Source organism: Pelophylax lessonae, assembly GCF_965119305.1.
Source record: "Pelophylax lessonae genome assembly, chromosome: 1".
Classification (NCBI taxonomy): domain Eukaryota; kingdom Metazoa; phylum Chordata; class Amphibia; order Anura; family Ranidae; genus Pelophylax; species Pelophylax lessonae.
Genome location: NC_138768.1, coordinates 801032359 through 801320716, shown reverse-complemented (window position 1 = coordinate 801320716; position 288358 = coordinate 801032359). Strand labels below are relative to the sequence as shown.

The following is a 288358-nucleotide window of genomic DNA, read 5'->3' as shown; positions in this document are numbered from 1 at the left end:
TTTATTGCTTTATGCCTTCAGGTGTTCAAGCAGGAACTGTGCTGAGTGGCATATTCCAATAAGTTCAGCATGTATCAGTGTGTGTACAGTAACCACGCACATGCTGTTTGTGCCTGCAAGTTTCAGTCGAGCCAAGAAGGAGTTACAGAGTGCACGGGAACAAGCCTGCTTATCAGAACTGTTGATGCCAGCCAGTCTGGAAGCTTGGAGGCTAAGCCATGCCCCAGAGTAAACCCAGCATATCCAGCCTGCAGAGAGAGAGAGAGGAGCACGATTGGTGGAAGGTGCACGAGTGTACCATGTGCCAGCTTGGCTGCATAAATTGCAGGAGATGACACTGGTGGATACTGATGTTCAGCTAGAACATTGAGGGAATTTTCCCTCAGATTAATTGAGGGGACGGAGAGGCTGTGTCTGCTGTGGCCGTGCTGCAAGAGACCCACCGTCATGGTCAGTGACTGGATCCAGGGTGGACACTGCAATGAGCCACTAACAAGCCTGACACAGAGCGAGCAGGAACCGCCCACCTACAGCATGAACATGCAATCAGGTCTTTGTACAGAACAGCCGAAAAAGTCCCGGAAGGCCGGAGTGGACCGAGAAACAACCACAAAAGGTGGGGTTGAGTCTCAGGATAGAGGTTTCCCTGCAGAGCGGGCCAGAGAGCCGCCTGGAATTGCAGCCCAACCAGGGATCTGGTACCTGACAGTGTTGCCCAGCAGGAGCCAGAAGATGTTCCCAGACGGCCAGCTGTCCCCATCCACCCTGTCAACCCCACCTGAAAGGAGGCAGCACATGAAGACAACTTGTCTTCAGGTGAGCCAGAGGGGAACGGCAGTGGTAGGGTAAAAGATTAGGGGTTGACAAGACTACAAGCTTAATTCGGGCCCATAGATGCTGACTGGGGGGAGTGGACATCTTATAGCAGCTCAGAAGGAGAGTGGGAGTGGGGAGACTCCTAGGAAGATGTGGAGGTGCTGAAGGGGCCAGAGGATTCATGCAGACCCCAATCTATGTCCAACAGCGATTTCAGAAGTGAAGTACTGAGCTTCAGAGATATAAATGCGTATGGTAAGCTAATATATTTCATAAATAGTACTTATACTGAGTAATTATATATACAAATGGGAAGAGATATTGTTGGTGTATTAAATACAATAAAGAAATTCCATATGAGTATTAAATTATTCACATAAAACTTTTCCACTTAAAATAATAAAGATATCTGTGCAAAAGTGCGTTCCTTATGTGCAAACATGCAAAAAATTAAAGTGCTTCAAAAAAGACACCCTGTGGTGGGTATGAGGGAATATATAATATATATGCAGTGCCAGTAAACAAATAAGTGGAAAAAAACTAAAAGCAAAAATTAATGGTGTTATAAATACCCATATATAAAGTGCAAATGCTTAGATAGGTGCCAAAAAATCAAATATTAACTCCTGTGTGGATTCATAAATTATAATCTTAATCACTGAGAAAATTGTGCCAAATTGTCCAATCAATAAGTGATGATTCACTGAAAAACTTGTGCTAAAAGTGTCCAATCGATTAGTGATAATTCCCAATAAGGTGCTTCTTAGATTCGTTCTTCCTTAGTTTACTTCTTTCACCTCAAAACAGTGACCCGGGTGCTCTTCAGTGCTGACACTATGTGCTCTAACTGCTCACCTCAAGATAGTAACAAATACGCCTGTATTTTATATGGCTGGATCCTGTGTCTCCTCCACTCTTTACTCTCCTCTGGTACTGGTAGCTGGTACTACTGTCGCATACTGCTGGCTGGTACTACTGGTGGGTACTGCTGGATGGAACTATTGGCGGGTACTGCTAGCTGGTACTACTGGCTGGTACTGCTGGAAGGTACTACTGGCTGGTATTGCTGGCTGGTTTTACTAGCTGGTACTGATGGCGGGTACTGCTGGCTGGTACTGCTGGTGGGTACTGCTGGCTGGTACTGCAGGCAGGTGCTGCTAGCTGGTACTGCTGGCTGGTACTACTGGCTGGTACTGCTGGTGGGTACTACTGGCTGGTACTGCTGGCTGGTTTTACTGGCTGGTACTGTTGGCGGGTACTGCTGGCTGGTACTGCCTACTATTATTGTTGGTGGGTACTGCTGGCTGGTACTACTGGCAGGTACTGCTACCTGGTACTACTGGTGGGTACTACTGGCAGGTACAGCTGGCTGGTACTGCTGGTGGGTTCTGCTGGCTGGTACTGTTGGTGGATACTGCTGGCTGGTACTGTTGGTGGGTACCACTGGCGGGTACTGCTGGCTAGAGATGGCCTTGCGGTTCGCCCAGCGGTCAGTTCGCGGCAAACTTTGCTTGTTCGCTGTTCACCGATCATGCGAACATATGGCAATGTTCACGGCCACCATATTCTTTCACATTGTGAAGAACTTTGACCCATAACACATCTATCAGGTGGTACAGGACAGCCAATTAAGACATTTCAGCACATGGACATAAATAGACCTGATCTGGCTGTCATTTTACATTCTGCCTTTTGTCAGTGTAGGGAGAGGTTGCTGTGTGGAGAAGAGACAGACTGTTAGTGACACAAATCGCTAGGTAATAGGTCCATAAACGTCATTTTAAGGACTGGTATAGGTGTACTATTGTTTGGCCTATATTCTGTCTTTTGTCAGTGTAGGGAGAGGTTGCTGTGTGGATCAGGGACAGACTGTCATTGACACAAATAGCTCGGTAATAGGTCCACAAAATTCCTTTTAAGGACTGGTATAGGTGTACTATTGTTTGGCCTATATTCTGTCTTTTGTCAGTGTAGGGAGAGGTTGCTGTGTGGATCAGGGACAGACTGTCAGTGACACAAATCGCTAGGTAATAGGTCCACAAAAGTCCTTTTAAGGACTGGTATAGGTGTAATATTGTTTGGCCTATATTCTGTCTTTTGTCAGTGTAGGGAGAGGTTGCTGTGTGGAGAAGGGATAGACTGTTAGTGACACAAATCGCTAGGTAATAGGTCCACAAATTCCTTTTAAGGCCTTTTATTTGGTATAGGTGTACTATTGTTTGGTGTGCAGTATATAGGTGTGTAATACACTTATAATATACTTTCTAATATAGAAAGCATATTATAGTGGATTTGTATTGTGCAGCATTGTGACTGGTGAGAGCTTGCTGTGTGGATCAGGGACAGACTGTCAGTGACACAAATCGCTAAAAGGTCCTCAAAAGTCCTTTTAAGGACTGGTATAGGTGTACTATTGTTTGGCCTATATTCTGTCTTTTGTCAGTGTAGGGAGAGGTTGCTGTGTGGAGCAGGGACAGACTGTTAGTGACACAAATCACTAGGTAATAGGTCCACAAAAGTCCTTTTAAGGACTGGTATAGGTGTACTATTGTTTGGTGTGCAGTATATAGGGGTGTAATACACTTATGATATACTTTCTAATATAAAAAGCATATTATAGTGGATTTGAAGCGGGGTGTTATATAACAATATACTTTCATAATAGTGTATTTGGGTACTGCAGAAATTTTGCCTCTTTCGCTGCGTTAACTCTGCTACACACAGTGACAAAAGTTACTGGGAATTTTTTTTTATAACTGGTGTGATAGACCAGTGGCCCCCCAAAATGACAGATTGAAGCGGGGTGTTATATACCTTCTTCCACATATACTGCGCTTCTCTAGAGACTTTTGTCACAGACAAAGACACCACCACCAACACCACCACCACCACCACCACAATATACCCTCCGCTTGAGTCACAGGAATTGTTTTCCGATCCATCACAAGACATTTACGATGCACAGCCATTCTTGGCATCGGATCAGGAAGAGGAGGTATCAACAGCCGCCACTCAGCAGTCTGACGACAGTACCCAGATCAGCCCAAGGAGGTTGGTCCCCAGCTGTTGCTGCCTACATCAAGATCTCTAATCTTAGTGGTGGGGAAGGTGACTTCGATGATGCAGAGGCAAAATTTCTGCAGTACCCAAATACACTATTATGAAAGTATATTGTGATATAACACCCCGCTTCAATCTGTCATTTTGGGGGGCCACTGGTCTATCACACCAGTTATAATACTTTTTTCTAATTGCGTTTGTCACTCTTTGTAGTTGTATTATTGCTGCAGAACTGCTCACCAGACACAATGCTGTACAATACAAATCCACTATAATATGCTTTCTATATTCATCCGCATTGCGACTTTCTCATCTTCCTGCTCCTGCTCCTCGATGGCTTGATCAATGACACAATGCAATGCATGCTCCAGAAAGAAGGTTTAAGGTACGATGTCACTGATGGTGCCCTGGCTGCGACTGACCAGTTTGGTCATCTCATCAAATGTCCACAGAAGTCTGCATGCATCACGCATGAGCAGCCACTGGCACAGTGAAAAAAACCCAAGCTCCCTAGAACCTATCCTGCCGCAGAGTTCATACAGGTAGTCGTTAACTGCACGTTTCTGCTGGAGCAGCCTATCAAGCATATATACAAGGTTGAGTTCCATCGCGTCGGGCAGTCACAAATAAGACGTCTAATGGGCAGGTTGTGTCATCGCTGAATGTCAGCAAGGCGAGCCATGGCTGTGTAAGATCTTCTGAAATGGGCCGAGATTTTCCTGGCCTGCCGCAAGACGTCCTGGACCCCAGGGTATTTGACAATGAATCGCTGCACGACCAAGTTCAGGACGTGTGCCATGCATGGCACGTGTGTAATTTTTCCCTGTTTCAGCGCGCTCAGCAGATTGGCACCGTTGTCGCACACCACTTTACCAACTGTCAAATTGTGCGATGTTAGCCACTGATCTGCCTGTGAACGCAAAGCTGAAAAGAGTGCAGGACCAGTGTGGCTCTTGGCTTCCAGGCACAACAGACGCAGCACAGCATGGCAACGTCTCACCTGGCACGTCGAATAGGTTCTGGGGATCTTGGGCAGCGCAGCGGAAGAGACGGTAGCAGCAGAAAAGGAGGAGTCAGCCGAGGAGGAGAGGGAGGATGGAGTAGGAGGAGAAGAAGAAGAGGCAGGCCTGCATGCAATCTTTGGCGGTAAAACCAAATCTACACGGTGCCACGGGTTACATGCTTGACGGCCATCAGAAGGTTCACCCAGTGGGCAGTAAAAGTTATATACCTTCCCTGCCCATGTTTGCTAGACCACGTGTCTGTGGTCAGATGTATCTTGGTACCGACACTGTGTGCCAGAGATACATTCACTTGCCGCTGAACATGGCCATATAGCTCTGGGATGCCCTTCTGCGAGAAATATTTCCTTCCTGGTACCTTCCATTGTGGTGTACCAATGGCCACAAATTTTCAAAAGACCTCCGAGTCCACCAGTTTATATGGCACTAGTTGGTTTGCTATCAGTTCCTACAAGCAAGCGGTCAGCCGGTTGGTTATCCAGCGTCATTTTTTTACGCTCGAACTTTTGGGCCACGGAAGCCTGCCTTTTTCCAGAAAAATTGAGGACAGCATGATGGAAGGTGGAGTGGAGGACAATTGTGAGGAGAGAGGAGAAGGAGAAGGAGAAGAAGCTGGACGGTGAGAGCCTGGAGTGTGGCTTTGTGGGTTCTGACGGCATTGCTCCTACTGGGCTCTGTGATGGGAGTCCAGGTGCCTTCTTAAGGCGATCATCCCTAGGTGAGTGTTGGGCTTACCGCAACTTATGCGTTGACTGCAAAGGCTGCAGATGGCAACACTATTGTTAGCAGTTGACAGGTTAAAAAAAGCCCACACTGCAGAGCCATGTGCCGACATCCTGGTAGCGCTAGATGTGACCGTAAATGCTTAATGGCTCGCTCCTGATACATTAGCAGTCTGGCTTGTCCCTCCTGTGCAATGTAAGTTCAGCCTGCTTCTCCTCCCTATCTGCTGGTCCATCTCTCCCTCTGAACTCCCCTCCTCTTCCTCTCTTGTGGGCACCCACGTGGCGTCCATAGACACGTCATCATCAACGTCACCTTCCCCACCACTAACATTTGAGATCTCGGAGTAGACGGCAACAGCGGGGACAAACCTCATTGGGCTAATCTGGGTACTGTCGTCAGACTGCTGAGTGGCGGCTGTTGCTACCTCCTCTTCCCGATCCGATGCCAGGAATGGCTGTGCATCGCAAATGTCTTGTGATGGATCGTAAAATAATTCCAGTGACTCAATCGGAGGGTATATGGTGGTGGTGGTGTTGGTGGTGGTGTCTTTGGGGGTGCACACAGCAGAGAGTGAAGAGGGTGCAGATAGAGAGGATGAGGAGAGTGCAGAAGTGGAAGGCTGAGTGAGCCACTCAACCAAGTCTGGTGCATCCTTTGACGTAATCGAATGCACCTTCTGCAACTTCCCACTTTGGCTCCGGCCTGGTGCTCCTGCCCTACCCCTACCACCCCTGCAAAAGGGCCTGCCTCTTCCTCTGCCTGTCATTTTTTAAATGACCCTGTGACAAAATGACCAGTACTGGGTGGCAACGTACTTAGACCCCTGGTACAAACAAAAAATGGCAGTAATGTTACCACCATAACAGAGGGCTGTCAGAATGCAGCACTTCCAGGCCTTGCTTCGAGAAATGCTGCATTTTGCTTTTGCGTGCGCTGGCAGAGGAATTTCCACTCACAAAAAAACAGTTGCGGGTACCAATCCAACAGAGCCTGCAATGAAGATGTGTGGGTCACTTCTGATATGAGATCATTCTTTCAGCCGACCCATCCACAGCTGTCCTCCGAATCCAGCATCAGGGAATGCCTAGATCGACAGGTGTCCGACTACATCAGGTTAACGGCCAATGTGGATGCTCTGAGAAGTGATGAACCCCTGGACTACTGGGTGGGCCGGCTTAACCTCTGGCCAGAGCTTGCACAATTTGCAATGGAACTGTTGGCTTGCCCCTCGTCCAGTGTCCTGTCCGAAAGGACGTTCAGCGTAGCAGGGGGATCGTGACTGATAAGAGAGCTCGCCTAGCTCACGAAAGTGTTGACTAAGACTACCTCACATTTCTAAAATGAATGAGGCATGGATTTCGGAGGAATTCAACACATGTGACCAGTAGACCATGTTTGATTAAAATTCCTCATGTCAGGCCACAAATATCCGCCACCACCCATAACAATTCATGGTCCCTGTCTTAGGTAAATACAGCGACATAAAAGGCCTTTTATGTCCATTGAATGCCTATTTGCTACAGTCTGTCCCTGCTCCACACAGCAACCTCTCCCTACACTGACAAAAGACTTTTGTGTACCTATTAGCTAGCAATTTGTGTCACTATACAGTCTGTCCCTGCTTCCCACAGCAACCTCTCCCTGCACTGACAAAAGACTTTTGTGGACCTATTAGCTAGCGATTTGTGTCACTATACAGTTGTGTCACCTGCTCCACTCAGCAACCTATCCCTACACTGACAAAAGACTTTTGTGGACCTATTAGCTAGCGATTTATGTCACTAACTCTCTATCCCTGCTGCACACAGCAACCTCCAGCCACAGAATACAAAGTTCTTTGCTATCAGGTGACCGCCTGTTGGCTAATTTTTGGGGCCTTTACTGGTCGACACTTACTTCTGTATCCTGTGAATGCCTAATGTACCTCCAGCCACAGAATACAAAGTTCTTTGCTGTCAGGTGACCGCCTGTGGGCTGATTTTTGGGGCCTGTAATGGCTGCCACTTACTTCTGTATCCTGTGAATGCCTAATGTACCTCCAGCCACAGAATACAAAGTTCTTTGCTGTCAGGTGAACGCCTGTTGGCTAATTTTTGGGGCCTGTAATGGCCGACACTTACTTCTGTATCCTGTGAATGCCTAATGTACCTCCAGCCACAGAATACAAAGTTCTTTGCTGTCAGGTGAATGCCTGTTGGCTAATTTTTTGGGGCCTGTACTGGCCGACACTTACTTCTTTATCCTGTGAATGCCTAATTTTTCAGACTGGAAATTAAAATCAATGGGTCTGTAAACGTTTCGCTAAATTGTTGCCCCTAAAGTTTCTGTTAAATTCATGTGGGCATCCCATAAACTCCCTATCCCTATATAAGTTGATAAACCCCTAATTAACAAGAAAAACAAAGCTACAGACTGTTTTCTGACTTTGTGTGCCTGTAAATTTTCAGTGTGCCTGGCTGTGCCGGAGTCCCTGTTAACCTGCAACTCCTATGTGCTATAGATAAAAAGACTAAAATGACTGGCATCCAACCTATTTTTTACCACACCAAACTCCAAGAATTAGACCCTGAGATGGAAATGTTAGCCTGTCAAAGATGTCATTTCACACCAGCCCAAAAGGAGAAGTGCAACAGAAAAATAAAAGATTGTAAAGACAAATTTTCAGCTTTCAGCACTCTCACACTTTGAATGACAATTGCTCAGTCATGCTACACTGTACTCAAACAACATTTTTATCATTTTTTTCACACATGTAGAGTTTTCTTTTGCTGGTATTTTATCACCATTGGGTTTTTTATTTTTTGTTAAAAAAGCAAAAAAAGAGCAAACATTTTGAAAAAAAAAAAAAAACTTTTTTTTAGTGACTATTATACAATTTTGCAAAAAAGTAACTTTTCGTCTTACATTTGGACAAAATCTATACTGTTACATGTTGGTTAAAAAACAAAAAAACAAATCAGTGTATATTATTTAGAATGTGTTCAAGTTATAGAGTCTACAAGCTATAAAACCGATCATTAAAAATTGATTACACCTGATGCACTGACTGCCTATCTCCTTTCTTGAGGCCCTGAAATGTCAGGCCAGTACAAATTCAAGGTATTTAGTAATAAGCATGGTGAGTTTTTTGAAGTTGTAACTATTTCCCACATTTCTTGGGAAAATTAAAGCAAAAGGATGAAAAAAATGGAAAGCAAACACCGCAACATATATTCTATGAGGCATTATAAATCTTTTGAACAGGTTTTTGGGAAAATGTGGAAAGAAAATGAAAATGTATTTTTTTTTTTTACACAAAGTTGTCCATTTATAAGATATTTCTAAGACATAGCATGAACATAGCAAAAATAACAACCCCAAATATATTCTTCTACTCCTGAGTATGGCGATACCACATGTGTGACACTTTTACACAGCCTGGCCACATACAGAGGCCCAACTATCGAGTAGCACCTTCAGGCGTTCTAGGAGCATAAATTACACATATCATTTTCTGACTACTGATCATTTACTGTAATGTATTTATTATGGAAGCAGCATTGCCACCATAAGCTGCTCTCCTTCCCGTATTTTCCGGTGTATAGAACGACTGGGCATAGCAGACGACCCCCCCTAATTTTCGAGTTAAAACATAGGTTTTGGTCTATACTCGCCGTATAAGACTACCCTCCTTCCGAGGCAAGGCAACAGCATTGAACACCCTATTAATCTCCAAGGTACCGTAAGTACCGTTAATGTAATCTCTCACATATCCCCAAGGTACCGTAAGTAAATATTACCGGTAGATGTAATCTCTCAAGGAGCTGGAATCCTGTACTGCTATACTGTAGCTTCGGCTACATACAGTATACCGCGCTGAGCCAATCACGGTGAGCCATGTATTCTATTATTGAATGCAAAGCCTGCTCGGATTGGCAGAGTCAGTACAATATTAAAATATGTCCTGATGCACCCCGTGACGTACTTCCATCCCTCAATAACATAGAAAGTTGCAAAGATTTGCCTTTGGGACTTTGAATGAGGTGCAACACGCCCAATGATACAATGTAAAAAGCAAGTTTATTGGAACATACAATGTCAGCAAGTAAACACAGACAGGTACCATATTATAAAACAGATTTGTGATGTTATACATAGTATATTAATATTCATAGTCAAGTTCAGTATCCCATAGAGCAATCCATGGTAGGTATAGAAGTGCATCCTAATAACCCAACTCGTTGCGTGAACAACCGTTCACTTCCTCAGGGGTTGATGCGATACATGGTTTCTAAGAAATAAACAGTTTGTGAAATGTAATAAAGATAGTGGATAATGTTATGCTAATGCAAAACACTAGGGGGCCACCAAGGGGCCCATACTTAAAAATCTGGTAAAAGGAATGGCATGCTCATGATCCATTGGCTGCTGCTGGGATTGACAGAGTCAGAGAGGCGGGCTGATGTTACTTTCTCTGACTCCGCCAATCCGAGCAGGCTTTGCATTTAATAATAGAATACTTTGCTCACCGTGATTGGCTCAGCACGGTATACTGTATGTAGCCAAAGCTACGGTATACCAGTACAGGATTCCCGCACAGACAGCCAGCGTCTTGAGAGATTACATACCGTTAATACTTACTTACGGTACCTTGGAGATATATGAGAGATTACATTTACGGTACTTACGGTACCTTGGTGATTAACCACTTGCCGACCAGTCACGTTGACTGTACTGCGGCAAAGTGGTTAGTTATCGTCCAGCCACGTAGACCTACGTCGCTGGACTCCTCCCCTTGTGGGCGGCGTGCGCGCGCCGCCGGAGGCTCGGTCCCACTGTATTCAGTCACAGCGGGAGTCGGGCCAGGGGAGGAGCGGCGGTGATCACTGCCGCTCTTCCCCGATCGTTGGGGAATCGAGTGTGGAGATCCGCCCGCTTGTGTAAACAAAGCGGGCAGATCTCCTAAGTGACAGACAGGGTCAGATTGCAGGGTTCAGCATCACCTCCCCCCACACACGTTAGTAAGCACCAGGCATACATTAACCCCTTGATCACCAATAAAAATTAACCCCTTCCCTGCCAGTGTCAGTTTTACAGTAACAGTGCATATGTATAGCACTGATTACTGTAGTAATGTCACTGGTACCCCCAAAAGTGTCAAAAATGTCAGTCAAGGGTCCGATCTGTCTGCCGCAATGTCGAAGTCCCACAAAAAAAATCACAGATCGCCGCCATTACTCGTTAAAAAAAAAACACCAAAAATGACAGAAATCTTTCCATTAGTTAGTAAACGCAATAACTTTTGTGTAAACCAATCAAAATACGCTTATTGCAATTTTTTTTACCAAAAATATGTAGCAAAAAGCAAATTGGCCTAAAATGTTAAAAAATTTTGATTTTTACTTTTTTTGGGGGGGGAATTTCATATAAAAAAATGTGAAAAATATTGTTATTTTTTCAAAATTGTCGCTCTTTTTTTGTTTTTAGCGCAAAAAGTAAAAATCGCACAGGTGATCAAATACCACCGAAAGAAAGCTCTGTTTGTGGGAAAAAAAGGACGTCAATTTAGTTTGGGTACAGCGTCGCATGACCGCACAATTGTCAGTTAAATTCGCACAGCGCCGAATCACAAAAAGTGGCCTGGACGTAAGACAGCAAAATCCTCCGGTGGTAAAGTGGTTAATAGGGCATATCCAGCCAGCGCTTTGAGAGATTACACCTACTTACTTACCTTGGAGATTTTTATACTCCACGTATAAGATGACCTCCCATTTTTGGGGGATTTTTTTGAGGTTAAAATTTTGTCTAATACGCTGTGAAATACGGTATTTGGACTAAAAATACCTTCCTACTCATCTCTATTACATAGACGGGAAGTATTTTGTAGTTCACAGAAGATAGCTTGGAAGACAGTTAACATTGTTTGAAATTACAGTTCATCCACAGAAAGGATGTAGACTTTCTAGCAGAATAAAAGGAAATTTTCTGTACCAAGCCTCAAAAAAAGAAAATGAATGCAAACACATTCAAGGACTGGTAAGCTGCAATTTCTTAAATTTTTTTTCCCGGGTTAAAAAATAACTCCATCTTTACTGGGACTTTTAGTAGTACATATGGGCCATGCTGGCCCAAATTATTTGTTTCCCTAAGTGCTGGGCGCACTGTATATACTTTATATAGCATCAGCTACGTACAGTATACAGCACTGCGCTTCAGCAGGGAGATGTGGACTTCCTGTTCAGCTCTCAAAATAAAATCGAGTCAAGCTGATCGCTGTTCAGCCATTCACAGGAAGCCTTGTATTCTATGAATGAATACAAAACGTCTACTGATTGGTTGACATTATCAAGCAGCTTTTCAACCTCAGCCAATTAGAGGAATATTTGTATTCCTACATAGAATTCAATGCTTCCTGTGAATGGCTGTGCAGTGCTCAGCCCAACTCATATCTGTTCCAGACACAGTATGGGAAGTCCCCATCTCACTGCCAGAACACAGCGCTGTCGATTATAAGATTGTAAGTACTTGATGCTACATACAGCTCGCCCAGCAGGCACATCTGTTGAAAGAAGTAGTTTGTTTGAGCAAGTAAACATGGGGTTAGACCCAAAAAAACCTAAACCATAGATACACTATATTGTCAAAAGTATGGAAATGTAAACAGAAAGGTTTCTTTACAGTAAGAGCTGTGAAAATGTGGAATAGACTCCCTTCAGAGGTGGTTCTGGCCAGCTCAGTAGATTGTTAAAAAAAAGGCCTGGATTCTTTCCTATATAAGCATAATATAACTGGGTACTAACATTTATAGGTAAAGTGGATCCAGGGATCATCCAATTGCCTCTTGGGGGATCAGGAAGGATTTTTTTCCCCTGCTGGAGCAAATTGGATCATACTTTGTTGGGGTTTTTTGCCTCCCTCTAGATCAACTGTAGGTATAGGATTGTGTATATGGGATTTTATCGTTGTTTTTTATTTTGTTTTTTTATTGGTTGAACTAGATGGACTTGTGTGTTTTTCAACCTAACTATGTAACTATGTATTGGAACGCCTGCCTTTACACACACATGAACTTTAATGGCATCCCAGTCTTAGTCTGTAGGGTTCAATATTGAGTTGGCCCATCCTTTGCAGCTATAACAGCTTCAACTCTTCTGGGAAGGCTGTCCACAAGGTTTAGGAGTGTGTCTATTGGAAAGTTTGACCATTCTTCCAGAAGCACATTTGTGAGGTCAGGCACTGATGTTGGATGAGAAGGCCTGGCTCACAGTCTCCGCTCTAATTCATCCCAATGGTGTTCTATCGGGTTGAGGTCAGGACTCTGTGCAGGCCAGTCAAGTTCCTCCACCCCAGACTCATTCATCCATGTCTTTATGGACCTTGCTTTGTGCACTGGTGCGCAGTCATGTTGGAACAGGAAGGGGCCATCCCCAAATTGTTCCAACAAAGTTGGGAGCATCAAATTGCCCAAAATGTCTTGGTATACTGACGTCTTAAGAGTTCCCTTCACTGGAACTAAGGGGCCAAGCCCAACCCCTGAAACACAACACCACACCATAATCCCACCTCCATTAAATGATCTGGACCAGTGCACAAAGCACCCCAGACTCATTCATCCATGTCTTTATGGACCTTGCTTTGTGCACTGGTCCAAATCATTTGGTGGAGGGGGGATTATAATGTGGGGTTGTTTTTCAGGGGTTAGGATTGGCCCCTTAGTTCCAGTGAAGGGAACTCTAATGGGCCATACACACTATAAGATTTTCTGAAGACTTTTTCCTTTAGATTTACCAAAACCAGATAATATGAGGTCAAACCTAAACACTTTCAATTTGTATGCAATCTGGCAGGCCCTTGCACTACATAGAAAAGGTAAATCTGAAGGAAAAAGTCTTCAGAAAATCTTATAGTGTGTATGGCCCTTTAAAGTCATCAGCATACCAAGATATTTTGGACAATTACATGCTCCCAACTTTGTGGGAACAGTTTGGGGATGACCCCTTTCTGTTCCGACATGACTGCCCCCCAGTGCACAAAGCAAGATCCATAAAGACATGGATGAGCGAGTTTGGGGTGGAGGAACTTGACTGGCCTGCACAGAATCCTGACCTCAACCTGATAGAACACCTTTGGGATGAATTAGAGTGGAGACTGCGAGACAGGTCTTCTTGTCCAACATCAGTGCCTGACCTCACAAATGCGCTTCTGGAAAAATGGTTAAACATTCCCATAGACACACTCCTAAATCTTGTGGAGAGCCTTCGCAGGAGAGTTGAAGCTGTTATAGCTGCAAAGGGTGGGCCAACTTAACATTGAACAATACGAACCAAGACTGGGATGCCATTAAAGTTTATGTGCGTGTAAAGGCTGGCGTCCCAATACTTTTGACTATATAGTGTATGAGCTAAAACCCAAAATGCTGATCTACAAACAAGGCACCAGGCAAACTACAACAGTGGGAAAACTCATAAGTAGCTTGATACATTCAAGGTGGGGAATTGTGTCCCAGTTTTAAACATACAGTAGCTGACCCAGACTCACCCCTGACTTAACAGTTTTCCTTTCATAATTAAGCTTTGGCCAATCTTTGTGATTTTTTTTTCCCCGAGTCCATCCACTCTCAATTAACACAACAGAAAAAGAACAACAGGACTGTTTGCTGCTCATGAGGTCACTACTTGCTGGGATTATAGAACCAAAGAATCCTGAGAAGCATGTATTGATTGGGTCTGACAGTTCCTGCCACATTAAGCCTCACCACAGCTGTGATATAAAGGCGCTTAGAGCTGTTATCAGAATACCATCCACTATCTTTAAAGATCATCAAAATTGCTTTAAATTGTATGAGAGTTATTGTCACATAATTTGCTCATTGAATTTCAACAGAGCAAATCGCTTTAATGTTTTAATGCTGGCTTAAGGTAAACACAAATGAATTAAGGATTTATCCTATGAACGCAATCGTGTAAGGTCAATTTACTAAAAAGATAGACTGTGGCACCGACGATCCCTCGCTCTCCCATTTCATGTATGCAGTACTTAATTATACTAGTTTCTGAAATATATCCAGGAACAGTGATGTCAGTGTCTGTACATTTTTAGAGAAAACTATAACTATGCATCGATAAGATTAATTAACACGTTACTATTGTAATATTTTAATGACAATCTTTGAAATGAAGCTCCACTACCCTGTTTCTACCCCTGCTTTCTACATCCAGTTGATGTAACTTCGTTGTTATTGTCTTTTTTGATGAAACCAATAAAAATGTATTGATTGGAAAAAAAAACGATTAATTAACACGTAAAAACCATATGTTATTTAGGTCTAACAGGGCTAACCCACCTAGGGTTAAAAATTAAAAAAAATATATTATCTATAGGCACATGGGTGTCCACATAACTTTTTTTCAGGGGGGGCATCATTTTAAGGTCACCCATTCTCTGCCCCTTTTTAGCCCCCATAGATCCCCCTTTAGAGCAAGCCAGGCCAGGGTCCCTATAGATCCCCTTTAGAGCAGGGTCCCCATAGATCCCCCTTTAGAGCAGGCCAGGCCATGGTCTCCCATAGATCCCCCTTTAGTCTTACCTTTTCACCTATATTCCCTATGCTACCAGGTTTTCCTGCACCACCAGGTACTCCAGGCTCTCCCTGCAAATAATATATATATATTTAGCCAGTATGACTCCTTTAGAGCAGGCCAGGATCCTCTGAGTTCCCCTTTAGAGCAGACCACAGTTCCCATAGATCCCCCTTTAGAGCAGGCCAGGGCCCCCCTAGATCCCCTTTAGAGCAGACCACGGTTCCCATAGATCCCCATTTAGAGCAGGCCAGGCCAGGGTCCCCCCTAGATCCCCTTTAGAGCAGGATCCCTATAGATCAGGCCAGGCCAGGGTACCCCATAGATCCCCTTTACAGCAGGATCCCAATAGATTCCCCTCTTAGACCAGGCCAGGAAATTTCCAGCCCCCCCCCCCCTTGCGGGCACCCATATATTGGTATCTATAGTCACTGGCAGTGTAGAGTCTTTGTATTGGGCAGTCTGATGCCTCTAGGGTTAAAGTAATATTTTAATCATTACTGTAGACCCCTGCAGGTTCCCACTGGTTTCCCAGCAAATAGTACAGGAGTTACTCACCGGGGATGGGCCGAACGCCCTCCTGTTCGGTTCGCAGCAGAACTCCTAAAAAGGGGAAACGTTCCAACCTGAACAGCGAACCCCATTGAAGTCTATGAGAGCCGAACAGGAAAATTCAAGTAATTGACTATAAAAGGGTATGGGGGTCTGGGTACTGCCCTGGGGGACATGTATCAAAAAAATGTAAACAATTGTTTTTTTAGGAGCAGTGATTTTATTTATGTTTTTACGTGCAACAATAAAAATAATACATTTCTATTTAATATAGTGCCTGGGCATTTACATGGTGGACCAACAAAGCTCTTCTCCGCCTAGCTGACCTACTGGACAGCAGAGGGGTTCTCTCCAAAACTGTGCTACGGGACAAGTATTCTCTGCCAGAGAGCGAGATTTTCCGCTATACCCAGATCCTTCACTATGCCTCTTCCCTGAAGAGCCTCTGCCACTTGACTACCTCTACCCCCATGGAGTATCTTTGTAACAACATAGACAAGCAGAAGGGTTATATTTCCACGATATATACTATGGTACTCGATGACGACACCAAATTGCCTTATATGACCCGGTGGGAAGCGGATCTGGGTGAGGAACTAGATAGGGCGGAGTGGAACAAGCTGGCACTCATGAACTGTAAGTCTCTGATAAATACCTCTCTAATAGAGGCGAATTATAAAGTATTTCTCAGATGGTATATGGTCCCGGTTCGGCTGGCAGCAGCAGTCCGGGGAGCATCTCCTTTATGTTTTAGGGGCTGTGGCCAGGCGGGCACGGTCTTCCATATTTGGTGGACCTGCCCTAAGGTCCGCCGGTTCTGGATACGAGTATACAACTTTATTTACTCGCTCACGGGTGTCAGCTTGGTCAAATCCCCTATGCAGGCATTGTTAGGCAAGCCGATAGAACACACCCCTAAATTTACGAAGAGGTTGGTCACCTTTATATTCACGGCGGCCAAGATCGCCATAGCTCGTTCATGGCGGTCCCCGGTGATATTGTTTGAGTTGCTTAAAGCAAAACTGACATGGATTATGGTGAATGAGCGCATGGTGGCCATCCTCCAAGATAAGCTACCCCTATTTGAAAAGATATGGGATCCCTGGATCAGATATCTGGCGGGACCTAGATGATTTACAGATGTTCCCTGAAAGGCTCACAATTGGGGGACAATCGTGACAACAGCACTCCCCCGTATCCGACCTGGACGCCAATCAATCCTTCCCCCTACCTTTCCTCTTCATTTTCTTTTCCACCTTTCTCTGTTTTCTTCTCTTTCCTAAGTTTTTTTTTTTTTTTGTGTTCCCTCTTTCCCTATGGGGTTCGGACACCTGACGGAGTTAACCCCCCGGGGACTTCTTTGGGGTTTTTTTTTTCCCGCACACCGCTTCCTGTGGCACCGCTGTTCCCGATGGTGGGGCGGTGGGTTGGGGCCCGGGTGTTCGCCTCTCCCCTGCCTTGGCGCAGTGTGTTCCCTTTATGGGGCGCTGGGGGGGGGGGGGTGGCCCTGGGCCTGCCTTGGGCCGCCTCGGTGCGGGGCATGGTGGGTGGCGGGTTGCGGGTGTGGGCTATGTTTTTTTTTTTATTGTGGGTTCCCCGAGGGGCTGAGTCCCCGAATCCCTTACCCATGCTGTAATGTTGCACTTTTTGACAGTCAATTACCTGTTGCCTTCTGTTATGATATTGACTTGCACTTGAAACCTAATAAAAACCTACTGAATACTAATATAGTGCCTGGGGTGCCCCCTTAATGTGCCTGTAAAGTGGTGCATCTGTAGTGTGCATAAAACATGCTACGGCAAAAATGAAATTGCTATTGAACAAAATAAAGAAAAAATGACACCCCCCCCCCACCTCCCAGTCCATACAAGGCCCTTTTGGTCTGGTATGGATTTTAACCACTTCCAGACCACCTGCCGCATATATACTGTGGCATGTTGGCCCGGCTGCGCAAAATCACGTAATATACATCATTTTGTGCACGATATCTGGGACGCATGTGTGCGCCGCCAGAGCCCTGCTCTCGCTGTGATTGGACACAGCAGGAGAAAACCAGCGGGACCCGCCAATCGTTCGGAGGAAAAGGCAGAATGGCAACAAAGCAGGAGGAGAGGAACACAAGGCAGACCACTGTTCTGTCACAGAGGAAGCAGAAACACAGATCTCTTTTTTCCTTTAGTGCATCCACCCCCCCCCCCCCCACAGTTAGAAATCACTCCCTAGAAGCACACTTAACCCTTTGATTGCCCATGATGTTAACCCCTACCCTACCAGTGTCATTTATACACTAACAATAACTTTTGCGCAAACCAATTAATATACACTTTGTTTCATAGCAGAAAGTGAAAAAATGTTTTTTTTTTTCAAAATTGTCTTTTTTTTTGTTTATAGCACAAAAAAATAAATATCGCAGAGGTGATCAAACATGTGGGAAAAAAAGGACATCAATTTTCTTTGGGTACAGCGCCACACGACCCCGTAATTTTCAGTTAAAGTAAAGCAGTGCCATATTGCAAAAAATGGCCTGGTCATTAATGGGGGTAAAACCTTCCGGGGCTGAAGTGGTTAATATAGCAAAAAAAAAAAAAGTGTTGATCAAATATCATTTAAAAAAAATGGCGTGCCCCCCCCCCCCTAAATTCATACCGGACCCTTATCCGAGCATGCAGCCTGGCAGGTCAGGAAAGAGCCTGCTCATTAGCAACCAGCTTACACTGCCCCCTGATTGGGCAAAGCTTTACCCAATCAGAGCGCAGAATGCACTGTGCAGAGCTTCGTCGGAGCGAACACCCTGCAAATTCGGGTGTTCGGTGAACAATCGAACAGGCAAATGTACGGCCTGAACTATTCGCCCATTCCTATATATCACTCCAGTTTCAGCTTAAAGTAGTTGTGAATGTCAGTTCATTTTTGAATAGGTAAATATAACCCTTTATTCAAAATAGTCACATCATTACAGGTTGGTACTATAGATGTGTGTACAAGTACACACCACCACGGTGGGTGTCTCTCGAGGCATTTGAATTACCTTTGCGTGGACCCTTTTCTGACTGCCTGTATTGATCCCTTATGTATTCATGAGGACTGCTTATAGGCCTGAGAATTTGAACTCTGGGATGGGAGATACTGCAAATGGCATTGGCTTACAGCTTACAATCTATTCTTATGCTAAGAGTGTACACCATCTTGTCTAACAACATCACCTTTCAGATTTCTGATCATTTGGACATTATCTGCCTCTCACATTCAGAAACAGACCCAGCAGGGTCAGACAGCATAAATCAGATGTCCTGATAGCTCAAATCTTCACCTGCTAGGGATAACTATCCTGGGCCTCTTCCTCAATGAGCATATGCAGAAGAGAAGAGAAGATCTAGTGCTCTCCGTACAGTATAAAAGTATTTTATTAATGTAAAAGGTTGCAATTACATAAAGATAATGAATACAGACATCCAATGGGCAGGGTGTGCATCTGCATATTCCTGGTGTACCAAGATGGCCACGGGTCACGTGACTTCCCCATACGCGTTACGTCCTTGAGTAGGCGGCCATCAGGACATCTGATTTATGCTGTCTGACCCTGCAGGGTCTGTGTCTGAAGGTGAGAGGCAGATAATGCCTTGGTGGTGGGATGATAGGAGCACCTAAAGGATTCACTGAATGAATTGTTTATCAGCACCTTGGTCTCTGCTCTGTATATTCACTGAAGGACCCTTCTTACATCTATCCCTGCACTATACAGACCGAAGTTCATATATCAGAGGATTTGCACTTACTTATTTTTATGTCATCTTGGAACTGTAAAGACTGGAGGTTTGCCTCCTTATATTAGTGGACTTATATTTACTAGCCTATATATTGTTGTCTTGATACACTCAATATGGCTTATTATGTGTAAATTCATATGATCGCGCTTTACTTTTATTTATATGTTTCTTGGAGGTTTTATGTGATTGCCCTTGAGTGTTCAGCTGCCAATCGCTATTTAAGTACTCTTTAGTGTGAGTTCAGCGCTGAATATTTATTTATTTATTTATTTGTCTGCAGTCCTTGGCTAAAATAGTCACTAAAACTACATCTATAACTTGGCAAACAAGTATTGTTGACAAAAATGCATTAGCTACAATGAAACAATTCTATATAACGGGTGGATGCTTGGATGATGTTCAAACTGATGGACATCCCCTTTAAATTGATGCTCTATATATGATAATCTGTATCTCAATATCCTGTAATCTGTATCTCAATATCCTGATGTAGCAACATTATAGTTTGTATCTAGTCTCCCTGCTAAATAGTCCAATGTTTATGCGTCTAGACTTTGGTTCCTTTAATATTGATTTTGCACAAAATCTTAATGGGCTGTAAGAATATTAGTCTTTGTTGTGCTGGTGCAGGCAAAGTGTTGCAATATATCTACCTGAAATTTCTGACAAAGCAGGAAAAGTCTTACAAGGGAAGCAGTGGCTGAAAACACTTATCCAGTTAGTTATATTAAAGTGCTTGTAAAGGCTCAAGTTTTTCTACCTTCATGAATTCTATGCATGAAGGCTAAAAACCTTCTGTGTGCAGCAGACTCCACCCCCCCCCCCACACACACACACCCAGCCCCTCCAATACTTACCTGAGCCCTATCTTGATCCAGTGAGCTTCAACTCCCTGGGGACTCTCACTCCTCATTGGGTGAGCCACTGGCTCCCACTGCTGTCAATCACAGCCAGTAAACCAATCAGGAGAGGGATGGGGTGGGGCTGAGCTGCAGCTATGTGAGGGAATAGACACGCAAAGCCAAGGCTCTGGAGCTAGCCTGCTTGGGTGCCCCCAGAGTAAGCTGCTTGCTATGGTGGCACTCAACAGGAGGGAGGGGCAAGGAGCACAGAAAAGGTAAGTATGAGGACAAAAAACAATAGACTTTAATATTACTTTCAGTAGAACAAGCATTGTTACTTGATAAAGAAGAATAACAAATCATACTGAACTTGTATTTTGTTTGGAGTCAAACTTTCAATTAGGCCCAATCCTATATTGGGGTAAAAGCTTTGTATTGTATTGTGTATTTTATGTTGTATTTTAGATATCCTGCAGTGGTGGGGTAGTGTGGACTTCATTTTTTAATATAGAATGTAAAAAGTTTTTTAAAACACACCATTATTACATGTTACATATAATGCCATGCATGGCAAAGGGCACAGGTTTGTATGGGCCAATAGGGTCTTGGACATTTTTCAAAACAGAAAATTTGATCTTTGGAATTTATAATTTATACTATATAATAGCTGCTTAAAAATGCTCCTATCCAGAAAGATAACTTCTATAATAAATGATGATAAAAAGAGTATAGCAAATTCAGACAGGTTGTAGCAGAAGGACATTCTGTTATAAAAGGGACAAATAGGGAAATACGGATTGTTGGGTAGGACCTTGAAAGACATGTGGGCACCAATTAAAAATTAGGCAGTAAGTTGTAAAACTGATGCTGTGTTTGTTTTTGGTGTTGCTACCTTTGGCACTTTTCAGCCATGTCAGAGTCACTTCAAAGAAAGGCAAGGAATGTAGTAAAATCTTGTATTACTATTATTAATATTTTTTTTTTTATTATGATTATACAGGATTTATATAGTGCCAACAGTATGTGCAGCGCTTTGCAAGATTAGGGCAGACAGTACATTCACAATACAATTCAATACATGAGGAATCAGAAGACCCTGCTTGTCAGAGATTACAATCTAAAAGGGCAGGGCAAGTTATACAAAAGGTAATAATTGTGATGGTGGGGGGGGGGGGGGGTGAGCTGATGAAGAAAATGAGGTTAGGTGGAGGCAGGATAAGAAGGGTTTTAGGGATCACCTAAAAGTGGACAGAGTAGGAGATACTCAGATTATGATATGGGTTGGGAGATGAGAATTATAGACAAAAGTAAAGTGACTATACCATGCATGTACTAAATTATTAAAATCAATTAATTCAAAATGTTGTGTCAATATATAAAACTCCAATAATAATAGAATCAGATAACATAGCCCCTCCAAAAGCAAAACGGCATGTGTTAGCTCGCATTCCGGGGTGGGGGGGGGGGGGGGATATTTGTGAGTGATCTTGGAAAGCTCTCTAATTTCCCAGGCTTTGCCTGGTGAGGAGGTACGTGTCTCTATGGTTCTTGTTCTTCCAGGTCTGCTGTCCTCCAAATCTTGCACATAATAAAGTAGGAACGCAGTTCAGTGTATCAATGGATTATTTTTGTTTACCAATGGTGGCTTGGGGTCCATACTGCTATGCAAAATTGCACCTACATAGTAATGTGTGAGCACCATTCAGTGCAATAAAACTCTGAGTCACATAATCACATTGCCCAAGGAGTGGGTCTATGACAGTTTGGGCTCAGAGGATCAAATAAAATGAGTTGAATGCTGGTTGTTATTCAACTCAGAAGACTAGGGACATCTAGTGATATTAAGGTAGAAAAAATGAGGGGATGCTTCTCCTATGGCTAACTGAATATATTTAGAGTAGCAAACTTTCAAAAACACTCAGTTTTCAGTGAATCATTTGACCATGCCTAAGAAGGAAATTAGGTGTTTTTGTTTTAAATTTGCACCTTAAAATATATACTTATGTAGCACCCTTCAAGGTAGGTGCTAGGTAAAGTATAGTGGGCCTTATCTACTTATCAGCAGGGCCATGATTTTCAGCTGGGCTGTCATGTCTCCTAGGTGTGGCTGTTGAGATTGGGGAGTCCCCCCACTGTGCTCCATGAGAGGGTTCTCATTGGGCAGTGGAGGAAACCCAGCCAATGGCACACTCAGGCCTGTATCTACCCCAGAACGGCAGATTCTGCCATACAGCATTCTGGCAGTGGGTATAAGTTTGAGGGGAGCACATGACGCAACATCTTTGGCGGGCAGCAGAGTCCCAAGAGGGAGTGTGCGGCTGTCTCTCCTCCTGTCAGAGGAATTGGGTGTCCCAGACGGCTTGCCTAGTGAGAGAGGACAGAAGGCTGAGCTGAGCTGCAGAGAGGATCCAGTGCGGAGGACCAGCGGAGCTGAGAGGGGTCCAGTTTCAGGAAAGCATTCCCAGTTCATGAGTACTGTAAACTGCCACTGGGGGTCTGCCTAGAGATAGGGGACCACTCCGGTGAAGGTCATAGGGATCCAGGAGCTAGCTAGCCTGTGCAAGAGCAAGTGTAAAGGGGGTACCAGTGTTGACCATGAAGAGCAAAGAGGGTGCCAGTGTGTGGACCCTGAAGTGTAGAGGGGGTGCCTAATGAGAGGACCCTGAAGTGTAGAGAGGGTGCCTAGTAAGAGAACCCTGAAGTACAGAGGGGGTGCCAGCAGTTGGGCCCTGAAGTGTTAAAGTGTACAGCGTGCAGTGTGCAGTGTACAGTGTTGAGAGTTGCAGCAGCAGAAGCAGTATACAGAGGCCACCTCAGTCAGGAAGGACTGGAGAGAGCATTTCGGGACTTTTGAGCTAATCAGAGTGTCAGAAGTCAAGTTCAAGTACAGTACAGCAAGTCAGTGTTTTTCAAGCACCAGCAAGCGTTGGTCAGCATCCAGCCGGCGTCAAGACAGCGCTGAAAGGCATTTTTCTTCAAAGTGTCCCATTTGTACCTAGTTGAGCCAGAGGAGTATCCCACTCATTACCTTCTCCCATCCCCAATATAAAATAAACAAAACAAACCAAAGATGCCGGACTGGTCTTTGACTCAAATCTTACACTTGGACATGCAGTTTAAAGGGGCTGCTGGCGTTTCCGGTAACCATGGCAGACCCATATCAGGCCCAATGCATGTAAATCCTGCTACATTTAGCTATATGAAAGGTATCATTTAACTTTCCTTCTACTACCCATGACTAAAATGGTACAACACTCTACTGAAATCGAATGAAGAGAAGGACGTACGGAAATGGACGTACTGTGGAGGACAGCTCTGCACTGAAGTTAAATATTGCAGCAAAGACCGCTTTTTTATTTTCACAATTACTTGACTATTAATTTGTAACTTATAGCTGGAGTTCAGCTTTACATAAATCAGTGATTATACATACATTGCAATGCCCCTAATTTTAAAATGGAATAATTCCAACAATCTTTCTTTACTGGCTACTGTGAAGGAGTCTCTTATATCACCTGAAATACAATGTTTTGAAATGTAGTTCTATTTGCAACAACAGAGCCAGTTTGGTTTAGAATAAAAGCAGGCTTTATTTACACTGGGGCAATATAACCTGATTCTTGTCAAATAAACTCATTTATGATACAATTATGGAGTGGTTAGGGGTTGGGTTAGGTATCAATGCAAGTTTCATGCCTTCATTGTGAGAGAGAATGGCATTTCAAATTGTTACGATGCTGTTGACTTCCTGAATTTTCCCCAAATGAAATCAGATCAAGAATTACCAATGCCCTGGGCACTTTTGTCCTCTTGTTTGATTATTCTTACACGACTTCCTGAACAGAAAAGAAAACAAAGGCTCTATGTTGTAGACTGCTAGAGTGTAAGGCAATGCTGGTGACTTCATTGAAACTAAAGTATGGGAACTAAAAACCTAACTTTGAAGGAAAGTCTCATCAAACCCTCATATATGCTTTTAAGTTTTTTTTTTCCCCATCTAAACTTCAATAATATTTTATTTAATTTTTTAACAACTTTGCAAAATTTGTGGTGTTAAATATTGTAGATCACATGTATATCTTGTTTTTAATTATTATTATTCTATGCTAATACTTACTTAAACAAATATTTTGATTATGATGAATAAAAAAACAAAATAGGGCAAGTTGGCTTATAGTTTTATTAAAGACTGCCAATATTTATGAAATGTGTACATAACCAAAGTAGTGTAATATTTAATTATTGCTAACATTTATAGAAATTCTATTTTTCACAATTCTTTAAATAAAGTGTATGTAAACCCCCAAACATACTTTTCTGGTTCTGCTTTCTTTTAACACTCGTTTACCTATTTCAAAGTGTGAGCACTTTTTCGTTTGTTTAATAAAGTGTATATCCAAACGATACTTTACTATTTGAGGCTCTTCTTCCAAACATGCTCCGGATCCCCCTACCCCACTGATCCGATATTGATGCCCCTTGGAGCCATATCGAATGTAACCTATTTGAAAGTGTCCTTGTCCTGGAGTGATGTCCCAACCAGATGATCTGAAACACTGTGCGGAGAGGCCTTTCTTCCATAAGCGTATACACCCCAGGAGGGTACAACGCCTTCTACCCCTATAGGGGTACAGTGTTCTGGTGAGTGCGGGCTTTACTGAGAGCACATTGTATTCCTCACCTGCACATCTGGAACGGATCACCCCAAGACTCACCCACTGCTTGGAAACACCACCAATTAGCACTGAATGGACTCTAAGCCATAATTGAAATGATCACTTTAGCCACCATTCAATTTGCCTCAGTCATATAGTTTTGCACCTGGTCCCTATAGCACTAGTCACTTTATTGCTATTTTTGCCACTTGTTTACATTGGAGATCACCTTGCACCTTGGATATTTGTTTATATTTATATCTATTGCTATTTGCTATTATTTAATACTCAACTATCACATTGCACAAAGTAATTATCAGTTCTCAGTCACCTTATTTATTTATAAGGTCTACACTTGGTCCTGAAAGCATCAGTCCATTTATTTATTGACATCTATTGCCAATAGATCACATTGGAGCTCACTTTGCACTTTGTACATTTACAGTATATAATTATTGTGATTCGTTATATTCAACCACTTCTTTGCACATTGTACTTTTATTTTTTTGTCTATTCTCACCTACCCTTGGAGAAATATATATTATTTATATTCCATTATCTCTGCATTTATCACCATCTGCACTATTTTGGCACTTTTAATCATTGTTTTATCTCACGGTACAAAACAGTATGATTTTTATAGGTTTTGCTTAAGTGCCTTATCACACCCGTCTTTGCCCAGTTATATCATTACCTATCTTTAGGCAGCGCCATCTACCTCACCCCTATCCCCATACTTTTAGTTTGATATCAAGCCTTAGCGTATACAGTTGTCTTTTTTGAGCTTTATTTATTTTTTCTTTATTTTCACTTGGTGATGCAGCCGTAACACACTTCCTGTCATGGAGGAGCAAAAAGACCGCCCTTTGACAGCAACATTTTCAACCTGTTGACTGAGTAGTCTTAGATTTACAAGCAGATTTAAATGGACTTTACGTAAGTGACTAACAAATTAAAGCCTAGGACTAGCTAACACTTTTTAAACAGTTACAGAAACAGTGGGGTTGATTTACTAAAACTGGAGAGTGCAAAATCAGGTGCAGCTTTGGATAGTAGCCAATCCGATTCTAACTTCAGCTTGTTCAATAAAGCGTTGACAAAAAAAACTGGAAACTGATTGGTATTCATTCATAGCTGCACCAGATTGTGCACTCTCCAGTTTTATCAATTCAACCCTACATTGTTCTTCCTTTATAGGTTTTAACTAAATGAATAATAGCTGGTCATTGTATGCACCCCTATGAGTGATAAATGATTTGCCTCAACCCTCTAACTGCCATTTTTGCTGGACAGCTTGGTCTGTGAAAAATATTTATTACCTATTGGTAGGAGCAGCATGTGAAAAATCCTAAAACTATTGAATGGAACCACCACCACCAATCAAAGAATTTGTAATCTGCAATACATTAAATTTTGCTTTCAGATTTAAACTTTTTTTAATAGCAGTATCATTTCCAGCCTATCATGCTAAACTGATGCAGCCCAACAGCCAGCTGAAGTTGAGCAAATGGCAGGCTGACAACGTGCTGGTGCAAGGTAGGGGCTTAGCTTTGTCAGTATGCAAAATAAAGTACTTTTACTGGCAGGATCTCCAAGAGACTTTGCAATAGATTCACAAAAAATATTTTTTAAAAAAAAAAATAAAACTGTATACAGTGAGATATGATGTCTGACATACTGACAAAAGCTTTGAAGTTTACATACACATTAATTGCTTTCCTTGTATGTTTTAATTAATTGACATTTTTTCTTTGTCAAAGTACCCAGTTATGGACATCATAAGAAAAACTGTCAGGCTTAGTTCACACTGGTGCGATGGAAGACATTGCATGAGATTCGCATGCCCGCCTGCTGCAAATTCAGCCATACAGATTGTTTTCGCATTCAGACCAAAGTCGTGCAGGACCCTTTTTTTGGTCCGCACCAGAATTGGATTGCATGGGTGTTCACACCTATGCGATCTGATTCCTGTCCGGATAGACAGTTCACTGCAATATGTGAACTAATCTGGGGGTGTCATTAACTTTGTATTGACACTCCCAGCAGTTAGCATATGACAGTGTGAACTGCCTGCGAGTCAGGGTGCGAGTTGGGTGGATTCGCAGGGTTTCCCCTCATCGCACCAATGTGAAACGAGCCTTAAATGTGTTGTTTAACATTTAATAATAATTAAAAAATATATATTTTTTGTTTGATTTAATTCCAATAGCAGACTTCATAATTATTTGTTGTGCTGATATAATCATTATTATTTTGACACCTGAGCTGGAAAACTTTTTGAAATTAGCTGGATAGTATGTTTCATAATTGTTAGTACATCAAAATTCAGAATCAGACATCCAGCGTCCAGACATCCATAAATGGTAAGGAAATAAAGAAAAAAAGAACATTGAGGTCCTGGTTGACCAAATCAACACCACATCCCAAAAATAGACATATAAAAACCAAGAATGGAATAATGGGACTTTAAAAGTGTTAAACCTCCTTCCAGTATAATTATCGATACAAAACCATTAGTAAAAAATGAAAAAATGTTATTTGTACAAAAACATTCTTTGTTAAAAGTTGCACATATGGGGTTAGCAAGTCTCCCTAAAAACAGTAAATAACATAACATATTGTCATTGTACCCCAAAAAAGCAACCATGAAGAGAGAGCCCCCCCCCCTCTCATAAGTGAAATGCAATAAATTAGTACAGTAGAACCAATCAAATGGAGAGGGCAACACCTTCCCAACATGTTTCGCCTTCCAAGGCTTCTTCAGGGGTATATTGGGGTGCAAGTGGGTTACTGGAAGAAAAATAAAACAAGTACAAACATGATGCATATTGACAATTTAGTCATGAATAACTTCCAATAAGGCTATATACCAATGACTTTCAATTATGAAATAGGTTGCTCTTTTGAAGAATCACAGATACTTGTCTGACTCTAGTTAGATCCTGAACCGGACCAAGACATTGGAGGCTAAATAGACCAAAAATAACTCCACCCAAAGGGAGGGAAGGTGGAAGAGGTGGGGGGAGAACCATCCAAAAGACAATACCTGTAAACACTCCTGCCATTTCCTGCTCCCCTGTGCTAAAACAAAGGTGTCCTGTCTGGGTAGCTTGTGGTCAATAAAGAACAAAAAAAACATTGAGGTCCTGGTTGACCAAATCAACACCACATCCCAAAAATAGACATAGTAAAACCAAGAATAGAATAATGGGACTTTAAAAGTGTTGAACCTCCTCCCAGTATAATTATCGATACAAAACCATTAGTAAAAAATGTAAAAACTTTACTGGTACAAAAACATTCTTTGTTAAAAGTTGCACATATGGGGTTAGCAAGTCTCTCTAAAAACAGTAAATAACATAACATATTGTCATTGTAACCCAAAAAAACAACCCTGAAGATATAGGCCCGCCCTCTCATAAGTGAACTGCAATAAATTAGTACAGTAGAACCAATGAAATGGAGAGGGCAACACCTTACTGACACGTTTCGCCTTCCAAGGCTTCTTCAGGGGTATATTGGGGTGCAAATGGGTTACTGGAAGAAAAAGAAAACAAGTACAAACATGGTGCAAATTGACAATTTAGTCATGAATAACTTCCATTATGGGTATATACCAATGACTTACAATTGTAAAATAGGTTGCTCTTTCGAAGAATCACAGATACTTGTCTGACTCTAGTCAGATCCCAAACCGGACCAAGACATTGGAGGCTAAATAGACCAAAAAACAACTCCACCCAAAAGGGGAGGGGGAAGAGGTGAGGGGGAGAACCATCCAAAAGACAATACCAGTAAATACTCCTGCCGTTTCCTGCTCCCCTGTGCTAAAACAAAGGTGTCCTGTCTGGGTAGCTTGTGGGATCAGCTGTTATTCCACTCCATTTATATGTGGTGGTTTGGTGCCAAAAAGCCATTCCCTCTTCCCCTCGCTATCGCTGTCTCCAGAATAAACAAACGCCGGAGGATTGGCGGAATGGAACGTGTCATTGTGCATGCACGGTAATGGAGGGATGGGCAGTCATGGCTGTGCCTTTCTGCCCCACACCAACATTCCCACATTGATGGCAGAACACCGGCACCTGACAGGAGAGGTAGAAGGGGCAGAGGGACATCCAATATGTTACCACCACGTCCCACCACAAGCCTATAGGTCGGCTCCACTGCTAAAAGAAATGTAGAACAAAGGTATATTGCCATCTTGTGGACCAATTAGAGGCATACAGTGTAAGGCAAGCTAACATATTGCCATCTTGCAGACTTAGAATAAATCACATATCAACTGCAAAAACAAAAAAACAAAAAAAAAAAACCCTATTAAAAGGGTATTAATAGTGATGGATCCCATAATGGTCACAAACCTTAAGGACTGCTCAAAAATTCTAAACCCAGCAAGATAATTTAAGAGGGAAAGAAAAGAAAACCCAAAAAGATTAAACCCCAATAAGGCTTACACATTCTGAAATGGGCATTGATTCAAAAACCCAAAAGCATTAAACCCCAATATGGTTACACATTCCGAAATGAGCATCTATTCAATTAACCCCCCCCCCCCTCCAAAAAAAAATGAAAAAATAAAAATCATCCCGACCTTCCACATAGTGATAACAGCCATCCTTTGTCTACATGTCATGGATGGATCCACCCCACAGGAGAGAGGGACCTAATTCCTTCAAAAGGACTTCAATACAAATAAAACATAAACATTAAGGAACAACATTAAGTCATATGCTGATACATTGGATGAAGTAAATTGTAAAAAAAACATTAGATTTTCTATAAGGACGGGTTGAGAGAACTTTAGAAAAATGGTTTATAACTGATATATTCATTCAAACCTGGTGGTTTGGTAGCATGCAACTAGAAAATGCACTGAGTTTCCAGCTGTAACAGTCGTTTGTCAATGTCTCCTCCTCTGGGTGATTCCCTTACATTTTCTAATGCAAAGAACCTCATGTAGCTCAAACTGAAATTATGATATAGGCCTATATGGTGGCTTATGGCTGACTCCATTAAGCCATTCCTAATTTCATATACATAATCACGGATATATTTTTGGAAATGCTCTCTTTGTTTTACCTACATAAAAGGCCTTACATTGGCATATAATAAACAACCCCTATTGTTTGACAGTTTATTAGCTCTCTAGGGGTTCACATTTGTCCATTAGGAAGATGAATTCTACTGCTTCCCCAGACAATTGCAATATATGTGCCCCTTCTCTGCTGACCTAAAGGTAAAACAGAGGTCCTACCTTATAGATGACTGTGTGTTAGATGGTCACGTAACGATTTAGCCCAGCGGTAGGTCACTTGGGGCCTATCGCCGATATATTTTGCAACAATTGGGTCATCTTTAAGAAGATGCCAATGACGTTGTAAAATTCTTTCCACTTGAGTATGGCTCTGAGAAGCAGCTAATAATATGAGTAGGCTCCTTATCTTTTAGTTTCTGATGGGTGTATAAGAGCGAATCACGGGATCTTTGTTTAATCCTATGGAAAGCTTTTTTTAAGGCATTTCTTGCTCTTGTTTTTAGGAGGACCTGCTAACCCCCATATGTGCAACTATTAACAAAAAATGTTTTTGTACCAATAAAGTTTTTTTAATTTTACTAATGGTTTTGTATCAATAATTATACTGAAAGGAGGTTCAACACTTTTAAAGTCCCATTAGTCTATTCTTGATAAGGAAATAAAGGTGTGCATGAACCTTTCTGTGACCTCTAGCCATACATATTAAAAGAGTGTAGGCCCCCTAGTCAAGGTAACGGCTAGGGGCCTACAAAGTACAGGAGTATGTCCCAACCTATTGGATGTCAGTTGTATACAAGTTTTTAATTTTTTTTTTACATTTTTTTATTGGATGTGTTTTATAGCAGATAGTAAAAAAAATTTTTTTAAAAATTGTCGGTGATTTTTTGGTTATAGCGCAAAAAAAAAAAAAAAAAAGCAGAGATGATCAAATATCAACAAAAGAAAGCTCTATTTGTGGGAAACAAAGGGCAAAATTATATTTGGGTACAGTGTCGCATGACCACGCAATTGTCAGATAAAGTAACGCAGTGCCATATCGCACAAAATGGCCTGGTCATACAGGGGGTAAATCTAGACCTGAAATGGTTAAACATCAAACGACCCCCTTGGTTGAATGAAAGAGCCTGAAAGTTATATAGCTGGGCCCTTTGCACATCCATCTGGCCCTATGCTACTGCATAGATTGCCTTATAGATGAATTGGCTCTGTCTCCTAAAGTTTAATGTGACCCTAACACAACCTAATAGCTAAAAAAAAATTTAAAACATAAAGGATAACTGTATTTTCCATTTAAATGGTCTCCTTTCCCCCAGCACAACCCTAAAGCCTTACACTCACATGTTGCACTCCTGCCAAGCTACACTGTGTGGTCCATGGGTAGCCATAAAGCTGCCACTGTAGACTCTCATCCTTACTCCTTATGCCCATACAAAGAAACATTTAATTCATTCCAATGAAGAGGCCATCTTTCATTTGGTCACATGAAAGATGGCCTTTGCCTTGGAATGAATTATATTTTTTATATCTGTCCATCTATCTCTTACTCTGATGACGTTTAGGTAATCCCTGAAAACCCTTCTCTTCATAGAAGCCTATCCTGCCTCCACCTATAAACTGTATTTCCACTATCTCCATCAGATCATCCCTCACAGCTATTTCCTTATGTATCATTTGACCCTCCCTTTTAGATTGTAAGCTCTAACGAGTTGGGCCCCCTGATTCCTCCTCTATTGAATTGTATTTTAACTGTACTGTTTGCCCACATGTTGTAAAGCGCTGTCCAAACTGTTTGCGCTATATAAATCCTTTATAATAATATTATACATAAGCAGACAAAGTAAAATATATGGCCGGGGGTTGCACAGGCAGAAATTGCATTGGCAACTATCATCTTTGATAAAGTATTAATATTGGATTAAGTATTACACTTCGGCTCAGCACTATCTAAAAAGCTCTTCTCTGTCCCTCCACATGTAATCTATGCTGCTTTCAAAATCCCCCTTTAACTGAAATAGAATCATTGTTTCTAACTTGCTCAACGGTAATCTATGCTGCTTTCAAAATCTTTACCTCTGTCCATAGAACACTGATGTTTATTTTGCTTTCTCTTGTCTATACCTAAATTATAAGCTGTCCTTATCTTTATTACTATGCCATTCTGCTCTCTTGCTATTACTTGTAGTCTGTCTTTGGTGTGAGAAGTTTATTCTGTCAGCCATGTGTCCCTCCTATGCAATCCTAATTGATTAATTGGCAATACCTCCACCCAACTCAGTATAAATGTAAGCCCTTTCTAGGGGATGCACAGGCAGGGGTTGCACAGGCAGGGATTGCATTGGCAACTACCATCTTGAATAAAGTATTAATATTGGATTAAGTATTACACTTCTGCTCAGCACTTCAGCGAATGCACAAAGCATACATCTGCAAGCCAACAGACAGACTACAGGTGACCTGAGTCTCTATACAACTTTTCCATCTCACATTTAGTCTACTTCTCAATCTCACCACCCTGTATTATGCAATCCCAAATTCTCCTTCTCATGTTTGCATCCTCTCTCCTAAAACTTTCTCTCCTTTACTCCTCTTCTCCGCCCCACAGCTTGTATATATCACCCTCACTCCTATCCTCACCTTTATACTGCCCTCATCAACTCCTGCTGATTCTGAACCCACACACCAATAAAAGCTCCAGGACACTGAGATGTGTCACCTCTCATAAATCATACTCCCATATCACCTCCCTCACCCTTCTGCTTCTCCTAACCTCTGGAGATATTTCCCCAAATCCTGGACCCCCATCATTTACCTTTGGCAAACATACCCGTCACCCCCTATCCTCTGACACCAGCCAAAATCCACACAATCTGGTTTCTATTCCTCTTCCGCCTAGAGCCAACCTCCCCTTCTCCTGCGCCCTCTGGAATGCCCGCTCTGTTTGCAACAAACTCACCTCTGTCCATGACCTATTTATCACAAACTCCTTCAACCTGCTTGCAATTATTAAGACCTGGCTGCAAGAATCTGACTCTCCTTCTCCTGCTGCCCTCTCCCATGGTGGCCCCCTGTGGACTCACTCTCCCAGGCCTAGTGGACGGAAAGGAGGTGGGGTTGGAATTCTGCTTTCCCCTCAAAGCACTTTTCAGGTTCTTCATCCACCCCATTCTCTGTCTCTCTCCTCATTTGAAGCTCACTCTATTAGTCTATTTTCTACAGTTTCGTTGAGAATTGCTGTGATCTATCGGCCTCCTGGACCGGTATCAGGCTTCCTTGATGACTTCTCTGTCTGGCTACCCTACTTTCTCTCTTCTGAAATTCCCACATTAATTCTTGGAAACTTCAACATCCCTGTTATTCTTAACACTCCTGCTACTTCTAAAATTTTGAGCTTAACCTCCTATTTTGACCTAAAACAATGGACACATGCTTCTACACACTCTAATGGCAACAGCCTTGACCTCATGTTCTCCTACCTATGCACTCCTCGCAACCTCTCCAACATTCGATTCCATCTCTCTGATCACTACCTCATTAGTTTCAGTCTCTCCTTGTCCTCCCCTTACCTTCCAACTACCAAACAATTACCCGTAGAAACCTTCGCCATCTTAACCCTTCACTTCTTTCTGCTACAGATTGTCTCTTCAACACAATCTCATCCCTTTCCTGCCCCAACATGGCCACCTCTGTCTACAACAGTTCACTGTCACCTACCCTGGATGATTTGGCCCCCCTCACTACACATAGAATCAGGCCCCGACCGCTACAACCCTGGCAGACAGACAATACCAAAAGCCTCAAAAAACGTAGTCGCGTTCTTGAGCGTCTGTGGCGTAAGACTAAGACACAGCAAGATTTCAGCCAATATAAATCTGCCCTCCAAAAATATAGTTCCTGCCTCCACACTTCCAAACAGACCTACTTTATCACTCTCATTAACACCCTCTCACACAGTCCCCGTCAACTCTTTTCTACCTTCAACGCTCTACTTCGTCCTCCATTACTTCCACCCACTAACTTACTCACTGCCCAAGAGATTGCCAATCAATTCAAAAATAAGATTGATACAATTCGTGAAGAGATCTTTACACTACAGATATCTCCCTCACCTTACACACCTTGTCCTCCTGCACAATCAATACTCCCCTTGTTTAACCCAACTACTGTAGAGGAAGTCACTAACATTTTTTTCTAATGCCCACCTAACTTCCTGCCCCCTGGACCCTGTTCCTTCTCAAATACTATGGTCACCCTCTGACTCTATCCTACACTCTTTAACTCATATCTTCAACCTCTCCCTCTCCACTGGCATCTTCCCCAACTCTCTAAAACATACGCTAGTAACTCCCATACCAAAGAAAGCCTCACTAGACCCCACCAATCTTAATAGCTTAAGACCTATCTCCTCACTCCCTTTTGCTTCCAAACTCCTTGAATGTTTAGTCTACAACCAAAAAAGAGAGAGAAAGGAGGCGCAAACACCTAGTGCATTACCCGTGGTACACTGTTAATAATTTTAATAAAAATGCCAAATGCATACTCACAAACATGAAGATAATAAAAGCGTGTTACAAGAATCCACCATGCATATACAGGAACATGTCCTTGAAGTCAGGACCGCTTGACTTCAAGGACATGTTCCTGTATATGCATGGTGGATTCTTGTAACACGCTTTTATTATCTTCATGTTTGTGAGTATATAAGGTATGGAATATAACTGCGCTAACTAATTGTTGTGTTCAAGCAGCGACTTAAATTGCGACAAACAATCAAAAAACGCATGGAATGGGTAAGTCGCGCTAATGAATGATGTTGTCAAATATTTACATAAATGTCAAATCATATAAATCGTGAAGAAGTGTCCATATAGACTATTAATGGTCAACTAAATGTCCCAAAACTCAGAAAATCTTCCAAAATCTTCTACTAGAAATATGGGCCACCAGATGAGTGATCTCCTTACCAGATGGATAAAGAAAAATAGCCCTCAGAACACCAGATGAAGTGGATCTGCAGCCTCGAATCCAAAATTGAATCGGTTCCCGGATATTGTTTGCATGTGGAGAGATATTAAATATCCATAGCGTGACACTGTATGACAATCTCTCAAACACCCAAGAAGGTCCATAAGTGCAAACTGAACAGGGACTTACAAGAAGGACTGGACTCTTTATGTAAGAACAAGGAGTTAATCATCAGGCCTGCAGATAAGGGTGGGGCTATTGTTATCTTGGATAGATGTGATTACCTACGGGAAATGCATCGTATCCTTGACGATCCTTGACGATGGCTCCACCTATTCTGTTTTACGGAGAGATCCTAAAGGTCGGTATAAACGGGAATTAGAGAGTATTATTGATAGGGGACATCAATTGAATATTCTCAATAAGAAAGAGACGTCTTTCTTAGTACCCAAGTGTCCTCGCACCCCTATCATATATTACTTACCTAAGATACATAAGAGTCTGACTTCCCCCCCGGGACGTCCCATAGTCAGTGGCATCGACTCTGTGACGTCCCAGGTGGGGAAATATATTGACTTTTATCTACAGCCCCTAGTACAGAGGATGCCCTCTTATGTGCGGGACACTAGACAAGTAATCAATACACTTTCCAACTATACCCCCACTCGAGGCATGTGGATGGTGACGGCAGACGTGTCGTCACTGTACACAATTATACCTCATGAGTTAGGATTAGGTGCAGTCAATATGTATCTGAATAGGGATTCAGGCCTGTCCAGTTTGCAAATTTCATTCATCATGGAATTATTAGAATTTGCAACCAAGCACAATTATTTTTGGTTTGGGGGCCGGTTCTATCAGCAAGACACAGGAGTCGCGATGGGTGCTAAATACGCCCCGTCTTTGGCCAACTTGTTTATGGCCCATTGGGAGGAGGATGTCATCTATGGCCGCAATAGACCGCAGTTGATGTTGTGGGCTAGATATATAGATGACATCCTCCTCCTAAGGGATGGTCATGAGTCTGACCTTGTTGGCTTTCTGGAGTCTCTGAATGTTAACACTAGGGGAATCCATTTAAACTACGAAATTAGCCAGACAAACATTACCTTTTTGGATTTGTCTATATCCATATGTAAAGACAAGTTTGTCACTAAGACGCACTTTAAGGCTACTGACAGGAACTCCTACATACCAGTCGACAGTTGTCATCACGAGTCCTGGTTAAAGGCTGTTCCTAAACGGCAATTTATGCGCCTGCGACGCAATTGCTCGGATGAGGGTGACTTCCTTGCCCAGGCCCAGACTCTCACTGATAGATTCCTGGAAAAGGGTTACGATCGTGAGTCTCTTAGTCAGACCTTGGAGGCGGTTAGTAGGATGGACAGATCAAGCTTGCTGGCACCTGGTGCTCGTGGGGGGGGCACTGATGTTAATGTCTGTCCTCCCTTTATTACTACCTTCTCCAATCAACATATGGGCATTAAGAAAATTATACAGCGTCACTGGCATGTTTTACGGAATGACCCTGTGTTAAAGAAAATTATAGTTGAAAAACCTCGAGTCATCTTTAAAGGGACACCAAATCTTCGCGATTTGGTTGCCCCAAATGTTATTGAGGCACCCACTAAATAACCCACCTTTTTAGAACAACTAAAAGGATACTATAAGTGTAATAGGTGCCAAGTGTGTCGCCTGAACTGCATTAAGCGGAAAAACACCAAAGAGTTTATCTCTACTAGCAATGGGAAGATCTTCAAAATCAGTTCCTTTGTTTCCTGCACGAGCACTGGGGTAGTTTATCTGCTCCAGTGCCCGTGTGGGTTACAATATATTGGGCGGACCAAGCGCCCTCTCAATGTTCGTTTAAACGAACATATTGCTAATATACGCAAGGGTTTTGATAGACACTCAGTTTCTAAACACTTTTTGACAGCTCACAACAAAGACCCGAAGAATATGATGTTTTTAGGGATTGACAAGTTCTCCCCACATTGGAGGGGCGAACCTGTAGTTCGTAGCATCTCCCGAATGGAGATGTCGTGGATTCACAAAGTGAGGACGTACATGCCGTATGGACTCAATGTGGATACTGATGTCAATGCATTCATTGACACAGCTTGAATGCACGGCCTTCTTATTTTAAATGTATAATTTAATTTAATATATTTAATATTTAATTGAAATACGTTTAACACTCCCTGGTGATGATAGAATTTATGAGAATGTTTATACCATTTACTTAATTATCTTGATTTATTTAATTATTTAATATGTCTATTTAATTACTTGATGCCCGCACACCTGACCATTGTTCATGTGGTGTTTGGCATCATGGCTTATGAGTCAGTTATATACATGTTATTGTTTAGTGGATTTATGGCCCTACTATAAGGTGGCGCCACTGATCCTTTTATGGAATGTACTTGTATTTTAATTTAATTTAATTTTTATTATTTTAATTTTATTTGGTTGATGGTACCAGGCCTCGATCTGTGATATTATTGAGGGATTGGTGAGGTGTCATGCTTCCTGTGACCATTACACATATGACCAATTTGGAATTAATCCAAGTTTATTTAATGTTTGCCAGCAGATGGCGCTATTATCATTACTTGTTTAATATTTGATTTTTAATTGCTAGTGGGCATCATGTAAAGGTTTGATGCTTGCTACTATTTAAAAAAAAAAAAAAACACATATACGAATTAATATTTCCTTTATTGGATTTTACATTTCGTCCATGGAGCACCTAATGCAATATTAGCTGTTTGCTATATAGAAAATAGCATAGCCAACAGGTCTTCGGAAAGATGGCGGATTGATCCGCCCCTGGTGGTCACATGGGGCTTGATTCCTATTTAAGCGGTGTCGTCAGCACGCCGCCCGTACCTTGAAAACGTCATATCTGACGAAACGTGCGTCGGTCGCGGCGTGCTGACGTCACTGCTTTGAGTTTGAGGACGGGCGAAGGAGCCGACCGGCCGGCGGCTCGCATCCTATCCACGCTTTTTCCATCTACATTTCTGTAAGTTGCTCTCCTTTTTTGAATTAAAGTTTGTTTGGTTTTACACTATGGAGTGCCTTTTTGTCTCCCTTTTTGGCTTGGTCGGCTGGACTTGGAGCAATTGATATCGGTGTCCAGAGGATTGTTTGAGACCCTTAGCTTGTCACCTGTCACAGTCTGGTAAGCGGCAGTGATTTTGGTCTAGATCATCAGACCTCTGAGTGTCTCTTCACATTTCTGCATCCATTTCCATATGGTGTTTGGCACATACCGAAGTCTTTGATTGATTGTTTGGCTTGTATTAATCAGACTCTGGTAAGAGGCAGAGAATTTGGTGGTGGTTCTTATCCTCTTGGTGGCTATTGGGTTGTCTCATTCACTTATCACCTGGCCGTTGGCAGTGTTGATTGCACTGGTGTGGTGGCCATTCCTTTCATTTTCATAATGAAGGTTCACTTTTTGGGTGTTTGAGAGATTGTCATACAGTGTCACGCTATGGATATTTAATTTCTCTCCACATGCAAACAATATCCGGGAACCGATTCAATTTTGGATTCGAGGCTGCAGATCCACTTCATCTGGTGTTCTGAGGGCTATTTTTCTTTATCCATCTGGTAAGGAGATCACTCATCTGGTGGCCCATATTTCTAGTAGAAGATTTTGGAAGATTTTCTGAGTTTTGGGACATTTAGTTGACCATTAATAGTCTATATGGACACTTCTTCACGATTTATATGATTTGACATTTATGTAAATATTTGAAAACATCATTCATTAGCGCGACTTACCCATTCCATCCACATGTTTGTGAGTATGCATTTGGCATTTTTATTAAAATTATTAACAGTGTACCACGGGTAATGCACTAGGTGTTTGCGCCTCCTTTCTCTCTCTTTTTTATGTACCCATGTTGGAGTTCCCTGCCTGAGGAGAGCAGCACGCCAGTCTTCCCCCTTGGAGTGAGCGCTTGGCTGAAAAAAATAAATAAAACATTTTATTTTAGTCTACAACCGCCTGAGCAAGCACCTCATTGAGAATAACCTCCTTGATCCCCTTCAGTCTGGATTTCGCCGACAACACTCCACAGAAACTTCTCTCCTAAAACTTACAAATGACTTACTAACAGCTAAAACCAATGGTCACTACTCAATACTCTTACTCTTGGACCTCTCTGCTGCCTTTGATACTGTTGACCACCCCCTCCTTCTCAAAAAACTCAGTTTGCTCGGTCTCCGTGGCTGTGCTCTCCATTGGTTTGAATTTTACCTATCTCACCGCACCTTCAGTGTCACTTACAATTCCACTTACTCCCCTGCAACTCCTCTTACTGTTGGGGTCCCCCAAGGTTCTGTCCTTGGACCACCGCTACTATTCTCAATCTATACCTCCTCCCTGGGTCAGCTAATAGCCTCCCATGGCTTCCACTACCATTTCTATTCTGATGACACCCAAATCTACCTCTCTACCCCTCAGCTCACCCCATCAGTCTCCTCCCTCATCACTGATCTACTAACAGACATATCAGCCTGGATGTCTCACCACTTCCTCAAGCTGAATCTATCTAAAACCGAGCTCATAATATTTCCTCCTCCACGTGCCCCTTCCCCGGAATTCTCTGTCAAGATCAATGGAACAACTATCAGTCCTTCCACACATGCCAGGGTGCTAGGGGTAGCCCTGGGCTCTGCACTGTCCTTTCAGGCTCACATCCAATCCCTGTCCAAATCATGCCGCCTTAACCTCCGCAACATCACTAGAATACGGCCCTTTTTAACCAATGACACCACCAAGCTTTTAATTCACGCCCTGGTTATCTCTCGCCTCGACTATTGCAACTCCCTCCTCATTGGATTACCCTTACATAGATTATCCCCCCTTCAATCCATAATGAATGCTGCTGCAAGACTTATCCACCTTACCAACCGTTCAATGTCCTCCACCCCTCTCTGCCAATCCCTTCACTGGCTTCCACTCACCCAACAAATAAAATTCAAAGTGCTAATAATAGTTTACAAAGACATCCACAACTCTGCCCCCCGCTACATCACTAACCTGATCTCAAAATATCAACCAAGCCGCTCTCTTCGGTCCTCCCAAGACCTCCTGCTCTCTAGCTCCCTTGTCACCTCTTCCCATGCTGGCCTCCAGGATTTCTCCAGAGCTTCTCCCATGCTTTGGAACTCTCTACCCCAATCTGTCCGACTGTCCCCTAATCTATCCATCTTTAGATGATCCCTGAAAACCCTTCTCCTTAAAGAAGCCTACCCGGCTACTAACTAATAACACTGTTTAACTTGCTCCATCAGCCCATCTCCCACAGCTATTGCCTTTTGTATCAATTGACCCTCCCTTTTAGATTGTAAGCTCTAAGGAGCAGGGCCCTCTGATTCCTTTTGTTCCAAATTGTATTGTAACTGTAATGTCTGCCTTCATTTTGTTAAGCGCTGCGCAAACTGTTGGCGCTATGTAAATCCTGTATAATAATAATAATAGATAAGCTGTTGTAGCTATCACTTTAAATTTTTTTTTTATACTACTTTTTGCTTTAAATTAATTTAGACTTTATTTATATTTACTGTAATATTATTACTTACATAGTACCTCTGGCTCATAATAATGTACCAAGTATAGTTTTAGAGTAAATTATGGATTCTGTATGCATATACAGAAAAGGTATGTATTTACATAGATTCCAAGTAAAAGATTCCATACCTACTGCATTATTTCACATAGAGGATTTAAAATTGTAAACCTAATAACAATAGACAGGCAATACAATAAAATCAATATATGACACTTGACATTCTACCTGTATGTGTGTTGATTCTAATGTAAGGTGGCAGCTAATAGCTGATCTTTACAACTTTGCCTTCAGCCCTAGGTAATTGGTAAACTTTGCTCCAGTTCACTTGAATAGCTGGTGAAAATGAAAAGTAACCCTTGTTTAGGCAGCTAGGTCAGGCTGACGCCTGCTTATCTGATCAATCAAACATGTGACTTTGTTTTAAAAACTTTTACTTCTTTCCACGCCATTAGATTGTGACCTGCTCTCTCTGTATTACTCTCAATTATTTTGTTATTTCAGTTGTGCAATTAATATTTGCTTATTTTTTTTTAATTTTTTTTATTTCATGTTGAAAGGACAATTCCATGCAAAAGAGGGTTCTCCATGGAGTGTGGGATGGGACTGATATCATATAGCACATTTACTGCTGTCAAGGACACATACAAGAGGATCCATCTCTTACAATACCAGTGTAAAGGGGGCACTTATACATTATAAAGGGATCATAATTTGATGAGACAGTCACAAACCTTGGATAAGCTCATAAACTCATTCTTCTAAAAAAGTAACATGAAGTCTTTCCTCATATGGTACATCAAATGTATCATTTTTAGGCCCACACAGTCATCCAGCTTTGTGTGAAATGTTTCCTTTTCTTACTCATGCATAAATCCCCTTATCACACTGAGAGCCCTGTCTTATAATTATACAGCTCAGATTTCGACAAGGAGTGAAACCCTGAGTGGGGTGTCTGTCTCCTTTTGGAACCTTTGAAAGGGATGTATAGTGCAGACTTTTTTTTTTTGTTTTGGATAGAGTGGATAAAGGTCTCAACCCCCACCAGTTTAATGTTTGCCTTTTGTGTCCCATTGGGGATATTCAATATAACAAATTGTTTTATATTCAATAAAACAAATCCCATATGAAAAGTCAATTCACTAAAGTAAAGAAATAATCAAATTAATTTAAATAAAATAAAAAATAAAAAATAAGTAGTGGTCCAGGCATGCAATGTTGACAGAATGTAGGCTCTACCTTTTTGGATCAGTTCTCCAGATTTTCAGAGACTTTTTTGGTGTATATACTTTACATGCAAGGACAACATTTGCTGCATAAACCTCCAATTCACTACAAACATAATACAACGTACATGCATATTGCAATGGTCTAACCCAGGGGTCTCCAAATTTTTGAAAAAAAGGGCCAGTTTACTGCCCTTCAAACTTTAGGGGGGCCAGACTGTGGCCAGTGGGAGTAGCAAATGTCTCGGAATTGGTGGGAGTAAACAATGCCATAGCTTGGTGGTCATAGTGCCCCATCATTGGTGTCATTGGGCAAATTTGTTTTCCATATCTGGTATCAGTGGGAGAAATAGTATTCCATTGTTGGTGTCAGTGTGAGGAATAGTGCTCCCTCTTTGATATCTGTAGAAGTAATAATGCATCGCATGAGTGGAAGAAATAGTGTCCCAAGGGCCAAATAAAGCAAGCAAAGGGCCACATCCAGCCCACAGGCCACAGTTTGAAGACCCCTGGTCTAACTCCTTGTTAGAACATATGTATGTCATATGTAGCCGACATACTTTACTTTTTCACAAAAATCTTTGGAACAATCTTGGGCAAAAATTTTCGCAAGACAGGAGCATTATTGTATGTTGTATTACAAAACTCTTCATTAAAAAAGTAGGCCAAGCTTTGTTAGACCTGACATATGCAGAACTAGTAATATTAATATTGTAAATGTGATAATGAGTGCTAGCAAGGCTGAAGGTTTTGTGCAGTGCACAGTGTGCCGCATTTGTATACAACAATGGAGCAACAGCTCCAGGATGGATACCGCTGTGACAGATGTGAGCGGGTTGCCACTCTAGAAGCTCACATTAGAGATCTGGAGGAGCAATACTGTATGTGAACACACTGCAACATTTTCCCATGGGCAATAAGTTTAAAAGGCTAAAAATAAAAACTATGTGGCTCATGGCCAAAGTTAAACAAGCTATAAATAATAAGGAAAGAGCTTTTAAAAAATATAAAAAAGAAGGAAAACTTCATCATTTAAATGTTACAAAGTATTATACAACAGAATATGTAAAAAGTAAATCAAGGGCGCTAAAATTCAAAACAAAAGACAGATTGCAAAAGATAGTAGGGAAAACCCCCAAAAAAGGCACATTTATTAAATATCTTCTTCAGCTCTGTGTTTACAAAGGGGCATGGGGGAGCTCATGTTCATAATGGGGATGGTATTGACACAGCTCCAAATGATCCAAAATGGCTCAAAACTGATATGGTCCAGAAATATTTAGACAAAATAAAGGGGAATAAAGCACCTGGACCAGATGGCATACACCCACGGATCCTAAAATAATTGAGCGCTGTCATTTCAAAACCATTGTTTCTAATTTTTTGGGACTCTTTAATGACAGGAATAGAACCAATGGATTGAAGTTAGGGCAATGCGGTGCCTATATTTATAAAGGGATTAAAGTTTTTACCAAGTAACTATAGACATGTTACTTTACCTTCTATAGTTGGGAAGATACTGGAGAGTTTAATAAAAGACCCCATAGATGAGTTCTTGCTGGAAAAAAATATTTTAAGCAACAGAGACAGCATGGATTCATGAAAGACAGAAGTTGTCAGACAAATCTGATTTCTTTTTATGAGGAGGTAAGTAAAACCATAGACAATGGAGTGGCCCTTATAATGAACTTGGTGTTGAGTTATTCACTTTCACAAGTCATCACAGAAGACAAGGGGGCACTCTTTATGTCTGGAGGAAAAGAGATTTAATGTGGAATAGACTCCCTCAAGAGCTAGTTCTGTCCAGCTTAAGAGATTGCTTTAACCACTTCCCGCCCGCCCTATAGGCAAATGACGGTGGGAAGGTGGTTACATTATCCTGACCGGACGTCATATGACACACCACATCTCTGATCTCGGTAAAGAGCCTACTGACATAGGCTCTTTACCATGTGACCAGCTGTGTCCAATCATAGCTAGTCACATAGTAAATAGGAAGTGCCATTGATCAGCTTTCCTCAGTTCGTGCCTGACAGGCACGAGTAGAGGAGAGCCAATCTGCAGCTCTCCTGACAGGGGGGGTCTGCACTGGTAATCAGAGCATTGATTAACAGTGCAGACCCTTGGGGGGGTGCCACTAGAACCATCAGGGATGCCCACCCATGACCCCAGGGATGCCCACCATGGCCACCAGGGATGGCAATCAGGGCTCAGGGAGCCCACCAGTGCCCTCCTCATCAGTGCTGCCCGCCAGTGCCCTCCCCATCAATGCTGCTCACAAGTGCCCATCATTGCCATCTATCAGTGCCCCCACCAGTGCCCATTATTGCCCACCAGTGACGCCTCTCAGTGCCCATCATTGCCGCTCATCAGTGCCACCTATCAGTGCCCATCAGTGCCACCTATCAGTGCCCATCAGTGCCCATCAATGCCGCCTATCAGTGCCCAGCAGTACCACCTCTCAGTGCCCACCAATGCTGCATATAAGTGCTACCTATCAGTGGCACATTTCAGTGCCCATCAGTGCTGCATATCAGTGTTGCGTATTAGTGCCACCCCATCAGTGCCACCTCATCAGTGCCTGTCAGTGTGGCCTCATCAGTGCTCATCAGTGCAGGAAAAAACGTATCTATTTACGAAATTGTCTAACATAAACAAAAAACTTTTTTTTTTCCAAACTTTTCGGTCTTTTTTTATTTGTTTAGCAAAAAAGAAAAAACCTTGCGGTGATCAAATACCACCAAAAGAAAGCTCTATTTGTGGGGGAAAAATTACATAAATTTGGTTTAGGTTCAGTGTTGCATGACCGCGCAATTGTCATTTAAAATGCAACAGCGCTAAAAGCTATTAATTGGCCTGGGTGGGAAGGGGGAAAAGTGCCCGTTATTGAAGTGGTTAAAAAAGGCCTGGATTCCTTCTTAAATTTATATAGTTTAACTGGATACTAACAATTATAAGTAAAGTTAATCCAGGGAATATCTGACTGCCTCTTAAGGGATCGGGAAGGAGTTTTTTCCCCTGCTGGAGCAAATTGCTTCATGCTTTGGTGGGATTTTTTTTTTTTTTTTTGTGTTCCTCTGGATCACCTGTGGGTATACAAATTTTATTTTCCCTTTTATTGGTTGAACTTGATGGACTTGTGTCTTTTTTCAACCAAACTAACTATGGAGATGTTGGAAAAATGCCCCAAGAACAAGCAGGAACTGAGAACAGTAAGGGAAAGAAGTGGAATGTTATGCAATGGCCAAGTCAATCACCTGACCTGAATCCGATTGAGCATGCATTTCACTTGCTGAAGACAAAACTGAAGCAAAAATGCTCCAAGAACAAGCAGGAACTGAAGGCAGTAGAGGCCTGGTAGAGCATCACCAGGGATGAAACCCAGCATCTGGTGATGTCTATGCGTTCCAGACTTCAGGCTGTAATTGACTGTAAAGGATTTGCAACCAAGTATTAAAAAGTGAAAGTTTGATTTATGATTGTTATTCTGTCCCATTACTTTTGGTCCCTTAAAAAGAGGAAGGCACGTATACAAACTGTTGTAATTCCTACACCGTTCATCTGATTTGAATGTAAATACCCTCAAATTAAAGTTGAAAGTCTCCAGTTAAAGCACATCTTGTTTCATTAAAAATCCATTGTGGTGGTGTATAGAGCCAAAACGATTAGAATTGTGTCGATGTCCCAATATTTATGGACCTGACTGTATATTCTCACTATCAACATAGAAAATGTTTTGGTTGTTGTAGTCTTAAGGTAAACTTGAATTCTGGTATCTATCACAATGACCACCAATTTGAACACACCTGCAACCACCTTTTCTTACACCTTTAATAACTATTTGGTGTAAGAGTTACCTCTAAAAAAAGCCAATCCAGCCCTGTGAGGTGAGCCTTCTACCCTGTGTCAGCCATTGCAGAGTAGTCTCCACCAACGCTTGGTCAGGAAGCCTATGGGTAGCATGAAGGATCCTTTGCACAAAAATACATTTGAAATGCTGTTTATTCCACACATGGCTGTATTTGTTTATTAAAGGCTACATCACTAGAATAGGTGGTAGTGGATTAGGAATAGACAAGTATTCTTACAAAGGCGTGTAACTTGAGCTGTTAGGAAAGGGGTGTCATCAGTTTGAAGGTTTGGCAGATGGATACCAGACTAAGACATTGAAGAACATCAGAGAATGACAGCTGGGGAAATTTACTAAAACTGGTGCACACAGAATCTGGTGCAGCTGTGCCTAGTAACCAGTCAGATTCTAGGTGTTACTGACAAAGCTAAATTGAACAAGCTGAACGTAGAAGCTGATTGGTTATCATGAACAGCTGCATCAGATTCTGTGGACATGTCCAAAGATATAAAACATAAATATGGTGCTGATAAACGGTGCATATAATAACAAATTCCTCAGTACTGTATAACAAATCTATAAGTATACAGAATAACACTGGAAATCGTGAACTATAAATCCGAACTGTTCAGTGTAATATAAAAAAAAATACTACAGTAAACACCCACCAAACTAGGTGAAAGTGAATACAAGTGACAAATAATAATACATCTATATATTAAGAGATAATAAACGAGTAATAATCAAAAACAGATAAAAGTGTTTAGTGATAAGTCCACCTAGACTGTAAGACCATGAGTGCATGTAGGTCCCTTAAAATATATACAATATATCAAAATGTGTCCCTTCACCATGTGATATGTGTGACTATTACACAGTGACTCCAACACAAATCTTCAGTGTGGTTACACCTCTGTGCTCACAGGCCGCTCACCTTACTGGTGTAAGGTAACAGCACTGGGTAGTATATTTTTAAATGCAAATCCTTCAGCTCTTATCTAGGGCCTTCACTCTTTCAGTTGTTTTCAAAGCCTCTAAGAACAGTGTGTCACCTCTGCGGTCCTCTTGTAATTCCTCCTTAAATTGCTCCATTGTATGTGTGGGTATGAAGAGGGATCTCCATAGTGCAATAAAAGTTTAAAAGATTTTATGCATAAGCAACAACTTGGGTACTCACTTTTTAGAAAATTACAAACAATCATATGATCCACGAGCACCAAGCTCATCAGACGTCACTTCCGGTATGCCTCTGCCCTAAGTCATGCCCACGTGACTTCATCAGGGGTAACAGAGGGCATATGTGATGTGCTTATATAGGGTAATGATTGTCTCTGATACAACGGCCATTTTCTTGGAGTCCATGGCTTTCATATAACATACTTGCCAACTGTCCTTTTTTCCTGGGACAGTCCCTACAAATAGGAGCCTGTCCCAGGTAATTTATATTGTCCCTGGAAGCGCATGTTAATCGGGCTGCCCATAAATGTTACGCAGAAGTAGTGCAGCTGAATGGGAGACTTATTCCAACTATGCTACTGTGGCCTTAAGTTTGAAATTCCCTTTTTAATTTCCTGTAATTCTCTCTATATTGAGTAGACTCTATAATCTGATAAGTAGGTGGGATTAATTCTGCAGAGTGGGCGGAGCTTCAGGGAAGTGGGTGGGGTAATTGATAGCTGTGCTGCAAAGTGTCCCTGGAAATTTTTTTTAAATGTTGGCAACTATGATATAATGCGGCGGCCATGTTCTTATAGTCCTTATCAAAGTAGCCATTTTATTAAAGACCAAAAAGTTTATTGATCCTATATATAACATGTATGTTTGACATGGCAACCATTTTTTTTAAAATAGGCAATCGACTAAATCAAACCATCTTTACATGTGTGTGCTTAAGAAGTCGCCCCTTGGATTGTATTGAGGTAGACTTATAATAACCCGTGCAATAATTGCGCTATGAGAAACAGAGCACGGGAATACCGGGAGACTTACAAAAGGATGAATATTTCTAAAGCCATAAAATATTTTAATAAAGAAAAAATAAAAAAACTCTCACTTTTTTAAAAACTACAAACAATCATATGATTAATGAGCGCCAAGCTCGTCAGACATCACTGCCGATTTTCCTCTGACCTACGCGTTGCGTCACGCCCACGTGACTTCACCATGGGATAACAGAGGGCATATGTGATGTGCTTGTATAGAGTAATGATTGTCTCTAATACAGCAGTCATTTTCTTGGAGTCCATGGCCTTATATAATGTGGCAACCATGTTCTAATAGTCCAAACCAAAGTATCTATTTTATTGAAGACCAAATAGAATAGTGATCCTATGTATAAGGTGTATGTTTGACATGGCAACCATTATTTTAAAAATAGGCAATCAACTAAATCAAACCATCTTTATGTGTGTGTGCTTAAGAAGTCGTCCCTTGGACTGTACCGAGGTAGACTAATAATAATCCGTGGAATAATTGCGCTATGTGAAACAGAGCACGGGGATACCGGGAGAGACTTACAAATGGATGAATATTTATAAAGCCATAAAACATTTTAATAAATAAATATTCAATACGAAGTTAAAAAATCAATTAAAACTTAAATAACATAACCTTTTAAAAACTTGGTGAACTATACGATGTTCTGCAATGACTAAATGTCTTATCTTATTTGAAGGTAAGGAACAGGGGCACAGTAAAATCTATATTTATTTAAAAAATATGTAATAATTGTAAGGTGAATGTAAATAATCTCATAGAAGAAATTATGATTAAGTAATTATATATCAACTAGCACTTTTGTAGGGAACTGTAATATCTATGTGTCTACTTAAAATACTCAGAGCTTAAGATTAAAACCTAATAGGACATACAAAAATCACTCAGCAAACAGTATAAGTGAAATTGTATGTTTAACCCTGCGGGGGGGGGGGGGTATACAAGTTTAAAATCCATTTTGATTTCCATTGGCTAAGGGTTCTGACTTCATGGCTACCCCGCCAATGCTTTTTACGGTTCAATACCCCAAAACTTATGATGGGTAGGGTCTCTATTGTGAACTTGGGCTAAGTGCTTGGAGACATTATGTTTGTCAAAATCCGTTTGATTATTTTGGATACGTTCTTTCTTTAATACTCACTTTTAGCTGTCTTTTTGTGCGTCCTATATACTGCAACCTGTAACTGCATTCTAGAGCATAAACTGCTCCTTTGGTGTTGCATCCTATAAAGGCCCGAAATCTTATAGGACATACCTGTGCTAGTGGATAAGAAGCTGAACTTTTAATTCGGTTGTCTTGTAGGTGTATATGCATAACATCTTTTATACGGATAAAAACTCCCGTAAAGAATGTAAACTGCTTTTTGGGATGGTCAGTTATACTATTTACCACTTTATCTTGAATATTGCAGGTTATAGTCGAAAATAATGGGTATTTTGTCAGTTAAGAAATTTTGTTCCTGGTTTTTATTTTCAATTAGTGTCTCTCTATACTATATGTTGTGCTACTTCTGTGATTTTTTCTTGAATGAATTCGGAGATAATGTTCCAGAATTAATGCAAATTTTAGGAAAGACGAGGGAACGAAGCTTAGGAGACAGCTTAGCTGCTAATTTGGAGTCTATCTTGTCTTTTTAGGAATAAAACCGAGCCCCTGACCATCTTAGAGACCTTTCAGCCTCTGTAGTCAAGGCCAAGTTTAGACCAAGCTGCCTCCAAGCGATCCAAAGAATCCTTGGAGGGGTTCTGTTTGCTAGATCTACGAGATTGAAATTCCTTAGTTAGTTCATCTATTTCAGCATGGTGTTCTCGTTTTAGTCGGGAGGTTAATATATGATCCTTCCCCTAATTACCACTTTATGGGCCGCCCATTAATTTTTTGAGGATACTGAGTCAGTGTTATTCAATTGAAAGTATTCTTTCAAATCCTTTTCTAAAATTGAGCATTGAATAGGGTCACTTAGGAGAGCCTCATTGAGATGCCAAATTAGAAGTAGCATAAAGTGATCAGAAAGGACAGTGTCTCTGATGACCGATTTAGTAGCCCGAGGAATATGGGAGGTTTGAAGAAAGATATGATCTATCCTGGCAGAGGTGTGGTGAGAAGTTGAAAAGTAGGTATAGTCTTTGATGCGAGGATTGAGTTCCCGCCAGATGTTAACCAGGCCTGCTGTGTGAGAAATTTTAGCTAATTTCAGACTTTGTTTGGAGGGTCGTTTAGTTTGGGGTGACCTTTCCCAGATTTATCTCATGATTGGTCGAATGCCAAATTTGAGTCCCTACCAGAACTACCATTCCCTCAAAATGTGGATGTCAGCATGGAAAAGAAAAAGGAAGCCTGGACGCTATTTGAGGTATAGTAGGAGATGAAAGTGTAGGTTGATCTGTCTATTGTCCCCTTGACCAGGATATATCTACCTATAGGGTCTCTGAGAACTTTCATTTGGGGAAAGTTCAAGTGTTTGGAAAAACAAATGGATATGCCTTTTGTCTTATTGACAGCATTGGCTGTAAAACTATGGGTAATGTTGATGTAAAAAAAAGGTGTTGTATGATTTGGGAAAATGGGGTTCCTGGAGCATAAGAACTTATTTTTTTTGGAGTGATAAAGCTTAAACAATTTCCGGCTTTTAACAGGTGAATTTAGCCCTTGCACGTTGTGTGAGGTGATGCATAGTGGGGTATAAATGGAGCTGTAAGTGGGCATGGATCAGAGGAGGAAATATATGCATCATAGAGTAGGAACCTACCCTGAGTTGAAGGGTCCCATTCCCCACTCCAAATTCTATGTTCCATTGTTTGTCTGGATCAAAGGCCCTGTGAAGATAATAGATTCTGGGTGACCCAAGAAGGGAGAGAGGAGAGGAGAGAAGAAAAAGAAAGAGGTAGTCTAAAGAGAAAGAGAAACACAAGTGAGTAACAATAACCAAAACAGAGCAAATCCCTATCCCCAAAGTTACAAGAAGGGACCAGTCCATTCTTGTCACTAGTCTTATCCCAGAAACCATCCCCTGAATTCGGGGACAACTAACCATCCCTAAATGAAGTGAGTTCCCCCTTCAGAAACAGCTGGAGAAGGACATTCGACCGGCCTCCTCGCCTAACTATAGCTGAAGATAGATTATAAGGCAGAGCCCCCTTAATACTCAATATATTAAAGAGGGATTTCCCTCTGGCTTTTGAACGGGCAGAGGTAATACCAACTAGAGGTGTATCTTAACTTGGACTGATGGAAAGAGGTGAATCCTGAACAGAAAGTGTCTGCAGTGAGCCAAGGAGATCGAAGACCCATGGCCCAGTGCAGGCATAAAACAAGTATTTATCAACAATATAAAACAAACAGTCAGATATTATGAGCCAGTGTGATAACCAGAACATTATTCAGGAAAGAACCATATAAACATGACGCATATATATGTAACTAGAGGAAGAAAAAGAAAACAAAAGGAAAAAAAAACAACCAAACTGATGTGGGTGAAGTCTCTTCTATGTGCACCATTCTTGGTGGATAGAAAAGATGTTTAGGCCATGTGGGTCATAGCTCAAAAGAGTAGGGAGATTGGAGAATACCCAGGGAGTCTGGGGACTGTAATACCGGACATCTGAGGATCTTGAGTCCTGGTCTTGGGTCAGGGGGGGCGAGAGTCTCTGGATCGCTTTGCTTTTTTATTCTGCCACACAGGGGTGATCGGGCTAGGTGAAGAGGGTCTATTTGGAAAAGCTAGAGCCTTTGGAAGCTGTAGCTGAGGTGAGATCTTGAGAAATCAGGCCCAGATGTAGCAGTAAGCGTTCTCTGTCAGCAAACAAAGAGAACACATAGGACTTGTTTTGGAACTTCAGACAAAAAGGAAAGGACCATCTATATGTGATGGATTTTTGGGTCAGTATCTGGAGGAGAGGTTTTAGAGATCTTCTCCTTTGTACGGTGTAGGATGAGAGATCAGTAAAAATTTGTATGGTGTGACCTTGGATTGTGAGGTTCCCAACTTCCCGGTAACATCGTATGACTTCTTCTTTTATTTTGTAGAAGTGAGGTTTAACCACGACCTCTCTGGGTAGCCCATCAGTGCGTGGAGGTTGCAGGGATCTATGAGCACGGTCTATTTAAAGACGGTGGTCAGGTATATCTGGGATAAGATCCTTTATGAATGAGCGTACAGCTGAGTCCACTTCTTTGATTCAGGGAGACCTCTAATTTGGAAGTTATAGTGTCTCGATCTATTTTCTAAATCGTCTATCTTGGAGAGAGCAGTGTCCAATTGATCATCTAGCATGTAGTTCTGGCTGATTAGCTATTGTTTGGTCAGCTTTATTTTCAATTACTTCAGGTGTTTAATATCAGCCTGGATGGTGGAGGTAATTTGGGCCACAGTTTGGGCTAGGCCTTTGGACAGCATTTTGGAGAAAGTGGTCATCATGGATGATAAATTACCTGGGGTGGAGGGAGACCAAGATTACAGTCCCTTATTACCTCTGGGCTAGCAGCGACGTCCTCCATAGTGGTAAGGAGAATCTCATCCAGGGTCCTTTCTAGTAGAGATTCAGTGGAATCAGGGGATAGTAAGGTTGGGAGCAGATTACTCACTCTGGAGCCACTAGCTGTAATAGGAAGGCTGTCTGTGTCATTCTGATCTGCAATAGATTCCTCTGACTCCGCCTCGTGTGGTAGTAGTGGGCGCCATCTTGGGGGTGATCACTGGTTCAGGCCTGAGATCTAATTGATGGGAAAGATCCCTTCTAAATGATCCTCCCACCATCAGAGGGTCCCTCTGATCTTCCTGGACCGATAGTCGGTAAGGCTTTCTGGGGCTGAGCTGTCTAAATGCTGTGGCGGAGGTTAACTGGCTGTAGTGGAGCTCACCGATCAGACGTCCATCTGGGGGAGCTACCGCGTTTGTGCCTCTTCTTGAATGAATTCTCTTTGATATCCTTTATTGATGAAACTTTCTCCTATTTTCATTGCCTGTTCTTCGTAATCTTCTATGTGAGTACAATTGCGTCTAATTCGCATAAGTTGGCATTTTTAGCACATTAAAAAGCCAATTTTTGTGATAACAGCTTTCTAAGGGGAGGTAGCTGTTTCGTTCTACAGTTTTAAAGTGTGTTAGTAATCAATTTTTTATCTTCTTGTATGATCTGTAAATTCAGAAATGAAATACATTCATCATTTATTTCCCATGTTCATTTAAAATTACGATCACTCCGGTTCAGTTGGTTTAGGAACTCTAGTAACTTATTCTGATTTCCTTTCCATAATATAATAATATCTTGATATATCTTTTATAGAAAATACGTTTTGCTGATGTTCCTGTGTAGACTGACTCCTCTTATGATTGGGCCATAAATAGGCCTACTACACTGGGTGTAAATCTGGCTCTCATTGATACTCCTGTTTTTTGTTGATAGAATGGATGATGATACCAGAAGTAGCTATTTTTTAGACAAAAATATAGACATTTGAAAAGATATTTCCTTTGTATGCACGGTAATTTTGTATGTTGCCTCAAGGCCCATTTAGTTGCTTCAGATGCCTGATGATTGTGAATAATTGTATATAGTGAAGAGACATCTGCCCGAACCATTATTACCGGTTCTTCTTCCACTTGTATTTCCTTTAATAATTGTAATACATGTTTCGTATCTTTTAGGTATGCTTTGGTACTTTGTACTGCCGGTTGCAAGAACTGATCAATGTATTCTCCCATCGTAGCTGTTATTAAATCAATTCTATTTACTATGGGTCTTGGGGGTGGGTTATCCTTATCTTTTTGGTAGTTTCAGTGTAGTATATATGATTGGTATACGACGTGTTTCTGGTATTAAATATCTTGCTTCTTTTTTCTCTAGGATTTGCTTAATTCCTGATAGGTGTCTTTGTCTCCTAAAAGTTCTAACATATTTTCATGAAATTTTTCTTTGGATTGTATCACAATCCCTCCTCCTTTATCTGCTGGTTGGGTGACCACATCATTCCATTAAGGTTCCATAGTTGTCTTTGTTTCCTAAAAGTTCTAACATATTTTCATGATATTTTTCTTTGGATTGTATCACAATCCCTCCTCTTTTATCTGCTGGTTGGTTGACCACATCGTTCCATTAAGCAAATTTTCTGATGCCTGTTTGTATGTATCCAGGTTCTTCTTTCTTTAATTTTCAAAGTATTAATGTCTTGAATGACTAGTTTTTTTTTAAATACTTCTTTATGTAGTATTACTTCTATATAACTATTATTGTTTATTGGCGGATTAAAAATTGATTTGTTAGGTAAATCACTATGTATAATTACTTTATTGTCTTGCGTAGTTTGTAATCTTTGGTTGATAGGATTGCTCGACATATATTTCTTTATATTCAGCTCTCTTATATGCTTTTGTACACCAATGTAAGTTTGAAATGTATTTAATTTTTTTGTAGGTGCATATTTCAGTCCTTTTTCCAATACACATAATTCTTCACGCCTAAGTGGTTTGTTACTCAAGTTAAAAACACCTTCTCTAATTATTCTCTTTTTCACTTGTTTTCTCTTTACAGCTGTGCAACCTCTTTTCTTTCCATGCTTCTTCTTGTATTTCTTGATTCTTCCTCTTTTATCGGTGAGCGATTCTTTGGACCTCTCTCTAAAAAAGATCTATTGTATCCTTTTCATTGATAATTCTCATATTGTCTATCCTGTCTGCCATCATTATACTCATCTCTGAGTATGGAATAGTAGTTATAAGTAGGGATGGGACTCCTTTCATAAGTTCTATACAAATCTTGTGGTGGATCCCTTTGTCCCCTAGGGCCATGGTTGGGGCTCCTCTCATAAGGTCTGTACACTTTTTGTGGTGAGTCCCTTCTTTCTTTTGGTCCATTATGCAATCTATTCCAATTCCCATCGTTATTTTTACAATACTGTGGTTTCTTCCATGTGTTGTGAGGGGTATGATCTCATTGTGGTGGTTACCTCCAATTGTTATTTGGGGTGGATCCATTATGATAACTATGCCTTTCATCATGTTGTGGTCTTCTCCAAATATTATTTGGGGTGGGTCCATTATAGTATCCTTGATAAGGGGGTTCTTGTGTTCTATTCTCCTTCTGTGTACAGATTTACACTGGTTTTTCTGGTGTGGAATATGTGAAGATGGGGTCATTTTCTTCTATTTGGCTTTGCAATTTGAACACCTGATCCATTCATTGGTGTCCCTGGAATATTTCTTGCTTTTTCTTTGTTGGACTTCCCTTTCCTTCTTTGTCAGGTATTTATTCGATTGGGCTGTAAGTGCTGTGATTCTGCTGTATCTTTATCAGTTGTTCTTTCAGTTCTACTATAGTTTACTCTCTTTTTCTACTCTTCTTCTGTTTCCTTTTAAGGAGGAATCTTAATAATTCAATCCCTTTATCATTGAAAAAAGTAAACCACTCATATATCGATTCCTGATCTGTAAGCCCATCGTTGAGGGGGTGTCAGCAACAGGCAAGACCAGAAATGTGTGAACTGCCACAGAGAATATCAGGCACAAGTAAAACTGTAAAAGAATATAATTTATTTAAAAAATAAGTGAATAACACAAATGTAAACGCACCTCCAGAAAACTACAACTGTGTAAATCAAACTAGATAACCAAATAGTGACACACAGCGAACAACTGCTCATACCAAATATATACAGAAAACAGGATAAACGAATCGTAATCGTAACAGAGTCTGGGTCATACACGGGAGATCAAGCAGAGGGAGCTGGGAACAAGACAGAACAGAACAGGGAGAGGGTAACAGGAGACGGAGTAAGCAGGTAGGAAGGAAACAGGCTGCAGGGTCAGGATCAGAGTCCAGGATCAGGATGCAAGGACACAGGAACGCAGGTCAGGAGCACATGGAGACAACACCAAGGCAGTGAGGAAGAGCATTCACAGGGTTTAAATACACTTCCTGCAACCAGCATCAGGTGATGACTGATTGCATGAGATTTCAGCTTCTGGCTGCTGAGAGACACCCGCTGGTGGACACTGGAACTGCAGCCTATGGATCTGGGAGCTACAGTGCCACCAGCAGGTGAGCCCTTTTCAGACGGGGGTCTTTCCACCTCATTCTTCTGGGCACTATGTTCTCTCTAATATAGCTCTCAAACGTGATGATATCCCACCATAATCATACAAAAACGTGATGCGCCAAACATACACGAATCAAAAAAGTGACAAATAAATAAATGGATAATAATAATAAACACATCCAGTTCATAAAGCACACGATAGTGCTCGTGCTCGAATCCAATAATAATAAAAGTGTCCCAGTGTACAACTAAATGTGATCCAGTGATAATACATATATTGTGGACACCAATATGTGAATCCCTCCACCAAATGGATTAGCCTCTCACCTTCCTGCCAGACCCAAATGGGCCAGCAATCGCATATATCACGGATATAAGACTCCAGGAAAGGGCCTCCCTGTTATTCAGCTCCGGGGATTCCGGGACATGTGTGGGGATAAAAATATGGCAAAATCTAGTGCTCTCTGCTTAGCAGTTCAAATCAGCTTTATTAGAGAAAAATATTTCACTCACATTTGCAGGGCACTCAGCCGTGCCTGCTCTGCTGACAGATTCGTAGATAATGCACCGGAGAGAAGATCTGCGTCAGCCACGCACGCTCCGCCCCCCCCCCCCTATACGCGTTACGTCGAGCGTGATGCTCCTCTGACTTCCTCGGTAGGGGACTAAGCAGAGAGCACTAGATTTTGCCATATTTTTATCCCCACACATGTCCCGGAATCCCCGGAGCGGAATAACAGGGAGGCCCTTTCCTGGAGTCTTATATCCGTGATATATGCGATTGCTGGCCCATTTGGGTCTGGCAGGAAGGTGAGAGGCTAATCCATTTGGTGGAGGGATTCACATATTGGTGTCCACAATATATGTATTATCACTGGATCACATTTAGTTGTACACTGGGACACTTTGATTATTATTGGATTTGAGCACGAGCACTATCGTGTGCTTTATGAACTGGATGTGTTTATTATTATTATCCATTTATTTATTTGTCACTTTTTTGATTTGTGTATGTTTGGCGCATCACGTTTTTGTATGATTATTTGATTATTGTGATTTGTGAACACAATTGGTGTATGCTGCCGGACAGTATATATTTATTTACACATTTGATGTTTCACTTTTATGCACTTTATTTACGCACAGTGAATTTGTGTTGAGTTTACATCACCATTTGGTTTGCGCTGATAGTTTTTGTTATATTTTATGATATCCCACCATAGACTAACTTTCATTTCTATGCTATGGCCCAGTTTCCTCATAAGGCTTTCTACATCATCATTTATCTTTGGATTTTCTGCTCCAAAAACTTCATCCAAATGTATTTCTTTGCTCAACAAGTGGGATGAACTAAACTAATAAAATTGTGAGGAACACTTTAAGTTAATAAGATAACCTAACAGTTGTCAAACCCGTAGCTAATAAAGTAAAAATAAAACATGAATATGGTTCTGTGCTATTAGAGTGAAAATGATAAATGGTGCATATAATGACCTATTCCTCTGTACTGTATAACAAATCTATAAGTAAACCGAATAACACTGGTGAACTTTAAATCCAAACTGTTCAGTGTAATATAAAATAAATAGTACAGTAAACACCCTCCAAACTAGGTGAAAGTGAATTTTTTATTATATGCATCGTTTATCATTATCACTCTAATAGCGCAGCACCATATTTATGTTTTATTTTTACTTTATTAGCTACGGGTTTGCTAAGTCTGTGTTTGACAACTGTTAATTTATTTTTTCCTTTGTTGAGCAAAGAAAGATACATTTGGATGAAGTTTTTGGAGCAGAAAATTCAAAGAAAAATTATGATGTAGAAAGCCTTATGAGGAAACTGGGCCATAACATGGAAAAGAAAGTTAGTCTATGGTGGGATATGTCCACGTTCGAAAAATATATTAGAGAGAAAATAGTGCCCAGAAGATTGAGGTAGGAAGTACTCGTCAACGATGGGCTTACAGATCAGGAATCGATAGATGAGTGGTTTACTATTTTAAATGATAAAGGGATTGAATTATTAAAATTCCTCCTTAAAAGGAAACAGAAGAAGAGTAGAAAAGGAGAGTAAACTGTAGTAGAACTGAAAGAACAACTTAGAAAGATACAGCGGAATTCACAGCACTTATAGCCCAATCTAATAAAGACCTGACAAAAAAGGACAGGGAAGTCCAACAAAGAAAAATAAATGAATAGGGACAGGGACACCAATGAAAAAAAAAAAAGAACTAGAAAAAGTAGTACACCTTGGCCTTAAAAAGCAAATCCTAGAAAAAAAAAGAAGCGAGATATTTAATACCGGAAACATGTCATATACCAATCATATACACGACACCGAAATGACATAAAGATAAGGATAACCCACCCCCAACACCCATAGTAAATGGAATTGATTTAATAACAGCTGGGATGGGACAGTACATTGATCAGTTCTTGCAACTGGTAGTACAAAGTATCAAGGAATACCTAAAAAATACGAAACATGTATTACAATTATTAAAGGAAATATACAAGTGGAAGAGGAATGGGTAATAATCGTGACAACAGATATCTCTTCACTATATACAATTATTCACCATCATCAGGCATGTGAAGAAAGTAAATGGGCCTTGAGGCAATATACAAAGTTTCCATGCATACAAAGGAAATATCTTATCAAATGTCTGTATTTTTGTCAGAAAAATAGCTACTTCTGATATTATTATTAATTCTTTCAACACAAAACAGGAGTATCAATGAGAGCCAAATCCATGTCCTTAGTCTGATTGTCTTCAGAAAACTGTTTGCAGACTTTCTTGTGCATCTTCTTTAGAAGAGTCTTCCTTCTGGGATGACAGTCATGCAGACCAATTTGATGCAGTGTGCAGCGTATGGTCTGAGAACTAACAGGCTGACCCCCCCACCACTTAAACCTCTGCAGCAATGCTGGCAGCACTCATTCTTCTATTTCCCAAAGACAACCTCTGGATATGACACTGAGCACGTGCACTCAACTTCTTTGGTCGACCATGGCGAGGCCTGTTCTGAGTGGAATATGTCTTGTTAAACCACTGTATGGTCTTGGCCACCATGCTGCAGTCAGGATCTTGGCAATCTTCTTATAGCCTAGGCCATCTTTATGTAGAGCAACAATTCTTTTTTTCAGATCCTCAGAGAGTTCTTTGCCATGAGTTGCCATGTTGAACTTCCAGTGACGAGTATAAAAGAGTGAGAGAAATAACACTAAAAAAAAAAACACACCTGCTCCCCATTCACACCTGAGACCTTGCAACACTAACGAGTCACATGACACCGGGGTGGGAAATGGCTAATTGGGCCGTATTTGCACATTTTCACTTAGGGGTATACTCACTTTTGTTGCCAGCAGTTTAGACATTAATGACTGTGTGTTGAGTAGTTTTGGGGGGATGGCAAATTTACACTGTTATACAGGCTGCACACTCACTACTATACATTGTAGCAAAGTGTAATTTCTTCAGTGTTGCCACATGAAAAGATATCCTAAAATATTTACAAAAATTTTAGGGGTGTACTCACTTTTGTGAAATACTGTATAAGAGAGCTCCGACAAGTAGTAAAGAGTATACCTGACCGTCCCAAAAAGCGGTTTACATTCTTTACGGAAGAAAGTTTTTATCCCTGTAAAAAATGTTATGAATGTACCTACAAGACAACCAAGTGAAAAGAAGTTCAGCTACGTATCCACTAGCACAGGTATGTCCTACAAGATTCAGGACTTTATAGGATGCAGCACTGAAGGATGAAGTTTATGCTCTAGAATGCAGTTGCAGGTTGCAAAAAATAGGTCGCACAAAAAGACCGCTGAAAGTGAGGATTAAAGAACATGTCCAAAATATTCAAAATATTCAAAATATTCAAAATATTCAAAAGGGCAGCACAGTGGTGTAGTGGTTAGCACTTTCACCTAGCAGCAAGAGGGTCGCTGGTTCGAATCTGAACCATGACACTACCTGCCTGGAGTTTGCATGTTCTCCCTGTGCCTGCGTGGGTTTCCTCAGGGTACTCCAGTTTCCTCCCACACTCCACAGACATGCTGGTAGGGTAATTGGATCCTGTATAAAAATTGGCCCTACTATGTATGTATGAATGTGAGTTAGGGACCTTAGATTGTACGCTCCTTGAGGGCAGGGACTGATGTGAATGTGTAATGTATATGTAAAGCGCTGCATAAATTGACAGTGCTATGTAAGTACCTGAAATAATAATAATTTGACAAACATAATGTCTCCAAGCACTTTACCCAAGTTCACAATAGAGACCCTACCCATCTTAAGTTATGGGGTATTAACTCCTTTAAAAAGCATTGGCGGGGTAGCCATAAAGTTAGGACCTTTAGCCAATGAGAATCAAAATAGATTTTCAACATGGGTCCCTTCACCCCTCGAGGGTTAAATGTATATTTTGATTTAAATTGTTTCCTGAGTGATTTTTTTTGTCCTATTAGGTTTTAGTCTTAAGCTCTGAGTATTTTTAGTAGACACATAGATATTATAGCTCCCTACACAGAGTTACCTTATAATTATTACATATTTACATATTTACATATTTTTTAAATAAGTATAGATTTTACTGTACCCCCATTTCTTACCTTCAAATAAGATAAGACATTTAGTCATTGCAAGACATCATATAGTGCACCACGTTTTAAATGGTTATGTTTTTTTAGTTTTAATTGATATTTTAAATACATTTTTTTAAATTCGTATTGAATATTTATTTATTAAAATGTTTTATGGCTTTATAAATATTCATCCTTTTGTAAGTCTCTCCCAGTATTCCCATGCTCTGTTTCACAATTATTCCACGGGTTATTATTAGGGATGATCGAACGGTTCGGGTCGACCATCGGTTCGGCCCGAACATTGGGTGTTCGAGGTTCGGCCGAATTTAGAACTTTTTGCCCAAAAAGTTTGGAATTCGGCAACCAGAACCGACCAAAATGCAATGGTTCAGGAAATGGGCTTTAAAAGCCTGTGATTGGACCAGAACCATTAGCAAAAGCCAAATGAGGGGGCAGGAGAATGCTAGGAATGTGATTGGAGTGACTAGGGGGTCCCTAGACCAATCATTAGTGAATACGCCCCCCAGTATATAAGATAGCCCCAGCCAAATTCCTAGCATTGTTATACTGGACATGGAAGAGAGTGGAAGCAGTTCTGCTAATTTTACTTTAAAAGTGTCATTTATCATTTATTAGTGTGAGGAAAGGGATATCTAGTGTAGTTAGAGTGCTCCTTTACACTTTAGTTAGCTTCAAAAATTTAGTTTCTGTAGGGAAAGTATGAAGTGTCAGGGTGACCGTAATGTAGTGTAGGGTGAACTGACTGCTATGGCAGGGTGACCGACTGACCAAACCCTTCCATACCAGGGTGACCGTAATGTAGTGTAGGGTGAACTGACAGTGACTGCTATGGCAGGGTGACCGAACCCTTCCATAGCAGGGTGACCGCTATAGAGAAAGCTAGTTTCTCTCAAGTCACTTTCGTTTCCGTAATATGGCTTCGCCGCCCCCAGCATTTTTGGCTGCAGGCGTTGCTAGTGCTTTTTTGAGCACATGTTTGGAGTCAGACATGACATCTGAACATGTGTATAGGGGGTATATATACACACCCATGTCTGTATATATACACCTGCACATATATAGGTGTGAAAGGAGCTGAAAAAACTACTTGCGCTAATGAAATAATTAACACCAATATATTTCTGCTCCTATCACACCTATATATGTCTAGGTGTGTATATACATATAAGTATGTGTGTATATATACCACTATACACAAGTTCAGATGTTTTGCCTGCCTCCAAAGAACCCAAAAAAATGCCCAAAAAACGCTAGCGTAAAAAAAAAAAAACGCCCAGGTGTGTTGTTGCAGGCATTTTTTGGGGGGTTTTTGGAGGCATGCAAAACATCTGAATTTGTGTATAGTGTACCTGTGAAGTTTCAGCTCTGTAGCATGTCCAGAACCAGAAAAAAAGATAATTTTTCAGTAGAGCAGGGATGGTGGGACCATACTTTTACACCTATATGATCTTTTTTTATGGTTCTGGACATGCTGCAGAGATGAAACTTCACAGGTACACTTTTTAGACCCCCCAGATACTAAATCCAAAGAAATTTTATTTTTTTTTTTAATTTTTTTTTTTTTCAATAATTGTCTCTCTATCAAAAATCTATCAAAAATGACAATTTTGACAAAAATATACTTAGTAAAATACAACGAAAATGATCCCTGTATCCTTGTATTTCACTAAGTATATTTTTTTGTTGCATTTTTGTTGTATTTTACTAAGTATATTTTTTCTGAAGCGCAGCAATCCCCCCCCCCTCTTTTTCTGTATTTCAGTGTATGTATATTTACGCTTTTTTGCTAGCTGCTGATACATTCGATCATTGGCGCTGAATCACATTTTTAGTACCCCCATCAGTTTTATTTATTTATTTTTTTTTTGCTATCTTCGACCCATTGGGGAGATTTCCCCTCTCATACATTTACATGAGCTGGGACTGCAGGTAATACAGGGTACCTTGAAGTGGCCTTGCAGCTTAAGCATGCGTTTGCAAATGTGTGCTAACTAAACCCCTGTTTTTATTGCATACTGTTAGACAGGTTAATTCGGTTGTTAAGCAGACTGGTTGGTGAGTTGAGCTGGGAATTTTTCTGGTTTTGTTTTGCATGCGTAGCCCTTCCATGTGCTCCTTTCTGTGAAGGCCAGTTATAGATGGGGGTAGGGGCCATTTTGTTTGTTGTTGATGTCCCCACTTAAACTTTTCTGAGAACCCAACATGTGAGATTTTCTTTGCTTTCACTAAACAGTAGAAATAAAGAGAGAACATCTCCCTAACAGGGACACATAGACACCAATGCAAAAAAACATGTTATAACCCTCTCTGTTGTATCCACCCCACTGGATATGACGTCATGCATTAAAATACTGATTGGTTTCATGAGATAAATACTGCACATTTTGATAAAATACGGCATGCCTAGTTTACAAGCATTTTTTAGTGAATTTCAAAAAACGTTTTGAAAATGTCAGAAGGCTTCCCCGCACCCCCATCTACAGAACACAATAGTAATGCGGTAGGGATTCCCGCATCAACACTGACAGTGTTGATGGGGGTATGGAGTGAGATATCTGGCAGGACAACCTGAAAGTGCAGTTGCAGTCATTTTCCCAGAGCTTAGTGAATGTGGTGAACGATTGTGAACAATTCCCAGTCAGGTCAGTGGTGTATTTAGGTTTTGTGCTGCCCTAGGCCGGACTAAACCCGTGCACCCCCTAATTTAACTACGACCCACCCCTTCCTGTGAAGGCCACACCCCATTATGTTTCAGACCCGCCCTGTCATCTGTAAACCACACCCCTTCCTCATTAGGCTCCACCTTTTCCTTTTTTGAGCTCCATCTCTTCCTCTCTGTACCTTAAAAGTGGGTACAAAGTGCCTACTTGTATATTTTGTGGTTTTGTATGGGTACGTCATTTCGCAGAAGCGCTCCTGGGGCAAGCTTGTGCTCCTGGGGGCCCCCGCTAGGCAGCGGGGATGCCAATCCACAGGGCCGGTGGCTGCAATTGCCGCCGGGCCCCCGCGATCGATCCACACTGAGAGAGAAGAGCGGTCAGCTGTTGTACACGCGGCAGACTGTTGTTCTCTCTGAAATGATCACAGAGCGCCTGTGATCCTCCTATTTAGGATCGCATGTCTCTGTGGTCATTTCACAAGTCCCCCCCCCCATACAGTTAGAAAACACCCCCTAGGCTCACATTTAGCACCTTGATCACCCCTGGGTTAACCCCTTCCCTGCCAGTGTCATTAGTACAGGAACAGTGCATATTTTTAGCACTGATTACTGTAGTAATGTCACTGGTCCCCCCAAAAGTGTCAAAAATGTCAGTTAGAGGTCCCATCTGTCCGCTGCAGTCCCACTAAAAATCGCAATTGCCGCCATTACTAGTAAAAAAAAAAAATGAATTAAATGAAAATGACATTTCTCCTAGTTTGTAGACGTGATAACTTTTGCGCAAACCAATCAAAATACACTTATTGGGATTTTTTTACCAAAAATATGTAGCAGAAACCAAATTGGCCTAAAAGGATAAAAACATTTAGATTTTTTTAATTTTAATAACAAAATTAATAAAAATTGCAGAGTTGATCAAATACCACCAAAAGAAAGCTCTATTTGTGGGGAAAAGTACATCAATTTTTTTAGTGTACAGCGTCGCACAACTGCGCAATTGTCCGTTAGTAATGCAGTCCTGAATTGCAAAAAATGGCCTGGTCATTAAGGGGGAAAATCTTCCAGTCCAGAAGTGGTTAAAGCTTGGAGCACTTTGCAGTACATGAACTTTCCCTGCCTGTGAACTGTTAAATGTGTTTGCATTAATTTCAGCGTGCATGGAGCACTTGTGTACATGCTGAAACCAATGCAAACTCATTTACCATTTCACATGCAGTGAAAGTTCATGTACTGCAAAGTGCTCCATATTTGTTAAAAATATATTTACTGCAAAAATGTAATGGAATTATTAATTTATAATTGTAGCAATAGCAGTGGGTGGTAACCTAAAATTGTGATTCCTACCTGCTGTTGGATGTCCTGACCTGGTTGGGGGTTCCCTTTTCCTCCTCTCTCTCCTCCTCCTCGACATAGATAGACCCGTCCCGGGGAGAAGTTAGTCCCTCTTACACGCCACGCGGAGGGTGGGTAGGTGGAGCATTTGGCTCCGCCCCCACCCACACATTGAGGTGCATCCCGTCTGGCCACTCACTGCCGCTCTATGGGGGCAACAGTCCCTCCCTCCCTGGCAAGTATGTACGCCCCTCAAGGCTGGGACAAGGCCATCCAGCACCCTGGGCAAAGATGGCAAACTGCGCCCCCCCCCATGTGTATTCACAATTCACATCTCGGTGTCAGTGTGACACCCGCTGGGAGTGAAGGCAGCTTCTCTGTCGTCTTGTCTCCAGTCATGTGATATGTCACATGGTAAGACAGTCTGCCCTCACTCTATAGTGGCACTGTGCTGAGACAAAGGCATTTAACGCAGTTCCGGGGAGGTTGCAGTGTGGCCTTATTTACTTGAACAGGTTGCCTTCAGCAGATGTTAGTGCATGCTGAAAGTGACGGGCGGTATAATTCCTGCCACTGCTGCAAATCAAAATATTGCAGCAGTGGCATCTGTAAACCTCTAGCTGCTGCCTCTGGCAGGAGTGATAGGGAGCTGTATTATGAGGCTCAGCAGCATGTTTTATTGCCTGCCAACCGCAAGTGTAAATGAGCCCATGACTAGGTTCACACTGTTACAGGTGGTTGCATGTGCGGGACAGCGTGTAAATGGCACCAATTCCCGCACCCACAACCACCTGCAGGAAAAATTCCCTGCTCTTTTACAGATGCACAAGGCTGCCATTTACTCTTATTGGCACCCCCACACATCTGAAAATGCAGCACATTTTTTGGTGCGGGACACTGCATGGTGCTTTTGCACCATGCGATTTCCCTGCGGCTGCATTTTCCTAAAGGTGTAGGGACCTGTTTCCTGCAGATACAGTAGTCCATTTAAATGAATGTGCTGCTGTGCCTGCGCAAATGTGAGTCACAGCAAACACATTAGTGTGAACCTGACATAAAGGAAAATACATACAGCAAGGTGCCTCCAACATATTTTACTTAATAGCACAAAGTCACTTTATAAAATACCTCTGCTGAGTACTCCCCTATTTATCAATCATATACTGTACACAGTGCTCAGATGAAAAGAGCAGAACATCACTGCATTGTACCTGTAATTCTCAGAGTTCTTGGGTTTAATCTGGGCATCTTCTATCTGCTTCTGTCCCCATCTGAGTGTCAGCCTGCCCTCCACCTGCATTGCTTTAGTATCCTTAGCTCTGCCATGAGTCCCGACATTTTCTTCATCTTCTGCCAGCCTCTATCCCCGCCCACTGGCCCGCCCACCATGTATAGCACTTCCCTAGACCATTAACTACAGGTCTGATAGGAGGTGGGCGGGGACAGAAGATGCAGAAAACGTCGGGACTCAACCTGGACACAGAGCTAAGAATTCTAAAGCAATGCTGGTGGTGGGCGGGCTGACGATCGGGGACAGAAGCAGAGAGAAGATGCTGACACTAAACCCGAGCCCTAAGCATGCAAAAGCCTTGCAGGTGGTGCTCACATTATCAGCACTTCACCTCCGCTGCGCCCTCCCTCCCGCCCACCCCTTGTACGAGCCCTGACGCGGCGACGCCCCTTCACTAAAAGCTGGAGAGTGGAGACTGTGTGTGTGGGAAGAGGCGGTGACAGGCAGGCAAGGACCAGGGGAGCAGACAATGAGGCGGGACTCGGCACGCAAAGTGACGGGAGCACTGCAGACGGGCCTCACAGAGCTTACGAGCTTACCGTTTGTTTTTTTTTTATGCGAGGGCAGCGGCTTTTTTGCCGCCCCCCCACAAAGTGCCGCCCTAGGCCTAGGCCTTGTCGGCCTAGGCCAAAATACAGCAGTGAGTCAGGTGCAAGGGAAAAAGAAATATAATTGGATGATGGAAATCTGTAGAGCTTTACCACATTCACTAAACTCTGGACAAAATAAGTGCAACTGCATTTGCAAAGAGCACAGCCTGTCTGTCTTTAGTAAACCCACCCCAAAGGCTCTTGCAATGCTTTATAAGGGTGTTATGTTTGGGAACACAATCCCCTCTTGCTGCTTGTGGCAAATGGTGTCTGATGTGTGTAGGATAGCACTAGACCATTTGAAGTGAGGTTTGGTTCTGATGGATATACAATGAAGTGAGGTGAGTCTTCATTCAAAGGAGATGATACATAGTATGTTGTATAGGTGGGCCTTGGTATGGTCCTAGGCTTCTGCCTCTTTGTGGCAAAGGGTGGACAAGCATAGTGGATGATGAAAAGGCTGATAGACAGAATGGGGGGGGGGGCATTACCAATTACCATTCCTCAATAAATCATTATTTGTACAAACATCCATACATCCATTCGTCTCCAATAATATCTATTGTTACGTTGTGGCCCATATACAGCAGGACTTCTTTATGTCTGGTTGTGCATTTTATTAGAACAGGAGTAGAGATTAAAGTGCATCTAAATCCTAAGCATGTTATATTTGTTTTAGATAGTGTAGGGAATAGTTAAAATCTTAAGTCTCTCATTGGGAAGATTTCCCTTCATTTCCTAGTCTTTAGACACAACAGGAAACACGTAGAAATCACTCCAACCTAAAGAAATCGCACTGTTGTTTCTGCAACAAATGTCCCTATTGAAAAATTCACACTTTTATTTTTCTTCTAGTGGCAATTTAAAATTCTGGATTTGCCATCACTTTCTATATTGGTGGCAATGGTAACCAAGGCTATTAGAGGACACAGACAGTACAAAAAAAAAAAAAAAAAAGTTACAACGCTTCTAACCCTTCCACATGTCTCCAAAACTAAAAAACTAAAAAAAAAAAAAAAAAAAAAAGCTTTTGGCTTAAGATACATGTACTTTTACATATTCGGTAAGGTGGCAAAAAAGACAATAGTACATCCAGTTCAACCTGTGTGGATGTGTGTGTGTTCATGTCGATAATCATTTTATGTATCCCTGTATATTGTGTTCACTAAGATGCACGTCCAAGAGTCTTTTAAAACCATCAATACTGACACCACCGATTGTGGAAGGGAGTTCCACATCCTTGCTGCCCTGACAATGAAAAACCCCATACACAGCTTAAGGTTTAACCATTTCTTTGCCAGTTTCATTGAGTGTCCATGTGTCTTCTTACACTCCCTGAGACTGAATAGTTTTTTTTTCCTATGCTGGGATCCCCATTGAGGTATTTGTATATCGCTATCATATCTCCTCTCAATCTCTTCTCCAGGGAGAATACATTTGGTGGTTGTAATTGTTGTTTAAAGTGTCATTAGCCACTTGCCTACTGGGAACTTTTACCACCTTCCTGCTCAGGCCAATTTTCAGCTTTCAGCACTGTCGCACTTTGAATGACAATTGCGCGGTCATGCAACACTGTACCCATATGACATTTTTATCAGCTTTTTCACACAAATAGTGCTTTCTATTGGTGCTATTTAATCACCACTGGGTTTTTTAATGTTCGCTAAGCAAACAAAAAAAGACTGACAATTTTGAAAAAAATGAAAAAAATTCATAGTTTGTTTTTCAAAATGTTTTAAATTTTTTTCAAACAGGTAATTTTTACCCTGCACTGATGGACACCGATGGGCACTAATAGGTGGCACTGATGAGGCAGCACTGGTGGGCACTGATGAGGCTGCACTGATGGGCACTAATAGGTGGCACTGATAGGCAGCACTGGTGTGCACTGAGAGGTGGCACTGATAGGCAGATCTGATGGGCACTGATAGGTGGCTCTGATGGGCACTGGTCAGCCCACTGAGTAGTGATACTGATGATGGGCACTGATGGGCACTGATGAGGCGGCACTGGTGAGTGCTGAGGAGGTGGCACTGATAGGCACTAATAGGTGGCACTGATGGGCACTGATAGGTGGTGCTGATAGGCAACACTGAAGTGCACTGAGAGGTGGCACTGATGGGCACTGAACAGTGACGCTGATAGGCAGCACTAATAGGTGATACTGATGATAGGGCACTGATGGGCACTGATTGGCAGCACTGATAGGTGGCATTGATTAGCAGCACTGGTGGGCACTGATAGTTGGCACTGTTAGGCACTGATTAGCAGCACTGGTAGGTACTGTTAGGACTGATGTCCCTGTAACAGAAGCAGGTTATCAGATTTCTTCTTCTCTCCTTAAGGAGAGAAAAGCTGATAACCGGCTTGTGTTTACATCCTGTGATCAGCTAATCATGTAGTAAAAGGCCGCTGTGAATGGCCCTCCACCAAGACGTCACCGGAAGTGACGAAACGCGTCAGTTTGGACCGCATAACGTCATCACGCTACCCTAAGTTGTAACGCAAGCCGGAAGTCAGCCGTTTTTCTGCGAGGAGGACGTGCGGCCCGCACCGCTGACCACCAGGGATAGTGTGTTTTGTACTTTTAACCTATTTTAACCCGATGAATGGGTAAATAAACAAATTTAAAGACGTTATCACGCTATTTGGAGCCTTTCTTCTCCCCATATATTGCCTTCACCACTACTGGAATTTGGAGCCCAGGGAAACCTGCAGGACCGTATAGAGGGGAAAGTCATCTTTTGCCGACAGGGCAACCTTAAGCCTGAATGGTCTTAGTGTCGTATGACACAAAAGACCCACGTTGTCTGGTAAGTGACCCACCTTATCCACATTTTGAACCAGCCATTGATATCCTGAACTTTCAATCCAGAGCATTTGCACCTTCTTTGAATAATTATCTATTGAGGACATCCATTGCCTGAAGTATATCACCAGTGATTGATGGACTTTTTTATATTAATTTGTCCCCTTTTATAGACCGTGTTGTTTGATGATATTATATATTACAGTCATTAGTTTACCTAGCACATGATCCACCGCTATGTTTTTTGAATAATTTATGCATGGTATTTTGGTTGCCATCAAATGATATTTATAGAGACACATGGGCTGGGCACTTTAGTAATTTACTGGTAATTTAAATCCTAGGAAAACTGTTTATTCAATATTTAGCAAGCGCTGTATTTGGCCTTTTTTAAAAGACCAATTTTTTGACATATTAGCCTTTAGTCAATCAACCCCATAGTGTTTCACAAAGCCACTAAGGCATTGTTTTGTACAGAGTAAAATATACCTGGTTGATTCTGCCTTCAGCTGTCCCTCCCATATTCTCTGTGTCCCCACTGCAGGTTGAGATTTTGTAGACCAGCTGGTGTTCTCCACTGAGCATGCTTATATTTCAGTTCACTTTCAAGCTCTTCATTTCCTCCTTTTTCTTATCTGTGCACTATAGAGTCACACATGTGGGCATATACACAGTGGCAAATGACACCCTCTCCCTCCCTCCTCTTCCATGTCCTCCTAATACTAAACAGTATGAGGAAAGAATATAGTGTGCTGAATGATTTTATCTCATAATACACACACACAAAAAAGCTTAGTTTTAATATAAATCAGTATTAAAAATATCCTTGAATTGCAAATGCCATCCGAACAAAGTGAAAGCTAGTGCCAATCATCTCTGACTTCCGCCTACACTATGAAATACACACTTGATGTTCAATAAAGGTTTATAATGAGCTGTAAAACAATTATTTGGTATTTTGAGTTGCTTTTCTGAAACTGGTCATGTGACTGGCACAGCACCAATCACGGTTGGCCAGACACAGACTCATACTGTAGAGAGCATATGTCATAAAGAGCTTTCCCTGTAGATGCCAAATAACAGGGAAAGATCATGTGACCACACAGCAGCGCTGCAGGAATAAGGTACGTGAGAGGCTTAAAAAAAAAACACAGTGGCATGATATATATGATTTATGTGAATGAATTATAGCAATTAACACTTCTCTGTTTAGTATCACTTTAACTTCCTGTTAATTGACCAACTAAAAGAACATCACATCACACTTTACATTTATTACTACATGTATAATATACTGAATCATTTTCTAGAAATTTACAGCTGTTCCCTAATCAGGATTGTCCAGATGGTGATGCTGATTTATCATAAAGTTTTTTTTTTTTTTTTTTCACTTGCAAATATAAGCTATGACAGTGCAAGAGACTGTGAAATGTGGCCCACTTAAACCAAGTCATTTTCATGAATTATTAAGCAGGCATTAAAGGTACTATTTATATAGCCAATGTAACACATTTCAAAGACTGCACACGAGCAGCTTCAGCATCTTTAGATTACTTTAATTTAAAAAAGGAAAGCGTTTAGAGATAAGGCGCCCATCCAAGCACATGTAATTCTCAAATTGGCATGGCTGACCCATAAAAACATGGATGGTGTCTCACTTATATCAAATGTTATAATTACCCGCAACCTAGTTTGTGAAGCGACATATATATCAGAGTTTCAACACTCACTTTAACTAGTCAAATCCTTCTGCAGTTTCAAGAGCCAGCTGTCTTGCAGTGACAGTCAGTTTTATAGTATGAATCAATTTGTCTCCACTGACGGAAAATAATTGCAAAGCAAACAAATTATCTATGCTACGTTGAATTCTATTCACTCCAGGGATTTCGAGCGTAAAGCTTTAAAAGATTTTTATTCCTTCCACAAATTATGACCTCTTTTACAAACAGCAAAGAATGAGGCCACCGAGTAATGTTTTGGAGGGATGCCTTTGGTCTCTTTTTGAAAAGAAATTAAAAATAAAACAAAAACACAGACAAATATAAATCAAGCAGAAACTTCATTTAAAACATACATTTTTGAATGCATTATTTGATTTCATTGTCTCTTTTTTCAATTTTTGTACTTGGTATGAGACTCTTTTTTTTTTCGGATGGGGGGGGGGGGGGCTATTGAAAGCTGAAAGCAAGACATTTGGATTCCATCTTGAACTAACATTTTAACAATTTGAGCTCCAGTCAAGACTCTTTTTCATCCTCGAGTTCCGGTGCATTTTTTTTAATTGTTTTTATCATCATGGTTTTGTACCTTATAACTTTTAGCTTTTGTACTCTGTCCTTGCATAGTATAGATCTTTTATAAGGACAGGTGGGGTTTTAGCTGGTTACAGGTTTGGATATACAGTGCTTTGCAAAAGTATTTGGCCCTTTGAACTTTGCGACCTTTTGCCACATTTCAGGCATCAAACATAAAGATATAAAACTGTAATTCTTTGTGAAGAATCAACAACAAGTGGGACACAATCATGAAGTGGAACGAAATTTATTGGATATTTCAAACTTTTTTATCAAATAAAAAACTGAAAAATTGGGCGTGCAAAATTATTCAGCCAGCTTAAGTTAATACTTTGTAGCGCCACCTTTTGCTGCGATTACAGCTGTAAGTCGCTTGGGGTATGTCTCTATCAGTTTTGCACATCGAGAGACTGACATTTTTGCCCATTCCTCCTTGCAAAACAGCTTGAGCTCAGTGAGGTTGGATGGAGAGCATTTGTGAACAGCAGTTTTCAGTTCTTTCCACAGATTCTCGATTGGATTCAGGTCTGGACTTTGACTTGGCCATTCTAACACCTGGATATGTTTATTTGTGAACCATTACATTGTAGATTTTGCTTTATGTTTTGGATCATTGTCTTGTTAGAAGACAAATCTTTGTCCCAGTCTCAGGTCTTTTGCAGACTCCATCAGGTTTTCTTCCAGAATGGTCCTGTATTTGGCTCCATCCATCTTCCCATCAATTTTAACCATCTTCCCTGTCCCTGCTGAAGAAAAGCAGGCCCAAACCATGATGCTGCCACCACCATGTTTGACAGTTGGGATGGTGTGTTCAGGGTGATGAGCTGTGTTGCTTTTAAGCCAAACATAACGTTTTGCATTGTTGCCAAAAAGTTCGATTTTGGTTTCATCTGACCAGAGCACCTTCTTCCACATGTTTGGTGTGTCTCCCAGGTGGCTTGTGGCAAACTTTAAACAACACTTTTTATGGATATCTTTAAGAAATGGCTTTCTTCTTGCCACTCTTCCATAAAGGCCAGATTTGTACAGTATACGACTGATTGTTGTCCTATGGACAGAGTCTCCCATCTCAGCTGTAGATCTCTGCAGTTCATCCAGAGTGATCATGGGCCTCTTGGCTGCATCTCTGATCAGTCTTCTCCTTGTATGAGCTGAAAGTTTAGAGGGACGGCCAGGTCTTCGTAGATTTGCAGTGGTCTGATACTCCTTCCATTTCAATATTATCGCTTGCACAGTGCTCCTTGGGATGTTTAAAGCTTGGGAAATCTTTTTGTATCCAAATCTGGCTTTAACTTCTCCACAACAGTATCTTGGACCTGCCTGGTGTGTTCCTTGTTCTTCATGATGCTCTCTGCGCTTTAAACAGACCTCTGAGACTATCACAGTGCAGGTGCATTTATACAGAGACTTGATTACTCACAGGTGGATTCTATTTATCATCTAGTCATTTAGGTCAACATTGGATCATTCAGAGATCCTCACTGAACTTCTGGAGAGAGTTTGCTGCACTGAAAGTAAAGGGGCTGAATAATTTTGCACGCCCAATTTTTCAGTTTTTTTATTTGTTAACAAAGTTTGAAATATCCAATAAAATTCGTTCCACTTCATGATTGTGTCCCACTTGTTGTTGATTCTTCACAAAAAATTACAGTTTTATATCTTTATGTTTAAAGCCTGAAATGGGGCAAAAGGTCGCAAAGTTCAAGGGGGCCGAATACTTTCGCAAGGCACTGTATGTATTTATATTTATTTTTATTTCCCAGTCTTTTGTGTAATTTTCTCATCCCCAAGTCTTTATTCCGAAATACAGGGGGATTCATAAAGAAGTATACAGTTTCCAGATGCTGTAAAACAGTAACAGGTGAAGACACGGACCACAACTATGAACCGTTCGGTAGATGTACTCATAAAGTTTGTGTCCCGCTACTGAGGGAATTGATGTAGTGCAGTCTTTTTGCAACCAGGTTGTCCAGGCACCCTGGGGTGCTTTGAGACTTCTTCAGAGGTGCCTTGGCAGAATGCTTAAAAAGTGCCCAAAATTTGAATACAAAGCCTGAATTTTAGTTACACAAAGCCACAGGTTTTCATTGCGCACTATTTCAACCTTCTAGCTGCCGGAGTCCTAACAACCATTGATAAGAAGGATGTAAGACGCCTGCATAGCATCCTTGTTTCACTGTCCCCTGCCCCTCTCCATTAGTGTTGGGGTCACATTAGCTGAGTGATTGAGAAAAAATGAGGGAGAAGAGAAACATTGGAATACTACTCAGCATCAGTTTGCAAACATGTATTTTCTTTGGAGGAATAAACCACCTCCAAAGTTGGGTTTCCCACATGTGTGGATGTTGCTGTATTATGTAAAACTATTAGAATAGTTTTTACATTTTAGAATGGGGTGCCTCAAGACTGTCCATAATTTTTAAAGGGTGCCTTGACTGAAAAAAGGTTGAGAAACACTAATGTATTGAACGTGACTATTCAGTCAAAATGGCAGCATCTGCAGTGGAGAAGGTGTTTTGTGTTTTTTTTTTTTTTTTTTATATTTTATTTAGAGGTATGCAATAAAAAGACAGTACAGGGATCACAAACAGTACAATGTAACTTCCATCATGAATCATAAGGTTATAGAACACAGAACATTAGACGTGGCAGTCATAAACAATGTAATTATACAAGTCCTGTGAAATGGGTAATTAAACCGTATTGTAATCCCAAAAATATAACGTAAGGAGAGTGAACACCAAAGACCTATAACCAGAGTATCAGGGGTGAGGGAAAAGTCCCGCTGGGATCTATCTGTTGGCCCAGTAAGGACCCCCCGTGCCACCCCATATGTAAAATGAAGAACCTACACACAAGTTCACTTTCTTGACAGGATATACATACCCATTAAGCACTTTTTCTATTTATTCAAGATGTGTTTTGTGTTCTTAAATTGAGCAAAACGAAATCTGTAACTGTTGTGCACTGGCATTTTCAATCACTATTCAGAAAAGAACCTCCAACCAGAAAATCTATCTATGATTGGCTTAAAAAATTTTAAACTATGGGCTGTTTGTGCAAACTTAAAAGTCCTGGACGACCGCGTGTATCGGAAGAGGTCGCCGATAGTGTTTTCACCGCCATTCAACGAAGCCTGGGAAAATCAACGCAGAGGGTGAGTCGTGAAGTGTAGATTTCATAGCCCACTGTCTGGAGAATTTTGAGAAAGAAGCGGAAAGTGATTCCATACAAAGTGCAGATGTTGCAAAATCTCACTAACTTTTACAAGACAAAGCGCTTTGAATTTTGTGACGAAATGCATTTCCTGTTGATCTAGCGGGGCTGAAACAGCGTATCACAGCCACTATCACTGCAGTTGATTCAGATATCTTAACTCGTGTTTGTGCGAAAAAGGATTACAGCCTCGATGTGTGTTGTGTGATTAGGGGTACACACATAGAACATCTGTGATTGTCTCTAAAAAACTTAAAACATTCCCCTACAATTCTGTTACAGGTAACATAAAATATCTTACATTGTTCTTGTCTTATAGTGCGATGAAACTGTATACTTCTTTTTTTTTTTGGTGGCCCGTACGGGGAACGGACCCGCTGTATACTTCTTTATGGATCACCCAGGATAATTGACAAATTATTCAGACTAAAAAGATATCACACAAATGTCAGTTTTTTGTAAGTAGCGGAATCATAAACCTAAAAGTCAAACATTCAATTTCGGATCATTTTTTCCCTTTTGATTTCACATTGTGACACACACAAGGAAAACATTCTTCCTATTATGCAGAACTTTTTAAGTGCCACCAATATGCACAGCACTTCCCAAAATAAAGTACGATTACAATACAATTTAGGACAAGAGCGTCAGGAGGGCCTTGCTCTTGGGACCATCTCTTTGTGTACATTGTAGCTAATAAAATGGATGAGTTGGAAATGTTAGTACATGAGGAGGACATAGACCTTGTGGGAATAACAGAGACTTGGTTCGACCCCTCACATGACTGGCTGGCCAATATCCAAGGGTATTCGGTTTACCGGAAGGACAGGGTAGGAAAAAGAGGGGGAGGGGTATGTCTCTATGTCAAGAACAATATAAAGGTGATAGAAAGGAGTGACATTACGGATGGGATGAGCATGGATTTAGAATCTGTGTGGGTTGAACTCCATAGGGAAGGAGAAAAGGGGAAAGTAATTGTGGGGGTTTGCTATAGGCCACCTAACCAAGGGGAGGAGGTAGAGCTGGAATTTTTAGCACTAATGGGTAAAGTGGCAAAATTGGGATCAGTCATCGTATTGGGGGACTTCAATTATCCCGACATTGACTGGGAAGAGGGGACTGCACACTCACAGAAGGCCCGTCTATTCACGGAAACCTTACTGGATAATTACATGTCACAGTTGGTGGATTCCCCTACCAGAGAAAACGCAGTCCTGGATCTATTGCTCACTAATGACCCAGACATAATCTCGGAGGTAGGAGTCCAGGACAACCTGGGCTCTAGCGATCACAGGATGATCACATTTAGTGTAAATAACAATATAACAAGGCAAGTGGGGAACATAAGAACCCTAAACTTCAGAAGGGCAAACTTTCCAAAATTGTACTCATTGATGGAAAGGGTAAACTGGGACCAAACCCTGGGATCACTGACCACAGAGGAAAAATGGGAATGCTTTAGGAACATATTAGGCAAAGGCATCTTGCAGTGCATTCCTATGGGAAATAAATTTAGAAGAGACAAAGCCAAACCTGGCTGGCTAAACTGTAGCGTCAAAAAACTTATTAGGGGGAAAAAATTGGCCTTCAAGAAGTATAAATCAGAGGGCACAGTATCGGCTTTCGAGCAATACAAGGAGGCAAATAAGAAAAGTAAACAAGAAATCAAGATGGCTAAAATCAACTTTGAGAGTCAAATAGCAGAGGATAGTAAAAAAAACCCAAAGAAATTCTTTAAATATATCAACAGCAAAAAAACTAAGGCAGAGCATATTGCACACATAATTAACAATGATGGGAGGATGGTTACAGAGGACACTGAAAAAGCAACCGTGCTGAATGCTTTTTTCTCGTCAGTCTTTACACAGGAAAAGGAGGGGTACACTGACCATGACTGTATGGTTAGTAGTAATACACAGGACTTGCCACTATGGCTAACAGAGGGGGAAATCAGGGAAAGGCTGGATAAACTTAACACAAACAAATCACCAGGACCGGATGGCGTACATCCGAGAGTACTCAAGGAACTCAGTAAAGTTATATCGAGACCACTGTTCCTGATCTTTGCTGACAGTATTAGGACAGGAGATGTACCAGGGGATTGGAAGAAAGCTAACGTGATTCCAATATTCAAAAAGGGCCAGAGGCATATCCCGGGATAGGATTGGAAGCAGATAGCAGTGGGTTTTAGCGGACATCCGCTACCCCATAGGGATGCATGGGACATCCGATCAGGTGAGCCTTAAAAACTGACAGGTGGATCTGATCGTATTGTTCATGTGAAAGGACCCAAAGTATAACTAAAGGAAAAACTTTTTTCCAGTTTTAGATGAAGTGGAGAGGGATTAGAACGTTTTTATTGCTGTCTATGCCCCCGTTAAGAAGATTCACCCTCTCTATTTGTCCTTTTTACTATTATCATTGAAAGTGAAATGTTGGGTTGTCCCCAGAAAAGTAATAGGTGGGAAATATTCCATTGCGGCCTCTAGTTTTAGTGACCTAGGGGTCCCCAAGGAATTTCCCTTATTTGCAGGAATTTCCTGCTACTTCCTGTTTAGCTATGGGACAGGAAGTGAAGGGAAATATCTGCAATGGAACACAGATGGTGGAAAAAAATCTGCAAAGAGTTATAACCCTCCCTTACTCTATCCAAAATGATGTTGTCTGTGAGGAAACGCGTTGGATTGGAGCTAGAAAAGTGACATCAATTAGCGAGCACCGCACTGCAGGTGGCTGTGCAAGATTTTATCCCATATCGCACAAATTCATTGTCCTTGATGTAAGTGCAATTTTTTTTTATAAACCAGCTTTATAAGCATTAATGCACTATGAGCGTCTTCCATTTTTTTTTTAACCACATGATATGATTAAGGAGCACCATAAGCCTGGAGGCATTCCCTGGAGCTGGCTGACCACTTGTCGTCAGAGGCGTTTCCACTCACACACATATGATTTTCTTGGTGGAATCATTTGATTTGGTAAAGGCCAATTTTCACATATAGAGCACAGCGGTGACACACTGTCCATTGTGGATTATTTCAGCTTCACTACAAACAGGTTGTTGTATTTGCATGTGGGAAAGTTGGAGCATCATCTCTTCACTAAAAATATTGAATTATCGAGCACTGGACTATTTATGAACTTTTTGCACCATTTATTATTTGTCATATATCAGATTGTGGCTACTTATTCACAAAGAAATGTACCTCTGATGATCTGTTTTATTATAACTTTTTCAAGTAGTTATTTTATCTAATGTATCCCCAAAAGTCTGTGTATTTTATTGCAAGCACCTCATAAAACTACACGCATATTTTCAGAGGCACGAAGGGTTTAAATTACCAAAACTGGAGAGTCCAAAATCTGGTGTAGCTGTGCATGGCAACCAAACAGGTTCTAACTTCAGCTTGTTCGGACGTGGGAACAGGTGCGGTCCTGCAGCAGCATTTGCCTTCACAGATGTGAACCTAGCCTCTAGATGCAAGAAAGACGTGGTATAGGTGTTGTCCAAGTGCGGTGTAGATGCAGGTCAAATACAGTGACAGTTCAGTATAACTGTAGTATAGGTTTTATATGGATGCAGTACAGGGTTTGTAGAGTGCAGTATAAAGCTGGTAAAGATGCGGTATTGGTTGGATGCACTTGGTGTCCTGCTCTCAATGGCTCAGGTACTACAAGCAGTATCAATAATGGGGGCATATAGTCCTCTCCCTAGTTCCCAGAGATGCTTCTGTGGACACTCGCTGTAGAAGGGGGCCCCCTCAGTCTTTCCAAAAATCCTCTGGTAATCAGTGGTGCAGGATCTGCGATGTGGGTGGTGCGGCACTGCCCCCGAGTATCCTCATTCCCAGTCTCAGGCTTGCACACACCCCCTCTCCCCCCCCCCCCCCGAATACTCGGATAAGGGTGCTATGCTATCTCTCTCCAAAAGAGGAAGTACTTTCCCAGGCAGTTTAACAAAAAATCTCTGCTAACTCCCACTGCCCAGGGCGCACTGGAATCTGTGACTGTCATTTCAGACTACAATTTCCAGGATTCCAAGTGCCCTGCATTAAAGTCAATTGGGTTGCTTGGCTTTAGCGCTCCCCCTGCTGGCCAGAGAAAAATGGTGCAGCACAATATTAGTATCTCAGCTCAAAGTGAAATTAAACTGATTGTAAAGAGGAGAATGTCTTGTTCTCCATGTTTCTGTAGTCCAGCACCTGGCTACAGTGATGCTTATATAGTAATTTTTATACCAAGGGATTGATCTGGTACGTGGAATTAAAAGTAAAATAGGAGTTCGGATAACAACTTAGAAAGAGCATTTGAAATATTGCTTCCTGGGTACTCTGGAGTAGAAAATACACAAAAAGTAACATAAGCAAAGAAAGGGAAAGAGAAAGACAAAGACAAGGACATTAGATAGGAAGAAAGGGAAAAGAATATAGAAAAGAAATGGCCAGGAAAAAGAGGTGACAAGGGTAGGAGGAGGAATAAAAAACCCTTGGCTGTCCTATGATCTTATGCAGAGAAAGATATCCACTGAGACCACATTTTTTTATTGAAATTTTTTATTGAAATTTTTAACCACTTTACCACCGGAGGATTTTCCTGCTTTACGTCCAGGCCACTTTTTGCAACATGGCACTGTGCGACTTTAACTGACAATTGCGCAGTCATGCAATGCTGTACCCAAACAAAATTGACGTCCTTTTTTTCCCCACAAACAGAGCTTTCTTTTTTGATCACCTTGGCGCTTTTCATTTTGTGCGATATTAATAAAAAAAGAGCGACAATTTTGAAAAAATAACAATATTTTTCTACTTTGACAGTTAAAAAATATCCAATATATTCAATTTTTGTCATATATTTAGGCCAAAATGTATTTAGCTACATGTCTTTGACAAAAAAATTCTCAATTCTCAATTTTTTAACCGCTTTAAGACCGGAAGATTTTACCCCATTCCTGACCAGGCCATATTTTGCGATTCGGCACTGCGTTATTTTAACGGACAATTGCGCGGTCGTGCGACACTATACCCAAATTAAATTTATGTTATTTTTTTCCCCACAAATAGAGCTTTCTTTTGGTGGTATTTGATCACCTGTGCAATTTTTACTTTTTGCGCTATAAACAAAAAAGAGCGACAATTTAGAAAAAATAACAATATTTTTCACATTTTTGATATGAAATTCCCCCCAAAAAAATGTAAAAGTCAAAATTTTTTAACATTTTAGGCCAATTTGTTTTCTGCTACATATGTTTGGTAAAAAAAAATCACAATAAGCGCATTTTGATTGGTTTGCGCAAAAGTTATTGCAGCTACTAACTACGGGAAATTTATGTAATTTTTATTGTTTTTTTTTTTTAAACTAGTAATGGAGGCGATCTGCAATTTTTTTTGCGGGACTGCGACATTGCAGCAGACAGATTGGACCCCTAACTGACATTTTTTACACTTTTGGGGGTACCAGTGACATTACTGCAGTAATCAGTGCTATAAATATGCACTGTTACTGTAATAATGACACTGGCAGGGAAGGGGTTAACTTTATTTGTGATCAAGGGGTTAACTGTATGCCTGGTGCTTACTGACGTGTGTGGGGGGAGGGGACTTTACACAAGCGGGCGGATCTCCTCACTCGATCCCCGACGATCGGGGAAGAGCGGCGGTGATCACCGCCTCTCCTCCCCTGGCCCGACTCCCGATGTGTCTGAATACAGCGGTAGCGAGCCTCCGGCGGCGCGCGTGCGCTGCCCACAAGGGGAGGAGTCCAGTGACGTAGGTCTACGTCGCTGGACGATAACGAGCCACTTTGCCGCAGTACCAGCTCAGTGAGCGGTCGGCAAATGGTTAAAGAAATGTTTATGGGTTATGTTTTAAATGTTTTATTGGTGATGGTCCTAGGCAAAATTCAGCATTGGGAATGTCTTCTTGGCATGATTTCTTCTCACTAGTCTCCAGGACAGGTTGTGAGGGTGAAGTGGTGGACACAGACATTTTTCTTTTTATCTGAAACAGATTTTTATTCTTCCCAGTGCTCCCCAAATACTTAACTATGTTTTGACTGGTATTCCAATAAAATGAATGGTTATATTTGCTTAAGATGTATTGTTTGCATTTTTTTTAAACTGTTATTCTGAGTACATCAGCAGAATTAAGCAAATAATTAAACAACAAATTAAAACTCACACCAACAAAGCTTCAATACAATAACCAACAAATCAACAAACAAAAATTGGATTGATATACTCATAAACACCCCCTCCCTCCCCAAATCATGTTATGAATTGTGTTGTAACTGTACTGTCTCCCTTTATTTTGTGCAAACTGTTGGGACTATATAATGTATGTCCTGTATAATAATAATATTCATAAAAATATTTTTGAAAATAATAGGCGATTGTCTTTTCAAGGGAAATTCCAGTTTGCAAGGCCATTTTCACGTAGCCTAAGAATGTGTTAAAATAATTTTTGCAAAGAATACCAAATGATGTGCTCCCTACGTCCGCCCTAAGCCAATTTTGCCCTGTGTCATTAGGAGAAGGTTGGTTTACTGCTTGATTAATATATATGAATGTGTATACTTCTGCACTCTATTCATACTTTGTACTATATGATTTTGTACTGTCATTGATGTTAAAACCATCCACTAATATTCTGTTTTTTGTTTGTTTTAAAAATATTCCTATTTGTCTTTGGTCCTGATGAAGCTTACCACGAAATGCATTGACCTTTAATCAGACATATTCTTCCAGCCAAGTTTTGTGTATTTGTGTACCATTGTGGCCCTTCGGCCACATGATTTTATATAATTAGGATGTATTGAACCCCATTGTTGTGATTGAGGTTCATCCCCTCCTGTTTTGATTTATTGTTTTAAAGTGTATTCAATAAAATGTTTTATCTTAACCAGTTGTGTCTTATGTCTATCTTATGATGTGCCCTTAAAGTCCACATAGTTTGTTCAGTTGGTTTTCCATCTGACAATCCCCCTTTTTTCTAACATATATTTTTGTTTGCACTTGATTGGATGATGAAAGTTAGCAGAGCTTCACCTCATTCCCTTGCAAAGTGAACAGCCTAGTTTCCTTTCATAAATGAAACCCCTTATGTCTTTTTTTGTTTAGGGACATTTTATTTTGTACCTTTAGTCAGTGTATTCTTAGTTGAAAGTGCAGATTGTAATGAAGCAGTATCCTAGAACCTACAGAACAAAATGTGATCCAATGCCAATTCCTGTAACCAGCAAAGTATTTAAACAAGAAAAGACTACATTTTATCTTCAAACAATGCTAAGTATGTTTATTGGTCTGTCCATGGAAATAGAAGCAAGGAACTCCTTTCGAACAAAACAGTATTTTTTTCTTCTTGAAAAGGTGCTGCTTATAGTACAAAAACAACAAGTATTCCCATATATTCTTTAATCAAAATGCATCTTTTGTTATACCGATTGAGGGAATAGACTGGTAGTTCTTCAAAGAACATAAGCAATATATTTAGGCAAAATGATTTGTTTCTACAAAAAAGCACTTTAGGTGTGCTGAGTTGCTAAGTAGATATTGTGGGTTTAATTTACTAAAGACAAAAAGACTGTGCACTTTGCAAAGTGAAGTTGCTCCAGAGCTTAATGAGATAAAGCTTAACTTTGTAAAGGGTACCCAATCACATGCAAGAAAAATTAAAAAAACAAATGCATTTTTCCTTGCACATGATTGGATGATGGAAGTCAGCAGAGCTTCAGCTCATTTACAAATTTCTGGAGCAACTGCTCTTGCAGAGTGCAGCTAATATTTGCAAAGTGCACAGTCTATTTGTCTTTAGTAAATAAACCCCTAAGTTCCTGGAACTAAAGGAGCAAAAACTTTTTAAAGTGAACCTTTCTATTACTCAAATGGTACCTCCAAAATCTATTCCACCAATTGTTTCAGATACCCCAAAACATGCATCCTAAGTGGGCTAAACAGAGCTATTGCTGATATGTATTTATTTTTCAAAAGCCCACAGCTAAACCTTCATCTCAATCTGTAATCATGCAGCCCAGTACAGTGAACAGTAAGGTATCTTTGATCTGTGGATATGGATCATCAAGTCCTGGTTTTAAAGCTGGTCATAGACTGATCAAAATTTGGCCAATTCAGAAGGAAACCAGACACATTTTGATCCATGTATGGCCATGTCTGTTTGACCGAAGTTGATCGTGTTCTTGATCTTGGGTTCATATTAAAATGTTTTCCTCTTGAACCTCATTCACCCCCTTGATGTACATAAATGTTTCAATCACGTCTCCCCTTTACATTCTTTCTTCTAAACTGTACAATTTAGGTACCTGAAGTCTCTCCTGATATGTTTTATTATCAGACCTTTCACCATTTTTGTTACCCGTCTCTCACCATTTTTATTTCCTGTCTCTGGACTCATTCTGTCTTATCAATATCTTTCTGTAAGTAAGGTCTCCAGAACTGGACACAGTATTCTTAATGAGGTCCCACTAAAAATGTATATAGGGGAATCAGGACCTCCTTTCTCCTGCTGGTGATCCCTCTAGTAATGCATTATAGATTATTTTTTACTTTTCCCACTGCCTGGCCTCATTGTTTGCTCATTCTGCAATCATCAGAAATAAGTTCCCCCAAATCTTCTTCCTCTGTAGTGCTCGCCAATAGGGATGATCGAACGGTTCGGGTCAACCATCGGTTCGGCCCGAACATTGGGTGTTCGAGGTTCGGCCGAATTTAGAACTTTTTGCCCAAAAAGTTCGGAATTCGGCAACCAGAACCGCCCAAAATGCAATGCTTCAGGAAATGGGCTTTAAAAGCCCGTGATTGGACCAGAACCATTAGCAAAAGCCAATTGAGGGGGCAGGAGAATGCTAGGAATGTGATTGGAGTGACTAGGGGGTCCCTAGACCAATCATTAGTGAATACGCCCCCCAGTATATAAGATCGCCCCCGCCATATTCCTAGCATTGTTATACTGGACATGGAAGAGAGTGGAAGCAGTTCTGTTAATTTTACTTTAAAAGTGTCATTTAGCTATTTATTAGTGTGAGGAAAGGGATATCTAGTGTAGTTAGAGTGCTCCTTTACACTTAAGTTAGCTTCAAAAATTTAGTTTCTGTAGGGAAAGTGTTAAGTGTAAGGGGACCGTAGTGTAGTGTAGGGTTAACTGGCAGTGACTGCTATGGCAGGGTGACAAAACCCTTCCATAGCAGGGTGACCGCTATAGAGAAATGATCATTTCTCTGAATTGCTTCGGCACAGGAATATGGCTTCTCACCAGCCAAGCATTTTTTATGCTGCAGGGGCTGCCACTGCCAGTGCTTTTTTGAGGACATGTTTAATGTCAGACATGACATCTGAACATGTGTATAGGGGGTATATATACACATATATGTCTGTATATATATACCCCTAGACATATATAGGTGTGATAGTAGCAGAAATAAATGCTTGCGCTAATGAAATCATTTACAGTAATATATTTCTGCTACTATCACACCTATATATGGCTAGGTGTCTATATACATATAATTATGTGTGTATATATACCACTATACACAAGTTCAGATGTTTTGCCTGCCTCAAAAGAACCCAAAAAAATGCCAAAAAAACGCTAGCGTCAAAAAAAAATGCCCAGGTGTGTTTTTGCTGGCATTTTTTGGGGGGTTTTGGAGGCAGGCAAAACATCTGAACTTGTGTATAGTGGTGTATATACACACATCCATATATTTATATACACACCTAGACATATATAGGTGTGATAGTAGCAGAAATATATGCTTGCGCTAATGAAATAATTTACAGTAATATATTTCTGCTACTATCACACCTATATATGGCTAGGTGTCTATATACATATAATTATGTGTGTATATATACCATTGTACACAAGTTCAGATGTTTTGCCTGCCTCAAAAGAACCCCAAAAAATGCCAAAAAAACGCTAACGTCAAAAAAAAAAATGCCCAGGTGTGTTTTTGCTGGCATATTTTGGGGGTTTTTGGAGGCAGGCAACACATCAGAACTTGTGCACAGTACCACTATACACAAGTTCAGATGTTTTTCGTGACTGCAAAGAACCCAAAAAAATGCCTTCTATTAAACCGGCAAGGTGTTACAGCAGCGAAGCCAACCTCCTGTGCTGAAAGTTTTCTAATACAAACAATCTTTTTTTTAATGGTTCTGGACATGCTACAGAGCTGAAACTTCACATGTACACTTTTTAGACCCCCCAGATACTAAATCCAAAGTAAAAAAATCAAAAAATCTTTTTTTTTTAATTTTTCAATAATTGGCTTTTTGGCTTTATCAAAAATGACAATTCTTAAGAACTTTAAGAACACCTGCTTCCTATCCACCCATTAGCAACCATGTGCTCCCAGAGTGGAGACACTTACATTTAAAAGTGTTAGGGACTGCAGATAAAACAGGGTGCCATGTCGTGGCTCTGCAGCTTACACATGCGTTTGCAAATGTGTGTCAACTAAACCCCTGTTCCTTATGTACATTGAGACAGGTCTACTTGGTTGGTGGCAGACTGGAGGGTGAGTACATCAGACTGGGGGCTGGCTGGCTTCCATGCACCTCTTTAATCCTTTTCAATTTGTTTTTTCCGATACAGGGATGGAGACGCTGGGCATACCTGCCGGTGTCTCATTCAAAGTCCCACATAGCCCACTTTGTCTATGTAACTAGGGATGGAGGCACCTCCCCTACAGGCTGGTGCTTCATTTAAAGTCCCACCGTGCGAATTTCGTGCATTTCTGGTGGATGCAGTCAAATTTGACCCCAGTTTTTTCATATACAGGGATGGAGACCATAGCATGACCTGCTTGTCTCATGTAAAGTCCCAAATATTTTATGAAATTAGGGATGGAGGCACTGAGCTATACAGGCAAACTGCCTCATATAAAGTCCCAATCTGTGTTTTACACTGCATCCGCCAAGGGATTGGAGGTGTATGCTTTTCAGCTGGTCGTTTTCAGTTTGTACCATCTTAAGAACATTGCTATTAGAGCATTGAGATACCATACCAGTTGTGGATGGAAGTGGGGTGCTCCCTCCCACCTGCTTCCTATCCACCCATTAGCAACCATGTGCTCCCAGAGTGGAGACACTTACATTTAAAAGTGTTAGGGACTGCAGATAAAACAGGGTGCCGTGTACACATGCGTTTGCAAATGCGTGTCAACTAAACCCCTGTTCCTTATGTACATTGAGACAGGTCTACTTGGTTGGTGGCAGACTGGAGGGTGAGTACATCAGACTGGAGGCTGGCTGGCTTCCATGCACCTCTTTAATCCTTTTCAATTTGTTTTTTCAGTTATGGAAAAGTATTCTTTGGACAGATGAAACTGAAAAAAGTGTGGACAAGGCTTGGAACAGCTCATGATCCAAAGCACACAACGCCATCTGTAAAACATGGTGGAGACAGTATGATGGCATGAGCATGCATGGCTTCTATTGGCACTGGGTCATTGGTTTTTATTGATGATGTGACAGAAGAAAGAAGCAGCCAGATGAAATCTGCAGTGTTTAGAGATATACTGTCAGCCCAGATTCAGCTAAATGCACCAAAGTTGATTGGACAGCACTTCACAGTACAGATGGACAATGATCCAAAACACACTGCAAAAGCAATCCAGGAAATTTTGAAGGAAAAGAAGTGGAATATTCTGCAATGGCCGAGTCAATTGTCTGATCTCAACCCAATTGAGCATGCATTTCACTTGCTGAAGGCAAAAACTAAAGGCAGAAAGACCCACAAACAAAGAATAACTGAAGACAGCTGCAGTTAGAGCCTGGCAAAGAATCGGAAAGGAGGAAACCCATTCGTTTGTAATGTCCAAGGGTTCCAAACTTCAGACAGTCATTCTAGTAAAGGATTCTCAACAAAATAATAAAAATGAACATTTTATTTAAGATTATATTCATTTGTCCACTGTGTATAAAAAATGGCTGTAGTTCCTAAATATTGTACTTGATATTTATGTTGACCCCTTTGAATTAAAGCTGTAAGTCTGTACTTCAAACTCATTTGGATTGTTTCATTTTATTATATTCTGGTAGCATGCAGAGCCAAAAGTATGAAAATTGTGCCTTTGTCCAAATATTTGTGGACCTAACTGTATATGCCAATTGTTTTTTTTTCCTTTTCTATCCTATTTACAGTGGATATAAAATGTCTACACACCCCTATTAAAATGTCAGGTTTCTGTGATTAAAAAAAATGAGGCAAAGATAAATCATTTCAGAACTTTTTCCACCTTTAATGTGACCTATAAACTGTACAACTCAATTGAACAAAAAAATGAAATCTTTTAGGTGGAGGGCGGTAAAAATAAAAAACTAAAATAATATGGTTGCATAAGTGTGCACAGCCTTAAACTAATACTTTGTTGAAGCACCTTTTGATTTTTTTTTTCAAAGCACTCAGTCTTTTTGGGTATGAGTCTATCAGCATGGCACATCTTGACTTTGCGGGGGCATCTTCTGTGCACAACCCTCTTCAGATCACCCCACAGATTTTCAATCGGATTCAGGTCTGGGCTCTGGCTGGGTCATTCCAAAACTTTAATCTTCTTCTGGTGAAGCCATTCCTTTGTTGATTTGGATGTATGCTTTGGCTCACTGTCATGCTGAAAGATGAAGTTCCCTTTCATGTTCAGCTTTCTAGCAGAAGCCTGAAGGTTTTGTGCCAATATTGACTGGTATTTGGAACTGTTCATAATTCTCTCTACCTAGACTAAGGCTCCTGTTCCAGTTGAAGAAAAACAGCCCCAAAGCATTATGCTGCCACCACCATGCTTCACTGTGGGTATGGTGTTCTTTTGGTCATGTGCAGTTATGTTTTTGTGCCAATTATATATTTTGGAAATATGGCCAAAAAGTTCAACCATGTTTTTTTTCAGACCATAACACATTTTCCCACATGCTTATGGGAGACTTCAGACCACTGATGGGTACTGATGAGGTGGACCTAATGGGCACTGATGGGGAAGCTCTATTTTGCAGCACTGAAAGGCACTGATAGTCGGCACTAATAGTTGGCACTGATGGGCACTTAAAGGCAGCACTTATGGGCACTGATAGGCAGCAATGATAGGCACTGACAGGCACTGATAGACGGCAGTGATAGGTGGCACTGATGAGGAGGCAATGAAAGGCAGCACTGATGGCAATGACAGGCATCACCAATGGGCACTGATGGGACTACCCTGATAATCAGGGCACTGGTGATTAGTGCCCTGATTGTCAGTGCAGATGTCCATGCTGAGGAATTCAGCATACTGGCTCTCCTCTCCTCACACGCTGTCAGTGTGAGGAGAGGAATGCCAACAACCAGCATTCCTGTTTACACTGTGATCAGCTGTGATTGAACACATGGTAAATAGCCTATGTCATAGGCTCTTATTCACGATCAGTAATTTGCTTTGTCTGAGGGACACGGTGCACCACGAATCGCCGAGCTGCTAAAACTCTTAATTAAAAATATTTTTTTGGAATATTTGGCTGTATAAACTTTTTTTATAGCACTTGCTGACATTTGCTTTTGTAATATGATCAACTTACTGTAGGATTTGCATATATGAACCAAACTCAACTTGCCACAGAACCTTAAAGCGGAGTTCCGGCCTCAAAATCGAAAAAATCGATTTTGGGCCATCCTCTTGCTGAAGGCCACCTGAAAAAGAAATGGATGCTCCCAATCTTTTTTTTGTTAGTCACTTACCTTGATATTGAAGAAAATATACTCACCTTCCTTCCACTTCCTCCCTTCCGGTTTGCGATGACTCCTGGGAGCTGAACGTCATCGCTCCCAGGAGTCAATGCGCCTGCACCGGCCCCGCTTGTCATTTCCGGTGCAGTGCATTGTGGGACTCCAACGTCACAGACGAGACCGAAGAAGAGGACGCTCTGGCTTCAGCTGCCCACACCTGAGATGGCAGCGCTGGAGAATAACTTTTCAAGGTAAGTATTTCTTCTTACAGGTAAGTGCGACCCGGGACAGTTCAGAAGCTATCCATTGTGGAATGTACTAGCCCTGACTGTCCCGGGGGTATTTTTATCTAAAGTTGACCCCCGAGGCCGGAACTCCGCTTTAACCACTTGCCGACTGCCTAACGCCGATCTACGTCGGCAGTCAGCCCCTCACAGGCAAAGTGACGTAGGGCTACGTCACTAGCTTGTGAGGGTCTAGGGAGCGAGCGCGCGCCCCCGGAGGCGCACTCCTGCTCCCGCGTGGTCACGGACCCCCCCGCGCGCGTGACCGGCGGACCCGATGTCCGCCGGTCACTCTGCGATCGGCGGGGGAGAGGGAGAAAGTCAGGCGGCTTGTGTAAACAAGCTGCCTGTCATTCTCCCCTGTGTATGAAGGATGATCATATGGTTCTACTATGTAGAACCGTTGATCACTCTTCATACATCTGAAGCCACAGCCAATCACAGTAGAAAGCACGCCCCTAGGGACACACATAGCCCCTCCCTTTAAAAAAAAGTTAACCCCTTCACTGCCAGTGTATTTTTACAGTAACAGTGCATATGTATAGCACTGATTACTGTAGAAATGTCGCTGGTAACCCCAAAAGTGTCAAAAATGTCAGTCAAGGGTCCGATCTGTCCGCCGCAATGTCGCAAAAAAAATCGCAGATCGCCGCCATTACGCATTAAAAAAAAAAACAACAAAAATGACAAAAATCTTTCCCTTAGTTAGTAAATGCGATAACTTTTGCGCAAACCAATCAAAATACACTTTTTGCGATTTTTTTTACCAAACATAGGTAGCATAACATAACAAATTGGCCGAAAATGTTAAAAATTTTGATTTTTACATTTTTTTGGGGGGGGGGGAATTTCATATAAAAAAATGTGAAAAATATTGCTATTTTTGCAAAATTTACGCTCTTTTTTTGTTTATAGCGCGTGATCAAAAAATCGCACAGGTGATCAAATACCACCAAAAGAAAGCTCTGTTTGTGGGAAAAAAAGGACGCCAAATTCGTTTAGATACAGCGTCGCACGACCGCGCAATTGTCCGTTAAACTCACGCAGTGCCGAATCGCAAAATACCCCCTGGTCAGGAAGGGGGTAAAATCTTCCGGGTTAAAGAAAGCTGAATGTTGGGACACAATAAAACCAATAAATTCCATTTAAGCACAGTCAAAATTCCTAAACCTTGGTAAAGGGAGAGTGTGTTTAACCCTCGAAACGTGTTGGACTCTTACTCTTGGACATTTGTTTGGCGCTTTCATTGGAGTGTATGTAAATGGATCTGGGTCCTTTTCCTGTTCGTGAGGGTAGTTGCTGTTTTCTGGAGTGCTACCCAACTGGAGCCAGTGTGCTCAGTGACTGTTTCAGTGAGCCTTAGAGAATCAGAATCCAGAGCCCCATTCATTCTTGTGTTTGACAGCCTGCCTGTGTCTAGCTTAAATACGTTTGAGTCACAGACCCGGAACAAGCACCTATCATCTGGAAATAGTCTGCCCATTCTCCTCTGACCTCTGACATTAAAGAGGTTGTAAACCGATATTTTTTTTTTTTCTTTTCTTTACATCCTGAAAGATAAAGACATAATGAGCTAGTATGCATCGCATACTAGCTCATTATCAAATACTTACCTTAGAACGAGCCCTCGCCGCGCCGCTCTCTTACCTCTATGACGGGCGACATGTACAGTCGCCCGTCTTCCGGGATCGCGGCATCCGGCCATCTGATTGGCCGGAGCCGCTGTGACGTCACTCCCGCGCACGCGCACGGGAGCCGACGGTCACGGCACAGGGCTCTGAAGGAACGGCACGATTTGCCGTTCCTTCAGAGCGCATGCGCCAGTGACGTCACTGGCTGCATCAAATGTAAATATCTCCTAAACGGTACACGTTTAGGAGATATTTACAGTACCTATAGGTAAGCCTTAACATAGGCTTACCTATAGGTACAACTTCCTGAGGAGGGTTTACTTCCTCTTTAACAAGGCTTTTTCCTCCACACAAGTGCCGCTCACATGCTTGAATCCTTTATTGTTATATTTTTCTCAGGTCAGCCAAAGCTTGAACATGACAGCAATGGGATACAATGGCAGGCTCCATACTTTTCTAACAACAAATTTGTTTTAAAGCAGATGTAAACCCAAATGGTTAAACTCAGAAGAGTGAAGAAAGCAACTGGATTCTGGCAAGTAAATGTAACAAAAAAAAAAATAGTATCTGGGTTTTCAAAGGCATTTAATGTACACAAAGTGGATTTATATAATTTGTGGCTGTTGAGAGATATACACTCACTGGCCACTTTATTGGGTACACCATGCTAGTACCGGGGTGGACCCGCTTTTGCTTTCAGAACTGCCTTAATTCTTTGTGGCATTGATTTAACAAGATGTTGGAAGCATTCCTCAAAGATTTTGGTCCATAGTGATATGATAGTTCTACCACATCCCAAAGGTGCTCTATTGGATTGAGATCTGGTGACTGTGGAGGCCATTGGAGTACAGTGAACTCATTATCATGTTGAAGAAACCAGTGGTGAGATGATTTGAGCTTTGTGACATGGGACATTATCCTGCTGGAATGACCCATAAGAAGATGGGTACACTGTAGTCATAAAGGGATGGACATGGTCAGCAACAATACTCAGGTAGGCTGTGGCATTTAAACAATGCTCAGTTGAAACTAAGGGGCCCAAAGTGTGCCAAGGAAATATCCCCACACCATTACACAACCACCAGCCTGAACTATTAATAAAAGGTGGGACGGATCCATGCTTTCATGTTGTTTACGCCAAATTCTGACCTATCATCTGAATGTCGCAGCTGAAAATAAGACTCGTCAGACCAGACAACTTTTTCCAATCTTCTATTGTCCAATTTTATTAAGCCTGTGCAAATTGTAGCCTCAGTTTCCTCTTTGTAACTGACAGGAGTGGCACCCGGTGTGGTCTTCTGCTGTTGTATGTAGGGGGGATGTCCGTCCATTCTCTAACATTAGAGATTGGGCAGGACAGATGGGGATTTTTAGGTGCCAAGCAAAAATAGTATACACAGATAACCGTATCAATAACGTACTGCTAAGTTAAAAATGACAACAATTTATTATGACAACATTGATTAAAACCATAATTCACATGCATGATACAGTAATTCAGGTGATCCTGAAGAAGCTCTTCAATAGGGCAAAACGCGTTGATCCACATGCACTTATGCTCTTTGGTGTCTGTGAAAATTGCCTGAATTACTGTATCATTCATGTGAATTACGCTTTTAATCAATGTTGTCATAATAAATTGTTGTAATTTTTAACTTAGCAGTATGTTTTTGATAGGGTTATCTGTGTATACTATTTTTGCTTAACACCTAAAAATCCCCAACAGTCCTGCCCAATCTTTAATGTTAGAGAATGGACGGATGTCCCCCCTACATATACTTATGCGGACTATGCAATTTTATAGCAAACTCCTTCCTATTCCCCATACTTCTTCTGCTGCTGTAGCCAATCTGCTTCAAGGTTTAATGTGTTGTGCATTCAGAGATGGTATTCTGCATACCTTGGTTGTAACGAGTAGTTATTTGAGTTACCTTTCTATCATTTGGAACCAGTCTGCCCATTCTCCTCTGACCTCTGACATCAACAAGGCTTTTTCCTCCACACAACTGCCGCTCACTGGATATTTTATTTTTTTTCGGACCATTCTCTGTAAACCCTAGAGATGGTTGTTTGTGAAAGTCCCAGTAGATCAGCAGTTTTTGAAATACTCAGCCCGTCTGGCATCAACAACCATGTCACATTCAAAGTCACTTAAATCCTCTTTCTTCCCCATTCTGATGCTCAGTTTGAACTTCAGCAAGTCGCCTTCACCACTTCTAGATGCCTAAATGCATTGAGCTGCTGCCGTGTGATTGGCTGATTAGCAATTTGTGTTACAAAGCAATCGAACAGGTGTACCTAATAAAGTGGCCGGTGAGTATTCATTTAAATGAAAGTTTTTGTGCCCTGTTCAGCCCTAAAATGGAACTGAACTCAAAAAGTGAATATTTCCTATGCTATATGCTATGCATCTAGAAATGTCAATATTTCTTAAGCAGTAATCTATACCTAGGCACTCATGTGCCTACCCCCTCTGTATACAGTATGTGCAGTGTAAGATCTAAGGCTTCTGACTGCTAGTCTTAGAAGATTTGTCTGCTGTGCTACACACAGTTTTCTTTTCTGGAGACTCTAAGCCAATGAAGCAAAGACCTGCCTCTACCAAGATGGACAACTTCACATGGAGACACAGTGCAGAACAAGATTTGGTGAGTCGGTAAGGAAGGACGATCAGCTGCAAGGAAACCACAGGCAATACTGGTGACTAGTCATTTCATCTCTGCCTGCCAATTTTGGGCACAGCATTTTAGAGTTCTGTTACCCTCACAGTAACAGGGCTACCTAAGCACTAGAACAGGCGTATGAACCCTTCTTTAAAGGGGCTGCTAGAGGTCACCTGGTCTTTAACCACTTGCCAACCGTCAGCAGCACATATACTGCGCCAGGTTGGCTTTAACGTAACGGTACGTCGATTTGCGGGACTGCGAGTGGGAGCACGCCCGCACCGTCGAAAGGCACGTGCGCGCGCCATTTTGCAATGGGGGAAGTTGATCTGCAGGTCCTGCGGCCGTGATTGCTGCCGGGCACCCGCGATCACTCCCCGTGGAGACAGAATGGCGGTCTGTCGTTGTAAACAAGGCAGACCGCTGTTCTGTCAGCAATGAACACAGAGCTCCTGTGTTCCTCCTATTTAGGAACACAGGTCCCGGTGTTCATTCCAAAAGTACATCCCTCACACAGTTAGGAAAGCACCCCCTAGGGACACATTTAGCCCTTTGATCGCCCCTGGTGTTAACCCCTTCCCTGCCAGTGTCATTATTACAGTAACGGTGCATATTTATAGCACTGTAGTAATGTCACTGGTCCCCCCAAAAGTGTTAAAACTGTCAGTTAGGGGTCTGATCTGTCCGCCGCAATGTCACAGTCCCGACATTGATCGCCGCCATTACTAGTTAAAAAAAATGACATAAATCATTCCCCTAGTTTGTAGACGTGATAACTTTTGTGCAAATCAATTGTCAGAATTAGAGATTAAATAAAAGAAAAATGGAATTATAAAGGCCATGTATATTCAGTCTTATACATAGAAATTTTGAACAGTACAGCGTCCATCTTGCATGAGGACACTGACAGTTCATGTTCTTTTGCAAGATCCCTCTATAGAGTCTTAAATTCTACAGATGATCTTCTTTGTATTTCTTTAAATCGTAAATATGGGACTTTCTGACATTTCACCTGATAAAAGCCTAGCCAGGATGGCACCAGGTTTTTAAGGGGGGTGATGTATTCTTGTTTATCTGTATTTTACAATGAACAATAAGTTCAGTAAATTTCTTTTAAAGGTTCATTTAAATATACATTTTAGAAAGCATCATCATATGTAAGATGTATATTAACAATAATATATTGTTTTATTATTGATATAGAAGTGTGAACTTGGAATATATATAATGTTATATATATATATATATATACACTAGAATACTTTTCTATTATGTGTAAGGACTTATGTGTCTTGAAGCTAATTACTTCTTTTTAGAAACATTTTTAGGTTTGTTAAGTTTTTATGGCCACATAGATCCTCCATCCTAGACACAATGTCTGACGTATTTGACAGGATTTTGATAATTTAAGGCTTTTCACTAGCCAGAGGTCAAGAAAGTTATCAGTATAATAATACTGCTATTATAGTGTAATTGTATTCTATATACTGAATCTAAAGAGTAATAAAATACTGCCCCCTTTGTAGACTACTACAAAATGTAGTCTTTGGGTAAATCAGTTATTTCCAATAAATAGAAATATTGTGTAATATATTCTTATTAAATGGTGTTACCAGGTTCAATCCCTGCCAAGATACATGATGGAGATATTAGATGGACATATGTATTATGAGAGTATGGACAGGTTTTTATGTTGTTTTTATGATTATTCTTAATTGAAGAAATTATTATATAATTCTAATATCCAATATACTGGATAACCAGTAGAGGCGTTGCCAATGACCTCACCAGTTAATGGATAAGTAATCCCAACCATTGGGGATAAAGTTCCTCCTTCTGGGTTTAGCTTATGGTAATTTTACCGGTCTTTTGTTCAACACAATATAAAAAGGGAAACCCAGATGTAAGACACACACACATTACGACAACATTCATTACACTTACAACACACACGCTACTCACATCCTTACATATACTCATCTATACGTGCTCCATCATTTATCTGAAACTTTGAAGGACGCCAGGCGAAACTCCGCCCTAACTGGCCACCATTTTGGGAAGGCAGCCATCTTGAGGACTCTGGTAACGACCATTTTAAGCTAGCAGCCATTTTAAATGTGGTAAATATACCTTGCTGTTTATTTGATTATTATTTACAATTGTTTATTTCCTTCCATATATGTTTTATATTTCATATTTAAGGGTAATGAGATTACAATCCTAGCCGTATGAACCATATTAGATTTTTCTCTAAAAAATGATTTTTGTTTTTATACATTTTTATTAATATCAGATTTAGGGCAATATTAGCGATATTAGTCTCCCGTTTTGCATAGCTTTATTCTCACTCCAACTGCAGCGCAGTGATTGTTGGCTGCGCAATACGCAGACAATTGTGGTCTGTTTATATAGAACACTTATCTATGGTTTCTACTATACCTGGGGAAAACGTAATCTTGCTTTCTTTTTAATTTTATCATTATTACATATCACATTGCATTTATCGTTTTAAGTTTGCATTTTATGTAAGGTTATCTCTTTATGTTACCTCAAGTCTAATCATTTATTGTGAATACATGTCTTGTGAATAAATATTCTTATATATTCCCTACTGTAGACTGTTTTCACAAAGATTGGTATATGCTGTTAAAAAGAAATGAATCGGGGGGGCGTGGCCTGACCGTGATGGTGTGAGGACGCATCTCGTGTGAGCTCCTGCTTCCCTGAGCCTGCCGCTTGACCTGTAGCGACCACCGATCATCTACTTACCTTCTGGCGATGCCACCAAAGAAGCGACCGTCCTCCCAGCCCCCCGGTGGGCTCTCTACACGCTCCACGGACCTCCGCGATCTCTTTTCAGCAACCCCTCGGAGCCGCCGCGAGGCGGCCAAGATGGCGGCGCCCCGATCCTCTCCGGCCTCCACGCTGCTCCCGGGACCACCTTCCTCCTCTGGCATACAGCTATCCCAGGTACAGGGGCGCAGCCCCAACCCCTTCTTGCCGTATACTGCGGTGTCACCTCACTCCACAGACTCTGGGGACACGGAGGAGGACTGGGACTGGAAGGCCCACATTAAGGCCTTGCCGACCAGGACGGAGATTGTGCACCTGATCACCACTACGGTGGAGCAGTCGGTCACTCAGGCATTGGAGGGGCTGAGGGCGGACACTGAGGCTCTGGGACACAGGGTGGCTTCCCTGGAATCCGGCCAGGATGATATACTGCATTCCCTGTCCTCCTTTCGGGAGGCTGCTAGCACGCATGACACTGTCCTTAATACACTTATGGATCAGCTTGATGATTATGAGAACAGGGACAGACGCCAGAACATCCGCATTCGGGGGCTCCCTGAAGCCACCAGAGCTCCTGACCTGGTCCCCTCTGTTCAGGGTATTTTCCGCCAGATTTTGGGAAACAGAGCCCCTGATACCATTGACATTGACAGAGCGCACAGGGCCTTGCTTCCCCCACCAAAAGAGGGGGAGCCACCCCGGGATGTCATATGCAAACTTCATAAGTATGCTGTGAAAGAGGACATTATGAAGGCTGCACGGTCTATGGATGTGATCGACTTTGATGGCGCACAACTTTCTTTGTTCCCCGACCTGTCTAGGCGGACACTTATGCAACGGCGCTCCCTGCGCCCCCTACTGGATACCTTACGCTCTCACCAGGTGGTGTATCGCTGGGGATTCCCCTTCCGCCTCACTGCCTCCAGGAATGGCAAGTCAGCCGTTCTCCGCACCAAGGATGACTTGCAACGCTTCTGTACTGCCCTGGATGTCCCCTTGACAGACTTTCCTGACTGGAGACTGCAGAGTGCTCTCCCCTTGCCGCAACGCCCTGAGCGGTGGCAGCAGGTCGCCTCGCAAGGTGGGAAGCGTCGCAGAGGTTCGCGACGGGGCTCCGCCCGGGCCTCCCAGCACGACTGAACGTTGCTCACTCTCGCTAGAGACTTGCCGGATGGTGGACTCAACTCAACTTCTGCTGCTAAGGGGGGCTTGTCTAGGTCCCCCTGTTGTTATGGTGGTATTTGCACTATGTTGTTAAATATGCTTGACTTATATATTGACGGGTTCAGGGTGGGTTTTTTCCCCCCTGCGGACTGGGGCTGACCCGGGGCCCTCAGGGGCCGTGGGTCCCCCCCAGCCTGGCTACAGGTCATGTTTGCTTCATTGTTGATGTTCAATGGCTCGGAGATGCATTGCTCCTCTCACTGGTGGTTCAGTCACTACCCCGCAGTAGGTGGCCCCGTGGGTCTGGGTAATCCCGAGTCCTTGAGGGTTTTTTTCTCCCTTCTTTTTTTGGTTATGGTTAGTTGGAGCTGCCCCCTCTTTTTTGAGGTTGAGGGGGCGTGTCCCTTCGGGATGGCTCTCCATGCTGGGGATGGTTTTTGTCTCCTGCTCTCTCTTTTCTACTCATTGTTTCCACTGTCCTATTCTCTCTGTCTGTCTCCCCCCTGCCCTCTCCCCTCTTTTTCCCATCCCCTTCTCTCTTTTCCTTTTCTTGGGTGGTCTGGGGGGGGGCCTGAGGCCCACGGTGGAGGTGTGGAGCAATGCGTCTTGGAGTTCTTTTTGCTTCCCTTGCTGATCGGGGCTAGACCTTTGATCGCATGTTGTTTACCGGTTCTTGCCGACTGCCCATCGCTGTCTTATGGCTGATGTACTGCGAGTGACCTCGTACAATGTACGGGGGCTTTGCTCTCCCAATAAGAGGGGAAGGATGTGGCAGGAACTGCGTCACTTGCGCCCTGATATGCTTTACTTACAAGAGACGCACTTCACTGCCTCCTCCACTCCCCGCTTACCTACCCAGATGTTTTCCCAGTGGTATCATAGTGTATCCCCAATTGCCAAAGCCAGGGGGGTTGCCATAGCCATCCACAAACAATGTCCCTTTGTACTCATGGACTCCCTAACGGATCCTGAGGGGCGCTTCCTATTTCTGAAGGGCACGATCCATGGCCACACGTACACTCTTGCTAATGTGTATGCGCCTAACTCTAGAACAGTCTCCTTTTTGTCCTCAACCCTTGCCAAGCTCAAGGGGTTTCGGGAGGGCATTGTTCTCTTGGGGGGAGATTTTAATGTGGTACTTGATCCCTCCCTGGACTCCTCCTCGGGATGCTCTCCTCTCTCTTTTCGAGCTCAGAAGCACCTTCGGAGGCAGTTCAGGGCCCTGCATTTGGTAGATTGCTGGCGGATCCTCAATCCCGGGGTTAGGGACTACAGCTACTACTCCAAAGTTCATGACATGTACTCCAGACTGGATTTGTTCATGGTGGATCAGTACCACCTGGACTCTGTCCTTGCCGCTTCGATTGGGTCCATTACCCTCTCTGATCACTCCCCGGTCTCCCTGACGATCACGCCCCCCGGTGCTCACCGTGTGACCCGGACGTGGCGCCTCAATGAAAACCTCCTGGATGACCCCTCCATTTTGGATCAGGTTACTGGAGAGGTGCGCTCCTATTTTGAGCTTAACTCTTCGCCTGATGTCTCCCCGTCCGCTGTCTGGGAGGGCCATAAGGCTGTGATCAGGGGGGTCCTCATTTCGCATGGTGCACGATTGAAGCGGCAACGACAGCAGGAGATTTCTGACTTGCTGGATCGTATCCACGATTTGGAAATCAAACATAAGCGTGCCAGGGCTCCTGAGGATGCTTGTTCCCTAGAGGAGCTCAGGAACACCTTGTCTTCCTGCCTGGACAGACGGGCCCGGGATAAGCTGCGCTTCTGGGCACACCGTTTTTATGAGCATGGGAACAAGTGCGGTCGCTTGCTGGCCCGAATGCTACATAAAAGGTCGGAAGCCCGGCATGTCCACGCCTTGGAGACACCTGAGGGTAAAGTTGTCAGTTCCCCTCGCATAGCCACTTGCTTCCAGCGCTTTTACGAGTCCCTGTACCATCTCCCTCGGGCTGGGGGGGGTCAGCCGTCCGACATTCGAGATTACTTGGCAGACTCCGGTCTCCCCAGGCTCCCGGATGGGGTCCTGGAGGAGTTGGAGGCTCCCATTACCGAGACGGAGGTAAGCAGGGTGGTATCTGGCTTGCCTGCAGGCAAGAGCCCGGGCCCGGATGGCTTCACAAACCACTATTATAAGTCCCTGCTCCCCGTTCTTGGCACCCATATGTGTACCTACTTTAACGCGGTGTCGGATGAACGGCCCCTCCCACCTGAGGCGCTGTTGGCCCACATTGTAGTACTTCCGAAACCGGGTAAGGACCCCCACCACTGTGCCAGCTATAGGCCCATCTCTCTCCTCAACGCTGACACCAAGATTTTGGCCAAAATTATGGCGCTTCGCCTCCAAGACCATATCGCGTCCTTGATCCACCCTGACCAGGCGGGATTCATGCCCCTCCGAGAAGCCCGGGACAATACTGTCCGGGCTCTCCATGTGCTCCACTGGGCTCAGCATGGACCGGACAGACTTCCCTGCCTGGCTCTATCCCTGGATGCGGAGAAGGCCTTCGACAGGGTGGCCTGGCCATACCTGTCGGGGGTTCTTCGATCTCTGGGGCTCGGGTCCCGTATGTTGGGGTGGATCTTGGCCCTATATCACGGCCCAAGTGCCAGGGTCAGGGTGAACGGGTTGCTGTCGGATCCCTTTCCCATTTATAATGGCACCCGACAGGGTTGTCCCCTGTCACCCCTTCTTTTCGCCCTGGCCCTGGAACCCTTTTTGAGGAGAGTGAGGGCACTGTCTGACATTGCTGGTGTTACGGTGGGTGGTACGGAACATAAGGTGTCGGCATATGCCGATGACCTGCTGTTCTATCTTGCCCGACCACAGCTCTCCCTCCCTGTACTGGTACGAGAGCTGGATCTGTTCGGGCGACTTTCCAATTTCAAGGTCAATTATGATAAATCTGAATTGCTACCTATTCATGTACCCCCCGACCTGGCTTCGACTCTACGGCGATCCTTTGGCTTTAGATGGCGGGAGGACTACCTCCCATACCTTGGCGTGAACATCTCCCCTGACTTGAAAACTCTATATGACAAGAACTTCGGCGACCTGCTGGCGCGTATCCATCTTGACCTGGAATCGTGGGCATCCCACTCGGCAACTTGGTTCGGCCGCATTAACGTGCTTAAAATGACCATCCTTCCCCGGCTGATTTATTTGTTCAACACGGTCCCCATGCATTTACCGGTATCCTTTTTTAAACGTCTGCGGCGGGCTTTTCTAAAATTCGTCTGGAGGGAGGGGAGCCCCCGCCTGGCCTACGCTGTCCTCCGGCGGACGAAAGCCGACGGTGGCGTCGGGCTTCCGGTTGTTACTTTGTACTACAAAGCTATGGCATTAGTTCGTATGCTGAATTGGGCGCACGACGGTCAGACTAAACCTTGGGTCCCCTTGGAGAAAACGCTGGCGGGCCGGAATCTTGCGGGTGCCCCGTGGATTCCTTGGGGCGATCGTGGACTGTCGGCCTGGACGTCACCCCTGACTGTGGCCACACTCCGTATCTGGGATGGCCTTAATGCGTCTGGCGCCATGTCTTCCGGCGTGTCCCCTTTGGCGCCCCTGGGGGGATTTCCCTGGTTCCCCCCGGGGGAGGATGTACGCTTTTTTCGCTCGTGGAACGCTGATGGCAAACTGTACTGCGGGAAGTTTGCCCCGGCAGGCACTTTGCTGCCCCTTGCGACTTTGCGCGATCGCTTCGGCGATTTTCCGATGTCTGACTGGCGCTATAGGCAACTGACTGACTTTTTCGTCACACTCCCAACTGCTCCACGCCCGATAACTGGCCTCTCGGACTTCGAGAAGTGGTTTGTTGACCCTCCGGAGTCCCGCCACCTACTGTCGCACATGTATAAATTGTTGCTGAGCGGGGTATCCTCCTCGCCTCCCTATTTCATGAAGGAATGGGAGAGAGAGCTGGGGGTGGAATTTTCCCCTCCACAACTCTCTCGCATTCTGCGCTTGACCCATGTCTCCTCTATTAGCACCAGGATACAGGAGTCGGCCTATAAATTTGTGGCCCGTTGGTACAGGACCCCTGCCAAGTTGGCTCGGATATTTCCGGGCTCGGACCCCCATTGTTGGAGGGGCTGCGGTCAGGTGGGCACTTTCCTCCACATTTGGTGGGAGTGTCCCCTACTGCAGCCCTTCTGGGACGCTGTACATCTTTGGGTGTCCAAGCTGTCGCTCACCCCTCCTTCCCGTGCTCCCCTTCAATACCTGTTCCATGATACACACTCCTCGATCAAACGCTACAAACGTAGTATAGTTCCTTTCCTGCTGAACGCCGCCAAGTGCCTCATACCGAGGCATTGGCGGAGTTCCACCTGCCCCACGCTCTCTGAGTGGAAAAAGGAAGTCAACCTAGTGATGGAAGCCGAAAGACGTGTTCTCACGTCACAGGGTAGGGAGGAACGCTTTAAGGACACTTGGACGGGGTGGATGTATTACTCTGATGAGATCTCGGATGACCACACTCCTAATGTTAGCGGCTGAACTCTGGGACTCCTACCTGGTCTTCTCCAGCCTGGGGCCCGCGCCCCCTGCCCGGACCTCCCTTTCCCTACCTGTTTTATCCTTCATGTTTGTCTTTTCCCCTATACTATCTCTCCCCCCCCCTTTTCTTTTTTTTCTTCTCTTTTCTTGTCTCTCTGAGGCCAGTAGTCGATTCTGCGGCTGTATAAACTGTAACACGGACGCTAATGTGTACTGATGATGGAACTGTGTGTGGTGTCTGTCGGGCCCTCCGGCCTCCTCTGCGGGGATCCCCTTTTTTTTTGGGCGGCACTGACAGACACGGCGCATCCTGGGGGTCCATAATTGTATTTGCTGTTTGGCCGATGTTGGCACACGCTTTCACAATGCCTGATTAATTGACCCCTATGGACCTTTCTTTTTTTTGTTTCACTAATGATGTCCGGACTGAACATAATGCCGATTGTGCCTTTTCTGTGTTCTTTTTCTCCTACATGCACTTGTGCACTTCTTTGCTATTTTGTATTTCTGTATGTCGTTTTGAATTTGTTAAATAAAGATTATTTAAAAAAAAAAAAAGAAATGAATCAATTAAAAATAATTTGTTACATACTGATCTATGGAAATAAGTTGAGATTCTCCTACCTTACAGATCTTTGCTTATTGACATAAATAGACACTGTTATATTCAGAGCAGTATAAATATTCTGACACAATCAATACACTTTTATTGGATTTTTTTTCTTTTACTAAAAATATGTAGAAGAATACATATTGGCCTAAAATAATGAAAAATTTAGTTTTTTTTACAATTTTTTATAGGGAATGTTATATAGCAGAAAGTGAAAAATAATCTTTTTTTTTTTCCCAGAATTGTCGCTCTTTTATTTGTTTATAGCGCAAAAAAAAAAAAATCGCAGAGGTGATCACATCCAACCAGAAGAAATCTCTATTTGTGGGAAAAAAAGGACATCAACTTTATTTGGGTACTGTGTCACACGACCACACAATTGTCAGTTAAAATAATGCAGTGCAAAATCACAAAAAATGGCCTGGTCATTGAGGGGGAAAACCTTCCGGTCCAGAACTGGTTAAGCAGAATGAAACCCTTCAATATTTACCTCCCCTCCAGCTATGTGACATTGGTGAGTTCCCTTGCTGGTGCCAACATTTTCTCCCCAGCTCCTTCTTATTGTTATTATTTCTGGGTGAAGAAGAGCAGGGTTTGATTCAAACCAGTCATTTTAAGAGAAAGTGGAGGATTGAAAAAGACAGATGGAGAGTTTCAATAACTAGCTAACTATGATTTATACCACCAACCTGCCATGGCTCCATAAACTGACAAAGCTGGACTCCAGTCCTTGGTACATTGAATAACATAACAAAAAAAAATCCTAAAAGCTAACCCTAAAGTTTAGGTGGCTGGACGATTATGAATATATGTGAAAATTGGGAGGAAGCCTTTGGAGAAGAAAGCAGAAAATAGATGAGAAAAGCATAAAAAAAAAAAAAAACAATGCCGTGGGATTTTCCTACTTTACTTTACAAGCTTCGGGAAGATTTAACTAAATAGCTTTGGCCTGCGCACAATTAAGCTTTCAAAACGACATCTGTTTGTAACATTATGTTTATTAAAAAGAGCTTTCCATATTGTCTGTACTATGACATTTGCTGACTTTTGTGATCACTGTAATAAAAAATATTAACTTTGTAAAACTTCATCACTTAATAACTGAAATTACCATGAAAGCAGATAAAAATTTTAGTTTTACACTACAGTAATATAAAACAAACCTGACACTGTTAAAAAGAAACAATTTGAAAGATGTTGCCAAAATAATTATTCCAGGGTTAGTTATTTTTAAGTAGCCACATAGGTCTATTATGACCAAGTATACTGAAATAAGACCACCACCATGGTTTTTCTCTGTCTTGCGATTGTCCATCACCTTCCCCTTCTTCTCCTTGTCGAGCATGTGGGTCATATGAGTCCAGTGGGTCTAATCGATCATAAATGTCTTCTGGGATAACTTTATTAAATTTACGGTTACTAACTTCAACCCTTTGTAAAACAAAGTCAACGCGTCCTGCCTTGGTCATCTTGGCTGGTAGGGTAATTTTTTTGGTGACCTTTGAGTAGCCAAAAGCCTCAGCAGAAACAATGTGGACACCAGGAATTAAGAGTCTCCAATAATCTCCATCCTCAGCTATAAAAACAGTAAAGAAAAATCAGTCAACTAAGAGGATAATCAATACTTTCAAAATCTTCTTATGCATAAATGATGAAATGGCATCTAGAAAAGTTCTCCCGGAGGAGGTTAGATGACAGCTGTAGGCAGAAAATTCACAGTTCACACACTATGGACACAAATGAAGACAAATCAGAGGTTTTAGGAAACAACAAGCATGGACAGAGACAAATACACCTGTAAAAATAAGTCAAATACAGTATGTACATAGCTAACAAATGTACACAATTACACATTTATTATGCACCAATATATCATAGCTAAACCCAATAACAAAAATGTAGTATATTGCAGTATACCAGTCCTTAGGTGTGGGGGTGCCTTGGTTTTCTTTTTCCAGGTGTTTTTTTTTTCTTTAGTTTTACCTGGCAGTAACACATTTGCTGTCCTAGAGTTATAATGAAGGATAGACCGATTATTGGCAAGGGCGATATATCGGGGGCCGATATGCACTTTCCCCGATATATCGGTATCGAACTGGCCGATATTGCCGATATTTTTGTGACGTCATTCTGCCTTCTTGGGCAGCCTCCCTCGCCTTGGACAGCCTCGTCTAATCTCGCAGGAGTGTATCATAGCCATACACCCACCCCCAGCAGCCCGGTGCCAGCCAGCCACCCACATCCACAGGCCCTGTACTACCATCCAAGGTGCCAGACAGCCAGACACCCACAGGCCCTGTACCAGCCAGCCACAGGCACTGTACCAGCCAGCCGCCCAGAGGCCCTGTACCAGCCAGTCACCCTCAGCCCCTGTGCCAGCCACCCACCTACCACAAGGTGCCAGCAAGCCAGCCACCCACCACAGGGTGCCAGCTACCCACCACAGGATGCCAGACAGCCAGCCACCCACCACACGGTGCCAGACAGCCAGCCATCCACCACAGGGTGCCAGCCAGCCACCCACCACAGGACGCCAGCCAGACAGCCACCCACCACAGGGTGCCAGCAAGCCAGCCAGCCATTAAGCATTAAACAAAAATTAACATGTTCAGTACCAGATTTGTGTCAAAAATTGTCTTTATTTTTCAAAACTTTAAATGTACAAAATATCGGCCCATATCAGCGAATACCGATATGTTGTGACCAAAATATCGGTATCGGCCCTGAAAAAAACATATTGATCTATCCCTAGTTATGATGCATCTGTATCTATCAAGGAACAGCATTGTCACATTGGAATAGATTTACTAAAATCGGAGAGTGCAAAATCTGGTGCGGTTGTGCATATAAACCAGCTTCCAGTCGTTTTTTTTTTTTTTTGTCAAAGCTTAAAGTAGAACTATATTCAAAAGAAGAGGGTGTTGGGCGCTTCCGACCAAGCCAAAGAGGAGAAACAGGGGGATTCACTGCTGTAAGAGGGATGCAGGGGATGTCTCCAAAGTCTTGTAAGGAACCGTCACAAAAGGCTGAATACTAGGCTGCGCTGGCGGGAGAAACTCCGAGGAATCCGTTAGTGAGCATGAAAAGAGAAACAGGCGCCATGTAATAAGCCATAAAATGTATTGCACAACGAATAACATAGTATCTTACACTGTGGTAAGCTTCAATCCGTATCTCAGCGAGTCCAGCCGCACGATCCGGCCGTCCACCGGCCCGGAGGTGACGTCACAGGAAGCTGGTCCGGAGGGTTGGTTACATCGGAAGCCGCGGTGAAACGCAAGCTCCCGGAAATGACGCAACGCGTTTCGGAGCATGCGTACTCGGCTCCTTTCTCAAGACGCTTGAGAAAGGAGCCGAGTACGCATGCTCCGAAATGCGTTGCGTCATTTCCGGGAGCTTGCGTTTCACCGCGGCTTCCGATGTAACCAACCCTCCGGACCAGCTTCCTGTGACGTCACCTCCGGGCCGGTGGACGGCCGGATCGTGCGGCTGGACTCGCTGAGATACGGATTGAAGCTTACCACAGTGTAAGATACTATGTTATTCGTTGTGCAATAAATTTTATGGCTTATTACATGGCGCCTGTTTCTCTTTTCATGCTAAAGTAGAACTATAGGCAAAACTTTTTTTTTTATTTTGGATAGAGTAAGGGATGGTTATAACCATAGGCAGATTTTTTTTACGCCATCTATGTGCCATTGCAAAGATTTCCCTTCACTTCCTGTCCCATAGCCAAAGAGGAAGAGAGAGGAAATCCCTGCAAATTAGGGGAATTCCTTGGGGCCCCCCAGGTCACTGGAATTAGTGCCCCCATTGGAAGATTTCCCCTCTATTATTTTTCTGGGGACAACCCAAAATGTGGGATTTTCTTTTGCTTTCACTTTTAATGATAATAGTAAACAGGACAAATAGAGAGGGGGAATCTCCCTAATGGTGGCACAGACAGCAAGAAAACTGGCAGGCGTTCTTATCACTCTCCACTCCATCTAAAACTAAAAAAAAAAGTTTTGCCTTTAGTTTTACTTTAATTGAACAAGCTAAAGTTAGAAACTGATTGGCTACCATGCACAGGACAAGAAGGGTTTTAGGAATACAAAATCCCCCCCCCCTTTTTCATAACATAGGGTATGGAATTCTGTAGTCCACAAAAAAAGCTGGCCCAGATTTCTGGCCCAGTCACCAGGTATTTTTGCCATTTTTTTAACTGCTGTAACAAAACACTTTCAATGGTTTATTTACCAGCCAGGAAGGGGACAGGTAAGATAAGTTTACAGTTAGGGTTTACATGCACTTTACAAAATCCACTGCAAATAGCAATATAGGTCATGAGAATAACTTTTACCTTTTTGGCAAAGCTAAACAAGGAATTAGGTATACCCTGTATTAGTAAGGCACGTGTTCTGTAATGTTAAATGCCAAATAGAATGTAACTTACTACTACTAATAAATATACCATGACCTAAATAAATGGGAACATGAAAAACATGGCTTTAAAGCGGTATTTAATATAAAAAAAAAAATAGTTATTTTGCAGCTGACTAATTTTAGATGAGGTGGCTGCATTAGTCCTAATTTTTTAGGGTTTTGTCCTTTATTTTCACCTGGTGATCCAGCCAGTAAGTCTGATAGTTTTCAACTTTCTTCAACAGACCAAGTTATTCAGACAAAGTAGCAATTGGAAGGTTGAGACAAACCATTCTCTCTATCACTGACAAGGTTCTTACAATAGTCAGATTTTCTTTTTCAAATTCTTTATTAGAGATAAGAAACAACAACCATAGTCACAGTGCAAGCTCAGCAGATTGTAGTAGTTTGTAAAACATAGTAATCAAACTAATGAACAACATCAACTTAGTAAAGATAATAAGCAAGTACATGTAGGCTCGTAGAGAAAGGCAGGTAGCGTAGCTTAAATAATGACCAGGCAAGCATCATAAAGATTAAGACCAATGGACTTGAAACACTATCTGTAATGGCTCCGTACATAGTATGCAGTATGTATCAGAGTATGCAAAGGAATTCTAGATCAGAAGATCTAAAAGAAAAAATAAATTTTCCATAATAGTGGAAGGGGAAGAGGGGAGGGAAGGGACGGAGGAAGGGAGGGGAAGTAGGCTACGAAGGATTCCCCGTGCGAGAAACTCTGCGTAAGGCCTCACGGTCACCGGCATCAGCACTCAGAGCCTATCCTTCCTCTGAGAATATGAACAAGTTCCAACAGTCCCAGGTTTTTAAGTATTGTTCTCTTCTACCTTGTGTGGCGAGTACCAGGTCTTCCAAGTCATTGATAGACTTCACTTTTTGCAACCATAGGGAAATCGTGGGTGGAGATGTGTCCTTCCAGTGGAGGCTAATACGTGACTTTGCAGAATTCGTTAGATGGCGGAGGACAGAATTTTTGTATTGTGTCGGTGCGATATCGGAACAGTGGAGTAGGAAGAAGGCAGGGTCGTCGGGAACTACATAATCTGTCATCAGTTGAGATATCCTGCGCGCTTCACTCCAGAAGCCCCGAATTTTAGAGCAGCTCCAAAAGATATGGAGTAACGTGGCCCGATCTTGTAGACAGCGCCAGCATCTGTCTGAGGTCTCGGGGAAAAGTCGTCGAAGCTTTACCGGAGTGTAGTACCAGTGCGACAACAGTTTGTAATTTGATTCTTGAATGCGAGTGCAAATGTAGGATTTAAGAGCGAATCGAACAATGTTTCGTCTCTGAGTCCCCGTGAATGCCCTATGTAGTTCACCTTCCCATTTTAAGATACCCGGTAGTACGAAATCATCTGCGGGTAAGGAAAGTAATGAATACAGCCGGGAAAGAGCGTGGTGGAAGGGGTCCGTGTCCCATTAGTAGGTCTTTAAAGGGCGTCAGATCTTTTACAAAAAGGGCATGTTAGTCCAATTCTCGCAGGAAGTGGAGAAGTTGTAATGCCTGCCAGGGGGAGAGACGAAATTGGCCACCAGAAGATGTCAGGTGAGAGAGGGACGCCCAGGCACCCGCCGCGATAAAGTGGGAAGCCTAAATCTGTGCCCAGGCCATCACATCCAGGAGGAAAGGCCGGGTTGCCCAGAATCGGAATAGTGGGAGTGTATATTCGATAGGCCCTTGCTAAAGGCGACCGTTGCACAAGTGCGGAGTGTCGGGCCTTTGAGAGAATGTTGTTTAACCATGTCCGGGAGAGTTTGGAGACACCACGGGGCTCTAGGGAGATATATCGGAAATAAAGATAGTTCCAGAGCCGACCAGAGTTTCAAGTGAGCATGCCTAGCCCAGTCAATCCATCTAGTCAACTGGGCTGCCTTGTAGTAGCGTCTGGAATCAGGCATCGCCACACCTCTGTGGGTCTTAGGTAGTCTAAGAGTACGTTTGGGCACCCGAGGTCGTTTCCCGGCCCAGATAAATTTGGTAAAGACGGAGTCAGCTTTCCAAAAGAAAGTCGCTGGGATGAAAACTGGCAGCGTTTGGAACAGGAAAAGGAACTTCGGTAATATGGACATTTTCAAGATGTTGCATCGTCCAAACCAGGAGTGTAGTCCTGTCGACCATTTGTCCAGCAGGGCACAAATGGATCCCAAGAGGGCTGGAAAATTCAGGCGGAACACGTCCGCCGGATTTGGAGGGAGGAGAGTACCCAGATATTTTAGGGCCAATGGCGCCCACTTAACAATAGTCAGATTTTAATCATTTATGTAAAAGCTTTAACCTAAAAGGAAAAAATTGGTGCTGTGACAGCTTAAAAACTGTTAACAGACGTTCAGCTGTAAAGTGATTGTAAAGTCTCATTTAAAAAAGAATAAATAAATAACAAACATGTTATACTTGTTGGTTGGTTGGTTGATTTTACACAGAGTGGCCCGGATCCTCCTCTTCTCGGGTCCCTCTTCTGTGCTCCTGGCCCATCCCTCCTGTTAAGTGCCCCCACAGCAAGCAGCTTGCTATGGGGGCACCCGAGCCGAGTCACATCTCCCTGTGTCCATTCAGACACGGAGCCACGACCCAGCCCTGTCCCCTCTCTTTCCTGATTGGCTGACTGACATTGATTGGCAGCAGCGGGAGCCAATTACGCCGCACTGCTGTCTCAGCCAATGAGCAAGGGAGTCCCGGGCAGCTGGAAAAATCCTGCAACATCACTGGATAAAGATTGGCTTAGGTAAGTATTAAGGAGCTGAGGGGGACTGCTGCGCACAGAAGGTTTTTTTACCCTAATGCATAGAATGCATTAGGATAAAAAGAAATCTTCTGCCTTTAAAATCCCTTTAATTTGCTGGTCAAATCCATCTAAATCTTCTAGGGCACCTAACTCCCCTTTCCCAAAACTGCTGCTGTCCAAAGGTGTCTCTATTGCTCCTCATCCAGAGTGGATCCACCCTAAGAGACAAAATGTGCTATTGGCCAGATTACTAGGTAAAGATAAAGGGAAAAAAGTCTGAAAAAGAAAACTAATGCAGCCACAATTAAGTATTGGTAAGATGCAATATATTACAATTTTGCCTTTTTTTTGTACTGTTTCAGGTCAGTTAATTTAATAATAATCTAATATGCAATTAAGTTCAGAATAATGATTTCAACACTGGGATCAAATTTTATGGAAACCCGATGTATTGAGGTGAAGGCAGTGGTTCCTTTGGATAAAATAAGGACTTTTCAGTCTCACACTAGTTGGGGCACTGCATTGCCAACATTACCGAAATAAATATAAACTGTCTGTAGAAAGTGCAGCTTAATTTAAGCCACCAAAAAGTCTGAAGAAAAATTGCAAAGCATTTTCTTTTGCATTTGAGTAGCGATATTCATCCCATGCTAAAGATAAAATAAATTTAGGCTAGGTTTGCACATGTTCGCTGCGAATTTCCCCTCCATTTTCACAGCTAATTTCCTATGCAGCTGTTCAGCGGTTCGCCTGCGATTTAGATGCGGTTCAGATGTGCATTTTTTAAGGCAGCGGCCACCGGCGTCTTTAACATTAGCTGGTTATTAAGGAGCCGTCCTGGAAGCCGCATGCTGCATCCTTAACAACCAATGACTCATCAGCTGAAAGTAAAAAAATAACTTTCCAGCAATAAAAAATTGTGAAAAAACAGCACAGGCCCCCCAATCCATACCAGGCTCTTTCTTTTTTTAGTGGCAGCAGGCGTCGTGATTGATGATAGATCTACACCTTGGGACATTGCTTTTTATTTTTTAATAAAGCACTTGTCATAAAAAACCTTCTGTGTGCAGCAGCTCCCCTAATATCCATCCCTACCCAGTGATGTGCACAAGAGACTCAGCTGCCTCCCTCCTCATTGGCTGAGACAGCAGCGGATTGCCATTGGCTCCCGCTGCTGTCAATCAAAGTCAGTGAGCCAATGAGGAGAGAGAGGGGGTGGGGCCTAGCTGCGGCTCTATGTCTGAATGAACACACAGAGCTGCCGCTCGGCGCGGGTGTCCCCATAGCAAGCTGCTTGCTGTGGGGGCATTTGGCAGGAGGCCTGAAGAAGGACCAAAGAAGAGGATCTGGGCTGCTCTGTTAAAAAAAAAAAACACTGCACAGAGCAGGTAAGTATATGTTGATATTTTTAAGCAAAATGTTTGATATTTTTAAGCAAAAAAAAAACCCAAGACTTTACTAAAAAAAAAGCTTCTAGAGATGATATGGTTACTGCATTTAATACCTGTAGTAGTTAAAGTGTGATTAAAGCCACATCATTAGGAACTATCAATATATGGTATATTACATGTTGTTCATACTTATGGGATTAATTTTCTGTATTCTACAAAAAACCTGGTTGATCCTGCTGTTCTCTATCTCCACCTTCTGTCCATGTCCCCTGATGCAGTTGTGGATTTTGCAGAGCAGTGTTGTCAACTCTGCACATGCTCAGTTTTCAGTTGATTTCTACCCTGAGCTTTTCCTCCCTATTACATCTGAGCAGCCCATGTGACTATAAAGTCACACATATGGGAATTTACACTTTGACAGCCCATTCCCTTCCTTCTTCAAGCCCATTAATCAGCTAAGCACAATGGAGGTGGAATAATACATTTAGATAGAAGGAGGCCTCAACTCTCTGTTATTCTAAGACACAGGCTAGAGGGGCGTGACACAGCCAATGACTGGCAGAAATCCGCCCACACCACGTTATTGCCAAAAAATAATAAAGATTTGATTTCAAATATATATTTGTATGACAATTTAAAATAGTTTTTTTTTTTTTCAGTCCAAAAGATTGAAAAGTACCTGTCATGATGTCATGGCGAATTCCTTTCACTGAGATGCGGGCATTTTTAATGGGATTTCCATGTTCATCCTTCACTACTCCTTTTATGCCTCGGTGTACCTGATTGTAAAAGAAAATAAGAGAATAGTCGATTCTTTTATCTTGTTGGCTGCCAGTGGTCAACTTCCATTTTGCAACAATAACATGCTTATTACAGACTTAAAGCAGTAGCAAACCGCATTAAAAAAAATCCAAAAAAATTGGGCCCCTCAGGACACTAGTATAATGTGTTAATATGGATTGTGGGAATCATGGCTGCAGGACGGCTCTCTCAATGGATGGCTGCTACTATAGTAAATCTTTCCTAAACGGTGCACATTTAGGAGATATTTACTGTACCTACATGTAAGCCGATTTACAGGTACAAGTAAGCCATCGGGGATTTACTACCACTTAAACGTTTTTTTACTGACCAATAAACTATTATATTCTTTTAAAAAATGAAAAGGATCCAAAGAGAAAAATAAATATTGTTTAATTTGCGTGTCATAATTTGCAAACGTTTATCAAACTGGAATTTTCACCAAATACACTAAATTTGTTATTTGCACAAACACAAAAAAAACTACTAATCTAAAACTACATAGAAGAAAAGACTGCAGTATGAGAAATATTTCTACACCCAAAAAAACATGTACCTGTAAAACATGAGCACACCGTAAATAGATAATTTATACTGTATTAATTATAGCATGCTATGCCAAGCTGTGGGTTCCAAAGTAAGCAAAGTCCTTTCTTGTATAACCAGAGGAATGGACTCCAGAGAGAGAGATATAATTTTACCCCTGTACAAATTATTAGTAAGACCTCATCTGGAATATGCAGTTCAGTTTTGGGCACCAGTTCTCAAAAAGGATATTGGAGAATTGGAGAAAGTGCAGAGAAGGGCAACCAAACTGATAAGAGGAATGAAGGAGCTCAGCTATGAAAAAAGATTAGAGGAACTGAGTTTATTCTCTCTTGAGAAGAGGAGATTAAGGGGGGATATGATCACCATGTATAAATACATAATAGTGAACTTGGTGTAATAGTGAACTTGTGTTGGGTTATTCACTTTAAGGTCAACACAGAGGACAAGGTGACACTCTTTACATCTAGAGGAAAAGAGATTTCATCTCCAAATATGAAAAGGTTTCTTCACAGTAAGAGCTGTAAAAAAGGGGAATAGACTCCCTCCAGAGGTGGCTCTGGCTAGCTCACTAGATTGCTTTAAAAAGGCCTGGATTGTTTCCTGGCTGTACATAATATCAATGGGTACTAATATTTATAAGTAAAGTTGATCCGGGGAATATCCGATTGCTCTCGGGGGATCAGGAAGGAATTTTTTTTCCCCTGCTGTAGCAAATTGGATCATGCTTTGCTGGGGTTTTTCGCCTTCCTCTGGATCAACTGTGGGTATAGGATTGTGTATATGGGATTGTATGGTTGGGTTTTCTTTACTGTTTTTTATTGGTTGAGCCAGATGGACTTGTGTCTTTTTTCAACCTAACTATGTAACTGTAAGTATTATATTGGGCATTGTTACAGACCCTGGATGGTGCAAACACAGCACGCACCAGGGATGTGGCATAAAAAACACAATAAACTCTATGGGTGGCCGTTTCGTCAGACTGCATGCGCCGATGACATCATCGGCTGCACGCAATGTAAATATCTCCTAAATGGTGCAAGTTTAGGAGATATTTACAGTACCTATAGCGAAGCCTTATTAAAGGCTTACCTATAGGTAAAAGTCGTCAAAGTAGGTTTACAACCACTTTAATGGCTAGCCATTTCCGGTAAAACAAGCTAAAAACTAGTTTTGCAGCACAACAAAAAGGATATGCAAGTGCTAGTCAAAGTGTTAAAACATTTTTATGCCCAAGACTGAAAATTCAAAGTTAAATCCTGGCCTGAAATTCCTAGAAATGTCATCCATTGTTAAAAAAAAAAAAGAAACAATGTTAACTCTTCAGTTAATGCATAATTTAAGCTGAAAACTGGTATTACTCTGATGTTTCCAATGTTTGGCTTCTATTCCTGCTTACATTTGGATGCAGCTTATGGAATTCACATGAGGTTGGGTTGGACTTTTTCCACCATGTGATGTCTCTTTCTGTAACCTCTGGGCTACGTAACAAAGTGGTGAGAGGTTCAACATATTTCCAGAGAAACATTTCTATAAAAACTATTTAAATCATAATAAACAGCAGATTGTAAGCTCTAACGAGCAGGGCCCTCTGATTCCTCCTGTATTGAATTGTACTGTAACTGTATTGTCTTCCCCACACTGTAAAGCACTGCGCAAACTGTTGGTGCTATATAAATCCTGTATAATAATAATAAAATATACTAGTACATATTTTATACATTGTTTTTTTATATGCTTACATTCATATTTTTAGTCTAGCAATTTATTTGCATTGCTGTGCATTGCGGAGGACATGTCCTCAGTGGGGATGATTTATGTTCATTCTTGCCTATTTGGCATTGCAAAATATTTAAATTAAATAATTAGTTAAATGTTTAGAAAATTCCCAGTTTAGATGTTTTCTTATCAAATCGCCATGTTTAAAATACATGGAAGAAGCTAGTTTAGGACTAACCCCAGTACTTGACATACCGGATTCAAGCTACTTTTTCAAAAGTACAGCGCAGGGTGATTGGATGATCGGATAAAACATCTATGCCCTGCAGAAAAAAAACATTTTTTTAAATTTTTTTAAATGGGTTAAAGTTGTCAGGTAACAGATAAGTCACTGCTTAGATTTTGGCTTACACATTTCAGCCTGGGCTACTAAGCTCTCTAGACAGGAGGCAAGGAGACTGAGAACATTTTAAAAAAGTGCTTAAAGTTTCTCATCATGGAAAAAATGAGGTCTAAAATATATTAAAGTGGAGTTCCAGTCTTTTTTTTTTGTTTATTAAAAGTCGGCAGCTACAAAAAGTGTAGCTGCTGACTTTTAGATTGTAAGGCTTTGTAGAATAGGAGGGAGTCCTAAAAAATTGTTCTGCTCAAATTTGTTCATGTGGCCATCCTTTTTGTAGAAAGTGGTGGGAAAAGCCTGGTGTGAACTCTGGATTGTGTCTAAGAGAGGCAAGGGGTCTCAGGTAGGAAGTCTGTTCATAGTTTTTGTTAGTAATTTGTAGGCAATGGATAGATGGGCCTATAGTTGGGTGATCCTTGTCGTAACCGACTCCATGTGTGGTTGGAAGCCAAGCAATTAGTAGGGGGATTTGGGAGCCTGCGTTCTCTATTTGGACCCATGCTTTGGTGTTTGTATGGAGGTTCCAGTCAGCAATTCTTGTTAAGTGGCAAGCCAAATAGTAATTATAAATGTTTGGTAGGCCTATGCCTCCTTTTGGTTTTGGCAGTGTGAGTTGGCCGTAACTGAGTCTGGGTCATTCGTGGCCCCAAATAAAGAGAGTGAAAGCTTTCCTATATGCAGCAAAGAATGTTTTAGAAAGTTTAATAGGTACTGCCTGTAAGACATATAGGATACGGTGGAGAACATTCATTTTTATTATGGCTGCTCGGCCAAACCATGAAAAGGGACCTTTGTGCCATTTTTGAAGGTTGTGTTGTATGTTTCCTAGTATGGGCTAATAATTTAGGTGATATAAGTCAGATAGGCGACTGGGAAGTTGTATGCCTAGATAGGTGATAGATTGCGTCTTTCAGGTAAAAGAAAATTTGGTTCTTCAGTCATTTAATTCGAAGTATGGTAAAGTTATGTTGAGAGCGTAAGACTTGGAAAAGTTAATTTTTAAGTTGGATAAAACCCTGTATTGTTCGAATTTGTTCAGTAGGTTTGGGATCGTACTTTGTGAAGCTGCTGACTTTTAATAAACAGCCACTCACCTGTCCCACGATCCAGCGGTGCACTTACCCCAGCCGTGTTCTCCCCATGTCCTCCCATGGCGGCATCTCTACTCACTTTTGGACATTTGGGTGCCCTCTGCGCATGCGTGAGTGGCGCTTCTCTCTGTGACTGGTCCCGAAATCTTCTGGGATCTGTCATGTGTTCTAGAAGACTTTGGCAAAGAGAACTTCTGCTTCTGATCGCCTAAGGCGACCAGAACCTAAATGGGAGCAGGTATCTGTCAAAATCGGGTACCTGCCCCCCCCCCCCTCCCTAAAAGCTCAGTTTCACAAGCAGGAGCCAGGAAGGAGGCCTTAAAGCGGAAGTTCCACTTTTGGTTGGAACCCTGCTTCAATATCAGTTCATGTTTACCTGAAAAAAAAATAAGAATTACACCTGAAATGTTTTTTCTTCATTCATACTGTATTAGTGTTACTAAACTGCCCATTTATCTCACCAAAGCTTATATTACCAAAATTCAGTCCGCTATAAATAAATTTATCTGGGGCAACAAGCATCCCAGATACGCTGCCAACATTTTATACCACCATCAACACTCTGGAGGTCTAGGCCTCCCCCATATTTGGATTTACTATATTAGCAGTAGACTGGCTCAAACTGCACATTGGCATAATTGCCCCTCAAACCTGCCCTGGATAACCTTTGAGCAGAACTCAGTGACCCCTTATCATTTAGCAGGTCTATTATGGGACTCTTCGATCCCTCTGCGCAAAATTTCCTCCAGAAACTCAATAGTTACTGACACCCTTAAAATTTGGAGATTTATTATCAAAAAATGGCCTCTCAAATCTTGTCCCCCTCCAGGCACTTCATTTCTAGGGGACCCCAGATTTCATGAAGCATTTAACACCCCCGAAAGATTCACATGGTGGTCAGACAATAAATTAACCTCGATATATGACCTATATGATGACAGGGTTTTCCTCTCCTTTGATAAACTATTAGACATGAAAAGCATCCCTCTTTCTGAAAAAACAAACCACGAACTGATTAAACGTTACTTTGAATCGTGTCACCCTGAGCCATCAGGATCTCCCCTTAGCACTTTTGAACACTTATGTTTAAAGGATATCACAGGCAGGAGACATATCTCCACACTCTACACTTCTCTTAATGCAAGCGTCACGAGTGCGAAATTGAGTTATATGATCAGATGGGAATTGGAACTGCAAATCTCCCTGTCAACGGGGGACTGGCTGGCTATGTGGCTAAACCTACGTAAGGCCACCAAATCGCTAGGAGTTAGGGAAACTGCCATTAAAATATTTACGAGATGGTACTATACCCCCAAAAAATTAAATAAGTTCTACCCTGAGGTCTCCCCCAATTGTTTTAGGGGATGTGACACTATAGGCTCTCTGAAACACATTTTATGGGACTGCCCCAAAATCCAAAACACCTGGTCTGAGGTATTCCTTCTAATAGAAAAAGTAACAGGGGAAAAATTTCCCTTAAATCATACTCAATGCTTACTTTTTAAAAATATCCCATAAATCTCAACACAACTCACACGTCTTACACATACCATCTGCATTGCGATGTTATGGGCGATCACTAAACATTGGAAAGAAGCGGTAGTTCCTTTTCCTCAGGTTTTGGGTAGAATAGAGGATATCAAATTGATGGAGCAGTATCATCATTCTATCACAAACTCAAAGAAAATATTCGACCAAAAATGGTCCCCCTGACACTTGTCTAAATGCTCCTTGATCACATAAACAAAATATTCTGTAATTTCTGTCCGGTCAATAAGTAAGAGGTCACGCCCTCGAAATCACTAAATCCATCACCACTATTGTCTCATGAGATGCTATGTACGGACACCTCCTCTTGAGGCAGAGGATCTGCCCGTAGCATTCATTAATTCACGAATATTCCTATATATTCTTCCCTGAATTTTGAAAATTATCTATTTTCTGAAATAATATATGTTGAGCAACAACTAAATATATGCTTATTGTTACTGTTTGTTTTATGTATGTTTATTGTCTGTAAGATCTATTAAGATTGTATTTTCAAAATTATGTTACAACCGTTTCTTTTTTGTACTTGAATATACTTTTAATAAACATTTATAATCAAAAAAGTGTTACTAAACTGCCAACAGTAAAATCAGTCTGTATATGCAGTAAAGTATGCTTTTTATAATCACTGTAGAACCTAAGAGGTTAATCCTCTGTATTGTGTAAAAAAGGTGTTTGATCCCATCTTCTCTGATCCTCCCCTTTTTCCACTGTCCCCAATCCATCTCCTGACAGTACAGAGCCGTGGGGGTAATCTGCACATGCTTAGTTTAGTGTGTATTGATGGAGAGCTTTTTTTTTTGGGGGGAGAGAGCATGTGATCAGCACAGGGCCAATCAGCACTGTTCAGACAGAAAGTCAGGGGTCATGCAGCCTGACAGTCAGAGTAGATATGAACTTAGCAGTTTCTGGTTACTAAAATAATTGAATGTCCATGTTCTGTGTACTGTGGGAGACCAGATATAGTGAATGAAGGATATTGGTTTTAGTAACACTTTAACCTTCCTAGCGGTATTCCCGAGTGTGACTCGGGGTAAGATTTTAGAGCCAAAAGCGGTAACCCCGAGTCACACTCGGGGTAGCGCTAGGAAGATCGCTGGATGCTGGAAGAGGTTTTACTTACCTTTTCTCCGGGATCCAGCGATGTATCCCGGCGGTGTGCGGTGGCGGAGCTCTCTCCCGATCGTCTGCGAGCCCCGGCTTCCGTCTCCGGCGGGGTGGAATCGGCGGCAAATTCGAATGTAAAACACACCAAACACACTGATACCGTTCAAAATAAAAAAAAATCACATTACATTGCCCCCCCAGTGCCCTTTCCTGCAGTTTTACTGTACTTTTTATGTAAATATATGTATATATATATATATATATATATATATATATATATATATATATATATATATATGTATATACATATATATATATATGTACATCTATATATATATATATATATATATATATATATATATACATATACATATATATATATATATATATATATATATATACATAATTCTTGAGCAGCCCAAACCAACTGTGTACATATTATATATATATATATATGTATACATACATATATATAATATATATATAATAAATGTATACAGTTGGTTTGGGCTGCTCATTCACAAGAATTACATGCAAAATAATGGTACCGCTTTCAGCACCTAAAATCCAAAAGAATCATACCGCCAGGGAGGTTAATCGAACAAGCTGAAGTATTTAGTACTGATTGGTTTCTATGCACAGCTGCATCAGATTTTGTACTCTCTGGTTTTAGTAAATCAACCCTGATGTTTTATACCACATAGCATCAAAATGAGTCCAAACTGATGGCTGTGTCTGTCTCAGAAGATCTTTACTCTAGTTATCAATTGGTTCAAACAATCATATGCAAGCAAAACATCTATTTTTAAAAAATGTCCTTGCACGTGATTTTTCATCACATTTACTAAGCTAAAGTAATGTTTCCTTGCCAAGTGCCTCTATTCCTTTAGTAAATCTACCCCAATGACACACTGAAGCCAGTAACCACCACTCCACTAGTATTTTTAGAAGAAGTTTAACAATAACAGCCTGTATAGTACTTCACTTAGCATGGTCTTCCATCAGTGAGGAGCTGAAGATGCAAAAGATCTTTTGATCGGCAAAGTTGTAGTTATACAATAGTACAATAGTTTTTACTAATAGTATACTAGGTATACTATTGTACCATAGTATTGAAGTTATACTATTTTTGGGTGTGCCCACTTTTCCATTATGGCAAAGTCTCAGCAGTCAGAGGCAGTGTTAGTAGTAGGCCAAAATTCCTCCTGTGAACATTGGGTACGTAAGTTACCCAATTGGGTTACTTAAGTTACGTAAGTTACCATTGGGTACAGTAAGGCTGGCCAGAGACAGTTCAAATCTCGGCCAGTTCAGCAGGAACCAGCTGAGATTCGAACCGTGTGTGGGCAGGCTGAATGTACCAAGTTGACCTATTGATCAACTTGGGTACAACCAGCCTACAGGATTCACTATTGCCAGTGGCTACTATAGCTGTTAGCAATAAGTCTTCTCCCTGTGGAAAAAGCTTCCCCCCCTCCCCCTGTCAGCAGGGCTGTCTTTAATGCAGGGCAAAAGGGGCAGCTGCCCCGGGTCCAGTTATTGTTGTGGGGCCCAAAGCAGCTGCCCCTTGAGCCCGCACTGCCCACAAATAATTGATAAGTGGATTTAAGAGGGACAAAGAAAATGTTTGCACAGGGTCCAATCAATAGTAAAGATGGCCCTGCCTGTCAGCACTGTCTGTGTTGATGGGGGAATCAGGCAAATTTCTTTCCTGCAACCTGCGGTTGTATGAAAGAAAATTGTATTGTCTATGGGCCTCTCTAACTGCTACAACCTAATTTCTGATTGTTTTTATTTGTGTTTAATTATTTCCTTAGGGTTGCCTTTTGTTTCACATTTTCCTGGTTTGCTTTAAGAATTTTTTCCAAACTAATATTAAAACAGACTAAAATACAGCAAAGTTAAACTAAATAATGCGTGTATAGCAAGGCACTACATCTGTTCAAGATGTATTTAAATGTTTTTTTTAGGAACAATCTTGCAATTTTTTCAGTGGCTCTTTAAGTCAGCTGTGCATGAACTCACTCCACAGTCTATCAAATATCAAATTAAACACAACTCAAGTTAGTGTGACACAGTATAATAATGGTTGCCTTATTAGACTCTTCTGCCTGGAAGATAAAACTTTCATTTCCATTTGCTGCGCCTTGTACCCTGTTTCTATTGATTTCTGAAATGTCATCTCAGACACTTTATTTAAGTACTTCACTTGCCTAAACAACCTTTTTATAAGGATGTAAAATGATTATGTGAAACTGTTTCGTCCAACTTTCAGATAATCAATGCTGCAGGTACTTCTAATCCCTGTAAATGGATCTGGTGTGCATCAGCCTGTAATAATCCTTGATTGGACTTGGCAAATTTGAGTAGCATCTCAAGTAATTCACTAAACTTTATCTCCATATTTTATCAGCCTTCTGCTTTTGCTCCACATTTTAGAAAGGCTAGACTTCCACAATGTCTCCATGGCCAATCTTTAATCTTGAAAGCTTTAATGTGTAATGTGTATGGATTTTATTTGGCTTTATTGTGCTCACCAAGTACAATTTCCACCAGAGACCTGTAAAATGGAATGGACTTGGTGGTCTGAACTGCAGTACTTATGTTCTTATAAAGCTTACCACAAGCAACATTAATGTTCTGCACTGAGAGCTTTCAATATTCCGACGAGGCCGCCAACTCTGTCAATGTCTTCACTGTTAGTTAAGGAAATGCAGAAACGTTAAAGCTAACACAAGTTCTTTAAATAGAAATATGCTTGGGTCTCATTTAAATAGTCAAATCCAAACAAATCAGTTTTGCAGGTATCTGCATTTCTTCAGGGAAGCCCTACAGCCATACACAGAAAAAGATACAAAAACATGGCAACCACCAAGACTGAATTCACATCTTTGCTCTGCAGTAGCGTGCACTTTACCAAGCATTTTTGCAATGCACAGTAACCACAGTCCACAGTGTGGTGCCATTCATTTTTAATGGTGCCCCAATGCACAACCCTGACACACCACAATGGATCTGTGTTTTAGCACACCACGACAAACAACTATGACCCATCTGTCTGTCATGGTGGCCCATGTTGGAAAAAATAAAGGTCCGTTAAAACCAGCATTGTATGTTGAAAGTTCATTTGCAAGATTAATGCTAAGCATAAATAAGTGGGGGGTACTGCGCTTCTGGGTAGATAATAAATAAACTGTGCTTAGTGTCAGTGCCTGTCACAATAAAAGAAGGGAACTAAACCATGTGTGGGTGGAATATAACAAATAAATACATACTCATAGTAGGAAATCGCAATGCTAAAATATTGATGCGACACTCTAAAAATTACATAAAAATCACTTAGTGTGCTGATAATATTATAGTGACAAATAAAGTGCTCAGGTGCATACAAATAAATAAATTAAAGTGTCCTCTGTGCTCCACACAAATACAATAGTCTGGGTGAGGTATAGTCCAAAAAGTTGAGGTAAGTGTTCAGGTGGGGGGAAATAATCCACAGGTGCTACTCCTTCACCTGACACCGTGCTTAAGGTGGTGGGGTGCTTCTCCTTATCCCCTCTAAGTGTACTAGCCGCTCACCTTAGGATCTAAGGGTAAAAGCCTTAACATTAATCCAGGGGCCTCCTCTCCAGTCCTATCTCGTGCTCCACTAGGGTCAGATATCTGGGCTGCTGCGGGTGAATTGGCTCCCTCTCCCTTTCCAGGTTCCCAGCGGTTACAATGAATCTCGAAACAAATGCTCAAGATAGTGCAAGTACGTCATGGATAACAAGTGCTTTATTAAAGTAAGGTTAAAACCACTTACATTTGCTGAGTAAGAAAAGCGCAAAGGATAGCGTCGGAGTGGGATCGCAGTCCTCACCGTTCGGACCGGAAGTGACGCACATTGCGGAAGTGAGGACTGCGATCCCACTCCGACGCTATCCTTTGCGCTTTTCTTACTCAGCAAATGTGAGTGGTTTTAACCTTACTTTAATAAAGCACCTGTTATCCATGCATGCATTTTGCTGCTTTTAACAAGCTGGGAGCCAGTTATTTACCGAACAGGAATTAGACATCATAACAGAGACATATCCCTTGTGAGATGGCTTAGCTGGAGGTCTCTATTATCAGATAAAGGGAACTGCAAAGCAAGAAGATCAGCTGTGCTGTCTCATTACATATTCTGCAGTGCTCTGAGAACCCTTTGTCAGTAATAAATGTAAACCAAAGACTGTATATAGTAAAAACAGAACCCAAACCATAAGGCCCCTTTCACACTAGCGGACCATTCAGATCCGCCTGTCAGTTTTTCAGGCGGATCTGAACGGATGCCCCATGCATCTCTATGGGGCATCGGATGTCAGCGGAGACATGTCTGCTGACATTCGATCCAATCTGGTCCGTCAAATCTGGACAGGTGGAAACCCCATTTTCCATCCGTCCAGCGGATCAGATCGGATCACTAAAGCAAAACACCCCTATTTTACATTTTGGGAATAATTACTTCAATGATCCAACCATGTGAAAAGCAAATTTCTGATTCCTTATTTCATTTGCACATAAGTAAATAACTAAAGCTTAGATTTAGGTAAAATTTTCTTTAAAAAAATCAGCACATGGAACAGTACATGCACTTGTCAAGAGTATGCTCACCCTTTCTGCCCCGCCACCATTCATAGAAGCTGTATTATAGATTCTGTGAATAACAAGCTATCTATGAATGGAGGATGGGTAGATAAATGAAAGCTTTCTCCATTCATAGAGCACTTTTCATTGATGGAAGCTATAGCACATGTTTTATAAATGGAGGAGATTCAAATTTGGATCGGTCGATAAATGATCAACCAATTCTAATTCTGTATGAAGAGTAGCTGGTTATTAAGGAGTGGCCCGGGATGCCAGCCACCACCTCCTTAACAACCGATGATTCATCAGCTGTCAGCGAGCTTCCCTGCTGAGAGCTGAAATGTTAAGAAAGGAATGCCGGCAATAGAAGATTTTAAAAAAATAACAAGAGTGGGGTCCCCCCCAAAATCCATACCAGCTCTTAGCTGAGCATGCAGCCCAGCAGGCCAGAGAAGGGGGGGACAAGCGAGCGACCCCCCCCCTTTAACCATACCAGACCACATGCCCCCAACATGGGGGGTGCTTTGGGGGGACCTACGCCATTTTTGTTTTTACATTTTTGTATTCGGTTTCCCTTAAAATCCATACCAAACCTGAAGGGTCTGTTTTTTTTCTGAATTTTCTATTGCCAGCATTCTTTTGTTTCCATTCATCTGTAAGCAGGGAAGCTCACTGACATCTGATGAGGCTTCCCGCTCACAACCAGCTATTCTTCACACATAATTCTAATTGGTTTATAATTTTTCAACCAATCCAAATTTGAATCGTTCCAAAAATTTGGAAAATGTTGGAAAATTATTAAATTAAACAAAATTAAATTAAACTAAACAATGAAACTGAAACAAATCAAAAAGCGTAATTAGTTACATAACAAATCTATTTGAATCAAAACTACTATGTCTACTTGACACGTGCCTGTGAAATATCCAGGTCTCATAATAAGGGCATTGCTAGCACAAGGATCACTTCTCCATAAATGTAACTATTGTCCCTTGTACTGATTTTAAAGGATACTTTCACTTTTTGGAACATGTTACATGTTACACATGTATTCATGGTGGAACATGTAACATATTCCAGATCCTGACGCTGATTCTGCTGATCTCCCCTGCTCTGCGACAGTGGGTGGGCGATCTTCTCCCCCTACCCGCTGTCACTCTCCTCGAAAAGAACGCGGCTTCGCCCACATGGCACCATCATTCATTAACACTTTCCTGTAAATTAAAGAACTACAACTACTGTCATCCATTGCAGCTGATGGCCTGTAGTTCTCAATGAACTGTGATGGCGCTGGTGAGCACCTTCGTAGTTCATTGATTCTTACTGCTCTCAAGTTGCTGCCTGCCCATACAAAGTAACAGGCAGAGAGCTGTCTTGAGAGCCTGCAGGAGCCTTGCATTGCACTCATGATCTGCTAATCACAGGTGCAATGCCCTGCAGGCTCCCTAGAAAAAAAAATAAATGCACAAAAAAATGTGCATTTAATATCTTTTATGAAAGGGTGAATTTATCCTTTCAAAAAAAAATACCTAAACTTAGGCTTTAAAGTGATTTTTACATAATTTATTTTGTGAAGATTCACAAAACCTTGACAAGGATACAAACTGTTATGTGCACCTATGTTTCCCGGGCATAGGAGAATGAGCATTACAAAATATGCTCTTCCCAAAGAAACTTGAGAATATGTTAAAAATAACTGGAAACTAATCAGTTTGTGTTTTTAGAATTTTACTTCTCTGGCTAGAATAGATTCAAGCTGTTGTCATTCTAAAGCCCCGTACACACGTAGCGATTGTCGGCCGTAAATATTCGGCCGCCGACCGATCGGCCGATTGCCGGCTTGTTAGTATGATGCTTCCGACAACCGACTGCGACTTTTCGGCCGAACAGAATCTGGTGTGCAGGCATTAAAATTTTTTTTGGCCGTCACCAGAACGGCCGATTGTTCACCAGTCAGTACAGAATTCGGCCGACAAAAAGCAGATTAGCAAGACTGGGCATGCTCAGAGAAAAAAAAAGACACGGAAAGTTAACCATCACATGACATCACTTCTGCAGTCGGCTGTTGTTGGCCGACAAAATCCGTGTGCAGTCTTTATTAGTTTTCAACCGACAGGACAGCACCGGACAAAAGACGGCCGATCGTTTGGCCGACATTCGGGACGTGTGTACGGGGCTTTAGGCTGAAGTTAGTTTCCCTAAACAGATCCAGTTTGACAAAGGACAGCAAACAAGTGCCAGAAATAGTAAAATTAAAATAAGTAACAGTTTAGGTCTGGAGCATAGAACATTTAGCTAAATAAAATGATACATTTTAAACTCTTTGCTAAATCTAGTTTTCAGATATAATATATGCTGGGTCAGTACACAGGGCCTAACTCCCTGACGGTTTACAAATAATGCAGCAAGAGCATTAGGATTCTCTTCGATTCCACAGGGCAAGGGAGACCAAACAGAAAAAGGCTGGCCATACTATGTAGTATAAATTTCTCTGTTGAAAGAATTCTAATAAATTCCTTGATACACTCTTCTGACAGCTGGCACTCACGGCCATTAGAATACCGAAACCATGAGTGCATCTGATTGGATGCAATCACTGTTCAGCAGACATATCCCCTTCTGTGTCCACTGTTCCATGATCAGATCAATGATGGAACTTTGTGGGGTTGTCTTAATGATGTATAAAACCAGAAATTATGAGGATTTAGTAACTTTTTTTTTTTTTCACCATCTGTTACCGGCATGTAAAGCATCCGAACAAAATGCTCATAGTTTGATCAGATGCTTTTGAAGGCAGAGGAGAGATCTGGGGTCTAAAAGACCGCAAATCTCTCAGTAAAGAGTACCCATCAATGGCAATCACAAGGGATGTTATGAATAACATCCCTTGTGATGGCAATAAAGTTAATAAAAACAAAAAAACTAAAGAGACAGTGTAAACATTTTTGTGAATAAAATTAATAATAAATTTAAAGCGCCAAACCCCCCCCTGCCATGAATGTCAGAGTAAGGCTCCATGTACATGGGACGTTGTAAATGGAGCAGTTGGGCGTTTTTTTCAGAAGCCCCTGAACCCTCCTCTATGTTATCTTATCTGTCCATGTACACAGGGTCGTTTATAGTAATTTGCAGGCAGTTGAGTTCAGGGACGTTTTTTGGAACGCAATTGTTTGCGTTAGAACGTGTGCTTCCTGGCGTTTCAAGCGCAAAAACGCGGCCGAACGCGACCGAACGCGATGACCCGCGTTTGGCGCTCACGTTTTTCCATTTTAAAGGGGAAAGATTTTTTTTACCTCTAGGAACGGTTTTAAATGCAAACGCCCGCTAAACGTGGGTGCAAACGCGACACAACGGACGTTTTAAACGTCCTAAAAAAAAATAAAAATTCCAGCATTCAAGGGACTTTTAACAATGTCCCGTGTACATGGAGCCTTAGAACAATAATTCTAGCACCAAACCACCTGTGTAACTCAAAACTGGTAACCTGTAAAGGCTTTTAAAGCGTGGCTTATAGTGATTTTTATGTCACATAGTTTGTGCGCATTTTAATTTTTTTTTAAATGTGGGTATTATATTGTGTTTGTGTGTGCTAAAATCCATTTAAGTTTATTTTTATTCCTGAAAATTTGAATTTGATAAACTGCTGTGAAAACATTGTGCAACATAAAAAAATTGCAACAACCACCATTTTTTTCTCCAGGGCCTTATTTTTTGAAAATATATAATTGTTGGGGGGTTCTAAAAAAATGCATATTTTTTGATTCATGTTAGAAGTGTCAGAATTGGCTTGGGCAGCACTTAGTTAAAGGCAGCAGATATCGATTATTGATGGTAATGGCATTTAAACCCTGACAGTAATTACATGGCCTCCTGAGAGTCATCTTTTTTGGAGACAAAGAAGAGCACCAAACCCATTGTGGATGAAGACTACCTTTTTGTATGTTTTCAGAAATGTATTCACACATGACCTACAACTCAGGAACAGACAGAGATGAAATGTGCCACTTGGGTGGAACTAGGTATGAGGTTGTTTGCACAAATGGTCTGGGGTAGTATATAAGTTGGCTTCTTGCAAAAAAAGGACTTGAGTTCCTGTAAGTGGGCAGAAGGAAGTGGGAAGTACAGGGTTGTCGCAATTGAGAGATTCTTGCAGTACTGAAAACAGGAAGAACTCCAGGCCGGAACTTATGTGGATGACCAGTCTATTCTGTGAGTGTAAAGCTTGTGTCAGGGAAGACCCGAGGTGATAGAAGCTGAAGCCTTGAATAACATTAGGAAGGAAATCTGTCTGTGGTAAAATACCCCCACAGAAAGTTTAACAGAACAAGTCCAAAAGCCAATAGGTTCTCTCAGGAGGATAGTGTCATCAGTAGAAAAAACTAAGAGAGGTTAGGAGAAAGGAGTTCTCCTAACAGAAGCTTTAGGGATAAAACCATACCCCAATCTACAAAGTTACCGGTATCCCCAGAGACATTGTACGATGTGACACGGACTGAGGATGCCTTGAAAAGTAAGTGACATGACCTCTCCTGAGCCAAGGCTTCCCCAGCCATTAGGGAGATGGTATAGGCCACCTTGGCCCAATCAGAAAGAAAACCCTGATGCTGAAGTTTGAATCATGGTGCACTGACTTATGATGCTCCTGCGGGTCTTGGGATTCCCAGAAAAGTGTGGAGAAGGCAAGTGGAAGGGGGAGGAACAGGGGAAGGCGCCAGCTGTTGAACTGGCAGAATGAGTGAATCCTGTAGTTGGTCAAGGCATTTAGCCAGTTCTTGCAGGAACTGCATCAAGTGGCCCTGGTTGGACTTCTGATTTAAAGTCTCTGGTATGGAGCCTGGATCCAATCATTAGAAGACAGTGGAAATCTGGTAGGGTCCCTGGTCCGAGCAAACTGTCAGGATTGTGCCTTCACTAATGTGAGCTCCTCTACTTCACAATATAGGACACCCAATGGTCAACTTAACCCAGAGGGGTAGACCAGCAGCAGGTACTCAGAAGATGGGAATCACATAAAATGGAGAGGAACTGGCAGCAGGTTATTAGAATACAACCATTGCTAGACCACAGTCTCATCAAGATGTTAGTAGGTTTTTCTAAAGCTTGCAGGATCCCCCTAGGCATGGAGTCTAAGAGCAAGTGGGACCCTCTAATGGGGGGAAAGCAACTGTGTGAGAAATCCAGGTCAAGACCACTGAGTTTATCCTGCTTTAGGCACCAGGGGCCCCCAAGATGATGGATAGAGGAATACAAGATTACAGAGAGCTGGAACAGACAGCAGCATGCAGGCCAGAGATCAGGACAAGCAGTGAACACAGATAGCATAAAAGACAAGAGAAGGGCGCACCGACCTAGTGCAATATCCTAATGGCAATAACGGTAATATGCAATATCCATATGGACACCTTCAAGTTCTCTTGTCGCAATTAAGTGTACTGGTCCTGCGGTCTTTGAATAGCCAAAGGAATCCTTTGGTTTTATGCCTATACCTAGCATACTCTTTTGAATATAATGTATGGTGTGGTTTTTATGAATTTTCTAATAAATGTTTTACGATATTGCACTAGGTTGGTGCGCCCTTCTCTTGTCTTTTATGCTTTCAGTTTATGTGGATACCCATCATCCTGAGAGGGCAGCAAGATTCTAGATGCCAACAATTCAGCCATCGATAACCAGATTGCAAGTTGCAGGTCAGGTTAGGCAGCAGACAAGGAGAACCAGGAATCCAACCAAAAATTAGGGCAGGGACTAAACATGGATAACCAAGAGACAGGTCGGATGTGAAGGCAGGCAGCAGACAAGGATAAGCAGAAGAAAGGCCAAATATCAGGGAACTCGGCAAATACAGATAACCAGAAGACATGCCAGAGGTTAGAGCTAGCAGCAGACACAGATAACCAGAGTAGATTAGTAGACATTCACAAGTACAGGGCACAGGCAAGGGAGAAGGAAGAACCCACCAGAAAAAAAATTGGCAGTTAGCTTGCAAAGCATTGCTCAGACAGCAAACTATAAGCTGCACTGTGTTCATATAGGCTAGTCAGGAATGAGAAGCCACGTTGACTGGCCACAGCTTTGTCCCTTTATTGATATCACTCAGAGTGAAAAAGTTAAAGAAAAATCCACACTTTTGGATTTTCATCAGAATGGGAATAGAGGGGACATCTTCAAATGGTACACTAGTTCTGGTGACCCTGGTGACAATCAGAGATTCCCTCACTTTGGAGAGATTTTCTCTAACTTGTTTTGGATATAGAATAGGAAGTGAAGGACAATTTCCCCAATAGGACACAGATGGCAAAAGAAAAAAAAAAAAACTGAAGAGTTTTAAGCCTCCTTTTTACTACTTTAAGCATAAGGAGGAGGATCTGTCTGTTATAACCACACAATCTGTCCAAGTATTGCAGTAAAAAAAAAAAAAAAAAGCTGCTAGGAAAAGTAGTGCGCCAATCACATGAAAGATATCTGATGGCATTCTGTAACACAAAACGCCCCCAAAGGTTTGCATAGTTGCAACAAAACTTTATCTGAACTTTTGTCATGTTTAGAAAATATAGCTGGTTATAGGCTGGAAGGGAAAGGTACTTTTTAAAAACAATAAGTTACAGAATGCCTTATATCAATTTTACATTATGACAATTTTATAGGGTATTTCTTAATGCCTTGTTCACATCTGTTTTAGGTGCGTTGAGGCTGCTTTGTTCTAAAAATTCTGGCTGCAGCATCTTTAATGCGGTCTCCAGCAAAACATGGAGTTCAATGGTAATGTAAAACATGCCAAAAAGTGCAACAAGCAATAAACGCACCACAATGATAATGTGCATATGTATTGTGTTATTAGGGCTAGAAGTTCAATAATTTAACCATGTGTTCCTGGAGTTGTTCTTTGAAGCAGAACTAAAGGTATATTTTAAGCATTGGATACAGTAGGGGAATAGATAAATCCCTGTCGGGGTTTTGTTTTTGTCACCTGTGCACCGCAGGGCATGTTTCCCACAATTTCCTGTCTCGATGACACAGCAGAAAGTAAAAGAAAATCTCTTCACACTGGGGGTGGGGAAGTCATTTCTTATGGTGGGCACATATGCTTCATTTTTTTTATTCGATCAATGTGTGTTTCAATCAAAATGATCAAATCTGCAAACAATCAATTAGCCATACCTTCCTTTTGATCAATTTAGGCACGGGGGGGGGGGATTTGGGGGGTGGGGATTAAGTATTTATTTCTGTCTGCGTTCCCACTAAGAAGATTCACCCTCTGTATTTGTTTTGTTTATAAGTCATTGGGGTCAATTTACTAAATAGGCAGTTCACTTTGCAAAGGAAATTTCAACAGAAACTTTCAAGGGAATTAGCCTCAGAGTTTAAAGTAAACATTCAGTCTAAACTTAAACCTGCTCCCATCCCCATTCTAAGCCCTATAGTTGCTACCCTGTAGAAGGATGATGCTTATGCTTACCTATTTTGAGGGAGATCCAGTCCAGTCACATAAAAGAATGGAGAAAGGCCAGCCATCAACGGATGTCCTATAACAAGCCTATGGTTGACATCATTGCAGCCGTTGTCGGCGATCTCTTATCCTCACTGAAGCCGGCCGCTGAGGAGATCATGTGACTTCATCTGAGTCCCCTCAGAATAGAATAGGTAAGATAAGCAAGTATAAGTTTAAGTATAATTCCTTTACAGTGGGGGGTCTCCAAACTTTGTAAACAAAGGGCCAGTTTACTGTCCTTCAGACTTCAGGAGGGCCGGACTGTGGGCTGTGAGAGTAGAAAAGTTGCCGACGTCAGTGGGAAAAAATAATGCAATATTGTTTAAGTGCCATCATTGTGTCATTGAGAGGAATTGTGCTCCATCATTGATATCATTAGGCCCCATCATTTGTGTCATTAGGAGGAATTGTGCTCCATCATTGATATCATTGGGCCCCATCATTTGTGTCATTGGGAGGAAATGTGCCCCCTTGTTGGTGTCAGTGGGTGGAATTGTGCCCCATTGTTGGTGCCGTTGGGAGCAAATGTGCCCCATTCATTGTTCTCAGTTGGGGTAATTATGCCCCACTGTTGGTATCAGTGGATAAAATAGTGCCTCAAGAGCCAGAATAAAGTAAGCAAAGGCCACATCTGGTCCCCAGGCTGCAGTTTAGAGACCACTGCTCTACAGGGTAGTTATAGTGCATCCTGAAAGTATTCACAGCGCCTCACTTTTTCCACATTTTATGTTACAGCCTTATTCCAAAATTGATTAAATTCACAATTTTCCTCAAAATTCTACAAACAATACCCCATAATGACAACGTGAAAGACGTTTGTTTGAAATCTTTGCAAATGATTAAAAATAAAAAAGGAAAAAGAATCACATACATAAATATTAATAGCCTTTGCTCAATACTTTGTTGAAGCACCTTTGGCACCAATTACAGCCTGAATTCTTTTTGTGGATGATGCTTCAAGCTTGGCTCACATATTTTTTGGGCAGTTTCTCCAATTCTTCTGTGCAGGACCTCTCAAGCTCCATTAGGTTGGATGGGGAGAGTCAGTGCACAGCCATTTTCAGATCTCTCCAGAGATGTCCAATCAGGTTCAAGTCTGGGCTCTGGCTGGGCCACTCAAGGACATTCACAGAGTTGTCCCATAGCCACTCCTTTGTTATCTTGGCTGTATGCTTAGGGCCGTTGTTCAGTTGGAAGATGAGCCTTGGCCACAGTCTGAGATCCAGAAGGCTCTGGAGCAGGTTTTCACCAATGATGTCTCTGTACGTTGCTGCATTCCTCTTTTCCTCGATCCTGACTAGTCTCCCAGTACCTGCCACTGAAACACATTCCCACAGCATGATGCTGCCACAACCATGCTTCACTGTACAGATGGTATTGGCCAGGTGATGAGCGGTGCCTGATTTCCTCCAGACATGACGCCTGCCATTTAGGCCAAAGAGTTAAATCTTTGTTTCCTTAGAATTTTATTTCTCATGGTCTGTGTGGTTAGTGGAGTGCTGCAGAGAGGTTGCTCTTCTGGACTAAGGCCCTTCTCCCTTGATTGCTCAGTTTGGCCAGGCCGCCCGCTCTAGTAAGAGTCCTGGTGGTTCCAAACGTCTTCTAATTATGAATGATGGAGGCCACTGTGCTAATTGGGACCTTCAATGCTGCAGAAATGTTTCTGTACCCTTCCCCAGATTTGTGCTTCAATACAATCCTGTCTCGGAGGTCTACAAACAATTCCTTGGATTTAATGGCTTGGTTTTTGCACTGACATGTACTGTTAACTGTGGGACCTTATATAGACAGGTGTGTGTGTGCTTTTTCAAATCATGTCAAGTCAACTGAATTCACCACAGGTGGACTTCAATCAAGTTGTAGAAACAACTTAAGGATGATCAGTGGAAACAGGATGCACCTGAGCCCAATTTTGAATGTCATGGCAAAGCCTGTGAATACTTATGTACATGTATTCTTTTCATTTTTAATAAATTTGCAAAGATTTCAAACAAACTACTTTCACATTGTCATTATGGGGTAGTGTTTGTAGAATTTTGAGGAAAATAATGAATTGAATCCATTTTGGAATAAGGCTATAACATAAAATGTGGAAAAAGTGAAGCACTGTGAATACTTTCCGGATGCACTGTAGTAGAGGGCTTAGAATTGGAGTGGGAGAAGGTTTAAGCCCTATTGTTCTAGGAGGATGTCACATGATGTCCTCCAGAGAACCTGCTGCGGGCCATGCGATGGTGCGATCTGTCATCTGCTGTGTCCAGTGGACACAGAGGATGACTGATCACTATACCGGCCCGCTGCCAGCATCATGTGATCACTGTGACCAATCACAGCAGATTACATGGCAGTCGTAAACAATGAATGGCTTCCTTTCATGGCATTCATTGTATATAATTGTGTTGCTAGCTGTGATTGGTCACAGTGATCACATGGTACAGAAAGGGCCAATCACAGCCCATTTGTACCATGTGATTAGCTGTGACCAATCACAGCTAATCACAACAAAAGACAGTGTCCACACATTGTCATTCAGTAAAAATATTTGCTTATAACAATTAAATTCACTGCTATAAGCTAGTATGTAAGAAAAAAAAAATCTTGATCAGCTCTCCAGAGTTGTACAGTGTTACTACGGTAACACTGTATTGCTCTGGTCACAGTATAAAAAAAAAAAAAAAACCAAAGGAAAACATGTTTTAAAAATTATATATATATTTTTTTTACATACTGTTACCAGTCAGTGTCCCTGGTCACTGCTACACCATTTATATGACGCTGTACTGCACTGGTGACAGTATGCACATTTTTAAAAAAAATTTGAAATAAAACTATTTTTTGTCCTAATTTTACAAAAAAGTGACAAAAAATTACAACTTCAAAAAACACGCCATGCCTCTAACTAAATACCTCAGACTGTCTACTTTCCAAAAAGGTAATTTGTGGGGTATTTGTACTGTCCTGGTGTTTTTTTTGGGCCTCAAGAAATGTCAGTACATCAGGATTGATTGATTTTCAAAGAGTGTATATATATATATATATATATATATATATATATATATATATATATATATATATATATAGATAGATAGATAGATATAGATATAGATATAGATACCATAGTGTGTGGACTCTAGGACTTTCCTATAGACTAAATAATAAACACTGATTTGGGTTGTTTTCACCAAATAAATGTAGCAGAATACAATTTTGCCTATATTTATGGAGAAAGATTAGTTATTTGAAAACAAATTTAACAGAAACAAAGAAAAATTTGTTTTTTTTCCAAAATATTTGGACTTTTGTTTATTTAGCAAAAAGTAAAAAACCCAGTGGTGATTAAACACCACCAAAAATAAGCTCTATTTGTTTGAAAAAAAATGATAGAAATTTCATTTGAGTACAGTGTTGCATGACCGAGCAATTGTCATTCAAATTGAGACAGCGCTGGAACCTGAAAATTGGCGTGGGCAAGAAGAAGGCAAAAGTGCCCAGAATTGAACTGGTAAGGGGCAAATTCCCTCGGAAAGTTCCTGTTCAAACTTCCCTTGCAAAATGAACAGCCTATTGAGTCCAATGGCTCATAAAACTGGACAAAGAGAGAGGATGAATCTTCTTAGTGCGAACACAGAAAGAAATAAATACCTGAGCCCTCCCCCCCCCCCCCCCAACTTTCCAACTTTTTCCAAAGTTGAAAAAAAAAAAAAAAGTTTGGCTTCGAATTTATATACAGGATGTACTGATATTCAAACATAAACGGTACCACTCATGCAATATGAAAAAGTGCAATCAAAAATAAATGTGGATAGAACAGCATAAAGACATAAGGTTTTTTTAAACAAGAAAACTCATATGACTGGTATTACTTACTATTTGCTGTTGGAACGTTTCTCCATATAAAAGCTATCAATTACAAATGCCTTCAGGTGAAAGCTTTAAATTATCCGCTGTCCAACATGTTTCCTTAGTACATCCATCCTCTTTTCCTCTCTAAAGGAAATCACTAAGCTCCCTTTTGGTTTAGTAAGTTAATATTCTCTGTGCTTAACCTGGTTGTGTGCACCATTTTACTAACTAAAATATGCAAGCAAGGGGAAATGCAAATCGATCCAGCAACGCTGACATCTTACTCGTGACCAGCCGTGATCTATACACCATGTGCTGTGCAGATTTTCCAAAATGGTTCCCCTGGAGTTACAACTCCAGTTACAATAATATGAAACATCACTTAACCTTTAGCACCCTAACACAAGATTCATAATAGATAGAACATCGCCAGTAGCAGTTAATAATTACAGAATTAAATATGGTCGGTGAATCTGGGACAATGGTCGGTCATAATCATAAAACCTCAAACCATGTCTAGACTTTGTGGAGGCAGAGAAAGGGATGAATAAAAAAAAAAAGCAGAGCCCAGAGAAGTAATTCAATCCAAGGGCATGTCTGCATGCGATTAGACTTCAATAAGGTGTTTACATTAGTTTTAGGCTAGCTGTAAAAGAACAATAACTTGGTACACTGTAATTTTGTACCAGTCTCAAAGACATTTTTTCTTTTTTTAGGGGAAGGCTTGAACAAAAAAAAAAAAAAAAAATCCATGTTTATTTGCTGTATTTGTGCCAATGGATTAGGCAGCAAGAGTGCTTGGAACCTATCAAAAAAGTTCCTGACATACAGACACCTACAATCTTTTAAATAATTTATAACCAGTAAACCCAATACAAACTTGGGTAAAATATATTTAATATATCATAAAAATGCATAAGCACTGTTTATCTTCTGAGAAAACTGTTGTGCATTCCATAGAATGGGACTTTGTGTTACAATGCTCCAGGAGCACATTAACCAAATCACAAAAAAAAAAAATATATATATATATATATATATTATATAAAAACCTACATTAATTTATATATGCAAAGAAGTTACATATTGTCAAATACAGTATAGCATTTAATTAAAAAATGTTGGCACATCCATCTCAAACCACGTTTAAAAGTGTTAGTTGAAGTCACCATTGGCTGTACCTTTTAATAAAATTTTAAAAATTAATGTCAATAAAAATGTATTGCTCAAAAAAAAAAAAAAAATCACCATTGGCCATTTATATAACTCTATTTCTCCAAATAATGTTTGGGGTAATCACATTATTTAAATTGACAGTGGCGACTGTAACTAACATTTTTAAAGCTAGTTTGAGATAAATCAAGCATTTTTTAATGAAATGTTCTATATAACAATATGTCACTTATTAACATATATAAATCAATTTTGTATATATTTTCTTTTTTTTTTTTTTTTTAAATGATGTTTTTCTTTTTGAGGTTTTATTTTTGTGTTCCTGGAGTACTGTACCTTAAAATCCCATTACAAGCAATACATAATGGTATGACAATCAGAGATGACAGTACCCCAGGGAACAATGGATCTATAATTACCTATGCATCCCTATATTTTGACTTCGCAAAAAACTGGACATTAAAAGCAAATGTAGGCGCAGATACATAGAGAGGTGAAGTTCTAAGCAAATCACAATTTTCCTGTAAAAATTAAGCTTTGCTCAGCGTTCTTCCTATTGGTCTCTTTAATGCTGCCCATAAAATTAAAAGAACATTAAGGTAGCTTGGATGGTAGGACCACCCTTGTCTTTTATATGACATGTCAATGTTTGCATAAAGATTCAGTTATCTATATTTCTAGATTTACTAATTGTTTTGATGTGTGGTTTTCAATTAAGAAAACCTTTGCCTATGTATTTTTATTATAATGCTAAATTCTCCAGGTTTTGGACAGCTTTTGTTTTACATATTGACCACTTTAGGACCGGAGGATTTTCCTGCTTTATATCCAGGCCACTTTTTGCAACTTGGCACTGTGCAACTTTAACTGACAATTGCGCGGTCATGCATTGCCATACCCAAATTAAATTTACGTCCTTTTTTTCCCACAAACAGAGCTTTCTTTTGGTGGTATTTGATCACCTCTGCGCTTTTCATTTTTTGCAATATTAATAAAAAAAGAGCGACAATTTTGAAAAATAACAATATTTTTCTACTTTGACAGTTAAAAAATATCCAATTTATTCAATTTTTGTTATATATTTAGGCCAAAATGTATTTAGCTACATGTCTTGGACAAAAAAATTCTCAATGAGCGTATTTTTAACCGCTTTAAGACCGGAAGATTTTACCCCATTCCTGACCAGGCCATATTTTGCGATTCGGCACTGTGTTACGTTAACGGATAATTGCGCAGTCGTGCAACGCTGTACCCAAATTAAATGTATGTCAATATTTTTCCCACAAATAGAGCTTTCTTTTGGTGGTATTTGATCACCTGTGCGATTTTTACTATTTGTGCTATAAACAAAAAAAGAGCGACAATTTTGAAAAAAATTTATTTTTCACATTTTTTATATGAAATTCCCCCAAAAAAATTTAAAAATCAAAATTTGTTTAACATTTTAGGCCAATTTTTTTTTCTGCTACATATGTTTGGTAAAAAAATTGCAATAAGCGTATTTTGTTTGGTTTGCGCAAAAGTTATCGCAGCTACTAACTACGGGAAATGTAATAATTTTTATTGTTTTTTTTTTAACTAGCAATGGCGGCGATCTGTAATTTTTTTTGCAGGACTGCGACATTGCGGCCGACAGATCTGACCCCTAACTGACATTTTTGACACTTTTGGGGGTACCAGTGACATTACTACAGTAATCAGTGCTATAAATATGCACTGTTACTGTAATAATGACACTGGCAGGGAAGGGGTTAACTTTATTGGTGATCAAGGGGTTAAATATATGCCTGGTGCTTACTGACGTCTGTTGGGGAGGGGATTGTGTGAAACAGGCACAGATCGCAGGTTCAGCTATGCTGAATCCTGTAATCTGTCCCTGCCTGTCACTTAGGAGATCCGCCCGCTTTGTTTACACAAGCGGGCGGATTTCCTCACTCGATCCCCGACGATCGGGGAAGAGCGGCGGTGATCATCGCCTCTCCTCCCCTGGCCCGACTCCCGCTGTGTCTGAATACAGCGGGAGCGAGCCTCCGGCGGCGCATGCACGCCGCCCACAAGGGGATGAGTCCAGCGACGTAGGTCTACGTCGCTGGACGATAACGAGCCACTTTGCCGCAGTACTCTCCATGTGAGCGGTCGGCAAGTGGTTAAAGTAGAGCCAAACCCAATAGTTAAAATCTCATATATGATTTAACATGTTAATGACATTTTCAAAGTTGCTTATAATCTGCAGCTTTAATTAAAAACAAAATCCAGTGATTTTGCTAAGCTGACATTTGTTCATGCATTTGCTGTTATGGAGAGGAAGCATCTCCCAAGTAATTTATTTTAAAAATTGGCAGTTTCTTATTATATACAGTGTTTTAGAAAATTATATGTCTTTCAGTTGGGGTTGAGAGAAAGTGCTAAGATTTGATTTAAAGCGGAGTTCCACCCTGGATTTGTTTTTTTTTTTTTTAATACCCCCGGGACAGTCAGGGCTAGTGCATTCCACAATGGCTAGCCTCTGATCTGTCCCGGGTTGCACTTACCTGCAAGACGAAATACTTACCTTGCAAACGTCTTGTCCAGCGCTGCCATCTCAGATGTGGGCAGCTTGAAGCCAGCGCGTCCTCTTCGGCGTCTTCTTCCGCCTTCTGTGGTCCCACGATGCTCTGCGCCGGCCCCGACGTCACTTCCGGGTCGCGCGCATCACCCCTCCACAGCTTCTGGGCATGCCCAGAAGCTGTTTAGAAGGGGATGACGCGCGCGACCCGGAACTGACGTCGGGGCCGGTGCAGGCGCAATGATTCCTGGGAGCTATGACGTCCAGCTCCCAGGAATCATTGCAGAGCCAGGAAGTGACGACGGGCCGCGAAGGAGGAAGAAGGAAGTAAGGTAAGTATATTTTCTTCGCTACGAGGTAAGTAAAAAAAAAAAAATATGCGATTATCCATTTCTTTTTCAGGTGACCCGGAGCGAGAAGATGGAGGTAAGTATAAAAATAGGGTGGAACTCCACTTTAAGGATTGATCTACTGAAGGCAAATAGACTGTGTACTTTGCAATGCACAGTTGCACTCTGCAAGAGCAGTTGTTCCAGGGCTTAGTAAATCTGATGAGTTTCATCATCCAATCATGTGCAAGCAGTAATTATGTTTTTTTTTCCCTTGCATGTGATTGGGTATTCTTTGCAAATAATAGTTTTCCAGAATGGGGCAAGATATACACATGTAGGACACGCAACCTTAGAGGCCATTTATTCTTCCAAAACAATTACACCTTTGCACACTGGTAATGACTAGTATTTCAGTGTTTCTCTTCTCTCTTAGATTCTCTCCCTCGCCCAGCTACTCCAGTAAAGTTTTCACACTGACTTTTATTTGCATTTAAAAGCACGGATATTGCACTGTGGACTTTTATTTGCTAAATTTATACACACTATTGTATTTGATTTATTGGATTTTTCACATAATTCAAGATTGCTATAAACACTATTGTATATTCATTGGAATCACATATATATTATTTAGCACTATATTTGTTTAGCGCACCAGACCAACATTATTTCACAACTATTTTCCATATCAGGTATTTGGATCTTTGGTAGCAGCTTCACGATTATTTATCAGCGCACCCATTTCACTTTTAAATAATACAACTTTATTGCCAAAGCATTTTTGTTTTGTGGAGTGCTTACTCTATACATTTTAAATGATTGTACTAACAGACTGATAGACCTTAGAGGGGCTTAAGCCCCTAAAAAATAATCCATTGTTGGTTGCTAAGTTTGGAAATAATAGTGGTGTGCAGGGCATTATTACTAATTAGAAGGGTTTCGTTTTAGTACAGTTGTTCCTGTTAGAAAAGCCTGTTTCAGGGCATCAAAAGCTCCCATGGTTTTGGAGGGCCAGTTCTTGGGATCTGCTCCCATGTAAGTGAAGGCAATGATAGGTTCCCCCACAGAGGAGTACCCATTTTGAACAGCTCCGATGTGGGTGAAGGCAATGATAGGTTCCACCAAAGAGGAGTACCCATGTATGAACTGGTGGTAATAGTATGTGAAACTTAGAAATTGTTGATTGGCTTTAAGGCTAGCGGGATGTGGACATTTTGAAATGGCTGATGACTTATTAGAATCAATTCGAAGACAGTCTTTGGAAACAATGTACATGAGAAATGCCACTTCCAGCAAATCAAAGAAGCACTTATTTACCTTGGCATATATGCTGTTCTCCCGCAGATGTTGTGAGATCTTCCATTTGTGGTGACAATGTTCATGGGCATTTACGGAAAATAGACTGGGATATCGCCAAGGTACTTTACCCATACATAAAAGAGGTCAGGAAAGATTTAATTTACAAAGTATTGGAAGACTGCAAGCGATTACAGAAGCCAAAGGGCATTGCAAGATATTCATAATGTCTGTCTTGGGTGTTAAACATGATCTTTTATTCATGTCTCTGTTTTATTCAGATCGGGTTGTAGGCTCTCTCTTAGGTCAAGTTTAGAAAAAACCCAGGCTCCACGCAAGCTGTCAAACTTATCAATATCAATATTGATAGCAATATTTGCTTTATTTATTTAGTTTAAATATTTTTTCAAACAAATAAAATCTGTTGATGTAACTGCTTAAAAAGTGCTAGCTGGAGTTTGGCTTTAATTTGTTTGTCTTTTAGTTAAAGTTTATATAGACACGAGACCCAACAATGCAGACGAGCTGAAGGCGCTATCAAAGAAACCTGGGCTTCCTTAACACCTCAGCAGTGCCAGAGCCTGATCGCCCCCATGGCATGCCGCAATGATGCAGTAATTCATGCAAAAGGAGTCCCAAACAAGTATTGAGTGCATGCTATACTGTACATGGACATACTTTTCAGTAAGCCAACATTTATGTATTAAAAATTCACTCATCATAGGTTAAACTGGATGGACTGGTGTCTTTTTTTAACCTCACTAACTATGTAAAATTCCTATATATATATATATATATATATATATATATATATATATACATACAGGGAGTGCAGAATTATTAGGCAAATTAGTATTTTGACCACATCATCCTCTTTATGCATGTTGTCTTACTCCAAGCTGTATAGGCTCGAAAGCCTACTACCAATTAAGCATATTAGGTGATGTGCATCTCTGTAATGAGAAGGGGTGTGGTCTAATGACATCAACACCCTATATCAGGTGTGCATAATTATTAGGCAACTTCCTTTCCTTGGGCAAAATGGGTCAAAAGAAGGACTTGACAGGCTCAGAAAAGTCAAAAATAGTGAGATATCTTGCAGAGGGATGCATCACTCTTAAAATTGCAAAGCTTCTGAAGCGTGATCATCGAACAATCAAGCATTTCATTCAAAATAGTCAACAGGGTCGCAAGAAGCGGGTGGAAAAACCAAGGCGCAAAATAACAGCCCATGAACTGAGAAAAGTCAAGTGTGCAGCTGCCAAGATGCCACTTGCCACCAGTTTTGCCATATTTCAGAGCTGCAACATCACTGGAGTGCCCAAAAGCACAAGGTATGCAATACTCAGAGACATGGCCAAGGTAAGTAAGGCTGAAAGACGACCACCACTGAACAAGACACACAAGCTGAAACGTCAAGACTGGGCCAAGAAATATCTCAAGACTGATTTTTCAAAGGTTTTATGGACTGATGAAATGAGAGTGAGTCTTGATGGGCCAGATGGATGGGCCCGTGGCTGGATTGGTAAAGGGCAGAGAGCTCCAGTCCGACTCAGACGTCAGCAAGGTGGAGGTGGAGTACTGGTTTGGGCTGGTATCATCAAAGATGAGCTTGTGGGGCCTTTTCGGGTTGAGGATGGAGTCAAGCTCAACTCCCAGTCCTACTGCCAGTTTCTGGAAGACACCTTCTTCAAGCAGTGGTACAGGAAGAAGTCTGCATCCTTCAAGAAAAACATGATTTTCATGCAGGACAGTGCTCCATCACACGCGTCCAAGTACTCCACAGCGTGGCTGGCAAGAAAGGGTATAAAAGAAGAAAAGCTAATGACATGGCCTCCTTGTTCACCTGATCTGAACCCCATTGAGAACCTGTGGTCCATCATCAAATGTGAGATTTACAAGGAGGGAAAACAGTACACCTCTCTGAACAGTGTCTGGGAGGCTGTGGTTGCTGCTGCACGCAATGTTGATGGTGAACAGATCAAAACACTGACAGAATCCATGGATGGCAGGCTTTTGAGTGTCCTTGCAAAGAAAGGTGGCTATATTGGTCACTGATTTGTTTTTGTTTTGTTTTTGAATGTCAGAAATGTATATTTGTGAATGTTGAGATGTTATATTGGTTTCACTGGTAAAAATAAATAATTGAAATGGGTATACTGTATATTTGATTTTTGTTAAGTTGCCTAATAATTATGCACAGTAATAGTCACCTGCACACACAGATATCCCCCTAAAATAGCTAAAACTAAAAACAAACTAAAAACTACTTCCAAAAATAGTCAGCTTTGATATTAATGAGTTTTTTGGGTTCATTGAGAACATGGTTGTTGTTCAATAATAAAATTAATCCTCAAAAATACTCTTTTTCCTAATAATTCTGAACTCCCTGTATTAACTGTCTGTACGTCATTATGTGTTCTTTTTACCTTTGGTTTCACTTTCTTAACTGTGCCGCACTGTAATCTCACAATGTCTCATGAGAAAACAGGCAGCTCACCATCTTCTATACAGATCAAAGCCATTTTTAGAGGAAAAAAATCTCCTCTGTTCTCCCTCTGAGAATTAAAGTTCTCGGCTTCATATACAGGCTGCAGAGGAGATAATTTTACTCTGAGAACTGCTGAGAACTAAACTGAGAAAAAACTTCTCAGTTTCATAAACGTACACCGAAATGTACACAGGGTAACATCGCTGCTGTGCGATTTCACTGCAGAAGGAACAATGTTGTCACCCTACTGCAACAAGTGGAGAAATAACTCGGAAAAACAAAAAATGCCATGTTGATGCCAGTGAAAGAAAAGGGCCCAATTAGTGTGAAAAGCCATTCGTTTATGCGGCTGTGGGATGTCCAGGAGGGGCAAGTGTTTGCGTACAGCTGCCTGTACAAAACTCATACTCATGTAAGAGTGAAATGAACATCAAGGATTCAAGGATCTCACTGTACTGTCTGGCAGGCTTTACAGAACAACACATTCTTTGTTAGGTAAAAGGTTTTCGTTAAACTTAATGGACATCTGTCTTTTTTTCAGCCTGATATAAATATGTAACTTTTTAAAACATTTTCCTTACATGTGTATTTAGACACTAGCCTGGAATTTAGCTTTTAAAGTGGTAATAAACTCTCCCCCAGAAGTTTAGCCCATATCATTTATCACTACAAACTAGGGATCGACCGATTATCGGCAAAGCCGATATATCGAGGGTCGATATGCACTTTCCCCGATATATCGGAATCGGCCCCTGAGGTTACCGATATTGCCGATATTTGGGGAAAGTGCTGTACTGGAGTGATGCCTGCAGCTAGAGGCATCATCCCGGTACCGGCATCCATAGCCAACGGTCGGCTGTCTTGTAATGACAACCGATGTGGCTGAGAAGCCACTCGGCTGTCATTACAAGGAGCAGGAGGGGACGTCCCCCCCCCTCCCGCCGCCTTCCACGGCTCGCCCGAGTCTCCCGTCCCACCACGTCTTGACGAAGCGTGCTGGGTCACGTGAAACGCGTTGACGTCACACGCCGGAGCCTCTCACTCCGCCCCACACCCGGGCGGCAAACCGGCAACCGCCAGCTGCCCACAATCCGGGGAATTCATCTGATGCCCGAGAAATTTACCAGCCTCTATGTGCATTGAAGCGGCAACTTACTGGGTCCACCAAAGAATACCTCCATTTCACAGCCCTGTGAGAAGTCATTTTGCTGGGAGCATTGAAAAACGGTAATCACTTCTATATGAAGACATACGGCTTACATCTGCAAACTGGCCCCCTCCTTCCACCTTTGTTGCTGGTAAGAGACATTCCCTTATTTCTAAACAAGTCACACCAGAAATTGTGTCTACTTTATCTGGAGATCATCTGGACTGTGCATACATATGATTACTCTGGCCAAAGTGACTACCGACTACGGCCATATGTTACCAGCATGATATAAAGGTTGTAATATTGAGGCTGGTTTACTGCAATGTTTCAAATATTTGGAGCAAAAGCTTGAAGTCTTCTTAAGCCTTAGAATCAATCATCCCCATGGCTCCTACTTCTCGGCTAAGAATGGTCTAATGCTGTCAGTGCTCCACCATTATTGGATAGTACTAGTGTGGCTCATATCAATCTACAGGCCGCAACAATCAGTCTATATTTCCACTTGAACTCCTAACTGTACATTTATTTGGAAATCAGGAACTGCTCTTTGCACCTACAGGACACTGGACTCCCGTATTCCCCTCTGGATCTTCTGGAAAATATCCCTTCCCCCCCTTTCTTTTTGGGCATACCCCACCCCCTAACTACCAATGCCACTCCAATGAAGTCTTCCCACCTTCACCTCAGTGTCCCTTTGTCATGAATTTGATTCAGGGTTGTATTGGGGCAGCACTGCAGGGGGATTCTTGCTGAGTGGGTTGGGTGTTGGGCGGCCTGGGCGTGGGGTGGAGTATCTTTGAGGCCATTTGTGTGTGTTTTTATGAGCAGGGACGTGGTCTATCTGGGCAACAGTTCACAGTCCTTTGAACACATACATATATTTTTTATTTTTGTTTAAATGTGATATTATTGTCTCAACCTTAATAAAGTACATTTTTTACCTTTTTCAAAATACCTGTGTTGGAGCCATTTTATGCAACTCCTTTTGTGTGTTTTCTCGAACCGGGCATCTTACCTGCACGGCCGCCGAAGAGAAGACCCGATCAAAGCTGCATTCGTCTCTGATCGGGTCCCCATTCGGTGCCAGATTAAAAAAAAATTACAGCATTAAAAACAGCCAAACTTGGCTGTTTTGAATGCTTTTAAGTGCAGAGGAGGGGTTTGGGGTCTTTTAGACCCCAGATCCCTCCACAACAGTACCTGTCAAGTGTAAAAATAAAAAATAATTTTTTTTTAAATGTACAAAAATATCGGCCAATATTGGCCGATACCGATATTCAATGGCCAAAATATTGGTATTGGTATCGGTAACGAAAATCCTATATCGGTCGATCACTACTACAAACAGTTAAAGTCACTACATGTAAATGTCCTCTTACTGGCTCTGTTTTCTTGTAATCTGTCTCGTTGTTTTTACTGATGTCACCGATGCATGCGCATCTTTAACTCGATTCACAATACGCTCTTTGTGCTGTCAGTCCATATCCGCTCTGTGCGGCACAGCACTGAGATCCCGCGATATTAGTCTCATTCAACATTTCCTGATACACCCCATGTGACCTTACACGTCACAGGGAGTGTAAACATCAGGACAAGGATGTCATGGTGATCCGGAAACTAGAGCGAGGTATGGCTCTAACCCAATGTGCATGCACGAGATTACAGATCGGACTAGCAGAAAGTAAATTGCAAGATGGACTCAGAAGACAACATTTAAAATGGCGCTGGCCTTTCCCAGGAAGGAGACTTTTTAAAACAGCTGCAAGACAGTAAGAGACACACAATTAGGGGTTATGTTTAATGTGGAATGTGTTGGAATACATTGCTATAATAGCTTATTTCAAAAATAGCTTTGTAGGGGGAGAGTTTACTACCGCTTTAAGTCTATTGAAAACCAAATGTTTATTTTCTTTAGCTTTAGAAACATTGAGAATAGAAAGAAAAAAACCTGTTAGTTTTTTTTTTCTTTTATCCTATTAAGGAGAGCGTTCTTTACTTCCTGTCCTGTAGAACCCAGGGGAAGCAAGAGGAAATGTTTCTTAAATGTGGGAATTCCACCTACAGTATGTTTTTTCAACAACCAAAAATTCATGATTTTCCCTCACTTTTAGCCCTGGGAGAATGGCAACCAACACAAAAACAGACAAATCTTTCTAGTGTCAACACAAAAAGCATTTACATTTCAAAAGAGGTTCTAACCCTTCCTATGGAAAGAATGTATTCAGATATCCTTGTGGAATCAGAACATCTAGTAAGGAGCTCATATAACCATTTGTGTGATTTGATTTGTTAATAAAGGATGGGTTTATCATATGTTTAAGGTACCTTAATGTGTTTCCTATGAGATGTATTAATTTGTAATTCAAATCTATAAAGAAAAGCGCACGCAACCTCGGGCAATAACGCTTTAATAAAGGACAACAACACAGTACATTGGAATTGCACTCACACTTTTCCTTTAAGACAATCGCTTTACAGCATTCCAACAGGAGCTACTCGCTCCTCCCGTCCCTCCAGATGCTCCGTAAAACTTGTGGCTCCGGGTTTGGCTGAGGCTCTACCGAGGCGCCATAGATTACGTTGGTATAGTGCGCAGGCGCACTAGAACCGGCATCCGGTGACCAGGCAACACAGGGAGTGAAGGAGAGCGGGGATACAGCGGCGGCAGCCGCGAATGAGGAGACCGCAGAGTCACCATCTGGAGGGACGGGAGGAGCGAGTAGCTCCTGTTGGAATGCTGTAAAGCGATTGTCTTAAAGGAAAAGTGTGAGTGCAATTCCAATGTACTGTGTTGTTGTCCTTTATTAAAGCGTTATTGCCCGAGGTTGCGTGCGCTTTTCTTTACAGATTTGAATTGTTTTGATCCGCCCCCCCCCCCCCCCCCCCAGTGGAGTGAGAGAGGAGCAGCAGCAACCAGGACATTTCAGCTATAAAACATACAAACAAAGGAGGTGAACACATGGACAGCGCCATGGGCTGGTGAAGTACTCCTCTTTGTACTTGTTGTATATCAGCATGTGCAGGATCTGTCCTTTTTGATTGTTATTAATTTGTATAAGGACAAGGCACATGGGAATATTGTTTTATTATAATTTGGTTTCTTATGACTTGGCTTGCCATCATCTGCCATTTAAGGCAAAATGTGGCACCAAAATAACAGGCTGAAGTTTTCTTGTATGGGACTATTGGACAAAAAGTCAAACTTTTGTTTTAAAATATCACTCCTCACTCCTCCACCTGCCTAAATACATGCAGTGAAATTCTCCCAAAACTACCACATATACATACATGCATGTTATTGAAACCTTGTTTTATTTATTTACAAATTTACAAAAATGTAATATATTTGCAGCTTACCAGTCCTAAAATATGAACTCCAGGAGTTCAGCCACTTTCTAAAATATTCTGGATCACTATGGGTTAGTTCCAATGATGTGCATGCCACCTCGTGGATTTATCCCTTTAATTTACATTTTTACTGTGTATCGGGAGAATTTGCTATTCATTATACTTCTCTGATGCTGGCCATTCAAGTCTCAGCTACTGTAGCTGCTCTGCACGCTCCTCCCCTCCTCCTGCCCAATCATACAGCCACACATTCACTTCTACAGGCGGTGGAAGAGGGTCCCCCCACTCCCACCACCACCTTTACTGGGCTCTCCCATCAAATCGAGGAGCCCGGTAATGATGCGACCACTTTGGTTACAATCCTTAGGAAGAGTGGAAGTAATAGAAGTTCCTGTCCCTGTTCTGTGATGTCAGAAGCAACAAGGATTTTGTCTGGTTTCAGTTTGTTTTTTGACTGGCTTGTACAGCATCTGATCAAACCAAGCTCAGTTTGATCAGTTGCTTTAGAGGTCAGAGGAGAGAACTGGGATCTAATAGACCTCCGATCTCTCAATAAAGAGGACCTGTCACAGCCCATGCTACCAGAAGAGATCTTGCTCATCCCTTCTGATAGCAATAAATGAATAAAAAAAGGTACAGTGTTAAAAAAATATATATATATTTAAATAAAATCAATAATAAAATAAAACATTTTAAAGTGCCCTGACCCCCTGTGCTTATGCGCAAATATGATCACCCATGTAGGTCCTGCACGCATATGTTAATGGTAATCACACCACACGTGATGTATCGCCACGAATATCAGAATGAAAGCAATAATTCTAGCACAAGACCTCCTGTATAACTTCACACTGGTAATCTGTAAAGCAGGGATATGCAAACTGTGGCCCTCCAGATGTTGCAGAACTACAAGTCCCATGAGGCATAGCAAGAATCTGACAGCCACAAGCATGACACCCAGATGCAGAGGCATGATGGGACTTGTAGTTTTGAAAAAGCTGGAGGGCCACAGTTTGCATATCCCTGCTGTAAAGGCTTTTAAAGTGTTGCCTATGGAGATCTTTTAGGTACCATAGTCTGGTGCTGATCCATGGGCATACGCATTTTTAAAGCATGACAAGTCAGGTATCTTTACTCCAAATAAGATTACATCATAAAAATATAGTGCGACGTTTCAGAGCCGCACAGGACCCCTTTGTCAGGCATGTGACACATGTCACATGCCTGACGAAGGGGTCCTGTGCGGCTCCGAAACGTTGCACAATATTTTTCTGATGTGATCTTATTTGGAATAAAGTTTTTGGACTGCTTTTGCAAGATCCTTGGTGTGCTGGCGAATATGTATATACTTGTAACCAATCCAGTTGCCAGCTGGTGATCGCTTCAGCACCCAGTACACACGAGCTTACAAACCAGGAAGGTGTGCGATAGGAATATGAACTATAAGGTATCTTTACTCAGCGTGACATCATCTTTTATATTTTACAAAAAAAAAAAAAAAAATGTGTATTATATCATGTTTGTGTTCACTAAAATTCATTAAAATGTATTACAACCCAAAAATGTGTACCTGAAATACAGCTGCGTAAATACTATGTGACATAAAAAATTGCAACACCCACCATTTCACTCTCTAGTGCCTCTGCAAAAAAAAATAAAAATGAATATATATATATATATATATATACAGCATATATATATATATATATATATATATATATATATATATATATATATATATATATATTATAATGTTTGGGGGGTTCTAAGCTAATTTTTCAGCAAACAAAGATGATTTTTATATGTACGAGAAAAGTGTCAGAATTGGCCTGGATGTAAAGTGGTTAAGTTAGAGTTTGAGAACCTTACAAAGTACATTCTTTTAGTTCATCACTTTAGGTCTTGGCCAGTTAAATAAGTTAGTATGTTACAGGATTTTGAAGTGGAAATATTCCCTAGCTTTCACTGCAAAGAAGGGTCTTTCTGACAAGTGATGCTATTTGGAGAAAGATGAAAAAGAATCCCTGATGGTGTGGAGGAATGCAAGATTGGCAGTCTTCAAGCTGAGGAAAAGAATAATGACATAGGTTATATCTGGAATTTGTTTCCCTTAAATGGTTCTTCTTTTTTGTTTTATACTGGTTTGAGTTACTCGATCCCCACCTCTCCTCCCCTCCCTTGCCACTGCCCAGTACATTGGCCAATACGTCAAATATCAATAAGAAGGACGGGTAATGAATGGAAGAATTGAGCACTTCCTCCTTAGCCTTGAAAAGCCCCCATCTCCCTTCTACACCATCCTCCCTACCTCAGCCTCATTCACAGAGACTGACTTCAAACTGACATAGAGCTGAAATATTGTGTCATAACTCTGCATGCTAAAAACCTGTGCACTGTACCATTTCAATTAAGCTCAGCAAAGATTCTTTATTGTCTTGCCAGGCCGTATACAGTTCATCCTCAGTTGGGAACTTATCGCATCCCAGCTCCAGGGTAAGTTCAAAACAATTTGTGTGGAGATAGCTGAAGTCTGACATTCCTGGAAGACAATATGAATATATGAAGCCAGTACTGACATATCACATACTACATGAAATATGCTAAGAGAAAAAAAAGCTGACCATTTGTTTACTTAAATTAGAGTTTTAAAAAAGGTGGTCACGCATAGAACTATTGTCAAGAGAGGGACATTTACAGTAATGTAAAACTGAAGGCAAAGATTTTTTTTCCATTTTGGATAGAGTATAGGAGGGTTAAAACCCCTTCTCATCTGGGTCCCGTTGGAGAGTTTTGCTCATTCTGTCCCAGAGCCACAACAGGATGTGAGAAAAACCGCTTCAAAGTGAGGTAAAACCCTGGTTGTTACCAGGGTAACCAGAACTAGAATTCCTGTTCTGGTGACCACGCAAGATTTGGAATTTTCTTTCACTTTTAGGTGTACTTTTAATAAACAGAGAAAAGCCGTGATCCTCAGGATCAGGACTGATCTCTGGTGTGTACCGGTTTAGGTAGCTGAGATGAGGAGCAGAGAACGTTCTTCTCTTCTCATCACAGTACATGACCGTTCTGTCACAAACGGCCAGTTTAGAAAAGTGAGATCTGAAGATCTCACAGCCGTTACTCTGAAATATCTCCATTTCAGATTCTCCAGCTCAGAGGTGGAGAATCAGGGGAGAAGCTGTGTGATTAGAGGAAGAAGACTTCTTTCTTCCTATATATCAGCACCAGTGGGTTCAAAATTAATAATAAAAAATATATATATATGTATATATTGTATGAATGTGTGTTTGTGGGTGTATGTATGTGTGTGTATATATATATATATATATATATATACACTGTATGTACTGGTGTATATATATATATATATATATATATATATATATATATGTATATACTGTATGTACTGGTGTGTATATATATATATATATATATATATATATATACTGTATGTACTGTGTGTACTGTATGTATGTATATAATATATATGTGTGTGGGTATATGTGTGTGTGTATATATATATGTGTGTGTGTGTGTGTGTGTGTGTGTGTGTGTGTGTGTGTGTGTGTGTATATATATATATATATATATATATATATATATATATATATATATATATATATACTGTATGTATATCTACTGTGCATGTGTGTGTGTATAGATATGTTTTCATGTGTCAGAACATGTCATTACGAGTTCTTTTAAACTTTAGTTTCACTTTTTAAACTTAGGGGCGGCTGTAATCTCACAATATCTCGTGAGATTACAGGCAGTCCACCCATTTATACACGGATCTCGGCAGTTCTCAGAGAAAAAAATTCTCCTCTGATCACCCTGTGAGAAGTGAAGTTCTCCGACATCTAAACTGGGTGCCAGAGGAGATATTTTTTCTCTGAGAACTGCCGAGAAGTGAACTGAGAGAAAACTTCTCAGTTTACTAAACGTACACCTTAGTGATAATGGTCACCAGGACAAACAGAGAGGGTGAATCTCCCTAACAGGGAGAGCAAAAAAAAACTGACTGGTGTTTTAATCACTCTCCTCTCTATCCAAAACTAAAAAGAAAGATTTATACTTTGAGATGCTACTTGGGATGATTGGGGTCATCACTGTGTCTTTATGGTGAGAACAGTCAGCAAACACTGACAGATGAGAAACCTGTATTAGAATAAACAGTATTAAGTAAGGTGTTAAAAAGTAAGCACCATAAGGTACAGCAATGTTCCTTTCAGGGCCACAAACATTATGAAGTGGCCCCATGGGATTTCGAGCCCGGGCACCCCTTGTTAACCACTTGCCGACCGCCACACGACTATTTACTGCGGCGGTCAGCCCCTCACAGGCAAAGCAACGTAGGATTACGTCGCTAGCCTATGAGGCTCTAGGGAGCGAGCGCGCGCCGCTGGAGGCGCGCTCCCGCTTGGTCACAGACCCCCCCCCCCGCGCGCGTGCCCGGTGGACCCGATGTCCGCCGGGCACTCGCGATCGTCCGTTACACCGGGAGAAAGGCAGGCGGCTAATGTAAACAAAGCCGCCTGTCATTCTTCCCTGTGTAAGAATGGAGATCATACGGTTCTGCTATGTAGAACCGTTGATCTCTGTTCTTACACAACAAGCCACATCCAATCACAGTTAGAATCACGCCCCTAGGGACACACTTAATCCCTCCCTCTCAAAAAAAAGTTAACCCCTTCACTGCCAGTGTCATTTTCACAGTAACAGTGCATATGTATAGCACTGATTACTGTAGTAATGTCACTGGTAACCCCAAAAGTGTCAAAAATGTCAGTCAAGGGTCCGATCTGTCTGCCGCAATGTCGCAGTCCCGCAAAAAAAAAAAAAATCGCAGATTGCCGCCATTACTGAAAAAAGCAACAAAAATGACAAAACTCTTTCCCTTAGTTAGTAAACGCAATAACTTTTGCGCAAACCAATCAAAATACGCTTTTTGCGATTTTTTTTAACAAACATATGTAGCATAAAACAAATTGGCCTAAAATGTTAAAAAATTTTGATTTTTACATTTTTTTTGGGAATTTCATATAAAAAAATGTGAAAAATATTGTTATTTTTGCAAAATTGACACTATTTTTTGTTTATAGCGCATGATCAAAAAATCGCACAGGTGATCAAATACCACCAAAAGAAAGCTCTGTTTGTGGGAAAAAAAGGACGTCAAATTCGCTTAGGTAAAGCATCGCACGAACGCGCAATTGTCCGTTAAAGTCACGCAGTGCTGAATCGCAAAATAGGCCCTGGTCAGGAAGGGGGTAAAATCTTCCGGGGCTTAAGTGGTTAACATTTAAGCACATACAGTATGGATTTTTGTGAAGAAAACAGACCTACCTCCACTGAAGCTGTACCACTCAGCACCATTAATGATGCCCCCTTTTCTTACAAAATTTCCACCACATCTTTCTGTTGCTTGGTCTGACATTTTGGGATGTGAAGCAACATACGTCTTCGCAAGCATCGTAAATACCTGAATATGAAGAAACATTGGATTGAAATCAAATTACAACATATACTTTCATTCAGGTACTATCCAATCCTCTCAATAGAAAGTCAAACCCTCCATGTCTAAACAAAACTAAAGATATTTTGATTTGGAATTGGTGAACAGAGCACTTCAACATGGGAAAACAGTGACTCAAAATGAGCTTTGTTTAATGCAAATTGTCTCTCTGTATACAGGCCTGCACTCGGTGGCCACATTATTTAAAGCGGAGTTCCACCCAAATGTGGAACTTCCACTCATTTGCTTCCCCCTTCCCGGTGCCATGTTTGGCACTTTTCAGGGGGCAGGGGGGAACAGGTTTTTGACAGGTACACTTTCCCAATTCCAGGAAACGGCGCAGCGACGAAGTTAGGTTGTGACAGCTAGCCGGAGATAGAAGATCGGGGGTTCAAGGGGAGTGGGGGCCAGTGGATCTGTAACATGTTACACCTATATTTAGGGTGTAACATGTTACAGATCCACTGGCCCCCACTCCCCTTGAACCCCCGATCCTCTCCATCCCGCTAGCTGTCACAATCTGTAAAAAACGCGGCCGCGTAAAAGGTGAACTTATCCTTTAAGTCCAACAGCTTGGTAATGCAAATATTTATGCAATACTTTTATGTGGCTGCAACTTCATACATGAAAATTTGCAGAAATGGTCAAGTGGTTCAGTTGTAGTTTGACCAAATGTGAAATTTTATATTGTGCAGGGATATGAAGATAATGGGAACAGAGTTTAGCCTACACTAAATGAATGCTTTGGGATAAGGAGGCACAAGGTATTTGCTGTATAAACACATACACCAGGAACTATTTGATGCTATCAAGTCAGCATAGACCAAAATCCCTAAGGAACATTTCCAATACTTTCCTGAATGAATACTGACATTCATTTAGTTTCTATGTAATACTGAATAAATGCACCTTAAAAACTAGCCACAGTGTTAAAGCATTGTAACTACCTAATGCTCTCTCATAAAACAATTTACTAATGCAAGCAGAATTTTACCATTTGACACAAAACCTAAAGGAACCTTGTCAAAAGACAAACATTTAGGCTACCTTTGAGGAATTTTTTACTCATTTGTAAATTCCATATCTTGGAGTACAGTACAGGACACAGGCTGAAAATTCATACACCATGGGTTATAGGTGTGTACCTTCAGGGTTTTGGGCACTGGCAACGTTTTCGAGGATACACCCTCTGAGTGCCTCCCCTATAACCCTACCCCACTCTGTGAATCCACAAGCAAAGCAAGCAAAGGAAAAATCAAGGACCAGCTGGCTGGTTGACTGCTGCATATACTCTCCATAGGAAAACTTGCTTCAATGTGCCCATTTAATTGCAGTCTGAGTAGTTTTTTTAAAAGTTTTTAATAAAATTATCCAGAAGTTATCACACCATTGGGGTTCTGTGGTGCGTTTTGTTTTTTTTTATGTATGCACCTGAGGCATTTGTGAAGGAAGAGTACAGGAAGTGGTGGCTAACACCCTAAGTACTGTACCTGACATGAGCCTTGTTTGCCTAATATGTTCCCAGACAGGCATATGGGTCTGGTAAGTGCCACCCTGGATTGTGGTGGTGAGAGCACTTTTTGATGTACCCTCATCAAGCACCTGGGAAGAAATACTTGGTGGAGGGACATTTCAGACAACACTCCATTGGACTTTGTATTTCTTTGGACAATTGTTTAATTTTTCCTAATTGAAGTAGATCAATCGTGGAAGAAAAGAAGGGCTTTGAGCATAAGACAACCTTGTCACTGTGAAATATGAGCAAATGCCAGTTCAGAACACACATCTGGCAGACATGATAGCGACCAAAAAGGCTACTTTGAACCTATCAGGGATATACCCCTAAAAGATCTCTCATGCAAAGGGTGGTTTCTGCAAGGCAGAAAAAAAACAAGTTGAGATCCTGAGAAAGCACAAGGTGCTGCAAGGGGGGGCCTAAAACACCTAAAGAATGTGAAGCCAGAGGCATTTGAAAAGGAATGGATAAAGTTGAGACATGAGGCTTTAGAAAACTTAAGGCAAATTTCTGATCAAGACCTGACCGTAGGAAGTGCAGGATGCGAGGTACAGAGCCATCTCTGGGACTGCAGTGCCTGTGTTCACACCAGACAAAAAAAGCTTTCCAGGTGCAATAATATACACTGATCAGCCATAACATTATGACCAATGACCAAAATTTGCAGAGACGTTGACTTCACTAGACCTCCGAAGGTAATGTGGTTTGTGGCACCAAGCTACCAGTAGTCCAAGTCCTGTAAGTTGCAAGGTGGGGTCTCCATGGAAATGTTCTTTAAGCACATTTTGTAGGTGCTGGATTAGATTAAGATCTGGATAATTTGGAGGCCAAATCAACACCTCAAACTCGTTGTTGTGTTCCTCAAACCATTCTTGAATTCATTGGATCAGGCCACTTCCTTCTTATGCTCCTATGGTCGTTTTCTGATGCTCACATGCCATCACATTCAAGAACAACATGTTTGATTGCTTCTTTATATATCCCACCCACTTTCAGATGCCATTTTAAAGAGATAATCAATGTTATTACCTCTACCTGTCAATGGTCAATATGTTATGGCTGCTCAGTGTATCTTCTTTGAGGCTTTTTCTGCTTTTAGCAAAATGTTAATCACAGATACAGAAACACTTCCATAATTTTTATTTTTTTTTTTCATTAGTTTGTATTGAAAGAATTTTCACAATACAGCAAGGAAATACAAACCAGTATAAAACAGTAGATAACAAATACGTTTGCAATTGCATTCAGGGTGTCGCTCGAACAGTCCAGACCCAACAGTGGTGCAGGCAATGAGATAAAACATCATTAATACCATTGATAACAGCAGTGCGTAGGAGCGGGACATGAAAATCTTATCTTATCGGGGTGTTGCTCTTTTTGGGAGGGGGGGAGGGGAGAAAGTAGAAGAGGGAAAAAGGAGAGGGAAGATGGAGAAAATGGAGAGGGGGGAAGGGGAGAAGTAGAGAATCAGGAAGGAGAGCGAGAAGGAGGGAGGAGGTGGAAGAGGAAGAGGGGGGGAAGGAGGAGGAGAGGGGAAAGAGATGGGGATAGCGGCCAAGCCACAGGGGAGGGGAGAGTGGAGGGGGGGGGACGGAGGGAAGGGGGGGGGGAGGGGGGATATAGTGAGGAAGGGGAGGAGGGGAGAAGAGAGGAGGAGGGGGGGAGAAGGGGGGGGGAATCAGGGCGAGGGAGGGAGGATATGAGGGATTGGGAGGGTTATAAGGGAGTAAGGAGCAAGGAAAGAAGAGAGAAGAGGGAGACAGCTAGGAGGGGTATGTGTCCACCCTGAGGGGAGTTTAGGATATTAACATATTCAGTAAAACAACAGCACTACTCGAGTCAGAGCACCTATGGTCAAATCTGGAAGAGAACAAGAATGCAATATAACATGTGGGGAGGGGAGAACAAGGGGGGGGGGGGAGGTCAGCTCATAGGAAGTTGTAAATACTCATTACAGCGTAGGTACTCTAAGAATTGAACCGTTACATAAGTACAATATGGATCTCAGTTAACAGATAACCAGGAATGCCAAAGGGACCATTGTGTATCAAATTCCTGTCCTCTGCCCGCCTTGCGGGCAAACACCCCCTCATAAGCCTGATTGGTCTTTACCAGTTCCAGTACCGCAGACACCTTGGGCGTCTCATCTGCCCTCCACTGTCGGGCTATGGTGCCCCTAGCAGCCAAGAGGATATGTGTAACCACGCTCCAACAGTCTTTGGGGAAGCGGTCAATACTCAAGTTTAGGATTGCCAGTGCTGGAGAGGGGCGGGTGAGCACTCCCGTGACGGCCGAGATAACTGTAAACAATTTGTTCCAGAAACTAGTTAGATTTTTACACGACCAAAATACATGTTTGATGTTGGCTGTCTCTCCGCACCCCCTCCAGCACAAAGGCGAGTATTCCGGAACGAACTTAGAGAGGCGATAGGGGGTAAGGTACCATCTCAAGTTTATTTTTTGGGAGAGCTCCCAATGGTTGGCACAGGAGGAGGCAGACCTGATGGATCGGAGGGCAGTACGCCATTGGTCATCCGTAAATTTTTCCTCCAAGTCTGCCTCCCACTTCTCCAAGGGGGGAGTCTTGCAAAAGTCCAATTTTTGCTGAAAGCAGTTATAAAACAAGGAGGTCCCCTTAGCAGAGCGCGAGGTCCCTATGAGATACAACCAGCCAGAGGAGGGCAGATATATATGCGGAGACGACAGTGTGCGGAGCAGGTGTGCAACTCTAATATATAAATAGTATTCATGGCCAGGAAGCCCAAACTCACGTTGCAGTTGGGGGAAAGGTTTGAGGGAGTCTTTGAGCAACAGGTCATCTACGGTTGACATACCCCGTCCCGTCCAGCTTCCAAGAGAGACGTGTGGTATCACTAGTTCTAATACCTTGAGCGGAACGGGGACTCTCACCATCGATGAGGGCCTAAATGGAAGTGAGGCAAATTTCCTCCACGCCAGGAGGGAGGCCTGGATTGCCAACGGCAGGCCGCGTAAAGGGAAAGGTCTCCACCTGTCCGCCAGAAGCACCGATCGCAGGGACAAGGGGGTACAGAATTCCGCCTCCATTGTGCTCCAGGCGGTCCCGTGTTTCGAGGACACCCAGGACCGCAGCTGGGCCAACTGGGAGGCCAACAGATAATCGGCAATGTCCACCATACCCATTCCCCCCGCGGACCAGTGCCTGACCAACAGATTGTGGGTGCTCCTCGGTCGTTTGTCCTTCCACACCAATCCCTTCAAAGCGGCCTGAAGCTGCACAACATATTTACGCGGAATGGGTATAATTAGTGATCTGAAAATATAAAGAATTTGGGGTAAGAGGATCATTTTGAACGAGGCAAGGCGGCCCGACCAGGTCAGTTCATTTTTAGAAATTCGGTGACTTTCAGCAGATATCTTAGCAATCAAGGGTGGTAGGTTAGCAGTAGCCAACTGGGATACCCTAGGGGTCAGGTTGATACCTAAATACGGAATGCTATGCGTTTTCCATGTATAGGGGTATAGTTCACGCAGTTTAGAACACAAGTTTGGGGGGGCGAACATTGGTAAAATCAGGGACTTAGAGAAATTGACCTTGTAGTAAGATACAAGGCTAAAGCGTTGGAGGATCTCGTGCGTGGCCCTCAGGGATCGAACAGGGTCCGTCAAGAAGATGATAACGTCATCTGCAAAGAGATTGACCACGTGATGGCGTGAACCTATTTGAAATCCTCTGACGGCCCCTGAGGACCTCACAGCTTCTGCAAGTGGCTCTATGAGCAGGTTAAAAATCGATGGGGATAGTGGGCAGCCCTGCCTCGTGCCGTTCGAAATGGGAAAGGGTTGGGAAAGCATATTGGAGGTGTACACCCTGGCGGAGGGATTGGAATACAACGCCATTATTGCCGATATAATAGGGCCTCCGAAACCAAACCTCCGCAGCACCTGCTCCATGTAGACCCAATGGACCCGGTCAAATGCCTTCTCCGCATCCAAAGATAGCAGCAGAGAAGGCACCCGACCAGACCCAGCCCCGTCAATCACACCAATCACTCTCCTTGTTGCATCCGAGGTCTGCCGGCCCCTCACAAAGCCAGCTTGGTCCTCTTGTATCAAGGCAGGCAGAATGGGGTGCAATCGTAGCGCTAGCACCTTGGCATACAGCTTAACATCCGTATTCAATAAAGATATAGGCCTAAAATTGGGAGGAGATGTGGGGTCTTTCCCAGGCTTAGGCAGTGTCACTACATACGCTTGTAGCATCTCAACAGGCATGGAGGCAGAGGAGACAGCCGACCCGAACACTGAGGCCAGGTGTGGGCTTAAGACATCAGCAAATTGTTTGTAGTAGAGGTTTGGTAGGCCGTCAGGGCCCGGAGACTTCCCACTGGGCAATGTACGGATGGCTTTAACTAGTTCCTGAGGGGATATGGGGGCGTTAAGGTCCCGCAGCTGGGCAGCAGTGAGCTGTGGAAGGTTTATGGAGGACAAGAATTCAGAAATGGATTGGTCGGTGGGTTGAGGAGTGGAGGGATCTTCTTTAAGGTTGTAAAGAGAGCTATAATATTTAGCAAAGGATTCGGCAATGGCCTGAGGGTTCATAATTTTGGAGTTAGTAACAGGGTCTAATAAGTATGCAATTTTGTTTTTGATCCGCCTCGCCTTAAGTTTCTGAGCTAGTAATTTGCCTGCCTTATTGCCATTGGAGTAATAGGAAGACCTCAGAGCCCTGAAAAGCTTGTCCTGTTGTTCCACTAGGAGTAGCCTAAGATCTGATCTCAGACGTGTGAGCTGAGAAGCCAACGCCTGTGATGGGGAAGATTTGTTCAGGGGTTCTAACCTCTTAATTTCCTTAAGCAGTTGGTCGAGCTGCTGGCTCCTCTGCCTCTTAAGTCTAGCACATAGCTGAATAAGGATTCCCCGGATAAAGGCTTTATGCGCGCACCAGACTACCGTGGGGTCCGATACGGAACCTGCATTGGTCGAAAAGTAGTCCCGCAAGCACTGTGCAATGTAGGGAGCATGTTGAGAGGATTCCAGGACTTGACTGTTCGCTCTCCACAAAAAAGCAGGACCAGGGGATCCTGACTCAGATAGCTCCACAGAGACCGATTCGTGGTCAGACCACGTAATGGTATGTATGTCCGAGGCTTGCACAAGTTGCAGTAACCGCTTGTCCACCAGTATCATGTCTATGCGGGAGTAGGAGTTATGTCGTTGGGAGTGGAAGGAGTAGTCCCGCTCTCCCGGGTGGAAGCACCTCCAGGTGTCATACATATCCACTGAGTGGAGCAGGGGCTGCAAAGCAGGTGGAGAGCGGCGGGGAGAGGAGGTGGTGTCTATTTGAGGGTCAGAGGTGATATTAAAATCTCCACACACCACAGGGAAGCCCCTCCCATGCTTAGTCATTAGGTGGAATATTTTCCTCCAGAATTTAATCTGGTGTTTGTTAGGGGAATAAGCATTTATCACCGTGAATGGTGTGTTGTTGATTTCACAAATCACTATCAAGTAGCGACCATTCGGATCAGTGATAGTGTCCACCAAGGAAAAAGCTACCGAGTCCCTGATGGCGATAAGGACACCCTTGCATTTCCGAGAGGCCGGGGCTTGAAAGACATGCGGGAATTGTCTGTGCTCTATTGCCGGTGCAGACGTAGCCTGTAGATGTGTCTCTTGGATGCATAAGACATCACTATGAAGCTTCAATGCCTCTTTCCACATAGATGCCCGTTTGGCCGGGTGGTTGAGCCCTCTAACATTAAAAGTGGTAAACTTAACAGGCATGTGTATGGTTTAAAGGACTGATAAAGGTACCTGTGTCACGATGCACCTCCAGGGAGCTTTTCCGAAGGCAACCATGGGGCATAGAAGGCAGGTGTCCAGTGGCACATGAAGGATCAAGGCGGTGAGCCCAGGTCCTGGGCATCCAGAGGGTGAGCTGACCAAGGAAGGTATCAGGAAAGGTTAAGGAAACAAAAACACAGGTAAGAAACAAAAACACAGTCAATAAAAAGGAGAGCATAAGCTCGAGAGCAGTCGTGCTGCACATCTTGGTGGAGGGGTTGAAAGCACCAGTGGTCTGAGTAGGCAGACGCTCGGAGAGAATTAGTGCGGGTTGCTAATGGGTGTCGAGCTCGAGGGAGCTTTTTTACCCTTTTTTCCGTAGGAAACTGTTTGCCAGTCCGCTTGAACAGGGGAAACCTGGGTAGAGGGTGCAGAGTGGGCTGAGTCCTGATTTGGGAGGATGCCCCATGTACGTAGAAGATCCAGGCCTTCCTGCAATGATGTAACAACAAATGACTTGTTATTATAGGTTACAGTAAGCTTGACCGGGAACCCCCATTTGTATGTGATGGCGTGGTTTCTAAGCGCTTTGGTAAGAGGTTGGAGGTTTCTTCTCTTTTGTAAAGTGTGCTGAGACAGATCAGCGAAGAGCTGGATCCGGGCATACTTCTCTGGTATGGGAGACATCTTCCTGAACTCCGCCATTAACCGGTCCTTTACATGAAAGAAATGCACTCTCATGATTACGTCCCTTGGGATGTCAGCCGAGAGGTGAGACGGCTTAGGGAGGCGATGGATTCGATCGATCACCAGCTCCGTGGAGGGGATAGATGGGAGGACCGCATGTATCAGGTCACGGGCGTATTGCTCTAGATCACCCATTTGGACCGATTCAGGCACCCCCCGAATTTTGACGTTGTTACGTCGCGAGCGGTCCTCCATGTCTGCTATTTTGCTCTTAAGTCTATCCAGTTCCTCCTCATGGGTGTAATGGGCATCGATGAGTTCATTATGGGAGGCCGCAAACTCCCCCATCTTAGATTCCACCTTGTCCATCCGTCCCCCCAGGGCCTTAACTTCTCCCTTAAAGGATCCCACACATTCCATGAGGTCCGCGTGCATAGATGCACGGAAGGACATCATTATGTCCTTCAGTCTGGCCTCTGAGACCGGGCGATCGCTGACAGGGAACGTGTCAAAGTTAGTGATGAGTTCCCTAGTGGAGTTCAGGGACGAGGATTCTCCCGGGCTTACCTCCGCAGATGCTGTGCCTTCAGAGATCCTGGGCCTGCTCTTCGCGGGGCTCCTGGACAGCGGGGTCGATGCGGAAGGAGAGCGGGGATGTCCAGCCTTTTGGAGAGCTGGAGGTGAAGAGTCGTGCTGCGAGCCGGGCGTCCCGTTGGAAGAGGCCGGGGAGTTACTGCCGGCGCCATCTTGTCCCCTATGCTTGTCCTGGACCATGAAGAAATGCTGCAATTGCCTCGGTTGGCCTCCGTCTTTCTTTTTCCTCGCCATGGCAGCAAAGGCAGGAGGTAATGCGGGTTCACCGGAGGTAAGTGGCGGCTTGGAATACTGAGTCAGGGTGCCGATGATGATGGATGTTCTCTCCGGGCTGTCGGAGCTGCGGGCTCAAGCGTCCATGCGGCTACGCGGCGACCACGCCCCCCCACACTTCCATAATTTTAAAGAGATGTATGGGATTCTTTTTTTCCCACATTCATACTTACCTAGATGGAGGCAGAATTTTGAACTCTATTTTGTACTCCTTTGAAGCAACCAATTTAACCCACAGGTCTCTGGTCAAGAGGGAGGCAAACTGTAACAGATATCCACCCTATACTTAGCAGAAAGGTTACCCCTTCATTGTTAGGAGGGCTTTGGGGAAGGGTTGGTGGCCTTTTGTTCGCCAAGCCTTATGCTGAAAAGAAGGGCTGATTTTAAGGACCGAAGAAGCAATGAGCTTTTCAATGTTAAAGTGCAAAAAGTCCAGGCTATGCCAATCAAGGGGGGTATACCCCAAAAGGGGTTTTCATGGACTGGGTTCCACCCTGACCTGTATTGCACCCTGCAGCTAACTCAACATTATGCAAGCTGCTTCCTATGGTGGCGCACTGAGAAGAGGAGGAGCCTGGAGCGCCAGCAGGGAACTTGAGAATAGAAGGTTTGGGGTCGCTCTGTGCAACACTATTGAACAGAACAGATAAGTATAACATGTTTAGTATTTTAATTTATAAAATTAAGCTTTACAATCACTATAAACCCAAAAACAAACATTTCTTATATTGCAGCTTACCAATTCTTAGAAGTGGCGGCAGCTTTCGTTTTTTTTTCACTATTGATCCTGCCACTAAGTCAGTTGTTTTTCAACATAACAAGCTGTCCTGCAGAAGTAAGGGTAGAGGGTTGAGGCAAACCCAATTACCACTGACAGGGGTGCTTACAATGATTAGCTTTTTTTAATGTGTGTAATAACTGTAGCAATATTTCCAGGCCTGGGGCCTGAGGTGGGTCTGCCATTGTTACCGGTAACATTCCCAGTCCATTTGAGCTGTAACTCCAGGTGTGAGAACTGAGACAATGACAATTCCAGCATCTTTGGTTTGTGTGTTTTATTATGTTTTGGGGATGGGAGAAGGGAATGAGTGGGATACTCCTCTGGCTCAACTAGGTACAATTTCGGAAATCTTCTAGAGAAAAATGCCTGTCAGCGCTTACGTGATGCCAGTCGACGCTAGCCAACGCTTTCTGACACTTGGATATACTGTAACACTGAAAACTGTGCTGGAACCTCGACCTTAATCCAGAAGATCCAGGACTGTAGAACACTTGACTCCTGACAATGCTTTGCTCTTTGTAAATTCCTGTGCTGCTGCAACTCTAAACCGGTACACTACACACTGTACAATGACTCTTCAGGGCCCAAACTGCAGGTACCCTCTCTGTACTTCAGGGTCCTCAACCTAGGCACCCACTTTACAACTAGCTGACTCCTGGATCCCAGAACCTTCTCCAGAGTGGTCCCCTCTGACACTAGGCAGACCCCCAGGGGCAATCCACAGTACTCATTGTAGGCTTTCCTGGGACTGGACCCCTCTCTCTCTCCGCTGGTTGTAAGCAGGCCGGATCCCCTTCAGCTCAACTCAGCACCCTCTGGATTCCCAGGCAGCACCTTGAGACATCTACTTTCTCTGACAGGAGGAGCGACAGCCGTACTCTCCCTCCTGGGACTCTGCTTCCCGCCAAAGACACTAAGTCATGCACTCCCCTCAAACGTATATATCCATTTCCAGAATCCTCTGTGGCAGAATCTGCCTTCTAGGGTAGCTACAAGCCTGAATGTGTCCCTGGTTGGGTTTCCTCCACTGCCCTATGAGAAGCCGCTCACAGAGCCAGTGGGGAAACTCTCCTCTCAGCAGACACACCTGAGAGCCATGACACCCTGACCAAAAATAAATCATGGCCTTGCTGTTAGGCAAACAAGGCCCACTATGCATTTACCTAGCACCTACCTGTAGGGTGCTACATAATTTTATCTGAAAAGGAAAAAAACATGCTGCTGTAACAGCTTATAAAGCTGGAGTTTGGCATCAATTAGATAATGTATCTAAATTTGCTAGTACATCTAACGACCCCCCCGCCCCTGGACTAATAATGCTGCTGTCTGCTGTGCCCTTGTGCTCCTTCATCCAGAGTGAGAGCACTACAATGCAGGAGGTGAAAACAGAGGGGAGCCTAAAAGCCTAAAAAAGAACACGAATGATTAGTAAGCTGCAGTATATTACATTTTTGGTTTTGGGTTTACTGCAGCTTTAATACTTTAAGCTAAGGATTATTTTCTCCATAAAGGAGAAGGGGGCCATCACGTTCAAACATTACCACAAAACTGAGGACTCAATGAGGAATGGAGTAGGCTTATTTTGGAGGCACCCAGGGGTGTGGTCTTTGAAGCTGTGCCAGTGCCCTGAAGAATGAATATTCTGCCTGTGTCCTGTACAATTAAGATAATACTAATTCTCTGGCTGGTATGCTGGTCTTATAGATTCTAATTCCAAAACACTGCCCTAGAACAAGCATGTAGATAGGAATCTGGCTTTCTGCATGCTCATTCCCGGGTAGTAACTTAGGAGGTACAGAAACCAGAACATCAGTATAACAGCCAGGCAACTAGCTTTTTGTGAAAACTATAAGGGAGCTTATGTATCTTTCAGAAACACTTCTATTAGGTTGTATACTCTACACAGACATACATCACAAGTATCTATTATCATGACTTTACCACTGGTCTGTGATACTATTCTATTAAACTCTATATAGACACAGTAAACTACATTAACCATCAATGACCAAAGCATATGATCGCACTACTATTTTTTTTACATTCTATACATATGCAGCACCACTGGGCATGATTATAAAAACATTTTATTACACTATATACAACATATATAGTAACATAACCACCATCACGACCTGATCAATAGACATGATCATAATACATTTCTATTACACTAGATACAGGCCCAGTACACAACACCTCCATAGGAACCTGACCACTAGAAATAATTATAATACAAAAATGTTACACTTGTAGGTGAGTTGCCTACTGTATTGTATGTTTTAGTTCTTTCCGCCTTCCCTGATCATGTTTTTTTGGGGTCCAGTCTCCCTCCCATCTGATAGAAAAGAGAGGAGGTTCGGGTCATAGGTGAGCTAAAAAACAGGCATTAGAACAGGAACCTTGCTGAAGTTTGCTGGGACCTGTAGTCTACTATCGGTGCACTGACTCATCAGGATTCCTGGAAACACGGACACCTCTATCCCAGTTCTTCTAATCATAGATTTTACCCAAAAGGACTTCACTTTTGCAGGTAGGCTGGGGCAGCCACAACTAGAGATAGTAGAAAATGTTTCAGGTGCTTTCACCCTGGTCTGAAGTCATTTAAGGGTTGCTTGCTGAGTCTTAGGGCCCTTTCACACGGGCGCTCCGTATGTCCGCAAATCATCCTATTTTTTTGCGGATGATTAACGGACATAATGTAAGTCAATGGCATTGCTGATGTCAGCGGAATACTATCCGCTGACATCCGATTTTCTTCCTTTCAGTTCTGTTCTGTTTTTTGGAACGGAACAGAACCCTATTTTTCCTCCGTTCAAAAAACGGAAAGGAAGGAAAATCGGATGTCAGCGGTGTCATCCGCTGACATCTGCAATGCCCATAGACTTACATTATGTCCGCAAACGGATGGGATGATATGCGGACATACGGAGCGGATGACACGAATGTCATCCGCTCCGTGAAAAAAAAAAAAAAAAAGTCCCGCAGCGGAGAATAAAACCGGAGCGGCCGTGTGAAAGAGGCCTTAAAGTATTCCTAAAGAACCTGGGTCTGTTAAAGCACCATAGTGTATGTGCAACACTACTACAAAAGGTTCATGGGTAACCAAAAGGAAGAACAGCTATAGCAACCAGTCATTTGGAGTGGTACCTGGTAAGGTGACAGGTCCTCTGGTAGTGAGGGGTTCAGTGTTCTGACTCCCTCACTAGGTTCCAGTCACCAGGAGCAGAGTAGTGTTATGGAGATCTAAAGGCCTGATCACTAAGTACGAGAAGAGTTAAAGCGGTAGTATATTCTAAAAAAAAAAAAAAAAAACCCCTGCAAGACAAAGGCATAATGAGCTAGTATGCATCGCATACTAGCTCATTATGAAATACTTACCTTAAAACAAAGCCCCGACACGGACCCCCGGACACCGCTGTGGGAGCGGACATGATCCCTCGGCCTCTCTTCCGGGTTCGGCGGCTCCGGCGCTGTGAGTGGCCGGAGCCGAGATGACGCATGCGCGAGGGGTTTTAACTTTCCGGCAACTTCCCGGCAAGGAACTCTGAAGGTCCGCCGGACCTTCAGAGCGCATGCGCCACTAGCGTCAGCAGCTGCATGCAGTGCAAATATCTACTAAACCGTGCAGGTTTAGGAGATATTAATTGTACATACAGGTAAGCCTTATTATAGGCTTACCTGTAGGTAAAAGTCACAAAAATCGGTATACTACCACTTTAACTTAGGAAACGTATGAGACTTGCGCTGTGTGTCCGACGGGGTTTCATTCCGTTACTAGGAGTGAGATAACAGAGGTACGCTGGACTGGTAAAATGGGCAAGTGCTCTGCATGTCCCTCCGAATACAACACATACATCAGTTACAAGTGTGTAATTACTTGGGACAGAACATCTTGCTGCACACAAATGGCTCATCTAAGTCAGAAACTGCCTTAATGTTTGATTCTTCACATGACTGCAGTCTCTGCCTGGTTTCGGGCATTGGTGGGCATGCATTTGGTCGAGTTGTAACCCCACCTGCACAGGTGTAGTTAGATCCCGCCCACACATTATGTACAGACTCAGTACACAACACCTCTATCATGACCTGACCATTGGACATGAATATAACACTATTCTATTACACTATATACAGACCCAGTACACAACACCTCCATCATGACCTGACTTCTCAGAAAAACAAATAAGCGTACTTCTTTTGTGTGTAATTTAAACTTACCTTTTCATCGGGAGTAGGAGAAAACATCTTTTCCTCCAAAGGGTGTTTTGAAAAGTCATAAGGATAGCTGACTACCAAGTCCCCACCGTGGAGACTGCCAGACAAGACAAATGGGATGTTCCTCATCCATTTCATGACAGCTTTTGTCTCTGGTGCGACCTATATGGGTAAAAAACACATTCCACAAGAGTGAGCTTTTTTAAATAAGGTAAAGCATATTTAATCTAAGGAGCAAAAAACAACCGTACCGGTCCTTAGGTGCAGTGGCTGCATTTGTTTTCTATAAGCAGCGTTGTCACCCTAGGACAGGAAGTATGGTAGGATTACAGAGCAGCGCCCTCCCGTGTTGAAATGTGCAAAGCTGATAAGATTGGTGAGACAATACTGCCAAGTGTACAACAACTTATGAGCTCACTGGATTTCTGACACGATCAACAGCTTTTTTGGGCTTATATATGCTATATTTAACAGACCAAAAAGACAGCAAATACATGAAGTTCATTGTTAGGGTATACATACAGTATTGAATTTAAAACACATTATAAATCCTACCAGCTGTTTGCAATTCTTTTTGTCCTTCTGCTTTTTAGGTTTAGGTTTTACGTTATATTAGTCATTTTACAGCCATCTGAGAATCTGCCAAGTTGCAGAGAGATTGTTTTCACCAAACTGAAAATTTACTGCTAAATGGCCTGAAGTTAAGCTGGTCAGCAAAAAAAAAAAAAAAAGCAAAACATTAATAAAACATTAACAAGTTTATGGTTTCCTAGAAAAAGTAGGGCTAGAGGCTCCTAGGACCTGTCAGTGTCACAGCTATTTGGCATTTGCTCTTCTACAGGGAAAGCTTTATCCATGTATTTGTTGGCAGCATTATGGCTTAGTGGCTAGAACGTATGCCTAATCAGAACATAACGTAAGCAGTCAGGAAACTATTTACATTGAGTTTGCTGTGCTTGCACAGGTTCCCTCTCACTATCAAAAACATGCTGGTAGGTTAATTGGTCCCAGTATATGTATGTGAGAATGGGACCTTAGATTGTACGCTCCTTGAAGGCAAGGACTGATACAAATATACAATATGTGAAGAGCTCTGTAAATTGTTGGTGAAACATAAATACCTGTAATAAAAGATAAAAAAATCCACGCTGCAGTGCATGATTTCTATAAGGGGTCTACATTAGTTAGGAGAATATACAAAAAATAAATATACTCTGCCACCCTAATGATGTTAGCAGAAGGGAGGAGACCTGACCCTGATCACATGCCTGACGAAGGGGTCCTGTGCGGCTCCGAAATGTTGCACTATTTTTTGATGTGATCATATCTTGAATAAAGTTTTTTGGACTGCTTTTGCAAGATCCTTGGTGTGCTGGCGAATATGTATTTACCTGACCCTGGATCTGGTGTTAGACCAATCAGCAGCACAGAATGCTGATTTTTTTTTATTATTTATAAGCGGAATTACATAAAAGGCACCCCTGTAGTGGGCCCTCCCCCACCCAGTTTATTCCTCACTCCAGCAGGCTTCCTCCATGCTGTGCACCTGGCCCCACAGCCTCTTCTCTAAGGCACTCTAGCCAGTGGTCAAAGAGTGATGTCACCTAATATGGGTTTGAGACCCCACTGTGTGAAATAGCACATTGGACACCAAATGCTTTTTCACTGCACCTCTCCTCATAGGCTAGGCCAGGGGTGTCCAATCTGCGGCCCACGGCTATGAATGTGGCCCAAAACAAAATTGTAAACTTATTTAAAAAGTTAGTTGTTTTGAATTGTTATATCAAAATGCATCTACACTTAGCGAACACAAGAAAAATTTGACAGCGTCGCTTTACTGGACTTTTATAAGTTTTATCTTCCAACAGAAAAATAGCCCATTCCTATTTATTACACCTTATTCATGTCATCAGTTTTTGGAAGCACCTATATTTGTGAGCAACAGTTTTCAAGGATTAAGCACGTGAAGGGTAAAATTAGAACCAAAATATCTGATGATAATTCATTGGGAACTGCTCCTACATCCATTGATTCAGATATTAATGCGTTCGTTTATAAAAACAGTGTCAAATATCACACTAGTTTTATTTTTCCCTCCTTTACTTTTATGATATAAAAAAAAAAATAACAAAAAAAAAACCGAAGTGATATTACTGCTATAGGTACATTAGCTAGATCAGTGATCATTAACTTGTGATCTGCCCCAATTTTTCTGTTCATCAACTATCCTTATTGTTAGTGTATTTTATGTGTGGCCCAAGACAATTCCTCTTCTTCCAATGTGGCTCAGAAAGGTCCAAAGAATTGACACCTGGGCTAGACCTTTGGCCAATTTTTGTTACCAGGTCTTAAAGTATTGTCTCTGTATTAGACATTGGCACTTTTTATTTATTTTCTCCACGTGTTCATCACTGCACTTATTTTTGAGTCTTTTTTAACTCCAGTGCCCCAGTGTGGGTCATCAGGGCTACTCCGAAGCCTAGAGGGAGGATGTGTGACCCTTAGGTTCCTTCTTCCCCTGGCTTGGAGGGAGTCTCTAATCAAGAGAGTTCCTAGAATAGTACGTGGTGACCAGCTTTGGCTGATCAGGAGGGGAGGGGTCCACCAGGCTTTTTGGCTAGGTGGACCCCAGGGGGTTAGGGAAAGGTCCTTCCTCTTCAAGAGTGGACCATATGGTACGCCCTAATGCACTTTTTTTGGTTCACTGGTGTTTAGTTTTTGCAAATAGTAAAATGCAGGACCAACAGTCCTACATTGTACAAGAGGATAGCAAAGGCCTGCCGACTACCCAAGATGTCTCTGCTGCTGCTGCTTTAATCAGGGTGCCTGGATTTCAGCTTTAACAGCTCATTTATAACTAATATTTCAGTTTCAGTTCAGACCAGCAAAGTTTCTGCAGCTGCATTTCCAAGTCCACAAAGGTACCAGCAGCTATTATGATATGGTATCAGCCTCCCTGCTCAATTTTTAATTTATGCTTATCTCACAAAAATTGAGGCAAATTAATGAGACTTTGTTGTGGGAGGGGGAGCATGAAGTGGTAACGGTGAGAGAATTAGCTCTCTAGAGAAGTATGAAGCTACAGTGTAAATCGTCCCTTGTATATTACAGGACTTTTATGAAAAAAAATTATTTTTTTAGATAGATTTTATGCAAAGTTGATTTTCTCAACGTCAAGATAAAGCTAATTTTCTGATTTAAAAAAAACAACAGTACACAAAGTATATTCTATATATCCTTTGGGAAATAAGAGAAGCCAAGCAGACAATTTGTCAAAAATATTACAGCTGGCGCCTTTTTGGGCCTTTTTCTTGCCAATAGAAGAAAACATACCCTGGCGCTGTATAAATGCCTATTAACTTTTTCTGGGCTTGCTGGGCTCCTAAATGATGTGATCATTTAGCCACTATTCTTCTACAATAGCATTTCATGTTTTTCAGATTAATTTTGATCTTATCAAGTAAATATTTGAACTTTTAAAACCAGGTTACAATAATTTGCAACCTCTAATATTTTTTTAAACATAGGATTTTCATTTAAAACAGCTTTAACAACAGAAAAGGAATAGGGAACAGATGCAGCAGTTACTGATAATATTCAAAAACGAGTGTGTAGCTTACTATTTATACAAAAAAGGCTCAAATGGTTTACAAAGAGTGACATCTTGTGGAAGAACAATCACAATTAACTTACAGGCCAATGGTACCATCTTGTGGAAAATTGTTATACTGCACATTGTACTGTGCATGTGTTAAAAGCAGATTAGTTCTATTGAACTTAATTTTTAAAGCAGTCCAAAAAAAACATAAATAACCTTTAACTGCTTGTAATGAGTTGCTAAAAGTTTTCCATTTTAATATCATTTAGACAGAAATGACCAGCGCTATGGAATATATAATGAATATAAATTAATTGTAAGGTGTAAGCTGCCAACAACCAAACCCAGAAGGGTTAAAGGATTAAATGCGTACTGTGCGCATTTATTCCATTTTAATATGCCTACTAAAATGGACCTTGTTGGTGATTTCTCTTTATATTCACCCTAGATACCTTAAATGTATACTCAAAAGTTAAGTCCCTGACTTAATAGCAACGTCTAGTCTGTTCTATGCAAATAAGGCAGAGCTCTGGAGAATGTTTTATCCTGTTAAAGAAGACACGTGCAACCACTCAAGTCAAAAAGTAAAGCTCTGACCTTTTATACGGCAAATGTGTCTAAAGTTGGCCATACACTAAGATTCCAACAGATTCCTCCATTCAAACTATACAGCACAGATGAATGATTCTCCCTGCTGGACTACCTGGGCTACTGTATTCTGACAGAATACCCCAATAGTGGGCGCATCTGATTTTCCGCTCAGCTCATTTTTCAAATGATGGATATTAGGCAGGAGAGGGCCGATAGAGCAACTACTAAGCAAATGTCTGCCTGTTCATCAGATAAGAAAGGAGGATATTCGAACAGTGCATGCCCGGCTTTAAAAGTAGCCTAGTAGTAAACTTTTGTCTTAAATTCCTCTTGAAAAAAATAGCAGTGCACTTCCTGGTATGTGAATATACCTACAGCCTAATAGCTGTATATCTGCAGCATAAAAATGATCTAAAGCACTGCTGTTTATGGATGCTAAATTCCCGAGATTTGCAGTGAGATTTGGGGATGTCACTATTATGCTACTTACTATTCTTATTCTTGGCAAGGAAGCTGCACCAATGGACCTGCACTGCAAGGATCTCCCTGCTTTTGATAAAATGGTGCCCATAAGCCTCAATAGGAAAAGGCTTCTCGCCCTGTTAACTTAAATGCAACAACAATTACTCCCACGGGCTTTAGTGCAGCAAACACAATAAGGAATTACTAGGTAATACTAGTTAGTAGTAATAATTATTTCTTTTATTGGTAGATTGATAATATTAAAATACAATATCGAAACAAGGAAAAACGGAAGATGCTGTTTAAAATTTGAGCTCTGGTATCAGTAACCCCAATTGGTACAATCAGTAATGTCCTGAAACAACGCAGGTAACAGTAATATAAGGACATTCCTGCTTGTAAGACCCCAACGCGTGCGATTATACTAAAAAATCTTCATCAAGGTGATTAGGACATCTAGATTAGAAGCATATGTTGTTATAAAAAATACACAGTAACAATATGACAATGTATACTATTTTCCATATTGGTTATGCATTAGATGTCATACCTTACAGAGTGGGGAGACTGAACACCAACCAGAGCAAACTGAAACTGAAAAGACGCTTAGTGCGCATGCACGCGCCACTGACCCAGCGGCAACACGCATGGGCGTGATGTCATGGTGTTCCGTCTTGTGCATGGGCAATGCAAGGTATGCCAGGGGAAATCCTTTCGGAATGCCTCGAGGGGGAGGGGGAACCATGGAATGGGTGCAGTGACATTGGGGCAGATCCAGCAAGGAATTCACACAATCATGACCATCTGGATAACCTTACACTGCCCCTTTTGGTAGACCCTTAAGGAGTGGCTCCCTAAAGCAGGCAGATATAAAAAAGCTCATTTTCTACTATGGTTCCATCCTGGCAAGCACGGATCAGGCACCTGGGGCTTGGACATGCCTGTCTTTGAAAGCACTGGCAATGTTAGTGAGTATTTACATAGGAATCCTATTTTTATCTTAATTCAATCCTTTTTATATTTGAGGACCAGCCCTGTTAATTATCCCTACACTTATACCTGCATTTTTTATAAAAACATTTCTGCAATTATGACATATGTTATCCTTAGAGGTGCGTTGGATATAATTCCTATCTTCATGAGCAGCCTTTAGTCTTTACAACTCTAAATCTTTTACTGCTGTGCAAAATGTTTGCTATTAACTCCATTTTTCATCAGGTAGAGCTATTCTTGATTGAATTCATTGCTTATTCACCTACCTTCTTCTGTATGTTTATATAGTTGTCTTCCTATTGTATTCCTAACTGTGCACTTATTCACTTACCTTATGTCCATACAGTTGTCTTCCTACTGTTTTCTCAATCCAATATACTCGTATATTCAGATTTTTACACTATACTATTCTTATGGCTATTTTGCAGATATAACAGATACATTTGCATAGTTTTCTATAACATTTTTCCAGACCTCCCATTGTCATACTACTCTGCCAGAACTTTCATTCACATACCATCTTAAGTTTGGTAAGCTTGCACCATTTTACACTGCCTCATATACACCAACCCTTGTGTGTATGTACACATGGATAACTTATACTTCTTTTATTGTAGATGTGCCTTGCTTTATGTGTCCCCCAAGTGTGTGCATGCCTGGTCCCTTGTGAGCCATTAAGGGGCCACCTCCTTGACTCCACGAATATGTCATCTGGTAAACAGTTCTGACTTTTTAGTTTTAATTTGCTCTGGTTGGTGTTCAATCTTCCCACTCTGTAAGGTATGCCATCTAATGCATAACCAATATGAAAAATAGTATACATTGTCATTTTTTATAATAACATATGCTTCTATTCTAGATGCAATAACCAACTGATGAAGATTTTTTAGTATAATCGAAACACGTTGGAGTCTTCTAAATAGGAATCTGTTTTGGAAATTCCCTTATATTGCTGTTACCTGCGTTGTTTCGGGACAATATTGATTGTATCAATTGGGGTTACTCATACCAGAGCTCATCTTTTAAACAGCACATTCCTTTTTTCCTTGTTTTGATATTGTATTTTAATATTTGTACCAATGAAAGAAATAACTATTTTACATTCCTTGTGTAAATACTAATATGTGTTTGGTGCAATAAAGCATCCCTGCTTTTGATTTACCAAAAGGATCTGTGCTTTCTCTGCCTCTACAGCTGCTTCTTGAATATTCCCCTACTAATCAAGAGATCACCAGATTTCATTGAGCCTATAGACAATATTAGTAATTAGCTCTTTACCTTCTGCTCGCTGTTTTTGGGCACAGTTTCCACAGCACATATCTTTTTTAAATGAGGCTTTATGATGGTATTTCTTGTGTAAACACTAATGGGCTTATTAAACTTAAAGTGATTGTAAAGTCTTGTTTTTTTTGTTTTTTAAATAACAAACATGTTATACTGGTTTTGCACAGAGCAGTCCGATCCTCCTCTTTTTGAGTCCCTCATTGCTACTCCTAGCCCCTCCCTCCTATTGAGTACCCCCCACAGCAAACAGCTTGCTATGGAGGCACCCGAGCCAAACTGCAGCTCCGTGTGTCCATTCAGACACGGAGCTGTCATTCAGCCCTGCACCCGCTCTCTCCTGATTAGCTAACTGACTTTGATTGACAGCCGTGGGAGCCAATGGCGCTGCGGTTGTGTCACAGCCAATCTGGAGGGAAAGTCCCCGGTGGCCGAGGCACTCGTGGACATCGCTGAGAGAGATGGGGTTCAGGTTAGTATTGTGAGGTGCTGGGGAGGCTGCCACAAACAGAAGGTTTTTTTTATCTTAATGCATAGACTGCATTAAGATCCAGGCTGTATCCAGAATGACAAAAAAGAGAATCTGTCTTTCTTAAAGAAGCAGAGAAATGGAGAATCTTCTTTTTGATAAACTCCGACAAGAAGGAAAGATGTAAAAATAATGTCCTGGTTGATGTGAAAGGCAAAAACAACCTTAGGCAACAAGGAATTCCTGGCCCGGAACACTTTTCATTTCGGTAAACAAAAATAGATTCTTTGCTGAACAGGACCACTAGTTTAGACTCTTGCGGAGAAGATTGGCTCAAAGACCTGGCACGCTTAACATTATTCAGCATGGTTGCACCTGTCATGCGATAGATCTTGGCGCCCTCTGTCCTTTATAAGGAGGATAGATGCTCACAGACTTTGCTGACTGGTCTTCAGTTTCCTGATACCTGTGTTCCTGTGTGCTTGCTTCTTCGGGATTTCCTGTTACTGACCCAACTTGCTTCTTGACTTGCTCTTGCTTCTCTCCTGGCTCTAACCTCAGTTTGTTCCACAGACCTGTTTACGATTACCTCCTGTGTATGACACTGGCCTGCCTTCCACCATGTTTCTGTCTACTCCTCTGCCTGACCACTGTGCTCTGACATTTACTTCCTTTCCTGACCACATCTACTGCCTTTTCCAGCCTGCTGTGAGCTGTCAGCACTTCCCAGCATGTCCTCCAGGATCAACTGCTTCCAGTGGTAACATGAAATCAATGCGGAATGGACAGGGTAGCTACACTGGAAACTCCCTGTATAAAGATCTTTATATAGGAATGAATGGCCAAAATTCTCTGAAACAGGGTAGAAAGGGCAGAACCCTGACCCTTTATAGTGCTGAGAGCATATTCCTGGTCAAGACCCAGCTCCAAGAAGTTCATCCAACAGAAGCTTCCTCACATCAAGCGAAGTATGTCTTTCACATCCCAAGATAGACATTACAGAAAGTAGACTTCCCAGCCTTCAGAAATATCGGCTTCATAGATTATGAGATGCCTCTGTCCCTGAGAACCTGGACTTCAACAGCCTTGCTGTTAAAGCCAGTGACTGTTACGCAGAATCGTAAATTGGTTCCTGGGACAGAGAAACCAGGTAGTGCTGGGACTCCACAGCAAAGAGTAGGAATGGCTGGCACACTAGAAAGATGGGGGCACAAAGATAAGCATCCTTGATGTCTTCAGAAACCAGAAAGTCTACCTGATAAGGGGAGGTGATGACAGAGTTTGTGGGGAAGACATTCACAGCTTTGAGAACCAAGATGGGGCAGATGTCCCCTCTGGTTTTGGAAATGGTGAACAGGTTGTAGTAAACCCATGAAACCATTCTGCCACAGGAACATCAGCAATGAAATATGACCAGAGAGGGCTTAAAGAAGATCCACTTATCTGTGTGTTGGCAGGAAGATATTTTTCGATTAGGAAACAAAATAAACTATCACATTGACATATTCCATAGGTACAGGGCTGGTAACATTTTACATGATATACACAGATATATCAGTACCAACCGAAAAAAAAAATAAAAATATAATAAAAATAATATATATATTTCATATAGGTTTATACATTCCTCATGTATGATATAGAAAACGGACTGTCTGTGCCCCGGGTCAGAAAGTTTCACCTTACTTTTTGTCCCTGTGACAATTGGATTTTGAAAAATTTTGGCTGTTGTGGAAACAAGGATTGGTGATAAACCTTCAGTGGAGACACCTTTCTCCCATGATAACTCTTACAGAAGTGAATTTCCCTTCCTAGGGGTAGATTTCCTCCCACTTCCTATTCCTCCCTCTGTTCTTAAGTACAAGTTGTTCGTAACTCGAATGTTCGTAACTCGGGGACTGCCTGTATTGTACTATATAGTGAATAGAAGTATATTAGGAATAAATTCATCTGATACTTCCTCTTGATTTGAGACCCCCAATTTGAGCGCTACTTTACATCGATATATGTTACAGTAACTATTTGCACAGCATTGCCGAAACAAGTTGACACACACCTGTTACCTCTGCACCCCCCCTTTTTGTGAGAATATCTGAGGTCCTCCCTGTGATGCAGCTGACTGACTACTGTACATATATCACTGTATGAAAAAATGTGACTATATAAAAAAAAAAAAAGAAAAGACTGTGGATATAAACATGGTTCATATACAGTGGGTATAGAAATGAATCACCACCCCCCCCCCTCCCTTTAAAATAATCTCATTTTGTTGCTTTGCAACCTGAAATAAAGACAGACACAGTTTTTTCTTTATCCAGCTATATTTACAGTACTCTCACAGTACACAGTACAAAAATTCATAACATACAAGTGAAATATGTAACACCAACATGTCAGAAAAAAATAAGCCAAAATTCAAAAACAGAATTATTGAGTTGGAAAAAGGAACAACCCCCCTCCTAAAAATGACTTGAAAACTCAATCAGATGTAGCTATTTACCTTCTCAATGGCACACAAAGCCATTTGACTTTTAAATGTGATCAGCTGTGGTCATTGTGAATAACTCAGCATGAAAAGAGCTTTCCTGGAGCATTTCAATCCCTAGTAGTTCAACTGAAGCACACAATCAATTATAGGTGGCATGGCACTGTCAAAATATCTCTGGGATAAAGATGTGGACAAGCACAAGTCAGGAGATGGATACAAAAAATGTCAAAGGCTTTATCAGTGCCTAGAAGCACAGTGAAGTATACTATTAGGAAGTGGAAAATATTTGGTACAACACAGACTCCCTGGATCAGGAGGTCACTCCAAACTGGACGAAAGAGCCAGGAGAAAACTGGTCAGAGAGGCTACAAAGAGGCCTACAGCACCTCTGAAGCAGTTGCAGGAATTTATGACAGAGTGGTCATTGTGTGCATGTGACTACAATATACACATTCTCCATCAATGTGGCTTGCATGGGAGGGTTGCGAGAAAAAAAAAAACACTCCTCAAGAAAGGCCACATGCAGTCATGACTGTGCTTTTCCAAAATACAACTTGAAGATTTTGAGGCCACATGGAAAAAGGTGTTCTGGTCAGATGAGACTAAAATGAAATTGTTTCGCCTCAACACCAAATTATATGTCTGGCAGAAATTCAATACAGCTCACCACCCAAATAACACCATTCCTATAGTAAAGCATGGATGTTGTAATATACTGTTATGGGGGTGTTTCTCTGCAGCAGGGATGGGAGCAATTGCCAGTATAGAAGGAAAAATGGATGGGACAAAATACCGTCAAAATCTTGAATAAAATCTGCTGGCCTCTGCCAGAACATTGTCAATGGGAAGAAGGTTTACCTTCTAACATGACAATGACCCAAAGCACACAACAAAAATGACCACACAGAGGTTGAAGGAGAAACAGGTTCATGCATGGCCTAGTCAGAGCCCAAACTTAAACCCCATTGAAAATCTGTGGAATTACTTGAAGACTGCAGTCCACAAACGGTCACCATCAAATTTAACTGAACTTGAGAAGTCCTGCAAAGAAGAGTGGGCAAATATTGCAAAGTCTAGATATGCAAAGTTAGTAGAGACATATCACAACAGACTAAAGGCTGTAATTAAAGCAAAGGGGGTTCAACAAAATGCTGACACAAGAAGGTGATCCTGTTTCCATTTCAGTGATTCTGTTTTTTATTTTTTTGGGTTTTTTTTCTGACATGTTGGTGTTATATCTTTCACTTGAATGTTATAAATACAGCTGGATAAAACAAAAATGTGTCTCTCTTCATTTCAGGCTGCAAAGCAACATGTGATTCTTTTCTATACCCACTGTACATGTGTTTGATTGTTTATACATTTCTCCAATGTTTTCCTGAGAAACTTGGTTATGTTTATTCAGTGGAGTAGGGATAGAGAACTATCCTTACTTACTTGAACTATTAGCAAATGCACAGGCCTCCCCCATTTTGTATAAAGTAGAGTACTTCCTGGGGTGGATGGTAGATTTGCGAGCAGCTGATTTCTTAGGGATGATTGAACTTGAGAGACACCTTTCCCTTAGAACTTGGGCTTCAACAATCAAGCCTTTTAGACCAGTGATCAAGAAACATGATGGTGTGGCCCCTGTGACAGAGAATCTGGTCAACCTGGTAAGTCCAACAGAGAGTCCACTAGGTATATGAGTACTACATCCTCCTGGGTCAGGTCGGTGAGTATGAGGATCATTGGAACACCCTCCTTCTCTAGCCTTTAAAGCAGATGGGAAAGAAGCTTTAGTGCAGGAAAAGCATAGGTTAAGTTGAACTGATCCCATGTAGTCACCAGGACATCCATTGTGAAAGGCTGAGGAACTCTGGTCCCATAGACAAACATGTCCAGCTTGCTGTTGAAGCTGGATGCTAGAAGATCCATGTCTAGTGCCCCCACTTGTGAAAAAGGTCTGGAAACACCTGTGGGTAGAGAAAACCTTCCTCTGTAACCATACGCTGATGAATGAGAAAGTTCTGCTAATTTCCAATGGTTGGAATGTGCACTGCAAACAAGGCTGGAATTGGAAGTTCAGCCCAAGTTAGAATGATATCTGCTTCTCCTTAAGCTGCACAACTTCTTGTTCCCCACTGATGGTTGATATAAGTCACAGCCTGAATCCTGGACAGGTGGTTTCTTAGATGAGTGGGACAACTGAATTGCCCGTAATTGCAGGTTGTTGATTGGGAGCGAGGTTTCCACTGGCAACCAAGTCCCCTGTACCAAGAGAGTTTCCAGGGCAGCCTGATAGATGGAAATCCACCATTCTGGGGCAAGCCACATTCTGCTAGCATGCAAATGGAATGACCCAGAGACTAGTTCTGTTTGTCCCACACAACTAAAACATTGACTTGCAATCATCTGGAGTGAAACGTGGTGTATTGTACTGCCTCAAAGGAGGCTACCTTTGGGCCCGAGATCCTAATGCAAAAGCAGATGGTAGAGCATCCTCTGGACTCTAAGGTCTGAACCTGGGAGTGGAGGGCCAAGATTTTGCTGGATGAAGAGAGGAAGACCCTGGGCTGGATTGTATTCAGAATCAGGTCCAGATACTTCAAGTGGCGGGTCGGTTCCAGCACCTGACTTCTGGACATTTATGATCCATCCAAACCTCTGCAGAGTCTGCACAATCTGTTGGACATTGGCTAACAAGGCATGGACCAAAATGTAATCTATGAATGGAAGACACAGACCTTTCATTCATTCATAGATCACTTTTCAATGATAGAAGCTATAGTCCAGAATTCATGAATTGAGTAGGAGGTGGGAAAGAGAGGCCAAAGTTGGCACTCTTGTTGAGTGCCTGTCACAAGCACAGGCACAGCCACGCTGGTGTCTTCACATTAGTAGAGGAAAATTCCAAATTGTGAGTGATCACGAGAACAGGAAGAGAGGTAAAATCTTCCAATGAGGACACTAGTTCTGGTGACCCTGGTGACCACCAGAAATTTCCCTTACTTGGGAGGGATTTCCATACAATTCCTGTTCTTAATATGGCACAGGAAATAAAGTAAAATCTCCCTAATGGGACACAGATGGCCAAAAAAAAAAAAAAAACAGTCAGTGGTTTTAATCCTCATTTATACAATCCAAAATGAAAAAAAAAAAAAAAAAGTTTTGCTCTCAGTACTACTCAAAAAAAAGTTGATACACACTCATCAGCACATCTAAAAAGCTGGACTCTATTTGATGCATGCACCATAATGATATACAATGCATCCTGAAAGTATTCACAACCTTTCACTTTTTTCCCACATTTTGTCATGTTACAGCCTTATTCCAAAATGGATTAAAATAATTATTTTCCCCAAAATTCTACAAACCATACCCCATGATGACAATGTAAAGGATTTAGTTTGAAATCTTTGCAAACTTATTAAAAATAAAAAACAAAAAAAAAAATACTTTGTTTAAGCACCTTTGTCACCAATTACAGCCTCAATTATTTTTTAATATGATGGCACAAGCTTGGCACACCTATTTTTGGGCAGTTTTTTCCTATTGTTGTTTGCAGGACATCTTAAGCTCCATCAGGTTGGATGGGGAGCGTCGATGCACAGCCATTTTAAGATCTCTCCAGAGATGTTCAATCAAGTTCAAGTTAGGGCTCTGGCTGGGCCTCTCAAGGACATTCAAAGAGTTGTTACTCTGTGAGGACATTCACTCCTTTGTTATCTTGGCTGTGTGCTTAGGGCCATTGTCCTGTTATAAGATTAACCTTCGCCCCGGTCTGAGGTCCAGAGTGCTCTGGAACAGGTTTTTTTTATCAAGGATGTCTGTGTAAATTGCTGCATTCATCTTTCCCTCGATCCTGATTAGTCTCCCAGTTCCTGCCCCTGAAAAACCTCCCAACAGCATGATGTTGCCACCACCATGCTTCACTGTAGGGATGGTATTGGCCAGGTGATGAGCGGTGCCTGGTTTCCTCCAGACATGACGCCTGCCATTCAGGCCAAAGAGTTCAATCTGTGTTTCATTAGACTAGAGAATTCTGTTTCTCATGGTCTAAGAGTCCTTCAGGTGCCTTTTGGTAAACTCTAGGTGGGCTATAATGTGCCTTTTACTGGGGAGTGGCCTCCATCTGTACTCTACCTTACAGGCCTGATTGTTGGAGTGCTGGAGAGATGGTTGTTCTTCTAGAAGGTCCTCCTCTCTTGCTGGAGCTCTGTCAGAGTGACCATCAGGTCCTTGGTCACCTCTCTGACTAAGGACCTTCTCCCCTGATCGCTCAGTTTGGCCGGGCGGCCCCCTCTAGGAAAAGTCCTGGAGGTGCCAACCGTCTTTCATGTATGGATGATGGAGGCCTTTGGGACCTTCAATGCTGCAGAACCTTTTCTGTACCCTTCCCCAGATCTGTGCCTCGATACAATCCTGTCTCAGAGTTCTACAGACAATTCCTTAGACTTCATGACTTGGTTTGTGCTCTGACATGCACTGTTAACTGTGGGACCTTATATAGACAGGTGTATGCCTTTACAAATCATGTCCAATCAACTGAATTTACCACAGGCGGACTCCAATCAAGTTGTAGAAACATCTTAAGGATGTTCAGTGGAAACAGGATGCACCTGAGCTCAATTTTGAGTGTCAGGGCAAAGGCTGTGATCACTTACTGTATGTATATGTGATTTTTTATTTTTAATACATTTGCAAATATTTCAAACAAACTTCTTTCACATTGTCATTTTGGGGCATGGTTTGTAGAATTTTGAGGAAAATAATGAATTGAATCTATTTTGAAGTAAGGCTGTAACAATACAAAATGTGGAAAAAGTAAAGTGCTGCAAATACTTTCCGGATGCACTGTACATAGGATTTAGGTGGCCTGGTTGTATCTGACAGGGTCATTTCCGAATTAGAAATGTAAGTACAACAACAGCCATCACAAATAGCTTTGGATGGGTAACATTGAGAGTTTTCAATTTTCTGAAACGTATGCAAAAGTTGAAATCAGGAAAATAAAGTTATGTATGTACTGTGTTACCTAACTTACCCTTCCCCTCCTTTCAGGGTTGGAGACCTACTGTAGACACATTGTTTGATACCATGACAACACAACATTGTAATTGTATTATATATTTAGGCAAATTTATCCTTTGATCTCTATATTCTTGCTGATAGAATACTTTCAATGCTCGGTCTTGTTTTGTTGCGAACCCTCGTATTCATATTGTCAACTATTGAATTAGGTTTGCTATTTTTTTTGTACTATTTATGACTGCACTATTAAACTGACAATCATACATGTGCTTTTGTGTTTTGTTCGAAACCTTTAAAAAAACAAAAAAAACAAAAGAAAAACATTGAAACAGAAAAGATGTATTAAATGTAGAAATAAAGTGTTTTTGGGATTTGCATTGGCTTGGTTAGAGCAGGTCTAAGCAATGCCCCTGAAAACAGGCTAAACTGACAATATCAGAAATCTATTGTATTAGGTACAATAGAGAAAAGCCTTACACAGGAGGTCAAGCACCAATGCATCCTAAAAAATATATCATTATCCAGTTATTCTGTATTCAAAATGATTTCATATAATCCAAAATCTTCCATCAGGAACAGGACAACAGGAAATGCATTTATAATGACTCCGATATACCAAGACATGCATAATTTTAATTGAAAATGTAGATGACAGTTCAGTGGTGAATGGTCACAGTAATTGTTTCCGTTTCTTTGAATAATCTCCATAATTGCTTTTAATGATGGCACAAACGTCTTTCATACCTTGCTAAGCCTTATCAGAGCTGAAACTCATTACACACATCTGAACTTATAATAAGTTCCCTATAACTCGACATGAAGTTTAATGAGATCAGGAGAGTGTGAGGTTTAGACTTGCAGCCGAGTGAATTGATGATTGACATAACAATGTAAGAGGGAATGTGACACGTTGATACATCGGGACATTTTATCTTTATTTTACTTTAAGGTATTCAATTTCCACCAATATTTACCCAGTTACACATAAGTTAAAGAACACCTCTGGGCTAAACAATACCTTTTATGAAGTTAATATCACTATATAACATGTAAGATGGTTGATACCTTAAATCACACTTCTGGAATAGACTGCTGTCTATCTACATCTCTGCTTGATTTAAAGCACTAAACCCACCAAGTTAAAGCGGAGTTCCGGGCAAAAAAAAATGTTTAAGCTAAAAATACCCCCGGGACAGTCAGGGCTAGTGCATTTAACCTCCCTGGCGGTATGATTCTTTCCGATTTTAGGTGCTGAAAGCGGTACCGTTATTTTGTATGTAATTCTTAAGAATGAGCAGCCCAAACCAACTATTTACATATGATTTTTTTTTTTTTTTTACTGTGCGTTCTTCTTTATAACATCTTGGGTATGATAAAGTTTGAAACACAAAATCATAAATTAAAATATAATAAATAACTATAAATAAGTTAAAAGTATGTATATATATGTATACGTATATTATATATATATATATTATATATATATATATAACGTATGTTATATATATATATATATATATATATATATATATATATATATATATACACATACATACATACATACACACACACACACACATATATATGTATATATATATACACATATATACATAAAAGGTACAGTAAAACTGCAGGGAAGGGCACTGGGGGGGGGGGGCATACTAATGTGAATTTATTTTATTTTGTAATTTATTAGTGTGTTTGGTGTGTTTTACTATTTGAATTTGTCGCCGGTTCCACCCCCTTGCGAGCGTCACGTCGCAGGAGACGGAAGCCGGGGCACACAGAGCATCGGGAGGAAGATCCGGTCGGCGCACACTGCCGGGATACATTGCTGGATCCCGGGGACAAGGTGAGTACCCTCTCTTACAGGATCCAGCGATGCTCCCTAGCTGTACCCCGAGTGTGGCTCGGGGTTACCGCTAATGGCTCTGAAATTTCACCCTGAGCCACACTCGGGAATACCGCTAAGGAGGTTAAGCAACAATAGTCTCTGAACTGTCCCCTGTTTCACTTACCTGTAAGAAGAAATACTTACCTTGAAAATGTCTTGTCCAGCGCTGCTATCTCAGGTGTGGGCAGCTGAAGCCGGAGTGTCCCTCTTCGTGTCCTCTTCGGTGACGTCGGAGTCCCAGAATGCCCTGCTCGTCACTTCCGGGGCAAGCGCGTCATCCCTGAACAGATTCTGCGCATGCCCAGAAGCTGTTCAGCAGGGAATGACGCGCCTGCACCGGAAGTGATGAGTGACACCGCGCATTGACTCCTGGGATTGATGACGCTCATCTCCCAGGAGTCAATGCAAGGAGGAAGTGACATTGGGGGCCGTGTCCGCAGAGGGAGGAAGAGGAAGGAAGGTAAGTATATTTTTATTAAAAAGAAGGTAAGTAAAACAAAAAAAAATGTAATCATCCAATTCTTTTTCAGGTGTTTTTAAGCTAGCGGATGGTGCAAACTTCATTTTTAGGGTGGAACTCCGCTTTAAAGTGTAACTAAACCCAGAAACAAAAAAATTTATTTATGGTAGCTTACTAATCATTGGATGTGGTGGCTGCATAATTTTATTTAGGTTTTTTTCCCTCTGTTTTTACCTGGTGATCAGATTCTAATTGGACGAGGTAGAGAGCGTGACGTCGTTGCCCCGCCTCTCCACCTCATTCAATCAGAAAATGATCTGCATTCAATCAGGAAATGCAAAGCATTCTTTGAATGGCGTCTGTGCCGTGCAGTCGACCTTCTGTGTTCAGAATGCAGTAGGGTAGCCACATAGCATGGGAACCAGAAGTAAGTGGAAATCATTAGAGGAACGGTGTCTACTTCTGTGATTTCCAACTTTAGGGGCCATCAGCCAGGTATGGTATACCCATAGGGTATTATTGGTACAAGCTGGATCCTTGTGACTATGTATACAATATGCTCAGCCTTTTTACTTATTATCACAATATTCTAAACTAGATTAGTACCAGAAATAAATAAATAATATGTTAACTGCAAAGAGGAAACTCTGGCAGGGATGTGTTGCTTTGGCCAACTCTTCTTTGGCTCCAGGCCCCTGAGATGGAAAGGAGGCTGTGCATATTTCTTATCCAGTCCTACTTGTTTAGTTAATTCCGCCATTCAAAGTGAACACATCACATCATGAAAATGACAATTTTATACCTTATAATAATAATAACAATAATAAAAATAATAATAATAACAATAATAATATAAATAATAAAATCATACCCTCTCCCACCAATAGGTTTCAGGGATGGGCAGGTGATCAACACGAGCTGAGCGCACTTTCATTATTTTATGGACTTCAGAAGTCAGATCAGGAAAATTTCTATTAAGATCAATGTTCTGAGCGGTCATTCTTCCATTTGTCCACCCATTGTATCCAGCACCCTGGAAGAGAAATACATTGCATCAGATTACAAACCTCCTGAAATGTACCCCAATTGGTCAGCACAGGTTCATTCCATAAGGATTGTGCCTCCCTTTTCCTAAAGCCTTTATATTCCCACAGAAATATTGTTAAAGATTAAAGAGGTTGTAAACTCGTTTTGTTTTTTTTTGTTTTTTTTCCACCCTGCAAGAGAAAGACATAATGAGCTAGTATGCATCGCATACTAGCTCATTATGCAATACTTACCTTAGAACGAGCCCCCGCCGTGCTGCTCACTCACCTCTATGACGGGTGACATGTCCAGTCGCCAGTCTTCCGGGATCGCGGCATCCGGCCATCTGATTGGCCGGAGCCGCGGTGATGTCACTCCCGCGCATGCGCGCGAGAGCCGACAGTCACGGCACGGGACTCTGAAGGAACGGCACGAGTGGCCGTTCCTTCAGAGCGCATGCGCCAGTGATGTCACTGGCTGCATGTAAGGTAAATATCTCCTAAATGGTGCATGTTTAGGAGATATTTACAGTACCTATAGGTAAGCCTTATCATAGGCTTACCTATAGGTGCAAGTTGTAGAGGAGGGTTTACTTCCTCTTTAACTCCAACAGTTAAATAAAGATTGCCTTTTAAAACAGTGACATAATTATTAAAAAAAAAAATTAATCTAATTTAAATACAGCTAATAAAAGTACCCAAATCTATTTTTTTAATTAGTTTGCTGTGTTCATCCTGCATAAAACCTAGCACACACGATCAGAAAATATCGCTTTCAAAGCAGTCATATGATAATCTGATTGTTAGTACACAGCTTTTGCGAGCTGATCACAACAGTTTATCCTAAATTTTCCAAAGGGACAAAAATGAAAATGTTTCTTGCACGAAACAGTACAAATACAATGCAATACGTTACATCACTTCCAAGTTTTTATTCTGTCATACGAGAATTTTTGCAACTTTAATAATCTCTTCATTTTCGATACGGAGACTAGCATGCAAAAAAAGAAACGGACGATTATTCATCCGATAATATTTATGTGTATACCAGGCTTAAAGCGGAGTTCCACCCATTTTTAATAGGTTGGAATACATAGCTGTATGTAATCCCCTTTAAAATGGCTTTTACCAATGGAAACTTTTTTTTTTTTTTTTGCTAGTAAGTACCTTAATTTCGGCATTATTGCTCCTCTCCTCACTTCCTGGTCCGATCGGCGATGACGTCATTCGGCGATCCGCAGTGTCTGCTGGGATGTATTCTATTCCAGAAATCTCGGAGTAGCTGTATCTGTACTGAGCCGTGCCTGCCCCGCCTCCGCCCCGCCTCCGCCCCGCCTCCTCTCATTGAGTTGCATTGTATGAATGTATTAAGGCCGTTCTCTGCCCCGCCTCCGCCCCGCCTCCTCTTACAAATCAATGAGAGGAGGCGGGGCAGAGGCGGGGCAGAGAACAGCCTTAATACATTCATACAATGCAACTCAATGAGAGGAGGCGGGGCGGAGGCGGGGCAGAGAACAGCCTTAATACATTCATACAATGCAACTCAATTAGAGGAGGCGAGGCGGAGGCGGGGCAGGCACGGCTCAGTACAGATACAGCTACTGCGAGATTTCTGGAATAGAATACATCCCAGCAGACACTGCGGATCGCCGAATGACGTCATCGCCGATCGGACCAGGAAGTGAAGTGAGGAGGAATAAAGCCGAAATTAAGGTATTTACTAGCAAAAAAAAAAAAAAAAAGTTTCCATTGGTAAAAGCCATTTTAAAGGGGATTACATAGATCTAAAGTTCCAAAAATGGGTGGAACTCCACTTTAAGAGAGAGAGAGGATGTAGAAGTAATTTAGGCTTATCTTTTATATTGCTGGTAATCTAACACTGGGAACTTGCTGACATGAAAGAGCAGTGTTAATATAGTAAGTACAATTCATTTACTATCCAGCAGCAGATTAGGTGTTGGCAGTGGCCAACCTGTGATACTGAGATGAAGGGGAGAAAACTAGGGTCCTCTGCATGCTAAGTTGGCTGCCAGGGTAAATGGAGGCAGCGGGGTTGATTTACTAAAGTGGTGAACAGCCTATTTGCCTTAGTAGTAAATCAACCCCTTTGCCTCCAGGCCTATCAAGGCCCTATCAAGACTTTATCTACATGGAAGAACTCTTGTGTTGCAGGGTGGAGACCGCAAGTCAGGTACAGTAAGTGGGAACAGAGGGCTCTTGCTGGCCCTGATTGCATGATTGAGTTGCAGTGAGAATATGGATATACAGTAGTTTAGTGTCACTTTAATTACACAAAAAAGCATAACAAGTTATTCCGTTCTGTACCAATCGCAACAAAAAAACCCCCTTAAAATTGATGACATTATCCTATTAAAATTGCAGGCTATCAGGGAACCCAACAAAAAAATTGGCCCCAGTCAATCTCCTTTAAAACTATGAAGCAAGTAGTATTAATTATTATTCTGGTCTGAACTCCAGGAATGTTTTTCAAAGTTCAGAAAGTTACTGCAGCACAATACATAGTTTGACCAAAACTACTGTTCTTTGTAGTTTACCGCTGTAAGTTTCCAAGAGCTAATTTAATTTCCCCTATGATGGAAAAGGCCATTTATAACGGGTGTCAAACTCAATTTCATCATGGGCCCTATCAGCATTATGGTTGCCCTCAAGGTTGTATCTGTAGGACAAGATTTCCAGAGCATTCCACCCCCCCCTTATATCATATATCTAGAGCCCCCCCCCACCATCAGAATTCATCACAGTGCGCCCCTCTTACCTTGCGCTAATGCAAACCTGGGAAGCAGAAAGTGCACTGTCTGGAGGAGGACCAAAGGAGGGCTGGAGTCAGCAGCCAGAGTCTGCTGAAAGTTGCGATTAGGGGGGTGGAAACAATGGGGTGCTTTGACTGCACAGAGAGGTGAAGGATATGTAGGAGGTCTCAAGTCTTTTGCAGACTGTAACAGGTTTTCTTCTAGAATTGCCCTGTATTTGGCTCCACCCATCTTCCCATCAACTCTGATCAGCTTCCCTGTCACTGCTGAAGAAAAGCATCCCCGCAACATGAGGCTGCCACCACCATGTTTCACAGTGGGGATGGTGTGTTCAGGGTGCTGTGCAGTGTTAGTTTTCTGCCACACATAGCATTTTGCTTTTAGGCCAAAAAGTTCCATTTTGGTCTCATCTGACCAGAGCACCTTCTTCCACATGTTTGCTGTGCTCCCCACATGGCTTCTCGCAAACTACAAACAGGACTTCTTATGGCTTTCTTTCAACAATGGCTTTCTTCTTGCCACTCCTTCATAAAGGCCAGATTTGTGGGGTGCATGACTAATAGTTGTCCTGTGGACAGATTCTCCCACCTGAGCTGTGGATCTCTGCAGCTCCTCCAGAGTTACTATGGGTAACTACACCTCTTGGCTTCTTCTCTGATAAATGCTCTCTTTGCCCGGCTTGTCGGTTTAGGTGGACGGCCATGTCTTGCTAGGTTTGCAGTTGTGCCATACTCTTTCCATTTTCGGATGATGGATTGAACAATGCTCCTTGAAATGTTTAAAGTTTAGGATATTTTTTTAAAACCTAACCTTGCTTTAAACTTTTCCACAACTTTATCCCTGACCTGTCTGGTGTGTTCCTTGGCATTTATGATGCTGTTTGTTCACTAAGGTTCTCTAACAAACCTCTGAGGGTTTCACAGAACAGCTGTATTTATACTGAGATTAAATTACACACAGGTAGATTATTTACTAATTAGGTGACTTTTGAAGGCAATTGGTTTACAAGATTTTAGTCAAGGGTATCAGAGTAAAGGGGGCTGAATACAAATGCACCACACACTTTTCACACTATTTATCATTTTCCTTCAACTTTACAAATATGTGCCACTTTGTGTTGGTCTATCACATAAAATCCCAAATAAAATAATTTTTTGGTTGTAACATGACATTTTGAAAATTTCAAGGGGTATGCATACTTTTTCAAGTCACCGTAAGTGATTTATAGGGATTAATTTTGTGTTGTATCTATATTATGACATTTTATACATACTTTATGAATCATCTAGAGCAGTGGTCCTCAACCCTAGCCTACAGGGCCCACTAACAGGCCAGGTTTGCAAGATAACTGAAATACATCTCAGGTGATATCATTTGCTGCTCAGTGATTGCAGTACTCTAGTCTGCATCTCCCCAAGGTAATACTTAAAATCTGGCCTGTTAGTGGGCCCTGAGGACCAGAGTTGAGGACCACTGATCTAGAGAGTTAATAACTATCAGAGTAGGGCTGGAGAATAAGCACAATATTTTGACCAATAAATACCAACAGTAAAAATTAGTTTTACCTCTTCAGATGCCAACTCATAGCCATCTGGGTTCATTGAAGGAAAAAGGTGGATTCTTGTAGTGTTGATCAATGCCTGGATCCTGGGATTGCCAAGGATATATTCTGAGCACAGATACTGGGCAAGATAGATCAGTAACTCCCTGCCAACCACTTCGTTTCCATGCATGTTGCCAATGTAACGGAATTCCGGCTTTACTGTAGAAACAATTGAAAATATGATGATTTGATCCATAATTTTATGGTCAAATAAACTCAGTAATGTCTACACAGCAGCCAAAAGTAAGAAAAAAATAACATTTGCCTCCTGATGCCCTGTTCACACCACTGCATATGCCTCATCCTGCACATAATGTGCATACAGTGGCATGTGTTTTTGAGTTATCATGCTAGGATGCAATCTTTTCTTTTTTAACTTATGCTATTACATATGTAAAAGTTGTTTTTTTAACCCTTTTTTTTCTGGCTTGTTTGCTTTTACTATGCACTGCAATGCACTGTGATGAGTTACAGCTCGTTGTAACCTGCTAAGTAAAAATGTACCATGTCTAGGAGCCCTAATAACTGGATACAGTTTGTCAATACCCCTCCCTCAGTATAGGCATGGATGACAGTTTCAGACATTGCTCTTGAAACCTCTTATGGAGGGTGGTGCAGAGGCGTAACTAGAACCTTCAGGGCCCAGATGCAGGAAACAAAGAAGGGCCCCCGGACCCCTGGCTGGGGCCCTTCCCTTCCAGCCTGGGGCTCTTCCCACTGATCCTGGGGCCTTTTACTCTTGTTGCGGAGCCCCTTTATTACGGTCCCACAGCGGGACCCTTTCACAAGTTCTGCAGTGGGCCCCCTTCCGGCCATCTTGGGGCCTCCTCACAGTGGTGGAATGCCAGAGCCTGGTTGCAAGTGTGACCTTTGTGACCCTGGAAGTTCACCCACTGGTATCAGTAGTTTTTATTTTTTGGTATTTTAATTGTATTATTTTTATCGTTTTATTTTATATTTTTTCAATGTCATTGACTATGACTCTGCCCATTAAGAAAAGGAAAGAGCTGATAAATTGCATATTTACAGACCTCTTCCTGGTTCTCTATTGTGACACATCCCCTGCAGCAGCTGGCAGAAGAGGGGAGGTAGCACAGTGGGGGGGGGGGGGGATTTAGCCAGGGAAGCACACAGGGGCCCAGAGACAGCAGAATACAAGTGAACTGGATAGGAGGAATGGCAGAGGCAGCATACAGAGGAACCAATCTCCTCCATTTTCCTCCTGCAGCTACAGTAGGAAAAAGGAGGACAGTGATTTCTCTACATGCTGTCCCCACCACTCCTCCTATCCAGGTGTACAGGGGAGCCACACAGGCCCCGTGGAGCATGGGGCCCAGGTTGCAATTGCAACCCCTGCAACTCCTGTAGTTACGCTCCTGGGGTGGTGTGATATATAGTAGGTTTTCATTTTTGTTAGTCTTTTTTCTCATCATAAAAAATTATATACATTGCATACCACCAAAATGCTTGAGAAATACTCATGGTTGTCTGGTGTGATCAGTTGTTTGAATTTCAGGCCTACAGTATGTATTGTAACTGTTGTACTTTGTGTAACCAACCTTTCTGTCTATTGTATAAATGCATGGGTCACGGGGCTCCATTCACGAAGCAGTATCATACCGCATCTGAGTAAGCAGAAAGATAGCGCATAGCGTTTTAAAACAAAAAATTCACAAAAAATTGCTACTAAAATACCGGTATTTTATGAAGTCATGTGGTATTTTAGTAATAAAAGCCTGAGGTAATTTTCCCCCGGCTGCAGCCGGCATCTTTACCACAGGCTTTCACTGGCTGGTTATCAAGGAGCGGGCAGCCACTGGGGTCCTTAACAACCAGTAACTGTCATGGTTGTCAAGGAGCGGGCGGCTGCCACATCCTTAACAACCAACCATCAGCTGTCAGTGGGGATCTCCTCTTACAGCTGAAAGTAAAAAAAAAAAACAATTGCCGGCAAATCAAAAATTGGGAAAATTGGGTGTCCACTCTCCTGGAATTTATAGACTTCATATCCAACAATAATTATAATTTAAAATTCACTGTTCAATATGATACCCAACAAATAGCCTTTCTTGACACCACAATATATCTTACACCTGAGGGCAATATTTACACCTCCCTATACCGTAAAAATACGGCAGGAAATACTATACTTCATTATACTAGTAGTCACCCGCGATCCCTAATACGCAGTATCCCGTATTCACAATATCTTAGAATACGACGTAACTGCTTTTTGGATGATGATTATAAACAAGAAGCTAAGGCCCTACAGCAAAGGCTCTTGGTCCGTGGCTACAGCAAGAAATTACTCAAAAAAGCTTATCCAAGAGCTAATCTCCAACCACGGGATAGGCTTATTTTTGGGTCACGTCAGACTAAACCCTCAAATACTACCAAATTAGTCACTAAATACAGCTCCCAACACCAAACCATACGAAAAATCTTGGATAATAATTGGCACTTCCTAGCAGACGATATCACGGTCTCAAAATACATCAAACCCTACCCAGAGATAGTTTACCGTAAATCTGCCTCACTTAGAGACAAACTTGTACATAGTCATCACAAACCAAAGAAGGAGGAGGATTATTATGGAGCAGTGGGGGGCTATGGTACTTACAAATGTGGCCAATGCTCAGAATGCCCCTGGGTGAAAGAGGGGTACACCTCCCTTCTACCTCGGGGAGGGATTTTGAGACCTAGGTTTAGGGCTACTTGCCTTACTGAGGGTGTTGTTTATTTAGCTACATGCCTCTGTGGGGCGTTTTATGTAGGCAAAACAATTAGACCCTTTGCGAAACGCATCCAAGACCATCTCTACTATATGGACACTGGACTTATGTCTACACCCATTTGTAGGCATGTAGGCCTGAATCATAATTTTGACCCCCATTCCATTAAATTCATTGTATTAGAAGCAATTAAGAAGAACCCCAGAGGTGGTAACTATGACAATGCAATTCTTAAGGCAGAAGTAAAGTGGATCTATAAATTACAGGCCACTAGGCCACCAGGTTTAAATACAGCCTTATCATTTAAACCTTTTTTGGAATGAATCCAGGGCTGTATTACTGCTTACTATATACATATAACCATAAAACTAATAAAACCCCCCCCCCCCTCCGTTTCTCCTGAAACTCCTCATGTGATCATGTTTTGTATTGTCTATATTGTCCATTTACCTATTGATTCAGCATTTAGACAAACCGAAACACTGTATTAACATCACAGTAATCCATCGTGTTGCCAGAGTTTAGGATAGGATACTATTGTATACCTTCCATGTCATTAATTTTATGTTGCTTACAATTAATTAATTCACAGCACATGTTGGTCATGTGCTGTGAAGTATTAATACATATTATCTTATTTTTCACAACATGACATTTATATTTTTCTTTTCTTTTTTGTCTCCCACTTGTTTCTGTAGCTTTATGAGATCGGAGTCCGTGTATCAATATAGGATCAATTCGCGACTAAATCCAATGTGCCGGCTCTTTCCTTGCTTATCTCTTTTTTGACAGGGGCTCGGGCGCCAAGCCGGGGGTGGTGTTGTTGAGATTTATACTACTCTTCTCCTCCCACATTCTTTCCCCGAGTCCGCTTTCTTTTGATGGCGGATGTACAGCGCTCCCACTCATCTGTACCTTCTTCGTTGCGGTGCAGCTCTGATCGGGACCGCTAGATGGCGCCCGCACCGGAAGTGACCAGTCGGAGGTCATTAGGTACCTCATCACTTCCGGTGGGACCGCGCTTATAACGCCGAGCGGAATATGGTACAGACAGGCCACGACTAGTGGCGCGGCTGTCTGTTACCAATCAATCGGAGCATATTAGGTAAGTTTTACTACAATGATCTCCCATCTGTAACGGCGGTAATGGCATTTTTCCTTCACAATCTCTGCTGGCTAACTTTGTTTTCACCTCCTCCTTTCAGTACTCACTTTCTGGGTTGATTCCAAACCGGACTTATCTTCCAGCTCACTCTCACCAATCTTGCACACTTTTAACCTTTTGGTTACCATTGGTTTGCACCTGATCTATAACTATACGCTACATCTTTATCTCCTACATGGCGTTTGTGCACCCCTGGTTTCATTAACCCCTCTTGTTTTCTTGCCTTATCACTTTATGTAGCCCCCCTTTCTCTTTCACAACCTAAGGATGATCTTTTCACTGCTAGGGCCCTACTTTCGGAGAACGTGGGTTAACGTACTTATATACACCTGATTTTAGCATCATGTGGGATTTTTATTAACTAGCTTCTTCCTTTTATGGAATGCTGGTTCTTTCAGATTTACTCTGGTTCGACCGAGCTCGGTCCGGTTCCTGTTAAAGTAGCGGGGTCAGGTCTGGCTGGACTTTTTAGTTCAGGGTTATTACCCGCCATTGGATGGATCGCTATGATCCCTGATACACGGACGCTGATATGGCTGCTTTGCTCTAGATACAACTTGTGGTGAGCCCTATTACATTGCTATTTCTATATCTGATTGTAATTAACTTTGTATATTTATGTAAACTGACTGTATGTTATTCATACTCAGAACCTGCAGAGGTCACCATTCTTGTACTGTCCCAGAAGAAGCCTTCCGGCGAAACATGTTGGACACTAGTGACCCCTAGCACCCTTCAATGGTTCTGTGTACATTAAGTATCTTTGCGATATCAAGATGTATCACTGTATGTGATTGTTTTTATTGAATTTGTAATAAAAATTGTGATTTTATCTTGTTTTTGAATTATTTATCTTAAATATATACCCTTACAAGCCTCACCCTTAAAATCCCACCATTTGGTTCACGCCCACCTGTAGCGGTTACTCTGGGGCACAAATAGAGTCCGCAGGGATAGTGATACCATTTTATTTTTCCTTGTTCAAAAATTGGGAAAACAATGTTGGGTCCCCCCCCCCCCCCCCAGAAACATACCATTCCCTTCAGGTCTGGTATGGATTTTGAAGGTAATACCCACGCCAAAATTACATTAAAAAAAATGGCATGGGGTTCCCCCTCCAAAATTATACCAGACCCTTATCCGAGCATGCAACCTGGCAGGTCAGAAAAGGTAGTGGATGAGCGAGCGCCCCCTCCCCACCTCCTGAACCATAACCAGGCCACATGCCCTCAACATCTTTTGACAATAGATCTACATCGGGGGACACATTTGTTTTATTTTTTTAAATAAAGGACTTGTCTAAAACTGTCTAATGTCTTATTTTACACTACACTATTTTTGTTTGGTGAATGAGTAGGGGAACTATGTACCAAATTCCAATAAGCCCCCCCGCCTGCAGACTCCCCACAACCCTGGCCAGTGGAGGCCCTTGTCCCCATTCCCTGCCCCAAAGCACGATCCCATGTTGAGGGCATGTGGACTGGTATGGTACAGGAGGGGGGTGTGGCGCTGGCTGACAGCTGATGACACATCGGTTGTGAAGGACATGTTATCGCTTTATGTAGTGAATTGACATTTTAACGATTGCATGCGGTATTTAGGAAAACACCTTAATCCCGCATGTGATCTGGTTCTGTGAATGGAGCCCACACTCCTAAATTTGTACTGTTCTAATTGTTTTGTTCTTGCATGTTTTTTTTTTTTGTAATGTGCAAAAATCTATAAATAGATTAATGTAAAACTATAGGAAATAAGGCTATTTTCCTTGTCCTCGTATTGGAACCACATTGCCCACAGCCTTCAAAGGGCTTTCCAGGGGAAGATCTATGTTAAAAGACAAGTATGGGATTTATTCCCTCCAATTTCAACACCTCCCTCCTACTGCCCTGATGTTAACCTGAGGCTTATTGGTTACTACTTCCTGTTCATTGCCCCCCCGGCGAACATTCCTTTCCCCCCCCCCTTTTTTCTTCCTACTCCACCTCCCTACGTGATTTGTTCTGGTACCAACAACACACCTGTTTGAGCCTGTCATGAACTACAGAGTGCACCCCGCAGGCTCCCTGGTTTGGCCTGCTTTTCCTGGTTTTACTTATTGTATCCTCTGTTTCCCCCGTCTAGTTGCATTACCATGTGGATTATCGCACCCATTTATTTCTTGTCACGTGCTACTGGGCTTTGTTCACCCTTGCTTTGTCTGCTGCTTGACCGCGCCTTCCCACCTGGGCACAGAGTGTTCCCTTTATGGGGTGCCTATGGGTTGGCTACGCTGGTCGCAGGGTCCTGACCACAGCCCCCCCTGGTTGCCTCTTCTCCACCTACTCCTAAGTTTGACCCATGGTTATTGTAGCCGTTATTTTGTTAAGCGCATCTGGCTTGTATTTATCTTGTCACTCTGTTTACCAAATTGTTGTTACCTGTTTACTTTGTTCTCCAATAAAATGTTTGAACCAAAAAAGACAAGTATGGGAATGCAAAAAATAAAAAGTAAAGACTTATATTCACCTAGGTGGATGCAGCATCAGTCCCCCGCCATCTCTATGACCAAGAAGCGAGCAAACAAAGACTGCTGATTACTCAAGTTTCACTGCTTCTAAAAGGAATACAGCATTTGATGACACCTATATATGGATAGGGTGGAAATTGTCAAGCCTGGCTGCCTCTACCCTACCATGCACCATGTTAAAGGAACCCAGTTGACTACCAAGATGATCTTGTGTTTGTTGCTTGGTTTTGTTTCTTATACTGTAACATTGTAATGTCATTGTAAAGTTGTAATTTCAGTTGTTCGCAGCTGGGATGGCTTGCAATAGAGGAGGGTAATGTGTAGGCAGGTTCCCTACTGAGTTTAGTTCGCTAGCCCTGCTGCCAGATCAGGGGAAGGGGTTAATGGTTTTGTCACCTTCCCTGGTCATGTTCGCGAGCATCCTGGGGTCCAGCTTCCTTGCCCGTGTTATATGAAAGGGAAGAGGTTTGGGGCTCAGTTGGTCGGAAAGCGAGAAAGTGGGCATAAGAATGGGAACTATTGCAGAAGCTTGCTGGGACTTGTGGTTCACCTCTAGGACACTGACTCATTGGAACCCTGACACCATGGACACCTCCACTCTGGACATCCCAACCATGGACTAAACCCATGCATGTTTTGCTGAGTCTTCAGTAAAGTTATTTCAACTGCTTGAGCCTGGTCTGAAGTTATTCAAGGGGTGCATGTTGGGTCTTTGTGTATTACTAAAGAACCTGGGTCCGTAAAAATACTATGGGGTATGTGTAACACCATTACAGGAGGTTAACTCGCAAGACAAGGAAAATGAGGTAGTTGCCATTGGTAATGAAAGGAAGAACGGCTACAGCAGCCAGTCGTTTGGCGTGGTACCTGGTTGGGTGACAGGTCTCCAGATAGCGAGGGGGTCAGTGCTCTGACTCCCTCCCAGCTGTCCGTCTCCTCCGGTCACCAGGAGCAGACTAGCATTATGGAGATTCAAGGCCTGATCACTAGGTATGGGAAGGAAAGAGTTAAAGAGCCATGGGCTTGGCGGGACACCATTTTGTTACTCGGAGTAAGGCAACAGAGGTACGTTGGACTGGTGGAGTGCGCGAATGCTTTGCATGTCCCATCTAATGCAAAGCATACATCAGTTACGTATTACAGTGTAATGGCTTGGGACAAAACATCTTACAGAGGAACTCTGTGTATTTCTGCTGCACACAAACAGCTCATCAGGGAGCCAGTAAGCTGTGCTGCAGTGCAAGAAGCATACTGATAGGAGGAAAGAGCAGAGTGACAGAGACATGAGCTCATCAGTCTGCAGATTCTGCTTCTCTGTCCAGCCACAGGATGGGTGAGGCAAGCAGTTCTGCAAATGTTACCTAACTGAAACAGAAAAGAATATGGGCTCTTCCTCTAAAAGAGACGACTTGTAAATCTCAGGACTAGATAGACAGAAATATCACTTTATGGCAGGCAATGCCAGTGTCCAATCCAATCACCTGGAGGTTTTGTTAGTCAGATAAAGCAGCTTTGTTATACATATTTCATCAGCATATTTAGCTGTTTGCATGACATTCAGTTTTAACTACTACTTTAACTATTACTTAAAAACAAAACATTTAAAAAAAAAATAAAAAGCTGACCCAGAGCTATTATTTTATTTTTATTTTCAAGAAACTTATACTCACATTGTTCATGCTGGCCTGGTTTGGTTGAAAACTCAATTACTATGAGATCCTTCCCTTCAAAGCTACGTCCAATGGTGTACGTCTTAGCAATATGGGAGCATTTGCCTGCAGTTTTCTTCAAAATGCTGACCATTTGTGCATAGCTGTGGTGACTGAACTCGATGAAGGTAGTTGACATTTGAGGAAGTGAGTCATCAGGTGTTTCTTCAATGTTAACTGTAAAAAAAAAAAAGTAAATGTCATCTATAATACATGCACCCTCCCCCAAATAAACAATTTGGCGCTTGAAAACTACTGCTGTTAGTATCTTACTAGCAGTCATCAAGTAATAATAATAATATTAAAGTATTCAAATAAAGTATTTAGCAATCATAAAGTAACATCCCGGGATATAAGGGCAGCGGTTATTTCTTATTGTGAAAATAATTGTCCCAACAAATTATGCACTCAGTCTCAGCATGCAAAAGTGTTAAAAAATATATCATACAATCAATAGAATCCAGTAAAGTGAAGTTATATATCTCTAGAAGGCCACAAATAAATATAGTGTTAAAGAAGTAATGTCCGACATTTGTGAAAGTTCCAAAATCTAAAATTTCTCAAGTAATGATGAAGGTATCCAAATCCTGATCACCTCCTGCAGCTCTACCAAATTAGAAATGCGCTCACCAAAAGTTGTGACCTCCAAATTATAGGTGGGTGGAGAAGTGCATTGTTCCCGAACAGATAAGATGGCAATCACACTGCCTCCTCAAATATGATGCTAGATTCCACAAAACATAAGGAAGCTCAAAAAACAGAAACCCCGCATAGCATAATACTGTTTGTTGTTCAAAAATGAGTAAAACCCGTTTACTGTGAATTGTCACATGTATCAAGTGCATTAGCTGCACTAAACAATTATAGGCATCATAATATGGTCAATAGAGAACCGCTTCTATCATGGAAAGTATCAGAAAGATCACATCGGCTCTCAACCCTCCACCGGTAAGTAGAGTGTAGGAAGTCTTGCATAGCGTGCCTGAATACATCACTGTCCCGCTCTACATGTTTCGATGTTACGTCTTCGTCAATAATAAAGTAATCGTGGTTTTAGGATTATTAAAGCTGAAATCCAGGAGGAAATCTCTTTTTGCACTAAAGTACTCCTGCCAAGAGCAGCCCCATCCCCTATAAATGTATCCAATTGATTGCTCCAGTGGCCACAAACATGAGTTCTTATTACTGATGTCTCTGCCAAAAAAGGCTATTTCATTTCAATGTGTGAGCAGAAGGAAGTATAAGGTGCAAATCCCACAGATGTATGAGCGCCTTACAGAACTACAAGGGTGACAATAAGTAACTAAGGCCAGTGCAGAACTGGACTGATCTAAAGATCTGATGCACCCATTACGGGTAGCACAAAATTAGGGACACAGGCACTGCTTCACCTGGACTATATGAGGGTGTTAACAAGACTGGGCACCCTCCACCTTTTGAAGAAAGCAGCAATAACTGATCATCAGTAATAGAAAAGGCTTCCCTAAAGTTGGGAGACAAGATAAACCGACGCACATATGGGTAAAGGTAAGGCTTAGCCTTGGAACTGAGAGCTTTTTTTTTTTCCACTGACTTACCGGTAAGTTCAAATTTAAGGAAAACTTCTCACAGCCAAAAAAGCACCTGTAAACCCCGGTTCACACTGGTGCGATGCGGGAAACCCGGCGATTCAGTGCCAGATAACCTAAATCGCACACTGGTTGACACTGAGATCTGCGAACCACTGGAGTGTCAATGTAAAGTTAATGACACCCCCAGATCGGTTAGCAGATCGCAGTGCAAACTGTCAAATGGTGCAGGAACACCCATGCAATCCGATTCTAGTGCGGACTAAAAAAAGGGTCCTGCACCATTTTTGTGCGAATGCGATTTCAGCCATACATTTTGTATGCCTAAAATGGCACTGCACAGAAATTGCATCAGACATCGCACTAGTGTGAACCCAGCCTGTATATATATATATATATATATATATATATATATATACAGTATAAATATAGAGAGAGAGAGAGTCATATCACAAGCATTTGGAAATGCAGTAAACCTTGTTTTTGCCTACTACAAAAGTTACATGGTTGTTCTACTTGTGGGTCTGGGCACCAGACATTTTAGCAGATTCATTTTTAACACCAATTACTTTTGTCATATGAATTATTATGAAATACACATATCATGTTCAACTATAAACTTAATATTCCAAAAAATATTTATATACAGTAATATTTATATAAAAAAATACTTTCACAGTACTAAATGTTATATTATATTATCAGCAGTATTATAAACATAATATAAGGGGAATTATCATTATTATTATCATGCAGGATTTAAAAAGTGCCAATAGTTTGTGCAGTGCTTTACAAAATGAAGGCAGACATTATAGTTACAATACAATTTTGTACAAGAGGAATGCATGTATCAAAAGTGGAACAGCCAGAATATGGAGTATCTGTGCATGGCCACCAATCAGCTTCTATCTTTAATTTTCAAAGCTTAAAGCAAAGCTCCACACAAAAGGGGGATCTCCACTTGTCTGCTGCCACATTTGGCACCTTTGGGGGGGGGGGGCAGGTAACTGGTTTTGACACCCCCTCCTTCCCCCAGCCCATTTACAAAGTGCAGCGCGATAAGCGCAGTAGCAAACAGGCTGAGAGGCCTTCACTGTCGCTTTCCCTTAACCAAGATGGCAGTGCCCGCACCCGAGAGATGATTTAAAAATCGGCTTGGGTGATGACACCACTGGAGGCCTGGACAGGTAAGTGCCCTAATAGTAAAAGCCAGTAGCTACAGTATTTGTTTTCTATTTTTTGGGGGGGAGGGCTGGAACTGGTTGTAAAGGCTGAATGTTTTTTACCTTCATGCATTCTATGCATGAAGGTAAAAAAAACCTTCATTGGGCAGCTCCCCCTGAGCCCCCCTCCCCACCTAATACTTACCTAAGTCCGATTTCGATCCAGCACTGTGCACAAGACCGGGGGGCTCTCCTTGGTCTCTCCCTCCCTGAGTGGCTGAGACGCAGCAGCAGGAACCATTGGCTCCCACTGCTGTCAATCACAGCCAATGAGATGGTAGCTGAGGGTGGGGCTGAGCCGTGCTCTCTGTGTCTTATGGATGCAAAGAGCCAGCTCGGGAGCGAGCACGCACAAGTGCCCCCACCGCAAGAGACTTGCTACGGGGGCACTTGGCAAGGGGGAGGGGCCCAGAGTGCCAAGGGGACCTGAGAAGAGGAGGATCGGGGGGCTGCTCTGCACAGAGCAGGTTAGTATGACATGTCTGTTTGTTTGTTTTTTAAATAAACATTTTTCCTTTACAATCACTTTAACTGTACTAGCTAAAGACATAACCCAACTGGTGGCCATGCACAACAGCTCCAAATTCAGGCTACTCCATTTTCCATAAAATCCTCCCATTGCTGTAAATTTTCTTTGAATCAGGGCATTTAAAGCCAAAAGGCAGACATATGGCACTTTTCCACTGCAAGTACCGGCTCGGCTCTACTCGGCCCTGCTTGGCCCGGTTTGCTTTTCCACTGCTGGTACCGCATGGTATGGTGTTGGAACGGTTCGGTACGGTACGGTATGGTTTGCTTTTCCACTAAAGTAGTACTAAAGTTAAGTGGGTGGGATAACAACGGGGTGGGTGGGATTCTCTGACCAATCAGTGGCTAGTAGTGACTGCATGCAAAGGATTGTGGGATATGGTACCGGGTATGGTACCTGTTGGAACCACAATCGAGGTGGTACTGTTTTTGAGAGCCGTACCGTTCGGTTCCATGCAGTGGAAAAGCGCCGCCGTACCGTACCGAACCGTTCCTACACCGTACCATGCAGTGGAAAAGCACAAAAGCGAGCCGAACTGTTCGGTTCCATGCAGTGGAAAAGCGCCAATAGTTGTCATAGCAGTTCAAAGGCAGATACCTGGCAGTGCTGCTAAATTGGCCGATTCTTGGATTGCTCAGTAAGATAAAAGGACTTGGAGGTTCCTTTTAATACCTGTGACAGATTCACACATGGATTCATGCAAAAATATGAATATTCCTTCTTTAAAGCTTAAGTTTAGTAAAAAAATAAAAAAAATAAAAAAATCAGTACAAGGGACTTCTTATCCATAGAAACTGTAGCTTCCATGAATGAAAAACAATCTTTGAATGGAGGAGGTGGACCTTTCATTCATCCAACCATCATCTATTCATAGTACAGCTTCTATGAATGTAGGACAGGGTGGAAAGGTCAGGCATAGTCTCTACTCTTGACAAGTGAATATGACAGGTCCCTCACCTTGTATTAACCCCACAGCACTGGAAGCATCACACTGATCTCCTGTACTATTTTTTTTAATGTTTTTTCTAAACATAGGCATTTATTATTCTACAAGTGCACGGTTACTTATGAAAGATTTTACACTTTGTTAGGATTCACTTACCTATTCTGGGCCAGACACTTCAAGTAATTGTAAAGTCTTGTTAATTAAAAAAAAAAAAAAAATGTTATACTTACCCTCTCTATGCAGTTGGTTTTGTACAGAGTGGTCTGCGTCTTCCTTTTCTCAGGCCCCCCACTCCTGGCCCCTCCCTCCTGTCGAGTGCCCCCACAACAAGCAGCTTGCTATGGGAGCACCTGAGCCATGGACATGGATCTGCGACCTGGCCTCGCCTCTCCCTCGCGCCTCATTTGCTGAATGACTTTGATTGACAGCAGCAGGAGCCAATGGCTGCTGTCTCAGCCAATGAGGAGAAGAATCCCGGGCAGCTGAGAAACTCCTGCAACATCGCTGGATAAATATCGGCTCAGGTAAGTATTAGGGGGGCCAAGGAGGGCTGCTGCACAAAGAAGGCTTTTTTAGCTTAATACATAGAATGTCTTTTCAATCCCTTTCAACTTGATAAAGAATCCGAAGGTGAGATTGTATGAGATCACATAGTTGGTGGGCATCAACTGCCAGAGTTCAAGTGAAAATGCAATACCAGACTCACACAAAGCAAGTAAAACTAGAAATAATTGTTTCTTTAGCAAGATTGCCCAATTATATCTTAAGACTGGATATTAACCTCTTCCCGCAAATGACAGCAGAGCGGTGTGGCTATTGTTCTGGGACGCCGTCATATGACAGCACACCAGAACAGCCTCTCTCGTGCGCCCGTGGGGGCGCAGTGCGGCGATTGTGGCCGTGCCATGTTGTTAGGCGCAACCCCGATCTTGGTAAAGAGCCAATGACTTGGCTCTTTACCCATGTTATCGGCTGTGTCCAATCACAGCCGGTCACATGTAAATGAGGAAGTGCCGTTTACCGTCTCTCCTCGCCTCACACTGTCAGAGTGTGTGGCGAGGAGAGCCGATCAGCAGCTCCTCCTCAAAGGGGAACCTAGAAAAGGAAATCAGGGCATTGATCATCAGTGCTTTGATTACAGAAAAGCTCAAATACAGTGCCCACAGTGCCCACCATCAGTGCCCCCATTGCCCATCATCAGTGCCCACAGTGCCCACAATCAGTGCCCAAAGTGTTGCCAGTCAGTGCCTGCTCATCTGTGCTGGCCATCAGTGTGCATCAGTGCTGCCCGTCAGTGCCCATCAGTGCCGCCTGTTAGTGCTCATCAGTGCCACCCGTCAGTGCCCATCAGTGCCGCCTGTCAGTGCCCATCAGTTCTGCCCATTAGTGCCCATCAGTGTCGCCTGTTAGTGCTCATCAGTGCCACCCGTCAGTGCCCATTAGTGCCGCATGTCAGTGCCCATCAGTTCCGCCCATTAGTGCCACCTGTCAGTGCCCATCAGTGCCACCTATCAGTGCCCATCAGTGTCACCTCTCAGTGCCTATTAGTGCCGCCTTTCAGTGCTCATCAGTGCCTCCTATCAATGCTCATTAGTGCCGCCTATCAGTGCCACCTATCAATGTCCATCAGTGCAGCATATTAGTACCTCCTCATCAGTGCCGCCTATCAGTGCCCATCAGTGCCGCCTTTCAGTGCTCATCAGTGCATCCTATCAGTGTTCATCAGTGCCACCTATCAGTGTCCATTAGTGCGGCATATTAGTACTTCCTCATCAGTGCCACCTCATCAGTGCCCAAAAGTGCCACCTCATCAGTGCCCATCAGTGCAGCCTAGGGATCGACCGATTATCGGCAAAGCCGATATATCGAGGGCCGATATGCACTTTTCCCGATATATAGGAATCGGCCTTGGAGGTTACTGATATTGCCGACATTTCGGAAAAGTGTATGTACCGGAATGATGCCTGCAGCTAGAGGCATCACCCCGGTACCGGCATCCATAGCCAATGGCTGGCTGTCTTGTAATGACAACCGATGCGACTGAGAAGCACTTTTATAGTTCTACCGAGTGTTCTCAGAGTAAGTGAGCGTTGGCTGGCGCCGGCTGGCATCAAGGAAGCGCCAACGGCATTTTTCAGAAGCAAAGTCCCAAGTGTAATTAATTGGAGCCCAAAGGAGTATCCCACTCATTCCCTTCTCCCATCCCCTTTAATTCAATAAAAACCACAAAGATGCCAGAGTTGTCGCTGCTTCAGTTCTCACACCCAGGGTCGAAGCTCACATGGGCTTGAGAGGTTACCAGTACTGATGGCAGACCCACATCAGGCCATAGGCCTGGAAAACTTGCTACATTATATATGTTGCAAAATCTATCACCATAAAACAGGAAGCCTGTTTTCCCTTTAGCTAGCCAGCTGCTAAGTAGATGCCCGCACACATACAGTCTCAGACAGTGATTTGTGCGTATATTGAAATACACAGCGCCTGGCAAGCCACACCCCTACTTTCTCCTCTAGCTCCTGACAGACATCTGCATGAGCCCTTCACTGCTCCACCCTCATCTATACTCTACCACCTCGGAGTTTGGGGAGTGGCGCAGATCGAGGGGGGACCTTGGGACAGTAGGTAAATGTCTGGGGACAGGGGGGTTGTCAATGTATTTTTAACTTAAAGTGGTTTTAAAGGCACAAGGTTCATGCATTCGATGAAAAAACCTGTGTGCAACAGCCTTCTTAGCCTCCCCTAATACTTACCTGAGCCCCCTCTCAATCCAGTGATGTCCAGGACAGTCTTGCCTTTCTGGGGACTTGCACTCCTGATTGGCTCAGAAGCTTCTGAAGACATCATGTTGATGTCAAAACACATCAAGCTGGGACACAAGGTGCATCACGTTGAGCTTAGGTGGAACGCATATTGACACCTAAGCGGGTTTTGCTATCACCGCTAGCGCGGATGCCTGCACGGGATGCAATTTTAATTATTTCTGTATGCCAAACCTTATACGAAGGTTTTTTTTAATAAACTACCAATACTTTTTTATGCTATGAGGTGCTTTGTTTTCCATTTTTCTTTTTATCCTACCTGCTAATAAATCCTACCTCTGGAACCACCGACTATCACGAGGAGGGGCGTGGGGTGCCGGCCGGATGATACATCCTGCTCACAGGTACCTTTTAAGCTTTTTGTGACCCTTTTTTGTTATAAGACAAAGAGGATCAACAACATCTGGTGAGTGGGGATGTTCACTTTATGTTTGCATGTGGTGTTTTTGGAAGTACACAGAGGAATCTGTCAGTCATTGTGGGCACTACAAGGCACAATTTTTTGAAAGAGGGACTTTTTTTTTTCATTTTCAGGGCATAGGCAGATACAGTAAAAGGCGCTGTTCCACTGCGCCCTGGGGGGTTGGGGGAGGGGGCATCAGGAAGGCGGTAGGGGCCCCATGGGACACAGGGAAGGCAACCCAATGTCCTCATTCAGATGTAAATTTTTGGAAGGAACGACGGACAGGGGTCGAAAAACCACCTTATCCATGTGTATCACCAAATAAGCGGAAAGACAAGAAAACGCCACCAATTACAACACCCTACACGCAGAGGTGATAGTCACCAAAAAGGCCACCTTCTGAGACAGCATAAGCAGGGGAATCGCCCACATTTTCTCAAAGGGAGGCTTCTGGAGAGCTGAAAGCATTAAGTGGAGGTCCCAAGGCGGTAGTGGGGACCGCACTGGTGGAGTCAAATGTTGAACCCCCTAAAAAAAGTACTCACCAGGGAGTGCATAGCCAAGAGACGTTGAAAGAAAACCGCCAAGGCCGACACCTGGCCATTACCGGTACTCAAGGCCAATTTCTGCTCAACCCCCCGTTGAAGGAAGGGCAAGACCTGAGCCATCGAAAAAAAAAAAAGGGTAAACACCAAGTGACTCACACCACGAAATGTACGCTTTCCACGTACGATGGTAGATCTTCCTAGAAGTGGACTTCCTAGCTTTCAGTAGTGTGGGAATCACCGACCCAGACAAACCTCTATCCTTCAGCACCTGACGTTTAACAGCCAAACTGTCAAAGCCAGTGACTGTAAAACAGGAAGGAAGATTGGCCCTTCGGACAGTAGATCCTCCCTGAGAGGTAGTCTCTAAGGGGCGTCGGCAACCAGCTGCACCAGGTCGGCGTACCAAGACCGGCGAGGCCAATCCGGGGCCACTAGAATGACCAGAATTCCTTCTGCCTCGATCCTGCTCAAGAGTCGCGGCAGAAGCTTGAAAAGAAGGAAGGCGTAAATCAGACGATACTGGCCCCAGGGGGCCACCAGCACATCTCTGGCATCCGCTAGAGGATCCCGTGACTATGTCAAAAACCTGTGCACCTTCCTGTTGAGCCGAGACACCAACAGATCCACCTCGGGGGTGCCCCACCATAGACACAGCTGATGAAACACTTCCGGATGAAGGGATCACTCCCTTAGGTCCAATGCCTGCCGACTGAGATAATCTGCCTGCCAATTTTCCCCCCTGGAACGTGTACAGCGGAGAGGGCCGGAACGAAACGTTCTGCCCTCCAAATAATACCAGATACCTTCAGAGCTGCCAATACACTCCTTGTTTCACCCCTGAAGGCGATCCGTCCAGTGATTCAGGCACAGCCTGCTTGTTTGGAGTTTCAGGACATTGACTGGAAGTCTGGACTTTTCCAGTGTCCAAACTCCCTGAGCAGAGTTCTGACCCAGGACACCTCCCCACCCAGACAAATTGGCTTCTGTGGTGACCACTGTCTACTACAGGGGGAAAAAGATTTGCCCTGGCAAAGCTGGAGAGCAAAGCCACCAGATCAGAGACCCTTAAGTTTTTTGGCTCGGATTTGAACGTTCAGAGACTTCAGACACTTGTCCCATTTCACCAAGATCTCTCTTTGAAGGGACCTTGTATGAAACTGTGAAACAGTTCCTCGAAGGCCCAGCACCCTCATGCAAGTCCGGAGGGACAACCACCTGTTGGACAGCAAGAGATGAATCGCAGCATGCAACTTCTGGAGTTTGTCCAGAGAAAGGAACACTCTGGTTAGAGCCGAGTTCAGAGTAAGACCCAGATAGTTCAGTTCTGTGGAAGGAGGATGAAGCCAGCCGAACTCCCTCAGAGTCTGTATAGTGATGTCCACGTTGTCCATCAGAGCAGTAGGAGACTCTGCTCGCAGAAGAAAGTCGTCCAGGTAGCCCAGCACTGTGATTCTTCACTGACGTAATAACGCCAGTGCCAGAACCAACACCTTTGTGAAGACCCAAGGAGCAGAGGCGAGACCAAAGGGTAACGCCACAAATTGATAATGCTCCTCTCCCACGGCAAAGTGGAGGAAGCGTTGGTGGCAGATGCATATTAGAATGTGTAAGTAAGCATCCTTAATGTCAATAGAGGCAAGGAAATCCCCCGGGTGCAAGGATGCCACAACCGTGCGAACAGACTCCATTCTGAACATCTGTACCCGCACAAAGCAATTCAGGGCCTTCAGATCCAGAATTAGAAGCACTTTACCTTCTTTCTTAAGGACTGTGAACAGGTTTGAAAAAAAGCCCTGAAAACATTCTGGATTTGGGACTGGAACAATTACCCCTTAAAGTAACAGGTCTTGCACTGCCCCAAAGAGGGCTTACAATCGGTCCAAGGACAGACACACATTGGAGGGAAAGGACCTCTCCGGAGGGTAAGAACAAAACTCGATCTTGTAGCCGGACCGTATTACTTCGTGGACCCACTTGTCTTGCACCAAGGAGGTCCACGGGTCCAGAAACCAGCAAAGACGTCCCCCAACCCCAGGCAAGGGCGAGGAGCCTTCTCTGTGGTCTTAAGAAACCCGCTTTGGACTTGCCAGACCAAGTTTGCTTGGATCCTCCTGAAGAGGACTTTAAATGCTTTCAAACCTTGTTAGCCGACCCTAAGGGACCTTACCCTTACTAGCCTGCAGAAGAGAGGTGCACCCCCCCCCTGAGACTCTTAATGATGTCATCCAGGGTAGCTCCAAACAGGTGATCTCGTTGATGAGGAAGGTCAGTTAAGGCTTTTTTAGAGGTCTGGTCCACAGACCAACATTTGAGTCACAAAATGCCTAAGGACCACTGCTGAAACAGACAGTCTATAAATCAGAGGAGCAGCATCCAAAGAGGCATCACTGATAAACTGCAGCCCCTGGACCAACTGGTCGCCAGCTCCGCAAGGACAGGGTGGAGCTGCTCACTCTCCAGGTCATGGCGTAAAAGCTTAGCCCACTCGGTCAGAGTATGTGACACCAGGGCAATAGTGAAGACTGAGTGCCGAGCAGGCCATAGTGAACATACTGCGGGCCGCAGCCTCCACCTTTTTGTCAGCAGGATCCTTAAAAGCCGGTGATTCTACTGAAATCATGGTTGCCTTATTCAACCAGGAAACCTGGGGATCCACCACCAGTGGAACAGTCCACTTCTTAAGGAGGGACTCTTCAAATGGGTACCTCATTGCTAAACGCTTAGGGACCAAAAAGGGGCGTTTTGGACGTTCCCACTCTTTTGCGACAAATCTGTCAAAATAAGAAGAAAACGGAAACACCTTCACCGCTCTAGATGGCTTGTGAGTGCCAAAGGGAACCGGTGCCTCCGCTGCAGCTTCAGCTGCGTCCTCCATTTTTAAAGTCTCACGCACAGACACAATCAGTGTATCCACCAGCACCTTTTCATGCACGGCTACAGGAGTGGAGGAATCATCCTCACTATCTATGAACTCAGGGCACGTGGCCGCAGACCCCTCAGGGTGGGCTCCTTCTGTGGTGGTCAGTTTAGATTTAGAATCTGAGGAGACAGATGCATCAGGGAAAGACAGGGGGCTCCTTTTCCTACCTTGCCACCCAAAAGCCACCTCCACCCGGGACCACCGTCATTGCATCAATGGAGGGCTTTGCAGGCTCTGAGAGGGGGGACAGGTGGGGAAATGTGCTCCAAGGACTCCATGAGGTATAAGGGTACCTCACAAAAGTGCAAAAAAAAAAACCCACTGCTATGGGAACCTCCACCACGTTGGTAACACAACCTGGTCTACAGCCACAGAGCACCGCCGATCCTGCAGCAGAGAGAAAACCCCACCAGACTCACCACCCCACCAGGCATTCCCTGGCTTCGGGTACATCCCCCCCCCGCCCACAGCCGATCACCCGGTCGCTGCCAGTGCACCTCCCAACCCCAATACCAGTACAGCACCTTGCCCCAGCCCCAGGAGGTAGCCAGACCATCATACAACCCCCGTATAGGTGGAAAGAGGGGAGATAAATGACCCACAGGACCATCAGACACAAGGGAGGGCCTAACGTGAAGGAGGGGAACCTGGGAGTCTGGTCATCCCAGGGAAGGGCCCACGTCCACCCCAAAACCCACCAGGGGAGAGGGGGGATAGCTACACACCATACCAGGAACCAGACGGGCACTGCTCCATATAGAACCTCCTTGCCATTGAAAAGGGGGGACTGTCGGCCAGGAGGAAAGATGTGACGCAAGATGAGGCCCAGTCGTATGCAACCTCACAAGACGTTTAACTCGCAGGCCAGCTCCCGTCCGGTGGGGCTATATCGTGGCCGACCTAGTGCGGAGCTGAGGTCTGCGCGCGCGCTGGCCAGACTGGAGTGACCACTGGATCTATATTATCCAGCCTGTCGCCCAATCTAGCAGTTGATTGTAGATCTCACAGGAACAAAACCAGGAGAAAAAAATGTATCTAAAAGAAAAAAATGCCAGGGCCAGAGATCCCAGCAAGAAACTAGGTCCTTACTCCTGACTAGGCAGAAAAAAACTGAGTACCTATAGCAGAGAGAGGGAGTATACCTCCTGGGACTGCCCACAGGCATAGTCAACTTATTTTTCTGCCTAGTGTCCTACGCCTGTAGGGGGCAGTATAACCCAATGGTTAAGAAGATCAGGAGCTGCATCCATCAATGATCGAAAGAGAAATTGGGTTTCACGAAAACGGCACCTGTGGCCTTTGAAAACTAAACACTTGACTGTAAAATTCAAGAATCAGACAGTGACTTTAAATTTGGACAGGTGGTAACTCTGGTGTCACCTAGAGCCCCATGAATTATAAGGTCTGTATCAATTTCCTTTGTACCAGATTACCACCTTTTTCTTCGCATACACCTTTCTCTACTATAAATTCATCCACCACCTCCATATTTAACAGCCATTACGAAAGAACCTTCCCATGCCCAACAGCCATTTTCTCAAATGTCCAACATCCATCATTTTTTTTTTAATTTCTTTTACTTTAAAGATAAATATTTTACTTGGAATTCAACACTACTATTCATCTGTACCTCCCTAAACTACCGAAGCATTTATATTATTATTCCAGACAATCTGTATATTAGGCTGTGATCGAAGGGGAAGCTAAAACGCTGCATTACGTTCTGAATTCTTCTTTTACAATAAGCATAGGATAGAATTTACCACGTGTTACATTTCATTCTGCATAGGTTTACAATTTCTTCATTTGCTATTAATCCTCAGAACCCACAGATTTCCCTAGTTGTTCTTAGTTGAACCATTTTCTCATCCGCCTGTGTTTAACACATTTCAGATCCATATGTTACAGCTGCTCTAATTGTAGCTTTATACAAATTTAACTTTAAAGTTTTCAACACCACATTTGATTTTAATATTGAGTGATATACAAAGCAACGTCAATTTCCTGCTTTTTTTTTTTTAGCTTTCTTTTAAGTACTTTTCTCTATTATAATACATGATAAATACTTAAATATATTTAACATTTCTAATCTAACATCTATAGTTTGAAGTTTTTAATAATCTTTAGTTTTATTGTATAGTCTATGTATCAAGCACCATCTATAACTCCTCTTCTAATTTAAAGAAACATTCTCTTAAGCTTTATGTTTATCTTTCATGATCTATATATTAAGATAATTTTCTCCTATAGATCTTGCCATCTTCTTTAACCACTTAAGCCCCGGAAGATTTTACCCCCACTCCGACCAGGGGTTTTTTTGCGAATCGGCACTGCGTGACTTTAACGGACAATTGCGCGGTGGTGCGATGCTGTACCTAAACGAATTTGACGTCCTTTTTTTCCTACAAATAGAGCTTTCTTTTGGTGGTATTTGATCACCTGTGCGGTTTTTACTTTTTGCGCTATAAACAAAAAAAGAGCATCAATTTTGCAAAAATAACAATATTTTTCACATTTTTTTATACGAAATTCCCCCCCAACCAAATGTAAAAATCAAAATTTTTTAACATTTTAGGCCAATTTGTTTTATGCTACATATGTTTGGTAAAAAAAATCGCAAAAAGCGTATTTTGATTGGTTTAGGCAAAAGTTATTGCGTTTACTAACTAAGGGAAAGATTTTTGTCATTTTTGGTGGGTTTTATTTAACGCGTAATGGCGGCGATCTGCGATTTTTTTTGCGGTACTGCGACATTGCGGCGGACAGATCGGACCCTTGACTGACATTTTTGACACATTTGGGGTTACCAGCGACATTACTGCAGTAATCAGTGCTATATATATGCACTGTTATTGCAAAATGACACTGGCAGGGAAGGGGTTAACTTTATTGGGGAAGGAGGGGTTAAGTGTGTCCCTAGGGGCGTGCTTCTAACTGTGATTGGACATGGCTACTGGTGTAGGAACAGTGATAAACGGTCCTACATAGTAGAACCGTATGATCACTATTCCTACACAGGGGAGAATGACAGGCGGCTTGTTTACATTAGCCGCCTGCCTTTCTCCCTCTCCACCGACGATCGCCGAGTGACCGGCGGACATCGGGTCCGCCGGTCACACGCACGGACTTCCTAGGGAACGAGCCGGGGCGGGCGCGCCTCCGCGGGCACGCGCTCGCCCGCTATTGGCTCACAAGCAAGTGACAGGCAAGTGACGTACCCATACGTCACTTTGCCTGGCCGGGGCTGACTGCTGCAGTATATGTACTTGCGGCGGTCGGCAACCGGTTAAATACCAAGTTTTTGTATTACTTTTTACTAGCTCGCATTACTTTTTGCTGGCTATAATAAAACAGCATGCACTGCAGGACATCTCTTCTGCCTCATTCCAATATTCACTGAAATTTTTCTGCCTAATTTGTGTCCTTTTAGTCCCGGTTCACATTGGTGCGATGCGGGAATCCCTGCGAATCAGTGCTGGTTTCCGCATCGCACCAGAATCGCACAGTGATTCACAGTGAGATCTGCGAATTGCTGGGGGTGTCAATGTAAAGGTAATGACACCCCCAGATTAGTTTGCAGATCGCAGTGTGAACTGTGAAATGGTGCAGGAATCGGATCGCACAGGTGTGAACACCCATGCAATCTGATTTCAGTGCGAACCAAAAAAAAAAGTTCCTGCACCACTTTGGTGCAAATGTGATGTAATTTCAGCCATACAAAATAAAGGGCTGAAATTGCATTGCACAGACATTGCATGTGATCTGCACAGTGTGAATCACATGCGATGTCTAGCACCGCACTAGTGTGAACCGGCACTTACTTTTTATTTTGAATCTATAAGTGTGATCTTTACTAGCCTTACCAACTTGTTAAGGATTACGAACTCTGTAGTGATGTATATAATGTTTTCCTTAAGTAGTCACAGGCCTGCTTGTAATCAATAAACATATGGTGTAAGTTGATATTATATTCACCACATTTTCCCACACCACACATAACTAGTAAATGCTTTTTTCCGAATACCACGTTGATAGTCTCCCAGGAGCTTTTCAACATAAGGTTCCAATTTTATTGCCAAAATTCTCATTATTACTTTATATGTGACATTTTGCAGGGAGATACAGTGCTCATTCTTGCATACTGGTTTTTCTCCTTCCCTCAGGATAGCTTAAATTATTTCTAATTTCCATTCTTCTGCCGTTTGTAATTTTTTTCCATACCTACATTATTAGTTTATGTATAAAAGTGACCCTATAACCACAGGGTCACTTATAAAAATGGGCAGCCTTGTAAAGAAGATTAGCTATATCCCAATAATTATATATAGAATGGTTTGAGCAAAAGTTTTAGCGTCTACAAACTAGGGGATAGATTTATGGCATTTTTATTTATTTCCAGCTCACTGGCTCCCTCTCTGGCCAATCGGTGCGCGCTGTCTATTACACAAACTGACGTAGCTATATTTACCTTTCTGGTGTCTTCTTTCCTGAAACACAGCCACTTTACTGCTCCCCTGGCTGGAGCTATTTGACGCTTCTGGGTGAAATGGCATACACGCTGGCAAGATAAATGAAAGAGTGCAACACAGGGAACAGATATTCACGCGGCCAGAAATGAGACATTTCTTTGGATCGCTTCCCTTGCACTTTTCCTGGTGTTCCTTGCAGTCCCTCTTTTCTATTAAAAACTGATCACACTAAGCATGAGAGCACAGCACAGTCAGTTTTTTTTGCTGTGCTGAGACTTCAGCCTGCTCTCCTCTCATTAGACATGTCCTGACATGCCCCTACCCTGCACAGCCATTCACTGGGAAGATGAGTGTACTGTTGTTTCTCCTCCCCCAGCTTTCTGAGCTCCCTATGCAGCTGAGAACAGAGGGCATGTGATCAACTGAAAAAAGGGGGAAACATTTATTTACCACTTAATGACTGGAAGGTTTTACCCCCTAATGATCAGGCCATTTTTTGCAATACAGCACTGCATTATTTTAATTGACAACTACGTGGTTGTGCGATGCTGTATCTAAATAAAATTGATGTCTTTTTTCCCACAAATAGAGCTTTCTTTTGCTGGTATTTGTCACCTCTGCAGTTTTTATTTTTTTTGCGATATAAACAAAAAAAGAGCGACAATTCTGAAAAAAGAAAAAAAACAGTATTTTTTACTTTCTGCTATAAAACACATCCAATAAAAAAAATCAAATGTTTTCATCAATTTAAGCCAATATGTATTCTGCCACATATTTTGGTTAAAAAAATTCCAATAATTGTATATTGAATGGGTTGAGCAAAAGTTATCGCATCTACATACTAGGGGATAGATTTATGGCGTTTTTATTTATTTCCCGCTCACTGGCTCCCTCTCTGGCCAATCGGTGCGCGCTGTCTATTACACAAAATGACGTACAGGTATGTCGCTTTTCGTAATAGAGCCGACCTGCCGCTGTAAAAGTACGGGGGGGCTGGTGGGCAAGTGGCTAAAATGTTTTTTACATATAAACACAAATGGTTTGCCTTTCATTTCTATTTTAAACTGATTGGGTTGTTTTACAAGGTGAGGGTTTACATATACAGTATATGATTTTTTAAAGTATTCAGCCCAGCAGTCTAATATTTGCTCATCATTCCCAAGTAAGTTTCAGTTTTTATTTTTACACATCCTCATAATAAAACCTCTTCTTTAGTTTAAAGGGAAACGCCACTCAAAAAACGGTATTTTTAACTTACAGTAAAATCCATTTCTTTGACGTTCATTGATGGACACAGCTCCTGTCATTCTTGACCATTGGGTTATACTGCCCCCTACAGGAGTAGGACACTAGGCAGAAAAAAATTCTGGCTACACCCATGGGCAGTCCCAAGGGGTATTCTCCCTCTCTCTGCTATAGTCACTTAGCTTTGTTACAAGCAGTGTCAGGAGCATTATAACTCCACAGAGGGGTGGGTGCTGTGTCCATCAATGAACGTGAGAGAAATAGATTTTACGGTAAGTCAAAAATCCCATTTTCTCTTTCATTCATTGATGGACACAGCTCCTGTCATTTTTGACCATTAGAACGTCACAAAGCAGTGTCAAACATGAGGGGTGGTAAACAACAAAAAATTCCCAAGGCTAAACAGCCTTGGGCTCACCCAAGAAAACTGGAGCCCACCTGAAAAAAATACACCCTCAAAAAGGATCAGGTCCTCTTAAAAGCAGCCTGCAAAACCTTGTGGCCAAAGGAAGCATCCATTGATGGCAACACATCCACTTTATAAAACTTTGTAAAAGGTGTGCACCGACGACCAGGTGGTCGCCTTGCAAACCTGCGTCAGTGACGCTTGATGACGAAAGGCCCAGGAGGCACTTAGCACTCAAGTAGAATGCTCCTTGACAAGGAGAGGAGGAACCTGACCCCTGATGGAATAGGCCTGAACCACTGTCTGTCTGATCCATCTGGAAATGGTTGCAGAGGAATTTGCTTCGGATGTTTAGGTCTGGGACAAATGAAAGTCAGAGACCACCTTAGGAAGGAATGACGGACAGGGGCGAAGCACCAAAATATCCTTGTGAATCATCAAATAAGGTGAGTGACAGGATAACGCCGCCAGTTCCGATATCCTGGTGATAGCCACCAAAAAAGATCACCTTCTGGGACAGCGTAAACAGGGGAATCTCCCGAATATTTTCAAAGGGAGGCTTCTGCCGAGCTGATCGGTGTACCAGGCCCGGCGAGGCCAGTCCGGTGCCACTAAGATGACCAGAATCCCTTCTGCCTCGATCCTGCTTAGGAGTCTGGGCAGAAGCTTGAGAGGAGGGAAGGTGTAGATCAGATGATACTAACCCCATGGGGCTACCAGCGCGTCTGTAGCATCTGCCAGAGGATCCCTGGACCAAGCCACAAACCTCTGCACCTTTCTGTCTCCACTGGAGACACAGCTGATGAAATACTTCCGGATGAAGGGACCACTCTCATTGGTTTAACGCCTGCCGACTGAGGTATTCCGCCTGCCAATTTTCCACCACGGGAATGTGTACGGTGGAGAGGGCTGGAACGAACCATTCCGCCCACCTTAGAATGTTGGCTACCTCCAGAGCCACCAGGGCACTTCTTTTGCCCCCTTGGTGATTGACATAGACCATGGCATTGTCTGATTGAATGTGCACTGGGCATCCCTGAAGCCAAAAGACACGCCAAAGGACCACCGCCAAAACAGAGAGGCGAGCCATCAGGTGAGCCGCATCCCAAGAGGCATCACAGATAAACTGCAGTCCCTGGACCAGCTGGTCTGCCAACTCAGCAAAGGCAGGAGGAAGCTGTTCTCCCTCCAGGTCACTGCGTAGGAGCTTGGCCCACTTGGTCAGAGTTTGCGACACTAGGGCAGTGGTAAATACCGGCCTCATTGCTGAACAAGCTAAGATGTACATAATGTTGGCCACAGCCTCCGCCTTCCGGTCAGCTGGATCCTTAAAGGCCGGGGACTCTTCCACCTGGAATCATGGCTGTCTTGTTTAATCTGGAAAATCAGAGGATACACCACCGGTGGAACAATCCACTTCTTAGGGAGGGACTCCTCATAGAGGGAACGCCTAGTAAAGTGCTTAGGAACCCAAAGGGGACGATTTGGCCATCCCTACTCTTTAGCGACATTTCTGTCAAAATAGGCAGGGAAAGGAAACACTTTGCCTCTGGATGGCTTGTAAATGCCAAAGGGTACCTGCGCCTCCTTCGCAGCTTCAGCTGTGTCCTCCATCTTCAGGGTCTCACGCACAGGTACAATCAGTGCATCTACCAGCACCTTTTCGTGCATGGTTGCAGATGTGGAGGAATCATCCTCACTATCAGAGGATTCCAGGCGCAAGGTCGCAGACCCTGCAGGGTACGTGATGCATGTCTGCAGCGGCCGAATCAGATTCAGGATCTGATGAGACCGATGAGGCAAAGGCAGGGGGGCGATTTTTACTAGCCCTCAAGCCGCCTCCACCTGTGACACAAGGGACTCAAGGACCGCCGTCAGTGCATGGATAGATAGTTGGGACCTGGAGGGCCCTGTAACACATTGCTAAGGGATAAACCTCCCACGCTGACAGCACCACTCGGTCACCAAGCACAAGGCACAGAGCGATCATCAGCAGAGAGGGAGAGGACTCCACCAGACTCACCACCCGCCAACACAGGCACCTGCAACCACCAGAAGAATCTGCACTACACTTGTGGTTCAGGAAGCTAAATGATCCAGGAGTCAGTCCCAGGGAATAAGGAGCGGCTCCCACCACTGAAAACTCTGCCCACAGGGCTTCATTGCCATGGCCGCCTCTATTTGCATTGGTAAACCACAAGTAAATGGCCACTGGACTACACGAACATGGCCGTCGTGTATAGAAACACACAGGCTACAACAAAATGGCAGCCCCGCGCGGCACCAGGAGGCATACAGAGACCCAGAATAGGTGGACCAGATCTCAGGACAGATCAAGGCAGGACGGGGGGCCCTGGCAGGAGCAGCCCCCCGGACCCCATCGCCAGTTAGCACCCTGCCCCCACCCCAGGAAAGTGGCCAGACCACCCAAACAATATACATCCCCTGCGTATGTGGGGGTGGGGCAGGATGAGGGACTTGGTACGGGGAGGGGTGCCTGCGGGAAGAAGGGGAACCCGGGGGTCCGACCGTCCCAAGGAGGGACACGTCCACCCCAAAACCCTCCAGCGGTAGAGGGGGGGACAGCTACTCACCATACCAGGAACCAGATGGGCACCGCTCCAGACAGATCCTTCTCTCCGTCGAAATGGGGGGCTGTCGGCCAGGAGGAATGCTGCGACTCAGGCCGAGGCCCAGCCGTATACGACCTTGCGGATGTTTAACTCGCAGGGCCAGCCCCGTCCAGTGGGCCTATGTCGCACGGAGCTGAGGCCTGGCCAGACTGGCTTGACCACTGGATTTAGATTATGCAGCCCATCGCCCAGTCTGACAGTTGATAGTAGATCTCACAGGAAAAGTCCAGGAGGAAAAAATTGTCTATCTAAAAAATTTTGTAAGGACCAAAGATCCCAGCAAGGAAATAGGTCCTTGCTCCTGACTAGGCAGAAAAAAACTGAGTGGCTATAGCAGAGAGAGGGAGTATACCTCCTGGGACTGCCCATGGGTGTAGCCAGAATTTTTTTCTGCTTAGTGTCTTACTCCTGTGGGGGGCAGTATAACCCAATGGTGAAGAATGGCAGGAGCTGTGTCTGCCAATGAACGAAAAAGAAATTATATTTTTCCTATTATTAGTATGTTAAATATCTTTAGACTGCGAGCCAGGCCTTCTCGTCTAACATCGGTGCCTGACCTTACAAATGCACTTCTGAAAGAATGGTCAAACATTCCATAGACACACTCCTAAACCTTGTGGACAGCCTTCCCAGAAGAGTTGAAGCTGTTATAGCTGCAAAGGGCGGGCCAACTCAATATTGAACCCTACGGACTAAGACTAGGATGCCATTAAAGTTCATGTGTGTGTAAAGGCAGGCGTCCCAATACTTTTGGTAATAAAGTGTATGTATAGGGCAGTGTTTCCCAACTCCGGTCCTCAGGGCACACTAACAGGCCAGATTTTAAGTATTACCTTGGGGAGATGCAGACTAGTATACTGCAATCACTGAGCAGCAAATGATATCACCTGTGATGTATTTCAGTTTTCTTGCAAACCTGGCCTGTTAGTGTGCCCTGAGGACCGGAGTTGAAAAACACTGGTATAGGTTATATATTTCTGTATGTGGAGTAAATATTACTGACCTGAGTGTTGTTTTAAAACCTTCTGGTTGACCACTATTAAAGTGGTTGTAAAGGCAGAAGGTTGCTTATCTTAATGCATTCTATGCATTAGGATAAAAAGCCTTCTGTGTGCAGCAGCCCCCCTCAGTCCCTCTAATACTTACCTGAGCCCCCTCTCTATCTAGCAATGTCCAGGAATACCTCAGCCACCTGGGACTCTCCCTCCTGAATGGCTGAGACACACTAGCGGCGCCCTTGGCTTCCGCTGCTGTCGATCAAACTCAGCCAATGAGGAGAGAGAGGGGGCGGGGCGGAACCTTCGCTGCGTCTCTGAATGAATACACAGAGCTGTGGCTCGGCTTGGTTTGCATTCATAGTAAGCTGCTTGCTGTGGGGAACTTAACAGTAGAGAGTGGCCAGGAGCACCAGCCAGGGACCCGAGAAGAGGAGGATCTGGGCTGCTCTGTGCAGAACCAACTGTACAGAGGAGGTAAGTATAATGTGTTATTTTTATAGAAAAAAAAAATGAGACTTTACAATCACTTTAGGCATTTACAGTCACAAAATATAACCAAGTTTTACGTACTTACATATACAAACTAATATAACCCAAGGAAGCCCTTACCTTTTTACAGACAAGTCTGAAATCACTACCTCTATCAGTCTAAAATCCCCTTCATTATGCAACAAAGCCTACCCAGAATCAATGTACACAAGTGCATTAAAGCCCAACTCTGGGCTCGGAATCCAATTCTCCCATCCCTCCCCACTAAATGACCCCTGACCCTTTAAAAAATATATATATACATATCAGTTTCCAGGTACCTTCATTCCAGGCAAGTGTTATTACAGGTCCACTTCCCCTTTGAAAGCCATGCTCCCTGCAACATCATCCCATCCCATTATAGCATAAGCAGGCAAAGACTACATAAAGGTGCCAACGTTGTCCTGAACTCAGTAGCATTGCAGCAGCATTATCACTCCATATCAGAAAGCTGCATAAGGCCGACTTCACTGGCTGGATTAACAAGTATTTGTGTTGCAGCAGCACATTTTTTTATTGGAGTTCATAGTTCTACTTTAACCACTTGCCTACTGGGCACTTATACCCCCTTCATACCCAGGCCAATTTCCAGCTTTCAGTGCTCTCACACTTTGAATGACAATTACTCAATCATGCAACACTACCCATATCAAATGTGTGTGTTTTTTTTACAAAAATAGAGCTTTCTTTTAGGGGTATTTAATCGCCATTGGGGTTTTTTTTTTTTAAAGACTGTAAATGTTGTAAAAATGCATTTTTCTTAATTTCTGTTATAACATTTTGCAAAAGTATACTGCTACATTTCTTTGGTAAAAATAACTCAAATCAGTGTTAATTATTTGGTTTGTGTGAAGGTTATAGAGTATATAGGCTATGGTGCCAATCATAGAAAATTGATCATACCTGATCACACCTTATATACTGAAGGCCTATCTCATTTCATGAGAAACTAACAAGCCAAGATTATTTTTAAAGTAGACATTGTAAGGTATTTAGTAAGAGGCATGGTGAGTTTTTTGAAGTTGTCCTTTTTTCCCACAATTCTTTGCAAAATGAAGATTTGTTTTTTTTTTCTTCACAAAATTGTCATATTATTTCTCTCACATGGCATTTGCATACTTGCAACTACACCCCAAAATATATTCTGCTACTTTTTTTCACAGTCTAGCCACATAGAGAGGCCCAACATGCAAGGAGCACCTTCAGGTGTTTTAGGGACATAAATAACACATCTAATTTCCTGACTACCTATTACATTTTTGAATGCCCTGGAGAACCAGGACAATATTCTAGGAGGCATATTAAGTCTTTTGAACATGTCATTTTTTTTTCCAAATGTTTTTGTAAAATATGGAAAGAAAATGAAAAATAATTTATTTACTAATTTTTTTCACACATTTTTACGGCTCTGACGGGCGCTGATTAGGATCCACTAATGGGCACTGATTTGGCACTGATGAGCACTGTGATGGCACTGATGAGCACTGGGATGGCACTGATGTGGCACTGATAAGCACTGGGATGGCACTGATGTGGCACTGGAATGGCACTGATGTGGCACTGATGAGCACTGGAATGGCACTGATGAGCAATGGGGTGGCACTGATGAGCACTGTGATGGCACTGATGTGCACTGTAATGGCACTGATGTGGCACAGATGAGCACTGTGAGGGACACCAAATCCAGCCCACTCTTGCTGCTGCAGGGTGTCTCTGCCCTCTACTCACATGCTGTATCAGTGTAAGGAGAGGAGAGAGCTGAACCAGACATGAGGCTGGTTTGTTGACAAAGTTATCGCTCTGTCATTGGACAGAACAATCGCGTGGTAAAGGGGTGCTGTGACTGGCCCTTTACTCTGATCCGTGATGTACTGGCTTTGATCATGCGCCTTTCTGGAGAAGCGAGAGCACAGGAGGCCGTCATATGGCTAAAGCACGGTCATGAAGTGGTTAAACACTCTTGACTGTTGATGTAGCTTGAATAGGACCTTCTTCAACAAACCCACAACATGAGGAGAAAAGAAGTAACCTGAATTTGGCATTGAACCCAGAACCATAATCTGTCTCTAGATTTAAAGTATAACTAAAACCTTTTTTTAGTTTTGAATAGAGTGGGGAGGCATAAGAACACATGTCACGTTTTTTTGCTGTCTGTGCTCCTGTTAGGGAGATTTACCCTCTCCATTTGTCCTGTTTACATTATCATTGAAAGTGAAACTAAAAGAGAATTCCAAATTTTGGGTTATCCCCCAAAAAGTAATAGAGGGGAAATCTTCCTATGGAAACACTAGTTCTGGTCACTTGGGGGTCCCCAAGAAATTCCCTTAATTTGCATTGATTTCCTCTCATTTCCTGTTTGTTTATGGGACAGGAAGTGAAGGAAAATCTCCACAATAAAACGCAGATGGCAAAAAAAAAAAAAAATCTGACTGGAGTTATACCCTCCCTTACTCTACACAAAATTTTAAAAAAGAAATTTTGCCTATAGTTCTTCTTTAAGTGAATAAGATACAACAGGTGCATCTCAAAAAATTGTTAGTTTATTTCAGTAATTCAATTCAAAAAGTGAAACTCATAGATTATATAGATTCATTACACACAGAGTGATATATTTAACGCATTTCTTTCTTTTGAATTTGATAATTATGGCTTACAGCTAGTGAAAACCCAAAATTCAGTATCCCCGAAAATTAGAATATTGTGAAAAAGTTCAATATTGTAGAATCATGGAGTCACACTCTAATCAGGTAATTAACTCAAAACACCTGTAAAGGTTTCCTGAGTCTTTAAATAGTCTCTCAGTCTGGTTCAGTAGGTTACACAATCATGGGGAAGACTGCTGACTTGACAGTTGTCCAAAAGATAGACATTGACACCCTCCACAAGAAGGGTAAGTCACGAAAGGCCATTGTTAAAGAAGCTGGCTGCTCACTGAGTGCTGTATCAAAGCATATTAAAGGAAAGTTGAGTAGAAGGAAAAAGGTCTGGTAGAAAAAGGTGCACAAGCAACAGGGATAACTGCAGCTCTAAGAGGATTGTGAAGCAAAGGCCATTCAAGAATTTGGGGGAGATTCACAAAGAGTGGACTACGGCTGGTGTCAGTGCTTCAATAGCCACCACACACAGATGTATCCAGGACATGGGCTACAACTGTCACAGTCCTTGTGTCAAGCCACTCCTGAACCAGAGAGACAATGTCAGAAGTATCTTACCTAGGCTAAGGAGAAAAAGGACTGGACAGTTGCTCAGTGGTCCAAAGTCCTCTTTTTGGATGAAAGTGAATTTTCCATTTCATTTGGAAAATCAAGGTCCCAGAGTCTGGAAGAAGAGTTGCATGAGGTCCAGTGTGAAGTTTCCACAGTCAGTGATGATTTGGGGAGCCATGTCATCTGCTGGTGTTGGTCCACTGTGTTTTATTAAGTCCAAAGTCAGCGCAGCCCTCTACCAGGAAATTCTAGAGCACTTTATGCTTCTCTCGGCTGACCAGCTTAATGGAGATGCTGATTTCATGTTCCAGCAGGACTTGGCACCTGCTCAAACTGCCACAAGTATCAATACCTGGCTTAATGATCATGGTATCACTGTGCTTGATTGGCCAGCAAACTCGTCTGACCTAAACCCCATAGAGAATCTGTAGGGTATTGTTAAGAGAAAGATGAGAGACACCAGACCAGAAATCAGCAATGGAGATGCTGATTTCATGTTCCAGCAGGACTTGGCACCTGCTCAAACTGCCACAAGTATCAATACCTGGCTTAATGATCATGGTATCACTGTGCTTGATTGGCCAGCAAATTCGTCTGACCTAAACCCCATAGAGAATCTGTAGGGTATTGTTAAGAGAAAGATGAGAGACACCAGACCCAACAATGGAGACGAGCTGAAGTCCGCTATCAAAGCAACCTGGACTTCCATAACACCTCAGCAGTGCCACAAGCTGATCACCACTTTGATGCATTAATTTATGCAAAAGGACCCCCCGACCAAGTATTGAGTGTGTACTATACTGTACATGGACAAACTTTTCAGTAAGCCAACATTTCTGTATTAAAAATCCTTTTTTTTATTGGTCTTATGTAATATTCTAATTTTATGAGATACTGAATTTTGGGTTTTCACTAGCTGTAAACCATATTCATCAAAACTAAAAGAAATTATTGAATAAACATAAAGGGGTTTGGGACTTTAAATGAAACCTGCAGGTGCAATCTGGGGGAATTTTGTAAAAATGTATATATCTATATGTATATACTGGTACGTGTATGTATAAAGTCATAGCACAATAACCATAATGTAAAAAATTAACAACATTTTATTCACAAAAATGCAGTAATAATGGTAAACATGATAAAAAATAGCTGGTATCATAAAATACATATTAATCAAACTGATAGTACAAAAAATAGCATGATTGCACATATAAAATTAATTTGACCTACATAGCTCTCAAATCACACAACGAAGAATTGCATAGTAATAAAATAAATAAATATATATATATATGATTCATAGAGGTATGATGGTAATAAACTGTATGATGGTATAGTGTAGCATCTAGAATAGCTCTACGCGTTTCGTGAATACGTTCACTCATCAGGAGCAGATGCGAAGTGTACAGATGTATAATCTACAATAGAATATAGACTCGTTGAGTTTACATGCCAGTAAGTAAGGGAAAAAAAGAGGGGGGGAAAAGAAAAAAAGGTGGACAAGACTCAAGGGAAGCGCAAAGCAAAAAAGTTTTCCTCCTCATACTTACAGAGGTGCCAGGGTATCAAAAATGAACCAAAAAAAGGAAAAAATGGAACATGAGTGGTGCATGGGAAACGTCTTTTCCGGGAGCTGTGGTAATAAGGTGCATGGAAGTTGCCCAACTCTGGCAGCAATGTGGATCATGGAGTGGTGTGGTAATCCCTTGTATAACACCGTATAAGCCATGGTGTGGGTAGTGCAAAGTGCCAAAACAGATTAAGAGCATGGGATTTGTGCAGAGATCCAACGTGGTGGGCTGTCAGTGGAGGAAGAACAACCAATGCACCCCCCAACGTCACACTAGCGTTCATAAGACAGGGGGAAGGACTGGAGGACCTCCATGCCAAACGGCAATTGGCGCCAAACAATAAGAAATTATTGAAATATATCACTCTGTGTGTAACACATCTAAATTAAATATATGAGTTTCACTTTTTGAATTGAATTACTGAAATAAACTTTTTGATGATATTCAAATTTTTTTAGATGCACCTGTTATTAGATAGATAGATAGATAGATAGATAGATAGATAGATAGATAGATAGATAGATAGATAGATAGATAGATAGATAGATAGATAGATAGATAGATAGATAGATAGATAGATAGATAGATAGATAGATAGATAGATAGATAGATAGATAGATAGATAGATAGATAGATGATAGATTACCTCTTAATTTTTCCAGTGGATCATGACATCCTTCCTCATCACTTGCAAAGAAGCGATCGCAGTCCAGAAAGTATGGCCATGCCATGTCAATAGCATCGAAGGCAGGAAGGCAATTCTTCTTTAGAGTCTCACAGACTTTCCTGCATGGTTTTACAATCTTATTCTTTTCACATCGTGGAGCCAGCACAGCACATCCCAGAAGCCTCAAGTCAGGATTGCATTCTCCTTGTAGCAAATTGTCAATGACACTTAGCAGGATGTACTCAGCACTGAACTCCGTATCTCCTCTTGATCGATGGTCTAATGAATTTGGATACATGGTTTTGCTGTAGGGTAAGTCATCACAATATCCCAGCACATTGTCGGTACACGTTCCTGGGGAAAAAAACACAGGGATTAGCTTTTGGATCTACATAGATGAGGTTTCAAAATGCAAAACCAAGATAAAAACAAACACATAAAAAGGGGATTTGAACTTTTGAAGAGAAAAAGCTGGCCATAGATGGAAAAGAATTTCGAATGAAAATTCTTAGAAAAAGTCTTAGGAAAATGTGGATGAAAATTCCCAGAACATTTGTTTGTAGTTCGACAGATTTCGCTTGCATTTAACAATTTATTTTAAAATGAATGGACTTTACCAAACAAAAGCCACAAACACTGTTAGAAACTTTCTGTCCTGCTCCTTTGAATTTTCTCTTCACTGTACTTAAAAAACAAACATCGATTTGACCCCACTAATAATTAGAAAAACAAACAAACATTCTTAGAACCTTCTTTTCCTAAGAATTTTTGTTCAGATTTCTGCCCGTCTATGGCCAGCTAAAGGTAAGCAACAGCAACATCCCTTCACCTACCAGTAGTCAAGTATTTTGGGCTACAATCGATATCTAATCCGCTGAAATACTAGACACTTATATGCCAGGTGGGCAAAAAAATATATCTCTTTAATGTGTATATATTAGTGGTTCCCAGATTAAAAGATGTAGCTGTGTCTAATTTAAAATTTGTTTCAAAAGTGTGCATTTTTTAAATTTACTATAATAGAGTGGGAAATAAGTTATTTCTGTCAGGTTTTTATTCCAGTCTTTGAACTCATTGTGCAATCTTTCCCTGGCTTTCTGTTCCTAGGAAGCCTGTACAAGAAATGGGGAGTGCGGTTGTCACCAAGACAGAACAGGATCGCACAGACAGCAATAAAAACATAGAGTAGGGGAATTAAAAAAAGCACCAATCACACTTTTCTTGCGTTATAAGCCTTTAAAATGGCCTGGACCAGATTAAACCCTTGCTGCCACTTTCGGTTGCTTTACTGACATATGTAGAAATTCTGGCAATTCCCAATAATGCCAAGGATGCATAAAGGAATGGTTTCCACTAAGTAATAAAGGAAATACCTTAGATGTGTTGACAAAAACAGAACATCTCCACAAATTTTTCTACATTGATGTTTTAGTTCCACCTTTGTGTTTAAAAATATGACAATTTACGTAATATTTACATAAAAGTTAAACTATCTCAATTTAAGTACTATCGTGAATATATTGTGAATATATATATATATATATATTATATACTATATTACTGAAAGTATTTGGACGCCTGCCTTTACACTCACATGAACTTTTATGGCATCCCAGTCTTCGTCTGTAGGGTTCAATATTGAGTAAGCCCAGACTCTGCAGCTATAACAGCTTCAACTCTTCTGGGAAGGTTGTCCACAAGGTTTAAGAAATTGTCTATGGGAATGTTTGACCATTCTTCCAGAAGGGCATTTGTGAGGTCAGGAACTGATGTTGGACGAGAATGGCCTGGCTTGCAGTCTCCACTCTAATTCATCCCAAAGGTGTTCTATCAGGTTGAGGTCAGGACTGTGTGCAGGACCGGTCAAGTTCCATCATCCCAAACTCGCTTATCCATATCTTTATGGACCTTACTTTGTGCACTGGTCCAAATCATTTGGTGCAGGGGAGATTATGGTGTGAGGTTGCTTTTCAGGGGTTGGGCTTGGACCCTTAGTTCCAGTGAAGGGAGCTCTTCAAGTACCAGCATGCCAAGACATTTTGGACAATTTCATGTTCTCAACTTTATGGGAACAGTTTGGGAATAGCCCCTTCCTGTTCCAACAGGACTGCGCACCAGTGCACAAAACAAGGGCCATAAAGACATGGATGAACAAGTTTGGGGTAGATGAACTTGACTGGCCTGCACAGACTTCAGTCTATTCAGACTACAGCGCTGCATTTCCCTTCATTCCTCTGCCTCTGTGGAGGGGGGTGTGCCTTTCCTCCAATCAGCTCACACACAGTGCAAGCCCAGACTCCCCTCCCACTGCTGGAAAAGGAAGAAAGATTTATATAATGATCTGCGCTTTCCAAAGAGTGTAGAAAAGGAAAGACAGCAGATACAGTATACAAGTAAAACGTATGTAGGGAGATTTGTTTAATCTCTGTGCATCACTTGAGGCTTTTCATTTCACTGGGGATAGGAGCTAAATAACCCCCAAACATCACAAACTATATATATATATATATATATATATATATATATATATATATATATATATATATATATATATAAAGTCTACACACCCCTGTTAAAGTGGAGTTCCACACTAATTTAATACTTACCTCCATCTTCTCGCTCCGGGTCACCTGAAAAAGAAATGGATAATGGCTTTTTTTTTTTTTTTACTTACCTCGTAGCGAAGAAAATATACTTACCTTACTTCCTTCTTCCTCCTTCCTCGGCCGCGGCCCGTCATCACTTCCTGGCTCTGCAATGATTCCTGGGAGCTGAACGTCATCGCTCCCAGGAATCATTGCGCCTGCACCGGCCCCGACGTCAGTTCCGGGTCGCGCGCGTCATCCCCTTCTAAACAGCTTCTGGGCATGCCCAGAAGCTGTGGAGGGATGACACGCGCGCACCGGAAGTGACAGCGGGGCTGGCGCAGGGCATCGTGGGACCGAAGAAGGTGGAAGAAGACGCCGAAGGGGATCTCGCTGGCTTCAAGCTGCCCACATCTGAGATGGCAGCGCTGGACAAGATGTTTTCAAGGTAAGTATTTGTCCTAACAGGTAAGTGCAACCCGGGACAGATCAGAGGCTAGCCATTGTGGAATGTACTAGCCCTGACTGTCCCGGGGGTATTTAAAAAAAAAAAAAAAAAAATCCAGGGTGGAACTCCGCTTTAAAATGTCAGGTTTCTCTAATGTAAAAAAAGAGACTAGGATAAATAATTTCAGAACTTTTCCCACCTTTAATGTGACCTATAAACTGTACAACTCAATGGAAAAATAAACTGAAATCTTTTAGGGGGGGGGGGGAGTAAAAATAAAAACTAAAAAAAAAATTAGGTTGCATAAGTGTGCACATCCTCTTATAACGGGGGATGTAGCTGTGTTCAGCATTAGGCAATCACATTCAAACTCATGTTAAATAGAAGTACATATCTGTCATCATTTTAAGTGCCTCTGATTACCCCAAATAAAGTTCAGCTGTTCTAGTAGGTCCTCCTTGACATTGTCTTCAATGGGGTACACATTATAAGAAAATCGGGCGAACAATCGTCCGATTTTTTCCGTTGTTTCAACCGATAAACGAAAATTCATTCAAAAATTCTCGTACGACCTCTGCGCCTGAACTGCGGGACTTGGTCCTCCAGGATATGAATTCCTACTGGGAATTTAATGCTCACTCCTCTACCGCGGGGTCCCGCTGGGATGCCTTTAAGGCCTCTACTCGGGGCGCCTACATCTCCCGCATCGCGGCCCATCGCTGTTCCAGCCGGGCTGCTTTGCGTGAGCTGGAAGGCTCCCTGGCTACTGCGCGTGCTCGTTACGCTGCCGACCCTACTCCGGTGCTCCGGGATGCCCTGGTTGGGGCTCATACGGCCCTTAAACTACACTTGGTTGACATGACCCGTAAACAGCAACTGTATCTTGCTGCTAGACTGCATGAACATAGTGGGAAGAATGGTAAACTTCTGGCCTTTCTCTCCAGGGCGGATTACGTGGACCGATCGATTGCCCAGATTAGAACGACTGATGGTTCGGTAGTGGCGGACCCACTGCGAATTAACCACTTAAGCCCCGGAAGATTTTACCCCCATTCCGACCAGGGGGTATTTTGCGATTCGGCACTGCGTGACTTTAACGGACAATTGCGCGGTCGTGCGACGCTGTACCTAAACGAATTTGGCGCCCTTTTTTTCCCACAAACAGAGCTTTCTTTTGGTGGTATTTGATCACCTGTGCGATTTTTTGATCACGCGCTATAAACAAAAAAAGAGCGTCAATTTTGCAAAAATAACAATATTTTTCACATTTTTTTATATGAAATTCCCCCCCAAAAAAATGTAAAAATCAAAATTTTTTAACATTTTCGGCCAATTTGTTTTATGCTACCTATGTTTGGTAAAAAAATCGCAAAAAGCGTATTTTGATTGGTTTGCGCAAAAGTTATCGCGTTTACTAACAAAGGGAAAGATTTTTGTCATTTTTGTTGTTTTTTTTTTAACGCGTAATGGCGGCGATCTGCGATTTTTTTTGCGGTACTGCGACATTGCGGCGGACAGATCGGACCCTTGACTGACATTTTTGACACTTTTGGGGTTACCGGTGACATTTGTACAGTAATCAGTGCTATATATATGCACTGTTACTGTAAAAATACACTGGTAGTGAAGGGGTTAACTTTATTTGGGAGGGAGGGGCTGTGTGTGTCCCTAGGGGCGTGCTTTCTACTGTGATTGGCTGTGGCTTCAGCTGTAAGGACACTGATCAACGGATCTACATAGTTTACACAAGCTGCCTGACATTCTCCCTCTCCCCCGCCGATCGCCGAGTGGCCGGCGGACATCGGGTCCGCTGGTCACACACGCGGGGGGGTCCGTGACCACGCGGGAGCGGGAGCGCGCCTCTGGGGGCGCGCGCTCGCTCCCTAGACCCTCACAAGCAAGCAACGTAGCCCTACGTTAGTTTGCCTGTGAGGGGCTGACCGCCGACGTAGATAGTCGTGCGGCGGTCGGCAAGTGGTTAATGAGACGTTCCGCTCCTTTTACTCTGATTTGTATTCGGAGCGGGGGGCGGTTGACGAGACAGAGCTTGTGGGGTTTTTGGACTCGTTGGTCTTTCCGGTGTTGTCCGATGCCCACAGGCTGATGTTGGACGCTCCTTTGACAACTAAGGAGATCGAGACGGCTATTGGCTCCCTGCCATCTAATAAGACACCGGGACTTGATGGCTTGCCCGCGGAATGGTACCAGGAGTACCCCGGGGATCTTGCCAGTAGATTGCGGGACCTTTATACGGTGGCCCTGGATGAGGGTGAACTCCCGGCATCTATGCGGGAGGCACTCATCGTGGTACTGCCCAAACCGGACAAGGACAGGTTAATACAGTTTAAATTTATCCATCATCTGCATTATACACCTCAGAGGTTGGTCCGTATGGGGGTGGCCCGGGAGCCGCTTGCCCTAGGTGCGGCTGTCATGCTGCGGACTTGCTCCACATGTTCTGGTCCTGTCCCCATGTTAAAGGTTACTGGACTTCTATTTTTGCCTTTTTTACTAATAAACTGCACCTGTCGGTCCCTCTTACTCCTGAGGTAGGCCTGCTGGGTGTGTTGAATGACATTGTACATCGTGTACGCCCTAGGATCCTGCTCCGCATCCTACTGTTCTATGCCAGGAAACTTGTTTTATTACATTGGAAGAGGGCTGAACCGCCTACCATACAGGAGTTCTATACTTTGGTGCGCTGTGATGTTCCGCTTTATAAGCTAATTTTTAAGAGTAGAGGGTGTCCTAAAAAGTTCACTAATGTCTGGCAGCCTTGGCTTGATGTGGAAGACTCGTATTGGGCAGATGCCTCTCTGCCCTCCAGCTTATCTGTTGACTGAATCTGAGTAGCCCCGGATGTTATGCGGTTTATACTTGTTTTATTACATGAGATGTATGTTCTATACCCCCCCTTTTTTTGGGGGGTGGGTACCTGGAGGTAGGGGAAGGTGTGTGATTGTGGTTGTGTGGGTGTGTATGGTGTGGTTAGTCTTGTTGGTGTGTTCTTTTCTCCCTCCCCCCCCCCCCCCATCTCTGTGACAACCGGTCGGGAGTGCAGCCTCGCAGTTGCTTGGTCCTCCTGGCTCTTTGTGGTACACATCCCATTTTTTCCCCTTCCCCCCCCCCCTTGACTTGGGCCGTTTGGTCCCTCTCTATTCCCCCCTTCCCCCCGCTTCTGTGATGTTAGGTCAAGATGTCTTCTGATACCTTTGTGTAATTTACATACTTGCCTTACACTTGTTTTATGGGCGATGTTGCCCTTGTGTTTTCTTTTTGTTACTGTTATGCAAAAATTTAAATAAACACCTTTTAAAAAAAAAAAAAAAAAATTCTCGTACGACAAAAGTTTTTTGGTGTTGTTTATTGTTTCTGGTCATACGCAGTCTTTCTTTTCTGATTTTTCTTGTACAAAAATCGTACAAAAACAGTACACATTAAACGAAAGTCGTTCGTTTTTTTCCGTACATTTTGGAGTTTGTCCCTTAGAGAATTTTTCTGCAAAAATTCTGAATCGGCTGTCGAAAGTTGTGTACACACTATACGAAAATCGTACGAAAATTCTTTGGATCAAAATGTTCACCCAATTTTCTTATAGTGTGTAGTAGCCTTTAGTCGTATCCTACAGGAAAAGCCATGGTCCCCAGAGAGCTTCCAAAGCATCAGAGGGATCTCATTGTTAAAGGGTATCAGTCAGGAGAAGGGTAAAAATAATTTCCAAGACATTAGATATACCATGGAACACAGTGAAGACAGTCATCATCAAGTGGAGAAAATATGGCACAGCAGTGACATTACCAAGAACTGGATGTCCCTCCAAAATTGAAAAATGTATGAAAAGATGAGAAGAAACTGGTCAGGGAGGCTGCCAATAGAACTACTGCAACAATAAGGGAGCTGCAGGAATACCTGGTTGTGTGGTACATGTGACAACAATCTCCCGTATTCTTTATATGTCTGGTCTATGGGTTAGAGTGGCAAGATGGAAGCCTTTTCTTACAAAGAAAAACATTCAAGCCCGGCTTGCAAAAACACACCTGAAGTCTCCCAAAAGCATGTTGGAAAATGTGTTATGGTCTAATGAAACCAAGGTTGAACTTTTTGGCCATAATTCAAAAAGATATGTTTGGCGCAAAAACAACACTTCATATCACAAAAAGAACACTATATCCACAGTGAAACATGGTGGTGGCAGTTTAATGTTTTGGGGCTGTTTTTTTTTCAGCTGGAACAGGGGCCTTAGTCAAGGTAGAAGGAATTATGAACAGTTCCAAATACTAGTCGAAAATGGCACAAAACCTTCAGGCTTCTGCTAGAAAGCTGAACATGAAGAGGAACTTCATCTTTCAGCATGATGACCCAAAGCATACATCCAAATCAACAAAGGAATGGCTTCACCAGAAGAAGATTAAAGTTTTGGAATGGCTAAGCCAGAACCCAGACCTGAATCTGTGGGGTGATCTGAAGAGGGATGTGCACAGGAGATGCCCTCGCAATCTGACAGATCTGGAGTGTTTTTGTAAAGAAGAGTGGGCAAATATTGCCAAGTCAAGATAGACTCATACTCAAAAAGACTGAGTGCTGTAATAAAATCAAAAGGTGCTTCAACAAAGTGTTAGTTTAAGGGTATACACACTTATGCAACCATATTATTTTAGTTTTATATTTTTACTTCCCTCCACCTAAAAGATCTCAGTTTGTTGTTCAATTGAGTTGTACAGCTAATAGGTCACATTAAAGGTGGAAAAAGTTCTGAAATGATTTATCTTTGTCTCATTTTTTTACATCACAGAAATCTGATATTTTTGTGTAGACTTTTTATATCCATTGTATATATAAATAATGCTGGCACTCGTTACTTGCACACTATGTAGTTATTTTTGTACTCATATGACTTGACACAAGAAAGCTTGCAAGAAAAGTGGGTTAATGTACACTTGACATTTTGTTTGGGCACCGCTACAGTCATCACCAAACTAAGTGAAAACAGACCTGAAATTACCACCACTCACCAATAAGCTAGTGCCCATCCACACCGCAGTGTATAAAAACACACAGGAGCTAAGATAAAACTGTACAAGCAAAATAAATCTGATCCATACACAAATATATTTAGAATTACAAATGTGACGTAACTGACTTTCTTATTGTTTTTCTTCATATACTACTATTTGGTGATTGGTTTAACCCCATGGAAACATCAATTCATTTCAGCCGGGAGCTAAAATGTGTGTAAGGGAGAGGTACATGGCTAAAAATGGGGACAGTTAACAATGGGAGGAGATGGTACTTGCTCGAGAATATTAAGATAATAATTCAGGCTGAGGTTTTTCTCCCATACAGCTAAGTGTAAAAAAACATATTTAAATGCTTCTGTTACAAAACAAAATTCAATGTAACATAAACTTACTATTGGGGGGGAAAAACATAAGAAAATTGTAATTAGAAGCCACCACAAGGAAAATAGTGGCTTAACCACCACAGGTACACATGGTACAACTTTCAGACCTGGAACGTTTAAAGAAGACGCTTCACTTCAATTGTTATTATTGTGTTGTCCTCACCAGGGGTCAAAGTACATGTAGTACTTTGTCCCATCTCCCTATGTGCTGTCTAAGGTTAGCTGTGAGATTAGAGAGGATGCCCCTTCTCCTTATACGACTGTCAGGAAATTGCATCTAGAAAGGAGGCAACTGCATTGACAATCGCTACTTTTCTTCATCTCCAAGCACTTTACAGCTTGCCTGGAACATACAAGCTCCCCTTCCCCTGCATTCCTTGTGAGTTGCTTGTCTCAAAAAGTGTCTTCTCTCAAAAAGTGTCATCTGTCAAAGTAGCTGTCTCCTTGCTAGCTGCATTGCTGGATGGCTGTGTATGGAGTAGGGGTGTCCTGTCCGACCTCACAGCCAGACAAAGACAGCACAGATGGGACATGTACTGTTTCCCCTGGGGAACAGAACACATTAATAAAAATGGAAGTGAGGCTTCTTCTTTAATGCAACATTCTTCACTTCTTCATTGATACTTTTCATGTGCTGGCCCACTGCCTATTGTAACTTCCATACTGGTCTGTGTCAGAGCTTACATAAAGTGAATGTCCTTTTCCCCTTCCCCAGGTGACAGTGTTCAGGCCTTGCTAATGGATGCTCAGGCCCGAACACTACATCCTGGGAGAAGGTCAAATGCTATAACAAATTTCCAAGTGCTCTGACAGAAGAAGAGTGCAGAAGAAGAATGTGGTGAGTGCAGTGAGCATTAGCAGGTGAGCAGAAAAGTTTTTTTTTAAAACAACCTGTCACTTTGTCCTGAATGTTCAACCTAACCCACAACTAGAAACTCTGTCAATTATTTTTTGTGTATATATTTGTGAAGGTGCGCAAAACAATATAAAACAAATCAAAGCAGCACTAGACAAAAATAAATAAAGTAAATGAAGCAACAAACAATAGTGCGCTACTGAAATGACAAGGTGAGTCAAAATAAATCTATAAGTTGAGTGCAAATAATGAGCAACACAATGTGTAAAAAACGTTGTGTGAATGGTGACTGTCTGATTAAACCAATGAAAACAATACAGTGCAAAAAAAGTCCATGCCAAATTGATGTGACGCTGGCAGACAACAGTGCTTGAAGTAATAGATATTCTTGGTGATTGGGTGGCCTCTTACCGCAACAACACTCCAATAATGACAATCAAAGTGACAATTGGTGAGATGGTGACACCCGGTGGTAGAATTTAGTTCTTACCAGACATAGGGAGATAAAAGCTTAGGACTGATGTAATAGAAAATCCACTTCAAAGATGGTGAAGAGTAGAAGAAGACTCTCATGGGGATATCACAAAACACGTCCACTTCAAAACTGCATAAGACCGGTTACTCCAGGCACAAAAACCAAGAGGATATGCCCCATAAAGAAAGAAAGGAGCTCAGCTCCATTCCCAGTAGACGACTCCTATGTGGAAACACGTTGGAGGGAGCCTAGCCTGCGCTGACATTTGACACGGACCGTTCTGCAGGCGGCCGTACAATTTTAAAAGCTTTTCTTCATCTGTAAATTCTGTTGGTGATGTAAGTGTTTGCCTTTTTTTCAATAAATTATTTTATGTGGGTAATGCACTATCAGCTCCTTTCTTTCTTTATGGGGCATAACCTCTTGATTTTTGTGCCTGGAGTCACCGGTCTTATGCAGTTTTGAAGTGGACGTGTTTTGTGATATCCCCATGAGAGTCTTCTTCTACTCTTCACCATCTTTGAAGTGGATTTTCTATTACATCAGTCCTAAGCTTTTATCTCCCTATGTCTGGTAAGAACTAAATTCTACCACCGGGTGTCACCATCTCACCAATTGTCACTTTGATTGTCATTATTGGAGTGTTGTTGCAGTAAGAGGCCACCCAATCACCAAGAATATCTATTACTTCAAGCACTGTTGTCTGCCAGCGTCACATCACTTTGGCGCAGGCTTTTTGCACTGTATTGTTTTCATTGGAAGCAGACAGTCACCATTCACACAAAGTTTTTTACACATTGTGTTGCTCATTATTTGCACTCAACTTATTGATTTATTTTGACTCACCTTGTCATTTCAGTAGCGCACTATTGTTTGTTGCTTCATTTAAATTATTTTTTGTGTTCTCATTTAGAAACAGTCACCAAACACAAGTAAAACACTCAGATGAACACCCCAAAATAATGACAATTGTTTTGGGGAGTTAATTTGAGTGCTTTCGGACTGGTATACCACTATCCCAATAATCACTTTTGAGCTGCCGAAGAACTACCCATGCACCAGACTCTGTACATAATAGTGGTTCAGTTAATGTAATCTAACACTTGCCTTCTTTTTTCAGTCCCCATTTAGGAGTTTTTCCCTTTGGTTACTGTTTTCTCTGTCACCTTTTAGGTAGAATCAGTGGAGTATTTTGGTTTTGTGCTGCCCTAGGCAAGACTAAAAATGGGCACCCCCCCCCCCCTCCTAAGTAAAATTACCCCACTCCTTCCTTTTTAACGGAAGTGACTCCCTCCAAAATTGAAGGACTACAAGTCCCAGCATGAACCCCTGAGATCTCATGAGAGGGGTGGGTGAGGGAGAGAGAGAGAGAGAGAGGGGGGGTGAGAGAGAGAGAGGGGGGGTGAGAGAGAGAGGGGGTGAGTGCGAGAGAGAGGGGGGTGAGAGAGAGGGGGGGTGAGAGAGAAAGGAGGGGGGTGACAGTGAGAGAGTGAGAGGGGGGGTGAGAGAGTCAGAGGGGGGGTGGCGGCTCTAGCAACCAGTGGCCAATAGAATCTCAGATGGAGGGGGGGGGCGGCTTTTTTGCTGCCCCCCTGCAAAGTGCTGCCCTAGGCCTGGGCCTTGTCGGCCTAGGCCAAAATACAGCACTGGGTAGAATATAAGACAAAATCTACCAAATTGAGGCATGGATGGCAAAAAAAAAAAAAAATGCAGGCTTTGATCCTTCACAAATATATCCAAAATGATCTAGCCTTTTGACTGGCATTACACATTAATGAGGCTATGCTACCTTTCAAATTTGTAGTAGCTAATATAGGCTCCTTCTAATAATATTTCCATGCAAGAGGAGAGCTTCTCTTCCTGTACAGAAAATATAACTGCCATTTCAAAAATGTCATGTTACCTTTTATACCAGAATGGCAACTCTAAAAGCAAAGCAAAAGTGTTCATTGAGCCTAGGTCAAGTGTCTGTGATAGCCTGCACCTCTGTTTTCCACACTAGTTTAGCCACCAGAATTATATAAAGTATTTAGTGCACATATTACTTCATGGATCACTTACCTTTCTCTGAAGCAGGATCCATACATCGCCCTGCAAACATTAAAATAAGAAAAGGTTAAAAATTCAATTTGAGGAATATCCATAGATTAGCATCACATGCATTGTTTTTGCTCCAACACTGTTGTGAGAACAGTTGGTGCTACCCAACAAAAAAAGCTGAAGTGTGTTCGCAGTCTACATTCTTGAAGTTGAAGTTTAGGTATGACAATTTATTCATAGTTACATTGCTTTAGCTTGGACAAGTACAAGTATGTATGTGCCATATCTGTGGTCTTCATGGAAGCTGGAAATCTTTGTAGTAACCATCTCTACTACACTGAGTGCTGCTGGCTTTCGGGTCCCATGCTGAGCATCTACTCTTCTACAATGTAAACACAGGAGGATGGCATCGCCATCATTCAGGGAACACTTTCAACTTTCTGAATGAATGCAAAGAAATTCTCTGACTGTAAAAGGTGGGAAGCCGAGGTTGTGTCATCAACAGGAAATGTAAAGTGTTCTCTGAATGGCACCTGTGCCCAGCAAGAGAACTCCTGTGTACAGTAAACAGCAAGGCAGATGTTCAGCATTGAACCCTGAAGCTAGTGATGATCACTGTAATAGTTGCCTACTACAATGATTTCCAGCTTCCACAGGTTCCCACAGGCATAGCATATAATTGCTTGCATTGGTTCAAGCTAAAGCAATGTAACTATGTAAACATTACTATACATACAATGGGGAAAATAATTATTTGATCCCCTGCAGATTTTGTAAGTTTGCCAACTTACAAAGAAATGAAAGGTCTATAATTTTTATCATAGCTGTATTATAAATGATAGAGGCAGAATATCAGCCAAAAATCCAGAAAAAACAGGATACAAATCTTATAAATAGAGTTGCAGTTCAGTGAGTAAAATAAGTATTTGATACCCTACCAACCAACAATAATTTTTGCTTCCACAGACTGGCTATAGTTTGTGCTCATGTAATACACAGATTCGTCCTGTCAATTTAGGAAGGTGCTCCTAATGACAACTCGTTATGTGTATAAAAGACACCTGTCCACAGAATCGCTTTCTTCCATTCAAACCTCCCCATCACGGGCAAGGCTAAAGAGCTGTCAAAGGATGTCAGGGACAAGATTGTAGACTTGCACAAGGCTGAAGTGGGCTGCAAGACGATCAGCAAGAAGCTTGGTGAGAAGGAGACAACTGTTGGAGCCATTATTGCCAAATGGAAGAAATACAAAATATCCATCAATTGTCCTCAGTCTTGAGCTCCATGCAAGATTTAGCCTCATGGGGTAAAGATAATCATGGTAAAAGTGAGGGATCAGCCCAGAAGTACAAGAGAGGAGCTTGTAAATGATCTCAAGGCAGTTGGGACCGCAGTCACCAAATAAACTATTGGTAACACAATATGACACCATGGATTGAAATCCTACAGCGCCCGCAAGGTCCCCCTCCATGTACAGGAGTATCTGAAGTTTGCCAATAAACATCAAAATTATTCAGAGAAGGATTGGGAGAGAGTGCTGTTGTCAGATGAGATAAAAATGTAGCTCTTGGGCATTAACTCAACTCACCGTGTTTGGAGGAAGAGAAATGCGGACCCTAAGAACACCATATCTACAGTCAATCACGGAGGTGGAAACATTAAACTTTGGGGCTGTTTCTCTGCTAAAAGTACAGGCCTACTTTGCCGCATTGAGGGGCCAATGGACGAGGCCATGTATTGTAAAATCTTGGATGGAAACCTTTTTCCATCAGCCAGAATACTGAAGATGGGTTGTGGATGGGTCTTCCAGCATGACAATGACCTAAAACATACCGCCAAGGCAACAAAGGAGTGGCTCAAGAAGCAAATTAAGGTCATGAAGTGGCCTAGCCAGTCTCCTGACCTTAATCCTATAGAACATTTAACGAGGGAGCTGAAACTTCGAGTTGCCAAGTGACAGCCAAGAAACCTCAATGATTTAGAGGAAGATCTGTAAAGAAGAGTGCACCAAAATCCCTCTGAGATGTGTGCAAACCTAGTAACCAACTACAAGAAATGTCTTACCTCTGTGCTTGCCAACAAGGGTTTCTCCACCAAGTACTAAGTCATGTTTTGTTTGGGGATCAATGACTTATTTTACTCGCTGAACTGCTACTCAATTTATAACATTTGTATCATGTGTTTTTTTTCTGGATTTTTGGTTGATATTATGTCTCCATCATTTAAAATATACCTATGATAAAAATTATAGACCCTTTATTTCTTTGTAAGTGGGCAAACTTACAAAATCTGCAGGGGATCAAATCATTATTTTCCCCACTGCAAACTTTAGATTTAAACTGTATGCCCAAAACTTTTTTTTTTATGTTTTAGATCAGAGGTGTACAATCTGAGGCGCAAGACAGCCTTGAATGAGGCCATCACAAAATCGTAAACTTACTTAAAAGTTTTTATTTTTTTGAGGGGGATTATTTTGTAAAAATGCATTTACACTTAGTAAACACATGCGGCTGAATAAACATTTGACAGTGTCTCTTTACTGGACTTTTATCTTCCCAAAGAAAAATCTCCCACTCTTCCCAATCATGCCTTATTCATGTCATCAGTTTAACTTCTTCCCATCCGCGCTACAGCCTATATACGGCTGCAGCGCGGACTCACATTTTCGGGAGGCCGTCTTTATATGGCCTCCCAGAAACAGTCTCCCCGCGCGCTCCCACGAGCGCGCATCGGGGAAAATCTGTGTCGGCCGTGTCCCTTGGACAAAGCCGATCACAGATCGTGGTGAATGGCCAATCACAGCGGCCATTCACCACATGATCGGACCGTCCAATGAGAGATGATCTCATATGTAAACATATGAGATCATCTCTCATCGCCAGCGCTCCTTCCTCACACAGAGCCTGCAGTGTGAGGAAGGAGGGAGAGCTGCACAGCACCGGGGACACAGAACAAATGTAATCAGGGCACCGATCACCAGTGCCCTGATTACTAGAGGTAAAAAAACATACACACAGTGCCCGCCATCAGTGCCCTCCATCAATGCCCACAATCAGTGCCCATAGTGCTGTCAGTCAGTGCCCATCAGTGCCTGCTCATCTAGGCACTGATGAGCACTGACTGGCAGCACTATGGGCACTGAGTGTGGGCACTGATGGTGCTGCCCATCAGTGCTCATCAGTGCCGCCCATCAGTGCTCATCAGTGCCACCCGTCAGTGTCCATCAGTGCCATCCGCCAGTGCCCATCAGTGCCGCCTATCAGTGCCCATCAGTGCCGCCAGTCAGTGCCGCCTCTCAGTGCCCAGCAGTGCCACCTCTCAGTGCCCAGCAGTGCCACCTCTCAGTGACCAGCAGTGCCGCCTATCAGTGCTCATCAGTGCCGCCTATCAGTGCTCATCAGTGCCGCCTATCAGTGCCGCCTATCAGTGCTAATCAGTGCGGCATATTAGTACCTCCTCATCAGTGCCCATAAGTGCCACCTCATCAGTGCCCATAAGTGCCACCTCATCAGTGCCCATCAGTGCAGCCTATCAGTGCCCATCAGTGCCGCCTCATCAGCGCACATCAGTGGAGAAAAATTTATTTTCAAAATTTACTTGCAGAAAATAAGAAAAACTTTTTTTTTTTTTTCAAAATGTTCTGTCTTTTTTCTTTTTTTTTGTAAAAAATAAAAACCCCAGAGATGATTACATACCACCAAAAGAAAGCTCTATTTGTGTGAAAAAAATGATAAAAATTTCATATGGGTACAGTGTAGCATGACTGTGCAATTGTCAGTCAAAGTGTGAGAGCGCTGAAAGCTAAAAATTGGTCTGGATGGGAAGGGGGTTTAAGTGCACAGTAGGCAAGTAGTTGAGGTAGCACCTATTTGTGAGTGACTGTTTTATAGAATGAAGCACATAAAGTGCAAAATTAGAACCAAAATATCTGATGAGCACCTTGAGAATTCCTTGAAAATTGCCAATACCCAATCCAATCAGATATTAATGCGTTTGTTTATCAAAAACAATGTCAAATATCACAATAGTTTTATTTTGCCTCCTTTACTTTAAAAAAAAAATATTACAAAAACAAGTGCTAATATTTAGATAGGTACATTATCTATATAAGTGATTGGTTAACTTGTGATCTGCCTGACTTTTTCTGGTCATCAGCGATCCCTATTGTTTGTGTATTTTATGTGTGGACCAAGACTATTTCTCTTCTTTCAATGTGTCCCAGTAAGGTCAAAAAGTTGGACACCCCTGTTTTAGATAAAGTAGGGAGCCATTAAAACCCCCCTAATGATTGTTTTTATTTTTTATTGTCTGTGTTTCACTTGAAAAATGTCCCATCATTTTCTACCTGACTCAACAGAAATCATATAAAATCTCTACAAATTCTGCCTTGGTTGGTAACAGAGAGCTTTTCTCCTGTGAATGATTTCCCCTTACCCCCTTGCTCGTAACAATTTTTTTTTACTGCTTATTCTTTTATCCTTTTTTGATAAAAACATGTTTTGCACACATGTTCATGTATGTGCTATGCATACATACATCTCACATTTTTTACACGTATTATTCCTTTCTTGTCAACACCTAAGTGGTAGTTTTATGTCATGTATAATAACACATAAGACACATTTTTCACAGCCATCAGGTTTGCATTGCTGGGCCCTTGGATTCCCATACCCACAGTTCCCGGGTCAGACATTTCCAGGCGACTACCATTAGGTCTTGAGCATGTGATGTCTTGCAGATTTGTAAGTAAGGGTCCCCTTTTGGTTGATACCCAATGTTTGCAATAACAGAATAAATTGTATCATGTGTTATATATTCTTAAACTATTTCTACTTTATAGACAATTGTGAGAGCATCAACCCTTGAGGAAGTGATGCTATGTCACAAAACGCTTCGGGTTACATGGATGCAAGTTCACACCTATTATGGGTTGATCTTTGAAACACTGTACGATGATCTGTTGAAATTGTATTTACCAATAAATCTTTACTTTATTGATTGTGTGTTGCCCCTCATCTAAAGTCTCATGAGCAATTCATATTTCTTTGCTCTGGTAACATCAACAACTTTTGGCTTTCACTCACTTTCTATTATAAACAAACTGAATATCTGCGCTACCAAAGTGAGCAGCTGGCATAAACCACAATGTGATACAAGGAAATGAAATATAAAATGCAGCGCTGTTGATTGATTCTGTATATAAATATGGAGCATGAGTTCAATTAAAATAATAATGCGGAACAGTCCAATCCACCAAAACACCATGGAAAGTGAAGAACTCCGTCAACTTGGTACTGGAATAGTGAGAACCTCCACCATATGCAAAATGACCGATTGGCCTCTTACCAAATGTCGGTGACCAATGTTCTCACAATGGTCGCCAAACGCTCTTGCTCAAAAGCAGGATGGTCAGCTCCAAACGGTAACAGCAGAAGCTCCCAGGTTCCAAAAATCACCTCCCAAGGACAGGATCAACCATATAGCGTCCCACTCAGATATGAAATGCAAAAGCAGGGAAAGACCATGGTGCAGTATGTTCCAATATAAGATTTATTTAAAAAATTAGGTGCACTCACCACATGTAAAAACATAAAGGACCTTCAATGGGAATTCAACAACCGCTGAAGAGCAGTACATTCAGTCCGGCTTGTGACGTCGACGCTGGTGGCTCCGCCTACATGTTTCGCAGGCAACTGCGTCATCAGGGGGGGAGTGGACAGCGTTACAGACGTCTATTAAATACTATGAAATCCGGAAATGCTAAAGATCAACAGACACACCCTCCGGCGTCATACAGGATGTAAAACTACACATGAACCGCACTAGAACACCGGAAGGAGTTCCCGGACCAGATGACTATTGGCTAATGGACCGGAAATACGTCCGCAACCCGGATTGGGTTGCGGACGTATTTCCGGTCCATTAGCCAAAAGTCATCTGGTCCGGGAACTCCTTCCGGTTCATGTGTAGTTTTACATCCTGTATGACGCCAGAGGGTGTGTCTGTTGATCTTTAGCATTTCCGGATTTCATAGTATTTAATAGACGTCTGTAACGCTGTCCACTCCCCCCCTGATGACGCAGTTGCCTGCGAAACATGTAGGCGGAGCCACCAGCGTCGACGTCACAAGCCGGACTGAATGTACTGCTCTTCAGCGGTTGTTGAATTCCCATTGAAGGTCCTTTATGTTTTTACATGTGGTGAGTGCACCTAATTTTTTAAATAAATCTTATATTGGAACATACTGCACCATGGTCTTTCCCTGCTTTTGCATTTCATATCTGAGTGGGACGCTATATGGTTGATCCTGTCCTTGGGAGGTGATTTTTGGAACCTGGGAGCTTCTGCTGTTACCGTTTGGAGCTGACCATCCCGCTTTTGAGCAAGAGCGTTTGGCGACCATTGTGAGAACATTGGTCACCGACATTTGGTAAGAGGCCAATCGGTCATTTTGCATATGGTGGAGGTTCTCACTATTCCAGTACCAAGTTGACGGAGTTCTTCACTTTCCATGGTGTTTTGGTGGATTGGACTGTTCCGCATTATTATTTTAATTGAACTCATGCTCCATATTTATATACAGAATCAATCAACAGCGCTGCATTTTATATTTCACTCACTTTCTATTACCAGCACAAATAGAAGGGCAAATCCATCTCACTGGGACAAAGAAATAAAAGGTACGCAAACCAAAATTTAAAGGTATTTTTTCCTTTATATATTAATAAAAAAAGTAGTATTAAATACCAAGAAAAAGAAAGCTCTTATAGCACCTAATCCTTCAAAAGAAACATAGAAGTCATAGCCGTTACACAACGACACAGTATTCATGACAAATCTTTAATTCCATACCTAACATCCCACCGAGCAGTCACAAACACCTGGGGACCATGGGAGACCTGGAGTCCTCCTTAAGACCCGGGTCGCACACGGCCTAGAGCAACCCCCATAACCTGTATCACATCTTTCTCTATTTGACTTTATTGGTTCCTTGTCTACATATCTCTGATTACAAGTAGTTACGTATAAACTGTTGATGTTTTGAATATTACTATTACCTTCATTCATGCCTTAAGACACAGCATACGACTGCCATCACGGCTCATCTAACTTCCTGCGCTGATCCTACTGTTTCTCTTTTTGTACTACTATGTTTGTAGTACTATTATTGTTAACATACCCTTCGGTGCTGTTCATGTTTAATGTTACTTTACTCTCTGTATCACAGTGAGCGGCTGCGCCCGCAATCTGCGTTCTGTATACTTGTGGCTCTTCAAAAATTAAAAAAACCTATTGTTTAAAAAAAAAAAAAGAAAAAAAAAGCTCTATCTGTCTCAAAGATTGTATAAAATGTGTTTGGGTACAATGTTGCATGACCAAGTAACTGTCAGTCAAAGTATCACAGCAGTTAAAACTGAACAATGGCCTAATAATGAAGGGGTAGATACAGCTTGGCACTCAAGTGGTTAAAATTTTCTGTATAAAAGGGGAGTTGTGTGGGCTTGTCCAGGGATATTTCAATTGTTTCTCTGATTATAACATGTATGGTAGTGGTTATCTTTATAAACAAGCTTACTCACCCTAGGGGACAGCAATTATGATTTTGCGTAACAGCCTGTTAAGCAATATTGAATAAAAAAGAGAAACAAATCCACAAAATAACTTGTCAGCTCAGTGTAATAAATTTGTTTTTATGGTCTTCACGCTGAGCTGTGTTGTAAAGGAGAAAGGGACAAATTAGGCCAGGCAATGGAGTTTATTTGCCTCTGTTTTATCCAGAATAAGACACCCAGAAATGTGTTTTGAATGGAAACAAGTATTGACTTGACCCTGTTTTATTCATCAGTCAAATGCAAACATGACCTTAGACTAAATATCCTGACACAAAGGCTTTGCTGACTTATAATTACATCCTTCAGGCTGACATGGGCCTTCTAGAAGACTGAGGTCCTGAAGCAGGAAAATGACCAGTCTCACATTTTCACTTCAGAGAAAAGATATGACAGACAAGGAGCAAGACAAAAATGGCAGTTCATACACAAGCTGCAGGCCGGGTCAGCGGCTCAGAAAATATCAATGCCAACAGAGGCGTAACTAGAACCTTCAGGGCCCCGGTGCAAGGAACCATGATGGGCCCCCCTGGATCCGTGGCCTTACCTTCAAGCCTGGGGCTCTTCCCACTGATCCTGGGGCCCTTTATTCTTGTTGTGGGGTTCTTTATTACGGTCCCACAGCGGGACCTTTCACAAGTTCTGCAGTGGGCCCCCTCCCTGCCATCTTGGGGCCTCCCCACTGTGATGGAATGCCAGGGCCTGGCCGCAAGTGCGACCTTTGCGATCCTGGAAGTTCACCCACTGGCGTCAGTAGTTTTTATTTTTTGGTATTTTAATTATATTATTTTTTATCATTTTATTTTATTTTTTTTACAATGTCACTGACTATGACTCCTGCAGCTACAGAAGGGAAAAAGGAGGACAGTGATTTCTCTACATGCTGCCCCATCACCCCTCCTATCCAGGTGTACAGGGGAGCCACACAGGCCCCCTGGAGCATGGGGCCCGGTTGCGATTGCAACCCCTGCAACCCCTGTAGTTACGCCCCTGAATGCCAAAGACAGACAGGTAATCACCAGTTTTTAGAAGGTGCTCTGCATTAGCAAAGAGTGAAGATTTGCTTTGTTATGGTGAACATCAGGAAATTGTTATTTGTGCCTAAGTATAAGTCCCCATTCACACTAGCGCGACTTGTCAGGCAACTTGGTCGCCTGACAAGTCGCGGTGGGTCGCCTGCCATTGATTAGCACAGGACCCGTTCTAGTAGGAGCGACACAAGTCGCTCCGACTTACAAAAAGGGGTCCTGTACTACTTTGGGGCGACCTGGAGGCGACCTGCATTGACTTCAATGATATGTGCACCGCGACTTCGCAGGTCGCCCCAGCAAGTAGCGTCGCCCCTGTGTGAACGGGGTCTTACCCCGAAAGGTTTGCTTTTTTTCCTTCTAAAATATAGCAGTGTGCTTTATGAAACATGAGGATGCCTAGGCACTCCTGAGCTTACAGTCTCATAGCTGTATATTTATAGTGTGGGATCATCTAAGGGGGTTGCATCAGCATTATGGTTGCTTTCAAAGGGTAGGTTGTATCTTTAAGGCTATACAAATTTATCCAGGGCTTATTTTACTGTGCAGGAATGTCAAAGTTCAGGGATTGCGCTACATACCAAGGGCAGTTTCAGGGGTGTCCTGTGCAGGGTTCAGGGATGTGCTAGATACCAAGTGCAGAGTTCAAGGGTGAGCTTTGTACAGAGAGCAGGGTTCGTGGGTGGGCTAGATACCGATTGCAGGTTCCAGGGGTGAGCTTTGTACAGAGAGCAGGGTTCACGGGTGGGCTAGATACCGAGTGCAGGATTCAGGGGTGTGCTTTGTACAGAGTGCAGGGTTTAGGGGTGTGCTAGATACCGAGTGCATGGTTCAGGGGTGCAATTTTTACAGAGTGCAGGGTTCAGGGGTGCGCTAGATACAGAGTGCAGGGTTCAGAGGTGAGCTTTGTACAGACTGCAGGGCTTAGGGGTGTGCTATGCACAGTGTGCAGGGTTGAGCTTTCTCCCCAGCACTGACCTCTGCACCACTTTACCATATCCCTCATCACTGAACACATCTCCCTCTACAGCTCTCATTCAGCTCCAAAAAAAGTTTCCTCGCATCTCACCTACCCGACCGAACTCTAGTACCTCCTAACAGTGTAGGAGGCTCTGCCTTTCTCACTTGCAGGGAGATCATTGGTCAGCATCTATGCCCCTGGGCACAGATGGGGATCACAATGAAGCTTACCATGTGGTGCCCCATCCCACACTGCACCTGAATCTGCACCTTTTACAAGTCACAGCGATGAGTGGGGAGCAGAGGGCGAGAGCTAGAGGTGGTGGAACAGAGTTCCGCCTCGTTCCAGCTGAAAAAAGCCCTGGGTGAGAGGGCCACATGAAATGGCCTGGCGGGCTAGATTAGGCCCACGATCCTTGTGTTTGACACATGTGATCTAAGGTATTGCTGTCTCTGACTGCTAGTCTAACAAGATTTAGGACCTGTGTTTGCACTTTCATGGGCAAATGTGCCACAATTGTGCCATTAGTTTGAGATGCTTCTGAGATCATTCATAATTTATTGCAAGTGCAATTGACCAGCATTTGACCTGCATAACCTACAGTATGTTTGGATTCCCATAGATTTTTATAGGAAGAGAAGCTGTGTTGAAGTAAACAAAAGCTTTTCAATACACCTCATTAAAGTGAGATTTGATGATGCCATTACTGTGCTGCTCATCGTTCTCCTCACTGGAGGCTTTATAAAAAAAAAAAGAGAGAGCTTTGCCTTCATCAAGATGGCCTCCTCCACACAGACACACAGTGCAGAATAAGGCATGGCAAATCTATAATTGAGAAAATCAGCTGCAAGGTGACCACAGGCAATAGTAGTGACTAGGAGAGCAGAAAAGGAAGAGAGGATAAGGGGTCCAATCCCCCCACCCCAGATTATCCATGGTGCAGAGGAGCTAGGGCTGACAGCTATGCCAGGCACACAAAGCAGGAGCTGCTCCTCTCAGTTCAGTCACAGTCACTTCCCTACTCTGTACTGCCCTGGTCTGGGGGTACAGAGGGGACAGAATTGCATTGAGAGGGGAAACTGTACTGCGAGAAAACAAGAGCTATACTGAGGGGGGGGCTGTCCTGAGGAGGCACAGCTGTATGGGGGGCGGTAGAGCTGTACTGAGTGGAAAAAGCTGTATTGCAGGGGCATGGATAAGGGAGGGGGTGAGGGGGGGTCCACAATGCACCACATCAGAGAGTGTTGACTGGCACGCTGGACACTGAATGCAGTCGTGAAGGGGGAGAGCTGTACTAAGGAGGCAGAGCTGCACTGGGGGGCTAAACTGAGAGGGCAGAGCTTTATTGAGGGTGTAGTACTGTATTGGGGGGGATCTGTACAGAGGGGGGAGAACTGTAATGAGCGGGCACAGCTGTACTGGGGGCTAGAGTTGCAATGAGGGGGAGAACTGTACTAAGGGGGCACAGCTGTACTGGGGGTAAAGTTGTAATGAGGGGGAGAGCTGTACTAAGGGGGCACAGCTGTACTGGGGGTAGAGTTGTAATGAGGGGGAGAGCTGTACTAAGGGGGCACAGCTGTACTGGGGGTAGAGTTGTAATGAGGGGCAGAGCTGTACTAAGGGGGCACAGTTGTACTGGGGGTAGAGTTGTAATGAGGGGCAGAGCTGTACTAAGGGGGCACAGCTGTACTGGGGGTAAAGTTGTAATGAGGGGGAGAGCTGTACTAAGGGGGCACAGCTGTACTGGGGGTAGAGTTGTAATGAGGGGGAGAGCTGTACTAAGGGGGCACAGCAGTACTGAGGGTAGAGTTGTAATGAAGGGGAGAGTGTACTAAGGGGGCACAGCTGTACTGGGGGGCTAAACTGAGAGGGCAGAGCTTTATTGAGGGTGTAGTACTGTATTGGGGGGGATCTGTACAGAGGGGGGAGAGCTGTAATGAGCAGGCACAGCTGTACTGGGGGCTAGAGTTGCAATGAGGGGGAGAACTGTACTAAGGGGGCACAGCTGTACTGGGAGTAGAGTTGTAATGAGGGGGAGAGCTGTACTAAGGGGGCACAGCTGTACTGGGGGTAGAGTTGTAATGAGGGGGAGAGCTGTACTAAGGGGGCACAGCTGTACTGGGGGTAGAGTTGTAATGAGGGGCAGAGCTGTACTAAGGGGGCACAGTTGTACTGGGGGTAGAGTTGTAATGAGGGGCAGAGCTGTACTAAGGGGGCACAGCTGTACTGGGGGTAAAGTTGTAATGAGGGGGAGAGCTGTACTAAGGGGGCACAGCTGTACTGGGGGTAGAGTTGTAATGAGGGGGAGAGCTGTACTAAGGGGGCACAGCAGTACTGAGGGTAGAGTTGTAATGAAGGGGAGAGTGTACTAAGGGGGCACAGCTGTACTGGGGGTAGAGTTGTAATGAGGGGGAGAGCGTACTAAGGGGGCACAGCTGTACTGGGGGTAGAGTTGTAATGAGGGGGAGAGCTGTACTAAGGGGGCACAGCAGTACTGGGGGTAGAGTTATAATGAGGGGGAGAGCTGTACTAAGGGGGCACAGCTTTACTGGGGGTAGAGTTGTAATGAGGGGCAGAGCTGTACTAAGGGGGCACAGCTGTACTGGGGGTAGAGTCGTAATGAGGGGGAGAGCTGTACTAAGGGGGCACAGCAGTACTGGGGGTAGAGTTGTAATGAGGGGGAGAGCTGTACTAAGGGGGCACAGCTGTACTGGGGGTAGAGTCGTAATGAGGGGGAGAGCTGTACTAAGGGGGCACAGCTGTACTGGGGGTAGAGTTGTAATGAGGGGGAGAGCTGTACTAAGGGGGCACAGCTGTACTGGGGGTAGAGTTGTAATGAGGGGGAGAGCTGTACTAAGGGGGCACAGCTGTACTGGGGGTAGAGTTGTAATGAAGGGGAGAACTGTACAGAAGGGGCAAGGGCATAGATAAGGGAGGGATGTGGAGTCCACATTGCAGTAAAGCAACTAGTTCTCACAGCCACCCTGGGCACTCAAAGCAGGAACTGCTCCTGCAGCCTATCAGTTCAGAGCAAGCTTTTTACATAGCTTGATAAATAACATTTTCGCTGGACCTATCCCATCTTTGTGGGACCTTTGAAAGTGTTGAAGGGCAGATACATCACTGTGCATGATATCCTACAATTGTGCTCTGCCTTGAAATAAATTGTGAAATTCTCTTTAAACATCAGACATCTTGGACATAAATGTCCCTGTAAGCAGTGGCATATGACGATCAATCTATATATAGTAACCCTTACTAGTAATTTCATCTCCCACTAAACATAGCTTAGGATAGACAAACATTGGATACTTACTTACTCTGTAGAATACAAAGGCTTCTAAAAAAATAACAAAAGATGTGCTTGAAAAAAATGTAAGGTTTGTGGTTTATTGGTAGAGGCAGACCATCTGCATTCTACATAATGGGCAGTAAAGCAAGTCTCAACATTTCCTAGTTATCTGGACAAGGGGGTAATTACCACAACCTAGCACCTTGGAGCATTTGATGCATTTTATGACCTGCCTTGCTGTTATATAAGCAAATGTTTTAACATTATCATTAAATCTATGTAAAAATGTCCTGACAAGAAGATTTGCTTGACATGAAGGCACTTTTAAATTGTTCCTCGCCTTTGAATAAAACATAGGGTCTCCAAAATAACTTCACCAGTTTTTCAGCCTCCACTGTATTAAATGACAAGGTCATTAAATTGTGTTATACCCCGGGGCTGTGGTTAGGTTAATGAAATGAGCTCTGGGACAATTCATTATAAATACAGTAGAAAAGGAAATATGTATCTCTGGAGGCATTTTAAATTTGGGTCATTTTGAGGACCTGAGCTTAGGAAGCATTTCCAGTGCATATGATGCTGCCAAAGCAATGCTTGCTACAGCCAGCTGACATATGTTTTACAAATGAATTGTACATTAAGCATATTTGTAGCTAGTTTTAGACAGTAAAACAGAGCACAAGGGAATGTATATATGGGTGACAAAATTGGCTTTTCTATCTGCAGCTTTCTAAAACCGGATTTATTTCCCTAGGATAAATTAAGGGTATGTTTATAAATGTTTTCACCTAAAATTCATACAACGTTAACCAAGGATTTACACATTTTTTAAAGGAAATCTAATTAGAGAAATGTGTGAATCTTGGGTGATCATTTTGTGGCAGCACAAAAGCTTAGTGATCAGTGGTTTAGGATCCCCAGTTCAAATCCCAACAAGGACAATACCTGCATGGAGTTTGCATATTCTCCCTGTGCCTTTGTGGGTTTCCTCCTACATTCCAAACACATGTTGGAAGGTAAATTGGCTTGTGTCTGAATTTGGCCCTATTATGTGTATGCATATATGTATGACTGTTTGATAGGGACCTAATGGCGCTTTTCCACTGCATGGAACCGAATGGTTCGGCTCGCTTTTGTGCTTTTCTACTGCTGGTACCGCATGGTATGGTGTAGGAACGGTTCGGTACGGTATGGCGGCGCTTTTCCACTGCATGGAACCGAGCGGTACGGCTCTCAAAAACCGTACCACCTCGATTGTGGTTCCAAGAGGTACCATAACCGGTACCATATCCCACAATCCTTTGCATGCAGTCACTACTAGCCACTGATTGGTCAGAGAATCCCACCCACCCCGTTGTTATCCCACCCACTTAACTTTAGTACTACTTTAGTGGAAAAGCAAACCATACCGTACCGTACCGAACCGTTCCAACACCGTACCATGCGGTACCAGCAGTGGAAAAGCAAACCGGGCCAAGCAGGACCGAGTAGAGCCGAGCCGGTACTTGCAGTGGAAAAGTGCCATTAGATTGTAAGTTCCTTGAAGGCATGACTGAGGTGAATGTACAATATGTAAAGTACTGTAAATTGTAGGTGCTAAAAAAACACCTGAAATAAAGGTTTCAAGGGACCAAAAAGAAAGCAATGAGCATGCTGTAAAGAGATCACTTTGTAGCATGCTGTGCAGAGCTGCTGTTAGAAATGACAGGGCCCCATACAGCCAATGCTTCAGTAATGAATGAAAGAGTAATCAATACCGATCATTCATTGTTTTCATTCAGGAAAAGAAGGGGCTGGTAAATTTGACATATTTACCGGGCCCCTTTCCCCACCCTCCATCTTGAAGGATCCTTTTGTGTGCTTGCAGCTGCGGGCAGAAAGGAGAGGAAGGAAGCACTGCAGGGGTAGGGGGGGCACACAGGGGGGCCTGGGCAGCAGGGGGGAAATGTATGGTGCAGGGGGGGGTTGATTAGTTTGGTGGGGAGGGCAATAACTGGAACCAATCGCCTATATGGATCTCTCTGGAGCAGTTCAAAAGGCAATATGAGGAAGATGAGGAGAAGATGCCAGCTTCCAGCTGCTGCAGAGAGAGCCATACAGGAGATTGGTTCCAGTAATTGCCCTCCTGCCACACTGATCACTCTCCCTGCCCACATCCAATTCACCCTGCTGCCTGGGCCCCCCTGCTGGCCCAGGCCCTGTACAGTAGGGCCAGTGTTACCCCCTTATCTACGGCCCTAATGCTGTGCTGAAAGAAGTGCTCTTCTTTTCTCTCTGACTGCATTTGCCCAAAGCAATAAAAATACATCACCTAATGCAGATCTAAAGCCACAACTAACAAGATAAAAACAAGTAGCCCATTCTCAAAAGACCTGCTTTTGCTGCAATCTAGAGATTTTCAATCTTCAATCCAGAGATTTCCCCCTGCAGTACTTTTTTTTTGCCACTAGATGTCCTTAGACTATAAAGACTGTATATTCAACCCACTTCTTCGGAGCCCAGGTCATCTTGGACCCATCCCTAGCCTGTGACTGGACAGTGAAAGCAAAAGTAGCCCAGTGCTCATGACTCTGTTACTCTGCTTTCTCTTTTATCAACATGCTTCCTGTCAGCACATGAACTCTTTTGTCTCTACTCCTCCTGTGGGGTCATAGGAGTGTACTTTATTTTGTGCTCCTGTGACCCATATTCAGCCGACAGTGGGCTAAAGCCTGTTGTTGGCTGATATAACTCAGGTGATCCAAACTCTAGAGGGATCCAGATTTTAACGTCGGGATCCAACCAGATGCCTCGGGGGCATCTAGCTTAGCCTCTCAGCATGCTGTTGAGAGCCTGATCCAGCCGCTGCCTCCTCCTGCACAGCCTGGTGCTCCAGTGAGTGCTGGAGGGGCAGAGCAGAGAGCCAATGACTGTTAAGCTGGATACACAATATACAACTTTTGTTGGTAGATTTCCTTTAGATTTACCTTCAACTATGTAGTGTAAGGGCCTGCCAGATTGCATACAAATTGAAAGTGTTTAGATTTGACCTCATATTATATGGTTTAGATCTAAAGGAAAAAATCTAAAGACAATTGGATAGTGTGCATGGCCCATTAGTGACTGTTAGTCACCAGCTCTTTGCTCGCTGAAGCACAAGAACTGAGCGATCAGTGGTCTTTGACTGCTAACTTCTTAGAGGTCTTAGAGGCAAAATTTATTTACCAGGCTCAGCGTATTAAAACATTTACTCCTTGGTGACTTTCTATTTAAAGATCTCACATTAATAACTAAAAAACAGAATATTAGAACAGCCTCCTTTTACAAAACAGTCTTTTCTGAAATTGTTCTTTTCCTTTATAAATGCAAATGTTTTTTTTGGACAAGGCAGCATTCCAACTCAACAGCTGGGCTGCTCGTTTTTAGTAAAAACGAGGTATAGTCTCTCTTTTTTTTTTAAATAACCTGGTAAGCTAATACTAGAATGGTAAAAAAAATCACTTGAATGAAAGAGCAATGGTGCTTTATTGTTGGAGATGACTAATCGGATGAATCACAGGTCCATTACTTTTTGATCCTCCAGAATATTTGTATACTTGTCTCATTTGCAGAACATTGTGTTATTAAGGAATTTAGGAAAAAATGATTCATAAATTGTCCGATCCTAATCTGCATAATTTAGGAGAATACAAAAGGGAGAAAGTTGGTTAGCAGCAGTTTTGTTTGGGCCTCATGGAGGAGATTGCTGTACTAAAGTCAGATAGTTAGTACAGCGGCTCCTCCTAAGCTGTCAGTTTTTGTTTTAGTGTGTACTAGGCTTTAGACTGCCATTCCCTGAGCCATCAAATAATGAGGCCACAGTGTTTACAATAACTATCCTGAAAACAGTAACACATATTTTCTACAGTAAGTGCCGGTTCACACTTGTGCAATGCGGGAACGCTGCGAATATGCAGCGTGTTCCCGCATCGCATCCGCACATCTGGCAGTTCACACTGCCATATGCGATACGCAGGTTGTGGAAATTAAAAGTTAACGACACCCCCAGTTGCGATCGCATATCGCAGTGCGATCTGCAAGTTCGCACAGAATCGGATCGCACAAGTGTGAACCACTGTGCGATCCGATTCTGATGCGGCTCAAAAAAAGCCTCATGTGCGAGTTTGCTGCGGATGCGCTGCGAATTCAGCCATACAAAGTGTATGGCTGAACTCGCATCCGCACATGAGATCGCATGTAATGAAGGAGCAGTGCGCTCCGAATTACATGCGATCTCGCAAACCGCACAAGTGTGAACCAGGACTAAATTAGGATAGTTTTAGAATATTACATTGAACCTATACTTGACATACATGTTGGTAACGTGGAAGTAGGCCTGCAAACATCCTCATTTTTATTTTAGAACATCTCAGAAGTTCCACAACTTGGGTTGTTTATATTATATAAATAGCCAGCACTTTGGCCCAACCTATCATATCTTTCCAACCACATTTATGGTCCACTAGTCTTCCCGCCATATTGAGAAGTCATACTGAAGTTAATACACACCAGTTTTGGGGCTCCGGGGCTCCATGGCTCCCTATTGCTCTAGGTGAGAATGACGTCTCCACTCCTGAAGCTTCTTGTGAAATGTATATCATATATCCAAGAAGGAATTAGCTTCAATACCACAGCCCGAGGAGAGGGTACCTGGCACTTGGTCATCAGGGAGTCTACTGCCTGAACCAGGAAGAAACAACAGGATCCCGCCATAAACACAGCTGGCAGCACGGGACCCGGTATGCAGCATGGAGCTGTGGATCACAGGAGACCAATGTTGGCCATGTGAGTGTATTTTTTAACCGCTTGCCGACCGCCGCAAGTAGATTTACTGCGGCAGTCAGCCCCGGCCAGGCAGAGTGACGTTAATTAACGTCACTAGCCTGGGAGGGTCTGGGGAGCAAGCGAGCGCCCGCAGAGGCGCGCTCCCGCTCCCGCGCGGTCACGGACCCCCCCTGCGCGTGTGACTGGCGGACCTGATGTCCGCCGGTCACTCTGTGATCGTCAGGGGAGAGGGAGAAAGTCAGGCGGCTTGTGTAAACAAGCCACCTGTCATTCTCCTCGGTGTAAAAACACTGATCAGACGGATCTACTATGTAGAACCGTTGATCAGTGTCCTTACAGCTCAAGTCACAGCCAATCACAGTAGAAAGCACGCCCCTAGGGACACACACAGCCCCTCCCTCCCAAATAAAGTTAACCCCTTCACTACCAGTGTATTTTTACAGTAACAGTGCATATGTATAGCACTGATTACTGTAGAAATGTCACTGGTAACCCCAAAAGTGTCAAAAATGTCAGTCAAGGGTCCGATCTGTCCGCCGCAATGTCGCAGTACCACAAAAAAAAATCGCAGATCGCCGCCATTACGCGTTAAAAAAAAAAACAACAAAAATGACAAAAATCTTTCCCTTTGTTAGTAAACGCGATAACTTTTGCGAAAACCAATAAAAATACGCTTTTTGCGATTTTTTTTACCAAACATAGGTAGGATAAAACAAATTGGCCGAAAATGTTAAAAAATTTAGATTTTTACATTTTTTTTTGGGGAATTTCATATAAAAAAATGTGGAAAATATTGTTATTTTTGCAAAATTTACGCTCTTTTTTTGTTTATAGCGCAAAAAGTAAAAAGCGCACAGGTGATCAAATACCACCAAAAGAAAGCTCTGTTTGTGGGAAAAAAAAGGACGTCAAATTAGTTTAGGTACAGCATCGCACGACCGCGCAATTGTCCGTTAAAGTCACGCAGTGCCGAATCGCAAAATACCCCCTGGTTGTTTAGCAGCCAAATCCTCCGGGGCTTAAGTGGTTAAAGATAACAAAGCTTAAAAGGTAAGAGGGGATAAAAAGCACAGTTCCTTTTCAAACTTTATCTAAAGCCAAAACATGTTTTTATTTCATTTTGGGAGGGTTAAAAACCATTTTTTCTGTGTTTTCCCTCACTTGCCATCCTGCAGGCTCAACAGGGAGCAGGGCTTTTTTTTTTCAGAAAATAGGTACAGGAACTCAAGCACAGACCCCAAAACTTGATCAACTCTGAACAGTATCAAATAGTGGGTGTGGTCACATTTCATGAACAGTGGGAGGGTCTTAAAGGGAAATAAAGTACTAGAAGTGCAGAGTTTGGGAAGGGGGGGTTTCACACAGAGCGCAGAGTTCAGGGGTGCCCTACATACATACTGCAGAGTTCAGGAGTGCGCTACATACACAGAGTGCAGAGTTCAGGGTGCACTACATACATACTGCAGAGTTCAGCAGTGCGCTACATACAGAGTGCAGAGTTCAGCAGTGCGCTACATACAGAGTGCAGAGTTCAGGGGTGCGCTACATACATACTGCAGAGTTCAGGAGTGCGCTATATACACAGAGTGCAGAGTTCAGGGGTGCGCTACACACACAAAGTGCAGAGTCCAGACTTTTTCCACAGCTGCTTACCTCTGCATCCCCCATCCATATCTCACTTTCAAATCTCTTCAGCTCTGACCTCTGCATGCAACCAGCCCCTCTCCACTGCCCCCATCGTCTCCCCACCTCCTTATAAGCTCCACCATCTTCCACAAGTCTTACTTTTGTTGCTGTATTAAGCTTAAGCACCCAGACGTCCCTAGTACCTCCCCACACACTGTAGTTAGTTCCTCCTCTCTCACCTGTGGGGAAATCATCCAGTGGGGGTGTCGACATCTGCACTGCACCCCAGGCATCTGCATCTCCATTGTCCCAATCCTGCACTCAGTTGGTGCCACTCAGGAGATCAGATCTGTGGGAGCCGTTGGGAGACAAACTGTCACTTGTAAACACAGAAGCCGGACTTCTGTGTTTACAAGTAATAGTGATGAGCAGGGAGCAGAGGTCCTGAGCCAGAGGTGGTTGAACTGTTCCACCAAGTTCCAGCTGAAAAAAAATCACTTCTTAGTTTAGTTCGCACAGCGACTGTCTTTGGAATGCAATCTGTGGTAGGTTGCTTTTCAAGGGGTGGTAGAGAAGCACCAGGCATTTATGAGGCTAGAGACTTTTGTGGAGTGGTTGAGAGGAGGTTTTCAACGTCTGTGCGAATAAGGCCTAAGACCATGGTCACAGAAACAAGGGCGTCCGTTGGAAGATTTCCCCGCATGTTCCTGTTAGATTTCCCCTTACCTTCATTCCTTGTGACAATGGTGATTTGGACAATTAAGTAAATCTCCCTAATAGGGACACACAGACAGCAATAAAAACATGACAGAGGGTCTAACCCCTCACTATTCTATTCAAATCTAAAAGAAAACATTGCCTAAAGTTATACTCTAAAAATTTAAACAACCTGACAACAGAAGAGAAAATTGAATGTAAACTTAAGCTAGCCATACATGATACCATTTTCTTATTCAATTTCCTTTAGATTTACATTCAACTACTGAATGTAGGGCATGGGCCTGCCTTCCTGATTGCATACAAATGGAAAGTGTTTAGGTTTGACCTCATGTTATATCGTTTTGGTAAATCAAAAGGAAAGTTGTACAAGTGAATTGTGTAATGTATGGCGAGGCTTAGTGCCCTTTTTTTTATAATAAATTAAAGTATAAGCCTGATTTAATCTTAACCACTTGCCGACCGGGTCATAGCCGAATGACAGCTACAGCGCGGTCGGCTTATTCTGGGAGGGCGTACAATGATGTCCTCCCAGAATCACGCTTCCCGCGCGCACCCTGGGTCACGCACATGGATGTGTCCATGCTCTCCGGGTCCCGGGGACCTGGCGCATCACTGATCGTAGTAAATGGCCAATGACAGCGGCCCTTTACCACGTGATTGCTCCGTCCAATGACAGAGCAATCACTTGTCAACAAACCGACACATGTCCGGTTCATTTCTCTCCTCTCCTCGCACACTGTACTCAACGATCGGTACAGTGTTCGAGGAGAGGAATGAAAGCTGCAATCCTCCATACCTCAACTATGACCCTCTGTGCCTTATCCGTGCCACATTCATGCCTCATCTGTGCCACATCCATGCCTCATCCGTGCCACATCCATGCCTCATCCATGCCACATCCATGCCACATCCATGCCCACCCATGCCCATCCATGCCAAATCTGTGCCCACCCATGCCACCTCAGTGCTCATCCGTGGCTCATCCATGCCACATTCATGCTCATCCATGCCACATCAGTGCTCATCCGTGCCACATCCATGCCATGTCAGTGCTCATCCATGCCACGTCAGTGCTCAGTCATGCCACGTCAGTGCTCAGCCATGCCACGTCAGTGCTCATTCGTGCCACATCCATGCCACGTCAGTGGTCATCTGTGCCTCATCCATGCCATGTCAGTGCTCACCTGTGCCACATCAGTGCTCATCCGTGCCACATCCATGCCACATCAGTGCTCATTTGTGCCACATCCATGCCACGTCAGTGCTCATCCGTGCCACATTCATGCCACGTCAGTGCTCATCCGTGCAGCATCCATGCTACATCAGTGCTCATCTGTACCACATCAGTGCTCATCCGTACCACATCAGTGCTCATCCATGCCACATCCATGCCACGTCAGTGCTCATCCGTGCCCCATCCATGCCATGTAAGTGCTCATCTGTGCCACATCCATGCCATGTCAGTACTTATCCATGCCACGTCAGTGCTCATCTGTGCCACATCCATGCCATGTCAGTGCTCATCTGTGCCACATCAGTGCTCATCCATGCCACATCCATGCCATGTCAGTGCTCATCCGTGCCACATCCATGCCAGGTCAGTGCTCATCCGTGCCCTGGAGGTGTTACTTGGATGTTGGGCCTCTGTATGTGATCAGGCTGTGGAAAAGTGTCACACATGGGGTATTGCCATACCCAGGAGTAGCAGAATGTATTTCGGGGTGTAGTTGCAAGTATTCCTATACAGAGTCTGAGAAATAACTTGGTAATATGACCATTTTGTGAAAAAAAAAAAATCTTCATTTTTCAAAGAATTGTGTAAAAAAATTACAACTTCAAAAAACTCACCATGCCTCTTACTAAATACCTTGAATGTCTACTTTCCAAAAAGGGGTCATTTGGGGGGTATTTGTACTTTACTGGCTTGTTAGGGTCTCAAGAAATGAGATAGGCCATCAGTACATCAGGTGTGATCAATTTTCAATGATTGGCACCATAGCTTGAAGACTCTATAACCTTCACAAAGACCAAATAATATATACTTAGTTTGGTTATTTTATAAAATTTATGAAGAAAAATTGCTACATTTGCAAACTTTTAAAACCGAAACAAAGAAAAATTCATTTTTTTTACAAAATTTTCGGTCATTTTACATTTATAGCGCACAAAATAAAAAACCCAACGATGATTAAATACCATCAAATGAAAGCTCTGTTTGTGTGAAAAAAAAGGACGTAATTGTTATTCAAAATGTGAGAGCAAAAAATTGGTCTGGTTAGGGAGGGGGTTTAAGTGCCCAGTGGGTAAGTGGTTAAAGAGGTTCTAAAGGCTGGCAATTTTAACCTGAATGCATTCCCTGCATTAAGGTTAAAAAATCTGAGTGCAGCTCCCTCCTTATTTACCTAAGCCCAATCTCGATCCAGCAATGTGCACAAGAGCAGAGGGTCTCACTGCCCTCTCCCTCCTCACTGGCTCAGAGACAGCAGCAGGAGCCATTGAGGAGGGAGAAGGGGGTGGGGCTGAGCCACGCTGTGTGTGACAATGGTGAGCACTCAGCATGGGGGGGAGCCAGCATCGCCAATAAGGGACCCCCAGAAGAGAAGGATCAGGGCTGCTTTTTGGAAAACCATTGCAGAGAGCAGGTAGGTATTACATGTTTATTAAAAAAAAAAACAATCACTTTAAAACTGCTTCCACCCACATTCTAAGTCCTATACTAACCAGCCTGTGGAGGAATGATGTCTATACTTACCTTATTTAGAGGAGCTCCGGTCCAATCACGTGATTAGCTATAAGCGCTTGTGTAAGTACTTATGTGAAAAAGTCTCCTATTCTCTTTGTATTGATTCCTGTGTGTAAAATTCCTGGTGTACCAGCTAGTACCCTTGCTTTCCTAATAAAAACTGACCACGCTAAGCAGGAAAGCACATTGTGGTCATAGGTGTGCACAGCCTATGGCATTAGGGTGTGCACCTCAAAGCTCAAACACATATGTGTGTGTGTGTGAATGTGTATATATACTGACAGTGTCAGCAGAGCAGTGGAGGCATCAGTAGGGCAGAGATTGGTGTCAGTAGTTTTTATTTGTATAATTTTATTTTTTATTATTTTTTACAATTTTATTTTGTTTTTACAAATTTTTAAGGAGCCCCAATAGGGGGCTTTGGTGAAATATCAGGGGTTTAAACAGGGGGAATCTACGCCACACAGGGTGATAAGGGTGTGCCTGGGCACACCCAGCACACCCTGTGCGCACACCTATGATTGTGGTCAATTCTTTAGCTATGCTGGAAACTCAGCCTGCTCTCCTCCAATGATTAGACTTGTCCTGACATGCCCCTGCTGCACAGCCATTCACTGGGAAGCTCAGTGTGCTGTTGCTTCTATTCCCCCAACCCCTATTGCAGCTGAGAACAGAGTGAATGTGATCACTTATAAAAAAGGGAAACAAGGTATTTATCATGTTTTTTTTTTATATCTACAGTATACACAAATGTTTTGCCTTTCATTTCTATTTTAAACTGAATAAAACTGTTGTTTTAAAAGGTGATTGTTTACAATCACTTTAAGGCAAACAATTAGCAGGGAGCGATTGCAGGTGGCAGGCGGCAATCGGAGCCACCTTCCCCTGTGCATCGTTGTCCCCGATGCCGAGTGGGGGCGGAGTGCGCCGGCGGAAGCGCGCGCTCGCCCCCTAGCTGCAGGCACGCGGCCGATGTAGCCCTATGTCGGTTCGCGCAGGAGGGCTGCACTGCCGCAGTATGTTTACACTAAATTTCCTCTTCTATTTTCAGGTCATTTTAGTTTAGGTTTATACCGGACTTACACTTTATCCACGTCCTGCCTGGAGGACATCAATGAATGTCCTCCAGTTTTTATGGTTGTACCGAGATAATACCTGAACCTAAAGGCATTATCCCGGTATGTATCTCTTCAGCTGGCGATTCCTTGTAAGGAAGAAGTGATTTGGGTGGCTAATTAGCCACTCAATCACTTCTGCGGGTGGCAGAATGGTGTCCCAACCCCCTCCCGCAGCTGCTGCCGCCTTTGCGATGACACAGTAGAGCCCAGGAGCGCTGCAGCCGTCAGCGATTGCTGCCCTGAAAAGAGAGAGGGGAACTGATTGTTCCTCTCTCTCTCTGTAATTCCGGAAACTGTGACAAGCAGTGTGTCACTTCCAGTTCCATTGGGAAAGCAGTGGATCAGACCAATCTGTGTCTGATTGGCTGCATGGGAGGCTAGAGGAGAGATTTGGGGTCCAATAGACCCCGAATCTCTTCATAAATAGGACCTGTCAAGGTCCGTTCTATCACAAGTAATGTTGTGACAGGATGGATCCTTGACAGGTCCTATTTATGAAAAGATTTCTTCATAAATAAAGACAGCAATAAAGTTAATAAAAAAAAAAAAAATTTAAAAAGTGTAAAAAAAAAAAAAATTGTATAAAAAAAAAAATGTAAAGCGCCCCAGTCCCACTGTGCTTACGCGTATATGCATATGCTATTCCTGTACGCATATGTAAACGGCGATTGCACCACACGTGAGGTATAATCACGAACGCCAGAGCGAGAGCAATAATTCTAGTGCAGACCTCCTGTGCAACTCTAAACTGGTAACCTGTAAAGGTGTTTCAAGCGCCGCCTATGGAGAGTTTTAAGTACAGTAGTTTGTCGCCATTCCACTGGCAGACGCAATTTTAAAGTGTGACATGCTAGGTATCTATTTACTTAGTGTAACATCATCTTTCACATTATACAAAAAAATTGGGCTAACTTTAGTGTTTTTTTTTTTTTTTTTTTAGTTAATGAGTGTTTTTTTTTCCCAAAAAAATTTGCGTTTGAAAAACCGCTGTGCAAATAACCTGTGACATAAAAAAATTGCAACACTCACTATTTAATTCTATAGGGCCTCTGCAAAAAAAAAAAAATATATATATATATATATATATATATATATATATATATATATATATATATATATATAATGTTTGGAGGTTCTAGGTAATTTTCTAGCAAAAAAAGGTAGATGTGTGGGGAGGTTCCAATCCATCTGATCTGCCATTCTACTACAACATTGTGATTTTTCTCTATAGCTAATCTCCCCTTATTTATCCTTTCTGTTTTGACATTACCCCAATTTGCCTAGACTAGAAGGCAAGAGCGAAGATCTGTCCACATTGTTATACACGTTATGATTTATAGGATACTTCGCACAGGAAGTCTAATGCCAGTATCATTTTCTCATCTCTACTCAAAAACGCCTTACGCTGCAGCGCTAAACCATTACTCCACGCTTTCACGTACCAGCAATTTTTTCATGTTTTTGTGCTCTAATTTACAGGTACTCTCCAAACCCCACCCCTCCTCACCTATGTTATATTATTATTATTAAGGATTTCTATAGCGCCAGCAGTTTACGCAGCGCTTTACAATATTAGAGGGAGACAGTACATATACAATACAATAAAATACAAGAGGATTAAGAGGGCCCTGCTCAGAAGAGCTTACAATCTAATGGATTGCCTTCCGTGAAGTTTGAAGACATTGTGTTTTATATGTCTACATACTTCTACAACACAGTGTTACTTTGAAAATTGCATTTTGTGAATCCCTTGCAACTTGTTGATGTTTTATGTTTTGCATTGTACTCTTTTATTCTAAATAAAAATCCTAATTCACACAGGGGCGACACGACTTGCCGGGGCGACCTGTGAAGTCGGCGTGACATGCACGGACTTCATATCATTGAAGTCAATGCAAGTCACCTCCAGGTCGCCCCAAAGTAGTACAGGACCCTTTTTCTAAGTCGGAGCGACCTGTGTCGCTCCTATTAGAACGGGTCATGTGCTAATCAATGGCAGGCGACCCACCGCGACTTGTCAGGTGACCAGGTCGCCTGACAAGTCGCGCTAGTGTGAATGGGGACTTATGGAAAAAAAGGTAGATGTTCACATGTAGGAGTGAAGTGTCAGTATTGGCCCAGATGGGAAGTGGTTAAATATAAAAAATAAATAAATAAATAAAAAAACAATAATAGTTTATACTTCTCAAACTTTCTAAAAGGAAATAGAAAACAATATGTACTTTTTATATTTTAACTCAGAGACAACTCTATCATCTAGATAAAGAATAGGATCTTGTAGATAAGAACATCTACATAACAGAAGGATAACATCTAGACAGGAGTAGGAGTCTACCTGTAACCATCTGGTCCTCAGCTGGTCCTATCTTCCTTCAGTTCCTACACTTCTACTAAGTCCTGACTTCTCCAGCACATGGTCACTAATAATGTCATTGTTTTGTTTTATTCTCTTACCCAAGGCTCGGTCTCCGGGAAGGCAGCGGGGAGATCCGTACAGCAGCCCCGCAGTGAGGGTGATGAGGAAGCCGGTCAGGAGATGCCCGTAGTGTCCTTCCATTGATGTGGCACAGTAGAGAGCGGACCAGCCTTCGCAGTCTTCTCTTCCTCCCAGGCAGCGCTCTGCTCACGTGTTGCAATGAATGCGTCCTCCGGCCGGCCGGGCGGTTCAGGTTACAGCACAGCACACCCTGTGGAGGAGATCCTGGATTTATCAGCACATGGGGAATCATTCATTGCACTCATTTGTAGTCATGTAGGAGTCTTTGGCTGGCTTTATAGTGTAAAGAAATGTGTCTGTAAGGAGCTGACTTTGAGGGAATGCATATGTCTGTGTAAGGTTGCACAAGAGACTCTAACCAGTAACCACACTGCCACAAAAATGCATACAAATTCTTACTGTGCCTATCCTGTAACCCATTCACTGCCTGATGCCAGAAGGGTGTATACACACTATTCTCTATACATAGGCTACCTATAGGCATTTATATATTACAGCTATTTACACTGATCTATGATACACAACTGTGTGTAAACCTTTGGGTGAAAAAGTGATATATAGAGAAAGCTGCAAAACGTACAATGTGTCCGAATACACAAACTCTTCAAAGATAAAAAAGTAGAACTACAGGCAAAACTTTTTTCTATATTGGATAGACTAAGGGAGGGCATAGCTCCCAAATGTCCCTAATTTCAAGGGACTGTCCCTGATTTTGAAACAAGTTCCTCTGTATCTCTTTCCTCCTCATTTGCATACTTGCCAACTGTCTCTTTTTTTCCTGGGACAGTCCCTGCAAATAGGAGCCTGTCCCAGGTAATTTATATTGTCCCTGGAAGCGCCTGTTAATCACGCTGCCCATAAATGTTACGCAGAAGCAGTGCAGCTGAATAGGAGAATTATTCCAACTCTGCTACTGTGGCCTTAAATTTGAAATTCCCTTTTTAATTTCCTGTAATTCTCTCTATATTGGAGTAGACTCTATAATCTGATAAGTAGGCGAAATTAATTATGCAGAGTGGGCGGAGCTTCGTGGAAGTGGGTGTGGTAATTGATAGCTGTGCTGCAAAGTGTCCCTGGAATTTTTTTTTAAATGTTGGCAACTATGCATTTGTCACATATTTTGGTCTGATCTTTATAGTTACCGTATATATAAAATATACTTTTTATCTTTCGAAAAGTCTTTCACAATGCTAAACCTTTCATCCAATAAATACATTTTTACATTTGTAAATTTCAAAAGCCAGTATAAGGGTCCTTTCACACGACCGCTCCGATCAGATCCGCCTGTCAGTTTTTTAGGCGGATCTGATCGTATCCCCCATGCATCCCTATGGGGCAGTGGATGTCAGCGGAGACATGTCCACTGACACCCGCTGCCACCCGCATCCTATCCTGTCCGTGAAATCTGGACGGATGGATACCCTATTTTCCATCCGTCCAGCGGATGGGATCGGATGAGAGCGGACAGGCGGATCTGAAGGGGGGGGGGGCAATGGGGCAATTGCTCCCCTTGAGAAAATATTAGTGACTCTCCCTCCTGCTGGGGGATGGCGGGTCGGTAAGCCCAGATTGCGGGTTCCCGACCCGCCATCCCTGAGCATCACTATAAGCCGGCACTAGAGGTAGCAGAGCTGATGCTTCCTGTATAGCGCTGGCTCCTGTCACAGGCGGAGTAATACTAAATGCACTCCCATTCCGCCTGTGACAGGAGTCGGCGCTATACAGGAAGCATCAACTCTGCTTCCTACAGCACGGCTCCTGTCACGCTGATCCTCAGGAATGGTGGGTCGGGAACCCACCAACAGTACCCGCCAGCACCAGCCAGAAATACCCACCAACAGTACCAGCCAGCAATACCCACCAACAGTACCAGCCAGCAGTAAAAGCCAGTAATACGCACCAACACTAACAGCCAGCAGTACCCACCAGTACCAGCCAGCAGTATCCGCCAGCAGTACCAGCCAGCAGTACCCACCAGCACCCACCAGCAGTAACAGCCAGCAGTACCCGCTAGCAGTACCGGCCAGCAGTACCCACCAGCACCAGCCAGCAGTACCCACCAGCAGTACCAGCCAGCAGAACCCACTAGCAGTACCAGCCAACAGTACCCGCTGGCAGTACTGGCCAGCAGTACCAGCCAGAAGTACCCATCAACAGTTCCAACCAGCAGTACCAGCCAGCAGTACCCACCAGCACCAGCCAGCAGTACCCACAAGCAGTACCAGTGAGCAGAACCCACCAGCAGTACCAGCCATCAGAATCCACCAGCAGTACCAGCTAGCAGTACCTACCAGCACCAGACAGAAGTACCCACTAGCAGTACAGCCAGCAGAACCCATTAGCAGTACCAGCCAGCAGTACCCAGAAGCACCAGCCAGCAGTACCAGTTAGCGAAACCCACCAGCAGTACCAGTCAGCAGTACCAGCTAGCAGTACCCACCAGCAGTACCCACCAGCACCAGCTAGCAGCACCCACCAACAATACCAGCCAGCAGAACCCACTAGCAGTACTAGCCAGCAGAACCCACCAGCAGTACCAGCCAGCAGTACTCACCAGCAGTACCCACCAGCAGTACCAGCCAGCAGTACCCACCAGCAGTACCAGCCCTAGAGGACAGCCAGCAGCAGCCACCAGCCATACCCACCTGGGGGACAGCAGCAGCCAGCGACACCTGCAGAAATCCTGAGGAAGAAGTTAAGATTGAGGTCATTTGAGGTGCAGGTAAACAACATCCGTGTGAAAGCAGCCTTAGGCTCCTTTCACACAATCGGTCTAATCTGGTCCACCTGTCTGTTTTTCATGTGGACCCAAATGGACCCTCCATTAACCTCTATAGCGTGGCAGATGTAAATGGACTTGTGTCCGTTTACACCCGCCTATCTCCAATCCGATCCACTTTAAAAAACAGAAGGGATCCATCCCCTTCTGTCTGGGCAGATCGGAGGGCCTATAGAGTAGATAGGGCTTTGTCCGTGTCTGCTCTGCATATGCTGAGTGGACATGTTATCTGCCCGCTCTGCTCATTGTGGCCCACGACCAGTTATCAAGGTGCTACAGTGTTCCTCTCTCCTCAAAAGGTTGGGCATCCCTGGTGTAGAGGCATGAGTCCCAGATGGAGAGGTGATCTGTAGCAGCCTTCCTCCTTAGTTTTGCCACCATTTGTGGCGGAGGGAAGGAGTCCCAGATGGAGCTACAGTATAACGCATCAGGAGACCGGCGAGGAAATCATAAAGATCTCCTGTGAAGTTGATAAGTGTTAAGACCGCCGCCACTATAGCGGCTGGCCTTAACGTTTTAATTACTGTGGTAGGCAGGTCTACTATTCTTCCCTACCTCCTCCGCGCTGAGAGGAAGTAGCATCATTTTAAACATGTCACTGTTTTAACCCCTTTACGTCTAGCCACGTAGACCTACGTCGGCTGACTTTGCATGGTTGTACCGGGGTGATGCATCTAGCTAGAGCCGCTCGATCATTACCCTGGCGAGCGGGAGGGGACGCCCCCCCTCCCGCCGCCATCCGCGGCTTTTCCCGGGTCTCCCGTCCCACCGGTTTGTGCTGTGCTGTGGGGCCTGTACTGTGGGATTAGTGCTAGGGGGCCTGTACTGTGGGATTAGTGCTAGGGGGCCTGTACTGTGGGTTTTGTGCTAGGGGGTCTGTACTGTGGGGTTTGTGCTAAGGGGCCTGTACTGTGGGGTTTGTGCTAGGGGGTCTGTACTGTGGGGTTTGTGCTAGGGGGCCTGTACTGTGGGGTTTGTGCTAAGGGGCCTGTACTGTGGGGTTTGTGCTAGGGGGTCTGTACTGTGGGGTTTGTGCTAGGGGGTATGTACTGTGGGGTTTGTGCTAGGGGGCCTGTACTGTGGGGTTTTTGCTAGGGGGCCTGTACTGTGGGGTTTGTGCTAGGGGGCCTGTACTGTGGGGTTTGTGCTAGGGGGTTTGTGCTTGAGGTGTTTGTGCGGAGTTTGTGCTTGAGGGGTTTGTGCTGGGGGGGTCTGTACTGTACTGTCACTGCTGCATTGATGATCATGGGGGCACGGCAAGCTGGTGGTCAGGTGGTCACTGCATTGATGATGGGGGGCACAGCAAGCTGGTGGTCAGGTGGTCACTGCATTGATGATGGGGGGCACGGCAAGCTGGTGGTCACTGCTGCATTGATGATGGGGGGCACGGCAAGCTGGTGGTCACTGCATTGACGATCATGGGGGCACGGCAAGCTGGTGGTCACTGGCACTGCATTGATGATGGCCCTGGGGGCACGGCAAGCTTGTCACTACATTGAAGGGGGCATGTACGCTGGTCACTGTATTGAAAGGGGGCCTGTACTGTGGGGTTTGTGCAAGGGGGCCTGTACTGTGGGGTTTGTGCTAGGGGGCCTGTACTGTGGGATTAGTGCTAGGGGGTCTGTACTGTGAAATTAGTGCTAGGGGGCCTGTACTGTGGGGTTTGTGCTAGGGGGCCTGTACTGTGGAGTTTGTTCTAGGGGGCCTGTACTGTGGGGTTTGTGCTAGGGGACCTGTACTGTTGGATTAGTGCTAGGGGGTCTGTACTGTGGGGTTTGTGCTAGGGGGCCTGTACTGTGGGGTTTGTGCTAGGGGGCCTGCACTGTGGGATTAGTGCTAGGGGGCCTGTACTGTGGGATTAGTGCTAGGGGGTCTGTACTGTGGGATTAGTGCTAGGGGGTCTGTACTATGGGGGTTTGTGCTAGGGGGTCTGTACTGTGGGGTTTGTGCTAGGGGGCCTGTACTGTGGGGTTTGTGCTAGGGGGCCTGTACTATTGGATTAGTGCTAGGGGGTCTGTACTGTGGGGTTTGTGCTAGGGGGGCTGTGTTGTGAGGTTTGTGCTAGGGGGCCTGTACTGTGGGATTAGTGCTAGGGGGCCTGTACTGTGGGATTAGTGCTAGGGGGCCTGTACTGTGGGGTTTGTGCTAGGGGGTCTGTACTGTGGGGTTTGTGCTAAGGGGCCTGTACTGTGGGGTTTGTGCTAGGGGGTCTGTACTGTGGGGTTTGTGCTAGGGGGCCTGTACTGTGGGGTTTGTGCTAAGGGGCCTGTACTGTGGGGTTTGTGCTAGGGGGTCTGTACTGTGGGGTTTGTGCTAGGGGGTATGTACTGTGGGGTTTGTGCTAGGGGGCCTGTACTGTGGGGTTTTTGCTAGGGGGCCTGTACTGTGGGGTTTGTGCTAGGGGGCCTGTACTGTGGGGTTTGTGCTAGGGGGTTTGTGCTTGAGGTGTTTGTGCGGAGTTTGTGCTTGAGGGGTTTGTGCTGGGGGGGTCTGTACTGTGGGGTTTGTGCCACTCTCAGTCAGTGTATCCCATAATAGGGTGTCTCTCACAGTATATCCCATAATAGGGCCCCTGCTGCCTATTATGGGATATACTAGTACTGATGGACCCCTTAATATGTGATATATTTGGAGAATTTGTTCACACAAGCAAAATACAGGGGACAAAATGGGTGGAGTCTATAAGGGGTGGGGCTTCTGAGAAATGGGAGTGGTCAAATTGAAGGGCCCCACCATCTTAAAACTTCACCAGCCGCCACTGGTTAGGACTGTATGATACGTTAAAAACAGTTCTGTAAGCAACACCCTATTTTCTGGCAGTGCCCCTCCTGAGACTAGACTCTGGATCTGGCCCTGTCTCAAAATATATGAACATTATGATTTAGCAAAAATTACCCCCCCCCCCCCCCAAAAAAAAAAAATGGGCACTAATCTGCATGATTACCTCCTGAACATAAATACCCCCTAATCCCAATTTCATGTGACCTCCCTCTGTAGTGCATACATTGGAGGAAGAGAGTCACGGGCGGTCAGGTGACCTCCCTCTGTAGTGTATACATTGGAGGAAGAGAGCGACGGGCGGTCAGGTCACCTCCCTCTGTAGTGTATACATTGGAGGAAGAGAGCGACGGGCGGTCAGGTGACCTCCCTCTGTAGTGTATACATTGGAGGAAGAGAGCGACGGGCGGTCAGGTCACCTCCCTCTGTAGTGTATACATTGGAGGAAGAGAGTGACGGGCGGTCAGGTCACCTCCCTCTGTAGTGTATACATTGGAGGAAGAGAGTGACGGGCGGTCAGGTGACCTCCCTCTGTAGTGTATACATTGGAGGAAGAGAGCGACGGGCGGTCAGGTCACCTCCCTCTGTAGTGTATACATTGGAGGAAGAGAGCGACGGGCGGTCAGGTGACCTCCCTCTGTAGTGTATACATTGGAGGAAGAGAGCGACGGGCGGTCAGGTGACCTCCCTCTGTAGTGTATACATTGGAGGAAGAGAGCGACGGGCGGTCAGGTCACCTCCCTCTGTAGTGTATACATTGGAGGAAGAGAGCGACGGGCGGTCAGGTCACCTCCCTCTGTAGTGTATACATTGGAGGTAGAGAGCGACGGGCGGTTAGGTGACCTCCCTCTGTAGTGTATACATTGGAGGAAGAGAGTGATGGGCAGTCACCGCTGATCGGGGAAAAGGATTAAAGTATTTAGAAGGTGAATTTTACAAAACAGCATACAGTATATAATACACTACGTTATACTAGCAGAGGGGCTGGCAGTGGTTGGAAACAGTAATTTTTGCACTGTTCAGGAAAGTTCTAGAAAGGGACACACAGAGAGCGTACAGGCAGGGAGGGGAAGACACAGGAGAACAGAGAGGAGGGCTGCGGATGACAGAGGCACGTAAACTGACCATGGTGTCAGGGCTCAGCAGCCATGATACACAGTGGTCAGTTTACAGGGCGGAGGGCAGAACCAGGCAGGATCAGCCAGGTATTGCAGGGGATAGAAGGAATCAAATGACACAGCATAAGTACTGTGCTGTTTTTCATGATTTAAGGGAACAGGAAATTTAACGGAACAAGTAAATTGTATCCTAAATATATATCATGTAAAAACCTGAATTCATTCATATACAGTGGGTACGGAAAGTATTCAGACCCCCTTAAATTTTTCACTCTTTGTTATATTGCAGCCATTTGCTAAAATCATTTAGGTTCATTCTTCTTCCTCATGAATGTACACATAGCACCCCATACTGACAGAAAAACACAGAATTGTTGACATTGTTGCAGATTTATTAAAAAAGAAAAACTGAAATATCACATGGTCCTAAGTATTCAGACCCTTTGCTGTGACACTCATATATTTAACTCAGGTGCTTTTCATTTCTTCTGATCATCCTTGAGATGGTTCTACACCTTCATTTGAGTCCAGCTGTGTTTGATTATACTGATTGGACTTGATTAGGAAAGCCACACACCTGTCTATATAAGACCTTCCAGATCACAATGCATGTCAGAGCAAATGAGAATCATGAGGTCAAAGGAACTGCCTGAAGAGCTCAGAGACAGAATTGTGGCAAGGCACAGATCTGGCCAAGGTTACAAAAAGATTTCTGCTGCACTTAAGGTTCCTAAGAGCACAGTGGCCTCCATAATCCTCAAATGGAAGACGTTTGGGACGACCAGAACCCTTCCTAGAGCTGGCCGTCCGGGCCAAACTGAGCTATCGGGGGAGAAGAGCCTTGGTGAGAGAGGTAAAGAAGAACCCAAAGATCACTGTGGCTGAGCTCCAGAGATGCAGTCAGGAGATGGGAGAAAGTTGTAGAAAGTCAACCATCACTGCAGCCCTCCACCAGTCGGGGCTTTATGGCAGAGTGGCCCGACGGAAGCCTCTCCTCAGTGTAAGACACATGAAAGCCCGCATGGAGTTTGCTAAAAAACACCTGAAGGACTCCAAGATGGTGAGATATAAGATTCTCTGGTCTTATGAGACCAAAATAGAACTTTTTGGCCTTAATTCTAAGCGGTATGTGTGGAGAAAACCAGGCACTGCTCATCACCTGTCCAATACAGTCCCAACAGTGAAGCATGGTGGTGGCAGCATCATGCTGTGGGGGTGTTTTTCAGCTGCAGGGACAGGACGACTGGTTGCAATCGAGGGAAAGATGAATGCTGCCAAGTACAGGGATATCCTGGACAAAAACCTTTTCCAGAGTGCTCTGGACCTCAGACTGGGCCGAAGGTTTACCTTCCAACAAGACAATGACCCTAAGCACACAGCTAAAATAACTAAGGAGTGGCTTCACAACAACTCTGTGACTGTTCTTGAATGGCCCAGCCAGAGCCCTGACTTAAACCCAATTGAGCATCTCTGGAGAGACCTAAAAATGGCTGTCCACCAACGTTTACCATCCAACCTGACAGAACTGGAGAGGATCTGCAAGGAGGAATGGCAGAGGATCCCCAAATCCAGGTGTGAAAGACTTGTTGCATCTTTCCCAAAAAGACTCCTGGCTGTATTAGATCAAAAGGTGGCTTCTACTAAATACTGAGCAAAGGGTCTGAATACTTAGGACCATGTGATATTTCAGTTTTTCTTTTTTAATAAATCTGCAACAATGTCAACAATTCTGTGTTTTTCTGTCAGTATGGGGTGCTATGTGTACATTCATGAGGAAGAAGAATGAACTTAAATGATTTTAGCAAATGGCTGCAATATAACAAAGAGTGAAAAATTTAAGGGGGTCTGAATACTTTCCGTACCCACTGTATATCTTATAAATAGAAGCAGATCTCCATCAGCATAATGACTGCCGCTTCAATCTCCATCCACCAAAAAGTGACTTGAGCAATAAAATAAACTGTTTCCAAAAAGTTAATCTGGATAATATGAGCCAGTGCTGGTCACCCACTACTTCCTAACCACAACAGTGCACCTCCACCACACTAGTGAGCAAAGAGGTTGCTTACCAGAAGGTTTGGCCCCCACAAACAGGGCCAACACGTTTGCTTCAATCCTCCTGCACCACTACTCAACTCAAACTGGCTCCTGATGGTCCAGGCTGCAAGTATCACATCACTGAAGGTATCCACAAAGTAACCACAATCACATTATGTATATGGAAAAAAAAAGCCTCCATAGTGCATAAATCTTTAAAACCTTTATTGTAATGCAGATTGCGCACTTACATCTCCATTATTCATGTATACAACTACTCAAAGCACTACACACCACACGCAGCTCCGAACTACAGCTGTGCACGATGATGTCACACACCTGCATCCTCAGGGGAATCCATTTCCTAATCCTAACTACAGTGCTGTGGCTGCCCAGGCATACCTTCCTGAGGTGAGAGCCAATCTTGGCATTCTCCATGGCTTTGATGTCTCTGAAAGTCCCTGTGTCCTCAGTGAGGACAGAACCAATTCCGCTAAGAAGAAGCCCTGAACCTCAGGCTTCCCTTCTTTTTATAGCACAGGTGGACTGGCTAGGATCAAATAGCCCAGGAACTGAGCTCCACCCTTTTCACCTGCCTGGGACAGCCCACTAATTCATGGAAAGGGTATTCCCTAATGTCAGTGGCCTCTTTTAAAAGGATAATGCGCCCTGTCACACTGCAAAAATGGTTTGGGGAACACACAACAAGTTTGCGGTGTTGACTTGGTCTCCAAATTCTCCAGATCTCAATCCAATTGAGCATCCATGGGATGTGCTGGAAAAACAAAAAATTGCTCAGCAGTAATCACCGCAGGTAATCGATGGCTGTGCAGAAAGCAGCTGACGGCGACCTGCCATTATGGTAAAGAGCCCGGTGGCCACACCTAGCCACAGCAGGAATCAGAAGATTACTGCCACTACAATTTGCATCTTAAACTTTTCCACTGTTAAGCTGGATACACACTATACAACTTTTGTTGGTAGATTTCCTTTAGATTTACCTTCAACTATGTAGTGCAAGGGCCTGCCTGACTGCATACAAATTGAAATGTTTTAGATCTGAGCTCATATTATATGGTTTTGGTAAATCTAAAGGAAAAAATCTAAAGACAAATGGATTGTGTGTATCCAGCTTTAGCCTCGTATTTTGCACTGCTATTAAACGCTGCAATTTGCTGTAGTGCACCACAACCATGTATTATGTTTCAGCAGGTCTGTGGGCCGCGTTTTTCTTCTTCCTACCTTAAAAGCTTTCCTCTTATTTATACATGCACATGATGGTACCTCCTATTTAAAACATGTTTATTTGTCTTCATACCTTAAAGCGGTAACAGACCCAAAAGCAAACATTTATTATATTGCAGCTTACCAATTCTTAAATCTGATGGCTACATTTGTTTATTTATGCTTTCTTTCTTCTCTTTTCCTCTGGTGATCTGGTCAGTGAGTCTGTTGTTTTTCATAAAAACAAGCTCTCTTCCAGATGTAACAGTATACATGGATAAGATGAACCATTTAGCACTGATGGGGTGCTTACAATGATCAGCTTTTATTTATTCATTTAATACCTTTATCCCAAAAGGAAAAAAACTCTTTGCTGTAACTGTGTAAGCTGGATTTGGTCTACATCTGCATTTAAATCTGCTAGTACATCTAAGACTCCCCTCCCCCGGACTGACAATGCTGCTCTCCAGGTGCCCCCTGTGCTCCTTCATTCAGAGTGGGGGACCATAATACGGGAGGTGTGTTACTGGCCACATAACCAAGTGAAAACAGAGGGGAAAAAAGGCTAAAAACAAAAAACAATGCAGCTGTCACATCTAATGGTTGGTAAGATACAATATGATACATTCTTGGTTTTGGATTTAATAACGATTTAAACGTCTGTGTCTTTTTCCAAAAGTTTGTGACCAATTGTTTAAAAGTGTGTTAAAGATGGAGATGTCTGTGTGGCCGCTTGCATATATTTTTCCATGTCATATTTTGGGGTGGCCTGTATACCCTTGCTTTCTTTGGGCTCATGCACGCTGTTTTTACAGGCATCTGAGCTTTTATTTCTGTTTGAAGAAGCTTGTGCTTTTTTGTGCTCTTGTACACATTTTTATTGAGCTTCTTCGAGCACCTTTGAGCTTCTCTGAGCTTCTTTGAGCTTTTTTGAGCATATGTTTTTTTTTTTTTTTTTGTTCACAAACCCTCCTAGATAGTATTTTCTAAACCACTGTATAAACAAAACAAAAACCTGGAACAAACGTTTATGCATGTTTTAGAGCTTCCTTGAGCTCTTTTGAGCTTTTGTGAGCTCTTTGGGGCACTAGCTCCTTTAAAAAACGTGAGTTTGGTGGGGGGGGGGGGGGGGTTTCCACCTGTTGAATTATATCCCTAAAAATGCCTGAAAAAGACATAGTGTGCATGGACACATTGGCTAACATGGAGGGGATGAATGAGGATAGTGAACCAATGCACTAACTAATAACTACAGACAGTATAAAGTATATAAAAAAAATATATAAGAAAAAACAGGGGGTAATAGCAGCCATTTGTATGTCACCACATACAACAAATAATTAGAGCATAAAAAAATGGCACTAAAATAAACGTGATGTGAAAGAAATATAACCCTTGATAAAGCCATGCTGTTAGTGACGCAACGCGTCAGGAGGAGCCAGGTGACGTCACTTCCGATTTTCGGCAGAGACCGGAAGTTCTATTTCTAACCACTCTTCAGTACCTGGGGACCCCGCGGTCTCGCCCTCTGTTCATCTGCTATTGTATTTTAAACTGTAAGTTGCTACATTCTTCCAATAAATGTTTTATGGTGCATATTACACTATGGAGATATCTTTTTACCTTCCATAAGCTGATCTTTACCTTGGTGCAGGATATACCTCCCAGCTTGGGAATATTATGAATGCGAGTAATATCCCTCATTAGGGTGAGCGGCCATTACATTCAGAGCTGGATTGGTGCATGCTGTTACCTAGGATTACTCACAGAAGACACGTCTGCCGATATTGATTGTTGTCACCTAGTTTTTTGTGGACATTTGAGCCAATGTGATACTTCTATTCATTTATTTATGGACTATCACTAGAGTTGTTTGGAGATGACTTCTCCTCTCAATTACTGCACTTTATTGTGTGAATTTTCCACTTTTATTTGTTTCACAAACAGCATGTTTATGCACCTTATTGGATTAAAACACATTTTCTTTGGTTCCACTTTATGATTTAGTCAACGTTGATTGTTAATGCGATTTTTTGATATATTCCTTTCAACATCACATGTTTATTGTAGCACCAATTTTCTTATTCTCTAACATGGAGGGGAGTTTCCAGGCAGGCAAAAAAAAAGAGGAGCTCAAAAAGCCTGTAGGAGCCACTTGATCTGCAGTGTGCATGAGCTCTTATTATGCTTGCACCAAGCTAATTATTCTTGATAGTAAGGCGCTTAACCAATGGTATTGTTGGATTTTTATATTTTTGTATCTTGGTACTTTTTGTATGCTTTGTTTTTTAAAAACTAATAAAAAAAAATGTTAAAAAAAGATGGAGATGTGGGTGTGGCTTAAAATGGGGGAGGGGGAATTAAAAGATGGATTAAATTAAGGCCCCTTTCACACTTGTGCGGCCTAAAAGTTGCACAATTTTGCTGCCATTTTGCTGCGATCTTAACTGGACTTGAAGCAATGCCTGTGTAATCTTGAGTTCCATGGACCTCAAAATGCATCAAAGTGCAGGGACTACTTTGAAGTCGCTGTGACTTGAAGTCGCACAGATATGAACGGTACTCATTGGAAATCATGGAGTACAACTTGCCATGTGACTTCTCAGTCCCAAGTCGCAGGACAAGTCGCACAAGTGTGAAAGGGGCCTAAGCCCACGTTCCCATTGGTCTAATTTGACATAAGATTTGACATGTCAAATCAGAGCCAATTGTCGGCAATTGCACCGCCTGAATCGGTGCAACGCCAACTTTGCAGCGCCACACCCATTCCCAAAGGTAGTTTCTGTACTACTTTTGGCGAATTCGGGGGGCGATTTCAATAAACATCTGTTCAGGAACCCGCACAGATGTCTGTGAAATCGCCCCCGAAGTCGGACTGAAATGCCGGCTTGAAATTGTGCGAATTCAGCTGAACTCGCACAATTTCATAATGGCCCCAGTGTGAACCTGGGCTAAAAGTGAACTCCAGGCCTACCTAAAAAAAAAAAAAAAAACATAAATAAATAAATGTAGCTGTGTATTTACTAAAAAATCATGAAATGCAATTAGTGTGATTGCACTTGACTTGATTTCAGCCTCTTGCATCCCTCTGTACAGTATCATTCACACCTGAGTGGGAGCAGCAGGAATGGGAGTCAATCAGATTTGCTGCATTCAAATGTGTTGACATGCAGATAGTAGGAGAGAGAAGAGTGAGCAGAGAGATGACCTGATCAGTCGCCTGTTGCCTTTTCAATGTCCAATAGGCAGGTTGGGTGTGGAGGGGGGACAGCTATTGCATCCACCTGGCTGTGCAGCAGGCAAGGCTGGGACAAGGGGTGGGCGGGAGCAGGCCTGGGACAAGGGGTGGGCGGGAGCAGGCCTGGGACAAGGGGCGGGCGGGAGAAGGACTGGGTCTGGGACAAGTGTTGGGCAGAAGGGTCGGCTGCCCTGGGCGCTGTGGCATCATGTGAGGTGGTTGGTGCCACAAGGAGATTTGAGGGGGAGGAGATTTGTGTTGGAAGGAGGGATTTCAGGGTGGCAGGAGGTAAGTATTGTTCTAGGAGGGTAAATTTGTGTGGGGGGGGGGGGGGTCAGTGCTAGGAGTGGTGATTTAGGGGGATTTGTGCTGGGGGGGGAGATTTGTTTTAGGAGGGAGGACTTGGGGGAATTTGTGATGGGATTGGGAAATTTTAGGTTTTCGAAAAAAGGTGTATACTAGGAGGGGAAATTTTAACGGTAGAGAATTTGTGCTAGGATGGGTGAATTTTGTTTTTTTGGGTGGGGGGGGGGGGCATTTGAGCTAGGGGGATTGGGGGGGCAAAAATTTGTGCTGAGAGGGGGGATTTCATTAGGGGGGCAGATTTGTACCTGGAGGAGTAGGAATTTATGCATAGGGGATAAGCATGCAGATAGGTGCTCCGTTTTTTTTTTTTTTTTTTCTTTTGGGGGGGGGATTTTTGCTGACACAAAAGGCTTGATTTACTTAAGGCAAATAGACAGTGCACTTTGAAAAGTAGTACAGTTGCACTCTTCAAGAGCAGTTGCTTCAGAGCTTAGAAAGCTCCAACGACTTCCATCATCCAATCATGTGCAAGCAAAAACGCTGTTTTTTTTATTTTTCTTGCACGTGATTGGATATTCTTTGCAAAGTGCAGCTTTACCACATTTACTAAGCTCTGGAGCAACTGCACTTGCAGAGTGCAAAACTGCAAATGCACTTAGTAAAGTGCACAGTCTATTTGCCATTAGTAAGTCAACCCCATAATGCTTATACATCTTTGGGGGGGGGTTCAGTTTGGCATGTTTGCTGCGGGTTCTAGATGAACTTATCCCTGCACTGGGCAGGAGGGGCGGCTGCCCTGGGCATAATGGTTTACTGTAGGGGGCGCCTTCCTTCTTTTGCAAAGCTGCAGGAGAGATTTTGACAAACAAGTGACTGCTGACTGTAGTATTCGCTACATCGTGAGCGGGGGAGGGGGGGGCGCAGTTTGGAATCTTTGCCCTGGGCGCTGGGTGACCTTGTCACTGGCAGCAGGGCTGTGTTAATCTCAGAATGGTTGGACAGAAATACAAATCCTTTGCCAAGTAAAACAGAGCTCAGAGTATCTGCGTTTCATCATTCTATTGAGCTGTTTGCACAGTAATGCTCATATAGTGTTGTCTGTGCATCTACAGAAAGGACATAGCCCTCCAAAGTTTAACATTGGGCTTGTCTCCAGAAATTCTATAATATGATGACGCTGTTGTTCTAAAACTTCTATAACTAGTGCTTCGTTTGGCTGTCCTCCAACCCCCCACAAAAACAGGAAATATAAATTATAGGATAACTATTTATTTATTTTCTTTTATTTATACAACACATGGACAAAGTTTCAATTTATAGTGAGGAACAGAAAGCATACAAAACACATATCACAAGGGACAGATCATGTATTTGTGCCATATTGTAGACAATAGGACCCGGTTCACACTACTCCGACTTGTCAGGCGACTTGGTCGCCTGACAAGTAGCACTCCATTCTGTGCAATGGAACCGTTCTAATCAGAGCGACTCAAGTCGCTCCGACTTAGAAAAAGGTTCCTGCACTACTTCTGGGTGAAGTCGGAGCGACTTGCATTGACTTCTATTATGAGAAGTCGTTTGCAAGCCGCGATAAAGTCATGCTGCATGGACGACTTCAAAGTCGGGGTGACTTTGCGTCACCCTGGTGTGAACCGACTCTTAAACTATGAACAATATCAGAGGAGTCTTGTTTTTTTTTTTTTTTTTTGTCCATAGGTAGTTAAAATATGGTCCGAGCCTCTGTAATTGTATGCAACATAGGACAGAGAAAAAAAACACAACTTTGGGTTATTACCTCATTATCAAGATAGGGGAGGTTGTAGGGGGATTTGCTAGAAAATGACTTAGAACCCCCAAACATTATATATATATATATTTTTTTTTAGCAAAGACTCTGGAGAATAAAATAGCGGTCGTTGCAATTTTTTTTGTCACGCTGTATTAGCACAGCAGTCTTTTAAACGCAACTGTTTTGGGAAAAAAATAAATTTCACTGCATTTAAAAAAAAACAAAATAAATAAGTTAGCCCAATTTTTTTCCATAATGTGAAAGATAATGTTACGCCGAGTAAATAGATACCGAACATGTCATGCTTGCACACGTTCGTGGAGTGGCGACAAACATTGGTACTTAAAAAACTCCATACAGTAGGTAATGCTTTAAAAATTTCTGCAGATTACCAGTTTAGAGTCACAGAGGAGGTCTAGGGCTAGAATGATTGTTCTTGCTCTAACAATCGTGGCGATACCTCACATGTGTGTTTTGAACACCGTTTACATATGTGGGCGCAACTTGAGTATGCGTTCGCTTCTGCGTGCAAGCTAGGAGGGAAGGGGCGCTTTAATCTTTTTTATTATTTATTTTACCTTTTATTTTTACACTGTCCTTTTTAAAAAAAAAAATATATATATATATATATATATATTTTTTTTTTTTTTTTTGGTCACTTTTATTCCTATTACAAGGAATGTAAACATCCCTTGTAATAGAAATAAGCAGGACAGGTCCTCTTTAATGTGAGATCTGGGGTCAAAAAGTCCTCAGATCTCATATCTACACTAAAAAGCAAAAAAAAAAAAAAAAATCATTTTTTTTATGATGAAAAAAATGGGCCCTCCGGGCCTCTAAGGCCATAGAGTCGAGTGGGGGCCATCTTGCCCTCACTCGACTTCCTGTCTGGGACGCCATTGGACCGGATCATTTTCCGACGGCTCTGGTAAGCAGGGAAAACGACCGGGAATCGGCGGGAGGGGGGGGGGGCACCTCTCCGGCTGCCCATAAAAGTGATCCCGCTCACCAAGTAAAAGAATACCAGGGTTATGCCAGCCATCTGCTGCCATAACCTCGGTATTAAACGTCAAAGTACCGACATATAACTCCGGCGGGCAGTCCGGAAGTGGTTAAAGAAGAACTATGGTAAACATGTGTATTTTAATTTTGAATACAGCAAGTGAGGGTTATAACCCCTGGCAGATTTTTTTACACCGCCTGTGTCCCATCGCGGAGATATCTCTTTACTTCCTGTCCCAAAGTCAAACAGGAAGTGAGAGAAAACCCTGAAAATAAGAGAATTTCCTGGGGACCCCCAGGTCACTGGAAATAGTGTTCCTATTGGAAGATTACCCCTCTATTACTTTTCTGGGGAAAACCCAAAATGTGGGATTTTATTTTATTTTACTTTTAATAATAATGGTAAACAGACAGCAATAAAAACTGACAGGTTTTTGCCTTTAGCTATACTTTAAGTGTAACATTATCCCCGTAGGACCCGCTGGTTAGGATAGGTCCTCTGTTCCCTGCCTTGACCTTTTCAAGAACCTCGGCCCTTCTAACACTCCAGGTTGAGTGTGCACACATACAATACCACAGGAAATCACTGAAAGTAATACTTAGCACCCAGTAGTAGTGCTATATCAAAGAAAACAGACATCAAACCAGGTAGAAAATGCAAACTTAATATATTGTCAACCTATATGATTGATAACAAGGCAAGCATAAAATGGATTGACAATGGCAATAACACTAATTAGTATACAAAGTGATTATCAGTAAGGACTAGGGATAAGATGACATTTGAAATCCCGATCCGCATAAACAGTAGCAAGGCCACCTCGACTGCAGCAGCGAGCAGTAGTAAAGTTTAATCCATCAAACGCTGGAACTATACTGCCAGAGCACATGTATGGTGGCGATGCTGGTCCTAGACTGACTGAGTATGCACTATCGAAAAGAAAGAGGATGGTAGAGGAGGGGGGCAGGAAAACAAGGGGAGAATGATTATTATGGGAGGGGCGGGCCTTTCAGATGTTCTTCCGCCGACTGTTGTTGGGGCCCTTTAGGAGCACTGATGCACTTAACCTCCCTGGCGGTAATCCCGAGCGTGACTCGGGGTGGATTTTTCATATCAGGAGCGGTAACCCCGAGTCACGCTCGGGGTAGATGTGCAGAGAGCGCAGCGGTGTTCTCTTACCTTCTCCTGGCGATCCAGCGATGATCTCTCATTGCTGTGACCGCCAGCCGAGATCCCCGCCGCTCTATATATACACACACACATATATATATATAATATATAACGCATGAATTATAATCTAATCAATAATATAATTTTATTATATATATTATATATTATATAATAAAATTATATTATTGATTCGATTATAATTCATGCGTTTGTGTTTCAAATTTATCACATCTGGGATGTCTACTAGAGTCTTGTTTTGGTCAGGTTTAAGTCAGTAATTACTAAGAATTGTAGGCCTATAATACATAATGCCAAATTTCCATGAAAAGAATTGTACCGCTTTTGGTATGTAATTCCTGACAGAATCATACCGCCAGGGAGGTTAACAACAATCCCAGTAAGCTGCATGCAGTATAGGTACTGTATAGTCTCAACACAGGTGCAAGGTAGACATGGCTCAGATGTGGTAAAGTTTCAGTATAATGCAGTATAGGGTTGGTATGGGTGCAGTCTAGATTTGGAATAAGAGCTGTATAGAGTGCAGTGTGGGTGCGGTATGGATTGGATATAATTGGTGTCCTGCTCTTAGTGACTTAATCCCTGCAAGCAGTGTCAGTAATGAGCTAATAGACCTCTCACAGTCCTCGGGATGCTGCGATGACCTCTCACTGTAGAAGGGGGGCCCTTCGTTCTCTCATTAAAAAGCCTCCAGTAATCGGTAGTGGGAAGTAGAGGGTGAGAGAATGCTCCAGTCTCACTGTGGCAGCAGTGCAGGTGCTGTTATGTGGGTGGTGCTGCTCTGCCCAATAGTGTCCTCACTCTCAGTCCCAGGCTTGGATCTCCACTGGTATGGTCTCCTGCTGGCAGGTGAATATCCAGTCAGAGGTGCTCTGTCCCTCCGTGCCAAGAGGAAAGGTTTTCCCGGCAGTTTAATAAAAGTAATCTCACCATCCTACCACACAGACATTTTTTTAGTGGGGGGGGGGCTCCAAACAAATTTTACTGTTATTCTTGCTGTGTGATGTGCTACAACAAAAGTAACATTTACAAATTAAATAAAGATGAAACAGTTTAAATGCACAGCTTCTTCTTTTTTTTTTTACACACATAAACCCTCCTAAGGTCCCCCCAATATACATACCAGAATCTTAAAAGAAATTTAAACACGTTTCTGTACATCACAGAGATCTGCCCCTCCACAAGCATTAGGGCACCCCCAGGCATGTAAAAAATTCACTACCCCCGGCCAAATGGATTAAAAAAAAAGTTATCCACTGGTACATGCTCCCCAATCCAGTGTCCAGCCCCTCGTGCTATTTATTTATTTTTTGACAACCCCTTGCCTATTATCCCAGAAAACTGGCATTTTCGATTTGACAGTTTCGGCTTTCATTGATTTCGGAGCCCCGCTTAAACCAGACCCAGGGCAATTTGGCTCATCCCTAACTATAACCCACCTCTATATCCTTGACTGATTATGGGATTTTTTTTGTAATTTCCTTTTTAAAAAGTTATAAACATCACAAAGATCAAATGGAGTACATAATGTAACAGTTGGTTGTTTGTCAAGTTATTTCATATAAAACCAAACCAGCTGCATCTATTCAATGATAAACAGTATGTGGCAAGTCAATGATTTCCAATTAACATGATGAATTTTGTTTAATGATTATCATAGCAGAGCTTTTGGGATCTTCTTGGAATGGGACCACAAAACAAAGAAAATGGTGAAAAAGTAGACAGATTGGTGAAAAAAACAAAATTGTAAAAATAGAAAATTACTTTAAAAATAATGAACGTTTGATTTAGTATCACAAAAAACCTTCAGTAAGATGTTCAGCAAAGCTAGCAGTCCATCCATTTCAGCCATTACAAGTGGGTCCCTTTGACATAGAAAACAATTCATTGTTCCCAGTTAACCCTACTATAGTTGGGATACAGGTCCAGTACCTAGACTGTCTATAAAGCAAAAGGCCATCATTTTTTTAAGGAGTAACTTTTCCTTTGTGACATTGGGCAAGATTTTTCTAGTTCAGATTGATCAATTTTCTTCTGCTGCATTTTTTTTTCCCACCAGAAAAAAATGTAGCATTGTTTAGCCCTTTTGATGCCTGAGATTTTTTTGCAGATATTTAAATAATCAGTTTAGGATTGAAGATTAGGCAAAACCCCCAAACCATGATTTTTCTTAAAGAAGACATCTACAGAATAAAACAATGGTAGTTCCAATTTTTTAGGTCATACAATATTAGTGTAATGGTTTATGAAATGCAAAAAAACACTAAAGTAAATTTTAGACCACACAAACACAATAAATGACCCAATTTGTTGATAAAATATAAAAGATGAGTTTGTGCCAAGTACATAGATATATCCAACCTGTTAAAACTGTGTGCACCCGTGAAAAGCTAACAATTTTCAGTACCCTCTATCTTTTATAGTCAATGGTTTAAAAGCCCATACAGGTCATCAGTTTGGAGATAACGGTGAATAATTGGCCTAGAATTATTGACCTCACTCCAGCATGCGTGGCGATATGTAACATGTGTAGCACAATCAACGTTTTTGCATGTAGGCCCCCCTGATTTTTGGAGGGGGACCTTAAATGTTTGGGTGTTACTTTAATTTTTTTCACATTTTACATTTTTCCTGGAATTTATGGGATTATCCCTTTTAGATAACCTTGCTGATTGTACCTTACATGGTAGGTCAGTGGGTGATAGCATTGAATGTGGCAGACCTTAGGTTGTCTATGAGAAGGAAGGAATAATGTTTTAGAAATATGTGGTTTTATTGGACCCAATTACCAGTGTCTTCTGTTTGTGCACCCTCCAGCATGTACAGTGAGACCCTGTGATGGTAATGAATCTTGCGTACAGAGATCTTCTGACAAAGTCCCCCTGGTATGTATAAGTACTGCAAGCTTCTAGTGTCCAAAACGAAAATATTTGTACTAGGTAGCCACAAATGTTTCCCAGGCCTCTATCATTATGCCCTGCCTGGGTGAAACATGTTAAAGGGACTTTCCTGGTGGGTTGAGAGCCAGCTGAAGCCATTTTTTGATAATTTGTTTTGTGATTCACAATATTGGTGTATGGTTATGTGAAACATTTGTGGCTATATGGTTGGGCTTGAAGTCCTGTTCTCAGTGACCCAGTATGTAGCAGCAGTGTCTGACAGGAGCATGTGAGCAGTGCTGTTTTTTATTAGCATCATTAGTTACCATGATAAAAACATTATCATTCATCATTAGTACTGGGCAGACCTTAAAGTGACACTAAACTCTGGTTTAAAAAAAAAAAAAAACAATTCTACTTAAAAGTAATACTAAACTCACACTGTTTTATATGCATTGTCCATTCTTCTTTCTGTATGTGGGTGATGGCACTGTAATTATAAAAAAAACAAAACAAAAAAAAAAACTTCTATGTACCTTTTTCTTAAACGATATACAGCTGTCACATGACCCAGCTCTTTCCCAGCCTGTGGGCAGGTAAACAGTGGCAGGAGGATCAGCTGTGAACAGCTTTATTCTTTGGACACAGCTGATCACAGATCAGAGTAAAGGGCCATATAACCAGCTGTGTTGGAACACACTGTGTCTGTGGGAGGAAAGGAAAGCTGATATCCGGCAAGACTGTCAGCACATCGTTTACAATGATAATCATCAATGCCCTGATTATCAGTGCAGCCCCATCAGCGCAGCCTATCAGTGCCCATTAGTTCAGCCTATCAGTGCTGCCTCTTCATCAGTGGCCATTATGTGCCTCCTATCCGTGCCTCTTCATCCATTCCTATCAGTGCCTCATCATCAGTGCCCTTCAGTGCTGCCTATCAATGCAGCCTCATCAGTGCCCATCAGTACCACCCCATCAGTGCTGATCTGTGCCGCCTATTAGTGCCCATCCATGCCTCCTATAAGTACCCATCTATGCTGCCTATCAGTGCCCATTTGTGCCGCCTTTCAGTGCCTCCTCATCAGTGCCACCTATCAGTGCAACCTCATCAGTGCCCATCAGTGCCACCTCATCACTGCCCATCAGTGTTGTCTCATCAGTGCCCATCAGTGTCATCTCATTAGTGCCCATCAGTGCAGTGTATGAGCGGCCATCAATGCAGCCTCATCAGTGGACATCAGTGAAAAAGAAAAATGACTTATTTGCAAAATTTTATAACAGAAACTAAGAAAAAAATGTTCTTCAACATTTTCGGTAGTCTGTTTAACAAAAAAAAAAAAACTGTGGGGAATAAATACCACCAAATGTAAGCACTGTCTCATAAAAATGATAAAAATTTCAAATGGGTACAGTGTTGTATAACCGCACAATTGTCATTTACAACAAGGGATCCAAGGCATTATAGTTCAGCTAAGTTGTGATCAAATGGCATCCTTCAACTTCCCAAGTGACAATCAGTGACCAGGGGAAGGCCATCAATAGGGTCTGGGGTTCATTTCCCTTTGGGGTTCCCCTTGGTAACAGTGTCTTTCTGAAAACTTTATGTTATTCACAAATTTGTATGAGTGTATTATCTTTTGGCGTTACAAATCCTTCTTCTCACAAAAACAATTCCAGTAAATTATTTGAAATGTAATAATTTGTCTCCATCATGGTCATTTTCAAGCTAGTGCTGAGAAAGCATTGGATGTTGAGCCAAGGATCCAGCCCTTCAAAATGTAATAACCAATATAGGAATTAGCAAAATTGCTCCCTGATGTGCCATGTAAAAAAGGAAGTCCTCCCTCTGGCATATGTGTTTCTGCAATCATCTCTCAACAAAATTGTAATGTTGAGTTGAGACATAAAATGCTTTTCAGATCCCAGAGAGTTCTGTTTATTCTCAGAAATAATGATACCAAATCAAAATCATCTTGGCCAAATTACAGTGCACTGTGTATGTGTGTGGGAGGGGGAGGGGGGGGGGGTTGAAGTTGATGATGTTACAGGTGCATTGCAATCCTTGATCGTATTTCTTGCTAGTTACATACATCAATTTAACTTTTTAACGTAACAGTTTATAAGAGGTAATAACTCTCTGGGTTCAAAGTCCTCTCTTGTGGAAATGTGCTGACATCTTGGATACAAACCACTCCAGATGCTCCATGAAAAAAATCCATTAAAGCAATTTAGATTTCTTTTACTTTGATTTTCACCGAGCAACTATTTTACTTAAAAACGCTACCATCAGATAAAAAACAGAACCCTTAACCAATATGTTGGAATGCAAAGAAAACATTAAAGAATGCCACTATCTCAATTTGAATCTAACCTGGCCACGTAACATAATTTTGTTTCAGAAAAACACCAGCAATTTAAAAAGTGGTTTGTTTCTAGAAAGATAAAATTGATATTTCATCTTTTTTTTTTTTACCTATTTATATGTTTCGTCTATTTATCTCTCCTATCCTCGATCTACACCTCTTCCCTGGGTCAACTCATAGCCTCCCATGGCTTTCATTACCATTTCTACAATGATGACACCCAAACTATCTCTCTACCCCTCAACTCACTCCTTCAGTCTCCTTACACATCACTCATTTATTGGCAGACATATCAGTCTGGATGTCACGCTATTTCCTCAAACTCAGTGTATTAAAAAAAAAAAAACTCATAATATTTCCTCCCCACATGCCCCTTCCCCTGATTTCTCTGTCAAGATCAATGGCACAACTGTCAACCCGACCCCCTCATGCCAAGGTTCTAGGTGTAATCCTGGACTCTGAACTTCTTCTTTTGGCCCCACATCCAATCAATGTTTTGCTGATGACAGCTGGAAGCTACAGAGACCAAAGAGGAGGGCTATAAAGACCACCTGGAGAGGTATTAGGCAAGTGTATGGTCAGAGATAAGTTAAAGATTGTATTCAGCTAGACAGAGAAGGTGTTAGGTTGTTAGATAGAATAATCAAGGCGAGAAGTCTATGGGTATAACCAAAGACAGATTGGCCAGATATAGGAAGGGCTAAAAACAGTGGATTTAAAGTAAGGTCAACAAAGGTTAATTAAAAACAGCACAAATTGCAACGAGGAGATAGCACACTCTCTAGAGGGCAGCTTAAGACTGGAACATGTTGCTATTTAAAGCAATGTTCAACCAGTCAAGACCTGCAGACCTAATAAGCCATGTTCCTGCAGATGGACAGGATTCCTGGGGGGCATAAAAGGAATTTGTTCAAATGCATTGGAGATTTTAGGAAAGTCTGGTGTATGGGAGGACCCAGCAGGACTGATCACATAGCAGGATAATTCTCTCGTCCGCACTTCTGTCAGTGACAACTCAAAATTTTAGATGTTTCCCTAAGTTTACATTCCAGTGTCATTGGTGAGCAGGACAAATCTCCTTTAACGGAGACACAAGCAGCTTAAAATATCTGCAAGAGATTCTAACTCTTTCCCCACCTTACCCAAACCAAAAGTACAATTTTGCTTTAAAGCCTCAACAGGTAATGCTTTACGAATTTCAGAAGCTTTCCAAACTAAAGTGAGACTTTATCACTAAAAATTCAACTAAAAGCTGTGCCTGCAAAGAAAAGGTCAAATGGGGGATGACCTGTGTTGGGTGCTAAAGGTGGTGCCACATCCCAATATAGTCTCAAAAAAGAAAGATTTTCCCCTTTTTGGTGGGATTTTTTGGGCACTCATGTCTACACAAGTTTAATTCAAAAATGTTTAATATTTTATTGAAATAACAAAATTAACAAAGTAATAAAAGGCAAGTAAATAAGTAGAGATACATCACATATGCACTTGAATAAGGCACCAATTGCAGGGTGAGGACTCCAGACCCGACTAGTTTCGGAGTTATACAACTACTCCTTCTTCAAGGGGACAAAATAGGAGACCCTGAATGGTGGTCTGTAGGTAATTGATCAAACAAAAGTCAATCAAATGCGAATAATGATACAGATATTCATACAGTACATAAGTTTGTATAAAAAGATTTGAAGTATTAATCACAACTTACATTCTGTGCGGTGATGGATAAAACTATATACCTGCCGGTATATGTTAAAAACAGGTGCTCTCTGCGCTCTGCCAAAAACACGGGTTGATTGTGTGGTTGATGAAATCCAACAAATGAAGCCCTCATAGACTTGTGTTGTAGGGAAAGATTATGCCCATATATGTGGATAATCCCAGGAAGACATCAAGTCAGAGCAACTGGATCCCAATAATTGGCCGATCAGCTACAGAGGAGAAATATAGGATCATAAAAGCATGTTGGTCCCATAATATATGCTGGCCATATTGTTTGAAAAGGGGACAATAGGAAAGGCTCGGAGATGGAATGATGAGTTCATGAGTAGTGTTGAGCGAACACGGACTGTATTATTCGTGTTCGTACCGAATAATTGGATTTTTTGTACCCGAACACGGACACGGACACTTTACTGTATGTTCGGGTAAAAATCCGTGTTCGGTCGTTTTATTTCCGGGTTTTGCATGCTTTGGCGCTCTTTTCATGGCGGGCTTTCAACAGCCAATCAACAATCGTTTAACTGGTGTGCCTTAAGCCATCCCAGCCATGCCTGCAAATGTCTCAGTAGCTGTGATTGGCCGTCTGAAGCATGTGACCAAGTCTTTATAAGTTCGAGGCAGCCGCAGCGGCGTCATTATGCTGCTTAGATTCAGGGACAGAGCACACATCAACGTGCTGGCTGCTGATTAGGGAAAGATAGGCAGGAAAAAACCATTTGTGTCCGGATAGAATTGAGGGACAGGTCGGAGTGTTTAGGCAGGGCGAGTTGTAGGCATTTTAGGGATAGAGTCTGCTGAATTATAGGGTCAGTGTCTTCTACAAACTACAATCGATATTGCTGTGTGGGGGGTGGGGTGAATCTGCACTCAATCCTGATCTACGATCTCTTCTCAATCCTGTTAGGGACAGAGTCTGCTGAATTTTAGGGAAACTGTGTTCTACAAACTACAATCGATATTGCTGTGTGGTGTGGGATTGGAGATAGGCAGGTGTCAGTGATCCACATCCATTTTTCTGTGTGTGAGCTGCAGTGAACACAATCTTTTTGGGCTGCAGTGAACACAATCTTTTTGGGCTGCAGTGAACACAATCTTTTTGGGCTGCAGTGAACACAATCTTTTTGGGCTGCAGTGAACACAATCTTTTTGGGGTGCAGTGAACAAAATCTTTTTGGGGTGCAGTGAACACAATCCTTTTTGGTGTGCAGTGAACACAATCTTTGTGGGGTGCAGTGAACAAAATCCTTTGTGGGGTGCAGTGAACACAATCTTTTTGGGGTGCAGTGAACAAAATCCTTTTTGGGGTGCAGTGAACAACATCCTTTTTGGGGTGCAGTGAACACAATCTTTTTGGGGTGCAGTGAACAAAATCCTTTGTGGGGTGCAGTGAACACAATCTTTTTGGGGTGGAGTGAACAACATCCTTTTTGGGGTGCAGTGAACAAAATCCTTTTTGGGGTGCAGTGAACAAAATCATTTTTGGGGTGCAGTGAACACAATCTTTTTGGGGTGCAGTGAACACAATTTTTGTGGGGTGCAGTGAACACAATCTTTTTGGGGTGGAGTGAACAACATCCTTTTTGGGGTGCAGTGAACAACATCCTTTTTGGGGTGCAGTGAACACAATCTTTTTGGGGTGCAGTGAACACAATCTTTGTGGGGTACAGTGAACAGAATCTTTGTGGGGTGCAGTGAACACAATCTTTGGGGGGTACAGTGAACACAATCTTTGTGAGGTGCAGTGAACACAATCTTTGTGGGGTGCAGTGAACACAATCATTGTGGGGTGCAGTGAACTCAATCTTTGTGGGGTACAGTGAACACAATCTCATACTTCTGAAGGTTTGAGGGTGCTGCCTGTTCCATACTCCCCCTACTCCTCATCTAGCCTTTTAGGGGTACAAACAATAGTAATTGGGGCCTAGTGTGGTTGTGTACGTGTGATATACATACACTTTTTTGGGATCATATTTTCTATTCCGCTATTTAATCAAAAACCTTTGGGGATCAGTTAAATTGGGGGATAGTCTGTGTTGGTACGTGTGAGAGAGATCCACCTTTCCAAGTTGTTGGGGTTCATCTCATACTTCTGAAGGTTTGAGGGTGCTGCCTGTTCCATACTCCCCCTACTCCTAGCCTTTTAGGGGTACAAACAATAGTAATTGGGGCCTAGTGTGGTTGTGTACGTGTGATATACATACACTTTTTTGGGATCATATTTTCTATTCCGCTATTTAATCAAAAACCTTTGGGGATCAGTTAAATTGGGGGATAGTCTGTGTTGGTACGTGTGAGAGAGATCCACCTTTCCAAGTTGTTGGGGTTCATCTCATACTTCTGAAGGTTTGAGGGTGCTGCCTGTTCCATACTCCCCCTACTCCTAGCCTTTTAGGGGTACAAACAATAGTAATTGGGGCCTAGTGTGGTTGTGTACGTGTGATATACATACACTTTTTTGGGATCATATTTTCTATTCCGCTATTTAATCAAAAACCTTTGGGGATCAGTTAAATTGGGGGATAGTCTGTGTTGGTACGTGTGAGAGAGATCCACCTTTCCAAGTTGTTGGGGTTCATCTCATACTTCTGAAGGTTTGAGGGTGCTGCCTGTTCCATACTCCCCCCTACTCCTAGCCTTTTAGGGGTACAAACAATAGTAATTGGGGCCTAGTGTGGTTGTGTACGTGTGATATACATACACTTTTTTGGGATCATATTTTCTATTCCGCTATTTAATCAAAAACCTTTGGGGATCAGTTAAATTGGGGGATAGTCTGTGTTGGTACGTGTGAGAGAGATCCACCTTTCCAAGTTGTTGGGGTTCATCTCATACTTCTGAAGGTTTGAGGGTGCTGCCTGTTCCATACTCCCCCTACTCCTAGCCTTTTAGGGGTACAAACAATAGTAATTGGGGCCTAGTGTGGTTGTGTACGTGTGATATACATACACTTTTTTGGGATCATATTTTCTATTCCGCTATTTAATCAAAAACCTTTGGGGATCAGTTAAATTGGGGGATAGTCTGTGTTGGTACGTGTGAGAGAGATCCACCTTTCCAAGTTGTTGGGG

The 288358-nt window shown here is 42.6% G+C and overlaps 1 protein-coding gene across 1 annotated transcript; it reads right to left on the bottom strand.

Annotated features, from left to right (window-relative positions):
* Positions 1-102828: 102828 nt before the first annotated feature.
* CPZ (carboxypeptidase Z) lies at positions 102829-261170 on the bottom strand. Its single transcript, XM_082248384.1, has 11 exons — positions 260830-261170; positions 234496-234525; positions 222649-223023; positions 195946-196161; positions 187835-188031; positions 183345-183506; positions 165228-165386; positions 151221-151356; positions 148274-148413; positions 111067-111166; positions 102829-103424 (listed from the first exon to the last, which is right to left on the bottom strand). Exons 1-11 carry the CDS (start codon positions 260930-260932, stop codon positions 103069-103071), a joined length of 1974 nt encoding a protein of 657 aa, XP_082104510.1. The 5' UTR covers positions 260933-261170; the 3' UTR covers positions 102829-103068.
* Positions 261171-288358: the final 27188 nt, after the last annotated feature.

Coding starts and splice junctions, on each gene's coding strand:
- CPZ (XM_082248384.1), bottom strand. CDS start 260,932: ATGGAAGGACACTACGGGCATCTCCTGACCGGCTTCCTCATCACCCTC. Junction 234,526..260,829: donor TCCCGGAGACCGAGCCTTGG/GTAAGAGAATAA, acceptor TAATGTTTGCAG/GGCGATGTATGGATCCTGCT. Junction 223,024..234,495: donor GGATCCTGCTTCAGAGAAAG/GTAAGTGATCCA, acceptor TTTTTTCCCCAG/GAACGTGTACCGACAATGTG.